This window comes from Salvelinus namaycush, chromosome 7 (assembly GCF_016432855.1).
Source record: "Salvelinus namaycush isolate Seneca chromosome 7, SaNama_1.0, whole genome shotgun sequence".
Taxonomy (NCBI): domain Eukaryota; kingdom Metazoa; phylum Chordata; class Actinopteri; order Salmoniformes; family Salmonidae; genus Salvelinus; species Salvelinus namaycush.
The window spans coordinates 27,341,742-27,630,099 of NC_052313.1; the positions used below are offsets into that span (position 1 = coordinate 27,341,742).

Genomic DNA, 288,358 nt, shown 5'->3' on the forward strand with positions numbered 1-288,358 from the left:
TTATTTTATATTGCTCTATTTTTTTTAAGCATCAGTGGAAAAGGACTTTCATGTGCCGTCCGGACTGGTACGGGGGAGGTGGGGGTGGTTATTGGGGGAGGCCCTTCAGATGGCTGACATGTTTTTGGAGAACCGCAGAGCCGATAGCTGGCGTAGAATGCTGGGCTGCGGTGTGGTGTGATGCTGTCTGTCTGTGTGAAGCTGAAGCTGGCATGGCCCTCCCTTCCTCTGTTCTTCTGCATCTGGTCCTCATTAGGTTAGGAGCGGATGGTATAAAGCAGGGAGCTGACGGGGGCTGGGCCTCAGTGCCTGGACCTGCACCATCATGGAAGCTGCTCTTTGGGTGTGCCTTAGTCTGCTCTGTCTGCAGGGCAGTTTTCTCCAGCTCACACATGGTGCAGACTGCACTGGGACATCACAGGTGCAAGACTGTGTCAATGGGCAGACCACCGGAGGAAAGGTAAGGGATTGGGGCCCCAGGTTACAGTTGTAGGTTTGTTGTGTTTTGTGGAGGAGCTCCTATGGTCAGGTAGATGGAGTTCAGAAGTGTTGGTGCTAGAAGTGTTTTTTTCTTTTTTTACAAGCTATTCAAAACACTTCCCCAGACTCTGCAGTAGCAAAATTAGCTCAGAAGCCAAAGGAAGCCAATAACTGCTATGAATGCTCTTGTGTTTCCATTGAGTGTGTGCTGAGTTAAAAACAACCCACTTTGGGTTATTTGGTGACCCAGCACTGGGTAAATACTGGACAAAACACACGCTGGGTTATTTTGACCCAGCCAGTTGGGTTGTGTGAATAACTTTTGTGGCTTTCAGATAATTGTTTTTGGCCACCTGGAAGACTACATATCATTCCTGTTCATCATGTTACGTTTTACACTGCAAATTTCATAATATCTTTTATTTACATATCCCAACATTGAGATACAATGTTGAGAGATCTTTTATTTACATATCCCAACACTGGGACTCTTGAGGAACTCATACACTTGTGTACGCCTCATTAAAAGCTTCAAAAGTGTTAGTGTTCAACCTTAACATGTGATAACAACAGAACAGATGAGCTACAATTACATTTACTCTCACTGGTTGCCAAAAATAACTATCTGAAAGCCACGCCCTTACTAAGCCATGCCTCTAGTCTTCTGAGCTGACACGCTGGGGCATATCTGAATAACCCAGCACCAATAACCCAGCACCCAGCATCAATAACCCAGCAGTTTTTTAAAGAAAACAACCCAACTAAGTGACCCAATGCCTGCAACCTAGCAGTTGGGTCAACCAAACAATCCAGCATTTTTTTGAAAGTGTGTGTGTGTGCGCGTGTGTGTGTGTGACACAGTGGTATGGTGGCTGAGCATGTCATATTTTGGATGGAACACATGCATGGATTTAAATAGAGTTAAACATTCCAGTAACTTGGAAACATACACTTATTTTAGTCAGGAACAAAGTTTCATTGTAACCTATTCTATTACCCTCAATGGAACAAACTCTCAGACTTTTAATGTGGCCACAGAGCTGTTTGAGCTGCATATTTGCGGTCGACATTCTTTGTGGACATTCCCCATGTTCTGTCCAACGCAGTTACTTTCATCTGGCCAATACATACAGCAGATGTATGAAAGATTTTCTTTCTCATTGCATTTTGATGTGTTAATTTCTGTCATTTCTGTAATTCTCATTTGTAAAAGAGACATTGGTCTCAGTATAACTCCCTGATAAAATAAAGGTTAAATACATTTAAAAAAAGAAAGATGCAGCATTTCAAAAGAGGATTTTCACCAACAACATGGAAGACTGAGTCAAGTATTCTTTACCGTGTGGGAAAAATAGGTTTTATGTGTTTTGTGTGTAATTACACTATTACAGTATGTGCAATTATTTAAACTTCAGATGTGGTTGGACTGACTCCCAGTTGCCTTAGGCAGCATTTTTGAAGAAATCTATTCTTTGAAAAAGTTTATTTGCCTGTCCTTTTTCCCACCAAGGTCATTGTGAATGTGGATAATGGAATATAATACATTACCGGGTTAGTTCATGGTGCTCGTCAACAACTAGCACAGAACAAAATGGACTATACAGAAAGTTTTAAAAATAGATTTTAAAAAAAGAGCAGGGCGCCTCAATGTAATGAGGGATATGTGACCCTGAAGAGCACACTTTGTGCACTGAGTGTGAAGTGGATACAGGGCATGTACTGACCTTCGTACAAAGTATTGTATACTATATTAGGACAACAGAATATGCTTCAGGGCGAGATACAGTGCATTCGGAAAGTATTCAGGCCTCTTTACTTTTTCCACATTTTGTTACGTTACAGACTTATTTTAAAATTGATTAAATTGATTTTATTCATCATCAATTTACACCAAATACCCCATAATGAGAAAGTAAACACAGGTTTTTAGAAATGTTTGCAAATACTTTGTTGAAGCACCTTTGGCAGCGATTACAGCCTCAAGTCTTCTTGGGTATGACACCACAAGCTTGGCACATCTGTATTTGGGGAGTTTCACCCATTCTTCTCTGCAGATCCTCTCAAGCTCTATCAGTTTGGAAGGGGAGCATCGCTGAACAGCTATTTTTAGGTCTCTCCAGAGATGTTAGATCAGGTTCAAGTCCGGGCTCTGGCTGGGCCACTCAAGGACATTCAGAGACTTGTCCCAAAGTGTTGTCTTGGCTGTGTGCTTAGGGTCGTTGTCCTGTTGGGCTGTCATGTGCCTTCTACTAAAGAGTGGCTTCCGTCTGGCCTCTCTACCATAAAGGCCTGATTGGTGGAGTGCTGCAGAGAAGGTTGTCCTTCCGGAAGGTTCTCCCCTCTCCATAGAGGAACTCTGAAACTCTGTTAGAGTCTTGGTGGTTCCAAATTTCATCCATGTAAGAATGATGGAGGCCACTGTGTTCTTGGGGACCTTAAATGCTTCTGGTACCCTTCCCCAGACCTATACCTCAACACAATCCTGTCTCGGAGCTCTACGGACAATTCCTTTTGACCTCATGGCTTGGTTTTTGCTCTGACATGCACTGTCAACTGTGGGATCTTATATAGACAGGCTTGTGCCTTTCCAAATCATGTCCAATGAATTTAATTTATCACCGGTGGACTCCAGTCAAGTTGTAGAAACATCTCAAGGATGATCAATGGAAAAAGGATGCACCTGAGCTCAATTTCGAGTCTCATAGCAAAGGGTCTGAATACTTATGTAAATAAGGTATTTCAGTTTTTATTTTTTTTATTTTTTTTGCAAAAAATTCCAAACCTGTTTACACTTTGTCATTATGGGGTATTGTGTGTATATTGATGAGGGGAAAAAATTATTTAATCCATTATAGAATAAGGCTGTAGTGTAACAATATGTGGAAAAAGTCAAGGGGTCTGAATACTTTCCAAATGCACCGTATGTTTAAGGAGGGGACGTACACTGTGAAAAGGCACACAGTACAAACTCTGTTTTCCTATATGTTCTAGTAAAGCCTGAACTCCTACAATATGGTCACTGTTTTCCCTTACTCATCCTGTCAGGATATGGTGTATGAATTGTCTCAATTAACCGATGGTAACACTTTACATTAAGTTACTGTTATACCTTTCTAATAAGAATGTAATTCTGCAAGTAACGACATACAAACATGTTGTAACATATCAATTTAGTAATTGTTTAGTAATTGCATATGAGTGGGTTCGAGGTGTTATTATTACGTAAGTGGAATAAAGAATACATGTTGTTAAAATGATCATCTCCTTCAGAATGACGGGCTTCTGCGGCTGATTCCATCTGCTCCAAGAGAGACCCATACCCAGACAAAGCCACAGGTATACGAGCCTCCCTCCCCACAAAGACATCCTACTACAGTCTGCTCTCTGTCACAGAGGACTCCTACCTTGTACTGGATTACTTTCCACTCTGGGTTTGTGCATGCAAGACATATCGCTGTATGGTAACTCCCCAGGAGGAATATGATTCCAACAAGACACTAAGATCAATGCAACTAAAACGCTTGTCCCACAATATTGAATATTGATATTAAATATAGATTCACCAAAGTTGCTCAGACATCTGTGTATAAGACAGGATACAGGACTATATACTTCTTTACCAACACAGTCGCAGGCACACACACACACACACACACACACACACACACACACACACACACACACACACACACACACACACACACACACACACACACACACACACACACACACACACACACACACACACACACACACACACACACACAAACATTTATTGAAGGCATTTATTTTCTCCCAAATTGCATTAATTCATTATTTACATTTTTCTTTTGCCCAACAGAGAGGACGACTTGGGGCACACTCTGTACTTGGTGTAAGACATTTATATAAATCCTGCTGCTTACAACTGAAAAACAAAACAACACAACCAATTAGCCTACTTTAACTATACACTGTAAAAAAAAATGTCCAGTAATTTTTACAGTAAATTACTGCTCAGTATCCAGTAGGTCGCAGTAAATGTACGGTGCAATACTGGCAGGACAGAAGACAGTAAATTACTGTAGATTTACAGGACCTTTACTGAAACACAAATTTACAGTATATTACCGTAACACCTGACTACAGCAACATGCTGTCATTCTAGAATTGACAGTGCCTTACTGGAAGCACAGTGGTTAGTAAACTATTGCAGATGTACAGTGCAGGAAGCTATTGCCAATGATTGGCAGTATTTCTATTACATGTATTTCATATGAGTATTTGAATAGTTTAAATATCTATTTTGTATTTAACTGGCCTGAAATACAATTCATGTATTTTGTAACAGTTTATTAAGAATACATACATTTGGTATTTTCTAATACAAAAATAAACTTGCAAGTAGCCCGCATAACTACATAATGTCCAGCAGTGTTCATTTTTAAATTGACATTGGTCATTTAGCAGACGCTCTTGTCCAGAGGGACTTACAGTCAGTGTATTAAACTAATGTTGATAAAAAAACATGTCATAGCAAGTAAAAGGTTTATGTAACCGTTACTGAGAAAGTTGTTGTAATTAAGAATACATTTGTCTTCAAGGTATTGTGTATTTGTAACAAGATACCTTTTAAAGTATCCTTACCCATCTCTTGCTAGTGCCATGTTTGTTACTGTAATATTCACAATAACTTGCCACCAGCTTCTTTTAAGTTACTGTAAAATCAGAGCAATCATACAGTACAACAGTAACATTTGCCTGCTGTAGACTAAATAAGTATAGTGTACTGTAATTGTAATATTGAAATTTCACTAATTACATTGGTGCAAGCAGGTTGGCTGCTAGGTATTTGGATTTTACAGCATATTTATGAATATTTAAGCATTTTATATCACTTGCACTTCTAAAGGCCGAAACAATGGCTTCCAAACAGGTCATGATTACAGGGCAAAATAGACCAAAATGACTTGGCAAAACACTCAACCAGTAAAGGTTTAAGACTTGCTGCTACTTTGATCTGTCCCCTATACACATTAGTTGTTTGGGCACTACTACCACATATCAGTTTAATTGGTACAGCATTCTCACTAGCGGATGCAACAAATATAGCCACGTACAAGGCATGCCTCTAAATATGTTAATAAGCCAGAGTCTTTCTTCATCCATAACATTTTCCCAAAATGTACCATAATTCACAGTATGCTGCTATAAACAGCAAAACAGGTAATACAGTACTTTACTGTAAAATTGTATCGTAAAATAAAGAATATAATTTTACAGCAGTGTAGCGGAATGCCAATGAGCCCCTCCCCATAATGCATTGCTCTTTAAAGTACTGTAATATAGAATTACAGTAGCTAACTAAATATGTTGCTGTACATTTACAGCAATGTGTTACATTGTACATACTGTAGTTATACAACACTATTGTATTGCTGAAGCCACAGTGCTGGCTCCACGTTCATCAACAATGCCTCATTTATTTCTGAATAGAAGTGGAAAGATGACAACATACCGGCGGCCGTGCCGTTGGACAGACAAAAGAAAGAGTTGGGGAAGCACTCCAGCCTTCCTGGGTCCTTCTCGACTAAGGGCTTCCCCAACACACTCATCCAAGTTCAGGTAACGCTGGAGACAGGGAGGGAGACGAACAGAGGGAGAGGTCTCAAATGATCCAATGGGCTGTTGTGTTGTAATTTTTGTGATCCCTTAAAAACAGCAGCATAAGAAAGAATGCGATGGATGGTGTACTGTAGTTTCTTATCCCGAGTTGTTTTCGTGAAGCACTTGGTATGCTACAGTGGGGGCTAGTGTCATTTTAAATAGAATAGGCTCATTGTAAAGTCTGAGACGGAATAAATGGAACCGCATCAAACACATCAAAGACGTGGTTTCCATGTGTTTGATACCGTTTTATTTATCCATTCCAGCCATTATTATGAGCCGTCCTCCCTTCAACAGACTCCTGTGTAACGTACAGTAGCCGGGCCACTTTTAGTTTCTAAATGATCCCCCGGGAATGTTGTTCCTCCAGACAGAGCGGGCCAGGAGACACTTGGGCCAGTCTGGGACCAAGAAGAAGAACAAGCCTAAATCCAGAGTGGGATCTTTTTCTCTGCTCAGCAACAACAAACCCAGCTCCGCCATACAGGTATACAACATCGCCATGACAACCCAGGAGCAGACCATCACGTGATACCAGTCTATAGTTAATATCAGACATTTTTGTTTAGTGAGATTCTCAAACACACTGCTGACATGAGATATGGGCTCCCGAGTGGCGCAGCGGTCTAAGGCACTGCGTCTCAGTGCTAGAGGCATCACTACAGACCCTGGTTCGATTCCAGGCTGTATCACAACCGCCCGTGATTGGGAGTCCCATAGTGCGGCGTACAATTGGCCCAGCCTCGTCCGGGTTAGGGTTTGGTCGGGGTAGGCCGTCATTGTAAATAAGAGTTTGTTCTGAACTGACTTGCCTAGTTAAATAAAGGTTTAATCAAATAAAATATATGTACGCTGTCCATATTAGGACAGCCTAAGTTTCAGCAGGAGTTATGGAGATGCTATCTTAGCGATACTTAGTCGACTTGCATTCAACATTGTATCATGGAAGTCTTACATCATGTTGTTGTTCTTCCAGGTAACCAGAGTACGGAGGAGTACGGAGAAGGAGAAGAAGAAAGGGAAGCCAAGAGGACGACCAGGAGCGTACTCTGCTATGGACGTCCCAGACAAACCTGAACCCTTGGTGAGGCCAATGTCCCCCTCCACATATCCCTCACCCCGAACCTGAGTCAACCAATCAATCACTTTTTTTGTGACCAGAGAGAAATTCTGCTTGCAAGCATGTTAAGAATGCAGAGTTCATACAAAATAGTTAAAAACCGCTAACACAAAAAAAAAGTTTCAAACCTGTTGTGTTAAATTCACCTCCATCTGATTTGTCACTCTAATCTAAACTAAATGTTTGATTCTTTCACCAGGGACAAAGGCGCAAGAGGAGCCCACAGAAGAAGAAACAGACCAAGAGAATTGTTTGTTCATAAACATTTCATTAAACAAGGGACTTTGCGGAAAGCCCTACTGCTTCAATAGTTCATAAACTGTACTTTATATCTTCTTCTCTTTGTAAACATATTGGTTTTACGTCATTTCTTCAATTTAACAATAATGTAATATATATAAGGAAACACATCCCTGAGGACAAGTATACATACAATACTTTTGAGAACCCCTTAAATATTCTCTTTTATTATAGATTTTGTTGTTGTTGGTCGATGGTGATTCTTTGGCAACTGTGCATATTATCAGGTTTAAATAAAGTAAACATGTATGAGAATACTTCATGAGAACTTTCCGCAACATAAGGCTACAGAGGGCTGCCGTTTCTAGCCAGCACTGTTTATTTTCTGTTTAGTCTATGACAGAGTCGGACTCCACCTTGACAAATGGACTAGAACATTTCACTGCTCCAGCTCTCCCTCTCTGTTGCCAAGTACAACACCTTCAATTCCCACACAACAGGACCTGGGTAACTTCCAGAAGTTAATTCAGAAATTGTGGATTAGGGGGGGAAATGTCACTGAGCCCCAATTACAGATGGCTGAGCTAAAGGCAGTGCCTGTATCCCAAATGGCATCATATCCCCTACATAGTGCACTACTTTTCACCATCTTAATGGCTAAGTTCATCGTTAGAACCATATGGTTTGAACGGTGAACTTAGCCTTTTAAGATGCTTTTGGGAAACCAGGTCGTGAGTACCATGGGCCCTGGTCAAAAGTAGTGCGCTATGTAAGGAAGAGGGTGCCATTTGGGCTGCAACCAGTGAATGCCCAGCGCGGTGTGAACCAGGTGCACCAGAGTCTAAACTTGCAGTCAAACCTTTGGGTTGAGAGCTCAACTATTCTGTCAAATTAAAGGGTGTTGGACCAGTTGATAATGGGAAAGAAATCATAATGTTAGACTGTATACGCCATCTGTTTCAGAAGTCAAAGTTAATTTGTTTTTAAAAAAAAAATTCTTTTGAATTTATTTAGCCAGAGCTAGGAAGCTCATGGCATTGCATTCACTAATGGTGAGTTTGAGTGTCTTTGCAGGCCACTCATGTACTTTACAGTGCCTGCGGAAAGTATTCAGACCCCTTGACTTTTTCCACATTTTGTTACGTTACAGCCTTATTCTAAAATAGATTTTTTTTTAAACAATCCTCAGCAATCTACACACAATACCTCATAATGACAAGGCAAAAACAGGTTTTATACATTTTTGCAAATGTGTTAAAAACAAAAAACAAATACCTTATTTACATAAATATTCAGACCCTTTGCTATGAGACTCAAAATTGAGCTCAGGTGCATCCTGTTTCCATTGATCATCCTTGATAAATTCAATTGATTGGACATGATTTGGAAGGGCACATGCCTGTAAGGTCCCACAGTTGACAGTGCATGTCAGAGCAAAATCCAAGCCATCGAGGGAATTGTCCATAGAGGTACAAGACTGGATTGTGTCAAGGCACAGATCTGGGGAAGGGAACCAAAACATTTCAGCAGCATTGAAGGTCCCCAAGAACACAGTGGTATTCATCATTCTAAAATGGAAGAAGTTTAAAACCACCAAGACTCTTCCTAGAGTTGGCCGCCTGGCCAAACTGAGCAATCGAGGAAGAAGGGAGACCAAGATCCTGAGAATGCTAGGAGTGTGCAAAGTTGTCAGCAAAGCAAAGGCTGGCTACTTTGAAGAATCGAAAATCTAAAATATATTTGGATTTGTTTAAAACTTTTTTTGGTTACTACATGATTCAATATGTGTTATTTCATAGTTTTGATGTCTTCACTATTATTCTACAAAGTAGAAAATAGTTTAAAAAAAACTTGAATGAGTAAGTGTCTCCAAACTTTTGACTGGTGATGTATGTAAATGTAATACTTTGTTTAATAAATGTAAAATGTCTAAAAACAGGTTTTTGCTTTGTCATTATGGGGTATTGTGTGTACATTGACGAGGACAAAATACGATTTAGTACATTTTAGAATAAGGCTGTAAACTAAGAAAATGTGGAAAAATGACTCTGTTTTTCTCTACCCAGAAAAACGACTCCGTGAACGCCCTGTCAGAACGGAGGCTTGTTTATTCCAGGGCCATACTGTATCAACAGGGATCCAAGGTGAGGTCCAAGTCTACGGTGTCTATATTAGGACAGCCTCAGTCTCAGGTGGAGTTGTTTCAGTCAATCCCTGGCACTATAGCCACAAGGTAATTAAATACATAAACATTTGTATTGTGAAAAAAAGCGTCCTTGCAACAATCCGGAGGAATTCAAACAATGATATCAAAGTATTTATTTACATAATTTTACGAGTTACAGCATATTAAGGCATTATAAATCATTCTTAATGCTTATCAAATGACACAATTTTGGCCTCCCGAGTGGCAGAGTGGTCTAAGGCACTGTATCGTAGCGCTAGAGGCGTTACTACAGACCTGGGTTTATTTCTGGGCTGTGCCACGAAATGTCGTCCTATGGGACTCCCATAGGACGACGCACAATTGGCCCAGCGTCGTCCAGGTTAGGGGAGGGTTTGTCCGGGGGTGCTTTTACTTGGCTCATCGCACTCTAGCGACTCCTTGTGGCGGGCTGGGTGCCTGCAGGCTGACCCCCGGTCATCAGATGAACAGTGTTTCAAGATCGAAATTGAGACCAGTGTCACGCCCTGACCTTAGTTCCTTTTTTATGTCTCTATTTTGGTTTGGTCAGAGCGTGAATTGGGGTGGGCATTCTATGTTTTTTTCCTTTGTTTTCTATTTCTATGTGTTTGGCCTGGTATGGTTCCCAATCAGAGGCAGCTGTCTATCGTTGTCTCTGATTGAGAACCATACTTAGGTAGCCTTTTCCCACCTGTGGTTTGTGGGTAGTTGTTTCCTGTTTTGTGTTGCTGCACCTGACAGGACTGTTTCGATTTTCGTTTCTTACATTCACTTTGTTATTTTGTATTTTCGTGTTCAGTTATAATAAATTAACATGGACACTTACCACGCTGCGTTTTGGTCCGATCTTTCCTGTTCCTCAGATGAAGAAGATCGTTACAACCAGTTAGAAAAAGCGGGTACAATTCTTAATTTTTTATTTAACCAACAAACATGATACTCATTTTGTTATCTGTAGTCCAGTAGACATAACACTTGTTCTGACAGATCTTTCACATCATAGTACATTATTCCTCTCACGATCACATTAAGGCAGAGCAAGAGTTATGGCTCTATTCAATCTGTACCGATGAAGCGTTACAGAGAGCACGCTAGGAATGTAAAGGTAACCCTTAATCATGATCATGTTCTAGATATGTAAATCTCACTGTATAGTTCATCTCACTGTACTATCTCTGTATAGTTGAAAAAGGCCGTAATAGCTGCCATGGAGACACACTGGAGTGGAGTGAACACCTAATGTGCAGGATGATTTAGTTGACAACTTTAACAGCAAATTAAGGGCAGCCATTGATGGCATAGCTCCAGTAAAGTTGAAAAAGGCCAAATCCAAAAGCATAGCCCCTTTGGATGAGTGAGGAAAGTAATCAATTAAAGAGGATTGCAGAAAGGCAAGAGCGGAAGTGGAGAAAGTCAAAGTTGCAGGTCCATTATGATATTCTGAGAGAGCAACTTGGCATTTATAACAAGGCAATTAGAAATGCCAGACGGGCTCATTTTTCTAACTTGATCACTATTAATCAGAAAAATGAGAGAGTTCCCTTCTTGACCATTGCTGGCCTGATAAATCCTACCCCATCAAATGCATGTGAATCTAAATGTGATGAGTTCGTGGCATATTTCAGAGATAAGATGAGGCTGGGTATCAGTCAAGCAGGACCTGATGAGAAGTTTGATGATTTGTGCTCTAGCCTACCACGCAGAGGCACTATGGATTTATGTTCCCTGGTTGACACAGACATGCTCAGGAAAGTGATACCACAACTTAAGGCTTCTAACCTGCCTTCTCGATCCTATCCCCACCATCTTCTTCAAAACAGTTTTTAATTGCATATCTGAAGAAGTGAAAGCTATTGTTTAATCACTCCCTGCACTTTCCCCACTGCACTAAAAACTGGTATGGTGAAAACCCTTCTGAAGAAAATTCATCTAGATTCTTAGCAATTCAATTATTTTTTAAGTGCCAACTGTATTTTAGAAAAATCCCAATCAGATTTTCGTGCCCACCACAGCACAGAGACAGCCTTAGTTAAAGTGGTAAATGATCTTACAACCAACACAGATGCCAAACAGCTCTATGTCCTTGTTCTCTTGGATTGAAGTGCTGCATTCGACACTGTCGACCATGATGTCCTTCTGGACAGACTGGAGAGGTGGGTTGGCCTCTCCGGTCCAGTTCTAAATTGGTTAAGGACCTATTTAAAAATCGGTCGAGAGTTTTTTTGTCACCATTGGTGAACATAACTCAGAGAAAATACATATCGCGTGGCGTTCCAGAAGGTTAGATTTTGGGTCTGGTACTGTTCAGTTTTCTATTACCTCTTGGCAGTGTTATCAGAAAGCACAGCATTGATTTGCACTGCTATGCAGACGATAAACAACTTTACATTACTGTGTGTCACCAGAGGATTTTAGCTCCACGGATAAGTTGTTAGACTGTGTCAGTGATTTAAATACTTGGATGACTCAAAACTTCGCATATTTTTAGCTTAGCTTTTCCTTAGCTTTTTAGTCGTTCAGTTTTTGTCCTTTTGTTTTCATCTTATGTTGTTGTGTACTAAATATCTTAATTTTCATAGTTTTTTAGTTGTTTTTTCCTGTGAAGCACATTGCGTTGCACTCCATGTCTGAAATGTGCTGTATAAATAAAGCTTGATTTGAAGATCTACAGTGGCTCGCGAAAGTATTCACCCCCCTTGGCATTTTTTTCTATTTTGTTGCCTTACAACCTGGAATAAAAATTGATTTTTGGGGGGTTTGTATCATTTGATTTACACAACATGCCTACCACTTTGAAGATGCAAAATATATTTTTATTGTGAAACAAACAACAAATAAGACAAAAAAACTGAAAACTTGAGCGTGCATTACTATTCACCCCCCCAAAGTCAATACTTTGTAGAGCCACCTTTTGCAGAAATTACAGCTGCAAGTCTCTTGGGGTATGTCTCTATACGCTTGGCACATCTAGCCATTGGGATTTTTGCCCATTCTTCAAGGCAAAACTGCTCCAGCTCCTTCAAGTTGGATGGGTTCCGCTGGTGTACAGCAATCTTTAAGTCATACCACAGATTCTCATTTGATTGAGGTCTGGGCTTTGACTAGGCCATTCCAAGACATTTAAATGTTTCCCCTTAAACCACTCGAGTGTCGCTTTAGCAGAGTGCTTAGGGTCATTAACCTGCTGGAAGGTGAACCTCCGTCCCAGTCTGTCACGCCCTGACCTTAGAGAGCCTTTTTATGTCTCTATTTGGTTTGGTCAGGGTGTGATTTGGGGTGGGCATTCTATGTTTTGTTTTCTATGATTTTGTGTTTATATGTTTTGGCCGGGTATGGTTCTCAATCAGGGACAGCTGTCTATCGTTGTCTCTGATTGGGAACCATACTTAGGTAGCCCTTTTTTCCTCCTTTCATTGTGGGTAGTTGTCTTTGTTTGTGGCATTATAGCCCTTAAGCTTCACGGTTGTTTTGTATTGTTTATTGTTTTTGTTGGCGTCATTTTAAATAAAGGGGGGAATGTACGCTCACAACGCTGCACCTTGGTCCGCTTCTTTCAACGGCCGTGAAACAGTCTCAAATCTCTGGAAGACTGAAACAGGTTTCCCTCGAAGAATTTCCCTGTATTTAGCGCCATCCATCATTCCTTCAATTCTGACCCGTTTCCTAGTCCCTGCCGTTGAAAAACATCCCCACAGCATGAGGGATTATGTTCTTGGGGTGATGAGAGGTGTTGGGTTTGCGCCAGACATAGCGTTTTCCTTGATGGCCAAAAAGCTACATTTTAGTCTCATCTGACCAGAGTACCTTCTTCCATATGTTTGGGGAGTCTCCCACATGCCTTTTGGCGAACACCAAACGTGTTTCCTCGTTTTTTAATTTAAGCAATGTTTTTTTCTGGCCACTCTTCCGTAAAGCCCAGCTCTATGGAGTGTACGGCTTAAAGTGGTCCTATGGACAGATACTCCAATCTCTACTGTGGAGCTTTGCAGCTCCTTCAGGGTTATCTTTGGTTTCTTTGTTGCCTCTCTGAATAATGCCCTCCTTGCCTGGTCCGTGAGTTTTGGTGGGCGGCCCTCTCATATTCTTTACATTTTTTAATAATGGATTTAGTCCTCCTTGGGATGTTCAAAGTTTCTGATATTCTTTTATAACCCAACCCTGACCTGTACTTCTCCACAACTTTGCCCCTGACCTGTTTGGAGAGCTCCTTGGTCTTCATGGTGCCACTTGCTTGGTGGTGCCCCTTGCTTAGTGGTAGGGCTGGGCGATATGACGATATATATCGTGTGATGATAGAAAAACATCTATCGTTTCATATTATGCTCAATCGTTTATTTCGTTGTGTCGCAAATCACACTCTTTACGGCAATATTTTTCTGTGTGCAAGGAAATTTGCAACACAAACAAACATGGAGAGTGAACGCGACAGAGCACAGATACCGTACCTAAAAGAGGGGCTACTTCGGTCGCATGGACGTGGTTTGGTTATGAAAAGTCTGACACGGATCAGAAAACCGTCCTCCTAATAGGCAATAAAACAGTGTATGGTTTAAAAACCTCACAGAGACAGATAGATACCCTGTAGAGACAGATAGATACCCTGTAGAGACAGATAGATACCCTGTAGAGACAGATAGATACCCTGTAGAGACAGATAGATACCCTGTAGAGACAGATAGATACCCTGTAGAGAGAGATAGATACCCTGTAGAGAGAGAGAGAGAGAGAGAGAGAGAGAGAGAGAGAGAGAGACCCTGTAGAGAGAGAGAGAGAGAGAGAGAGAGAAGAGAAAAATGCTATTTGGCCCCTAAACAGAGAGGTATCTGCCCCTAAACAGAGAGTACACAGTGGCAGAATACCTGACCACTGTGACTGACCCAAAATTAAGGAAATCTTTGACTATGTACAGACTCATTGAGCATAGCCTTGCTATTGAGAAAGGCCACCGAAAGCAGACCGGGCTCCCAAGAGAAGACAGGCTATGTGCACACTGCCCACAAAATGAGGTGGAAACTGAGATGCACTTCTTAACCTCCTGCCAAATGTATGACCAGATTCAGGAAACTAGGCATATGTCGCAAGTCACAACTTCACAGGAGAGCCTTTTGAAAATGGCTTCTCAAACATGTGAACTTTCATGTGCCTTAATATCAAACGTGTAAGTCATCTGTAAATAGTAAAATTGTTAAATTACGGGCATAGTTGGTTTAGCCACGGAGAAAGACAGCAACCTTCCCGCTAGCCATGATTGGCTGAGATAATGAGTGGGCTGGACATGCCGAGAGATGAGTTTGGATTGCTCTGCGGTGTTGCATTGTCTATAAAATGAGCTGCTCGTAATGCGTAGATAATCCTTTCTACTGCAATTGTTTTGAAAGATATAACGTTAGCCATGGAGAACTGCAAATATGTTGCTACTGCTCTCAATAACATTGCTTCCCTGAATTGATCAGGCGCAATCAACAAAGGTCAGTGGGAAGAAGTTGTGATGGACCACTTTCTTGAGTGATCGTGCCATGCTGACTCTCTCCGACTCTGAAAATGAATCAGACGATGAGGAAATCCCCGATTTAGGTAAAAACGTTACAAATCTAAACAAAAGAGCCCAAGTTAAAGCTTGCTGTTAGCAAGCTAACGTTAGCGGATGTTCGATGGCTGGCTCGCTAACGTTACTCTATGGATTGGGATTTTAGTTCATTTTTTATCTAGCTAACGTTACATGTCTAAACAAAAGACCCCAAGTTAAAGCTGGCTGGTTACACCTGAAGCATAAGGACTTGCTGCGAGTGGTGAACTTCCTCAACAACTACGCAGAGGTTAATGCAATAGTATTATCAGGACACAGACACTTTGGAAAGCTGCTGCCATCGCATGTGACAAAAGCAGTAGTGTGGCGTCTCTACAAGGAATCGATGATAACACTTGGTATGGAAAGCATAAACACATTTTTATTATTTTATTGACCTCCAACATGATTGGCACTACTTTTATTGAGCTCACATTTTTCCTGTATTTTCCAGAGGTACGTGTAGTCGGGCTGACTTCCTTCAGGAATCTGTGGAGAAAATTGCTGCCCCACATCAAGCACTAAGCCGAGGACAGACCTGTGCTGGCAGTGCCAGAGGAACAACTATCAGGTCATCAGATCTGCCAATCTGCCAGAAGCTGTTAAGTCAGCCAAGCTGAAGAGGCAAGAGCAGCATCTCCTGCTTGTTCAGAGTGAGCGGTCTGTCTACCAGAAGATGGTTGCTGACTGCAAGACCTTGTGTCAAGACCTGCAGTTGTCTCTGGGGGCCACTACTGAACCAGCAAGCAAAGACATCAAGATGCATTACAGCTTTGATTTTGCTCAACAAGTAAGCAATATTTACTCCTTTATACTGATTAAGAACATAGATGGATAGATATACACCAAATATTTCCTGTTTTACAGCTTCGATGCTCTGGAGCCTGGTGTTGTTGTCGCCAAGGAGCGTTCGGACTCAGTCGGGACCATGTTTCAGCTGCTGCGCAACGCTGACATCCTTCCTCCCATAGATGTTCTGCCTGTACAAGCACCACCTGGACTAGACACAGATAGACAAACGTATCTTTTTGAGAAGATAAGGGAGTTTTGAGACGAAGAGGCTTTGGACATCACATGCCCTGCACCAAAGTCAAGGACAGAAACAGGCTCTCCGAATATAGATTCCCTTGGTTCGGACGGACCAGTCATCAGCACTATCTGCAGTGCCTCTATTCAAATTACTCTCTCCTAACATTTCTCTCTCTACTGCTCGGCCACTTTCCCCTGATTGTATGCATATAACTACCTCGTCTATCACTGATATCGTTATTGATATTGTTCTTGTACATAATGTACATTTTATTTATATTGACTATCTATTTCTGATATCACTACGATTTAAGTAACCATTTAGCTGTACCGTTTACACCTTCTGTAGAGACCATCCACCTAGCAAGATATTGATATATAAAAATGAATATTGACATGTGTAGTCGTAACATGATTTTGTGACCTACCACAACAATATCATGTGACTGTATCAAGTGTCCACCACATAAATATATGGTGCAGGCATCTGTTTATGTACTGTACATGTGTACCTCACTCAGGTTTCAACTCAGGTTGCATGGCCTTAACTTATGTATGGAATACTATGTGATAAGTGCATGTCTAACAGTATATAAAGTATGCTAATGTACTGGTGTGAAGGCATTTGGGCAGTGGTGTAAAGTACTTAACTAAAAATACTTTAAAGTACTACTTAAGTAGTTTTCTGTGGTATCTGTACATTACTTTACTATTTATATTTTTGGCAACTTTTACTTCACTACATTCGTAGAGAAAATAATGTACTTTTTACTTCATACATTTTCCGTGACACCCAAAAGTACTCGTTACATTTTGACAGGAAAATTGTCCAATTCACACACTTATCAAGAGAACATCCCTGGTCATCTGGGGGTTATAACATTTTTTCACATGACCCATCAATTTAGACAAGTGTGTCTGGGTAAGTGGCATCTAATATAGAGAGATAAGAGAGGAGAGAGGAGAGAGAGAGAGTGTACCTCAGCTTTTCTAATGGCAATTGTCAGACCTTGTATAAATGCTTCACAATGTTAGCAGGAGGTACATGCCAGCTTCAGTGTAACATCTACCCCAGCTACAGACTGGATCAAAACATCAGTATACGTAAAGATAGAAAGGAGCCGTATTAAATGCAAACTAGGACTGTAGTTTGCATTTGAAACACGCACCTTTCAGTAAAGCTCACTTCAACGTAGCTACTAAATACATTGACAATTGATATGCAAAACCATTTCCCTGTGTTTTTTCCCAATTCTGCGTCCCCATTTGCATCTCTGAGCGGCTACCTGTCTGTCACTGTCTGTGCGGCTGATGCTCAGCGGCCTGCCTGCCTGTCGACGTTGTGAGAAAGCATTTTTCCATCTGACAGCGTTTGTCTGTGAGCGGGCGAGACGACAGGTCATTTGTGACAAGGTAATGTGTGGCACCGCAGCAACGACTGTCAGGGTCTGGATCAAAACAAACACTGGCAATGTCATGAGGACATTTCACCAGTTTTATTGCTAAATGAACATAGATCAAGTTTGCTTTGAATGATTCTAAAAATCTATCTGATCTATCAAAAATAATGTTGTTTAAAGGGGCAATCCGTGATTCAAAAAACAACAAAGCAGTCACACCAGTTAAAAAATAAGACTACTTAAATGAAAGCTATTTAGTGCCTTCAGAAAGCATTCAGACCCCTTGACTTTTTCCACATTGTTTCGTTACAGCCTTATTCTAAAATTGTTTTTGTTTTTTAAATCCTCAGCAATCTACACACAATACCCCATAATGACAATGTGAAAAATATTTGTACATATTTTTTTAAATAAAAAATAGAAATACCTAATTTAGAAAAGTATTCAGACCCTTTGCTTTGAGACTCGAAATAGAGCTCAGGTGCATCCTGTTTTCATTGATCATCCTTGAGATGTTTCTACAACTTGATTGGTGTCCACCTGTGGTAAATTAAATTGAAGCCCCACACCTGTCTATATAAGGTGCATGTCAGAGCAAAAAGCAAGCAATGAGGTTGAAGGAATTGTCCATAGAGCTCAGAGACAGGATTGTGTAGAGGCACAAGGGTACCAAAAAATGTCTGCAGCATTGAAGGTCCCCAAGAACAGTTACCTCCATCATTCTTAAATGGAAGAAGTTTGTAACCACCAACGTTCTTCCTAGAGCTGGCCACCCGGCCATACTGAGCAATCGGGGGAGAAGGGCCTCGGTCAGGGAGGTGACCAAGAATCTGATGGTCACTCTGACAGAGCTCGCGAGTTCCTCTGTGGAGATGGGAGAACCTTCCAGAAGCACTCCACCAATTAGGCCTTTATGGTAGAGTGGCCAGACAGAAGCCACTCCTAGGTAAAAGGCACATGACAGCCTGCTTGAGAAACAAGATTCTCTGATCTGATGAAACAAAGATTGAACTCTTTGGCCTGAATGCCAAACGTCACATCTGGAGGAAACATGGCACCATCCCTACGGTGAAGCATGGTGTTGGCAGCATCACGCTGTGGGGATGTTTTTCAGCGACAGGGACTGGGAGACTAGTCAGGATCGAGGGAAAGATGAACGGAGCAAAGTACAGAGATCCTTGATGAAAATCTACTCCAGAGCACTCAGGTCCGCAGACTGGGGCGAAGGTACACCCAGACTTGAACGCGATCGAACATCTCTGGAGAGACCTGAAAATAGCTGTGCAGCAACGCTCCCCATCCAACCCGACAGTTTGAGAGGATCTGCAGAGAAGAATGAGAGAAACTCTCCAAATACAAGTGTGCCAAGCTTGTAGCGTCATAACCAAGAAGACTTGAGGCTGTAACCACAGAAAAAGATGCTCCAACAAAGTACTGAGTAAAGGGTCTGAATGCTTATGTAAATGTGATACTTCATTTTTTTTTTTTTTTTTTTTTTTGCTTCGTCATGATGTGTAGATTGATGAAGGGAAAAAAAACTATTTAATCAATTTTAGAATAAGGCTGTAACTTAACAAAATGAGGAAAAAGTGAAGGGGTCTGAACACTTTCAGAGGAAGGTCTCCAGATACACCCGCATGCCCATATTCCTGGATGGTGCAGTCCACCACCTTACACACCAACCTGGCAGCAACCACCTTAATCATGGCGATCTACGGAAAATACAATTATTAGGAAATTAACAGGGGTAGCAAGGTTTGTGCTACCTAAATAAAGTAGCGAGCCTAATCCAGCCATCCTTTACAGTGTCCATATTTGGACATCCTCAGTCTCAGCAGGATTTATGTCAGTCCCCTCCTTCTATGATCAAAGCCCCACGAAGAAGCATTGATGTCACCATTGTTATGCTTTTCAGACAAGAGAAAACATTCTCTTAATAGCTCCAAAGCCAAAATAATAAGTTCATGTATTATGTATATCCACTTAGCATTTTCACTGTTCTCTGTACATTATTAATGTTATTTATCCGTATCCAGCTCCTGCGGAGAGAAACAGGAAGTGAAGATGTAGCAGTGAGGAAGGTGTGCCGTCCAAATGGCACCCTATTCCCTACAAAGTGCACTACATAGGGAGAAAGACAGACATCAGAGTTCTGGTCAAAAGCAGTGCACTACAAAGGTAATATGTGTACTACATAGGGAATAGGTGCCCTACATAGAGAATAGGTGCACTACATAGGGAATAGGTGTACTACATAGGGAATGGGTGCCCTACATAGGGAATAGGTGCACTACATAGAGAATAGATGCCCTACATAGAGAATAGGTGCACTACATAGGGAATAGGTGTACTATATAGGGAATGGGTGCCCTACATAGGGAAAAGGTGCACTACATAGGGAATAGGTGCACTACATAGCAGGGCTCTACAAGGCGACCATATTTCGCTACCTGGAATTGTATAATTTAGAAGCACCATTACGCCTAGAAAAATGAAAGATTCTAGCTTTAATAGGTCAAAACATTTTCATTGTGCTCCAAAATTTCTTTGTGTGCGCCTACATTTTTCAACTCAGGCGCACACGTGCTCCATGTAAAAAAAGTCAGCGTAGAGCCTTGCAGAGGGAATAGGGTTCCACCTGGGAAGCAACCCAGGTGGGCCACAGGTCTCAGGACCCTGGCTGGGGGACCGTTCAGTGTTGTCTAGGGCTTTGATCATCCACCCATGGGATGTATTTGTGCCTGGAGGACGTCTCCCATTTCTCAGAAACAGCAGTTTTACTAAGTGGTGTCCTGGAAACAAGGTATTCCGGGACACCACTCCTGTCATAACTCTTTATACTGACGGTGGTGTGTGTGTGCTGCTGTGACAGCTCCCAGCAGGACATCAGGTGTGGAGCCGAGCGCTAGCGGAGCTCTACTCACAGCCCCGCAGGACTCGGCATTGTGGGTAAATCTCCTATGCCGTGGGCCTGATAGAACACAGGCATCGGAGTGGCGGGATAGTCACGACAGAAAAACATAGTCACACACTTGGACTTTACACTCAAATGCGCACGCGCGCACACACACAGTGGTGAATAGGCTTCAGGTTATACTCTTGTTCCATTTGCACAGCCATTCCAAGTTATTTCAACTCCTGATGACTGTACGTGGTACTGAAACCTTATCAGGAAAGGCCAATGTATTTCCTAGCATTCCATTGCCTTGATCACATTAGTAGTATAACTACTACATTACTTGTCTAGCTCTGATCCAGGGCGTTACGTGCAGATTCCTGAAGCTGAACCTTCTCAGTGTCAGCAAACTGCACGTAACCCCTGGACCAGAGCTACTATTTGTCCAACCCTACAGTATCATGGCAGTGAGGAGAAGTGATATGATCGGAGATGTGAGCGACAACCGAGGGGAAAGCTGATCTGCTCTGTATTCCTGCAGTGTCTCCTCAGTCCGTCTGACCTCAGACACCGGTCACGCTGTCATAATTATTCTGACACATACCCCCTCTCTATTGTCTCCCTTCTCCCCCTTATTAGATCAGACGTTGGCTGCCCATTCCCTTCCCTTGCTCCCTCCCTCACCTCACGGAGTGCATCCCAAATGGCATCCTATTCCCTATATAGTGCACTACTTTTGATCTGGACCCATAGGGCTCTGGTCAAAAGTAGTGCACCATGTACGGAATAGGGTGCCATTTTGGGATGCACCCATGTACTCATCTACCCTCGGGTCCATCATCCATCCATCTCCTCTATCCTCCATTCACCTTATCATCACCTCTCCTGTCAGGGTACCTCAGTGCAGCTCTCATGCCACCAGAGGCTGATAACATGTCAATCATATTATAGAGTCCCATTATAGAGATACTGTGGATGACTCCTTTGACTCGCTCCGTGGTTTGGTTTCGAGTTCAGATAGGGATAGGCTAGCTGGGAATACAACCTAGTGTGTGTGTGTGTGTATGAGAGAGTGCATGCATTGGTGCGTGCCTGCGTGTGTGTGTGACAGATATGAAAGCATCTGTGTATGCCGGTGACAACTAAACAAGTGACACGAGAGAGCCATGTCAGACTGACCTTTCCAAGCAGGAAGCAGAAGGCTGTAATTCATATTCACAATTCATTGACATTTTCTGACGGTTTCAGACACACATTTACATACCGAGGGGGTCTGTTTCAAACAGGCACAGTCTTTAGGCGATATTACATTTAGTATCAAATCAATGAAATAAAAAATTGATTCGTCACATGCTTCGTAAACAACAGGTGTAGACTAACAGTGAAATGCTTAGTTACGGGCCCTTCCCAACAATACAGAGAGAAAGAAAATAGAGAAATAATAGAAAAGTACAAAATGTAATAATAAAAGTAATAATACATAATGAATCTTGTCTATATACACGGGGCACCAGTATATATATACCAGTCTATTTAGTACTGTCACGTAACAGTTTGGGAGACAATTTGGGAGACAATTACACGGTTTGTTCTGCTAATTAGGTGTGTGTTAGCTGTTTCCCGGCGGTCCTGCTGCCCAGCGTATCCAGGGTGTGAGCAGAATGCAGGGTCAGCAGGAGAGTCTAGTCTATGGCCAGGCCACACTCTGCTTTCCAGTGGGCCACCACCTCCTGGGACACAGATAAACAGCACAGTAAATAGATCAGACATTCATTCAGAGAGACATTCAGACAGACAACAAAATAGACAGACAGATTAGCAGACATACAGACTCACTCGCTCACAACGTACAGCTCATAAAATGCTCATGAAACGTTTTTTGACAGTAACTCAATTGGACCTCTAGGAGTCAGTAATAAAGCTGTTTATCAAGCAACGTGTTTCCCTCAATTTAAATGACATTTTATCAAATATATTTTCCAATAATGACTTATTATGGTTTCTCTAGTTATACAGTTGCTGTGCTTGTCTGCACTGGCTGAGCAACTCAAACATCCTGTGGTTCCAAATGCAACAACATTTAACAAAGAAATAAAGGGAACACTAAAATAACACATCCTAGATCTGAATGAATGAAATATTCTTATTAAATACTTTTTTCTTTACATAGTTGAATGTGCTGACAACAAAATCACACAATGGAAATGGAAATCAAATTTATCAACCCATGGAGGTCTGGATTTGGAGTCACACTCAAAATTAAAGTGGTAAACCACACTACAGGCTGATCCAACTTTGATGTAATGTCCTTAAAACAAGTCAAAATGAGGCTCAGTAGTGTGTGTGGCCTCCACGTGCCTGTATGACCTCCCTACAACGCCTGGGCATGCTCCTGATGAGGTCCTGGACTCCTGGACCGTCTGTGGTGCAACGTGGCGTTGGTGGATGGAGCGAGACATGATGTCCCAGATGTGCTCAATTGGATTCAGGTCTGGGGAACGGGCGGGCCAGTCCATAGCATCAATGCCTTCCTCTTGCAGGAACTGCTGACACACTCCAGCCACATGAGGTCTAGCATTGTCTTGCATTAGGAGGAACCCAGGGCCAACCGCACCAGCATATGGTCTCACAAGGGGTCTGAGGATCTCATCTCAGTACCTAATGGCAGTCAGGCTACCTCTGGCGAGCACATGGAGGGCTGTGCGGCCCCCCAAAGAAATGCCACCCCACACCATGACTGACCCACCGCCAAACCGGTCATGCTGGAGGATGTTGCAGGCAGCAGAACGTTCTCCACGGCGTCTCCAGACTCTGTCACGTCTGTCACATGTGCGTGTGAACCTGCTTTCATCTGTGAAGAGCACAGGGCGCCAGTGGCGAATTTGCCAATCTTGGTGTTCTCTGGCAAATGCCAAACATCCTGCACGGTGTTGGGCTGAAAGCACAACCCCCACCTGTGGACGTCGGGCCCTCATACCACCCTCATGGAGTCTGTTTTGACTGTTTGAGCAGACACATGCACATTTGTGGCCTGCTGGAGGTCATTTTGCAGGGCTCTGGCAGTGCTCCTCCTTGCACAAAGGCGGAGGTAGCGGTCCTGCTGCTGGGTTGTTGCCCTCCTACGGCCTCCTCCACGTCTCCTGATGTACTGGCCTGTCTCCTGGTAGCGCCTCCATGCTCTGGACACTACGCTGACAGACACAGCAAACCTTCTTGCCACAGCTCGCATTGATGTGCCATCCTGGATGAGCTGCACTACCTGAGCCACTTGTGTGGGTTGTAGACTCCGTCTCATGCTACCGCTAGAGTGAAAGCACCGCCAGCATTCAAAAGTGACCAAAACATCAGCCAGGAAGCATAGGAACTGAGAATTGGTCTGTGGTCACCACCTGCAGAACCACTCCTTTATTGGGGGTGTCTTGCTAATTGCCTATAATTTCCACCTGTTGTCTATTCCATTTGCACAACAGCATGTGAAATTTATTGTCAATCAGTGTTGCTTCCTAAGTGGACAGTTTGATTTCACAGAAGTGTGATTGACTTGGAGTTACATTGTGTTGTTTAAGTGTTCCCTTTATTTTTTTGAGCAGTGTATATTACTTGGCAATGACAGAGCTGAGAGCCTTAACTCCTATGATAATCTTATAGCACGGCATAAATCCTAATTTCATACACTCAATACTTCATTATTATTTTTTTTAATCATCTTAGTGCTGCTAAACACAAATTTGTGACCATAAACATTTGATAAATAGATAGAGAAGCTGCCTATGCCAGGATATTGAGCACTATTCAATTCCCAATCACTGTCCCTTCGCAAGCTTAGCGCTAGCTAAATGGCGGGCTGCAATCGTAAACATTTGAAGTTAAACTTGACACGGTAGAGTATTGAGCACTATTAAGTTTATCTCAGCTCCAATGCTGACAGATCTGACAGTGTCTGCATCCTAAATGGCACCATGTTCCCTATGTTGTGCACTACTTTAGACCAGAGCCCTAATCCTACAGTAGTCCTATGCCCTGGTCAAAAGTAGTTTACTATGTAGGGAATATGATGCCATTTGGGACACAGCGGGTGGCATTTAAAGGAGTTAATCCCATTGGCTGTCACTAAAATAAAGGATTCACGCTGAGTCACTGCTATTGGCCCAGACTCTGCCATAGGAGTACATTAAAGACAGGAAATACTGCCGAATATGACCTGATGCCTGTTCTGATTCCTCAATATGGTCCGGGAAAATATTGGTGCACTATATAGGGAATAGGGTGCCATTTGGGACACAGTCACAGATTTATTAAGAAGGGAATATTCATGGACAGGAGAGATCGATCTTGTATATTAAAATAAGCTGCCGGCATAGAGAAATGAGGGAGCAGCACTTCAGCTGAACAACACATCTGAGAGACATGGAGATGGGACTGAGGTGTGGTGCTACTGATGCTGAGCCAGAGTTGAACTTGGTACTATCCCTCAGACTTTGTACAGCTGCAATAGCCCACAACCATTATGAATCTCACTCCATCCACGAGGATGCACGGTGCTTTGTTGTTGTCTTGTGAGGTTAAGCAGCCACACTGACAAGCACCGCCCACCGCATCAATTTACTTTTAGCAAGCGGTGGCTAAAGTTAGCGCTTTCTTTCATTCCGTTTCTCTGATGCCAAGGTGGTTGACGGCTGGGAGGCAGACACTGCTGTCAGAGGAGAAGAGAGCAGAGCAGGACAGGAGAGAGGGCAGCTGTAGTGGTATAGGGAGATGGCAAGCTCTGAATCTTAATAAAGCCAGAGACTTACAGGAAGAAGGGAGAGGTGAAACGTCCGTTATGGCTATGAAATATTAAGTTGAAGAGCTGGTGTGTGATGAGCTACCGGGTACAAAATGGCCACTGTGGCATCACCTAGGTGGGCGCTACAGATGGGTAGAGGGTGAAGTGAGTAGACCAAACCACCTTACAAAGCTGGGTTTGATTACAGCCTGCACTCTGTCCCAGGACTAATTGAGCCTGATGGAAAATTCCTTCCTTCCTTCCTTCCTTCCTTCCTTCCTTCCTTCCTTCCTTCCTTCCTTCCTTCCCCTCCCCCTCTCCCTCTCCCTCTCCCTCTCCCCCTCTCCCTCTCCCTCTCCCTCTCCCTCTCCCTCTCCCTCTCCCTCTCGTTTTCCCTTCCACTTTCTCTTCAGTCCTGCGGTTACCAACAGGAGCTAGGTGTGGAAGAGTCTTTCAGTTGTGCTGCTGTAGCAACCAAAATCTGAGAGACTTACCATCTGGTAATGTCTGAAAACAAGGGTGGGGTTGATACATCCAGTTAACTGATGATAATGTTGCTATAAACTTCCCCCATCTCACGCCAGCTGGCTTATCATAGTAAACACGGTAGTGGAAATGACAGATTATTCATCAAGAACATCTAAGACAAACATTTTTTTTATGTATTGGAAGAAAAGTATATCACCAAAGGTTACTAGGCGGTGGCGCTGGATTTTGCTGTGCACTGTTTAGGCAACACACCTAGGCAGAGACGATTCATATTTTCCAGTAACTGGGCGGAGGGAGAAAGGGAGAGCTAGGAACCTGCCTCTACTTTCCAGAGAGGAGAAGGAGAAACAGACCACCTGGAGGAGAACAAGGTCTGAACCCTGGTAAGGGACACATGGTCTAATTCTCAAACAGCACACTATTACCTATATAGGCTAGTGCACTACTTTTGACCAGGGCCTATAGGACTCTGATCAAAAGTAGTGCACTATACTGGGAATAGGGTGCCATGGAGAAATTGGGAAAATGTGAACTGTGGGGAGGTTAGAATTTATATCCTTCTAACTTGCTGTCTTGCTCTCTCTCTCTCTTTCATGTGCAAATCCTGGCCACATCTTAGCCTTGCAGTTAACTGTGGATCGCTGAAATACAAAGACAGACAGCATTCTACACATCATCATCTTCAATGACTGAAAGAGAACCGTATGTCAACTGCTCTGCTAAAACAATATAGACCTCACAGCCACACCAAGGTCTCTGAGCCACAGAACCTTTTCCTCTGCCAAGTTCAACCCCCCCCCCCCCCACTCTTGTTCCACAGGTGCCAGGAACACATTATTTTTCATTCACGGCTAAATCTCAGACTGGACATAAATGGAGAGCTGTAGGCCAGCGGAGGCTGGTTGGCAGGGGGAGAGGAGTGCGTATTGAATTTGGAAAGTCATAAATGGCAGTTTGAATACCACAGAGTGGGTGGTGTTTTAGAGAGGCAGACCCACTGGGCACAGACGTCAGTACAAAGTACATTCCACGTTGGTTTAACGTCATTTCGTTGATTCAGCCAGTGTGTGCCCAGTGGCGATAAATCACTTGGAGGTCTTAGTTGGAGGGAAAAAAGGCACGTACTCACGCACACACACTTCTGTATAGAGCCTTCTCAACAGGACTTAAACGTATCAAATTATACCCCAATTAGACGAGTGACTTGCTTCTAACTACACAGGACCCAGGGGTTTGGACCCAGAATACAAATGACAAACAACAAACAAAGTATTATTTATTATTTACTTTTTAAAAGTCTATTAGACTTTTATCCCAGCAGGAGAATGTCTGAGAAGAGTCCAGACAGACAGAAACAGTGTGGAACATAAGTAATCCAAATGAATGCTCAAACTATTTCCCATGAATAGCACCTGGAGGAACAGTCAGAAAGATTAAAACAATAAACTCCTCCACCTCTCTCACTCTTAGAAAAAGGGTTCCAAAAGGGTTATTTGGCTGTCCACATAGGATAACCTTTATTGGTTCCAGGTAGAACCCTTTTTGGTTCAAGGTAGTGGAACCCGATTGGCTTCCATGTCAAACCCTCTGTAGAAAGGCTTCTATATGGAACCCAAAAGGGTTCTACCTGGAACCAAAAATGGTTCTACCTGGAATCAAAAATGGTTCTTCAAATGGTTCTCCTATGGGGACAGCCGAAGAACCCTTTTAAGGTTCTAGATAGCACCTTTCTTTTTTGCTAAGAGTGTATAGGAGTGGCCCTAAACCAACAGAGATGGTTTATTCTCAGCTTGGGCTGTCTGGACTCTGGACATATTATTAACCAGGAAGCTAACCTTTTCACACTCTCAGAATATACAACCTTGATTATTTGAGTATGGTGGACTGGACACGCACGCTCAATGCACACAAACACACTTAGTGGCCCTTCTGCAGAGGGTGGATGGAGCTATTGACAGACAGATAAAGTAAAAATATGTCCCAAATGCCATCCTATTCTCTATTTAGTGCACTGCTTTTAACCAAGGTAACCAAGCAGTGAAATATATAGGGAAAAGGGTGCCATTTGGGACACATCCTATAAGTAATCCCAGCTGAAACCACATCAGTCCAGTACATGCTATATTTGAAACTTTTCAGTTTCCCCCCTTGATCCTTTGTCTTGTTTCTCTTACAAACGACACAAACTCTCCTACCATGGTTTAGCTGGTGTGAGTGTGTTATTGATAGTGAAGATATGTTGCATGCTAATTATGGCAGAGTACATATGGCTTCACTGTTCTATTATTACAGTGAAGTCAATAGAAACACTGATGAGATGAAAAACAGCCACTAGAGGGAGATATCTATCCTTCCTCATACAGTGAATGATGAAATAACTAAGTATGGTGTAGTGTGAAGGTGCCCCTAGATGCTGATCTTGGGTCAGTTTTGCATTTCCCCCAACAATGGTTAAGGTTAGGATTGTTTGAGGGGACGCTGATCCTAGATCTGTACCTAGGGGAAACCTCAGCTCAGGGGGCCGATAAAACGAGTACAAACAAAATAGACGGTATTATAAGTATAATGCTGTGTAATGTATAATGGTAAATGTAACATTACTGTGTGGCTCTGACCAGGAAAACTCCAGACCGTATGTAGCCTATAACTAGGACCTGGAGTTTTTCCTGGTCAGATCACATGGTTAGGAAAAACTTGGGGCCAAAACAATATGGAAATGTCTCAGGAGTGGAGTGGGATGGGGGTCGACTCTGGAACGCAGAGGTCCAAGAGAGCCCCTAGGGCGAGGGAGGCGAGGGGATGAGAGGTGACCCAAAGCCTGGTTTCCTGTTTAAGGTCTTGCTCTGGTGACCTTCCCCTATACCCGGTGAATGATGTGGAGTCACCGACATATGGACACCAGATTACCATTACAAAATACTTTCCCCCCTAATCATATTGAGCATGTACATTCCGTTCTGCTGCTGACGTTATAGCGAATTTATTTTAAATGCATCCAGCTTACACTTTGAAATGGAGCAATTGTTGTGGCAAAATGAATAGTCAGGTGTGTACTGAACAAAAAAGTGTGCTATTCCCAACAGAGAAGAGCATGAGACTCCATCAGCTTGAGAAACTTCAACTTGAGAATATGCCTGGAATGGCAAAAGTACACACACACACACACACACACGCACACACACGCACACGCACCATAAAAATTCCCCTGTGCTAGACAGATACTTTACAAGATTTTACAATTTAGTGAGAGCATAAAAGTGTAACGATGTACATACACAAACACACACCTGGTCACTGCCCAATCCTGAGGTTTTTCTAGGAAAGCCTGTTTTCCCAGGGGAAACCTGGGGTTTCATGATGTGTGTGTGACACTTATATAAATGATTTATATGAGCAAGGTTAGAGGAGAGCAGAGGGTGAGCCCTGGTGGCAAGTCCTAAACAAGTCCTTACATGCTCACACAGCACCCAGAATTAAAACAAACATCAACAGAACGTCACCAGGGAGAAGGAGGAGTGTTTTGAAGCCCATTTTCTCAAATTATCTTTGCAACGGGCAGAAAGCAATTAGCTAATCACAACACCCCGATAAACAGAGCGTGGTGGTCTTTAACAGCCGAACTCAAACAAATCCCAGAGGTTCAGCTGATACCAATTCGTGGCATTTTAAGATGTTTGTCGCTTCTCTTTTCATCTCAGATTTGACAGACGTCCTGTGAAGAGAGGAGAGAGCTGCCCACAGGTAATTAGCTCTCCTGTCAATAAAGAGCCATTTTATATCCCAAAAAGAAAACATTTATATATACAAAAGACCTTCAAATGTAAATTGATAATTGTCATATAATTTAAAAATCGGCAATTATACCTCTAAACATACCTTCGCATGGTGTGTGTCACTGCTGCTACACAGATGTCATAACATCTGGAGACTGACACATGTCAGTACTGAGGTCAAAATACCACTCTTCTCAATGATGGTGTATACACACGCACACCAGGAGACCACAGCCCTTTCGTACTGATTTCTTATCTAACACTGAAGGGTGAGCCTTTAGCTTTCTCTCTCACACACACACACACACACACACACACACACACACACACACACACACACACACACACACACACACACACACACACACACACACACACACACACACACACACACACACACACACAGAGAGGTGTTTCCAGACTGTGTTGGGTCATTGTAGGGAATAGAGGTGGAGCAATATAGTTAAAAAATGGGCTGAGACAAACTAAGAGTAGCACCATACTTGTTTAGAAATCGCCATACCACTGGATGTCTCCTCTGTCAACATTTCCACATCTCCCACATCCACACGAAGACACCAAGGGTAAGACTCGATTGGCTCCTCTATTGACAGTTTCATTGTCAAAATTGAAAGTTGAAACAAATCCTTTCAAATTGAATTACTTGAAAGTTGTTCAAAGTATTTATAGCCTGTGAGGATAAACATAATCCTACGTCTGTTTCCTTGTTCCCTCAATTGCCTAGCTTTTACCGTTTATGATTCTAGTGAGGGGAGTGACATTTCTAGAAAGACAATGACTCATGCGTTCAGTAGTTCAATTGTCTGAACAGTGATTGTAAGGACTTTTAAAGTTCAAAGTCCTCTGTGTTTACGATTTAGCCTAACCTGATAATTATGCTGAAGTAATAATGATTAACATACTGTATATACTATATGAAGTGACAAGACATAATGCACATTATGTCAGTACAATTTTCTCAGCTTCTCTGTCTCCTATTTTCTCTGAAATGTTGGTATATTCAGTCTGGCAGAACATCTGCGCTAAAAAATGTGTTATTGATGGTTTTCTCATCATTTTTTTCTCATGGCTCAATATCTCGTAGTTAACGAGAGATGGAATACGAATGTGTTTTTGGCCTTAAATCTCTGATAGAGATCTCACTCAGTAAAACAGCTGGGGAAACTTCAGCTGAATATTTGAGATATTGGAGATATTTGGACATGAGACAAGATATTTTGTAGGAACACCGACAGCTTCTCGTCTCTGTCTCTCGCTAGCAGCACGTCGTTGGATAACGTCATAGACCTGGAAGCTCTCCTAAAAACCTACCGTACGTTATTGAACTGAGGCGGCAAAGACAGAGAAGCATCACCTGTAGTAATTATCTGTTGAACGTTAAAGCGCCTGTCATACCAAACACATGTGATACACACTTTCTCTTAGAAACAACGATGGGCTTTTTGCCCAGTTATCAGAGAATCATTCACAGATCCACACAAGTGACGATCATTTGAAGTCATACACTTACCTCACATTGAACCCAAACAGAGTTTCTGGTATTTCCTGGCAGGGTCAGCACAATGAGTCAGTCTGAATAAGGAACAGCAGAGTCATGATGGAGTTCTCTCTCTAGGCATGTCCTTACCAACTGTGATAACACACAAATGCACACGTGCACCCACACACACACACACACACACACACACACACAGGTGTATGGATCTAATCTTCAGAGCTCTACTGTCACACTATCTACATATTTACATCTGCAGTAAGGGAATGAAAACACCTTGATAAGCGTCTCGGAAAATCTATTCTAACATCTCAAGACTATCAATCAAATGTATTTATAAAGCCCTTGTACATCAGCCAATGTCACAAAGTGCCTTAAAGAAACCCAGCCTAAAACCCCAAACAGCAAGCAATGCAGATGTAGAAGCACGGTGGCTAAGAAAAAAACTCCCTAGAAAGGCAGGAACCTAGGAAGAAACCAAGAGAGGAACCAGGCTCTGAGGGGTGGCCAATCCTCTTCTGGCTGTGCCGAGTTGAGATCAGAGGTGGGAAAAGTACTCAATTGTCATACTTGAGTAAAAGTAAAGATACCTTAATATAAAATGACTCAAGTAAAAGTGAAAGTAACCCAGTAAAATACTAGAGTAAAAGTCTAAAAGTATCAGATTTGACTTAAGTACTTAAGTACAGTGGTGGAAAAAGTACTCATTTGTCATACTTGAGTAAAAGTAAAAGTAAAAAGTAAAGGTAAATGCTATACATCAAACTCCTTATATTCAGCAAACCAGACTGCACAATTTCCTTTTTGATAACTTTTTTTGACAGCCAGGGGCACACTCCAACACTCAGACGTAATTTAGAAAGGAAGCCTTTATATTTAGTGAGTCCACCAGATCAGAGGCAGTAAGGATGACCAGGGATGTTCTCTTGATACGTGTGTGAATTGGACCATTTTCCTGTCCTGAGCATTCAAATTGTAACTAGTACTTTTGGGTGTCAAGGAAAATGTATGGAGTAAAAAGTACATACTTTTCTTTAGGAATGTAGTGAAGTAAAAGTAGTCAAAAATATAAATAGTAAAGAACAGATACCGCAAAATACTACTTAAGTAAAAAAACTTCAAAGTACTACCTAAGTACTTTACACCACTGGTTGAGATATGACTGCACAGAACATTGTGGGGCAGTTTCCCCACACACAGATTAAGCCTAGTCCTGAACTAAAAAGAATGGACGATGGAGAACCTCCATTGAAAGTTTTTATTAGTCCAGGGCTTGGCTCAATCTGTGTCTGGGAAAGATTTTTCAGGGATAGTCACTTTCTCCAGAGGGAAAGGAAAATTGTTGTGTTGGGCGTACTGGTGTGCAAGCGGTTCCAACTGACAGGTTTTGTGAGAGAAATCAAGTGAGATATTCCTAACGAGAGGGAGCTTCTTGTTCACAGTAGAGCTGGCTGATATGGACAAAAATCCATATGGCGATAAATTGCCTGAATTGATGCGGTAACAATAAATAGAAGTTAATAACATTAATGTGCCCCACAGTTTTTTTTATTATCATTTAAACTACTACTAGTATTTTGAGGGTTGTAGCCATCAATTGTCCCATTAACAAATCACCCATATTAGCGAACTTATTTCATTTCAAACTTCACATTTCTCTAGCATAGACTACTTATCATAATGAACGATATCAGCAAAATGACTGCGCTAAGTGATCGGTATGGTCGGTGTCGTTCATTTTCGGTTATCGCTTCAGCTCTAGTTCACACGCGCGTAACTGTATGCATATACGCTCGCACACACCCACTCCTCACCCTGTCAAGCATTGGCTACAAAATTCTACACACAACATCCGAACAACCCCTACGGGTCAGAAAGAGGGACAGAAAGCAGTGAGGAGGGGGGGGGGGGGGGATAATAGGAACAGATAGTTGTTGACAACTTGGATCGTCATGCTGTTATTGGCTGTACGTGCAATACAACTTTCAGATGGATGGCCATTCTCTACTTCATATTATTTGGGAACAGCATGGTCCTTAAGGGGTTGTCTGTCTGGGCACATCCTCACACACTGTGATCTGTGATAACACACACCACACACGCGCCCACACACACACACAAAAGCACACGCACTGGTGTATGGATCTAATCTTCAGAGCTCTAGTGTCACGCTATCTACATCTGCAGTAAGGGAATGCAATCACCTTGAGAAATCTCTCTCTGGCTTCTACTAGAGCAATACTAAACATCTGGCCCATCCACACCATCAGCCTGATAAGTACTGAGCTTACACACTGGTTCAAAGATAGAATAGATTTTCAGAGACGAGCTAACATCTCAAGACTAAACAGATATGAATGTACAGAACATTGTGGGGCAGTTTCCCAGACACAGATTAAGCCTAGTCCTGAACTAAAAAAGAATGGATGATGGAGAACCTCAATCCAGGGCTAGGCTCAATCTGTGTCTGGGAAACTGCCCAGAGTGTTTCAAGAAAGATTCATCCGATTTTTCAGGGATAGTCACCTTTTCCAGAGGGAAAGGAATATTGTTGTGTTGGGCGTACTGGTGTGCAAGCAGTTCCAACTGAAAGGTTTTGTGAGAGAAATCAAGTGAGATATTCCTAACGAGAGGGAGCTTATTGTTCACAGTAGAGCTGGCTGATATGGACAAAAATCCATATCGCGATACATTTCCTGAATTTATGCGATAACGATGAATAGAAGATTGTAACATTAATGTGCCCCACAGTCTTTTGTATTATCCCGAGTGGCGCAGCGGTTTAAGGCACTGCGTCTCAGTGCTAGAGGCGTCACTACAGACCCTGGTTCGATTCCAGGCTGTATCACAACCGGCTGTGATTGTGAGTCCCATAGGGCGGCACACAAGTCGTTAGGGTTTGGGCAGGGTAGGCCGTCATTGTAAATAATAATTTGTTCTTAACTGACTTGCCTAGTTAAAAAAATTACCTAGGCAAGTCAGTTAAGAACAAATTATTATTTACAATGACGGCCTACCAGGGAACAGTGGGTTAACTGCCTTGTTCAGGGGTAACAACAGAATGTGACCTTGTCAGCTCGGGGATTCGATCCAGCAACCTTTCAGTTACTGGCCCAATGCTCTAACCACTAGGCTACCTGCCACCCCATAAACAATAAATAATATACACTACTGATCAAAAGTTTTAGAACACCTACTCATATTTTCTACATTGTAGAATAATAGTGAAGACATCAAAACTATGAAATAACACATTATGGAATCATGTAGTTACCAACAAAGTGTTAAACAAATCTTCAAATAGCCACCCTTTGTCTTGATGACAGCTTTGCACACTCTTGGCATTCTCTCAACCAGCTTCACCTGGAATGCTTTTCCAACAGTCTTGAAGGAGTTCCCACATATGCTTTTCCGTCACCCTGCAGTCCGACTCATCCCAAACCATCTCAATTTGAAAATAGTAAAAATAAAGAAAAACCCTTGAATGAGTAGGTGTTCTAAAACTTTTGATCAGTAGTGTATATATTTTTTAATTGGCCCATTAACAAATCACCCATATTAGCGAACTTATTTAATTTCAAAATTCACATTTCTCTACTATAGGCTACTTATCATAATGAACGATATCGGCAAAATGCCTGCGATAAGTCATCGGTACGGTCGGTGTCGCTTCAGCTCTATTTCACACGCACGTAACGGTATGCATATACGCACACACCCACTCCTCACCCTGTCAAGCATTGGCTGCAAATTCTACACACAACATCCAAACAACCCCTACGGGTCAAAAAGGGGGACAAAAAGCAGTGAGGAGGGGGGGGATAATAGGAACAGATAGTTGTTGACAACTTGGATCGCCATGCTGTTATTGGCTGTAAGTGCATTACAACTTTCAGATGGATGGCCATTCTCTAGTTCTCTCCTAATAGACGCATTCTGATAAAATACATATTTGATACATTCTGTCCAAATTATGTGAAAGAGAATAATCATTTCATCTAACAAGTCCTGTCTAGAACAGAAAAAAAGTGATCTTGTCAACAGATCTCTTTTAAGTTAACACAATGCAGCAGCATAGACTAAACTGACTTGACGTCATTCGTAACATACCATGTTCCTTTATTCCCTTACTTCTCAGAGAACAGAGAGGATGGAGATGGATGAAGAGGACTACAACTTTGGGAACACCAGCTCCAACGACAGTGACGACTACGACGACTACCACTCGGTGTGCGACAAAGCCGAGGTGCGTTCCTTCGGCCGTCTCTTCCTGCCCGTGGTCTATGCCTTGGCCCTGGTGGTGGGCGTGGCGGGCAACACCTTAGTCGTGGTGGTGTACGCGTTGCCGCGGCGACTGCGGACGCTGACGGACGTGTGCATCCTGAATCTCGCTGTGGCTGATTTACTCCTCCTCTTCACGCTGCCCTTCTGGGCGGCTGATGCCGTGCACGGCTGGCGGATCGACGTGGCCGCCTGCAAGCTCACCTCCTTCCTCTACACCACCAACTTCAGCTGCGGTATGCTGCTGCTAGCCTGTGTTAGTGTGGACCGATATCGGGCACTGGCACACAATGCTGGAGGCCGGGCTGGGAGTGGCCCGCGGGCCAGGAGACAATGGATATTAGTGTGTGCCGTTGTGTGGACCACAGCTATTTGCTTGGGCCTGCCTGACATGGTGTTCTTCACGGTGAAGAACACATCCCACGGGCTGGCTTGCACAGCCATCTACCCCAGCAGCATGGCCCGATCGGCCAAGGCTGCCTTGGAGCTGCTGGAGGTGCTGCTGAGCTTCCTGCTGCCTTTCCTGGTAATGGTGGTGTGTTACTGCTGGGTGGCCCGGGCGCTGGTTAGGGTCGGAGCCGGGGTGCGCAGGGAGAAGAGGTGGCGGGCCCTGCGGGTGCTGCTGACCGTGGTGGGGGTGTTCCTGTTCACCCAGCTGCCCTACAACCTGGTGAAGCTGTGGCGGACGCTGGACGTCATCTACGGCCTGGTGACCGACTGTGACCTCAGTAAAGGTCTGGACCAGGCTCTCCAGGTGACGGAGAGCCTGGCGCTCACACACTGCTGCATCAACCCAATGCTCTACACCTTCATAGGCTCCTCCTTCAGAGGATACGTCCTCAGGGTCGCCAAGAGCCTAGGGCAGCGCCTCGGGGGGAGAATGCGCGGTGGTCGCCACGGCAACGAGGAGCCGGCGGTGGAGATCTCGCTCAATACACACAATTCCGCTGGGCACACACACTCACACTCTGTCTCGGAGGACGAGGACACCAGCACCTTCACCATCTAACATGTCTAAAAACTCAGAAGTCTTATCATGGTAACCAAAAAGGGCTACTGCGCAAACACTTCTACTGGATTTTCTAGGGGCAATCTAGGATTCAATCAGCAACAAAGCAGTCCATCAAGCGTATATTTTGGGGTTCTGATTCGGTAAGACAGTTGAATTAAGCTCATGAGGCATTTATAAGTTAGATTCTTCATGAATAATTGGCTATCATCAATTTTCAAGGTCCAAAAATGAATGTGTACCAATCACAGATCGCCCCTTAAGCAGTTGCTCTATACCAGTATTACTAGAAGCCTGTGCTATACATAAATAACTGTTAAGTAACTTGATATCTAGATGAATGTCTGTATTTGTATAGTTGAATAATGTATTATTTAGTATCTAGTCAATCTTTAGTATTGCATAAGCTTTTGTAAATAAAACAAGTTGTTTTTATGTAACCACCCCCCATTATTATTTCCTGTATATGACATCCATCTGAAATAAATCTCAAAATCAGAAGGAATGGCTCTCTCAAGCTCATGCTCTTACAACTCTCATCATATCCTATTCAATCTCACACAGCACATGGCGCCTACAGATCAGAAGCATCTGATTCCAATGTATTCTGTGGCTTTGAGAGAAAAGAAAGCAGGCAGTCTGATTGAGCAGCGGGTTGCCAGGGAGAAAAGCCAGAGAGCTCCGCAAAACAAAGAGTGAGAAGTCGACAGGGAGAGGAGAGAGAGGGCTTCCATCCGGCCACCACACAGGCAGGAAGACACTACAGGCAGGAAGACACTACACAACCAGCGGGGATCTGTTGAGGTTGCATCGCAAATGGAACCCTATTCCCTACATAGTGCACTACTTTCTTTTACCAGAGCCCTATGGGGTGCCATTTGGGACGCATCCCCATGAAGGGGATTCCAGCATTTAAATGACCCTGCCTGTCCTCTCATGTTCCTTCCGTTTAAATAAGCTGGACTTAAAGTGCAACAGGGGTTTGATGTTGAGTGCAATCCATAGAACAGTGGTGAACCATTTCAGTATGGCCATTTATCCTCTTCCTTTAAAACTCATCTTCAAAAGAGGACTTTTATCTTAAACTCTTTGAAATCGATCGTACACATCACATCGCATTGAAGTCCTTTGACAAAATGAATGGCGAATATAAAACGAAATTAAACGAGCTAAATGTATGCCATGAATAACAAAAATCGGGCCCCCAAAGGCATAGTGAGATGCATTGTGTGGTAGAGAGAGTTAAACAGTGTCTCAATGAAAAGCTTTTTCCACAGGAATGAGTCACTCAGAGGATCGTCTTAAAGTGGAAAAAATTCCCCAGAACTGGAGCCACCATAGATAGGCCATAGATCTTAAAAATCCTAGCTAATGTCCTCAGTGTTTACCTCCTATTCTCTTACAGAACCTTTTAGTCATATCCTCTCCTCTGTAATGACTGGGCTGTGCCTCAAATGGCACCATATTCCCTATAGAGTGCACTACTTTTAACCAGGGCCCTGGTCAAAAGTAGTGCACTATATAAGGATTAGGGTGCCATTTGGGATGCACAGATGTTGGGATTGGTGGGTAAACACATCAGTTAAGTGTGTGGTTGGTTGTGGAGGGATAAACTCAGGACAAAAGAGTGAATCACAGTCTCTTCACACAGCAATACCCTCAACTCCTCCACTGTCTCCCAAATCACTTAGAATGACCGATTGGTTGCTGAGGGGAATGGGAAGTGAATGGTGCATCAGTGTAATCAGCTTCAGACTTCAAATGTGAGGCACAAGACGAGGCTATACATTTGGGTCTTTAACCTGAAAGCTGGCTAGAGACTAGATGATTTTTGGCCTGTCTGCAGGCTCCCGACGAGCACTTTTGACAACAATGCCGAAGGTCAGCCTGATTATCGAATCACTCTACCGAGGTAGTGTCGTTAGGTGTAAGCCTCATACCGAGAACCCGCTCGGTGCGATTTGGCTTGGCTGACTAGTTAAATGTGATAGGTTCTCCGATATTAAGATGAAACGATTAAGGGCGTGTCAGGTGAGCAAGAGTTGCAGACTACACCCTAAACCGTCAAGTGTGTGGTTAGAGCTACACCTGTGTGTAGGTAAACAGACTTGTCTATAAATGTACCTATCTATACTATACGCATCTACATTGTTTATTCCATACTAAGATCAACTTCTCCTTTAACTTGATCTCTTTCTTCATCCATCTCTTCGTCCTTCGTTGTTCTACTCGTTCCCACTCTCTTATTCTGTCGTTACTGCTTTCTACTTTGCTATCTACTGTCATGTTCCCTACTCTATACATCTCATGGAGAGGCCTAAAAGTACAATACAAGCCAGGATAAGAGCACAATAGTTGAGCTCTGAAGCAAAACCAGGCTGTTGAGTGGCATTAAAGTATCGTTTCCTAAGCAGAGCTTCCAAACGGCAAAGAGCTCAACCAATTCCATATCGTCTGCGAATGAGCGAGAGGAAAACGACAGAAAACAGCCATTCGGCGCCACGTAGTCGTCATTCATGATATCTCATCACAGGACCTATGTTTCAATAAACACAGTTCAGCCTGGATTTGAATACATGTCCAGGCTTACATGGAGTCGGGAGCCCAGACGGTGTACATCTCAGATAAGGTCTGCTCCCAAAGTCATCCAGATAGAGTATTGTGATTGGAAGACGTGTGTGTGGTCACCGTAGCCTCCAGATAAGAGGCTCACCATGGGTCTGGGAGTAAATTACCCCACCCCTGGGACTGTGTTATGGCTAAAAGCTCCATCGTCGCACACACACACACACACACACACACACACACACACACACACACACACACACACACACTTCTAATGACACTGTGGCTGTCATGATACACAAGAGAGAAAACAAACATCTCATGTGGGAACATCCTGTCGATTACTCAAATCAAAAACAGCAGAGAAACTGAGGACTGTTCCACCCCCCCCCCCACATCTTCTATGCAAGTGGGAGGAATATAAATGCAGGGATTATCTGTAAATGGTAGGCCTATATCTGGACATTATTATGATGCAAATTTAATATTGAATCATGTTACAAGAACAAGTGGTCACACACTCTATAATGCATATGCTCGTAATAATTGAATGGGTAAAAAAGAAAGTCACTATTCTGTTAGTCAGCACCTCTCCCATTATTTTGGCTTCCATGGCTATAAGAAGAGATCTCAATCACTTTGAAAGAGGGGTCTCAAAGGAGCATAGGGGGTTTCAAGGGTGTGTGTGTGTGTGTTTATGTGTGTGTGTGTCTCAGTCACCAGATCTCAACTCAATTGAATACTTATGAGAGATTCTGGAGCGGCGTCTGAGACAGCGTTTTCCTCCACCATCAACAAAACACCAAATTATGGAATTTCTTGTGGAAGAATGGTGTCGCATCCCTACAATAGCGTTCCAGACACTTGTAGAATCGGTGCCTTCAGAAAGTATTCACACCCCTTTACTTTTCCCCCACATTTTGTTGTGTTAAAAATTGGGATTAAAATGGATGTGTCTTCTTTTTTTCCAACAATCTACACAAAATACTCTGTAATGTTTAAACATTGATGACAAATAAAACAGGACAATAGGTTATTGTCCTGCTGAATGGCGAATTTGTCTCCCAGTGTCTGTTGGAAAACAGAATGAACCAAGTTTTCCTCTAGGATTTTGCTTGTGCTTAACTCTATTCTGTTTATTTTTATCAACAACAAAAAAACTCCTTAGTCCTTGCTGATGACAAGCATACCCATTACATGATGCAGCCACTACCATTCTTGAAAATACAGTGCATTCGGAAAGTATTCAGACCCCTTCCCTTTTTCCAAATTTTGTTACGTTACAGCCTTATTCAAAAATGTATTAAATAAAAACAAATCAATAAAACAGAAATACCTTACGTACATAAGTATTCAGACCCTTTGCTATGAGAATTGAAATTGAGCTCAGGTACATCCTGTTTCCATTGATCATCCTTGAGATGTTTCTACAACTTGGAGTCCACCTGTGGTAAATTCAATTAATTGGACATTATTTGGAAAGGCACACACACCTGTCTACATAAAATCCCACAGTTGACAGTGCATGTCAGTGCAAAAACCAAGCCATGGGGTTGAAGGAAATGTTTGTAGAGGTCCGAGACAGGATTGTGTTGAGGCACAGACCTGGGGAAGGGTACCAAAACATTTCTGCAGCATTGAAGGTCCCCAAGAACACAGTGGCCTCTACCATTCTTAAATAGAAGAAGTTTGGAACCACCAAGACTCTTCCTAGAGCTGGCCGCCCGGAGAAGGGCCTTGCTCAGGGAGGTGACCGAGAAGCCGATAGTTACTCTGACAGAGCTCCAGAGTTCCTCTGTGGAGATGGGAGAACCTTCCAGAAGGACATCCATCTCTGCAGCAATCCACCAATCAGGCCTTTAAGGTAGAGTAGCCAGATGGAAGCCACTCCTCAGTAAAAGGCACATGACAGCCCACTTGGAGTTTGCCAAAAGGCACCTAAAGGACTCTCAGACCATGAAAACCTGCTCCAGAACGCTATGGACCTCAGACTCGGGCGAAGGTTCACCTTCCAACAGGACAATGACCCTAAGCACACAGCCAAGACAACGCAGGAGTGGCTTCGGGACAAGTCTCTGAATGTCCTTGAGTGGCCCAGCCAGAGCCCGGACTTGAACCCGACCGAAAATCTCTGGAGAGACATGAAAATAGCTGTGCAGCAACACTCTCCATCCAACCTGACAGAGCTTGAGAGGATCTGCAGAAAATAATGGGAGAAACCCCAAATACAGGTGTGCCAAGCTTGTAGCGTCATACCGAAGAAGACTTGAGGCTGTAATCACTACCAAATTTGCTTCAAAGTACTCAGCAAAGGGAATGAATACTTATGTAAATGTTAAATTTCATTTTTTTTATTTTTATACATTGGCAAAAATGTCCAGAAACCTGTTTTTACCTTGTCATTATGGGGTATTGTGCGATTTAATCCATTTTAGAATAAGGCTGTAACGTAACAACATTTTGAAAAAGTCAAGGGGTCTGAATACTTTCCGAAGGCACTGTATGAAGAGTGGCACTCAGTGATGTGTTGTTTTGGATTTGCCCCAAACATAATGCTTTGTATTCAGGACATAAAGTTAATTTCTTTGCCACATTTTATGCAGTATTACTTTAGTGCCTTATTGCAAACCGTCTTTTCACTCTGTCATTTAGGTTAGTATTGTGGACTACAATGTTGTTGATCCATCCTCAGTTTTCTCCTATGACAGCCATTAAACTCTGTAAATGTTTTAAAATCACCATTGGCCTCATGGTGAAATCCCTTAGCGGTTTCCTTCCTCTCCGGCAATAAAGTCGGGAAGGACGCCTGTATCTTTGTTGTGACTGGGTGTATCGATACACCATCCAAAGCATAATTAATAACTTCACCATGCTCAAAGGGTTATTCAGTGTCTGCTTTTTTATTTTTACCCATCTACCAATATGTGCCCTTTTTGAGGCAATGGAAAACTCCCTGGTCTTTATGGAATCTGTGCTTGAAATTCACTCCACAACTGAGGGACCTTACAGACCATGTTGTCTGTGGGGTAGTCATTAAAAAATCGTGTTAACTACCATTATTACACACAGAGTGAGTCAATGCAACTTATCACGTGACTCGTTAAGCAGATTTTTATTCCTGAACGTATTTAAGCTTGCCATAACAAAGGGGTTGATTACTTATTGACTCAAGACGAGTGACGGTTGGTGACGTTTAAGATAAGGGAGGACAATCTTTTTTTAATGAGCATGGCCTTATTTCTATTACAGCACATTGGATGACTGTCATTCATATTCCATTCACCCAGCTCAATGTAACATCGATAGGTTTGGGCTACTACATGATATTCGAATTTTCCCTATACCCATCATGAGGTTGCTACAACCTAGCCACTAAATTAAAGTTTACAAAGTAGGTGCACAGGTCGAGAGTAAAATTTCAGTAATCAAGGTGACAGACAGTGACACATTCAATAGTGCCTTGCACACTCTTGCCTGCATCTAGCTGATATAGGGTGTAATAATTAGACCAGTTGCAAACGAGAGTTTCTATTGGACAAATTCAGGTATGTTTATCCCCGTTTCGTTCCGTTTGCTTCCATTTAAGAAACCTTTTTTTCAACAGAATCGGCAGAATGAATACACCCCTGATTACACGCACACAGTTCACTTTCATAGCAGCCACATATAAACAGCATGAACATTTTGCTTGTTGTGTAATTCCTTCTTGCATCTATGCACTCTCCTCCTCTCACCTTTCTAAGCCAAACCTTCATATCATAACCACTAACCGCTACGGACAGCCTACATCAGGGTCCCCCATCTGGCAGCATGCGGGCTGAATTCGGACCGGGGGTAGTTTTATTTGTCCCCCCAAGTTCTGAGCATTTTCATTGTTGGTCATAACAGACTGTAAAAACACCATGAAATCAGCTCCAAGTGATTTACATTTTGGAAATCTGTTCCCAAGTATTCCCACGCAAACACGTGATTGTATAGAAATGTAAGCAATGTTATGTTTTGGTCAAATATTATATCTACAGTTGAAGTCGGAAGTTTACATACACCTTAGCCAAATACATTTAAACTCAGTTTTTCACAATTCCTGACATTTAATCCTAGTAAAAATTCCCTGTCTTTGGTCAGTTAGGATCACCACTTTATTTTAAGAATGTGAAATGTCAGAATAATAGTAGAGAGAATGATTTATTTCAGCTTTTATTTCTTTCATCACATTCCCAGTGGGTCAGAAGTTAACATACACTCAATTAGTATTTTGTAGCATTGCCTTTAAATTGGTTAACTTGGGTCAAACGTTTCAGGTAGCCTTCCACAAGCTTCCCACAATAAGTTGGGTGAATTTTGTCCCATTCCTCCTGACAGAGCTGTTGTAACTGAGTCAGGTTTGTAGGCCTCCATGCTCGCACACACTTTTTCAGTTCTGCACACAAATTTTCTATAGGATTGAGTTTTTTTGTGATAGCCACTCAAATACATTAACTTTGTTGTCCTTAAGCCATTTTGCCACAACTTTGGAAGTATGCTTGGGGTCATTGTCCATTTGGAAGACCCATTTGCAACCAAGCTTTAACTTCCTGACTGATGTCTTGAGATTTTGCTTCAATATATCCACATCATTTTCCTGCCTCATGATGCCATCTATTATGTGAAGTGCACCAGTCCCTCCTGCAGCAAAGCACCCCCACAACATGATGCTGCCACCCCTGTGCTTCACGGTTGGGATGGTGTTCTTTGGCTTGCAAGCCTCCCCCTTTTTCCTCCAAACATAACGATGGTCATTATAGCCAAACAGTTCTATTTTTGTTTCATCAGACCAGAGGACATTTCTCAAAAAGTACAATCTTTGTCCCCATGTGCAGTTGCAAACCGTAGTCAGGCTTTTTTATGGCGGTTTTGGAGCAGTAGCTTCTTCCTTGTTGAGCGGCCTTTCAGATTATGTCGATATAGGACTTGTTTTACTGTGGATATATATACTTTTGTACGTGTTTCCTGCAGCATCTTCACAAGGTCCTTTGCTGTTGTTCTGGGATTGATTTGCACTTTTCGCACTAAAGTACATTCATCTCTAGGAGACAGAACGCGTCTCCTTCCTGAGTGGTATGACGGCTGCGTGGTCCCATGGTGTTAATACTTGCGTAATATGTTTATACAGATGAATGTGGTACCTTCACGCGTTTGGAATTTGCTCCCAAGGATAAACCAGACTTGGAGGTCTACAATTGTTTTTATGAGGTCTTGGCTGATTTCTTTAGATTTTCCCATGATGTCAAGCAAAGAGGCACTTGAGTTTGGAGGTAGGCTTTAAAATATATCCACAGGTACTCAAACTATGTCAATTAGCATATCAGAAGCTTCTAAAGCCATGACATCATTTTCATGGAATTTTCCAAGCTGTTTAAAGGCACAGTCAACTTAAGTGTATGTAAACTTCTGATCCACTGGAATTGTGATACAATTGTCTGTAAACAATTGTGGGAAAAATTACTTGTGTCATGCACAAAGTAGATGTCCTAACCGACTTGCCAAAACTATAGTTTGTTAACAAGAAATTTGTGTAGTGGTTGAAAAACAAGTTTTAATGACTCCAACATAAGTGTATGTAAACTTCCAACTTCAACTGTATTTGGGATTCTTGTGGTCAAAAGGCAGTGTACAAATGATTTGTAATCATGTTCCGGCCCCCCGACCATCCGCTCAAGAAATAATTGTCCCGCGGCTCAATCTAGATGATGATCCCTGGCCTACATTATTGTCAGCATATTAGCTAATGTCATAGTCAACATAGCTACTATAACTAACGCCTTAGTAAACCCACTACAATCATGCAGTACAGAATACATTCAGCAAGCAGTTTAGCAGTTACACCGGGCCAAGGTGGCAATAAATTAATAAAACCAAAAGCTTACCTTGACTTGGAAGAGTTCCAGTGTTGGATAGCCACAGCCAGCTAGCTAACATAGCATCCCTCTCTGCTTGAGCCAGGTGTTTGAGTAGGCTAAACTTGCTAGCTGCATTTGCTAGCTAAGTGAAAGTGAAAAAATTCTACTAAATATAGCTATTTCTCTCTCTCCCTCTTGTTTCTTAATTTTTAAAGAAATTAATTTGTTCAAAAGTATTCAACTCTTGTCTTTCTATCTCGTTGAGTCAACTACTCACCACAGTTTATGCACTGCAGTGACAGTTATCTGTAGCTTATGCTTTCAGTACTAGATTAATTCTCTGATCGATTGGGTGGAAAACATGTTAGTTCATGCTGCAAGAGCTCTGATAGGTTGGAGGATGTCCCCCGGAAGTTGTCATAATTACTGTGTAAATCTTTTGAAAGGGGGTGAGAACCATGATCCTCCTAGGTTTTGTATTGAAGTCAATGTACCCAGAGGATGGAAACTAGCTGTCCTCCGGCTACACCATGGTGCTACACCAGTGCTGTTTAGGCTACTGTAGACCTTTATTGCAAAACAGTGTGTTTTAATCAATTATTTGGTGACGTGAATATATTTATGTATAGTTTTATCTAAAAAGGACCACTTTAAGACACATTATGGTGTTTCCTTTATTTTGGCAGTTATCTGTACTTCTCAGGAACAACACTAACAATACAGTAATGAGGAAAGTAGTTACTGAAGAAAATCTCCTTGCAAAACAAATTTGGACTTCCACTTCCCAGAATCATATCATTGGCAATCACAGCGTCTGAAGCCGATGACTCATATAGTCATGTGCTGGCAGGGTATGAGTGTCATCATGTGATTGTAAATGATATGCCTAAACCAAGTGAATACGTGCCAACTGCCACTTCTACACATGACTTGGGTCTAATCCTGAATGCTGATTGCATAAAAGCATATTCCAGGAGGTGTCTATTCCACAAGTTACCACCGTCTAAATCTATGATGTTAAAATGCCTATTTTCTCCGTTCCATCTGACTGTGCAATCCACTGTCTCATCAGCCCAGCCAGGCAATTTATAAACTTGATCACCACTATAAAAAGAATCTAGACATTATCTCACATTTCTTTTAGACTAACATTTAGTTTTCAACAGCCCTGCTGTCTGTCTCTCTGACATTTGCAACATTGTTTCAATATTCAAATTAGATCTCTAGCTGTCCTATAGTAATGAATGTGTTGGGAGTTGGGATGAGACAGACAGCGTTTCTCAACCAGTCATGAATCAGCTGGCATCATTTTTATGGATATATGCAAAGAAAATGTTGATTGAAAAAAAGTTAAGTTTGAAAAAAAGCTAGTTTGCAGTCTTTCCAGCTTCAGTTTGAAGTGACTGTGTTAGCTGTGTTGTTGGCTAGCTCCTCTGAACAACAGTGTCCTGACGAGAGAGCACATTTTCTATGCTTGGTGAACTCTCGCCTCATTATTTCATTGTTATGGATGTATCCAAATAAATGTCACTAGAAAACAGCTTAAACAAATGCAAATGCAGCTACTTTAATGTTATTCTGTCTGCACTTTTTGACGTGACTATAAGTTAGCCGTAGTTGGCTAGCTAGCAGGCAAGGGATAAGAACGTTGCCAGACAGTATGGCAATGGAACATTTAGAACGATAGACTATTACAAAACAAAAAGACTGAACAACTGGGTCTCGTCTCTGGCAACCGAACCAATAGAACGAACGACCAGCCGGCTTGGGTAGCAAACCTATATGTGTCGGGACTATATCTTGTGGAAGGATGAAATAGTATGAATAAATTCATAAAAATAACGTTTTTAATGAAAATATGTCAATCATTATTTGAATATGTTGGTATCCGGTATAAACGTGATAATACCCTAGAAGACGGTGTTTGGAGGATATATTGGCACGGTTCTACAAGACCATGGTGCTTGCCTACGGAGCTGTGAGGGGAACGGCACCTCCGTACCTTCAGGCTCTGATCAGGCCCTACACCCAAACAAGGGCACTGCGTTCATCCACCTCTGGCCTGCTCGCCTCCCTACCTCTGAGGAAGTACAGTTCCCGCTCAGCCCAGTCAAAACTGTTCGCTGCTCTGGCACCCCAATGGTGGAACAAACTCCCTCACGACGCCAGGTCAGCGGAGTCAATCACCACCTTCCGGAGACACCTGAAACCCCACCTCTTTAAGGAATACCTAGGATAGGATAAAGTAATCCTTCTAACCCCCCCCTCCCCCCCCTTAAAAGAGTTAGATGCACTATTGTAAAGTGGTTGTTCCACTGGATATCATAAGGTGAATGCACCAATTTGTAAGTCGCTCTGGATAAGAGCGTCTGCTAAATGACTTAAATGTAAATGTAAATGTAAATGTTTGCCGGCCCTCAACGACAACAGCCGTGCCAATAATCCTCCAAACACTGGCTTCTCGGGCATGATCACTTTAATGACTCACAAGTACCAGACGTCACCTCACACTTCGTTTACTTAGTTAAATGCATTTCCTCACTCTTGTATAATAACAAGAAATTAGCAGCTATAATAGATTGTTTGAATATCTACCAAATGCAAGGCAATCTCTATGCTACATGTTGTGTAAAGTATACCCACTTATATTCTAATACAGAAATTACACTCTTGGTAAGCGATTGGGATCTCTTAAATCACCCATTTTTAATTTATTTTATTTTACCTTTATTTAAGTAGGCAAATCAGTAAGAACAAATTCTTATTTACAATGACGGCCTACCCCGGCCAAACCCTAACCTGGACGACGCTGGGCTAATTGTGCGCCCTATACGACTCCCGATCACGGCCGGTTGTGATACAGCCTGATGCTTCTAGCACTGAGATGCAGTGCCTTAGACCGCTGTGCCAAATGGGAGCCCAAAATTACTAATTGCATAATATTCCTCCTCTGATTGACCGCCAAAGCTGGAAATCCCATAAAGCTGGAAAACCAGGAAAACCACTAGTTTCCAGAATAATTATGTATTTGTTATACATTCAGACCACTACCCTTCCGTCCTTGGATTTAGAAACCCCTTACATACACAGTCATTTTGATGTTGTCAGCTTGTGAGGCATTCCATAATGCCTGTATTCCAAATGGCACCTTATTCCCGATATAATATAGTGCACTACTTTTCAGTAGGGCCAATAGGGCTCTGGTCAAAAGTAGTGCACTATCTACGGACTAGGGTGCCATTTTGGAATGCACTGCCATTTGGGACGCAAGCAGTGTTTCACAGTCTGATACACACCAGATATGAATGACTAAATAGATCATTTGGGGAGACTATATTGTTTCTGCCATTAGAAGCAACCGGAAAACAAGGCAAGGTTGTGTGATAAAATGCACAGAATGTACTGATGAATCACAGATATGTGGGCAACATAATAATATAAAATGTAATTTAGCAGACCCTTTTATCTAAAGCGACTTACAGTAGTGCATGCATTCATTTACATATGGGTGGCCCCAGCAGGAATTGAACCCACGATGCAGACGATGTGCTCTATGAAAAGGAGCCACACAGGACCATAAATATTAAACTCCTCTCAGATTGAATTATTGAAAGACAACATACGCTAGGTTTAGACAGTCTTGAAAGGGTTAAGGATAAATTCCGTGCCGATACGGAATACAACAGGCCAATGTTCAATGCCATGTAGAAATGTTGTTATGAAAAAGGCCTCAAACCACATTTTGTGAGTCAAGGAACATCTGGAATGTCCTAAATCGGACAGTGACTGAGAACGTCTGTTAGCAACATCTACAGGCATGCATACACAAACACAACAAAAGTTATGGGGTGACAGGGAAAAGGGAAGTCCAAAAATAAATGAAACTTATTTGATCTACCTAACGTTTTACAACAGGTTAGTTTTTTTCCTTCACTACACTGAAGCAGCAATTCGATGTTGATGTTTCTCTGTTGTCACACCACAATGACAACTGCAACCCACAGGGCTATTAGGGTGAACGTATTACCGCCACACCGGCAGTCTGGAGTGACCGCAGTCAAATTCCATATTTAACTAGGTAAGTCAGTTAACCTTTACTTAACACCCATCCCGGATCCGGGAGCATCCTCATCAGTAAACGCTGACTAGCATAGCCTAGCATAGCGCCACAAGTAAATAATAGCATATAAATATAATGAAATCACAAGGCCAATACAGCAAATGAAAGATAAACATCTTGTGAATCCAGCCATCATTTCCGATTTTTAAAATATTTTACAATATGTATTTCTATTAGCTAACCACAATAGCCAAAGACTCAACCGCATATTTTCACCATTTTTCTACCGCATAGGTAGCTATCACAAAACCGACCAAATAGAGATATAATTAGTCACTAACCAAGAAACAACTTCATCAGATGACAGTCTTATAACATGTTATACAATAAATGTATGTTTTGTTCGAAAATGTGCATATTTGAGGTATAAATCATAGTTTTACATTGCAGCTACCATCAAAAATATCACCAAAGCAGCCAGAATAATTACAGAGAGCAACGTGAAATACCTAAATACTCCTAAAACATTTATGAAAAATACATGGTGTACAGCAAATGAAAGATAAACATCTTGTGAATCCAGCCAATATTTCCGATTTTTTAAGTGTTTTACAGCGAAAACACAATATAGCATTTTATTAGCTTACCACAATAGCCAAACACACAACCACATTTATTCACCGCATAGATAGCATTCGCAAAAACCAGCAAAAGATATAAAATTAATCACTAACCTTGACCAACTTCATCAGATGACAGTCTTATAACATCAGGTTATACAATACACTTATGTTTTGTTCGAAAATGTGCATATTTAGAGCTGCAAACCGTGGTTATACATTGTGAATATGTAGCATCGATTCACCAGAATGTCCGGAGCTAGTTTGGACACTCACCTAATCTGACCAAAGAACTCATCATAAACTTTACATAAAAAATACTTGTTGTATGGCAAATGAAAGATACACTGGTTCTTAATGCAACCGGCGTGTTAGATGTTTAAAAATAACTTTCCCATAACAAACAGCTTGCGTTATTGCAAGACAGCGCCCGCCAAAACGGCAGAGAATAGGAATAACATTTTCCACAGAAATACGAAATAACATCAATAACAAATTGTTCTTACTTTTGTTGAGCTTCCATCAGAATCTTGTACAAGGAGTCCTAGGTCGAGGATAAATCGTTGTTTGGTTTTAGAATGTCCATTTCTTCTGTCGAATTAGCAACCTTAGCTAGCCATGTGGCGCGAACATGCCCATCTTCTCTCGACGCAAAGAACGGAAAACTCCAAAAGTCCCATTAAACATTGAATAAACTGATGAAACTCGGTTGAAAAAACCTACTTTATGATGTTTTTCTAATATGTATCAAATAAAAACAGAGCCGGAGATATTAGCCGTGTATACCGAACGCTTTTCAGAAGCCAATGTCGAGCTCCGCCTCGCGCCTTGGTAGACAAAGGAAATTCCTGACCTCCCACTCCAAAGGCTCTTGTTCGACCTCAGATCAAGCTAGACACCCCATTCCACCTTCCACTGCCTGTTGACATCTAGTGGAAGGCGTATGAAGTGCATGCATATCGATAAATATTAGGCAATTGAATAGGCAGGCCCTGGAACAGAGCATCGTTTTCAGATTTTTCACTTCCTGTCTGGAAGTTTGCTGCCAAATGAGTTCTGTTTTACTCACAGATATAATTCAAACAGTTTTAGAAACTTGAGTGTTTTCTATCCAATAGTAATAATAATATGCATATTGTATGATCTAGAATAGAGTACGAGGCAGTTTAATTTGGGCACGATTTTTTCCAAAGTGAAAACAGCGCCCCCCTATTGACAAGATTAAGAACAAATGATTAGTTCTTCTATGAACAAATGATTAGTTCTTCTATTCCGGCCAAATCCGGACGACGCTGTTCAATTGCGCACCACCCTATGGTACTCCCAATCACGGTCGGTTGTGATCCAGCCTGGAATCGAACCAGGGTGTCTATAGTGACGCTTCGAGCACTGAGATGCAGTGCCACTCTTTTGGCTTCTCCAAAACTGAGCTGATGCCACTGATGGTCATTAGTAGCTTACCAAACTTGCTATCGGCCAGTCGCTAATCACTGGCGCTCAGCGCTCTATTGTCCCTCTAATCACGCTGACAGCCCTGGCATTCAGAGTGTGAGCACAATAGGATCACCTGTTGCGCAGCGAGAGCCAGCTCCTCATAGATAGTTCATCCATGGAATGAAAGTGTTTCTATAAACCGACGTTGCGCTACATTTCTATAGGCTATGCTATGCAATTGCGTGAGAAAACAGAGTTTTGAAGGACTCTATCAAAAAGAGGAAGATCCCTTCAGCCTTCTATAGGCTAGGCCTACTATATTTATTTCTCAACTTTCCTAATATTAGGCACCTTCTTTCGCTTTACAATAGGAATGGCTGAAATGAACGGCGGGAAAAACGTCCTCCGTTCGCTATTCAAGTGCATACGGATTACATTATAATGGCCCATTCTAAATCAAAACTAATTTCACACATACTGTATTTTATTAAGTATATGTAGACAAGATGACATTGTGAATAGTTTGATGGGTGAGAATAGTATCACTTGTGAATGATGTCAAGCGTGTGCAGTCTAAGGCAAGAAACAGTGCATATTTTTTTTTGCGACTTTCAAATCATAGTCACATGCTTTATGTAGCCTAGCCCTCAGACCTATATTGTTCTGATAAGATTTGTATCACGACTAAAGTGGCCAAATAACTCCAAACGTAGCCGTTTAGGCCCAAGACCCCTGGAACACAGAGAGCCCATAGCCTACAGAGCCTAGTGAAACGTGCATTCTTATAAACCCAGTCATGGCCTAACATAAGGACGACTCAGAATATGCTATTCTGTTCTTCTGAAATAGGCTACATTCTCTTCATATAAATAATGGATTTATTGTGATGGTGTAGGCTATATTAGATGGATTTATTAGACTTGTAGATGTTCCAAGGTCCTCATCAGTGGCTTGTAGGCAATCCGTGGAAACTGGAGATGCACAACAACAACAAACACAGGCAGTTATTTGGATGACAATCACCAGGTGACTAAAAGTCATGACCGCGACAGCCCGTAAATCTCATGTTATCCAATTCAAAATGAAACTGAATACAACAAACATTAGGTAATGAGTGGAAATACTGCCCGTGAGTCACGGGTGTCCGTAACTTTGTCAAAGATCCCCAAAAGAAACCCTCTAAAACCACAAACGATATACAAATTGTGCCTTCCTGTATTATACTTATGCAAACATCTTTATTCTATTCTACTGAGCAATTTACTTTATGTTCGTATTCTTATCTTTTATTATTTCTAATTGTTGTTGCATTGTCGAGAAGGAACCTGCAACTAAGCATTTTGATGGACGATGTATATCATGCGTATCCCGTACATACGACGAATAAAACTTGAAACTGAGTCAATGTATGAAATAAACAAGTATTTAAACACAGTCACGCTGTCTTTAAAGGGCATTTTTAAGTTCACGAGACTCAATGTTTAGCATGGTCCTGTCAGTGTTTGCCTGTTCTATGACTCATGTGGGCTCAGAGGGTGTTCCCACTCTGATTTAACTCAAGTCTGTTTGGGTAGATCGATGAAAATAAGCCCTGCTTTGGGTAGTAGTTGCTCTCAGGCTCTTAGAGCATTGTTGAAATGGCACGGGAGGAGTCAGTTTACTTTACAGGCCTTTCAGATTTTTCCACCCATGCAACGTAGAGAGAGAGAGAGAGAGAGAGAGAGAGAGAGAGAAAAAAGAGAGAGATAAAGCGAGCGCTTCAAGCTGGGAGACATTTAATTAGACTTTTCCCCCCTTCTCATTAGTGACTCATTTAAGCGTGTTAATGGTCTATTTTGGTATACGTGAATCGATAGGCTTTCCCGCTTTCCCAGTCTCCTGTTGGAGTTATATATCAAAACATAATTAAAAACAAGGTGGAGTAAGTTAGTGAAATAAACATGTAGGTTTACGCACCACTGCTCGCCACCACTTCCTGCCGTGGATGATGTAATGGTCTTGGTCCCTCTGAAGGGTACACGCGATGTTATTGTTATATTGGAAGTTTGCTGTGTGCAACAGGGAGGGGCAATTGAAAGCAATTTATATTGTTAAAACATTTCTAGGCTGTCTATCTATGGGTAACAGGGTTGACATGTTATGCTCGACCCACTCAGTTTTCCACCACAAAACACCAAAAAATTGCCAAAAGGAGAAAAACCAGCTCACCTGCTTTTACACTATCACTTGGCTATTATGTAACAGGGGTGACCTTAAAATGATTAAAATGAGGAACAGGTTGTTTTTTGTAACCTTAAAATGAATCACTAATCTCATGGAATTAATAACACAATTCAGAAATGAGTCAAACCAACAAAGGAGAAATGTTGGGGTTAAGTGGGTTAAAATCTTCCTAGAAGCCACAGAGGGACATGTCAAAATGATGAATTGTAGCACTCTAGCAAGTCTTTGTTCATATAAATAAAATCGATTTGATTGAATTTTGCATGTGGTCAATATGAAAAACGACTTCCTTTCATATAACAGGCTTTTAACGTGTCATATTCGTGCACAATTTCTACTTACAATATCAGAAGGGACGCAACATTTAAAATTTAAAAAAGGACTAATTTCGTGGACCAAAACTACATCTGTGTTTGCAAGAACACAAGGCAACCCTCATGCTCACTACTATCCCTTCTGACATCATTGAATGACTATGACCGCGTCACATTCCCTACCTAGTGCCATTTGACGCACCCTATTTCTCTGTAATTGGGTCACGAAGGAAAATGGTTCATTCTCAATATTCTGCAAGAAGAATGATTTCCCTAATAACCCTGTTTACATAGACACAATGCAGAACATCGCCAATCAACATAAACGTTCTACAACAACGTCCATTTTATTTGTGTGATGCGTATTTGATTTGGAGTTCGGACATATAAAGTTTGTATGTGAAAACGACTTCTAAGATGTATACTTTCTGTTTTTCCGAACTCACTTCACTCGCGCAAAAAAAGGAAGCTCGCGCTGCTCGTACGGGCAGGTCTAATACACCATACTGGTAATCATTTTTCATATGAATGTAATTATTCTGTTATGATGAGTTACAACATTTTCTGGTTGTTATGTTACCAGTTGCAAAATATATTTGTGATGTGATGGTGTCATTGGATACTTCCTAGGTCTATGGTTGTGTTTGCCTCTGTAGAGATGGGAAGCATGGAGGTCCTCCACATACATGTGTGGTATTAAGCAGCAGAAGAGAGAGTGGCTCCAGCCCCTGCTCCGTGGACATATCTAATGCTATTTCTGTATGACAGGTACACTCTCTACCCTAGAGCCATGCATTAATATATCTCTATACAGAGTGTACAAAACATTAGGAACACCTGCTCTTTCCATGACATAGACTGACCAGGTGACTCCAGGTGAATGCTACGATCCCTTATTGATGTCACCTGTTAAATCCACTTCAAATCAATGGCTGCATTTCAAACTCATAAAAGACGCACCCTCGTCCACTTACCCTCGCATTATGCCCTTGGTGGAATCCCTGCGGCCATATTTGTCATCAGTCCAAATGGTTAGCCAAGCAAGGGAAGATTGCATCGTAAGCCCCTCAGCCCTTGTTTTTAATGGAGTTTGTGAGTCTACAATTACGTTCACTTCAGGGCCTGAAACGCCCCATCATTCAATTCGCGATGATTGTACATCCGCTAAGAAAAGTCCGTCAAAACTTAAAACCTCCACGCCAATATGGAGTCAACATAGTGTAAGTAAAAACAAATGTAAATAAGTTAGAAATTGTGCTACTAATGCACAAACACATCTCGTAAAAGTAATTATGTTTTTGTTTGGTTAGCTTTTGAAAATTGTAGAAATAAAACATTTTCCTTCTTCAGAAGTTCCAGCTAGCCAGACTAACGTTATCATACAGTAGGCGTATATTAATAATTATATAGTTAATATAAGTAGACATACAATTATAATTGACTGTAGCGCATATAAAGCATCCACAAGCTACTGGTGCCTGAAAACACAATCACCGGGAAGAGTGACAAATTTCCGGGCAAGGGCGGTCTATTTAAAATTCATTCCTTCCTCCTTTTCCCCTTCCCCTGCAAGTGTATACTCGTCAGACGGCATGATACGTCATCAGAAGTGTTTGACATTTGAGGGCTGACGCTTCGAACACACCGACACCGTTACTGAGCAAAATAGTACGCAGCACCATCTGGATACAGTATGTATGCAACAACAGATCAACATTCACCTTCTGCTACCATTTCTGTCAAGCGGTCTGCGCATACAGTTTGACGCATACGTTCGATACATCCAATGTACGCATCACACCGAACCGCAGGGTTTCATTGGAAACAAATGTAATTCTGCTGTACCAAAATGCAATGACGCTGTCGGTGTTTTCGAAGCGTGAGGGGAGAGGGTGTGTCTGACTGCAGCCAGTGTATATGAAGGGGAGGAGACAGGTTAAAGAAGGATTTTTAAGCCTCGAGACAATCGAGACATGGATTGTGTATGTGTGCCATTCAGAGGATGAATGGGCAAGACAAAAGGTTTAAGTGCCTATGAACTGGGGGGTACGGCAGTAGGTTCCAGGCGCCCCAGTTTGAGTGTGTCAAGAACTGCTACGCTGCTGGGTTTTTCACGCTTAACAGTTTCCCGTCTGTATCAAGAATGGTCCACCACCCAAAGGACATCCAGCCAACTTGACACAACTGTGGAAAGCACTGGAGTCAACATGTGCCAGCATCCCTGTGGAACGCTTTCGACACCTTGTTGAGTCCATGCCCCGATTTAATTGAGGCTGTTTGTGGGCATGTTCAAGATTTGTACAGACTCAGAGCTTCAAAATGGTATATCATACATTGCAGTTGGAGGAAACATGGGAAAGTTATGCTTCTTTGAAATTTGACAAACGTGTTAGCTCACTAAGAGACAAGTAGGAAAAATGCCCAAGAAAGATTTTCAGTTTCTAGAGAGCTCTTTCTTCTGTTGACCCCATTCCGTTGCGCCCATTCAGTGTCGTTCACACCCTCCTAAGCCTTTGCCATCTCTTTATGAATTCACATGCAAACGCATGAGTCATCATGGCATTGTCCTCCTGAAAGTAATTGTTCTACTTAAACTCCCACTGAGCTTTATCGATAGCACCAGCTAAATCCAGGGCAGCAATGCTTTTGAGAGCTGTACAGGGCTGGGCGATATGGCCGAAATATCACATCACAATATTTTTCTAATTATTGAAGGTATTTTATGTTTTTGAATAATAGTTCTAAATATGCTTAATAAGTAGTGCATGACTCTAGGGTGGAAACAAATGCATTCTAAGTGGTTTTAATAGGGCTTTCTCTCTGCTGATTGTTCTATACTGTTCAATCAAACTTCAACCAAAAATGATTCTGCATTTCCTTCACTCATTTGTTATCATTTCCACACTGTACCACATAAAAACTGTTGGGTTACATTTATAATGTGCCTACTCTGGTCTTGACATATGCGCTCTAGCCAACAGCTTGCAGATACAGTGCGGGTAGGCTGTGCGGGTAGGGTAGTCTACATGATTATTATGGATAAGAGCGAGAATATTTATATTTGTCAAATGGCAATAAAGCATCGATCATCATGTCACCAGAATAAGACCCTCGATATTTATTGGAACGGAGCATCAAGCTCATCACCGTGCACTTTCACCACCCATCATAACTTATTTCATCTGTAGCCTAATAAACTGCATGGTTGGAAGGACCACACACCATATCATCCCTTGACTTCAAGTTTATTCCATATGATGGTTATTTTATCAACTTTTGCTCATAAAAGGTGTTTCCACCTTTTCAAGCATGATTAATTTTACACATCATACCATGTCGAGCAAACAATTATTTTTTTTATATACTGGTATGACTTTACTCGCAGATAGTTTTTGGGATGGAAACGTGGTTTATGACCATGTATTTTCAATGGATTCAATGGCAATTCTTACTTTCTCCACAAGTAGCATTTTGCCGATTTCTAGGGTGCTTTTGGCACCAGCACTACCTCACAGGCCAGATTCATGGCAAAAAAAGTATGTGTGCGCACCCAAACAGTGTTGCCAACTTAGCGACTTTGTCGCTATATTTAGCGAGTAATCAGACTGCTCTAGCGACACATTTTCAAAAAAGCAACTAGCGAAAAATTGAGCAACTTTTTCTGGTGTTATTGGAGACTCTGACGTGAAAGCACGTATCGTTCTTACTCTTCTCAACGAGCAGCGGGTTCTGCCGTCGGCCCCACCCCCGTCCCAAAGCACTCACAGGCGGCCCAGTCCTCGCGCAGCAGTCCCTCCCAGCTGCAGTCAGAGCAGGAGATGTTCACCCCTCCGCATCCAGACTGCTAATGAATCGCGCATGCGGGAAGCTGCCTGTCAGGGGTGCGTAACTGGTGGCATGGAAGTCAAACGCAGGAGAGTAGAGCTTGGTAAATAGCCGGAGCCGTTTAATGTACATAACTACCGGCATACAAAAATAACAAAACACATGGGCAACAAAACTCGTATCGCACCAGTCACATAAAGCACACGTGCTTACACTAAACAATTCCCGACAAAGACATGGGAGAAACAGAGGGAACATATACAACATGTAATTCGGGAATTGAAACCAGGTGAGTGCGACAACCAGACAAAAGAAATGGAACATGAAAAATAGATCGATGATGGCTAGAAGACCGGTGACGTCGACCGCCGAACACAGTCCGAACAAGGAGAGGAACCGACTTCGGCAGAAGTCGTGACACCGCCGCTGGCTGATCCCGCCCTGGCTTACATTTAAAAAAAAATGTTTTGGCTGAATAACGGCCAGACTAGTTACCATAATTTTCTCACAATGCCATTGACAGTTTTTTCTATTGTCTCTTTTTGGTCCATTTAGACTGTTAATGTAGATTGTATCCCAAAAAATGTAAAAAATGTAATGGTTAAATGTTTTACTGTGACTTGTTATAGGCTCCTAAGTGGACCATAAGGTTAAAAACCAAACCAAAAAAAAAAAAAAAAAAATGTAAAACCTAAGTAACTCCGCCAGAGTGTCTCTTTTGGGTCACTTTTGCCGGTCCCAAGCCCAGATAAAGGAGGAAGGTTGGAATTGTGACATAAAAAAAAAAGAATCGAGTCATTCCTCTCTCCTACAGCGTCCATCACAATTACATGCACATGGCCAATTATGCAAAGTAGGTGATGACGTCATTTAGCGACTTCTAGTGACTTTTAGGACAGCCAATAGCTACTTTCCTTACTGAGGAGTTGGCAACACTGCACCCAAAGCACTTGCTAGCAAATTAGCAGTTCTCAACTGTTAAGTCTCATACTGGCGGTAAAAACGGAGGATTGCCATAATTTTTTCGAGTTTCATCACTCAGTTATCCCATTTATATTACATTTAACAAACCAAACATTGAAATACGGTAAAGTAAAAATCCAAACCGGTTCGTGCATCAATACCAGTATATTTTAAAATACGGTTTACCACGCAGCCCTGGAGCTGTAGCAACACTTTTGCAGTTGCCCATTTACTATATATATATATTTTTAAATGTGGTACTAAAGAAAATCTATATACTGACCAGGGAAGCCCCAATTCTGTTAAAGACAGAAGCCTGTGACATGACAGACCAATCAAAAAAGGATTAAAAAAGGACTCATCTCTCAGCATATCCAGCCCCTTCATTATCTCAGCTAATCATAGATCCTGCCTTTCTCCCTAAATAGCTCAGTGCTTTCTCCTTGGCTAAACTAGGCTCATAATTTTACATTTTTATTCATATTTACGGATCCCATACAAGTTTGAAAATACGCAGTGGTGGAAAAAGTACCCAATTTTCATACTAATAGTAAGAGTAAAGATACCTTAATAGAAAATGACTCAATTAAAAGTGAAACTCACCCAGTAAAATACTACTTGAGTAAAAGTCTAAAAGTATTTGGTTTAAATATACTTAAGTATCAAAAGCAAAAGTAATTGCTAAAATATACTTAAGTATCAAAAGTAAAAATATGAATAATTTCAAATTTCTTATATAAAGCAAACCAGACAGCATCATTTTCTTGTTTTTTTTTAAATTTATGGGTAGCCAGGGGCACTCTCCAACACTCATAATTTACAAACGAAGCATTTGTGTTTAGTGAGTCCGCCAGATCAGAGGCAGTAGGGATGACCAGGGATGTTCTCTTGATAACCAGGTTATTGCTACTTTAATCAGAACAACAGTTTTCAGCTGTGCTAACATAATTGCAAAAGGGTTTTCTAATGATCAATTAGCCTTTTAAAATGATAAACTTGGATTAGCTAATACAACGTGCCATTGGAACACAAGAGTAATGGTTGCTGATAATGGGCCTCTGTACGCCTATGCCGTTTCCAGCTACAATAGTCATTTACAACATTAGCAAAGTCTACACTGTATTTCTGATCAATTTGATGTTATTTTAATGGACAAAAAATTAGCTTTTCTTTCAAAAACAAGGACATTTCTAAGTGACCCCAAACTTTTGAACGGTAGTGTACGTATCAAAAGTAAAAGTATAAATCATTTCAAATTGCTTATATTAAGCAAACCATACGGCACAAATGTTTTTGTTAATTTACAGATAGCCAGGGGCACACTCCAACACAGACATAATTTACAAACAAAGCATTTGTGTTTAGTAAGTCCACCAGGTCAGAGGCAGTAGGGATGACCAGGGATGTTCTCTTGATAAGTGTGTGAATTGGACCATTTTCCTGTCAAAATGTAATGAGTACTTTTGGGTGTCAGCAAAAATGTATGGAGTGAAAAGTACATTATTTTCTTTAGGAATGTAGTGAAGTAAAAGTAGTCAAAAATATAAACTGTAAAGAAATAGTACAGATACCGCAAAAAAATACTTAAGTAGTACTTTAAAGTATTTTTTACTTAAGTACTTTACACCACTACCTGCTGAGAAGGAAGCGGGTGCTGTCTCTTCCTAGAGACACAGAGGGACATGTCAAAATGATGAATTGTAGCACTCTAGCAAGTCTTTGTTCATATAAATAAAATCGATTTGATTGAATTTTGCATGTGGTCAATATGAAAAACGACTTCCTTTCATATAACAGGCTTTTAACGTGTCATATTCGTGCACAATTTCTACTTACAATATCAGAAGGGACGCAACATTTAAAATTTAAAAAAGGACTAATTTCGTGGGCTAAAACTACATCTGTGTTTGCAAGAACACAAGGCAACCCTCATGCTCACTACTATCCCTTCTGACATCATTGAATGACTATGACCGCGTCACATTCCCTACCTAGTGCCATTTGACGCACCCTATTTCTCTGTAATTGGGTCACGAAGGAAAATGGTTCATTCTCAATATTCTGCAAGAAGAATGATTTCCCTAATAACCCTGTTTACATAGACACAATGCAGAACATCGCCAATCAACATAAACGTTCTACAACAACGTCCATTTTATTTGTGTGATGCGTATTTGATTTGGAGTTCGGACATATAAAGTTTGTATGTGAAAACGACTTCTAAGATGTATACTTTCTGTTTTTCCGAACTCACTTCACTCGCGCAAAAAAAGGAAGCTCGCGCTGCTCGTACGGGCAGGTCTAATACACCATACTGGTAATCATTTTTCATATGAATGTAATTATTCTGTTATGATGAGTTACAACATTTTCTGGTTGTTATGTTACCAGTTGCAAAATATATTTGTGATGTGATGGTGTCATTGGATACTTCCTAGGTCTATGGTTGTGTTTGCCTCTGTAGAGATGGGAAGCATGGAGGTCCTCCACATACATGTGTGGTATTAAGCAGCAGAAGAGAGAGTGGCTCCAGCCCCTGCTCCGTGGACATATCTAATGCTATTTCTGTATGACAGGTACACTCTCTACCCTAGAGCCATGCATTAATATATCTCTATACAGAGTGTACAAAACATTAGGAACACCTGCTCTTTCCATGACATAGACTGACCAGGTGACTCCAGGTGAATGCTACGATCCCTTATTGATGTCACCTGTTAAATCCACTTCAAATCAATGGCTGCATTTCAAACTCATAAAAGACGCACCCTCGTCCACTTACCCTCGCATTATGCCCTTGGTGGAATCCCTGCGGCCATATTTGTCATCAGTCCAAATGGTTAGCCAAGCAAGGGAAGATTGCATCGTAAGCCCCTCAGCCCTTGTTTTTAATGGAGTTTGTGAGTCTACAATTACGTTCACTTCAGGGCCTGAAACGCCCCATCATTCAATTCGCGATGATTGTACATCCGCTAAGAAAAGTCCGTCAAAACTTAAAACCTCCACGCCAATATGGAGTCAACATAGTGTAAGTAAAAACAAATGTAAATAAGTTAGAAATTGTGCTACTAATGCACAAACACATCTCGTAAAAGTAATTATGTTTTTGTTTGGTTAGCTTTTGAAAATTGTAGAAATAAAACATTTTCCTTCTTCAGAAGTTCCAGCTAGCCAGACTAACGTTATCATACAGTAGGCGTATATTAATAATTATATAGTTAATATAAGTAGACATACAATTATAATTGACTGTAGCGCATATAAAGCATCCACAAGCTACTGGTGCCTGAAAACACAATCACCGGGAAGAGTGACAAATTTCCGGGCAAGGGCGGTCTATTTAAAATTCATTCCTTCCTCCTTTTCCCCTTCCCCTGCAAGTGTATACTCGTCAGACGGCATGATACGTCATCAGAAGTGTTTGACATTTGAGGGCTGACGCTTCGAACACACCGACACCGTTACTGAGCAAAATAGTACGCAGCACCATCTGGATACAGTATGTATGCAACAACAGATCAACATTCACCTTCTGCTACCATTTCTGTCAAGCGGTCTGCGCATACAGTTTGACGCATACGTTCGATACATCCAATGTACGCATCACACCGAACCGCAGGGTTTCATTGGAAACAAATGTAATTCTGCTGTACCAAAATGCAATGACGCTGTCGGTGTTTTCGAAGCGTGAGGGGAGAGGGTGTGTCTGACTGCAGCCAGTGTATATGAAGGGGAGGAGACAGGTTAAAGAAGGATTTTTAAGCCTCGAGACAATCGAGACATGGATTGTGTATGTGTGCCATTCAGAGGATGAATGGGCAAGACAAAAGGTTTAAGTGCCTATGAACTGGGGGGTACGGCAGTAGGTTCCAGGCGCCCCAGTTTGAGTGTGTCAAGAACTGCTACGCTGCTGGGTTTTTCACGCTTAACAGTTTCCCGTCTGTATCAAGAATGGTCCACCACCCAAAGGACATCCAGCCAACTTGACACAACTGTGGAAAGCACTGGAGTCAACATGTGCCAGCATCCCTGTGGAACGCTTTCGACACCTTGTTGAGTCCATGCCCCGATTTAATTGAGGCTGTTTGTGGGCATGTTCAAGATTTGTACAGACTCAGAGCTTCAAAATGGTATATCATACATTGCAGTTGGAGGAAACATGGGAAAGTTATGCTTCTTTGAAATTTGACAAACGTGTTAGCTCACTAAGAGACAAGTAGGAAAAATGCCCAAGAAAGATTTTCAGTTTCTAGAGAGCTCTTTCTTCTGTTGACCCCATTCCGTTGCGCCCATTCAGTGTCGTTCACACCCTCCTAAGCCTTTGCCATCTCTTTATGAATTCACATGCAAACGCATGAGTCATCATGGCATTGTCCTCCTGAAAGTAATTGTTCTACTTAAACTCCCACTGAGCTTTATCGATAGCACCAGCTAAATCCAGGGCAGCAATGCTTTTGAGAGCTGTACAGGGCTGGGCGATATGGCCGAAATATCACATCACAATATTTTTCTAATTATTGAAGGTATTTTATGTTTTTGAATAATAGTTCTAAATATGCTTAATAAGTAGTGCATGACTCTAGGGTGGAAACAAATGCATTCTAAGTGGTTTTAATAGGGCTTTCTCTCTGCTGATTGTTCTATACTGTTCAATCAAACTTCAACCAAAAATGATTCTGCATTTCCTTCACTCATTTGTTATCATTTCCACACTGTACCACATAAAAACTGTTGGGTTACATTTATAATGTGCCTACTCTGGTCTTGACATATGCGCTCTAGCCAACAGCTTGCAGATACAGTGCGGGTAGGCTGTGCGGGTAGGGTAGTCTACATGATTATTATGGATAAGAGCGAGAATATTTATATTTGTCAAATGGCAATAAAGCATCGATCATCATGTCACCAGAATAAGACCCTCGATATTTATTGGAACGGAGCATCAAGCTCATCACCGTGCACTTTCACCACCCATCATAACTTATTTCATCTGTAGCCTAATAAACTGCATGGTTGGAAGGACCACACACCATATCATCCCTTGACTTCAAGTTTATTCCATATGATGGTTATTTTATCAACTTTTGCTCATAAAAGGTGTTTCCACCTTTTCAAGCATGATTAATTTTACACATCATACCATGTCGAGCAAACAATTATTTTTTTTATATACTGGTATGACTTTACTCGCAGATAGTTTTTGGGATGGAAACGTGGTTTATGACCATGTATTTTCAATGGATTCAATGGCAATTCTTACTTTCTCCACAAGTAGCATTTTGCCGATTTCTAGGGTGCTTTTGGCACCAGCACTACCTCACAGGCCAGATTCATGGCAAAAAAAGTATGTGTGCGCACCCAAACAGTGTTGCCAACTTAGCGACTTTGTCGCTATATTTAGCGAGTAATCAGACTGCTCTAGCGACACATTTTCAAAAAAGCAACTAGCGAAAAATTGAGCAACTTTTTCTGGTGTTATTGGAGACTCTGACGTGAAAGCACGTATCGTTCTTACTCTTCTCAACAAGCAGCGGGTTCTGCCGTCGGCCCCACCCCCGTCCCAAAGCACTCACAGGCGGCCCAGTCCTCGCGCAGCAGTCCCTCCCAGCTGCAGTCAGAGCAGGAGATGTTCACCCCTCCGCATCCAGACTGCTAATGAATCGCGCATGCGGGAAGCTGCCTGTCAGGGGTGCGTAACTGGTGGCATGGAAGTCAAACGCAGGAGAGTAGAGCTTGGTAAATAGCCGGAGCCGTTTAATGTACATAACTACCGGCATACAAAAATAACAAAACACATGGGCAACAAAACTCGTATCGCACCAGTCACATAAAGCACACGTGCTTACACTAAACAATTCCCGACAAAGACATGGGAGAAACAGAGGGAACATATACAACATGTAATTCGGGAATTGAAACCAGGTGAGTGCGACAACCAGACAAAAGAAATGGAACATGAAAAATAGATCGATGATGGCTAGAAGACCGGTGACGTCGACCGCCGAACACAGTCCGAACAAGGAGAGGAACCGACTTCGGCAGAAGTCGTGACACCGCCGCTGGCTGATCCCGCCCTGGCTTACATTTAAAAAAAAATGTTTTGGCTGAATAACGGCCAGACTAGTTACCATAATTTTCTCACAATGCCATTGACAGTTTTTTCTATTGTCTCTTTTTGGTCCATTTAGACTGTTAATGTAGATTGTATCCCAAAAAATGTAAAAAATGTAATGGTTAAATGTTTTACTGTGACTTGTTATAGGCTCCTAAGTGGACCATAAGGTTAAAAACCAAACCAAAAAAAAAAAAAAAAAAATGTAAAACCTAAGTAACTCCGCCAGAGTGTCTCTTTTGGGTCACTTTTGCCGGTCCCAAGCCCAGATAAAGGAGGAAGGTTGGAATTGTGACATAAAAAAAAAAGAATCGAGTCATTCCTCTCTCCTACAGCGTCCATCACAATTACATGCACATGGCCAATTATGCAAAGTAGGTGATGACGTCATTTAGCGACTTCTAGTGACTTTTAGGACAGCCAATAGCTACTTTCCTTACTGAGGAGTTGGCAACACTGCACCCAAAGCACTTGCTAGCAAATTAGCAGTTCTCAACTGTTAAGTCTCATACTGGCGGTAAAAACGGAGGATTGCCATAATTTTTTCGAGTTTCATCACTCAGTTATCCCATTTATATTACATTTAACAAACCAAACATTGAAATACGGTAAAGTAAAAATCCAAACCGGTTCGTGCATCAATACCAGTATATTTTAAAATACGGTTTACCACGCAGCCCTGGAGCTGTAGCAACACTTTTGCAGTTGCCCATTTACTATATATATATATTTTTAAATGTGGTACTAAAGAAAATCTATATACTGACCAGGGAAGCCCCAATTCTGTTAAAGACAGAAGCCTGTGACATGACAGACCAATCAAAAAAGGATTAAAAAAGGACTCATCTCTCAGCATATCCAGCCCCTTCATTATCTCAGCTAATCATAGATCCTGCCTTTCTCCCTAAATAGCTCAGTGCTTTCTCCTTGGCTAAACTAGGCTCATAATTTTACATTTTTATTCATATTTACGGATCCCATACAAGTTTGAAAATACGCAGTGGTGGAAAAAGTACCCAATTTTCATACTAATAGTAAGAGTAAAGATACCTTAATAGAAAATGACTCAATTAAAAGTGAAACTCACCCAGTAAAATACTACTTGAGTAAAAGTCTAAAAGTATTTGGTTTAAATATACTTAAGTATCAAAAGCAAAAGTAATTGCTAAAATATACTTAAGTATCAAAAGTAAAAATATGAATAATTTCAAATTTCTTATATAAAGCAAACCAGACAGCATCATTTTCTTGTTTTTTTTTAAATTTATGGGTAGCCAGGGGCACTCTCCAACACTCATAATTTACAAACGAAGCATTTGTGTTTAGTGAGTCCGCCAGATCAGAGGCAGTAGGGATGACCAGGGATGTTCTCTTGATAACCAGGTTATTGCTACTTTAATCAGAACAACAGTTTTCAGCTGTGCTAACATAATTGCAAAAGGGTTTTCTAATGATCAATTAGCCTTTTAAAATGATAAACTTGGATTAGCTAATACAACGTGCCATTGGAACACAAGAGTAATGGTTGCTGATAATGGGCCTCTGTACGCCTATGCCGTTTCCAGCTACAATAGTCATTTACAACATTAGCAAAGTCTACACTGTATTTCTGATCAATTTGATGTTATTTTAATGGACAAAAAATTAGCTTTTCTTTCAAAAACAAGGACATTTCTAAGTGACCCCAAACTTTTGAACGGTAGTGTACGTATCAAAAGTAAAAGTATAAATCATTTCAAATTGCTTATATTAAGCAAACCATACGGCACAAATGTTTTTGTTAATTTACAGATAGCCAGGGGCACACTCCAACACAGACATAATTTACAAACAAAGCATTTGTGTTTAGTAAGTCCACCAGGTCAGAGGCAGTAGGGATGACCAGGGATGTTCTCTTGATAAGTGTGTGAATTGGACCATTTTCCTGTCAAAATGTAATGAGTACTTTTGGGTGTCAGCAAAAATGTATGGAGTGAAAAGTACATTATTTTCTTTAGGAATGTAGTGAAGTAAAAGTAGTCAAAAATATAAACTGTAAAGAAATAGTACAGATACCGCAAAAAAATACTTAAGTAGTACTTTAAAGTATTTTTTACTTAAGTACTTTACACCACTACCTGCTGAGAAGGAAGCGGGTGCTGTCTCTTCCTAGAGACACAGAGGGACATGTCAAAATGATGAATTGTAGCACTCTAGCAAGTCTTTGTTCATATAAATAAAATCGATTTGATTGAATTTTGCATGTGGTCAATATGAAAAACGACTTCCTTTCATATAACAGGCTTTTAACGTGTCATATTCGTGCACAATTTCTACTTACAATATCAGAAGGGACGCAACATTTAAAATTTAAAAAAGGACTAATTTCGTGGACTAAAACTACATCTGTGTTTGCAAGAACACAAGGCAACCCTCATGCTCACTACTATCCCTTCTGACATCATTGAATGACTATGACCGCGTCACATTCCCTACCTAGTGCCATTTGACGCACCCTATTTCTCTGTAATTGGGTCACGAAGGAAAATGGTTCATTCTCAATATTCTGCAAGAAGAATGATTTCCCTAATAACCCTGTTTACATAGACACAATGCAGAACATCGCCAATCAACATAAACGTTCTACAACAACGTCCATTTTATTTGTGTGATGCGTATTTGATTTGGAGTTCGGACATATAAAGTTTGTATGTGAAAACGACTTCTAAGATGTATACTTTCTGTTTTTCCGAACTCACTTCACTCGCGCAAAAAAAGGAAGCTCGCGCTGCTCGTACGGGCAGGTCTAATACACCATACTGGTAATCATTTTTCATATGAATGTAATTATTCTGTTATGATGAGTTACAACATTTTCTGGTTGTTATGTTACCAGTTGCAAAATATATTTGTGATGTGATGGTGTCATTGGATACTTCCTAGGTCTATGGTTGTGTTTGCCTCTGTAGAGATGGGAAGCATGGAGGTCCTCCACATACATGTGTGGTATTAAGCAGCAGAAGAGAGAGTGGCTCCAGCCCCTGCTCCGTGGACATATCTAATGCTATTTCTGTATGACAGGTACACTCTCTACCCTAGAGCCATGCATTAATATATCTCTATACAGAGTGTACAAAACATTAGGAACACCTGCTCTTTCCATGACATAGACTGACCAGGTGACTCCAGGTGAATGCTACGATCCCTTATTGATGTCACCTGTTAAATCCACTTCAAATCAATGGCTGCATTTCAAACTCATAAAAGACGCACCCTCGTCCACTTACCCTCGCATTATGCCCTTGGTGGAATCCCTGCGGCCATATTTGTCATCAGTCCAAATGGTTAGCCAAGCAAGGGAAGATTGCATCGTAAGCCCCTCAGCCCTTGTTTTTAATGGAGTTTGTGAGTCTACAATTACGTTCACTTCAGGGCCTGAAACGCCCCATCATTCAATTCGCGATGATTGTACATCCGCTAAGAAAAGTCCGTCAAAACTTAAAACCTCCACGCCAATATGGAGTCAACATAGTGTAAGTAAAAACAAATGTAAATAAGTTAGAAATTGTGCTACTAATGCACAAACACATCTCGTAAAAGTAATTATGTTTTTGTTTGGTTAGCTTTTGAAAATTGTAGAAATAAAACATTTTCCTTCTTCAGAAGTTCCAGCTAGCCAGACTAACGTTATCATACAGTAGGCGTATATTAATAATTATATAGTTAATATAAGTAGACATACAATTATAATTGACTGTAGCGCATATAAAGCATCCACAAGCTACTGGTGCCTGAAAACACAATCACCGGGAAGAGTGACAAATTTCCGGGCAAGGGCGGTCTATTTAAAATTCATTCCTTCCTCCTTTTCCCCTTCCCCTGCAAGTGTATACTCGTCAGACGGCATGATACGTCATCAGAAGTGTTTGACATTTGAGGGCTGACGCTTCGAACACACCGACACCGTTACTGAGCAAAATAGTACGCAGCACCATCTGGATACAGTATGTATGCAACAACAGATCAACATTCACCTTCTGCTACCATTTCTGTCAAGCGGTCTGCGCATACAGTTTGACGCATACGTTCGATACATCCAATGTACGCATCACACCGAACCGCAGGGTTTCATTGGAAACAAATGTAATTCTGCTGTACCAAAATGCAATGACACTGTCGGTGTTTTCGAAGCGTGAGGGGAGAGGGTGTGTCTGACTGCAGCCAGTGTATATGAAGGGGAGGAGACAGGTTAAAGAAGGATTTTTAAGCCTCGAGACAATCGAGACATGGATTGTGTATGTGTGCCATTCAGAGGATGAATGGGCAAGACAAAAGGTTTAAGTGCCTATGAACTGGGGGGTACGGCAGTAGGTTCCAGGCGCCCCAGTTTGAGTGTGTCAAGAACTGCTACGCTGCTGGGTTTTTCACGCTTAACAGTTTCCCGTCTGTATCAAGAATGGTCCACCACCCAAAGGACATCCAGCCAACTTGACACAACTGTGGAAAGCACTGGAGTCAACATGTGCCAGCATCCCTGTGGAACGCTTTCGACACCTTGTTGAGTCCATGCCCCGATTTAATTGAGGCTGTTTGTGGGCATGTTCAAGATTTGTACAGACTCAGAGCTTCAAAATGGTATATCATACATTGCAGTTGGAGGAAACATGGGAAAGTTATGCTTCTTTGAAATTTGACAAACGTGTTAGCTCACTAAGAGACAAGTAGGAAAAATGCCCAAGAAAGATTTTCAGTTTCTAGAGAGCTCTTTCTTCTGTTGACCCCATTCCGTTGCGCCCATTCAGTGTCGTTCACACCCTCCTAAGCCTTTGCCATCTCTTTATGAATTCACATGCAAACGCATGAGTCATCATGGCATTGTCCTCCTGAAAGTAATTGTTCTACTTAAACTCCCACTGAGCTTTATCGATAGCACCAGCTAAATCCAGGGCAGCAATGCTTTTGAGAGCTGTACAGGGCTGGGCGATATGGCCGAAATATCACATCACAATATTTTTCTAATTATTGAAGGTATTTTATGTTTTTGAATAATAGTTCTAAATATGCTTAATAAGTAGTGCATGACTCTAGGGTGGAAACAAATGCATTCTAAGTGGTTTTAATAGGGCTTTCTCTCTGCTGATTGTTCTATACTGTTCAATCAAACTTCAACCAAAAATGATTCTGCATTTCCTTCACTCATTTGTTATCATTTCCACACTGTACCACATAAAAACTGTTGGGTTACATTTATAATGTGCCTACTCTGGTCTTGACATATGCGCTCTAGCCAACAGCTTGCAGATACAGTGCGGGTAGGCTGTGCGGGTAGGGTAGTCTACATGATTATTATGGATAAGAGCGAGAATATTTATATTTGTCAAATGGCAATAAAGCATCGATCATCATGTCACCAGAATAAGACCCTCGATATTTATTGGAACGGAGCATCAAGCTCATCACCGTGCACTTTCACCACCCATCATAACTTATTTCATCTGTAGCCTAATAAACTGCATGGTTGGAAGGACCACACACCATATCATCCCTTGACTTCAAGTTTATTCCATATGATGGTTATTTTATCAACTTTTGCTCATAAAAGGTGTTTCCACCTTTTCAAGCATGATTAATTTTACACATCATACCATGTCGAGCAAACAATTATTTTTTTTATATACTGGTATGACTTTACTCGCAGATAGTTTTTGGGATGGAAACGTGGTTTATGACCATGTATTTTCAATGGATTCAATGGCAATTCTTACTTTCTCCACAAGTAGCATTTTGCCGATTTCTAGGGTGCTTTTGGCACCAGCACTACCTCACAGGCCAGATTCATGGCAAAAAAAGTATGTGTGCGCACCCAAACAGTGTTGCCAACTTAGCGACTTTGTCGCTATATTTAGCGAGTAATCAGACTGCTCTAGCGACACATTTTCAAAAAAGCAACTAGCGAAAAATTGAGCAACTTTTTCTGGTGTTATTGGAGACTCTGACGTGAAAGCACGTATCGTTCTTACTCTTCTCAACAAGCAGCGGGTTCTGCCGTCGGCCCCACCCCCGTCCCAAAGCACTCACAGGCGGCCCAGTCATCGCGCAGCAGTCCCTCCCAGCTGCAGTCAGAGCAGGAGATGTTCACCCCTCCGCATCCAGACTGCTAATGAATCGCGCATGCGGGAAGCTGCCTGTCAGGGGTGCGTAACTGGTGGCATGGAAGTCAAACGCAGGAGAGTAGAGCTTGGTAAATAGCCGGAGCCGTTTAATGTACATAACTACCGGCATACAAAAATAACAAAACACATGGGCAACAAAACTCGTATCGCACCAGTCACATAAAGCACACGTGCTTACACTAAACAATTCCCGACAAAGACATGGGAGAAACAGAGGGAACATATACAACATGTAATTCGGGAATTGAAACCAGGTGAGTGCGACAACCAGACAAAAGAAATGGAACATGAAAAATAGATCGATGATGGCTAGAAGACCGGTGACGTCGACCGCCGAACACAGTCCGAACAAGGAGAGGAACCGACTTCGGCAGAAGTCGTGACACCGCCGCTGGCTGATCCCGCCCTGGCTTACATTTAAAAAAAAATGTTTTGGCTGAATAACGGCCAGACTAGTTACCATAATTTTCTCACAATGCCATTGACAGTTTTTTCTATTGTCTCTTTTTGGTCCATTTAGACTGTTAATGTAGATTGTATCCCAAAAAATGTAAAAAATGTAATGGTTAAATGTTTTACTGTGACTTGTTATAGGCTCCTAAGTGGACCATAAGGTTAAAAACCAAACCAAAAAAAAAAAAAAAAAAAATGTAAAACCTAAGTAACTCCGCCAGAGTGTCTCTTTTGGGTCACTTTTGCCGGTCCCAAGCCCAGATAAAGGAGGAAGGTTGGAATTGTGACATAAAAAAAAAAGAATCGAGTCATTCCTCTCTCCTACAGCGTCCATCACAATTACATGCACATGGCCAATTATGCAAAGTAGGTGATGACGTCATTTAGCGACTTCTAGTGACTTTTAGGACAGCCAATAGCTACTTTCCTTACTGAGGAGTTGGCAACACTGCACCCAAAGCACTTGCTAGCAAATTAGCAGTTCTCAACTGTTAAGTCTCATACTGGCGGTAAAAACGGAGGATTGCCATAATTTTTTCGAGTTTCATCACTCAGTTATCCCATTTATATTACATTTAACAAACCAAACATTGAAATACGGTAAAGTAAAAATCCAAACCGGTTCGTGCATCAATACCAGTATATTTTAAAATACGGTTTACCACGCAGCCCTGGAGCTGTAGCAACACTTTTGCAGTTGCCCATTTACTATATATATATATTTTTAAATGTGGTACTAAAGAAAATCTATATACTGACCAGGGAAGCCCCAATTCTGTTAAAGACAGAAGCCTGTGACATGACAGACCAATCAAAAAAGGATTAAAAAAGGACTCATCTCTCAGCATATCCAGCCCCTTCATTATCTCAGCTAATCATAGATCCTGCCTTTCTCCCTAAATAGCTCAGTGCTTTCTCCTTGGCTAAACTAGGCTCATAATTTTACATTTTTATTCATATTTACGGATCCCATACAAGTTTGAAAATACGCAGTGGTGGAAAAAGTACCCAATTTTCATACTAATAGTAAGAGTAAAGATACCTTAATAGAAAATGACTCAATTAAAAGTGAAACTCACCCAGTAAAATACTACTTGAGTAAAAGTCTAAAAGTATTTGGTTTAAATATACTTAAGTATCAAAAGCAAAAGTAATTGCTAAAATATACTTAAGTATCAAAAGTAAAAATATGAATAATTTCAAATTTCTTATATAAAGCAAACCAGACAGCATCATTTTCTTGTTTTTTTTTAAATTTATGGGTAGCCAGGGGCACTCTCCAACACTCATAATTTACAAACGAAGCATTTGTGTTTAGTGAGTCCGCCAGATCAGAGGCAGTAGGGATGACCAGGGATGTTCTCTTGATAACCAGGTTATTGCTACTTTAATCAGAACAACAGTTTTCAGCTGTGCTAACATAATTGCAAAAGGGTTTTCTAATGATCAATTAGCCTTTTAAAATGATAAACTTGGATTAGCTAATACAACGTGCCATTGGAACACAAGAGTAATGGTTGCTGATAATGGGCCTCTGTACGCCTATGCCGTTTCCAGCTACAATAGTCATTTACAACATTAGCAAAGTCTACACTGTATTTCTGATCAATTTGATGTTATTTTAATGGACAAAAAATTAGCTTTTCTTTCAAAAACAAGGACATTTCTAAGTGACCCCAAACTTTTGAACGGTAGTGTACGTATCAAAAGTAAAAGTATAAATCATTTCAAATTGCTTATATTAAGCAAACCATACGGCACAAATGTTTTTGTTAATTTACAGATAGCCAGGGGCACACTCCAACACAGACATAATTTACAAACAAAGCATTTGTGTTTAGTAAGTCCACCAGGTCAGAGGCAGTAGGGATGACCAGGGATGTTCTCTTGATAAGTGTGTGAATTGGACCATTTTCCTGTCAAAATGTAATGAGTACTTTTGGGTGTCAGCAAAAATGTATGGAGTGAAAAGTACATTATTTTCTTTAGGAATGTAGTGAAGTAAAAGTAGTCAAAAATATAAACTGTAAAGAAATAGTACAGATACCGCAAAAAAATACTTAAGTAGTACTTTAAAGTATTTTTTACTTAAGTACTTTACACCACTACCTGCTGAGAAGGAAGCGGGTGCTGTCTCATGAACTCTGTGACCTAATGGAGCATGGGCCTGACCTTTAGCCATCTGGAGAAACAGTCTGGCATCTGCAGGGACAGATCTGGAGCGGCTACACACAAACAGACTCGCAACACACACACACACACACACACACACACACACACACACACACACACACACACACACACACACACACACACACACACACACACACACACACACACACACACACACACACACACACACACACACACACACACACAATAATGCGATGATAGGGTGTAGTTTTCATATCACGTGAACCAAAATACCTTTCTGCAATCTGCATCCCAACCTGGGCCAACGGCTCCACACTCTGGCCAAACTGGGCAGCATTCGGAGCACTGGCATTGCCCAGGAGGTGGCGGACATAGATGCCCTAAATCAGAGAGAGAAAGATAGATTGAGAAAGAGAGAGTCGGAATGACAGACAGAATAAAGCGAGAAAAATCACAATTTATGATCCGCTGTGATCCATTTATGATCCTCCTGAATTGATGATCCTCCTGATTTTCCCATCAGCATGAAAGAGGGAAAATGCCAATGGTGTCTATTTTCAACCGGGGCTCAGAGATAGATGAAAGCCAACGCAGATTGATGAGAAAAAAAAACATTTTGAATCTTTACAGAACACACTCCAGGAGTCTGCTTTGGTTTGCCGTGTTCAGGTACAGACGAAAGATAATGAAAGCAGACAGGAGAAAAAAGTGTGTGTGTGTGTGTGTTTCTTGATGAGATTTAATTAGATGAGAATGTGGACCTGGGAATAGTTTGAGCTCATTAGCTGCCTCTTCAGCTGAACAGCCCCAAAGAGATGACAAGCTGGGAGATAGAGAAACTGCTACAGTGTGTTTATGTGTTCCTTCATTTACGCCAGTCTATCTAACGTCAGTGAAAAGGTGCATCTTATCACACAGCTCTATGGGGAGTAATTATAGACTCCTTAAATGCACTCTGTGTGCATGCTTGTGTGTGTGTGAAAGAGAGAGACTAACCTGAGCGATCCCTGCCATCTTAAAGACAGAGAGGGCCAGGTAGAAGTTGAGCTGAGGCAGAGGATGGCATCCCCCGGCAGTAGATGGAGATCAGCTCCTCAGGAGTGGGTACACCTGGCCATTGAGAGAGAAATACAGACATTGGAAACTTAAGGCGTCCGCATACATAGGTTCGGTTAGCTTCTATCAGACCTCGGCTAGGCGAAGCGACCGTCTTTGCTCTCATACTCCCAAAAGCCGTTTGCTTGACAAATTTGAGGAAAAAAAGGGCAATATTACTGTTCTTTGTCCCTCTTGAGCCACCGTAGCAACAACATAGGCAGAAACACTTCCTCAAAATAGTCAGAATTAATCTTAGAAATCAAGAAATCTATCATTCATTTTGACGAGGAGGTCTTAGTCGCGCAATTTTACATCTACAGTAGCTAAGATGTTTGATTAAGTATTTCTCAAGTGAAAAAAATGTGCATGAAAACTATTCGTCTCTCGCTGAATGACAACAAATGTTCCCACTCCTACTACTAGTAGTACTGTTGACCAATCACAGACGAAGGGACATAGACTTCAGTGGCCGAAGTCTTCGACTTGCCTCAAGAAAACATTTTGTGTGTGCGAACTGCCAAAGACCAGAATGAACAAAAACGTCTCAAAATGTAGTAATAATATATGCGCAAACTGTTCTGACTGGGAAGCATACGGTAAGCTTAGCGTGTGTGTACTTTACTGTATTTATACTTAGAATGCAGTTTTTCAATGGTAAAAGTAAAAAAATAGCTGGAGTGGGACTTTTAACTTAGGATTTAGAGATCAGAAGCTGACCCTGCCTTCAGCATTTCTAACAGTGTCAGATGTAAGGGTTCAGAGGTTATACCCTCCACACCCTTCAGGCTGCCCATGCTGTTGAGGACGCTGAGGCTACTGGGCCAATAGTTGGGTATCAGGAAGTAGTGCAGGTCTGCCATTGGCTGGCCCGTGGTGGATGCCAAGAGTGTGTAAAGCTGTCATTAAGGCAAAGGGTGGCTACTTTGAAGAATCTCAAATATAAAATATATTTTGATTTGTTTAACACGTTTTTGGTTACTACATGATTCCATATGTGTTGTTTCATAGTTTTTATGTCTTCACTATTATTCTACAATGTTAAAAATACAAAAAAATTAGTAGGTGTGCCCAAACTTTTAACTGGTACTGTAAATAGTCAAGTACAGATACCCCCCAAAACACCTTAAGTAGTAGTATAAAGTATTTTTACTTAAGTACTTTACACCACTGGCTATATAGAGCGGGTGCCGATACCGAGTCAATATGCAGAGGTAAAGGTTAATCGAGGTAATTTACACATGTAGGTAGGGGTAAAGTGACTAAATAATAGACAGATAACAAATAATAAATAGATAATAAACAGCGAGTAGCAGTAGTGTAAAAACAAGGGGGGGTGTCAATGTAAATAGCCATTTGATTAATTGTTCAGCAGTCTTATGGCTTGGAGGTGGAAGCTGTTAAGGAGCCTTTTGGACCTAGACTTGGCGCTCCGGTACCGCTTGCTGTGCGGTAGCAGAAAGAATAGTCTATGACTTGGGTGACTGGAGTCCAATTTTCGGGGCCTTCCTTACCCCTGATCACACGTAAACACAGGTCACTTTCATAGCAGCCACTTTGTACTGCTTGTCACATCTATGTGCTCTCCTCCTCTCACCTCGTCCCTTGACTTGTGGACTTCAATGCACAACACATCAGCTGTATGTGACCAGGCGAAAAAAATAAATAATCCAAGCCAAACCGCTACACACAGCCTACATCGTTGTCACCATATCAGCTAAAGTAATGTCATTGTCAGCATAGATAATATAACTAATGTGTTAGTAAACCCACTACAATCATGCAGTAACGTTACAGTGTACAGTCAGTAAGCAGTTACACCGTCAGGCCCCGGTGGCAATAAATTTGTAATACCAAAAGCTTACCTTGACTTGGAAGAGTTCCAGTGTTGTGTTGGAAAGTCATAGCCAGCTAGCTAACATAGCACACCTCTGTTTGTGAAGGCTGTTTCAGTAGGCTAAACAAGCTAGCTGCATTTGCTAGCTAAGTAAGTGAAACTGAAAGTGAAAAAACAATACAAAATCTCTCTCTCTAGCTTCTCCTTCATTTAGAGAGAAATGAATTTGTCCAAAACTGTTCAACTATTGTCTTTCTCTCTCTTTGAGTCAATTACTCAACACATTTTATATACTGCAATGCTAGCTAACTGTAGCTTACGCTTTCAGTAGCCGATAATTCTCTGATTCTTTGATTGGGTGGACAACATGTAAATTCATGCTGAAACAGCTCTGATAGGCTGGAGGACATCCTCCAGAAGTTGTCATAATCACTATGTAAGTCTATGGAAGGGGTGTGAAAACCATGAGCCTCCTAGGTTTTGTATTGAAGTCGATGTACCCAGAGAACGGAAGTTAGCTGTCCTTTGCTACACAATGGTGCTGTTGAGGCTACTGTAGACCTTTGCAAAATAGTGTTTTAATCAGTTATTTGGTGACGTGATTATATTTAGTATAGTTTAATCTAAAAAACATAACGTTTTAAATGTTTTACAATTTACTTTTTAAAATGAAATTCACTGAGGAGGATGGTCCTCCCCTGAGGAGCCTCCACCGGAAAAGTGGGGTTGGACTGCGGCGGCAGGTAGCCTAGTGGTTAGAGCGTTGGACTAGTAACCTGAAAGGTTGCAAGATCAAATCCCCGAGCTGATAAGGTAAAAATCTGTCGTTCTGCCTCTGAACAAGGCAGTTACTCTTCCTAGGCCGTCGTTGAAATTAAGATTGTGTTCTTAACTGACTTCCCTAGTTAAATAAATGAAAAATAATTTTTAAAAACTGTCCAACACTGAAATTATCAGACACCAACACTTGGACCGTGACTCACAAAATGCGAAAAGTTGAATTTACCTGCATTGTCTGACAGTGAGCTTGTCATTGTTGGACACTCCTTATGTCTTTCCAACATTGTCGCTGAAGATTGACAATGTTGAACATGTGCTGTTCACGAACAGGAGTTGTTTGGTCTTCCATAATTCAGTGTGGATGAATCATTTGTAAAAGCTAAGGTACAATTAATACAACATAGATATTTTGTTTCGTTTCAGTCGACATAGGTGAGTATCAGTGCATTACAGATCAAACCTTGCGCAAGTCAGATGTTTTACGTTTTCTGTAAACCGTCACCGCAAGAGCGACTGAGCTCATTTCACAGATCTGTAAAAGCACATTATTTGCTGAAGGCCCGCACTTGAGCGATGGTAGAATTTACAGATGCCGTATAGATCGTGTACACTAGGAACTATTTTACTCACCGCAGATTGTTTCCGCCCGGACGTAATTTACAGAAACTCAGGCTGACAGCTGATTCGAGCTGTGTAGACGTGTACTAGTTGTCATCCATCGCTTGTAATCTTTCTTTAATTGTTAAGGCTTTGCAATCTAGGCATTTTACATTTGAACAACGGAGAAGTTAGTGTGCCTTATTCCTTGTAGAAACATGACCTCAGTCGAAGAACTGAAGCTACGAGTGAGAGAGCTGGAGAATGAGTTGATCAAGTGTAAGCAAAAGCGATGTACGGCGATGTGTGCCGAGGAACCTGCTGACAACAACCATCCTCATCACAGACCAAGGATCGACAAAATGAGTGCTGAAGTAGTGGACTCAAACCCTTACAGGTAGCTAGCTATGTTAAACTGTCAAAATTTAACGGCCGCGAATGGAGTCATTTGTGATAATAAATACATAAGACTAGCTACCTGATCTGGTTGACACCCCAGAAAAAGGGCCGGCACGTCCCATATGGTGTAAACTGTTTACCTTAACATTTTCTTACCTTACAGTCGTCTGATGGCTTTGAAGCGAATGGGCATTGTTGAAGATTATGAGGTAATATATTACATTCTATTGTTATCTGATACACACAAATGTTACCCAATTCCAGTATTTCACCAATATTGCCAGGCTTTGAAGAAATCCCTGTTGCAGGATTCCTGGATATCCAGAATTTTAAAACTCTATACAGATCTTATATGACAATAACATGGCATGTGTTTCTATCCTACTGTTAAACAGAAAATCCGGACGTTCACTGTAGCCGTGGTGGGTGTTGGAGGAGTTGGAAGTGTGACTGCAGAAATGCTCACAAGATGTGGCATTGGTAAGGTAATACAAACTTCACATTACTACATCAACATATCATTCCTTTCTACCTGATGCTTCCGATGGACAATGTCCATCAATGCGACATGCATTGTGTCATTCTGCCTTACGCGCCGCGCCTCCTCTTTGTACAGCTCATCCTGTTTGACTATGACAAAGTGGAGCTGGCCAATATGAACAGGCTTTTCTTCCAGCCTCACCAGGCTGGTCTCAGCAAAGTAGAGGCAGCGGAACACACACTCAGGTACAGTTACCTGGTGGGTGGGGGGGGGGGGGGGGGGGTTGTGTTCTACTGAACACACCCCATGAGTGATACCCCAGATATTTACATTGTTTTATATGATATCATGTCGCTATAAGGTGCTGGCATATTAAACAATTATGTTAACAGGACTATCAACCCAGATGTGCAGTTTGAGACCCACAACTATAACATCACCACCATGGACAATTTTGCACATTTCATGGATCGCATAAGGTGAGAAGTGATGTCCTCTCCTAAGTGCCAAACTGCTCGTGTGGTCATTTGTACAGAGTGTTTTCAGTATTGAATTGCTCCACTGTGCTGTTCCATACGGCATGAGTGTTTTCTCTGTTTTCTGACTCAAGTTCATTAGATAACATAATTGCGTAACAGTATGACATTGGATACTGTAATGTACATGATGAGGACAACTCTGAAATAAACACTTAAAATCACGTAAAATAATCTAGAAAGGGGGTTACATTGGTTAAAGTTTCAGCATCTAGAGGCATAGTACAAGTCTAAAGTTTGGACACCTACTCATTTGTGCTATTTTCTACATTGTATAATAACAGTGAAGACATAAAAACTATGAAATAACACATATGGAATCATGTAGTAACCAAAATAGTGTTAAACAAATAAAATATATTTTGATTTGTTTAACACGTTTTTTTTGGGGGGGGGGGGGGGGGTTACTACATGATTCCAAATGTGTTATTTCATAGTTTTGATTTCTTCACTATTATTCTACAATGTAGAAAATAGTAAAAATAAAGAAAAACCCTTGATTGAGTAGCTGTGTCCAAACTTTTGACTGGTACTGTATAATAGCATCTTAATTTCAGCCAGTTTGCTACAGCAGGATAATAATCCAGCAGCAACAAGAAATGTGAATTATTATGTCTGTAGAGGTTGATATTTTTCGTAAGGGAAAATCAAGTCTGAAATTTCAAAGTGGAAATATATAAACTTCAGAAGCCTTTTTTTGAACCTCAGATGTTGTCCTGCAACAGGGGGATCAAATTAAGATCCTACATCTGTACCACTGGGTAGCCTACATTACAAATAACGTAAAAGAATATCCACACGTTCACTACAAGGTCAGTCTGTATGCTCTCCTGTTCTTAAGTACTCTCTGTGTTGTCTCAGTCATGGGGCACTTCAAGATGGAAATGCTGTGGACCTGGTCCTGGGCTGTGTGGACAACTTTGAGGCCCGGATGGCCATCAACACAGTCAGTACTAACCTATATCCCTCATTCCCTGACTATAAAACATACATTATTGAGTTGTTGAAGATCAGATGATGTATGTTGGTCATCTTCTTGCTGCCTAGGCGTGTAACGAGCTGAGTCAGATCTGGATGGAGTCGGGTGTTAGTGAGAACGCCGTGTCCGGACATATCCAGCTCATCATCCCCGGGGAGACGGCCTGCTTCGCAGTACGTCACAACATACACTTGCTTTATAGGCAATAGACAGTGTCAGAAAATGAATTGCGGCAGATGGCGTTACGCTAACCCAATGTTAACTTTTATGCCTTTCCATAACCCGTACCTTAATTCACTGAAGCTATTCCTAACCATAACACAAACCTTGTTCCAAACCTTAACCCTAACCTTAATTAATTTTCACCCCTATACACCCTTCCACTCGTATGCCTAAACTTATGTTTTTTTGTTCTGCCAGTTTCCTAAGCAATATTGTTCTTTACTCCATATAAATTGATGTCTGTAAACTCACCCAAAACACAAGCTTTGATTGCCATAGTTGACATGAGTTGATGACATGGAGTTGAAATTGATCACCTGGGGGTGTATTCAGTGACGAAACGTTCTGGACGTCTGTCCTACACGCTACATTTCTATCTGAACGTTCTTTGATGTTGCCACCTCTGAACATGGCCCTGTTGGGTGAGTTGCCAATGCCGTGCAATGCACTTACTTCCTTCTCCATGTGACAGTGTGCTCCTCCCCTGGTGGTGGCGGCCAACATTGATGAGAAGACCCTGAAGAGGGACGGGGTGTGCGCTGCCAGCCTACCCACCACCATGGGCGTGGTGGCAGGGATCCTGGTCCAAAACGTCCTCAAGTAAGATATGAGTGACATTCGTTTTGTAAATGAGCCCTGGGTCATATCCATTAGGCACCAAACGGAATACAACGTATTGAAGCCGGGAGGGACTACCTGAACTTGTCAAAATAAGAAACACTTGGTTTTTCTGGTGTGAAAAGTTTTGCTACGATGCGCCCTAATGAATATGACCCTGATCATACCCCACAATTCACATAACAGGGTTTCCTATGAAGGTATTCTAACTGTGGGTTGTGGTCCTCAGGTACCTGTTGAAGTTTGGCACAGTCAGTCACTACCTGGGCTACAACGCTATGCAGGACTTCTTCCCCACTATGGCCATGAAGGCCAACCCCACGTGCGATGACCGGTACTGCAGGAAACAGCAGGACGACTATAAGGTGACTGACCAAGGAGGCCCTTTCTTTCTATCTTTCTCTTCTCACTTTCTCCTCTCTTCTCTCTCTCTCATATATCATGACCTGGGCTGTGTGAGGGGATGTACATGACCTGGTACAGTTGTAATTCAGTTGTGTGTGTTTGTGCTTTGTGGCCCAAAGAAAAAAGAGGCAGAGCGGCCGAAAAAGGTTGTAGAGCAGGCGGTGGAGGAGGTGGTTGTTCACGAGGAGAACGACTGGGGTGAGTTAGCTAAAGTGTTGATATTGCCTAAATGTGTTGTCCATAGTAAGTGATCCTGTCTAGCTACCATTACTGACCTATGGTTTTGATCTGTTAGGTATTGAGCTTGTGTCGGAGCAGACAGACGAGGAACTCCAGGCCGCCTCCGGCCCAGTCCCTGACCTCCCAGAGGGCATCACTGTGGCCTACACCATCCCTGACAAGGTCAGTACCAGGCAAACCTTACAAGAATACTATATTGTCGTAGTGATTTGTTAACGAACGGCGACAATGCAACGCTCCTTGTTGGTCTCGAACCCGGGGTCTTCAAGCCACACCTGCTAAACACTGCTCCAATAAGGCATCTCAAGGAAGGTTAGACTAATAATGCCATTTGTCTTCTTTTCCAGGAGACGGGGACATCAGAAGAGGAGACGGTGGAGGAAACGGAACAGAGTCTAGAGGAGCTGATGGCTCGGATGAGGAAGCTGTAACTAGGACCGGACAATCCGTCGTTATTATCGTCATGCATCGCTTATCTCAGCAACATCACAGTGAACCTACACAGCAAATTGGCCAGTGTTACCTAGTGTTGATATTTTTTTGTGTAACATTTCTAGTATTGAAGGAGTTAAGGCTTTACAGTAACCAGTGTGTTAATTTAACACTGGAAAGTGTGGACCCGTATAGACACTGGAACAGTTACATTTAAGACTGTGTTGATTTAACACTGGAGAATTTTGCTGTGTACCACCTTTTTAATAACTAAGCAGACACCACGCAAAGCTCCATTGCAGGAGGTATGCTGTATCTTACTGTCTCTCCATGTTCTAAAATGGAGCCAAGTTTTTCTCTTACCCTCTAACCCTACTACAGTATCAATACTCCTTAATGCAAGTACTTTTGCTCTTTTGACAAAGCGAATGCAATGCATGGTTAATGACCTTAAGTGCTGCTGTTGAGAATGATCTTCATATTCCCCAAGGGTAGGAATTTACTAGTGTACGCCCGTTCAGTATGGAAGCATATAGCTGTCGAAATTTCCATTTGAATTTCAGCATCGGAGGGCACAAACTGGTAGTTGAAATAACCTATCCTGACCCTAAATCGTATGTAATTCTCGTTTTGTTGTAATGGACCTGGTACATACAGATGTTATCGGTCTGATGAATTATGCTTGTGTGTCAACTGTTGACTGAGAGGAAAGATTGTTGTAACACTCGGCAATTGAATATTGCCGAAGTTCAGCATTACAGCGTGATTTAAATTGAAAGGCGATATTGCCACGTTAGTGGAGACGGCGATCACAGTAAATGTTGGCTCAATCGGAAATTACCTTAACGTTTCTATCACACAATCTAATGCTACAGCTTGAACGACGCCCTAAGCCTCTGATCAACTACTACTACTACTGTATAGAATGCTTATTAATGAATTAAACTGGATTGTTAATGCATTTCCCACCTTCTAAAACATTTTGAATGAGGCCCAACATTTCTTCGCATGACCTATCTGCGCCCTGTCTAGCTCTGGTCCATACCGTGACGAAAAACGAGTGGGCTCTGCATTCATTGTTGTGGTGGTGCGATGGACCACTGCTGCTCCATGTCATGCTCTCAGCTCTTTAAACTGATATACCTATAACCCGAAACGGTCTCTGCTGAAACTGTATTGACTGACTCTGTGCACACCTTGTTTCAATAAAGTATTTATTAGCCGGAATACATTTGATTAGTTTATGGTATTTCATTTACAGATTCTTACACAATGACATGAGTACACAGTAAGACAATGCACTTAGAGTATATGTTTGGCACATGACAGGGTTTTGGTACCTTACATCAACTTTGGCTTCATGTACATTCACACAGACAATGAAGGCTCAACTTATTCATTAGTGCACAACGTAGCAAAATGTTTTTTATTGGGCAAGTTCAGGGTAGTTCCTCACCGCTTCGGTCCGTTTTCTTCCATTTGAGGTCTAGTGAATACACCTCAGTGAAATTGTGTGGTGAGAGATCTAACACGTCAGAACCTCTGCAATAGGGCAGAATTCTGAAAAACTGATGGCATGGGTTTGAAACCCATTATCTTACTTGCATAAATACTTTACGTGAGGTAAATACATTTAAAACTGCTCAGTGATATACAATTATTGATTTGCACCATGGCATGAGATCAAGGTTCCATCTTGAAACAGGCATATGTCATAGTTTACATGAATAAAATATCTATTACTGCATGAAGACTTGGCACTGATTGCATAACCGGCACAGCATTCTGTAACAATACAGCTCCAAAATGTGTTTTTATATGAGCATGCATACAATAGTTATGAAAGTGTACAGCTGTAGGAATGTCCATTTTGGCCATTTAGCAGACACCCTTATCCAGAGCGACTGACTTTGATGAATCATTATCCAATTATCAAATTCAAAATGTAATTTCAACAGTTATACACTTCCATAGGTACTAACAGTGAGCTATTGAAATTTGGAAACATTCGTAAATATAGAATAAAAAAAACCTTCTTAACCTGAGTTTCAGGCCCTGACAAGGGCAGTGTTGACATCATTTCCCATTCTTTCATAATAATACATGATTACATTAATATCTTTAAAAAAACAAACACAATACAGCCATTTAACAGACATTAAATAAAGCATACTTCATATTTTCATGAAGGAAGTTAGCTACAGTACACTTAACAGGCGACATTACAACACTGTTCCGTCTCAAAGCAGCATAAAGAACCATTGAGAGTTCCATGGACGTTCTTCTCAGGAATGCAGATTGTAGACCCTGGCTCTATTGGAATTCTCTTTCCGTGATTCCCCGGACCCTATCTCACCATCTTCTCAAAGAACATTGTTGGAGAAGATCCAAGGTCCCTACCCTTGGACCTTCTCCACCCATGCATTTCTATAAGGAGATGAGGAAAGGTCACACGTGGAATCGAGGGAAGACAAATTGGGAAAGAGCCCCAGTGTTCTAGGTCCCCCAGGGGTGAGGAGATAGATGGAGGGATCACCTGGGGGCATGTGGGAGAGGGGCGGGCCCTCGTAGGCTAAACGTGTCCCCACTGGACGAGTGCCGAGACGGGGCCTTCCCACACACCAGAGACGGCTCCGCCTCTTTGATCTCCATGGCTCGCTTGTAGAGTTCTGCTGCTTTCTCAAAGTCCCCCTCCTCATAGCTGGGGGAGATAGAGAGAGAGGAGGGAAGACAGAATGATGGACAGAAGAGAGAGAGAAATATAACATTACAGGGTTCATAAAGAGATATGGGGATGAAAATAAAACTAGTATAGCACTGTATATGTGTATTCACAATAAGATGGTGAGTGTGTGTATGTTTCACTATTTTTCAATGTCATGACAATTCCCTTGTAAAATCATATCAAATTACAAAATCAAACAAAGAAAAGTTGGTAGAATGTAGGAAATTAGAATGTTTGGTTGATAAGAGCAACAGTGTTGATTTGAAACCCATTCTATTTCTTTGCCATGGTGACTTTATTCATAAGAATACAATTTCATTTGTATATGATGATGTCACAAGAGCAACTTTAGTAGAATTTCAAATGTTAGAATGTTTGGTTGAATAACACCAATGTTGATTTGGAACTCAGCTTTGGTGGCGACAACCCCAAGACTCGATGTGCGACTTGCTTCGGCTATCTAATATTATAAACTCAGCAAAAAAAGAAACGTCCTCTCACTGTCAACTGCCTTTATTTTCAGCAAACTTAACATGTGTAAATATTTGTATGAACATAAGACCCAACAACTGAGACATAAACTGAACAAGTTTCACAGACATGTGACTAACAGAAATGGAATAATATGTCCCTGAACAAAGGGGGGGTCAAAATCAAAAGGAACAGTCAGTGTCTGGTGTGGCCACCAGCTGCATTAAGTACTGCAGTGCATCTCTTCCTCATGTACTGCACCAGATTTGCCAGTTCTTGCTGTGAGATGTTACCCCACTCTTCCACCAAGGCACCTGCAAGTTCCCGGACATTTCTGGGGGCGAATGGCCCTAGCCCTCACCCTCCGATCCAACAGGTCCCAGACGTGCTCAATGGGATTGAGATCCGGGCTCTTCGCTGGCCTTGGCAGAACACTGACATTCCTGTCTTGCAGGAAATCATGCACAGAACAAGCAGTATGGCTGGTGGCATTGTCATGCTGGAGGGTCATGTCAGGATGAGCATGCAGGAACAGTACCACATGAGGGAGGAGGATGTCTTCCCTGTAACGCACAGCATTGCACTGCAATGACAACAAGCTCAGTCCGGCGATGCTGTGACACACCGCCCCAGACCATGACGGACCCTCCACTTCCAAATCAATCCCGCTCCAGAGTACAGGCCTCGGTGTAACGCTCATTCCTTCGACGATAAACGCGAATCCGACCATCACCCCTGGCGAGACAAAACCGCGACTCGTCAGTGAAGAGCACTTTTTGTCAGTCCTGTCTGGTCCAGTGACGGTGGGTTTGTGCCCATAGGCGACGTTGTTGCCGGTGATGTCTGGCGAGGACCTGCCTTACAACAGGCCTACAAGCCCTCAGGCCAGCCCCTCTCAGCCTATTGCGGACAGTCTGAGCACTGATGGAGGGATTGTGCGTTCCTGGTGTAACTCGGGCAGTTGTTGTTGCCATCTTGTACCTGTCCTGCAGGTGTGATGTTCGGATGTACCGATCCTGTGCAGGTGTTGTTACACGTGGTCTGCCACTGCGAGGACGATCAGCTGTCCGTCCTGTCTCCCTGTAGCGCTGTCTTAGGCGTCTCACAGTACGGACATTGCAATTTATTGCCCTGGCCACATCTGCAGTCCTCATGCCTCCTTGCAGCATGCCTAAGGCACGTTCACACAGATGAGCAGTGACCCTGGGCATCTTTCTTTTGGTGTTTTTCAGAGTCAGTAGAAAGGCCTCTTTAGTGTCCTAAGTATTCCTAACTGTGACCTTAATTGCCTACCGTCTGTAAGCTGTTAGTGTCTTAACGACTGTTCCACAGGTGCATGTTCATTAATTGTTTATGGTTCATTGAACAAGCATGGGAAACAGTGTTTAAATCCTTTACAATGAAGATCTGTGAAGTTATTTGGATTTTTACGAATTATCTTTGAAAGACAGGGTCCTGAAAAAGGGATGTTTCTTTTTTTGCTGAGTTTACTTTTAATGAGCTTCCACACCCAGCAATATAACCAGTCCCAACCATTGATTGCACAGGGTCATCAGTATCTTCCTGCAAGACCTTCAAATCCCATCATCAAATGGTAAAAATCAAATACTGTATTCTTACCAGAATTTGTTTCATTACAATATTTTTTTTCTCTCCCATGTTTAAAATACATTTAGGTACATATATAATTGGTTTTGTATGTGACTTTAGGTCAGGTCATCCCGAGTTTCTCAGAGATCTTGCATTGTGAGTGGTACTAGAAATCCCACTCCCTAAACATTGCCAGCGTCCGCTACCACAACCAGCACCTGACTGAGCAGGAGAAACGCTGTCTGTTCCACAAGCACATGGAGATGAGGCGCAATGTGGAGTTCTACAGGAAAGTGAGGAGGGAGTTTTACAAGTCTTTTCTGATGAAGAGATGGAGAAACTGGAAGCCATTCCGGCGGTGTTGGGGTTGGCTGTAGAGATGGGCTTCCTGTAAATCACTGATTTATTTTGTAGAAGTAGAAGTGAGATAAGATGAAATAGAAAATATAGGATTGGTAGGTATAGTAAGTTTGGATACTGTCTTTTTTATATCAATACAAATACGAGTTAAAATTGTGATGTGTCTTTTTTGAGTGTGTTTGTGTGATGCTGGGTGAGTTCCAGAGACCTCTAAAGCACATAAAATAATAGAGAAGGTGTTTATGTGTCTGGGACGGCTCCATATGTGTGTGTGTGTGTGTGTGTGTATGTGTTTACACAGTATGCTTGTGTGGTGTGTACTCACCTGAGTACAGCTAGGTTCTTCAGCGTCTCTCCGACACGTGGGTGTGAGCGTCCCAGACTGTCCTCATACACTCTGAGAGCCTGTTCATACAGGGGCAGCGCTTCACTGTGCTTCTTCTGCCAAACACAATAACACACTCAGACACATCACAGATATCACATAAGTACTTAAGCAAATGTCCAGACAGAGTCTGCAAGGAGAGACAGTCAGTCTTGAAAGCTAATTAAGATGGAAAATCTATTCAAATCAAACCATATGCCGCTATATGCTTTCCAGCAGTTCCCATCTTTCCTTACAAAGCAAACTGGCCAGTGTTAGCTAGTGTTGATTCAGGTGTTAAATTAACACTCATTGGTGTAAAAGAACCCCAGTCTTGGTGTTAATAACCAGCGTTGAAACAAAACCACGCACATCATTATATTTCCCAGCATGCTGTATTGCAGATAGATTTTTAGAATGTTTGTTTCAATATCTATGTTTCTGCATGTACATTGATTAATTCCTCTTATGCTACTCAAATATATATAATATGCATTTTTCTAAACAAACCCAACCTGTTACTTGGACTTATTGCACCCATTACTGAAATGGTTGTTTTCAGAGGTAGTCTCATATTTTAGTCTTTCCAACCCTGGAAGTCATTCTGAATGCAGGTTGCAGATAAATAAAAAATTCCAAATCACTTTACAAGCCAGTATAATGTGACTTGCAGGCCTGATGTAGTCTGTAAACCATGAGTTTCAGGCCACTGTATTAGGGTATTATCTTAAATAATCACATTTTTATGATAACATATTCAATTAGGATCTCACTTGGTGAAGGCCACAGGACTGAAAATTAATGAATGCAACAACCATGGGGTTTTCTCGTTTGGGCAAAACACTGCCCTCCGTACTCTCTCCTCCATGACCCGGAAAACAATAAGTGGTTGAGTGGACGAGGAGTGTGTCAATTCATTAGTAGGCAAATCGAAGAGTGCTTCCCCTCCTCGATAGCCACCTTTCATCAAGGATACTCATGTGTGTCCTACCGCGGAAGACTTTGAAATCTGCCACACCCCCTTCGAGTCAGCTTTAGTTTTGTCAAAGGAGAAAAACATGCACACGTTTAAAGACAATATGCTACTTATTGTTTAATCTATAAAATGTATTACACAACTAACTTAATTTGATCATTTTACACATTTATTTTAGGATCCACCCCTGTAAACATCATTTGCCTAATGACGCGTGATTGGAAAAGGGCAGTCTCATTTCAAGCAAGCGCATTTCCATCCACATTCACTCTCCTCGCCGACTCTCCTCGATTAACTTTGATCTTTTTCAAATTAGGCACGAGATGACGCAGGAGGTGAGAAAATCTAATTGATAAAAGGCCCATGTATCTGTCACTAACAAATACAGTCATGAATGGTAACTCTACAGTCGTGGCCAAAAGTTTTGAGAATGAAACAAATATTAATTTCCACAAAGTTCGCTGATTCAGTCTTAAAATATTTTTGTCAGATGTTACTATGGAATACTGAAGTATAATTACAAGCATTTCATAAGTGTCAAAGGCTTTTATTGACAATTACATGAAGTTGATGCAAAGAGTCAATATTTGCAGTGTTGACTCTTCTTTTTCAAGACCTCTGCAATCCGCCCTGGCATGCTGTCAATTAACTTCTGGGCCACATCCTGACTGATGGCAGCCCATTCTTGCATAATCAATGCTTGGAGTTTGTCAGAATTTGTGGGTTTTTGTTTGTCCACCCGCCTCTAAGGATTGACCACAAGTTCTCAATGGGATTAAGGTCTAGGGAGTTTCCTGGCCATGGACCCAAAATATCGATGTTTTGATCCCCGAGCCACTTCCTTATGGCAAGGTGCTCCATCATGCAGGAAAAGGCATTGTTCGTCACCAAACTGTTCCTTGACGGTTGGGAGAAGTTGCTCTCGGAGGATGTGTTGGTACCATTCTTTATTCATGGCTGTGTTCTTAGGCAAAATTGTGAGTGAGCCCACTCCCTTGGCTGAGAATCAACCCCACCATGAATGGTCTCAGGATGCTTTACTGTTGGCATGACACAGGACTGATGGTAGCGCTCACCTTGTCTTCTCCGGACAAGCTTTTTTCTAGATGCCCCAAACAATCGGAAAGGGGATTCATCAGAGAAAATTACTTTACCCCAGTCCTCAGCAGTCCAATCCCTGTACCTTTTGCAGAATATCAGTCTGTTCCTGATGTTTTTCCTGGAGAGAAGTGGCTTCTTTGCTGCCCTTCTTGACACCAGGCCATCCTCCAAAAGTCTTCGCCTCACTGTGTGTGCAGATGCACTCACACCTGCCTGCTGCCATTCCTGAACAAGCTCTGTACTGGTGGTGCCCCGATCCCGCAGCTGAATCAACTTTAGGAGACGGTCCTGGCGCTTGCTGGACGCCCTGAAGCCTTCTTCACAACAATTGAGCCGCTCTCCTTGTAGTTCTTGATGATCCGATAAATGGTTGATTTAGGTGCAATCTTACTGGCAGCAATATCCTTGCCTGTGAAGCCCTTTTTGTGCAAAGCAATGATGACGGCACGTGTTTCCTTGCAGGTAACCATGGTTGACAGAGGAAGAACAATGATTCCAAGCACCACCCTCCTTTTGAAGCTTCCAGTCTGTTATTCGAACTCAATCACTATGACAGAGTGATCTCCAGCCTTGTCCTCATCAACACTCACACCTGTGTTAACGAGAGAATCACTGACATGATGTCAGCTGGTCCTTTTGTGGCAGGGCTGAAATGCTGTGGAAATGTTTTTTGGGGATTCAGTTCATTTGCATGGCAAAGAGGGACTTTGCAATTAATCTGATCACTCTTCATAACATTCTGGAGTATGTGCAAATTGCCATCATACAAACTGAAGCAGCAGACTTTGTGAAAATTAATATTTGTGTCATTCTCAAAACATTTGGCAAAGACTGTACAATTCACTTGAAAAAGGAAAGCAACCTGGGAAATATGCAAATAAAGCTTTATTGTAGGCAGTGTGTTAATTTAACACTGAAAAGTGTGGACCCGTATAGACACTGGAACAGTGTTAAATGTAACACTCAGTGTTGATTTAACACTGGAGAATTTGCTGTGTAGTACGCAAAGATCTGGGTTTCAAATACATAAAACAACAATCAAAAACGTTATTTGTGCTTGTTTGAGCTTGCCTAGCTTAATAAACCAATAGAAAAAGTCAAAACTGCAAATCCCGCCCTTCTGGCACTCCAGGCAGACTCAAGCAAACGCTTAAAAGTATTTGAAAGGATTTTTCAAGTATTTGAACACAGGTCTGTTACGCAGTTTACTGTTAGAAGTGTTGGTCCTCTCACCAGGTGGCAGTAGAGTACAGCCAGGTTAACCAATGCTGTGGCCACACTGGGGTGTTTAGGTCCAAAACTCTTCTCCCTGATGTCCAGAGCGAGCTCATACAGAGGAACAGCCTTCTCCAGCTTCCCCTGGACAACACAAACATCTTCCCTGTCAGCCTCGCGAATCAGGATTACACACAAGCTACAAGCGAATAGAATTTGAGGCGAGTGAGGAACAAGAATTCAAGATCTCTAGGTTAACTTTCAAACAGCAATGCACATACAGTTACCAGACATGGGACGGTTAATCTTATATCTGGAGTGGACTAAATGCATTTGAATGTATACTTTAAACAATTTCAGTGGGGACCCCATTTTTTCCAGCAGAATTTCTGGGGAATCCATTTTTTTGGCAAGAATTTCTCACAACCCCACCCCAAATCTAAAAATAAGGACACAACACCCCCCCAAGGGTTACAATCCCGACTTCGAATCCCACTGCTTTAATGTATAACTTACTCTTCGTTTTAACGCTTTATAGGGTCTGTTCAACAGCCCCGTGGTGGCTTTGCTAGACACATCTCCTAAACTCACCCTGCGTTTGTAGAGCATTGCCAGGTGTTTCAGGGTGTAGGCCAGGGAGGGGTGGTCAGGGGACAGGGCTCTCTTCCGGATGTCCAGGGCTCTTTCGTACATGTCCTCTGCGGTCTCGTACTCTCTCCTCTCAGTGTGTAGGGCCGCCAAGTTGTTGAGGGACTGGGCACAGTCAGGGTGGTCCGGCCCCAACACACGCTGACGCATCTCCAGAGAACGAGTCAGGAACACTTTGGACGCCCTGGACACAGAGAGAGGCCTCGGTTCAAATACTATTTGAAATCGTTAAAATACTTTAAAAACGTTTCTAGTGTGGTTAGAGTAGCTAGCTAGTGAAATACATTAAAAAAACAAATAAAATTGAAAAGCATTGGTTAAACTTTACCTTCTTTCATTTGGCAATCAAATATAACAACAGCTGTAAAGTGGAGGGTTTGAAAAAGTTAATTAGTAAGTAAGCCTTGCGTAAGCCAGAACAACGCATTAGGGCATAAACCCGTACGTACTGTACGCCCCCTTGACAGGACGCTAGTCTAAGGCAGGGCCTTACCCCCAATACATCTCCTTAAAGGACAACGCCACCCCAAAAAATATATGTTGGTATTTGTTTCATTAGTTCATTGTTGATAAAGTCCCAAAATGTGTTTCATGTCAGCAATCAAGTTACGTGCCTTTCAAAATACAGAAATCTGGCCCGCAAGATGCATTTGGCATCATATGATGCAAAACGCAGCATCATATGTGACCTGTTTCAGGAAGCTAGGCGTATGTCGTACATCACTACTTCAAAATGAGTATTTTTGGCAGAAATGCCTTCTGGAACATTCATGTGCCTTAATAACAAACTTGTATGACATCTGTAAATACAAATACATTTGTTGGTTTAGCCACGGAAAAAGACAGGAACCTTCCCATTAGCAATGATTGGCTGAGATTAGGGCTGTGGCGGTCACGAAATTGTCAGACGGTGATTGTCAAGCAAATAACTGTCGGTCTCTCGGTAATTGACCGTTAATGAACATAAACACATTTAGCAGCTTCCAAACAGAGCCTACAAGCCATTTTAAAAAGCATAATAAATCCATCTAATATAGCCTAGACCTTCACAATAAATCCATTATTTATTTTAGACAGATCTAAAGAAGCATGATATGAAGAAAATGTAGTCTATTTCAGAAGAAAAGAACAGCATACTCTGAGTTGTCCTTAGCTTTACAAACAAAACGGAGTTAAAAGGGTTCTAGTCTGCCGAAAAGCGTTCATCCATGTATACGGTCAAGAGTCTAGCTACATTTTCCGATATTACACATTTCTAATTTTGTCAAAATTTGTTGTTGTCATTGCAAGTTAAAGCGTACTGTTAGCTAGCTAGCGAACGTTAGCTTGCTGGCTCACTAACATTAGGTGTATGATCTAGTAATATTATTTGTATCTCAGAAATCCATTTGCATTGCTAGTTATAGCCTAATGTTAGCTAGACAGCTAACATTGAACCTAGTTGGATGTGGCTGGGGGTGGTTATAGCATTTCTTTCACATGACCCATCAATTTAGACAAGTGTGTCTGGTAGGGTTGTGCCGACATGGCCATACTCGTATTCCTAATTGTATCCGTAAATTGACAGTTGATAGTCATCGGATGATACTTGTGATCGGAAAAAACAGAAATGTTTTAATATGCGTAAATAGAGCTTTGCAAAATACCTCCCTGCACATTCTCACTGCAAAAAAAGCGGCAGATTAGGAGCAGCGAGCGGATGGCTGGGTGTGTGTGTGTGTTAGTGAGTGCTCAGTTTGCAGTCGGCAGCCAAGTTTGCTGTTACTCAGTCAGAATGTGCATTAGCGTTTCATCTATTTTTACTACCCTTGCCCCACTTGTTAGATATTATGCACCTTGACAGCAAACGTCATTGCCATACTAGCAATCTAAATGAGCAGACCGAAAACATGCAAGGAAAAGTGATCGGGTAAACGATGAAGCGAGTGGACAGAGAAATACGGCTTCACTCTATCCAATCAGAGCAGCAGGATCAATGTACAGCCCGCCGTTCTCTTTACAGACAGGCAAACTAGCCAGTTGAGTTATTTAGACCACGCACATGACTGACTCAAAGACAGTACAATATGTTTTAGAAACTCTGTGACTGACACGAGAAATATGCGTGCTGGCAACCGATCACAGATAATTACAAAAAATACTCGGATCATAATCATATCCAGAAAATTGCCCATATCCGTTACGACACTCATTTTGTGTCGACTACTTGGCACACCCCTAGTGTCTGGGTAAGCATCATCTAATAATTATAAAATATTTACACAATATATTTATCTGGACACTTTCTATTTTTGAGTTTGCTATTATGTAAATATGCAAGCAACCATTTCACTGTATCGTTTACACCTTCTGCATCCTGTGCATGTGGTAATGTGAAGAACAACATGACCTGCACAAAAGTTAGATTAGGATACAGAATAGGCCAAGGACTATATAAACTGTATTTTTACCTGGAGTTTTTCCCTATTGTAGGCTACTATTTTTACCACTTTTAGTCTTTAAATATTTGGTTGTTTACTACAGTACCTTACTCCCTCTGTTTAGCATATGGCCTCACATGTGAATCCTTAAAGAGATGGGTGGGGCTAAGGCTTAAGAGAGTGTGAATGATGCTGAATGGGTAGGCTTAAACTTCTTGGGGATAGGGTGCAGAGTTTTCACTTATGGAAAAATAGCGTGCCCAATTCAACTTCGTTCTACTCATCCCCAAAATATAAGATATGCATATTATTAGTAGATTTGGATAGAAAACACTCTGAAGTTTCTAAAACTGTTGGAATCATATCTGTAAGTATAACAGAACTTATATAGCAGTCAAAACCCTGAGGACCAACTTTTTTTTTTTTAAGTCACTGTGTGTTCAAGGAGTTATTATAGGCAGGCCAGAATTCTAATCACTTTAGTCGCAGTTCCTACTGCTTCCACTGGATGTCGCCAGTGTATGGAAAAAGATTAAGGTTAATCATTTGAGCAGTGTGAAAGAAAAACACCAGGAAGTAGGTTGACGTCTGGTGTTTTTGTTTGATTGTTGCGCAAGACTTGAAAAGTACCGTGAGTTTGTTTATCTCCTATATTGAAAACAGATTGACCCGTCTTCAATTTGATCGATTATTAACGTTTACAAATACCTTAGGTTGTATTACAAAAGTACTTTGAAATGTTTTGGCAAAGTTTAGAGGTAATTTTTTTGATATTTTGTCATGACTTTCTGCAAATTGAACGCTGTTTTTTTCTGGTACAACGGCGCAAAATAAATGGACAATTTGGATATATATGGACGGAATTAATCGAACAAAAGGACCATTTGTGATGTTTATGGGACATATTGGAGTGCCAACAAAAGAATCTCGTCAAAGGTAATGCATGTTTTATATTTTATATCTGCGTTTTGAGTAGCGCCGGCATGGTTGAATAGGCTACACTCTCTTGTTGACATTTTGCTATCATCAGATAATAATAGCATCTTATGCTTTCGCCGAAAAGCCTTTTTGAAATCTGACATGTTGGCTGGATTCACAACGAGTGTAGCTTTAATTTGGTATCTTATATGTGTGATTTAATCAAGTTTCATTTTATATAATTTTTTTGAATCTGGCGCTCTACATTTTAACATGGCTGTTGGGACGCAAGCGTCCCACCTATCCCAGAGAGGTTAAGAGGGTGTGAACGATGCTGAATGGGTGTAGACAAAGAAGAGCTCGCCAGTAGGTGTACCAAAACATTCAAGGACCTTTTTCTCAAAAGTGGGGTTACAAGTTGATCAACTTTCAAAGCAGAATTACTTTCCCATTGTTCCTCAAATGCAGTGTATGATATACAATTTCCTAGCTCTGAGTCTGTACTTTTATCCAATGTAAAAAAAAAAAACACAATTTAAAATTTTACTACATATGACCGAATCGAGGCGGTCGGTCACATATGATAAAAAATGCATCATATGGGCCAGATTTCTGTATTTTGGAACTATATTAACAATGGACTAATGAAACAAATACCAAAATATTTCCTTTAATGCTAAATGCCATGCAGAGGCATCATATTTCACGGGTCCCATATTTAGGGCCATATAAATCTGTGATATTTTTTGCCTGATTCCATAGAGTTTTTTCCTAAATTTGATTTGCTCCTTTTTGTTTTTCCTGGTTTCCGTTTTTCGTAAAACAACCAAATTTGATGTTTTAAGTCCACAACCATGTTTAAACCACTTTTGAGGTCTGGGAAAAATAAAATAATTTGGGATTTTGGGGTGTAGTTGCCCTTTAATGTAAATGAGCACCAGCAAGAGACCATTGTTTGGTTAGCTATCGATATGTCTCTAGCGCTCATGTGATTGCAAAGTTTGCAAAACAAATGGCCACTGGATTGATGCAAATAATCATGATATCACTCTGCCAGGTAGGTGTAGACTACTTTGTATCCTTAGGTCATCCTTAGCATCATCGCTAACAGCTACACAAAGTGTAGATGTGTAAGGACTGACTCACTCCAGGTTGTTCTGGAGGTAGTAGAGGACTCCCAGCTCGTTGAAGGTCTTGGCACAATCTGCTGTGTCTTTACCCAGAGTCAGCTCCTCTAACTGGAGGGCCCGCCGACGCAGCAGAGTGAAGCCATACTGCAGAGATAGAGACACAGTCAATTCACTATTAATGTATACACATTACACACAACTACACACGAACACACACACTAAAGCCATTTTGCAGAGAGAGACGCGTATGTAATATGTATGCATTAGATGTGTCATTTTAGGCAAAACATTTTTTTTTAAAGTGATCCAATCCTTAATTAACGCACGCGCACGCACGCACACACACACACAAAAAGCCATAAAGCAGGAGGGACAACCAACCATACTAATGTGTCCTCACCATATGGCCTTTCTGGCGGGCAGTCTTTTGGCGAATCCTCACAGACCTCTTCCTCAATTTTTCAGCTTGCTCATACCTGTTAACAGATGACCCATCAATCACAAAGCAACTTTACTTGAAACAGACCCACCCACACACCTCCCTTCTCACTCACTCACTCACTCACTCACTCACTCACTCACTCACTCACTCACTCACTCACTCACTCACTCACTCACTCACTCACTCACTCACTCACTCACTCACTCACTCACTTGTTCTGTTTCTGGTAGAGCATGGCCAGGGAGTCCAGTTCGCGCGCGACACAGGCGTGGTCTGAGCCGTAGGCGTTCTCACTGATCTCCAGGGCCTGCTTGTAGAACTGCTCTGCATTGCCATACTTCCTCCACTGGACATAAACCCCGGCCAGCTGGTGTAGGGACAGGGCAACACTGGGGTGGTCCGGGTCCAGGGCCGTCTCCCGGATCTCCAGAGACCTCTGTAAGGGAGCTACCGCCTGGAGAAACATGGATGGATGGACGGACGGACACGTTTATCATGTAGTACGTCGACAGCATGACAACATACAGTGTATTTCGGAAAGTATTCAGACCACTTCCCTTTTTCCACATTTTGTTACGTTACGGCCTTACTCTAAAATGTATTAAATATTTTTTTCCCTCACACTCTGACAGAGCTCGCAAGTTCCTCTGTGGAGATGGGAGAACCTTCCAGAAGGACAACCATCTCTGCAGCACTCCACCAATCAGGCCTTTATGGTAGAGTGGCCAAATGGAAGCCACTCCTCAGTAAAAAGGCACATGACAGCCAACTTGGAGTTAGCCAAAAGGCACCCAAAGGACCCAAAGGACCATGATAAAAAAAAGATGAAACAAAGATTGAACTCTTTGGCCTGAATGCCAAGCGTCAGGTCTGGAGGAAACCTGGCACCATCCCTACGGTGAAGCATGGTGGTGGCAGCATCATGCTGTGAGGATGTTTTTCAGCGGCAGGGACTGGGAGACTAGTCAGGATCGAGGGAAAGATGAACGGCGCAAAGTACAGAGAGATCCTTGATGAAAACCTGCTACAGAGCGCTCAGGACCTCAGACTGGGGCAAAGATTCACCTTCCAACAAGGCAATGACCATAAGCACACGGCTTCGGGACATTTACATTTACATTTACATTTAAGTCATTTAGCAGACGCTCTTATCCAGAGCGACTTACAAATTGGTGCATTCACCTTATGATATCCAGTGGAACAACCACTTTACAATAGTGCATCTAACTCTTTTAAGGGGGAGGGGGGGGGTTAGAAGGATTACTTTATCCTATCCTAGGTATTCCTTAAAGAGGTGGGGTTTCAGGTGTCTCCGGAAGGTGGTGATTGACTCCGCTGACCTGGCGTCGTGAGGGAGTTTGTTCCACCATTGGGGTGCCAGAGCAGCGAACAGTTTTGACTGGGCTGAGCGGGAACTGTACTTCCTCAGAGGTAGGGAGGCGAGCAGGCCAGAGGTGGATGAACGCAGTGCCCTTGTTTGGGTGTAGGGCCTGATCAGAGCCTGAAGGTACGGAGGTGCCGTTCCCCTCACAGCTCCGTAGGCAAGCACCATGGTCTTGTAGCGGATGCGAGCTTCAACTGGAAGCCAGTGGAGAGAGCGGAGGAGCGGGGTGACGTGAGAGAACTTGGGAAGGTTGAACACCAGACGGGCTGCGGCGTTCTGGATGAGTTGTAGGGGTTTAATAGCACAGGCAGGGAGCCCAGCCAACAGCGAGTTGCAGTAATCCAGACGGGAGATGACAAGTGCCTGGATTAGGACCTGCGCCGCTTCCTGTGTGAGGCAGGGTCGTACTCTGCGAATGTTGTAGAGCATGAACCTACAGGAACGGGTCACCGCCTTGATGTGAGTTGAGAACGACAGGGTGTTGTCCAGGATCACGCCAAGGTTCTTAGCACTCTGGGAGGAGGACACAATGGAGTTGTCAACCGTGATGGCGAGATCATGGAACGGGCAGTCCTTCCCCGGGAGGAAGAGCAGCTCCGTCTTGCCGAGGTTCAGCTTGAGGTGGTGATCCGTCATCCACACTGATATGTCTGCCAGACATGCAGAGATGCAATTCGCCACCTGGTTACTAGAGGGGGGAAAGGAGAAGATGAATTGTGTGTCGTCTGCATAGCAATGATAGGAGAGACCATGTGAGGATATGACAGAGCCAAGTGACTTGGTGTATAGCGAGAATAGGAGAGGGCCTAGAACAGAGCCCTGGGGGACACCAGTGGTGAGAGCACGTGGTGCGGAGACAGATTCTCGCCACGCCACCTGGTAGGAGCGACCTGTCAGGTAGGACGCAATCCAAGCGTGGGCCGCGCCGGAGATGCCCAGCTCGGAGAGGGTGGAGAGGAGGATCTGATGGTTCACAGTATCAAAAGGCAGCCGATAGGTCTAGAAGGATGAGAGCAGAGGAGAGAGAGTTAGCTTTAGCAGTGCGGAGCGCCTCCGTGACACAGAGAAGAGCAGTCTCAGTTGAATGACTAGTCTTGAAACCTGACTGATTTGGATCAAGAAGGTCATTCTGAGAGAGATAGCAGGAGAGCTGGCCAAGGACGGCACGTTCAAGAGTTTTGGAGAGAAAAGAAAGAAGGGATACTGGTCTGTAGTTGTTGACATCGGAGGGATCGAGTGTAGGTTTTTTCAGAAGGGGTGCAACTCTCGCTCTCTTGAAGACGGAAGGGACGTAGCCAGCGGTCAAGGATGAGTTGATGAGCGAGGTGAGGTAAGGGAGAAGGTCTCCGGAAATGGTCTGGAGAAGAGAGGAGGGGATAGGGTCAAGCGGGCAGGTTGTTGGGCGGCCGGCCGTCACAAGACGCGAGATTTCATCTGGAGAGAGAGGGGAGAAAGAGGTCAAAGCACAGGGTAGGGCAGTGTGAGCAGAACCAGCGGTGTTGTTTGACTTAGCAAACGAGGATCGGATGTCGTCGACCTTTTTTTCAAAATGGTTGACGAAGTCATCTGCAGAGAGGGAGGAGGGGGGAGGAGGGGGAGGAGGATTCAGGAGGGAAGAGAAGGTGGCAAAGAGCTTCCTAGGGTTAGAGGCAGATGCTTGGAATTTAGAGTGGTAGAAAGTGGCTTTAGCAGCAGAGACAGAAGAGGAGAATGTAGAGAGGAGGGAGTGAAAGGATGCCAGGTCCGCAGGGAGGCGAGTTTTCCTCCATTTCCGCTCGGCTGCCCGGAGCCCTGTTCTGGACAAGTCTCCGAATGTTTTTGAGTGGCCCAACCAGTGCCGACTTGAACCTTGATCGAACATCTCTGGAGAGATCTGAAAATAGCTGTGCAGCCAAGCTTGTAGTGTCATACCCATGAAGATTTGAGGCAGTAATTGCTGCCAAAGGTGCTTCAACAAAGTACTGAGTAAAGGGTCTGAATACTTATGTACATTTGATATGTTTTTTTTATTTTGAATAGATTTGCAAAAATGTCTAAAAACCTGTTTTTGCATTGTCATTATGGGGTATTGTGTGTAGATTGATGAGGGGGAATTTTTTTGTATTTTTTAATCCATTTTAGAATAAGGCTGTAACGTAAATAAATGTGGAAAAAGTCAAGGGGTCTGAATATTGTCACGTACCCATAGAACAGAAATCCCCATTTCAAATCAATGGGTCTGTACTGGGTGGACTGGCGGCCATTTTACTACCCACTTTCTACGCACATACCTGACTGAGCAGGCCCAAGTCTTTGAGGAAGCGACCCAGTGTCTCATACAGGTTGCCCAGCCTGATCATGCTGTCCTCACTCTCACAGCTCTTCTCATAGTGCTTCAGAGAGTCAAAGTACTCAGTGGCCATGGAGCTCTTGTCTTTGCCCACATACTGCCAGTAGGCCAGCAGCTCAGAGAAATGGCCCCTAGGAACACCAACCGACATATCAGAACTTTAATCGATGTCTACGGTTCCTGTTTATCTCACTATTGCACATTTGAATCAAGGCGAATTCTGTGCACAGATCAATCACCGATACAAATGCAAAAAAAAACATAGGAGAATATACTACTCCCCAGACAAAGTCAAAAACCAAAAGACATAGAAAGTAACAGTAGAATGGCAAACAGTCTCATTGTGATATAGAAGTCTGACCTCTTATAGAGGTTCTGGGAGACAAAGAGGTTAAGGAGGCTGAGCTGCAGCTTGGCCCTGTCCTCCTGCTGCTGGAGTAGCCAGGGCAGCTCGTCTGCCACCCGCCACGTCACCCTGTCCTGACTGAACACACACACACACACACACACACACACACACACACACACACACACACACACACACACACACACACACACACACACACACACACACACACGCGCGCGTTAAATAGACACCAGCACTTACTGTGTCGTCAAAGATGAAGTCTAGTCACTATTGTTAATATTAATTCTATAACATAACATGATGCTGGTCATGTTACTAGTGGTTGGCCAGACCTGAGTTGCTGGCTGAAGTAGTGGATGAGCTTCTCTCTGTAGGCAGGAGAGCAGGTCCCTCCATCCATAAACTCCAGCCGGACGGCCTCCGCAGCCTAAAGCACAGAGACGGTGTCAACAGAAAGCCCGTGTGAAGCCTCTCACTTACATTGAACATCATTGAGTTTCAGAGATGGAGAGACTATTACACACACGGGACATAAACACTTCATGCGCAAAAACTGCTGCCAGTGGACTAAACAGGGCGATTTCAATGCTCTCATCCTACGGTGTCTGTAGGGGAGACCGAAAGCTAACCTGTAGGTGCTGGAACCTGATGAGTCCACAGCCCAGGCCTACAATACAGAGTCTCTGTAGGGTGTAGAGGAGGGAGGAGAGGACAGGCAGGCCCAGGTCTGGAAACACGGCCAGCACCTCAGACTCACTCACACCGTTATGACTGGCACACACCAGACACAGCATCTGAGGGAGGGAATCAACACACACACACACACACACACACACACACACACACACACACACACACACACACACACACACACGAAGGAAAGCAGAACAGATAATCAGCTTCAACATTCTTCGGAAAGCCCTTGATGTCACATTCTAAATAAAAGGCATGTGAAACTATTCTGGTGGTTAGTGGTACAACAGAATGTCCCACCACCTTCCAAATGCAGTTAGGTTAAGGTATTGGCGGGTAACAATGTCTATTTTACCAGCCACGTTGGTGGGTGGACCAAAAAGTACATTTTAGGCTCTGGTCTTCATCCCAAATGGCATCCTATTCCCTATATAGTGCACTACTTTTGACCATGTACTTTTTTTTCTCCCCCCCCCCTCTTTTCGCCCCAATTTTGCCATATCCAATTACAATCTTGTCTCATCGCTGCAACTCTCCAACGGGCTCGGGAGAGGCGAAAGTTGAGTCATGCGTCCTCCAAACCGCGCTCCTTAACACCCGCCCGCTTAACCCAGAAGCCAGACGCACCAATGTGTCGGAGGAAACACTGTCCAACTGACAACCGGAGTCAGCCTGCAGGCACCCAGCCCGCCACAAGGAGTCACTAGAGCGTGATGAGCCAAGTAAAGCCCCCCAGCCAAACCCTCCCCTAACCCGGACAGCGCTGGGCCAATTGTGCACCTCCCTATGGGACTACCGGTCACGGGCCGATTGTGACACAGCCTGGGACCGAACCCAGGTCTGTAGTGATACATCAAGCACTGCAATGCAGTGCCTTAGACCGCTGCGCCACTGGGGGGGCCTTGAAATGCGACAATGTTGCTGAGAATTTTCCTGCACGGCAGGAAATGCAAACCTGTAGTGTATTTGAGTTTCAAAAAGGCTTCTAAAGTTTGTAATTTCTACAGAAATTTCAGACTAGATTTGCCCTAACAAAAAATGTATCAACCCCTACAAAAATGTCCATTGATTATAGTCCAAATAATAATTCACATTTCCTGTTACTGCAGGATTATTTTCCTGCTGATGCAAATGAAGATCCTACATCTGTAGTGGTGAAGGATCGGGATGGTCCCTTACCTCTCTCATGACGTGTCTCTCCCCGTCTGTGCTGAGAGAATCTAACACCACCTTGAGGCCCAAGCTGTACAGAGACATGGTGTCCTGACACAGCAGACACTGCTCTAGAGTCCTCTCCAACGACCAGGCACACCTACAGCTGGGACATAACGCAACACATCTATAGACAATACCACCCACACACACACACACACACACACACACACACACACACACACACACACACACACACACACACACACACACACACACACACACACACACACACACACACACAGTTTACTCACTTGGTGATCATCTTGGCTAGCAGGGTGACATACAGGGCGTTACATGTGGATGCAGAGCGACAGTGTCTCTCCAGTTTCTTATCCTGTTGAACGGACAGACACACAGCCACTGTTTGACACACACACATCTTCTCGTCATGGAGTTAAAGGGGAAGTTCAGTATTTTATTAATTGATGTTAGATGGTTCCCCACCCGGAAAGGAGTCCATGGACCAGAAGAAACTGTAAGCAATGGTTTGATTATTTTGAAACAGCCACTACAAACTTCCGCTAATTTTAAACACCGCTAGCTAAAAATGTAATGGGAGTGATGGGGCAAGCGGTGCCTGTTGAAAATTGCATGGTCAAATAAACTCAATTATTTGGTTTGATGTACGTTACTTAAAAGGTGATTTGGCCTTTTTTTACACTGAACTTCCAGTAATAACAAAGTGATATCAGTTTGACACCCGCCTGGTCTTTAGTGAGTTTGACGTCAGCTGCCAGGCACTCGGTGTTGATCACACTCTTCACCTCTCTGGGGTTCAGGGGGTCCAGGTGGAGGGTGGGCCACAGTCTGGGAAACAACAGTCATATCACACAACCACTATTAGGCCACAATACGTAGGAATTACATAGGAACTATATATCATACCCCAAAATACATAGGCACTACATAGGCATTGGGCCTATATAGGCCACACAATACATATCTATTACATTATATATAGGTGTACCCTTCTTCCAGGCATTACTTAGGCACTACATTAGCAATGCATAGGCATTACATATGTTGACATAGTACTGATCTGGAGTCATTTTGTATGGACTAACTGCCAAGTTGTGTACTCTACCTCCAGGCCTGGGGACAGGTCTCCACGTTGACAGACACCACCACTCTGACGTTGACCGGCAGGGGGTCAATCAGCCACTTCATGTGCCTCTCTGCTTGCTGAGGGAAAATACAGCATGATATCAAAGATACAAACCTCAAGAGTAAAAAACTGACCTGTTAACTGAAAATATCAAAACAGGGACATCTGGCTACATTCTATGTGCAGTAAATGTTAATTACATGTTGCTAAAAACACATCCTATTTACAGAATCTGGCTAAATGATTCGAAATGATTCGAAAACCCGTGTAAACACACAATCAATATTTTCTATAAAGGTTTGAGGCGAAAAAAGAAAAAGTGAATTTCAAAGTTACAGACATTTCAGTGTTTCCCGAACGACCTCCATTCCCTGACGCGTTCGTCTCTCTACGGTCTTACTGTGGCAGTAGCCTAGTACCTGTATCTGGTCAATGGAGTCGATGATGATGATGATGTTGCCTTGGTGTCTGGAAGACAGTCTCTCTAGCCAGCGAGGGAACTCCTCTAGGATCTTGGAGGGGTCCATGGATAACCCAGAGATGGACCAGAAATGCTGCAGCAGCTTGACAGTGAGGCGTTTAATAATGAGTACAGGCTCAGAGCTGGTGGAAAGAGGTCGCCCCACAAAATGGTACAGGAACAACGTGTTGGGGGAGTGCTTCTGCTGCAGCTCAATCCTGGAGGAAGAATTGAGTTGATTGGTTATTAACGCTTAAGGTCAAATAATGTAAAAGATCGTTTTGAAAATGGATAATGGCTGAGCTCTTACCATTTGGACAGTAGGAGAGACTTCCCAGAGCCGGGTCCCCCTGATACCAGCAGTGGAGGGGTGGGAGGAGGGGCTGCCACCATGTCATTCAGACGATCTATGTACTGAGGACAGAGCATGACATCACCCGTCATGCAGAAGCTCCTCTCGCCCACACAAGCAACCGTTATTACTAAAGTTAATACTCATCTATTACACTTTATCACTGCTAGTCATCATTTGGAATATTTCACCTTAAAGGGATAGTTTACTCAAAAACGTATATTTGAGTATTTTGTTGATTTGTCCACTGGTAATGCATTCCAAAGTTTTCAAAATAGAGCATGTTCAGTAGAGAGGAGAAACTGTGACGATGATATGCAAATTCAACAACGAATAATATAACCCTTTAGTCACAAAATCCTATAAATAAAATCATGCCTTCCTACTGAGCTAGAGAGAAAGAGGTAGAGACAGAGAGCAAGAGCCCCACTTTCTGGAAGCCCAGTTGAGCTGCGGCGCTGCAGGCTTGCTGATAGGCCTCGATCTGCTCCTGCTCATCATGCAGGTCCCACAGCACGTCCCCCAAATCCTCCTCGCGCCCCTCGTCTATCCCCGAATCCTTACCGTCCACGTCGCTGCCCTCCAAACCCAGCAGTTCCTGACAGAGAGGGAGGGAGAGAGACAAAGGTACACTACACTCTTAGAAAAAAGGGTTCCAAAAGGGTTCTTCTGCTGTCCCCATAGGAGAACCCTTTTGGGTTCCAGGTTTCTAACTTTCGGGTTCCATGTAGCACTTTCTGTGGAAAGGGTTTTACATGAATCCCAAAAGGGCTACCTGGAACCAAAAAGGTTCTACCTAGAACTAAAAAGGGTTATTCAAAGGGTTCTCCTACGGGGACAGTCGAAGAACCCATTTCAGTTTTTTTTTTTCCCACCTAAGAGTGTATCTAGTATAGTGCACTACTTTTGACCTGGCCCCATAGGGTTTGTAGGCCTACCTGTTTGATTACTTTCTCCAGCTGAGTATAGATCATAGACGCTCCTTCCTCTGGGGAGCCACCATGGTCCACTACCTATGGAAGTGGCACAGTAGTATAATAGCCAGGCTATAGGACATTCATACACCATGGAATCTTCAATTCTGATATTGCCATAAAACACAATACGACAATTTCTGCCAATAGAACAAATCAATCTTTGCATATCACAAACACAAACACCCAGTATGCCAGCTCCTTATTCTACCCCTCTGTATATGTATGTATACATAGTGGAATGAATATCATATATTTAATATATGATATATAACATATGAATATCTGGAACTGGCATACTCAGCTCAAGATTTTCAGGTGTTGGGGCAGAAGGTAGCCTAGCGTTTAAAACTGTTTGGCCAGTAACCGAAAGTGCGCTGGTTCGAATCCCCGAGCTGACTAGGTGAAAAATCTGTCAATGTCCCCTTGGGCAAATCAAATTTGATCTGTCACATGTGCCGAATACAACAGGTGTAGTAGACCTTACCGCGAAATGCTTACTTACAAGCCCTTAACCAACAATGCAGTTCAATAAATAGAGTTCAGGAAATGTTTAATACATTTTTAAAAATACATGTTTTCCGAAAGTAACAAGATAATTACACAACAATAACGAGGCTATGTACAGCGTGTACCGGTACCGAGTCAATGTGCGAGGGTACAGGTTAGTTGAGGTAATTTGTAAAGTGACTATGTATAGATAATAAACAGCGAGTAGCAGCAGTGTAAAAGTCTTTGAAAATGTTTTGGGCCTTCCTCTGACACCGCCTAGTATAAAGGTCCTGGATGTCAGGAAGGTTGGCCCCAGTGATGTACTGGGCCGTACGCACTACCCTCTGTAGCGCCTTACGGTCAGATGCCGAGCAGTTGCCATACCAGGCGGTGATGCAACTGGTCAGGATGCTCTCGAGCAAGGCACAACCCTAATTGCTAAATGTTGTGTTTGCGATACGCAAAGTTAGGTTTGTTCTATTGACTTCATTATTGACATAGGCCAGTGAAGAGGAGAGAGTAAAAGGTAGGAGGAATTGCAAGGCAGAAAAGCAATGGGTTGGATTCTAACTCATGTCGACTCTGGTATACTAAGCGCTGGACCACACAGACCACATCCGTATGCCATTGGCTACCTTGACTTTGGCTGCCTTGTCTGCGGCGTTGACCCGCTCCAGCAGTTGTCTGGTGGGGCCGCTGAGAGGGTGGGCCTCCACAGTCCTGAGGTAGAGTACCAGGGGATGACCGTCTGGGTTCTTCACAAAGGCCTCCTCCGCATCCTCCAACACACAACTACACACACACAGAGTAACACACTATAACCTGTTAGAACATGTTACAACATGTTATAGCCTATAACAGCAGCACTTCACATGCCTTTAACCTGGTAGTGCAGAAGAGAGGGAGCCACAGAGAAACTCAAGAGGTTGCCCTGCCTGTGTCCCAATTGGCACCCTATTCCCTATACAGGGCACTACTTTTGACCAGGGCCCATGGATGGGTTGGTTGCTTAGCAACAAAACCGAAGGGTGCGCAACTATGGGTCAAAATAGACGGGGTTGGCTTAGATTGTTGACAGCATGTAAACTATATTTTGTCTCCAATATTTATTTAAAATGAGCAATTGTTTTCTATAAAATACATCAATACAGTTGCTAGTTAGCTAGCTAGCAAATTGCAGCCATATTAGCATTGTTGTGACGTCTGTTTTTAGGTGTTTTGACTGATATGTTATCAAGAACAAGACAAAACGAGCTGAAACGAGCCACCTGCGATTCCCCACACGGCAGCGTCTTGTCATTGTTGCTAGCTATCTGGCCATCCAGAATCACAACACACTGCCTTCTGCCCCATTGAAGCGGGCGCATTGTTTCATGACGTTGTCAGCAGTACGTGGTCAAACTGTAGTTATATAGGGAATCACTGACCTAGTGATGGAGGATTTAAGGAGGAGCACACACACAGAGCTCCTCTCCATCTCCTGTCTGCGTTCCAGTGCATAGGAGGCTGCACTCTCCTCAGGGAAACAGATGTTCAGGTAGAAATGGCCCAGCCCCTCACACAGACTCCGCAGCTTAGGAGAGTAGCTCTGGGAAGGAAAGGAGACAGAAAGGAGATAGGAAGAGAAAGAAAGAGAGAGAAGTGAAGAGAGATGTGTTATATAGCCAGATGAAAAGTACTTAAGGGTGAATTCATTGTCGGGAAGTAAATTAAGCTAGCGCGGTAGACGCTAGTACTTTTCAGACACGGCTAGTAGAAAATGTGAGAACATGACACAGATTTTGGAACCTTGGCTAGTAGAATTCCAAGCAGGTCTACTAGTCGAGCTGGCCAGTGCCCCAAATCCTTAAAGGGATAGGTCACCTGAAAACATTTGAGTGAACTATCCCTTTAATTTCAATCCCTGGTGTACCAGTACCTGGGTGAAGATGTCCAGCTCAGCCTGTGTCTCCTGGGTAGAGATCAGGTAGCAGCGCACCGTGTTGCTCCATAACGCCTGGGACACGTGAGGAGACACCTGCAGCAGACTGGCCACAGCAGCATCCCAGTCATCTGAAAGACACACACACACACACACACACACACACACACACACACACACACACACACACACACACACACACACACACACACACACACACACACACACACACACACACACACACACACGTTTATATACACACACGGACAGATGGACGAACACACACTCACACAACACAGACACCCCCTCTGCCAATTACTTTTCAACAAGCTTGTAGCAATTAACCCACTTGAACACAAAATGGCCGATAGCGCTAACTTGTGTTCCAAGTGCATTTTTTATTTATTTTATTTCACCTTTATTTAACCAGGTAGGCAAGTTGAGAACAAGTTATCATTTACAATTGCGACCTGGCCAAGATAAAGCAAAGCAGTTCGACACATACAACAACACAGAGTTACACATGGAGTAAAACAAACATACAGTCAATAATACAGTAGAAAAATAAGTCTATATACAATGTGAGCAAATGAGGTGAGATAAGGGAGGTAAAGGCAAAAAAAGGCCATGGTGGCGAAGTAAATACAATATAGCAAGTAAAACACTGGAATGGTAGATTTGCAGTGGAAGAATGTGCAAAGTAGAAATAGAAATAATGGGGTGCAAAGGAGAAAAATAAATAAATAAATACAGTAGGGGAAGTGGTAGTTGTTTGGGCTAAATTATAGATGGGCTATGTACAGGTGCAGTAATCTGTGAGCTGCTCTAACAGCTGGTGCTTAAAGCAAGTGAGGGAGATTAGTGTTTCCAGTTTCAGAGATTTTTGTAGTTCGTTCCAGTCATTGGCAGCAGAGAACTGGAAGGAGAGGTGGCCAAAGGAGGAATTAGCTTTGGGGGTGACCAGAGAGATATACCACATATATACACATATACCGCATGACCACATAGTCGCTAAGATTCTGTACCAGTTGTGTGTGGAGTGGCCTAAACAATAGCTTTACGCCCTCTCAAGAACACATTTATATACACAAAACACATACAGTATATAACCAGCTGAGACACCAAGGCTCAAATACATACAAATTTGTAAAGATCAAACCCTTGCTTACCTCTGCTGACATTGGCAAACGGGCCCTCCACGTCGCACAAGCTGTGGGCAAACTCTGGTCCTCTGAAGGTCTGCTGCAGTTGCATCATGCTGCCCATAGAGGGCTCACTGCCCAGCACTCCACCACCCCAGTAATCACATGGAGTCCCTGCAGCTTGAGACAAGCAAATTACAGACGACTGCGTCAGCTTTTTGAGTAACTGATGTTTGAGGAATTGAAATGATTGTGAAGCGTTACTTGGTTTTAAGTCAACTGTTAAGCAATTTTGGTCAAATCTGGATTTTTAAATACTTTAATTGCACTATTCGTTTCCCCATTTGACTGCATTGAAATACTGGAATTGCCATATTCATTCCTATGGGGCTCTGCATGTGTGAGATGGAGGGTGGCCTTAAAGATATAACGAACGCCGGCTGTGCTCAGTAGATCCCCTGTGACGAACGGTGGTGATTCAACATGTAGAATTTATGGGAAATGGGGGGGGGGGGGGGGGGGGGGGGGGAATGACACCCGCTGCTTTTAACCGTTCGTCGGCACAATCTGTTTTGTCCTTTACCTGTGACAGTGGTGCGGTTGTCATCGTCATCCGAGTCGTCCGGGTCGTACACCATGATGCCCTGAGCCTGCAGCTGCTGTAGCTTGGCCTCCAAGTCCCTCTTGGCTCGCAGCAGGTCCTGGATCTCCTTCTCTTTGGTCTCCCGGAAGATCTGACATTTAGAGAAGATACTTTTTTAAATTTTTAAATATATATGTTAAGGTATTTAACAATTTTCTTGAACAGACAGAGAGCGATAGTCGGGAAAGAAAGAGAGAGGTTGAGTCAAAGAGCAGTAGGCCAGATTTGAATCTATGCCGACACCGTAGACGTGTGCTGGATGCTATGGCATTACCGCTAGACTAGCCAAGCCACAGAGGAGAATGTTATGGCTTCATAATGATGAGCCGTAGGTTAAGTAGCTGACTTGAGATCAGAAGGTTGCCGGTTCAAATCCCAGATGGAACATCACACTAGGGTATGGTTACACCCTACTCTCTATTATGTGCCCTACTGTGTGTTTGCCTGGGAGTAACAGCTAGCTATTGGGGATACCTTAAACTGCCGTTTGACTTTGTCCCTGTCGTGCTCAAAGGTGGCGGCTCTCTCCATGGCTTGGTACTTAGCCTCCAGGGCACTCTCCTTCTCTCTCAGGATCTTTTGGTAGGTCTTCTGCAGAGCCTGGAAGAAACATGTCGATCATCACTGTTAGTGACCAGTAGTACAATAAGATGACATGGCCAGGGAAGACCTGATCCTAGATCAGCACTCTTATTATGAGACGCTTGATACATGGCCCCTGAACTGGACTCTTGACAGAGGAAATCAAAAGACAGGCTATTGTCTACCTACCTGGCCCCATTCATTGTAAAAGTTCTGGGCCTGTATTCACAAAGAATCTCAGAACAGGGGAATCTTAGACGCTAATCTAGGATCAGTCGTGCATTTTAGATCAGAATGAATAAGATGAGGCTATATGGACAGAGGATACATTTACATCACATTTTAGTCATTTAGCAGACGGTATTATCCAGAGCGACTTACAGTAGAGTGCATACATTTTCATACTTTTTCGTACTAAATGTCAACCCCTTTTTAAACAGTGGCCCTGCTCTCACCTGCAGCTCAGCTCTCAGCCTCTTGTTCTCCTCGTCCAGCTTGGCCTCCTTCTTCTGCATGGAGGTGATCTCATTGTTCTTGCTGACCCGGAAAATATCATACTCCTTGCGGAGCCGTTCGTATTCGGCGGTGTACTCCAGGTCCACAGAGCCTGTAGATTTGAAGCTGGCTCCAATCACCCTGGGCCCTCGGCGAAAGGAGCTCCGCAGGAGGCGGGCTTTAGGTTTGACCTCCACAGGTATCTCACAGGCCTCCCCACCCTCGCCCCCATACGCATCCTCTATCACCTCCCCTGGGCTCACCAGGGAGGAGGCTGTACCCATGGTGATGGTGGCTCTGGACCAGGCACTCCACAGTGGCCTTACTGAACTAAACCTTCCAGATGGTCATTGCTGCTCCTAGGGATGAAGCCAGTGATTGGCATGTCATTGGCTGCAACACGCAAGCGGAGGAGTGAGGACCCAACGAGTATGTCTTAGCAAACTCGCTAACAACCCAATAAATAAAGGGATAATGAATGCATATGGTGGGGGATATATTATAGTAACCGATAACGCACGTGACCAAATGTAGCAACAACAACAAAAATAGAAACCGCTTGCCAGTGAATGTGACAATATTTACGTTTGCATTGACTTTAACTCTGGTCCAGGGCACAACAACATCTCGCGCTGCAACTTCGCTTCTGGTCACGACCTATTTTTAGTATGTGACATTTGAGTCCAAATGTTATAGCTAACATCTGTATAACGTAGCTTTAACATAGCATTAACGTTAATTACATCAGTTTTAATGATGCTAGGTAACATTAGACATCTCGCTAGCTAGCTAACGGTAACCTAACATTACCTGGTATGGCAAGAACGGGTGAGACGGAGATGGAGCCAGATGTGACTGGCTTGCACAGACATAATGGCCTGCCTATGGCACGTAACGTTACCTAGCTAACGTTAGATAGCAATACTATTTAGCTATATTGACCTAGCTATATTTCGAATAGTTGGCTAGCATATTGAAGGACTCCGATTGCTTTTTTCGAAAGGAGTCCAATAAATACTCACACATAGCTATCCCCGTGGCGTAGCTTCTTCCTGGCTGCCCTGGTAACAAGATATCCTCCCTACGGGTCCTCACCGAAGTCAAAGTAATTTGCGATTCACCCCCCAAAAAATCTCAGGGCTGTATCCCAAACACAGAAATACCTCAGGCTTCTGCTCAGGCTCACATACATTAGGGAGGCTGTTCATTCGGAAGGAATACAGTTTTCTGGCATCTTTTTATGTGATGGTAATACACACTTTTACTATTTGGAAGAATGTAATAAATTGACCCAGACGGCATCCCTAGCCGCGTCCTCAGAGCATGCGCAGACCAGCTGGCCGGAGTGTTTACGGACATATTCAATCTCTTGTTGTTCCTACATACTTCAATATGTCCACCATTGTTCCGGTACCCAAGAAAGCAAAGGTAACTGAACTAAATGACTTTCGCCCTGTAGCACTCTCTTCTGTCATCATGAAGCGCTTTGAGAGACTGGTCAAGGATCATATCACCTCTGCTTCAACCTCAGGAGGCTGAAGAAATGTGTCTTGTCACCTAAAACCCTCACAAACTTTTACAGATGCACAATTGAGAGCATCCTCTTGGGCTGTATCACCGCCTGGTACGGAAACTGCACCACCCGCAACCGCAGGGCTCTCCAGAGAGTGGTGCGGTCTGCCCAACGCATCACCGGAGGCAAACTACCTGCCACCAGGACACCTACAGCACCCGACGTCACAGGAAGGCCAAAAAGATCATCAAGGACAACAACCACCCGAGCCACTGCCTGTTCACCTCGCTATCATCCAGAAGGCGAGGTCAGTACAGATGCATCAACGCTGGGACCGAGAGACTAAAAAACAGCTTCTATCTCAAGGCCATCAGACTGTTAAATAACCATCACTAGCACATTAGAGGCTGCTGCCCATAGACTTGGAATCACTGGCCACTTTACAAATGGAACACTAGTCACTTTAATAATGTTTACATATTTTGCATTACTCATCTCGTATGTATATACTGTATTCTATCCTATTCTACTGTATCTTAGTCTATGCCACTGACATTGCTCGTCCAAATATTTATATATTCTTAATTCCTTTACTTTAGATCTGTGTGTATTTTTGTGAAATTGTTAGATATTACTGCACTGTTGGATCTAGAAACACAACCATTTCGCGACACCTGCAATAACATCTGCTAAACACGTGTATATGAAAAATAACATTTTGTTTATTAGTTAAGCCAAAAAGTTTAATAATAGGCATACAATATGCCTACACTATACAATAATTATATGCATACAATAACAGCAATGGTAAAACAACCTAGAAATTACATTAATATTCATACAGGGCCATAGGCCTACCAACCATTCTTTTTAATAATATATTTGCATGTAGCCTTTATTGCACAACACCACAATGAGATCATACTGTAGGATTCAACATTGTACATTGCCATTGTAATATGAAATAGTAATTGAATCACTGCAAGCATACACTTGTACTGGTCTCAGAGCAGGAGGAGTGCTGATCTTGGATCAGTTTAGCCTTAAAAAAAAAAAAAAAAAGATGTACCGCGGGACCTGATCCTAGATCAGGTTGTGGTTGGCTGGTCCGCTCTCCTGTCTCTACAGAACAGCTGCAGCAGTATACTTTGATAAGTCCTTGCCAAATAAAAGTACATAATAGGATCCAAAGCTCCACTCAGACAGGTTAGTGCGGAAGTGACTCGGTTGGCTAGTGCCAGAGCCTCAATGGACGCAGTTTCCATGTCGCTATGAGTGTGTCTCTCAATGTAGATGAAACGGTTCAAGTGATAGGGCACAAAAGCAACCAGGAAGTTCACCATGATGAGAATGATCATCCTGATAGCCTTGTCTCTGATCGAGCTTCCCTCCTGTTGCTTGATGCCCCTCAGCTTCAATAGGATTAATATATAGGAGACCCCTATAGTGACCAGAGGAATAATAAACGCCACCATGGTTGACACCAGTGCTTTGGGAGAAGTCTTTTCCAAGTACAGCTGGTTACACATGACCACGGTTGTGTTGTCAACCTGAATCGTCGTCTGTTTTTTGGAGAATAGCAAGGGAGCCATAGACACGGTCACTGTGACCCACAGGATCACCACGACCACTCGGGCATATGAAGCCTTCCTCATTGACCGTGATTTGAGCGGTAGGACCAGGGCCAAGAGGCGGTCCAGGCTGATGCAGGTCATGAAGTAAAGACTGCAGTACATGTTGAGGTAGAAGAGAAACCCCACCAGGCGACAGGGGACATCTCCAAAGGGCCAGCGGCTGTCTGAGAAGTGGTAGACCATCCGCATGGGCAAGATCAGCACGTAGGAGACATCTGCTATGGCCAGGTGTTTTAGAAAGAGCTTGGAGGGTGAGGTGTCAGCCTGACGACAGAACACCCACAGTGCCAAAATGTTGCCAGGCACGGCGACCACAAAGACCAGGATGTAAAAGCTAGCAAACAGGATGTTCTCATGGTGGGAACCTTTGGTGTGAAAGCCATGTCTCACTTCCTCAGTGTAGTTCATCATTATTCTGTTGTCTCTTAGCCTATAGAACATAGCAAAGACACAAAGAGAAAAGATACTATAGTCGACATGATAACAGTGCAGGATCTGATATTGAGGGATCCCTGCAGTTGTACACAAAAAACATTGGCTTCCTCAAGGGTCCTTTGGGAAGGTTGATGGTTCTACATGGAACCATACTGACCAAAAGAACCCTGTGAGCCCTTCAATGGTTCTTTGCAGTAAAAAAAAAAGGGTTCTTTCCCATTTTGGTTAAATGCAGGGTCAGCGGCTCGTTTGAATATTTTGGGGGCGTAATTTGAGCACACATTTTTTTGAGCAACCATAAGTGAGTGTCATTCCATCAAATCTGTTGTTTTACGCTATTACATGTTATATATGACCATGGCCAGTGATTGTGTCTTGTGAAACACTCACAAATGGCCTTATGTCAATTGAGAACAGATGACTGAGCCAGTAGGACTCAATTCTCTCAGGGACCAGAGCTAGCACACCTGTTTCAACTTGTTAATTAACACAATTCTAAAACCTATGGAACTTTAACAATATGACTATTTAACCAGAATAAAAAACCCTGTGTGGTTCTACAAAGAACATTATTAGAGATTGAGAAATGTTCTTTACAGAACCATTATCCATAAAAAGTTCAAAGAACCATAAAAAATATTTTATTTTGCCCCAAAAAGGGTTGTAGCCATAGTGGAACCCTTTTTTGGTGATATATGGAGCCTTTTTTAATGGTTCAATATAGAACCTTAAAAAAAAAGGTTTTTAGTGTGTACTAGTGAGTTGTGAGTGATTCTGTTGTTACACATAACTGTGGTTTCATTTGAAGTCTACATTGTATCATATAACCCAAGCCTGTGTATCTCATATGGCACCCCATTGCTATGCAGTGCACTACTTCTGACCAGAAGCCTATGGGGAATAGGGTGCCATTTGGGACATAACTCTAGTGATTTTTTTTTAGCATCAACAAGAGGTACATAGGAAATATAGCCTTCCTGTAGCAAATATAGCCTTCCTGTCACGCACACAGATCCAACCGTTTCAAAAACAGAATAGGGTGGTTATCTGTAGAGAACTACATGAGAACTATGAGAGGAACTATTTGAAATTGTGGTAATTTGAGCGATACGAGATATGTACACTGTGTATGACAGAGATAACGTGCAATGTATGTTAAGTGTGTAATAAGCAGTGTCTATTTTTGTACACAGCAGTACTGTGCGTCGAAGACTATTTCTCCTTGGGGACATTAAAGTTAATCCTATCTTATCCTATTATGAGTGCTAGCCGATAAATAAAAGTGAATTTCTCCAGGTGTATACAATTGACAAAAAGCATTTTAGGTGAGAGTGGGGTAAGTTGAGTCACCATTGTTTCTTGGAAACCAGACACAAAATGAATCATTTGAACCAAATATTTAGGAAGAGGTCATTATTTCATATAGTCTGTGAAAGAAGAAACCACATGGAAAAAGTTGTGAGCAAGTTAGGTCAAATTAAAATCAGGTCACGCGCAGCTGCGCTCTGAATGAATGATTACTTGGGTGTTGCCAGCTGTAGGGAGGATTAAAATAAGCCCAACCCTTGGAAATCTGTTACGGTACACAACCCTTCATTCCTATTATCTCAGTTTTGGAAGAGACTGTTTATGATTTAAAAAATGATCATGTTTACACTTTGTAGTCAAATTTGACACCAGAATACATGTTTCTGACTCATATCGATGCCACATAGGTCATTTTCAATGGGCAATTACTCTTTAACCACATTTTAACGTTTGTATGTAATTACATTGTCTCCAAAACAATTGAGTATTTTGGGTTCTGACCGAGCTAAGAGAGTTGAACTAAGCTCATGAAGCATTTCTAAGTTATATTCTTCAAGAATCAAATGGGTAAATATCATAATACCCAAGTTATAATCAAGTCCAAACTGGGATTTATCAACTGCAGGTCTCCCCTTTTAAACTTGAACTTTAAATCAACTTCACTTAAACTTTAATTTGAAATAGGACATTATTATACATGAGTCACATCATATTTAAATAGTAAATAATCAACTTAAATAGTAAATAACCACTTCTAATAATATACTTACCAGTAGGCTCTTTTGCCTTCAAGGAGTAATGCTCATGATCAATGAATTACAGACAGGTTGCAGACTGAGGTAAGAGTGGTTCTGTTGTTCCTACTCTTAGATGTATTCGCAAAGGTTAATTTGCCTCTCCTCCTACACAGTTTTCACACCCTCAAAGCATTGGTCACGTTCCAGGCCAACTGCATTGCATCCACTTGGTTTTGTGCCATTTCATCAACCGCAGTCAAGCATCCGATTGCTATATCATATGATGCGGTTGACTGATATGATGAACACCTATCCAGGCATTGTGAGATCTGGCGTGCATCTGGAACACAGTCAGCCTGGAACGCTGCCATTATGTGGCATGACCACTCACTGAAACAGATTGTACATCATTCAGTTCTGCTTGGTACATCGGAACTGTGTACAGGCTTGAGAGCGAAACAGGAGAGAAACTAAAAGTGAGTAGAAACGTCCTCAAATGCATTACAAGCATGCAGACCTTTATTGTTTTTATTACAACACAATTATTCCTTTCTTGATCACATTGCTGTTTATGTAGAATGGTTTAAAGCTTTACAAAAATGAGAGAGAAACCAAAATATTTACAAAATCTATCTGTGCAAACATAATTCTTCTTTCCCTCTCCTAAAGCATCTTAAAGGCATGCATACAAATCAACTTTGGTATGTTAACAAAACTACTTAAAGTTCTTATTAGAAGCGTTTATGTACACGTGGTAGAACAGTTCATCGATGACTTTTGTGTTTTAGTAACTGTATACATTTAGACATCAATAAACATGAACTTAAGAGACCTCCAGTAAAGCTGTTCGAAGGTAAAGACTTGAGCCGTCACACCTCGAGTGTGTCGTAAGAGTTCTCACTTGGTATGTCATGGTTACAGTAATAGTCAGGAAATGTCAGAACAACAACTTTGGCAAATAGGCACAATAACTACAGAAAGACCCAAAATATATCTCATAAACCTCCTTAATTTTTTTTTTTTGAATCTCCTAAAAATAAATTGGCAGTGCATGATATTCTTAACAAAATAGAAGTCAATGTAGTTTCACTGTAAACGTCTTTATACATACGGTACAGTATGCATTCATAAAAGGCATTTACTAGGGCTATGCTCAATGTTGGGCAACATAAGAAATAATGTAAGAGCAAAATATACTATGGTTATCCAGTCTCTGGTTTTCAAAAATAAAACACAATATTTCACATGGTCATAGTGATTGTACATCAACTTCATATTTTTTTTTCCATTCTTAGATATTGTAAGAAAAATATATTTTCAATACCGTTTTTAGTAGAGAATTGAGAAAGCGAGAGCTTCCACATAACCTACGAAGCAGTAAAACTATATCACTTTTGTTTTTCTTTTTAAAACTATTTACTCAGTACTCTAATACGCCTTTTTTTTTTAAAAATCAGGGTTCAAGTTTAGCCAATGGAAAATGCAACTTAAAAACGAAGTCAAAGCATCGGTGTGAGTATGCGTGTGTCAAATCAAATTGAAATATGAATGGTGGGGGGAAGTGCATCCATTAAGCTTTTTACAACAATAAAATACAAACCAATAAACAACCACAAAAACATGAATAACGAGATTGAGAGAAGTAACCCCAACGGGGCTACTATATGGGAGCTAAGTGGAGTCCTTGGCTGCTGTGGCGGTTGGGATGCAGGATTTGCCGCTGCTGCCGTTCTGGGGCCTGTAGCTGGTGAAGCTGGGGGTGTGTATGGTGCGGATGCTCTTCACACCCGGGCCCAACGGGGTGGGCGACAGAGGGGAGGGGGAGGAGGAGGAGGGTGCTCGACCGTTTTGAGTCTGCGAGGAGAACGAGAGAGCTTTACCGGTGTGAGAGGGTGTGGGGAGTTTGAGGGAGGAACCGTTAGAGAGCGAGGGGATGTGGGAGAAGGTGGAGAGGGCCGAGCCAGGGTGGCGGGGGGCGTGAGGGGATGGGATGGAGGACTTGGTGGTGTGGGGGGAGGAAGAGGAGGAGTTGGAGGAGGAGGAAAGGTTAATAGGGTTAGTAGCATCTGAGTTTGGAGCAGACTGGGAGGTGCTGCCTTTACCAGAGCTAGGATAAAAAGCTGGGATTTTAGAGGCAGGTAAAGTAGGGGAAGTAGTTTTATGATCCCCCCCCGCTCTTTTAGCGCTTCCGTTAGCCTGCAAACAGAGATGCCAGAACAAAGACTGGTTGTCAAAAAGGGAAGGTAACAAATGTAAAAAAATGCAAGACAACATTGACTTCACTAAAGTTACAGACATGAAACAATCACACAAACAAACCTATTACTACTAAGATAACTAATAGACACACAAAACGTCTCAAACTAGCTACAGTCTATGTTTACTGGATTACTTGAGGCACAGTAACTGAGAGAAACATTATTCATTAAAAAAGGGTAAAGAAAATATTGAAAGGATGGAAGGAGGGATAAAGGGAGACGGGTGGGGGCATCTCTAGGTGCTGCCTGTGTGTTAGAGTGATTGTCAAGCTTTCTGAGAAGCGGAGACAACAACTGAGAGGAGGGCAAAACCAGAGATGCATCTTGGTTGGGGAGAAAAGGTTGAGTATGTTAGATAAAAGAAGAGAGATTTTTGAGGGTGGAAAACATACAAGTGCATATCGGGAGCAGTAGGGGCAAATATTTGCATTGACTGCTACTACAAGGAAGAGAGATGGGTGGTAGAGGAGCATCAAGAGAAGGGAGGAAGGTAGCCGGGTGGAACCAGCCTTATCGTTGCATTCGGTGAACGCAGCGATCCGGCTGGTTCCACCAGTGTAGGAGGGAGGGATATTAAAGTGTTCTTTAGTAACTGTGCATTGTGAAAAGAAAGGAGCGTATCGGGTAGGCTGCTTGGGTTTAGTAGAGGTGCATTGAGGGTAGGAGGGAGCGTGGCCAATCGGAAGTATCAGTTTAGTAAAGCATCCGGGGGTTGGTTGACAACACTGTTTAGGAACTCAGCTGTGATGGAAACGCGATGTGATGGAGAACTCAGTCAATGACAGGGTATATCTGTTTTGGCTTTCTCTTTTCTCTTTACTTTTTTTTCATGTCACCAACACAGCAAAAGCCGCCATGAGCAGTGTGGACCATGCACAAGCATACAGTACGATGATGTTATGGGGGTAACAGTCAAGAGTCAAACATGCCTTTCAGTCAGAGTAGATCGAGAGAAAACATCAACAGAAGCCAAAATGGTCACCTCAATCCCATTTAAACGAAACACTTGAAATCTCACAGCTTTGGTTGTTTAAATATATTTTTATCGCTTAGCACAGGCCTCTTGTTTTCTATGTCCTGTGTTCACTATACAGGTGTGTTCCCTCTAGTCCCTATGGTGTCTGGTAAAGCCCTATAGTAAAACTACCTGTCGAAACTGCCTCTGAGTGCTGTCCTGTAGCTTTTGCTGTTTTCCTGCTTTGTCAGTAGTAGTCCCTGGCGACTGCCTGGACTTCGCAGACAGGGGCACTGGCATCCGACTAGTAGGGGAAGCGACACTGGTTGCGTTCTGCAAGAGGATCCAAACGAAACAAAACAAGAAAGAAAATAAAAGAAAGAAAAAATAAAAACAGAACACCATATTGGAGGTATGAGAAACTGTTGAAAACAAGACACTGACAGGTCAGAAAACTGTTCATTCAAGACTACCCTCACAGTTAACCTTAATAACACCGGTAAGAGCACATGCACCCCCTGTACCGTAGTAGCCTATACCAAAACGTATAACCCTACAGTTCATGCAATCCAAGAACAACAGTTTCAAGAAACCAAAAAGACAGTGTAATCAACATTGAGTGTCATTGTGTGATTAAGAGTCTACTACTGGCTGAAGCCCCAGTTAGAGTTTGAGCAGCCAATTGAAGGAGAGACAGGAGGAGGGACCCATTGAAAATGCCACTCCCCAATCATGTTGGACCATGATCACACAGAGGGAGAAACCAACAGAGAGGGGCTCTGACATTTCCAAAACACCTGGGGAGTGAGTTAATAAGTGGTTGGTTGGTAAACCCAGTTGTAAGGTAAACCCAGTGGTTAGGATGGAGTGAAGGGAGGGAGGGACGACTAAAAAGAGGGCCCAAAGCCTCCCGATTGACAAGAGCTTAGAAAGAGACCTGTTGGCTGGTGACGGGGGTGACAGTGGCGGTGGGGATGACGGCTGGCCGGGGAAGGAGCTGAGGTTTGGTCTTCTTCCTCTGAGAGGAGGCCTTGTTGGGCTTGGGGACCTTGAGGAGTGAACTCTTGGAAGGGAGTGATAAGGACCTCTTCAAGCCTCCATTCTCCCCACTCAAGACACACCCAGCATGGGGCTCCACGCTGGCTGCACTCCTCACTGGTTTCTCCTGGTGGTGCGTTGCTGGGCCCATCTCACTGATGGTCGTCTCTAGCTGTTTGATGGTCTGCTCCAGGCTGTCCAGGGTCTTGTAGGTGCTCTTCCGGATCTTGTCCGTCCTGCCTTTGGAATCCGAGTGCTCCCTCCTTACAACGGCTGCAGCTGGGGCCTTGGGCGTCTTGTTTGTTGGGGCAGCAGATGGTTTGGAGCGACTTTGGATCTCAAATCTCTTGGCCTCCTTGTGCTGTCGGACTGTGCCGTCCGACTCCTCCTCGTCCTCGTACACCACCACCTGCAGCGTCTTCTTGCCCGTCTTGGTGCCCGTGCGGATGGCCTGCGACAGAGCGGCCAGCTGCTTCTTCGGAAACTTGAACGTAAACTTCTTCTTCCCGTCCGGCTTGCCATCACCGGACAACTCGGCGAGCTCCGAAGTCGAGGAGGAAGAGCGCGACAAGCTACTACTGGAAGAGCTAAGAGCACCGCTGGGGGCTTGGACCTTTACCTGCAGTCCACCACTGCTCCTCTCTGTCTCCTCCGTCTCCTCGTCCTCCTCCTCGATGCGCTCTGCGGCCAGCATGCTCTCCAGCTCCTCCTCGCACTCGAACACCGTGGACAGGCGCTTGTAGGCCGAGCGGATGTCCATGGGCTGGTCGAAGATGATGATGACCGGCTTCTTGTTGTTGAAGCCATTGTCCTGTGACCCCGCCGAGCCGCCCGGGGTGGTGTTGGTCATCTCCCGTTTCCCAGGTCCCCCACACACGGTCACGGTCTGGATGCCCCGTTTGGCGTTGACCAGCTCCTGGTACTCCCCACAGGACAGGGCCTGGACCTTGCTGTTGGTGATCATGAAGGCAATGTTGTCTGGGGGAGGAGGGGCTTCCTCACCAGGGAGGTCAGGGCTCAGGCTGGCCTCCTCATCCACCTCCTCATACCAGGGTCTGGGCTGATCAGTGGCCTCACTAAGAGCCTTCTCTGGGGGAGACACCACTGCATTAGGAGCCTCTCTTATGGTGGTTGGTGGAGGGACTTCAGGCAATGCAGCGGGCAACACAACACTCTTACTAAAGGGAATGCTGGACTCCTGGACGACTGAGGAGACTGAGGTCTCTATCCTCTTGACTGTGCTTATCTGAAGCTTATCTACAGTGGTGGTCGCTCGGTTTTTCAGAACCCCTTTCACCACTCCTGGGCGGGTCTTCAATGACTCTGAGGTCACCACCTGTTTCTGAGACAGAGGGCTGGGGCCATTCAAGAACAGAGGCTTGGGAGATACAGGTGGCCCTAACTGCTGGGGTTTCGGTTGTGGCTGCTGGCTTGGGGAATTGTCATTAGCATTCACATTTGACACCTGTGAGGGGGATAGTGTTGGGTTGCCTCTGTGTTCCGGAGCCTCCTCCATTGTGGCCGGGGGTGGCAGCTGCTCTTTGGAAATCTGCCCAGTGACGTAGTATATGACCTGCATACGGCAAAGAAAGGAGGAGAGAATTTATATTAAAAACCACAACACTCCATGCTAAAAGCTAAAACCACAACACTATACCACATGACAAACCTATCAATATGGGAACATACTGTATATCATGACATGTAAGGCATGCGAATGACTATCATAAGGCCCATATCATATGCTGTAGAACCTGACATGTTGAAACATATCAAGGCACGTTTGAAACTTTGTAGGGCAAGACTATTCTTAGCTTAATAAATGCCCTGAGATTTTTACTATTAAGTTTTAGCGGTCAAAATATGGTATTCGTACCCCTGGACCTTGACGAAGAGAGGTGGTGTTCCCGTTTTCATCCGCGTTGGGATGTTTATCCTCCCGAGTTTTCTCCGAGCTCTGCTAGGACAGTTTGTGAATTAAGGGACAGCATTATTGCGAAACTGCACTCCATGGGTGCACTGTATGGTGCAACTGCACTCTCGTTTCCATTGACATTTAAATTCAAGGCAGGTCTTAGTGGGCACAGATCGAATTTGGCCCTGATTTTAAAGTGCCAATTGAAACAAGGTTGAAGACACTGTGGATTGCATGGTACATTGGTATCACATAGGTATTTACATCCATGGTCTTAACACTGCATTGGGCAACAACCCTCCTATAAGGCATCTTTTGATTTGTTGTACTATAGTATGTGTTTCAAGATCGAGAAGATAAGACGTCGATCCGGAAACGTCAGCATGTTTCAGTCCTTCGTGTTTACAACGTGTTTGTTTACAAGTATTGCTAGATGCCTTATAGGATAACTCATGCAGGCACAAGTGAATGGTTATGGTATGTTATGGATATTGAGAGATGGAATGTAGTTAATGGATAAGGGAATGGATTATGTCAAAACCTTTTAAGGGACAATTTGGGATTCAAACAGCAAAGTAGTCTATCCAAAAAGTCAAAAAAATGGATGTACCAATCCCAGATTGCCCCTTTTACTAAGGAATTAGAGTTAACTAACTACTATTCTAATCTGGAGTATAGACGGACACTCGTTCTATCCACAGACTAGCTAATGTTCAGTGTTGCATCATTTTTTATATATATCCTCGCTGTTGTTGGTGCTACAAGAATGTTTTTTCAATCATTCCCATGTGGTGAGTGGAATGCAATGTTGCATGACTGAAAATGCGTATGTGGGAATAACGTGACGAAATCCATTACTGATGTGTGCGCTGAAAATTGGGTTTTCAAGGAAGAGATCAAATCTGACCCACGGAATAACTGGATCTCTCATACAGTCCATGTACAATATCTCGTGTGACGTGGTTTCCGAGTGAGGTTTCTGAGCGAGGAACATACGATCCAGTGTACCTCCCAAATGGTACCCTGTAGTGCACTACTTTTCACCAAGGCAAACAGGGCTCTGGTCAAATGTAGTGCACTATATAGCTAATAGGGTTCCATATATGGGACACATCCACACTGTAGTTTACTGTGTGACTGTAATCTAATACACATACTTTTCTCCTGTGGACAACAACCACAGTAGGCATATCTTTGGGTATTGAAATGAATTAGCAGATCAAGTTACAGTTCTATAGAGATTTAGAGAAATAGTAAGGTATTGTTCCCAAGAAATAAGGCAAGTAAAGAAAAAAGGTCAAAGGGCAAAGTGGTCAAAGTGACCAAAAGTAAACCAAGTCTGCAAAAACAAGTCTGTCACCTAGGTACTAAGTAATAAAACCTTGTTCTCCTCAATAGCCAATCAACTCAAAGTAATTTCATATAGCAAAGTCTATAAGCAAATTATTATTATTTGAATAAAGGGCAGTTATTCCAAAGAAAACGGACAAGACCATTCGATTACGTCTGGATTCAAGATAAAGGATTATTTTATTGGTTGGATCAGTCAAGGCAAACATAATGCAATCAAATACCAGTAGCAACAAGACATCATTCATTTGTTGGATGCACACAAACTTTCCCAGACATTTTCTGCAGACTTAATCAGAGAAAAACAAGTCCAAGCCATGAGTTCCATTGAAATCAAAAAGGGAAAAAGAGAATAAGTCAGAAACAGAAGGGATTTTGGGTAGTGGAGTTGTTACAGTACAGATCTCTTGACTGAGGCAGAAGCAGGGAAGTGTGAAAGGCACAGAGAAGGTTAAGGCAATCGTTAGTTGGCGTCACGTAGTGGGCAGAAGCAGGCAGTTAGACGGACGGCTAAACGACGCCACATCCTTTACCTTTTTCTCTTTGAGGGGCAATAAGGCCCCAGGTCTTAGCTCTCTGATCTGGGGCTCAACTCGAGTAGGGTGTGTCTCTAGCACACTACTTTTCACCCCTACATCCTTAACTGTGCACTTCTGGAACACCTGGGGATTGAAGATAGGTCAGGGGATTAGGGTTTAGGGCCCTGAGGGCTAGAGCCTACCTAAACTTTACCTACCATATGTGAGGTGATAGTCTATTAAAAACACCTACAGTACCAGGCAGTTATGTGGAGAACATTCTTCTGCTTGGTGCTGGTCTGACACTACTCGGATACTATTAACCTAGTGCTGTGGTTACCGAATGGTTAAACTATCTAAGAATAAGGCCAGGGTTAATTCTGCTTTTGTAAATGACTGTGTCCATCCTCTGCCAAGTGAAGGTAACCCAGCCACCACAAAAAGAAGAGATATAGGACCCACTCCCACAGTCAAGGAGAGAGACGGCACATTCAACCTCCTCACAACCATCATCAGTGTGTATGTGGATGTGTTTCCCGGTGGTTCTATGTGATCATTATTGTATATTATAAACTGTGTGGTTCGCGCCCTGATTGCTGATTGGCTCTCAGCCGTGGTATATCAGACCCGTATGCCATGGGTATGACAAAACATGTATTTTTACTGTTCTAATTACATTGGTAACTAGTTTATAATCGCAATAAGGCACCTCGGGGGTTTGTGATATATGGCCAATATACCACGGCTAAGGGTTGTGTCCAGGCACCCCACGTTGCGTCGGGCATTATTGCTTAAGTATGACGTGTGTGTGTGTGTGTGTGTGTGTGTGGTGGTAAATGTACAGGAGCTGTTGGATGTACGGTATGATTCTCACCTGGAGCTCTGCCATGATTTTGTCTCCCTCGTCCTCCTCCTCCTCCTCGTGGTTGGCTGAGGCCGCAATGGGGGGAGGGGTGGAGGGCTTGGGCTTGGTCTCCGGCGGGACTTTGGTGGGTTTGGACTGGCTAGCTGGGGCTTGTGGTGGGACCTCAGCCTCATCTCCCTCCTGGGCGGACAGGAATGGGGGAGGGGGTTAAAACATTTAATATGACTCGAATTCTAGCATCAATATTATTTACCACAAGAGTTCAGCATGGGCCGTTCCCAATATCAATTATAAGGTTCTCAGATTGCTTGATTAACTGTCCTTAGACTTCATCCCCTCTCCCCACGTTGTTTTAAGGTCAGGTCTGGCCCACCCAAGTAGAAACGATGTCTATGGTTTGCCATTCGCTCTGGTCCAGGGCGTTACGTGCTGAAGGCTCAGTGTCAGCAAGCCGAGTGTAACCCCCTGGACCAGAGCTAGTTGACCGCAGACTACCCTGCAGCCTAACTACACGGCAGACTGACCTGTCCCGAGGCAGACTCCTTCCTGCTGGTGTAAACCACCTCACCAGACCGTGTGGTGGTCATTCCAGAGCTGGAGGTGGGAAAGGTCTTTCTGGGTGGTGGAGGGGGAGGGGACTTGATGGCCTTCTCCAAGCTGACTTTGCCCACTTTGTCTGCAGCAGCGGTAGGCTTGGTGGTGGTGGGCTTCTCTAGCACCGACTTGGGGAGTTTCTCAGGACCAGCAGGCTTGGCTATGGCTGGTTTCGCTGAGCTGAGCTCAGGCTGAGTCCCTTCTGTAATAGACAAACACACACATAAGGTCAACAATGAGGGCTACATGACAACTACAATGGGTAATTTTCCTGAAGGAAAATGGTTTACTTGCTTCAAAAAACCTGTCCAAAATATTTTTTTTGTCGTAGTGGAATATAGTAGGAGCTAAAGCTGTAGAAAAGACCCTTGCCTGGGGTTGGCTCCTCCAGGGCAGCAGAGGGTGCTGTAGAGGTATCCCCCTCACTCGGCACATCCAGACTGGGAATGCCCTTCATCATGTTGGCCTGGGCCTCATTTAGGATCCTCTCAAACTCCCTCCCATTGTAGTGGCCCATGTTCTGCCTCCGTTCCTCCCACTCCTTCTCTGCCACCTGTGGAGGGAGGGAGGGGGGTGATTGAGAGAGAGAGAGAGAGAGAGAGAGAGAGTGAGGGGAGGGATTGAGAGAGAGTGAGGGGAGGGATTGAGAGAGAGTGAGGGGGGAGAGATAGAGGAGACAGCAGTGGAGGGAAGATAAATAATAACCCATAGGGGAAATGTTATATCATAGACTGAAGTGCAGAATGACGTCCATAGGGCTTACCTCTATAGACATGGCCCTGTTTTTGCTCTTGGTGTGAATCTCCTCGATTAAGAGGTTCCCTGTCCCGCTGCTGCCGTTATTGACCGGAGCCTGGGTCGCCAGCTCTAGGTGGGCAGCAGGGGTTTTCTTCTGCTGGGCAGGGCTTCCCCCCTGGCTGGAGGGGTTGGAGTTTGAGGCCGAGGTGGTGCCAGTGGAACCCTTGGCTGAGCTGGGGGAGTCCCGGCCCTGGCTGTGGGTGGGGGTCGTGGGTGGGCTGGGCTGGACCAGCAGGGCTGCAGACTGCTGGGACTGCTGCATGTGGACCGGAGCACTCTGGACGTGGTGGATGACCATGGGGGAGGAGGGCATGACCACCTCAGACCTGATGGAGGAGCTCTGGGGCTCGGGGAGGGCCGAGGGGGAAGCTGGAGGCTCCACTGGGGGGTCGGAGTCCACTGTGGTGGTGGTGGTGGTGACTGGGCTGCTCTCTGCTGGGGTTGGTTTCACTGAGGCACACATAGCAGGGTCAGATCCCTTCAGCAGACCCTCTGTAGCACATCTGTAAGGCATAGAGGGCAGGATAGACTTACTATTAGACTTATAAAAATCAGGTTAAATTCTGCTTGGAGGATTCTGTATTTTGTGCTTATTCCCTCCTGGAATATTCCAACCAGGATTTCTGAAAATATATCCCCCCCCCCCCCCCCAGTAAACTGACCACCAGCAGCCAAACACTAGTTAATCTAAACTGTATCCCAGTAAGGTTAAACACATACTGTAGCTATGAGGACATGCTCCCATGAAAACATGCTTCAAATCTCCTAACCTCATAACATAGAACAGTACATACAGAACTTTGGAACTTTGAAAGAACTACTGCACCATCCAAGCTTCTTTAGCCTGAAAACACAATAAACCTCCCAAGTGAATTTGGCCCAAACCCAGCATCAAAGTGAGTGTAATCATCTCTGAAGTGCGGGGTGAGAAATGCACTGACGGGACGAGGTAATGTAGATTAGTTTGGCTGCGTTGTGTGGTGCACCCTTGGAAAAAGTGTTGACGACCCACAGAGCAGAGTGTCTCTGACAGATGTTTATATGGAAATGGAATGCCGCAGGGAGCAGTGTTGCGCCCAAATTAATTAACTTATCGGTTCAATGGAGAGCTAAATTAAGATGGACGCCACCTCTGTCCATTCCGCATGACCCATCGGATGGGATCAGAGCCAACACCTCGCCAGCATAATCAACTGTTAGTATCCCTTACACTATAGTCATGCTCCCCACTGTCTGACTTCTCTGAAAGCTTCTGTTTTCCATCCACTCCCTCTGTCTCTCTTTTAACCTCTCACTCCCTCGATTCCCCCATTCTCATCGACGGGGCTGTAGTGGAGCAGGTTGAGAGCTTCAAGTTCCTTGGCGTCCACATCACCAACAAATTAACATGGTCCAAGCACACCAAGACAGTAGTGAAGAGGGCACGACAAAACCTATTCCCCCTCATGAGACTGAAAAGATTTGGCATGGGTCCTCAGATCCTCAAAAGGTTTTACAGCTGCACCATCGAGAGCATCCTGACAGGTTGCATTACTGCCTGGTATGGCAACTACTCGGCCTCCGACCGCAAGGCACTACAGAGGGTAGTGCGTACGGCCCAGTACATCACCGGGGCTAAGCTTCCTGCCACCCAGGACCTCTTTACCAGGCGGTATCAGAAAAGAAATTGTCAAAGACTCCAGCCACTTGTTATGTTCATGTTTTAAGTATCTCTATACGCTGCTGCTACTCTCTGTTATTATCTATGCATAGTCACTTTAATAACTCTACCTACATGTACATATTACCTCGACACCGGTGCCCCCGCACAATGACATTGACTCTGAACCGGTACCCCCTGTATATAGCCCCACTATTGTTATTTACTAGTGCTCTTTAATTATTTGTTATTCTTATCTCTTACTTTTAAAAAATAAGGTATTTTCTTAACTGTATTGTTGGTTAAGGGCTTGTAAGTAAGCATTTCACCTGTTGTATTCAGTGCAAATTTGATTTGAGTCTCTACCCTTCTTTTGAAGTGGGTACTTGTACACTCCCTCTCATGGATTTAAAAAGAATGGACTGGGGTGAGGAAGAGAACCCCCAGCCATGCTTGCAACAATAAAATGCTTTTAAATGCATGAGGGGGAGTGAACAAGTGCACACTTCCGGTCCCTCCCTGGTTCATGTACCTCCTCAGGCTACTGAGTGTCTCTGTGAGGCTCTTGACTCGCTTCAGCATGCTGTCCAGTTTGTGGGGCTCCTCCTTGAGGAACTTCACAGCCTCCACCTCCACCCTCAGCACCGCACGCATCCTGGTCTGCAGTGACGGAAACTCCCCTGAGAAAACACACAGGAAATACCATGTTTCAGTTTTATATTTTCTATTCATTTCACCAACCTTCATTGGAGGACATCTTTATTAGTGTGCTGCGTCAGCAGAACTCTACTGTTATTCAAAATACCTTTTTCGAAGTTTATTCTCATTTTGGACACAAAAGCAAATTTTCTTAAAAAATATATATGTTTTCCAGTTGTAGCATTATGTTACCCAAATGTTATTATACTGAACAAAAATATAAATGCAACATGTTTGTGGCATTGTGGTGTGTGACAAAACTGCACATTTTAGAGTGGACTTTTATTGTCCCCAGCACAAGGTGCACCTGTGTAATGATCATGCCGTTTAATCAGCTTCTTGATATGCCACACCTGTCAAGTGGGTGGATTATCTTGACAAAGGCTACACTTTACTAACAGCGATGTAAACAAGTTTGTGCACAAAATGTTAGAGAGAGAAACTTTTTGTGCGTACAGAAGATTTGTGGGATCTTTTATTTCAGCTCATGAAACATGCGACCAGCACTTTACATGTTGCATTTCAATTTTTGTTCAGTATAAATTAATAAATTATATTATCGGACTTCTCACCTGTAACTGAAAACCCTAGCACACAGAAACCTATGGAATCCATGGCAACGCACATCATCTAAGGTACTGTATGGGTCTTAAAAGTAGGCTATACTGTACTGCAGTCTTACCTTTGAGTCCTGCCAGAGATTCTCCCACTCTCCTGAGGCTAACGGCCCCTTCCTCCACATGTTTCAGTGTCACAGCTCTGTGAGCCCCCGCCGAGCCGGTCTCCCTCTTCAGAGTGTCCACATACAGCTCAAGCTCCCTACACACACAGACAGAGAGGACATTCAAAACCACCAGCTCACCTCCATTCCTAATTGGCATCATTTTTGATCACTCCTCACCTCTCCACCATTAACTGATGTGTAACTGATGTGTGGTGAGGTTTGTGCCATAAATGGTTGCCACACATTGGTGGTGGATGAAGTGGGTTTCCCTCTAACTCAGCTCTACATAAATCCATTCAAACATTTAAATAATTTCGTCTCCATTGCTACCAAACGAGATACGGCGGCACCGTCAAATCCCTGACATACTAGAGATGCTAAGAGATCAGACTTGAGAAGTGTCACCTGAAACACTGCCTCCATTTCGACACTAGAGGGCAGACAATACTAATTGAAATCTTACGGGCACAGAGGGAGCTCCAGTCTGAGGTAACTGAATGACAAGTGAAAAGACAGAGGGCGTGACATTTTTTGTTGTTGATCAAATCAAACAATGTTGTATTTAATAAAAAAAACAAGAACATCTGGGCGGTAGGAAAGTCAGCCCTCAACCTTAATAGCCAAAGTTGCCTTTAGTCGGACCACGCTGCACTTCCTCTACGTGAGTCCGCTCCGACTGGATTGGGTTACTTGCCAAAACCTCAACTGTGTTCACATGGAAACTGGGTTTATTTGTGCGACCGCTTCCTTACATAGGATCCTATCGGTTTGATGCACTGTATCCATGGGATCCTGAGAAGTCAACTCCAAGGGGAAATGTGCTGGGTGGATGATAACACCGTGTGCTATTCTGAACTGCATGAGAGAACTAAATGGTGACTTTTTGTTGTTGTTGTTGTGACCAACTTCCCTTGAGAACCCGTAAACTTTTTGTAAAGTTGCTCTCGATAGGGAGTGAAGAAGACAATAACCACTGACGTCGCAGCCCTCTTATGTCAAGGACTCTTGATGATGACTATGGAAAAGTTCAACTGAAGAGCTGACGGGGGGGGGGGGGGGACTGTTCTTTCGTCGAAAAAGAGCTATACAGGAGTTCAGAAAGTAGAGTGTGAGTCTATAAAGTGTTGCGGCATTAAAATACACTTCTAAAGATAGCTTGACAAACACTTGTGATGTCCCAGGGATCATCTATTTGAGGAGGCTTCATGGGCACTCAACTCTCTCTCATCTTTCTCTATTGCTCAAGGGCAGTAGGATCACTGGCTTAGTGCTGACAGCTGGCTCAGATCTAGCCTCTTTGACGGGCTTATGATGACTGGTAAACGGAACTGACTGGAAATAAATAGGAGTGACCAGGGACAGACTGGGACCAGAACCCCCCCCACACACACAATTGGTCCCCAAACAGGAAAACGTTTTTCCTCGAGGCCCCCATTATTAGCCAAACAATGATCATTCTGCACAAAAGCCCCACTTAAGACCAACCCACTGTGCTAAAGATGGACCAGCCCATCCGGGCATTTCCCCCGATCTTCCCTATGACCAGTCTGTTTCTGGAGTGATTTAATCGAGCCTAGGATTGGAAATGCAGGAAATGCACGTGCTTAAAACTATGGAATATCCTGTAGGGCCTACTGACATTTGTGAAAAAATTACGCAATACACGACATCTTCACTGACCTTCCTTTGACATCCTCATGTTATGGACCCTTGGATTGCTGCAGTAGTTGTAACAGTGATAAACCTTGGTCGTTTGTCGCCTCACTTTCTCTCAGAGTTATTTTTAGAACCCTCAGCAGACACTCTCCCAGGTTGTATTAAATTGCGTTTCTCTCCGGAGGAGAAGGCTACGTCTTTTCACACCACATTCCCTGTCACGCACGCAGCGCTTCAGCCAAACAGAGCTCATTAACGAGCCATATTTAAAACACTACAGCAGGCCTTTGCTGAGTAAGACCTGGCACTGCGCCAAGGAAAACACAGCTGAATCCAGCGCCCTGCGCCTGCCTGATTAACCCAGAAAAACCAACGTTCAGGAAATGCTCCTATCGTGATGTTTATCGGAGCATATGTTTACCGCTTTCTACCCAGGCAGTGCTATGACCTTGCCTGTTAAATATCAGAATTAAAAGGATTCAATTACCGTTCCCGATTGGCAAACCACGACGAGTGAATTCAATTAAGAGTATGCTGTGAATAATTGCCTGCCCAGGCTGCCTGGTCCTATACTTCAGTGATTTCTGGGCTTGAATGAGAGATAGACATGGCCTGCCGGTACCTGTGAGCTATGTTTGGAAGGTGTGTACTTGTAGTTAGTCAGTAACACCTGGGTCGTATTCCCTAGCAACCAAACGAAACGGGCCGAAACAGGGAGGGACCTACATGAGTTGCTACACTGCCCCCCCCACTCACTCTTACCCTAGTTGGTTGAACACCCTCTCCTCCAAGCCCAGGTACTTGTGTCTGTCCTCCTCCACCAGGACTCTCTGTCTTTGGACCGGGTCCTCCAGACGTCTCATGGCCTCCGCCAGTTTCAAACTGATCTCCTGCTCAGCCCGCTTCAGCTGCACACGCAGAGCCTCCTGGTTCTGGAGCTAGGTAACACACACATACACACACGCTGAGTTTTGTGTTTCTTAGCCAATACAGATAGAAGGGGTTGAAAAGTAGCTGATAGACAGTAGTTGAATGGCTGGGAAGCAACGCTTGACAGCTGATATCAAATTGATAACCAATAACAGTAGATAGGGGCTCCCTGGGTGATGTTTCCCCTCGGTACAGATCTAGGATCAGCTTTCCCTCCCCCAATCCTAACCTTAACCATAAGTGGGGGAAATGCTAAACTGACCCAAGATCAGCATCTAGGGGAAAAATAATCCTACTCCTAGATACAGCACTGGTAGCGTTACCTGCAGCTGTCTCATCTGATGGAGCTGCAGCCGAAGGTCCGAGACGTTCTTCTTGCACTGGAGCAGGTTAGTCTGGAAGGGGGTGGAGCCTGGAAGTATGGGGGTGGAGCCACTTTCAGAGGGGGGCGTGGCACTTTTGGGTGCCAGGACAGGGGAACCTCCTGAATAAGATCAAATCAAATAGCCACATTTAAAACCACCACAAGCTAGTCAGTTCCTCACTTGTGATAACAACACTGGAAAGAAAATATAGATTTGGCTAGAGGGCTCACTTGCCACAAACATGCTTTATCTAGCTGTATAAAAACTGATTGAGTACAATAAATAAATAAAAAATGGGAAAACATGAATCCATAGCATTTAGTTATTCATATTGTAGGCTATGCTGTAGAGGTTCATTCACAATTACATAAATCCCTTTCACAATGTGATGGAAACCCTACAGATTTTGGAGGAAGCACGTGTAACAGTTTAACTTTAGTCCGTCGCCCCGACCCGGGCGCGAACCAGGGACCCTCTGCACACATCAACAACAGTCACCCACGAAGCATCGTTACCCATCGCTCCACAAAAGCCGTGGCCCTTGCAGAGCAAGGGGAACCACTACTTCAAGGTCTCAAAGCGAGTGACGTCACTGTTTGAAAGGCTATTAGCGCGCACCACCGCTAACTAGCTAGCCATTTCACATCGGTTACACACACAATACATAACTCCCTTATTTACTGCAAATGAAATACCCCACAGTCAAAAGTGCACATGCACGTAGAAAGTAAAATGTCTCCTCTGAGATTGAATGGGTGGTGTAATGTATTAATGTTTTCTCCCCTCCTTTTCACGTTCTGCCTTGTGTCTGTGTGCGTCCCAAATACTACCCTATTCCCTATGTAGTGCACTACTTATGACCAAGGCCCATAGAGAAGGTGGCAATACAAAGTGGTGCACTATATAGGGAATAGGGTGCCATTTGAGATGCAACCTCTGTGAGGCATTGGCCTGGCCACAGCCCAGCACTCGCCTCACTCGCCTTGCTCATTTCCAAACACATTCTCCACAGCTGCGTTGGTTCCTGATTTAATATTCCTAATGTTAAGTAATGAGGGCCTGTGCTTCCCTAGGCGTCTCCCCCGCTGCCCACAGGAGCACACGGGTACTTACATTGGCAGTGCTGACTGAAATAGACTGCCAACCGCCAACCTCACCATGACTACATCCCAGATGGAACCCTATGCCCTATGTAGTGCACTACTTTTGACCAGGCCCCATCAAACTCTGGTCAAAAGTAGTGTACTGTATAGGGAGCAATTTGGGATGCAATCATTGTGAGAAAGAAGAGACAGGAGACGGGTTTGTCTGCTGTCGAAAACAACCACCAGACGTAATGTCCTCTGGCTTTGGAGACTGACGACAGAATGACTCTTGACAAGCCATGCCAACTGCAGTCTGTATTGACAGTAACTGAAGTTGAATTCAATTACACCGTTTCTCCCATTCAGAATGGAGTAGTATGACCTATGACCTTTGAAACCTGAGTTCTGTCTCTGGGGCGCTTGTTGTCAACAGGTGGGAGTAGCACAGTGTCACTAAGCCACTCAAGTCCCTTAGCGGAAGAGAACAAGTCCCTGCAAAGTGTCAGAACAATGAGAGAGTAGAATGTTCTGAGTGAATGAGAGAGAGCGAGAGCAAAAGAGCGAGCGAGAGAGCACTACTTCCACAAGGTCTGCATCCCAAATGTTACCCTATTCCCTATGTAGTGCAGTACTTCTGACCGGGGCCCATCAAAAGTAGTGCACTATAATGGGAACTTGGTGCCAATTGGGACACAACCATAGTAGAGCCCTGCAGTGGGGCTAGAGAACACAGTGCTATTGTCACTTTGTAATCCCCCTCCAACATTCACCACATAGTCCTCTCATAGTGAATGACAGCTGCACAGACCTGAAGTGCAGGTTCGAATGAATGCTGCTCATGTATGTCACACTGTCTGTGTCCCAAATGGCACCCCTTTATATGGTCAAAAATAGTGCACCATACAGGGAATAGTGTGCCATTTAGGATTCATCCACTGTTTGGAGACCGAGAGGATGCTCTTGTGATGGGGACAGCTTATGAAGTAACAACAAGGAAATATTTGAGGAATCAGAATTATGAGCCATAGTCAATTCTTCACGTTCTGTATATCATGAATGGGAACAATATGCAAAGGGAAACCTGTAAGAAGAAGAAGAAGAAGAAGAAGAAGAAGAAACCCAAAGATGTGAGGAGTTGCTTTGGCAGCAGCCGCATAAATACCGCTCTGTTTTCATTCCCGCCGCCCTCGAGATTGCATTTCTCTTATCGAACTCTCATCTACCCTGACCGCTAGCTAGACAAGATTGAATCATCTTGGCGGGATCGAGAAATAATACATCTCCCTTGTTTTAATTAATGCTTTTAGCAGCACATATTCAGTTAGTAGCTTTTTTGCCTCCCTCCCCTGCCTAGAGTGTATGACGAGAGAGGATTTGAGGGGAATATGAGTCGGCGAAGAGCAAAGACACCTGTCTGACTGACTGGGTGTTTTAGTGGGGCAGTAGGGGAGAGCATATGGCAGACTGTGTTGAGTGACATTAAGAGACTTGTCTATGCAATGCATCCTGGGGGGAAACTTGAGGGATATGCAACAGAGAACTGTACCTCTAAGTAGATCATGGATGCGTCCCAACTGGAACCCTATTCCCTATATAGTACACTACTTTGTGTCCCAACTGGAACCCTATTCCCTATATAGTACACTACTTTTGGCCAGGGCCCATAGGGCTCTAGTCAAAAGTAGTGAACTATATAGGGAATATGGTGCTATTTGGGACGCAAACCATAATGTGATACATGCAGAAGGGTAATAATGGTCCTCCTGACCTGCACTGGGTGCACTATGAACCGGAGACGCTTGCCTTGATGTCTTCATGGGTCGTTCACTATGCACACACAGAGAGAAAGAGACATTAATTCTGTTGAATCACAATAGAAGAGAATTAATGCAAAACCATGGGAACTGTCCTGGAGTTAGGGTTGACATATATTAGTAAAAGCATTGTAGACGTACAGACAGCCATACAGTATGGTTGGACAGACTGACATAGACGGACAGGTTAACATGATGACTGTTTGGAGCAGTCTGTTCCCATAGTAAGCCATCCCATTTTCATTCCAATCACGGTGCCCACATTGAGATTGATGATTGGAAACTCAAGCAAACACAGTAGCACAAGATCTCCACAGAGTAGGTTGAAATGCAAAGATAACTGCAGCCAGTCAATATCAGACCCCTCGTCCACACTATTTCCCCTCGACAATGTTCACCTAGGCTGGTAAAATTGAGAGCTAGTTTATCTGTTATTATTTTTGTCCACATTTGCTGGGGTAACCTGCGCTTATCTCTGAGAACTCAATGTCCCACGCTGCCTCCCTTCTTCATCTTCTTGCTTACCTGAGAGCCTCGTTGGTGCCACTAGTGTTTGGGGACTTTAAAAGTGCATGCTGAACAAGACCAGTCAAGCTGGCAATCTGTTGCTCCATAGCCTTCATTCGCTGTCTGCAGGAAACATCAGAAAATCAAGCTTTTAACACTGGGGCTAACTAGGCGTTAAAGGTGGCATTTCTAATATTTAAGTTAGGAGTTACTTCTTAAGTTGGGAGTTACTTCCTAAATACTACCGGAATCTTTTTCATGCCAGACGTGTTTGCTTAGCGATCAAATTAGCGATATAACATTAAAGCATAGAGTGGGTCAAGTACAGGATTTGGAGAATATTTTCTATCTTAGAACATTTATGAATATCTTAATGAATAATTTATTGATTTGTCAAGTAGATGGGGTTTCTGCTATATAAACAACAGTTAAACACACTGTTAAAGCAATAACTGTAAGTGTTCCAAGCTGTCAAACTACCGTGCTAAGGCAGTGAATTCTCGATTCAGGCACAAATAAACAATATATTCCAGCTAACATGGTCTAATAACATGTCTGCTTTGCCCACCTGGAGTCTGCCTGGAATAGTCTAGAAAAACAAGTGGGCTAGCCTGAATTTCTAAAAACAAGACAAGGGCTGTCTAGTAGATTTAGCCCAGAGGTTGGAGATGAGTTGGACCTTAGGGTGCACATTGTGGAATAAAACAAGAGACTGTGCCACTCGTGGCCTGTGCCTGGATGAGAGATTACGCCGGCAATGCGGAGAAAACCAAAAACGGGTGAAGAAGGATCTTTATGCTTGGTGATTGCTTGGTGACCAGTGAGGCTTAGACATAGAGAAGCACTGTGTTTTCTTGTCACCACTTATGTAAGGGCACAGGAGGAAGGAGAAAGGGGGGCGCTTAAAGGGGCTAGATGAGGACAAGAGAAATTACTGTGATCCCGACTGTACTGCCCCCAGACAATGTACTGTAGAGAAACAGACAGTTAGCTATGTCTCCCCGGGCACTGAAATGTAGTCTTCTTGTACCTATTTAGCTGTTATAGAGCACCGTACCTACAGTACCAGTCAAAAGTTTCGATACACCTACTCATTCAAGGGTTTTTCTTTATTTTTGCTATTTTCTACATTGTAGAATAATAGTGAAGACATCAAAACTATGAAATAACACACGTAATCATGTAGTAACCAAAAAAGTGTTTTATATTTGAGATTCTTCAAAGTAGCCACCCTTTGCCTTGATGACAAATTTGCACACTTTTGGCATTCTCTCAACCAGCTTCATAAGGAATGCTTTTCCAACAGTCTTGAAGTAGTTCCCACATGCTAAGCACTTGTTGGCTGCTTTTCCTTCACTCTGCGGTCCAACTCATCCCAAACCATCTCAATTGGGTTGAGGTCAGGTGATTATGGAGGCCAGGTCATCTGATGGAGCACGCCATTTCTCCATGGTCAAATAGCCCTTACACAGCCTGGGGGTGTGTTTTGGGTCATTGTCCTGTTGAAAAACAAATGATAGTCCCACTAAGCGCAAACCAGATGGGATGGCGTATCGCTGCAGAATGCTGTGGTAGCCATGCTGGTTAAGTGTGCCTTGAATTCTAAATAAATCACTGACAGTGTCACCAGCAAAGCACCATCACACCTCCTCCTCCATGCATCACGGTGGGAACCACACACGTGGAGATCATCCGTTCACCTACTCTGCGTCTCACAAAGACACAGCGGTTAGAACCAAAAATCTCAAATTTGGACTCATCAGACCAAAGGACAGATTTCCACCGGTCTAATGTCCATTGCTCCTGTTTCTTGGCCCAAGCAAGTCTCTTCTTATTGGTGTCCTTTAGTAGTGGTTTCTTTGCAGCAAATCGTCCATGAAGGCCTGATTCACGCACTCTCCTCTGAATAGTTGAGATGTGTCTGTTACTTGAACTCTGAAGCATTTATTTGGGCTGCAATCTGGGGTGCAGTTAACCTCTTTGGGCTGCAGGGGCAGTATTGAGTAGCCTGGATAAAAGGTGCCCATTTCAAACGGCCTCGTACTCAATTCTTGCTCGTACAATATGCATATTATTATTATTATTGGATAGAAAACACTCTCTAGTTTCTATAACCGTTGGAATTATGTCTCTGAGTGAAACAGAACTCATTCTACAGCACTTTTCCTGACAGGGAGTGAGATTTCAGAAATCTTGGCCCCTGGTCCCAGGTCAGTTTTAAGGTCCCTGTAAATGCTATGAGGATACAAACACTGCCTACGCCTTCCTCTAGATGTCAGTTAGAGGTGACAATTTGAATGGAGTCGATTGCGCAATCAGGGCCTGTATAAAAGACCACAAGGCGGAAGTAGCTTTCTTTTCTTCCTGCGCCTGACGCACGATGGACGTCGGACTGGCTCTCTTTCCAAGCTTTGGTTTAGCCACTTCTATATCGCCGGTCATGTTTTTACTCGTTATAGGTGTTAAAAACATCATAAGGTAGTTAATTTAAACCGTTTTATAGCAATTTATATCCGTTTAGTGCGATTTTGAGGCATTTCTTTGTGACGCACTTTGAAGAGCTGGGCACGTTTCCAGTACCGGTCGAACGTTAGTGGCCATTTCGACGGGACAAGAGGACATCTTTCGACCAAAAGACGATTAGACCCGAGAAAGGATACATTGCCCAAGATTCTGATGGAAGATCAGCTCATAGTAAGAACTATTTATGATGATAAATCGTTGTTCTGTTGAAAAATGTTAAACGCATATATCGCCATTTTTTTTTGTGTAGCTTCGCTTGGCGAACCCTGTATTGCACAGTAAGGATAATTTTAGAAATGTAATTCAGCGATTGCATTAAGAACTAATTTGTCTTTCGATTGCTGTCCACCCTATATTTTTTAGTAAAGTTTATGATTAGTTATTCATTAGACTAGATCACTGTCAAAGATGGCGGCCGACATTTTCGGCCCAGGTTGGCTACTATTCTCATTGTATAACCACGGTTTTTTGTGGCTAAATATGCACATTTTCGAACAAACTCTATATGTATGTTGTAATATGATGTTACAGGAGTGTCATCGGAAGAATTCTGAGAAGGTTAGTGAAAAAATTAATATATTTTGGTGATGATAACGATATCGCTCTCTTTGGCTTGAATCAATGCTCGGGTAACGTTTGCATATGTGGTATGCTAATATAACGATTTATTGTGTTTTCGCTGTAAAACACTTAGAACATCTGAAATATTGTCTGAATTCACAAGATCTGTGTCTTTCCATTGCTATGCGCTGTGTATTTTTAAGAAATGTTTTATGATGAGTAAATTGGTAATACACGTTGCTCTCTGTAGTAATTCTAGTCGCTTTGGTGAGATTTGTGATGGTGGCTGCAATGGCAAACTATGATTTATACCTGAAATATGCACATTTTTCTAACAAAACCTATGCTATACAATAAATATGTTATCAGACTGGCATCTGATGAAGTTTTTTCTTGGTTAGTGGCTATTTATATCTTTATTTGGTCGAATTTGTGATAGCACCTGATGGAGTAAGAAACTGATGGAGTTAGAAAAGTGGTGTCTTTTGCTAACGTGGTTAGCTAATAGATTTACATATTTTGTCTTCCCTGTAAAACATTTTAAAAATCGGACATGTTGGCTTGATTCACAAGATGTGTACCTTTCATATGCTGTATTGGACTTGTTAATGTGTGAAAGTTAAATATTTAAAAAAAAAAATCTTTTGAATTTCGCGCCCTGCACTTTGAGCTGGCTGTTGTCATAAGTGTACTGATATCGGGCCAGCCCGCCTAACAGGTTAACTCTAATGAACTTATCCTCTTCATCAGAGGTAACTCTGGGTCTTCCTTTCCTGTCGTGGTTCTCATGAGAGCCAGTTTCACCATAGCGCTTGATGGATTTTGCAACTGCACTTGAACAAACTTTCAAAGTTCTTGAAATTTTCCGGATTGACCTTCATGTCTAAAAATAATGATGGACTGTCGTTTCTCTTTGTTTATTTGAGCTGTTCTTGCCATAATATGGACTTGGTCTTTTACCAAATAGGGCAAAATTCTGTAAACCACCCCTGCCTTGTCAAAACCCAACTGATTGGCTCAAACGCATTAAGAAGGAAAGAAATGTGTCACGTGTGCTCCATCTCAGGCCTCTAGGTCATCAGGATGCTCGTTATGACACACGCCTGTCACCATCGCTACGCGCACCTGCGCGTCAACAGCTGGACTCCATCACCTTCTTGATTACCTGCCCTATATATGTCACTCCCTTTGGTTCTTTCCTGAGACATTATTGTTTCTGTTCCAGTGTCATGTCTGTGCGTTGTTTGTGTTAATTGTTTGTATTTAGTTGCATTTATTTATTAAAACAGTCACTCCCTGAACTTGCTTCCCGACTCTCAGTGCATCATTACAAAATTCCACCAACTTTGAATTAACAAGGCACACCTGTTAATTGAAATGCATTCCAGGTGACTACCTCATGGTTGAGAGAATGCCAAGAGTGTGCAAAGCTGTCATCAGGGCAGAGGGAGGCTAATTTGAAGAATCTCAAATATATATTTGGATTTGTTTAACAGTTGTTGGGTTACTTCATGATTTCATGTGTGTTATTTCATAGTTTTGATGTCTGCACTATTACTCTACAATGGAGAACATTGTCTAAATAAAGAAAAACACTTGAATGAGTAGGTGTGTCCAAACTTTTGACTGGTACTGTATAAGGAATGCTCCTTGTGCATGTAAGTACAACTCCTGCTTGAAGGCCACTCTGTAGTTATAAAGTAAATTATCTAAAATACCCTTTTTGTTTTACATGTGAAGTACCTTCTCACTAAAACACCTTTCCCCCTTTCTTTCCTATACTCCTGGGCCATTTAAAATGGGGAACGTAGGGCTCTGCTCAAAAGTAGTGCACTATAAAGGGAATAGGGTGCCATTCGGTAGCCGTCATGGTGTTTGTACCGTGCAGGTGGTCCTAGTGATCTGTTCCCCTGATTTGGCTGTTTCAGAAAGCCCAGGTCTTATCCAACCAACCTGGTCAATATTTTCTTTGGTTTTCCTGAGCGGTGCACACATAGACCCCTCGGCCCCCTCACCCTCCTAGCCCTCCGGTCTAATGCATTCCAATGAAACCACATATGATTGTATGGCTGGAGAATGTCCCTCGTGTCCTCTCCTGTGTTTGTGTGTTCTGTTCTTAGTGCAACCAGAACCAGCCTAGTTGAACTAGCCTCAGAAATGACTGTCGGAGGGCCGGTTTAGATCATCTACACGGGCATGCAGACAGTGTGTTATTAAAACAACAATACCACAAGATAACATGATAATATACCGTCTGAATATGGGGAGTGAGGCACTATTCAATTACTGCAGTGGCTTGGTTTGCTCTGTCAACTATGGGGCACTGAGTACACCAACTCTCTTCAACTGGAATAAGCTACTCGTACAAATAGAGCTAGTCACACACATACCTAACTGGTGTAGCTGAAAGACACAATAAGACAAGACAATACATAACAATAACACATTGTTATAATAGCCCACTGTGCTAAATGTGATGATCTTGACAGGATGGGCCAGACACACAGAGTGTGTGTGTGTGTGTGTGTGTGTGTGTGTGTGTGTGTGTGTGTGTGTGTGTGTGTGTGTGTGTGTGTGTGTGTGTGTGTGTGTGTGTGTGAGACAGGGCAGACCACGATGTCTCTGACATGCAGTGGTGATGATGAGACACAATCTGAGCTGAGATGAACACAGAGCAGCCCACGGTCACAGTCAGAATGGTGCAGGAATGCAGTGTTAGGTCATCCATGCTCCCATGCAGTATCATACCCTTTCACTGACCCCCACCCCACACTACCCCACCTGTCCCAACTTAGGTCCCCCGGGTTGGCTTACCGTGTCTGTGGGTCGTTGGCTGGAGGGATAGGGCCGTGACCCTGGAGGTCCGGCACAACTGGAGATGCCATGTTACTCCTGCTTTTGACCACTTCCTCCTTCCTGAAGGTCTGGCGAACAGGCGAGGAGCGCTCCAGGGGAATGCCGCCATGAGGAGGCGTGGCTCCATGGATGTCAATCATCCTCACTTCTGCCATCCTGTGGGGGGAGGGGGGCGGGGTCTTGGAGCCCAGCGTGGGCAGCTGGCTGTCTCCGTACTTCCTGGACTTCTGGCGGTAGAGTGAGGGTTGCTCCATGGCCTCGGTGGGGCTGGGCCCGCTGTAGGAGCCTGTGGACCGGATGGAGGTGCGGTGGTAGCTAGCCAGGCTGCCGTGGTCCACCATGTCCCCAGGAGGAGGGTGCCCTCCATGGGCAGGGCCGTGGCCCATCCTCCCCTCGTGGAGAAGGTACGGGTCAGCGTAAAGCCCCTCTCCCCCTCTCACCAGGCTGTGACTCTTACCGCCCATGTCCTCATCAGGCTTGACGTCCCGCCTCTCCAGGATGGCGCTGGGGCAGGGCGACACGGAGCGCACGGGAGGTGTGGCGTTAGATATGCGCTCCCGGGGCATAGTGGCGCTGCAGGGCATGGACCCCGGGCGCGGGCCAAAGGGGATCCGGGAGGGCGAGGGGGGTACGGAGTGGGCCGTGGTTGGGGACAGGGAGCCCTGAATGGGGTGGTGTGGAGGGTGGCCCATAGGGGGGTGTCTGGGGGGGTGCTGCCCATCTCTGCTGGCATACATCATCTCTCTGTGCATCTGGAGGAAACCAAAATCATGTTATTACTACTTTAGACATTAGTCAACCATGTTTACCAAACACAGTAGCGTGTCAATGGAGGGTGAAGTTGCGCCACTAATGGTTAAGGTTAGGAGTGGGGGAAGGGAAACTGATCCTAGAGCTGTACCTAGCGAAAACTTTACCTTGGCACATCAGGTGTCACAGACCTCAGGTAGTCGGCCATGACACCTCCCTTTGCATGTCTAGGAGCTAGAGAGTTTCTATATATATATTTTTTTTAAATGTGTGCGAGGTCACCCCCAAACGCACCATGTCAGCATCCCAAATAAAACCCTATTTCCTATGTAGTGTACTACATTTGACAGGCTACTCAAGGCCCATAAGGCTCTGGTCAAAAGTAGTGCACTAAGTAGGGAATTAGGGTGCCATTTGGGATGCAAACCATTACTCTCTAACCCAGTTAGGACAATAAGGCATGAGAAACCAAGGATTATCATGTGAATAACTCCCATCTGGGGCTGTGCTAAGGCTCGACGTGAAGCGTGTTATATTTACAATATCTGCAATTACCTCTGGCTCACTGTGTGGCCTTATCTGTCCCACTCTTGTTTGTGGAGATATGCTCTGATGACGGCCGACTGACCAAAATTAAAAACATTTTAATTATTTCATCCTTCCACCAAACGCTGTAGGCTGGAAGTGTGCAGAGACTTTTTCCTGTTTCTCCAGTTTTGCCTTTTGCCTCCAGCACCTTTACAAATCAGCTCTGAGTGTGAGGTAGATTCCGCCTATTATATAAAATGGTTATCAACATATTTAAAAAAAAATATGAATGACATGTTTTTATTAAAAACTTTATTTTAATGAGTACATTTGTTTTATTTCATCCTTCCACCAAACGCTGTAGTCAAGGCCAACTAGGAAAATGAGCTGGTTGTCCATTACAAAAGTTCTAAGCAAAAAGGGTTGCCATGCAGGCAAGCTACTTCTCCTTTGCTAGCTAGCTAACTAAAGCCAACACAAAATCACAAGCAACATGTGATAACATGAAACTACACATGTGAAATCATGTGTTTTTTCTGTAAGCATGGCATGTTGTAGAAAAACACTGCAACATTATCGCACAGGTCGGAGAGGCAGGCAGCTGTTGCAAACCAAACGCTAGCCTAGTAGCATTGGGAAATAATGTCTAGACACTATTGTCCAGGGGAGATTAAGTTTATAAATTGTCTGGCTGAGCTGTGGGATAGTGGATAACTCAAAATGGGTTTGGTTTTGGCTCTATCATTTTTTTAAACCTTAAATGCATTATAAAATAATCACATTATAATGATTATAAAGCTTTTTAATGGAAATTCCAAAGCCAAAAATAGCGAACATTCAATTGCCAAAACATAAAAAATATTCCACGGTCTCTGTCAGGTCTACATTGGGTAAATATGGAAAAATAGGAAATTACAATGAAATAATACAATATTTCAGTTGACTATATTATATTTATTTAAATACTTTATTATTTTTCATTAAAGTCATCTCTGCTCCAGGCAGTAGCAGTCAGCCAGCCAGACCATCTTTACGCACTCCCCATGAGGTACTGTCTTTAGTCATCCTACTGAGACTGTCATCCTATATAGCCTGCCTAAGTATGCTGCAGAGTTGTTCCTCAAAGTAGATAAGGCATACTTTCACAAACTGTCTCTGTCCCTCTCGTCATTGTCTTACGTAGATTCCTCCATCATGCGGTCTATGTGAATCTAACCTAACGTAGCAGGAGTAAATGCACGTCTCCGCCCTAACAATGGAAGTCATTGTCCCAAAGGCGGGAAGGCAGACGGTAAACTTAGGTCCAAAATAAACCCATAGAAACACATTGCGTTTATTTTGGCGAGATTTTGGCGAGATTTAAACCTCTCACTCTTCTTCTTCCCCTCTGATCTGTCTCTGTACGAGCCAGAAAACACAGGCGCAGTGGATTATGGTCATTGTAGTTAATTACCACGCTTCTGACCTGAACTAGGTTGAATATTTGCATAATGAAAACTACAACTCCTTTCAGTCCAGCGTCCCACATAGTTGACTTGATTTCTCTCTAGAGAAACAGCGCGTTGGGCGGTACATTTTTTTTTTACTAAATGGAATTCAAGTAATTGAATCGACGTCGCTCAATTAGTTGTTGAATAACCCAAAAAACAAAAACAAATGTTGGTTAATCGCTCAGCACTAGTTGACAGGCATTACCCAGGGATTGTTGTGAATAACTCCCTGCTCTCAACCATTCAGCATCCAGAATCCAAACAACATGTTTTATAAATGGTTTTCAACCATATGTTTAGAGAAAAGAACATCGCATCAGCACGTTCTCAGGTTGAGAAAAACTGTTGATCTTAAGTTCTGTTAAGGCCACAGGGATACTTTCCCCCCTATCAATATTTTACTAACATTTCACAGACACCCCACATAGACTATACCCCCAGGCTTCTAAAATAAGATTTGACATGAAAACAAGATTTTGGGATAAGATAAGGTTTTGGGATTTTGGCAGCATATTCCCATTTCTTTTAAACTAGAAGATTACTTTGAGTGTTTCTTTAAGGTTCATGCAAGCTTGTGAGCTCAATTGCCCCTGGTTGCTGATAACAGTGGGTCTTTAAAAACAGCCCACATGTGAAAACACAGAGAGAAGGTTTTCAACTATGTGCCTAAAGGCAGGAAAGAAGTAGCTGGTAAATTAACAACAGGTTCCGTTGTCTGGCACAGCTTTTTTTAAAACAGGCAGCTTGGCCTGCAATGACCACCCATGAAGGACCCCAGAGTACCTGTGGATTTTGAAACTAACGTCATTTAGCTACAGCGGAGTTAAAGGAAAGGCATGACTGAAGCAGCTCTCTGATTTATGGAGTTAAAAGTTAAAAGTGGAGGGCAGAGAGTATGTGTAGCTTTACACAGAGGAATGTACGGGTCAGCGTTGTGAGAGAGAGCTCATTTCTTCAGGATGCACTACTACTGCTGTGGTTTAGTGTTTCTTGTGGCCAGCCACCTGCTTCGGAGGCAAATGAATAGTCTAACATCAATCTAATTATCTGATCTGAATCAACACAATGCTTCCACATACTTTACGTACATTACTTGATGTTTCCGTTACAGGAGCATGGGGTTACTGTACAGTACTAATACATACACATGGGCAAAATGACGGCTGTTGGAGATGTTTTGTATACAGGGACTTTCTTTGACTTGACTACTATTGTGATCTCTCTCTACGTGTTTTGTTGTTCATACTTGAATAATCCACTTTCATCTCCCTGCTCTCTTTGATTAAACACTAAACCCACCATTCAGAGGATTTCATATGGTGGCTGTTTGATGCCCTACGTATGACCACAAAGAGTTCTCTCTGAAGTCAGACAGTTTAAAATGTGCCCTTGCCAAGCTGGTAGTCATTGTATAAGAGAGAGAGAGATATTGCCCATGAACTGTCATCATAACAATGAATAGCCCTATTTGCTCACCCAAGGACTCCAGTGGAGACCAATAGAGATACAATATGTCTCACTAGTTCTCCATCAGAACTCTTTCATGTTCAGCCAATCCTGATTCCTGTGGGTGTGAATCTGGCCTGGTGCCAGACTCTAATAGCCTGGTGTAGTACCCATATGAAACTAGATTGAGCTGACTTTCTGAGACTCTCCCAGACCTGCTGTCCTTCTAATGAGAACCTTAAGGAGGCAGTGGAAAGAAATAGATTGAGGTCTTTAAAAAGTTCAACATGAGCCAAACTCAAACCAAATGTTCCCAATTTCACTGCTTGTTCGTCGCCATTTTCGGATGTGTTTATTTATTTTTTAAAGGGCAATGTTTTATATGTCTGCGGACAAACCTGGAACTCCTGCCTTATAAGGTCATGATATTGAAAACGCAAAGTGGTCTTGCAAGAGGATGAAAGGAATTGCTTACTTCAGGTACAATTGACAAGCCATCACAGACTGCATAGAACAGCTGTGCTTGACTTCATACAACTACTTGGGGCCGTTCTCTTTGTTAGGGCGAAGTATGTAGTACTTTGTCCACCTTGGCAAAGAAAAGAATAATCCTATTAAACCATCAGAGAAACCGTTTTAACATTGAGGAGACATGTGAAAACATTTGACTTTGAGAGCGAGGTGTTTGAACTCAGTAGCTTGCGCTTTCCATTAGTCTCTATTACACGTTGTTCCATAGCCTTTGAATAGAATATTCCCGGACGGATTTTTCTTGAACAATATATAAATAAAGACGGTGTGTTTTCACTTATCAGCCAATGAGTGAGTTTGTCTTTGTTAGCTGTGGATCCAGCCCAGTCTGAGTCTTTGTTCAGGCTTTTGTCTCTTTTCACCTCTCACACACACACACATCAGACGTCACACCCTCCCTATTATGCTGCTCATTGCTGTTCACTTCTAGAAAGAACCATTCAGTAAGCACTTAATCATTTCTGGAACATTAAACATGATTTATGTATTTTATACTGGATCTTTCCTAATGCATGCTCGTTGATAAGCCTTGTGGAGAATGTTAGAATCTTAAGAATTCCCCTTCTAGATTTAGTTTTGGTTTCTACAGATGTAACCTATGACTCATACCTGAAGTGAACAATGGCTTGTTTGTTACACCTAGAAGCAGGAAGGAGGATTGTTTGAGGCTAGCATGTGAAGGTTATTACCCTTCTCACCATGATGTTGTCATCTTTCTCAATGTCCAGCTATGAAGACATGAAAGTACTGAAATGGAAAGGTGTCCTATTTTTGGGGGACTTCCTACTGAGTTATTGACATAGAAGGGATGGAGTTACCACCTATACAAGCAGCCCTAGTCATTGCCCAGCTCTGACCTATTATAGCGCACACCTAGGGACACTTTAATACCTACCCTGTATTCTGATAATGACACTAGATAGATTACCTTTCTGAGTCTGGTAAGAACATTACAAACAACAGAGGATTTTTTTGGACTAGAATAAAATGGTGATGTCTATTTAATAGGCTACTTGACCGTCAGGAATATATGGCTTATGTGCAGTGGAAGTGTTTTATTCCAGTCACCTCTTAAAATTCCCTGATGTAAATTAAGCATCCTGTCTGGTCTGCATGGAAGCATACACTGTAACAGAAAACTGTAAATTATACAGTTATTTTTTGTATTATACTCCAGCATACTGTAAATTATGGTGAATTGTGGGAAGATGTGGGTGGGGAAGAACTGCTGTATTTCGAATGGTACTGTAATTCCACCCCACAGAATACATTACGTATTTTTTTGCGCCAAAAACCTTTTAACCACTAGTGGTGCATGTTATTGTTGTTTCTGTCTCATTAACATATTTTGAGGTGTGCCTTGAAAGAGGCTATACCGTAATTGCTGGACTATTAAGCGCACCTGAATATAAGCCGTACCCACTGAATTTTTTACAAATATGTATTTTGTACATAAATAAACCGCACATGTCTATAAGCCGCAAGTGCCTACCGGTACATTGAAACAAATGAACTTTACACAGCCTTTAAACGAAACACGGCTTGTAACAAAAATAAATAGGCTTTAACGAAACACGGCTTGTAACAAAAATAAAAAATAAATAGCAGTAAACAGTAGCCTACCAAGAAAGTCAAACTTCATTGCGGTGGCGACTGTTTTGGCTTTCAGTCGGATCTGCACAGTTCCAACGTCTTATCGACTCATTAAGGCCAAGCTCCCGTGCAGCAGCTCTATTTCCTTTTCCAACAGCCAGATCGATCGCCTTCAACTTGAAAGCTGCATCATATGCATTTCTCCGTGTCTTTGCCATGATGAGGGTGACAAAATGACTACCGTAATCAGAATGATGGCAAGTTTGAGCGCGCTCGATTTACGTCACATTATGTGACGGTGCTCAGTTTTTTGGCGGCATGAATCTTGTGAAAAAAAAAACAACCATAAATTAGCCGCGTCATTGTATAAACCGCGAGGTTCATAGCGTGGGAAAAAAGTAGCGGCTTATAGTCCGGAAATTACGGTATTTGTTGCACCTGTGAGTGAGAACGCTGCACCAATTTAACTCCTCTGTGGTTATAGTATCCCATCAATTTAAAATGTATAGGGAACAGATTGGAACGGCAGCAAGTCTTAACTGGTTGAGCATTTTACCATGTCTGTTTTGCCCTGTAGTCACTGCCAGTTTGGAAGGCTTTGTTAAGGCCAGTAGAAGTGCAAGTGATATGAAACACCAACTATTCATTAACATTCTGTAATGTTTGTAAACACTTTACCTAGCAGCCATCCTGCTTGCACCAATCCCTTTTAAATTACAGTGAAATACAATCCCCACCTATCAATTAATTAATGAATTCACACCGATTACGGTAGCATACATTTTTTTACAGTATAATACAGTACATTTTACAGTATTGTATTGTGTGTCATTGCACTGTACTTGCTTCGATACCGCATGTATTTGACAGTGTACTGTAATATGAAATACACCATTTTTCTTGCCACTGAGCTGCCTGTAAGCCACTGTAAAATTCCCGGTAACCCCTTTACAGTGTACTAATCACTGTTCCACACATGTAGTCACCATATGAGCATGGCTACCACTAACTTCAATAACCCCACTAATCTAGTTAACCCCCAACACATCTGGAAACAATCTCTTAGAAGAAAACAAAACAAATGGAGACCAATAGCAGAAATACGATCTCACTGATTTCTTAGAGAAGACAGGACAATGGATAGCCCTACTGAGACGTGCAGCAGTGTTCTACCACTCTAAACACTGTGTTTAAACAGGTGCAGGCCTCATTTGGTTACTGTATTTGCTCTTTTCCTAGAATGCCAGTGTTTGGCTTCACAATTAAGAGAGCCGGCTAACACAAGGAGGCATCAGAAAGGCTTATTTGTCTCGAGCATGTTTTAGAAAAACATCTGCACTCTCAGCTTCACATCTGTCAAGAATAAAGCCACTTGTGTGTTTGCGTGCACGCGCAAATTTGCGGGTGTTAAAATAAAAAGTGCTGTGAGTCTTATATCTGAGTGTTGATTCTGGAGGGATTGAAATTGTCGTCATTTTCGGTGAATACATGAAGTGTTAACCAGGTGGTGGTGTTGTTACACGACTGTGTTGAGCTAATTTCCATTAACTCTGGGGCGGCAGGTAGCTTAGTGGTTAGAGTGTTGGACTAGTGACTGAAAGGTTGCTAGATCGAATCCCCGAGCTGACAAGGTAAAAATCTGTCGTTCTGCCCCTGAACAAGGCAGTTAACCCACTGTTCCTAGGCCGTCATTGTAAATAAGAATTTGTTCTTAACTGACTTGCCTAGTTAAATAAAGGTTCAATTTTTTTTTTAACTCGGAGTGAAAAAGACATGGGAGAGGCCTCTTCACCTGCATGCTTTGTTGCAGGTTGCGTTTGTAGAATCGTTTGTTTTAATATCTATGTTTCTAAATAGACATTGATTGATTAATTGAACTTATACTACACTAAGATAAATGACCTAGATGTTTCTAAACTAATCCAATTTGTAAGTGGTTGGACTTATTTCACCCGTTATTGAGATGGTTATGCCAGTTCAGATGGTTTAGGTAGTCTCTTTATCAATCTTCTCTATGTCGTCCCTGGAAGAGGAAACAAGACCGTGGACCGAAGCACGTTTGTTTGAAATGGAAAAACATTGCGGCAGCTATTGGTATAGAAGAACATCGAGACAAAAGCAGCTGCTTTACAAGTGGGATGCAGTGTTGAGCGCTACATCCCGCAGGGTTCGGCTGATTGTACGCAGATTGTGACAGCCGGTTAAATAGCGTCCCTTGAGAGGGCTACAACAAAATGTATGTCTGGAGAAGTGCAGTATTATCATAAGAAGACGTATACTTGGAATGGAGAGGAAAAAGAGAGGCAGAGGAGGTCTAAGCGAGGGGGGGGGGAAGAGGGTGAGCTTGAGTCGGTTAAAATGGCTGTTAAATGATGGTATGTTAAAGAAGAATGGTAGAACGTGTAAGCAGAGTGAGCTGTACGCCGGATCGAAGACAGGAGGAGAAATGGAAGTGAATGAGGGCGAAGTATCTGAGTTGGTAGGTGTGGTGAAGTTCTCAGAGCCCAAGGCTTGCACCGAGGGTCAGGATAAAGATGAGTCTGTGACAGTAGGAGTGAAGTTTTTGGAAAAAGTGGACCCTTGCCTTTTGGCTGATCCATTTGTGGATTCATGGTGGGTGAAAACAGAGTTGGGTGCTGTGGAATCAGTGAAGGTAACCAGAAGTGGTCTTGTGATAATTGTTCGTTTCTGGTCAGAGGGAGCAGGCACTCCGCGTTAAACGAATGGGGGCGAGAGATGTGAATTGTTTTGCCCTCAAGAAAAGGGTGCCATTGAAAGGAGTGATTACTGGGGTAGCGGTAAATGTGAAAGTTGACCAACTGAAGCGGAAGATTCCCGGTGTTTATGATGCTCGTCGTTTGGGCGGCGTGAGTGGTGAAACAGAAGAGTCGTTGTATGTTCTTTTGAGTTTTGATGTTGAGTCTTTGCTCGACAAAGTGATGTTAGGATATACGTTTTTGTGCCGAATACATTACGTTGTTTCAGGAATCAAGCTTATCGGCATGTGTCAGCAGTGTGTAGGAGGGAGGTTCCTAGGTGTGCAGAAGGGCATGAGACAAAGGAATGTGTAGCATTGGGGAAAGTAGTGGTATGTGTTAATTGTAGGGGTGCCCATGGGTCTGGGGATCAGAAATGTCCAGTGCGAGAGAGGCAGGTTGAGGATTCCAGGGTTAGAGTAGTGCAGAAGTTTTCACTGCCTCAGCATATGACGAAAGTAGAGGAAGATGGCTCAAACGGAAGGGATCCTGGGAGGAGTGGTGTGAGTAGTAGATCTGTACCAGTACAGAGTGATAAACCAACAGTAAGATTGGATTATAGGCATTTATAGCCATGTTTATCAACTGTACTGCAGGGATGGAAGGTCAGTCGCAGAAAATTGAGGTTGTGGTAGCAGCTGCAGAGAGGTTTTTGCGTGTGCGAGACTTGACGTCAGAAGAGTTACAGGGTGTGTTACGTGGTGGTGTCCCATCCTTTCAGGCTGTTGGCCCGAAGTAGGACTAAATAGATTTAAATAGTAGGGTGGTATTTTTTTAGTGTAGGGTTAGATGGTAGGGCATTTGTTGATTAATTTAAAATATATATATTTTAAGCAAAGTATAAGGGACTTATACTTCAGTCTAGTAGGTGGCAGTAATGCAACATTTGTTGGATGCCAACTGCCGTTAAACCTCATCGAATAAAAATATTCCCTACCTTGGCAGTCATTCTAACTGCAGATTGCGGGTGATTTAAAAAGTTTCAATCGTTGGCTATCCTAACTCCAACAGAAATTATATAACACTTTGTAAGCCAGCATTATATGACTTGCCGATGTGGCCTGCAAACCAGGAGTTTCAGACCAGTGTGTTAGGGTAAAACTAGACTTTCGAAGTATGACATTGTAAAAAAAAAAGTTAGTCATCAGCGTTACTTTTATGATAAAATATTCACTTATACACTCACTGACAGCCATCGAAACACAGTCATGGTACCTCTAAAATTCACTTGAAAGGCACCCTGGGAAATAAATATGCAAATACAGTAATATTATACACCCTACAGTGTTAAAACATCACCCAAAAATGTGTTACTGTAACACGACAGGTGTTAATTCCCTAAGCCTGAGAAAGTGTAAGAGCATCAGCTCTAATAAAGTGTTAATTTAATTCTGAATTTGTAACGCCCATTGTGTTAGGGACCCAACACTATTGGGGTGTTAGTTTATCAATACTTTGAAAAGTGTTAGTTTAACACTATTTCAGTAAATCACATATAATTACTAAGAAACTGTTCAATTTAACACTGTAAGTGTAAAAATGATGATCGCAAATTTGCTTTGTGAGTGTGTGTGTGTGGACACTTCAGCATTAAAGTGTGTATATGACTTTGCCCGGTCTGTATTTAAAGGGAAACCTGCCATAAGCTAATGGCTCATTTGCAAATCATAGAAAAAAAATTAATGGACAAATTTGTTTCATTTGTCAAATTCAAACAGAGAAACTATTTAAAGACCAGCAACTTCAAATCCACTTTAGTTTTCAGAATACTATACACAATTATAGCTGTATAACTTCATGAGCAGGTCCTTCAATGAGGCAATCTGTGATTGGTACAGTTGAAGTCGGAAGTTTACATACACTTAGGTTGGAGTCATTAAAACTCGATTTTCAACCACTCCACACATTTCTTGTTAACAAACTATAGTTTTGGCAAGTCGGTTAGGACATCTACTTTGTACATGACACAAGTAATTCTTCCAACAATTGTTTACAGACAGATTATTTCACTTATAATTCACTGTATCACAATTTCAGTGGGTCAGAAGTTTACATGCACTAAGTTGACTGTGCCTTTAAACAGCTTTAAAAATTCCAGAAAATGATATCATGGCTTTAGAAGCTTCTGATAGGCTAATTGACATCATTTGAGTCAATTGGAGGTGTACCTGTGGATGTATTTCAAGGCCTACCTTCAAACTCAGTGCCTCTTTGCTTGACATCATGGGAAAATCAAAAGAAATCAGCCAAGACCTCAGAAAAAGAATTGTAGACCTCCACAAGTCTGGTTCATCCTTTCGAGCAATTTCCAAACGCCTGAAGGTACCACGTTCATCTGTACAAACAATAGTACGCAAGTATAAACACCATGGGACCACGCAGCCATCATACCGCTCCGGCCCGTTCTGTCTCCTAGAGATGAATGTACATTGGTGCGAAAAGTGCAAATCAATCCCAGAACAACAGCAAAGGACCTTGTGAAGATGCTGGAGGTTACGGGTACAAAAGTATGTATATCCACAGTAAAACGAGTCCTATATCGACATAACCTGAAAGGCCGCTCAGCAAGAAAGAAGCCACTGCTCCAAAACCGCCATAAAAAAGACAAACTACAGTTTGCAACTGCACATGGGGACAAAGATCGTACTTTTTGGAGAAGTGTCCTCTGGTCTGATGAAACAAAAATAGAACTGTTTGGCCATAATGACCATCGCTATGTTTGGAGGAAAAAGGGGGAGGCTTGCAAGCCAAAGAACACCATCCCAAACGTGAAGCACGGGCGTGGCAGCATCATGTCGTGGGGGTGCTTTGCTGCAGTTCACAAAATAGATGGCATCATAAGAGGGGAAATTATGTGTATATATTGAAGCGACAACTCAAGACATCAGTCAGGAAGTTAAAGCTTGGTCGCAAATGGGTCTTCTAAATGGACAATGATCCCAAGCATACTTCCAAAGTTGTGGCAAAATGGCTTAAGGACAACAAAGTCAAGGTATTGGAGTGGCCATCACAAAGCCCTGACCTCAATTCTATAGAGCATTTGTGGGCAGAACTGAAAAAGCATGTGTGAGCAAGGAGGCCTACAAACCTGACTCAGTTACACCAGCTCTGTCAGGAGGAATGGGACAAAATTCACCCAACTTATTGTTGGAAGCTTGTGGAAGGCTACCCAAAACGTTTGACCCAAGTTAAACTATTTAAAGGCGATGCTACCAAATACTAATTGAGTGTATGTAAACTTCTGACCCACTGGGAATGTGATGAAAGAAATAAAAGCTGAAATAAATCATTATCTCTACTATTATTCTGACATTTCACATTCTTAAAATAAAAGTGGTGATCCTAACTGGCCTAAGAAAGGGAATTAAGGATGTCAGGAATTGTGACAAACTGAGTTTAAATGTATTTGGCTAAGGTGTATGTAAACTTCCAACTTCAACTGCACATCAACTTTTTGACTTTTAAATAAAGCCATTCATTTTTGAACAATATTTGTTGCTGTTTGAATCCCAGATTGCACTTGTCAATACTGCCAGTGTCATATTGACTCTGATGAGAGTAAAGTCCATACCCTAACTCATATGGTCTGTATTTATGCTGCAATAGTTTATGTGTCGGGGCCTAGGGTCAGTCTGTTATATCTGGAGTATTTCTCCTGTCTTATCCGGTGTCCTGTGTGAATTTAAGTATGCTCCCTCTAATTCTCTCTCACTCCCTCTCCCGGAGGACCTGAACCCTGGGACCATGCCTCAGGACTACCTGGCCTGATGACTCCTTGCTGTCCCCAGTCCACCTGGTCGTGCTGCTGCTCCAGTTTCAACTGTTCTGCCTGCGGCTATGGAACCCTGAACTGTTCACCGGACGTGCTACCTTGTCCCGGACCTGCTGTTTTCAACTCTCTCTCTCTCTACCGCACCTGCTGTCCATAACTCTGAATGCTCGGCTATGAAAAGCCAACTGACATTTACTCCTGAGGTGCTGACCTGTTGCACCCTCTACAACCACTGTGATTATTATTATTTGAACCTGCTGGGGGGGTGCGCTCGTGTGTGTTGGAGACCGGTGCGTGAGTGTGTGAGTGTGAGTGTGTGTGTGTGTGTGTGTGTGTGTGTGTGTGTGTGTGTGTGTGTGTGTGTGTGTGTGTGTGTGTGTGTGTGTGTGTAAAAAACAATGCCCATAGATCTCAATTGCATAAAAACAATTGTCCGTCATTATATATCATAGCAAAACATTTTCCTGGATCTAATTTGATTAATTTGTCAAATTAAGCAGAGAAAGTATTTGCAGACCAGCCACTACAAATCCACATTAGTTTTCACAATATTATACACAATTACAGCTGTATCACTTCACGAGCAGGTCCTTAAATGAGGCAATCTGTGATTGGTACATCCATTTTTTGGACTTTTAAATAAAGCCATTGATTCCAGAAGAATACAACCGCTTTGTTGCTTTTTGAATCCCAGATTGCCTTTGTCAATATTGCCAGTGTCATATTGGCTGGCTCTGATGAGATCAAAGTCCATAGCCTAACTCATATGGTCTGTGTTAAAAAAAAAGATCATCTGTGATTCAAAAAAAACAACAAAGCAGTTACCCTGGCATTTAAAGAGACACGCAACTTTACCTAAATCATACACCAGTGCCCGACCAGAAAAAATAAACTCAAACTTGTGTGTGTGTGTGTGTGTGTGTGTGTGTGTGTGTGTGTGTGTGTGTGTGTGTGTGTGTGTGTGTGTGTGTGTGTGTGTGTGTGTGTGTGTGTGTGTGTGTGTGTGTGTGTGTGTGTGTGTGTGCGTGCGTGTAAAAACAACAACGCCGTAGGTCTCCTGGAGTCGTCTGGTGGTCATGTGAAAAAGAGTGTGTGTAAATTGCTTCTGAATGTTAAGCTGATAAGACAGCTCATTTGTTCTGGGTTGCGTAATGTTACGTATCCATGTAGTGTGTGTGTGTGTGTGTGTGTTCACGTTTCATATCACAGCTCATAAAATAAGCCTACCCCGTGTTAAACGATCAACTTCCGAGTTTTATGCCACGCATGCAGTAGTTGCTTTAGAACTAGTGGCTTCTCCTTTGTTTCCTATGTGTTCCAGTCATTTCAATAAAATACTACGCAGTGTATTCATAGGTTATAGAGGCAGACCGAAGCACAGTTTCATAAATAAGTGAGAGAATCAATTAAAAGTAGACTCAATATAACTTTATTTATCGCTGATGTCCAGTACTAAAGTCAAACACGGTAGAATCTGAACCCACACTCCACTTCCCATAAAGCAAAGCTACCATCTCTCTAGAAAGACACAATGCATGATGCTGGGGGCTCATTGAAAAAAATCATTGTGATAACTGCAATAATATTCAGTATTATTGTGTGCGTGCGTGCGTGTGTGTGTACGTGTGCACACTGTGCTGCATGGCAATCCAAATCAAATCAAGCTGTATTTATACAGCACATTTCAGACGTGGAATGAAACACAATGTGCTTCACAGGAAATAAATTATAAAAACAATGAAAATAAAAAATGAAGTATTTACTACACAACAAACATAAGAGGACAAAAAGCATCCTAAGGAAAAGCAAAGCTAAAAAGGTGTGTTTGAAGATCTCTTTTAAAAATGTCCACAGTTTCGGCCCCCCTCAGGTTCTCTGGCAGGCTATTCCAGAGGCAGGGGTCATTATAACTAAATGCTGCCTCTCCATGCCTCTTGGTCCTAGGCTTTGGGATAGTTTAAAGGTCAGTGTCAGAAGACCTGAGGGACCTACTGGGTACATAACTTAAAAGCATGTCTGATTTAAAAACGAATAGAATAATCTTAATGTATTCTAAAACTCACAGGCAGCCAGTGCAGCGACATTAAAACCGGTATAATATATGCTCTCCGTCTGGTCTTGGTCAGTACCCGCGCTGCAGCATTCTGTATGTTTTGCAGTTGACCAATGGCTTTCTTGGGTAGACCAGACAGGAGAGCATTACAGTAGTCAAGCCTGCTTGTAATAAAAGCATGGATGAGTCTCACCTTGGAAATGTTCCTCGGGTGGTAAAAAGCTATATTGCTCACATGGAGACTTCTCTCGGCTAGATAGATAAAGCATCGGAGAGGATTAGGGAGGACAGGGGTCAGCTGACCAGAAAGGATTTGGGGAGGAACACACAAGGAATGAGGTCTTTGCGCTTTAGTTCCGCTACATCAGCAGGAAACCAACAGGAGGCAGCAGCCTTGTGGGAGATTAGCAGGAGATTTGGAGAAGAAAAGAACAGCCCTGTGAATGGAGTTCAATTCCTTTCGGCGAGCTGCACTAAGGCACACACAAGGCTCCCTCCATCCCACCCGAAATTAGGCACGGAGAACAGAAGACTCCCATAAACAGATTAAGGAAGACGGGGGAGGCAGGGGGGGGGGCATTCCGCTACCCAGACGCTGAGAGGGAGGGATGAGAGGGAGGACAGGAGAGAATTTAGGGAGGGGAGGATAGAGGGAGGATGAGGGGAAGGAGAGTGAATAAAGAAGGTTAGGAGAAGAAGAGGGGATTATTAAGAGAGAGGAGAGGAGAGGGTAGGATAGGGGGGAGAGGTAGGGGTAGGGCCCCCATAGCCAGTGTTATTTGTACATTAGACTAACTAGACTGGCCTATTCCCTACTGGAGCTGTTTCTGTGGGAACGGATGGCATGTTGCAAATAATAATACCTGTCATAAATAATGTACCTTTTTTACACAAGCACCACAGTAGGTGTGGACTTAGTAATTCGACTCTCTATCTTTCTTTGCCCAGACAGGAATGTAATAAGGAAGACTGAACCCTACCACTCTGTCATCTGTTGACAGGTTTACCCTACAGTAAGTCTGGGTCTGGGATAGAGCTGGTTCTACCTGCTGTAAACCCTCCAGATGTCCTGCTAGCCTAAAGTTAGACCAGGGGCTCGCCTGGTTCAGTATCCCAGTTTAGATGCTCCTCAGATGGGTCAGTACTCACCCTGGTGTCAACGTTGGTGGGTCTGGGGCCATGACTGAAGGCCTGTGCTGGGTCCTTGTGGTACACCTTCAGGCAGGAGTGATCCATGATATTCCTGTGGGGGGAGGGAGAAACATCCAGAGGGAAATGAGGAGGCCAGAATATATCACTATTGGATAGTGGTCTCCTATACCCAGACATTGGTGTGTACTCTGACATGGCTATGTCGTACACAGTCCACAGTCTGCTGTACTGAGCCATCCTGGTGTTGTGTCAAAAAGTGTCCAGTAGGCCCGAAACGTGTCCAGTGGTGTTACAGTGAAAAGGATCCCTCAAATAAATCAATAAAGCTTCTTCTGGTCTTTGTTTTTTCCGTGTCAATTATTGCTCCTGTGCCGTCTACTACTGAGCCAGCCGGCGAGGAATGAACACAGTGATAACTTTTACAGCCCTGATAAAAAAAGGTTAGAGCTAGTCACAAAGTACACATCACACCGCCGCAAGAACACTACAGATAGAGATAGAGCCAGAATACTTTTTTTTTTTTTTTTCACTTTGAGCCTTCAACATCACAGGGGGGAGGACGGCTCATAATAATGGCTGGAACGGAGCTAATGGAATGGCATCAAACACATGGAAACCATATTTATTTGTATTTGATACCATTCCACTGATTGCGCTCCAGCCATTACCATGAGCCCATCCTCCTTAATTAAGATGCCACCAATCTCCTGTGTTCAAAATGGAGTATAATCGCCCAGTGTGCTGTAAGCTTGTATTCTACAGAAATATGAATATTTAAATATAATTTTTTTTAAATGTAAAAACAGGTCCTGTATGCACTGTCAATTCATTGCCCTGGGTATTGAACAGTAACTTATATCTATTGTTGAATTTTATGATGTACCAGGAAGTGGGCAAACTGGGTGAAGGTGATTGGTGACGTGACTGTGTGTGGGCATGACCGTGAGGGCAAGAAAACCCTTGTCATTGTTGTCTTATGAGTCATACCCCTCTGGAAAACTCAAAAGAACAGAGACGACTTATTGTGTTTTTAAAAGGCCAGGCTAATGACAAAGCTACATGTGCCAAGAGTCACTTTCTGCACAGAGAGGAGAAGACACCACCGCTTAACACATGGGACACTACCACTTAACACACCCTGCAAATCTTCTGACGTTAAGTCTCGCACACAGAATGTGGCCAAGTTGGCTATAGCTCACTCACTCACTTTAAATCTGAGGCTCTGGAAGAAACAAGACTGTTTATAGGTTATTTTCCGATCCTTTTGTTCTGCCAACTGAGCAGCGATGAAACGTGTCAAAACAAATGAATTCGGCCACAGCTGAACTTTCCACTTTCTTCTACCATCACATGGGTGTAAATGAGAGGAAAAAGAGGCTCGGAGACTGGTTGCGACCCAGATGGCAACCTATTTTCTATGTAGTGCACTACTTTTGACCAGGGCCCATAGGCAAACCGATAAGGCTCTGGTCAAAAGTAGTGCACTATATAGGGAATAGGGCACCATTTGGGACTCACCCACGGTGTTGTTTGGGTTTGTTTTGGTGGTGGTGGAACTGAAAGGTTCTTCCACTACTGTAGGGCACCACATCCTGAGCCCTTTCATCCACACAGCTATTGAGTTGACTGAAAAGTGGGGAGGAAGAGGATCTGTAGCAGGCTGCTTGCAGCCCGGGTCACTTCCTGTGCTGGGATAGCTCATTAGACAGGAAGTACTTAAAGAAGGGAGATAGGAAGGTTGCTGGGTAGCTCTGAGGATCTTACACGGTTGAGACTGAGACGACACATTGGGAAGCAACCCCCAAATAACCTACTCTATAACCCAGTCTGGGAAAATAGAGACAAAACACCCACACACACATAGGTACTGGACAAAAAAAAACACACACCCATTTACCTGACGTCGGTGAGCTCGTAGTACATGTTCCTCATGTCGTCTTTGACATAGACAGCCACACTGGGAGACTCCAGCATCTTCATGGTGAGCTGCTGGGGAAAGGCACTCACAAACAGAGCCCTGATGGTGTCTCCACTGGTGATCTCATTGGGCATCCGGATCTGCTTAGTCTCGTCTCCGTACTGCAGGTACAGCACGCCTGGGGAGAAGACAGGGAAGGAAAGGGGGTTAATGGAGGGTTACTGAGGGGTTAATGACTGGTTGATGATGATCTGGTGGCTCTTAACCATGTAGCTACAGAGGTGTCACACCAGTGTTGTGTATTTATGTACTATGGTGCTTGTCTTTCTGTACTGTGGCCCACCTAACTCGTGTGCAGTTCTGTCCTCTTATGTGCAGTCCGACATACACCACAAACACTACCTTTACTGTTTTTACAATGAGTAACTACAATATCTTTACTGTATTTACAAATGAGCAACTATAATATCTTTACAATATTTACAAATAGTAACTACAAAATCTTTACTGTTTTTACAATGAGTAACTACAATATCTTTACTGTATTTACAAAGAGTAACTATAATATCTTTAAAATATTTACAATGAGTAACTATAATATCTTTACAATATTTACAAATAGTAACTACAAAACCTTTACTGTATTTACAATGAGTAACTATACTATATTTACAATGAGTAACTACAATATCTTTACTGTATTTACAATGAGTAACTATACTATCTTTACTATATTTACAATGAGTAACTATAATATCATTACTATATTTACAATGAGTAACTACAATATCTTTACTGTATTTACAATGAGTAACTACAATATCTTTACTGTATTTACAATGAGTAACTATAATATCATTCCTATATTTACAATGAGTAACTACAATAGCTTTACCGTATTTACAATGAGTAACTACAATATCTTTACTGTATTTACAATGAATAACTATAATATCTTTACAATATTTACAATGAGTAACTACAATATCTTTACTGCATTTACAATGAGTAACTATAATATCTTTATTGCATTTACAATGAGAATTTAGAGAAAGGTGATAAAGTTAAAGACCCATAAAACCATAAGCATCGGTGTGTATGTGTGCATGCAGGCGGATGCATACAGTACGTGTGCTTATGCAGTTCGTAAGTCATGTGGGTTGTATGAGGGTGAGGTTGATGTGGGATGGGGAAGGAAGAGGGACGTGGCTGTGTGTTGTGGGTGGGAAGGGCGAGCATTAGCAACGCATCCAACAGACAAGACACTGAACTCCTGAACTCTGGGTGTGGCTTCTGTCCTGCACTCCACCAAAGCATATGAAATACATTACACACTCACAAACAACACACCCTTGCCCACAGACAAAGACATACATTTTCAAAAGACTTGGAGCCTTGACGGCTTTAAAGATGTTATATGTCCATACGGGACAGTGCAAAGAAGCCTGTGAATATTGTTTTCTAGTCAAAGCCTCGTCATCTGACGTATTATAACAGATACGCAGCTTATACATGAAATAAAAGCTTCCTGTATACAATAGGGTACATACAGTACACATTGTGTATCATTTAGGATCAGTCACTATCTAGTGTACTGATAGAGAGGAGCTTTTCCTAACACGGAGTGGCTCCATAAAAGGAGCGGACCAGTAAAAAAACGGCTACATGTTTCCAGTAATGTAATACAAGATCCTACAGGCTCTTTTAAAGAGAGGGAGGGACAAAAGCAGGAAATAAAAGTGCTGAGCCATTCTATGGCACATACATCTATGGCTCTACTAGGATAGACTTGTAACAACTTAACAAAGTCTGTTTGTGATCTAACTCGCTCCTCCGTTGTGTATTGTTATACTAGCAGTCTGGCTTTTCATTAAGATGAAGGACCACGCAGACCCTCCTAATACGACGTGTGTTATTCATTTTTTTTGAGCTTGACTGACGAGATAGTAAAGTGTTAGAAAGAATAGGACGAGTCCAAGGTAAGTATTCGAACCCATGCCGACTCTGGCATACATGTGTGCTGAGGTCAGCGGCTGAAACCGCTGGACCACACAATAGTGTACAATTTTTTTTTTACCAGTGCCCATAGTGACTATATAAGGAATAGGGTGTCATTTGGAACACACACTTGGCTTCATATTCTATTATACATTCAATGGAAAATTCCCTCAAAACCAAACTTTAATTAGCTCCTGAGACTTTGGATGGCTAAATTCGAGCGCAGAGTTGGATCGCAGGGCTGTATGTGGCCGCTGATTGTCTGGTTTCACTCTCTAAATCAGAACCAAATGGCGTGGCCGCACAGCAAATGGTCAGGGGAGAACGTACTTTGTCTACAGCCCAAATGGCACCCTATTCCCTATACAGTGCACTACTTTTGACCAGAGACCTATGGGCCTTGGTCAAAAGTAGTGCACTCTAAAGGGAGCAGGGTGACATTTGGGACGAAGTCTTAGTTTCCAGGGCTTGCTGCTAGGTTTTATGACACTCAGATCCTATTCCAGACTCTGCTCTTATGCATCTCCAAATCGAACCCAATCACCTTCAATTACGTTCATTTCAAATGCAGCATAAATAGAGTTCTGTATTTGCCTCTCTTCCACAATATAAAACACAGTACAGCAATAAAGAAACAACTAACAGACCTCCCATAACAACTACTACAGTACTGTAGTATAAATATGGTGTAGCACTACTACACATCAGCTATAAGTAACATAGAGAGAATAGAGAAACTCACTTGAATAGAGTCATTTCAAGATGGCAGCTACTGTAACTCCAGTCTTGTGCTAAGGAGTCTTCTGACTGAAGGCACTACTTCTACTGGCACAGGGCTCTTAAGGAAGACCAGATGTCTCTGGGGACACGACTGTGTGTGTGGGGGAGGTTCCGGGGTGAAGTTTCTCCAAGGTACAGATCTAGGATCAGCTTCCCCTCCCCCAATCCTAACCTTAACCATTAGTGGGGGAAATGAAAAGCTGACCCAAGATCAGCAACCAGGGGGCCACCAGAGGAATGCTGGGTAATATGCCCTCTTTTCTCCACCCCCTACATCACCCCATAACCCACTCTGCTGGCATAACACGTTCTCCTGGTGTGTGTGTGTGTGTGTGTGTGTGTGTGTGTGTGTGTGTGTGTGTGTGTGTGTGTGTGTGTGTGTGTGTGTGTGCAGTAGTATATTCTTGTAGATGTTTATGTACAATGTCTGCAATTCAGCATCTCAAACCTAAGCAAGACCCCACTTTTGACACAGAGCAGCATGCAAAATGACTTCCTGTTGGTTAAAGGGGTGTGCTGCCCAAATGTAAACAAGTCATTTAGAGGCACTCGAAGTAAATTGAAATGAGTCAACCTAAAGTCACATTCAACTAAGATGTGTGTCCTCTGCTTTACAATTTTCAAAGAAGCTTTTTAAGAAGCCGTATCCTGTGAGGCCCAGAGGCCGATTACACGTTGAGATGAGAGTTGAAGCACACTCTCTCTCTGTTGGGTTCAGCAAAGTTAAATGACTATCTCTTAGAAGAAGCTACGCTGCAGCGTATTAATACAACTCTGCACAACTGAAGGCGTTTGTCATATTGATGCAAATGAAGTGCCCTTTGCGCTGTTAACAAACCCCATTTCTAATCCTGCCAATAACAGTGTGTGCGTCTGTGTGTGTGCGTCTGTGTGTGTGTGTCTGTGTGTGTGTTAAACAGGATGGTATATTGTTGGAGGATTCTGTAATCTCACTATGCTAAGGAAATGAATTCTAATTAAGGCTAGGAGCAAGCAGGCGACGCAAAGGGCGAGGAGGAAGGGGGGGGGGTGAAGTGTGTTTGTGTGTGTGTGAGTGTTTGTATGTGTGTTTTTAAGAAAAAGCTAGCAGTCCTTGATCTAGTTGTGGTTAACGGCCTCATAATCACATTGTGGTCATGTTGCGGTCCCCTACCTAGCGAGCGGTCCCTGGTCTGGTTGGTGGAGCGCACTACGGGCAGGCTGGCACGGGAGCGGCTGCCTCTGGTGAAGGCAGAGGGGGCATCAGCCTCTGACATGGTGTCCAGAGACTCCAGAGAGGCCAGGGAGAGGTGCTCAGGCTGCTCCCCTACAATGGAGCTGCTGGGGCCGTGCGCAGGGCTTCTGCTCTGGAGGGGAGAAGAGGAGAAAGGGGGTAAATTAGAAGGGGTCATGATACACAGGAACAGGGTTGGGAAAACTCTGGTAACTTTGAAAGTTTACCGTAATATTGCAACCCGACATAGGAAACGAACACAAACTGAAACACATTTATTAGAGGACACTTTTGTCCATCAAAACCACCACAACACTGTGCAGCAAGCACCATTCTTCAACCAACAATGCCATCTCAACCACACAATAGTGTTAATGCTTTTTTTCCCGAAAGCTGCATTATGCAGAAATCACTCCGCCATTCCCTGGTTGCTAAAATTATAATAGTTTGCCTAATTTCAATTTATGTGACAAAACAAGCAGGCATAGCGTAGAGAATCATTCCATCTAAACTGTACCATCTAAACCGCTGTGTTTTGAGGTGTTCGAAGCTGATGTACAAAACTGGAAGTAAAAGACCGGGAAGCATAGAAATAGTGCACTTAGAACAGATATGCCGCTTCTTAGACTTGCTTTCATTGAGAATGTCTAACTAACATTTCTATGTGAATTTGGTCAGGTCGCCCAAAAAGTTACATATTGCAGCTTTAAGAGAAAGAGAAGCTTTTTAACTACAATGTTAACACAGTGAAAACCCCAGTGTAATTTTTTGGACTTCCAGTCATGCATTCCAGTCTATTTGAGTGTAATTTGTTTGCATCAATACAGATAGCAGACACACAGACTCACACCACCTGCTACATTTCACACAAGCGCACACACTATGATTTTCACAGTTGCAAAAAAACAAGGGGGGAGGGGTAGTAATTCGGGTGTGCTGGATATCCCCCCCCCCCGGGCCTTTGACTAATGTGGACAGCGTTTTTGGCAGGAGTACACAGATCAGGTGAGGGGAGGTGGAGAGGGCAGGAGAGGTCAACATACGCACACACGCGCAAACACATTCTCGCACACGTGTTAGTTGGGATGCAGACAGAGCCACATGCCCAGGCATGATAAGACACTCCCTGCTGTATTTTCACACTATGATTTTCCATGTTGCAGCTGCTAAAAAAAAAACCAAGACAAGCGGTCCCCTAAGCCTTATCATGCATGTTTCTCTCTTGCCAAGCCTCACACAACTTTAGTGAAGGGTTAATACGCACACTACCATGCTTTTTTTTGCCTATGGTGCACAGGTCCAAAATCGACATTGTAGAGAAAAAACACAAATAACTCCAGCACACAAGATTTTTTTTTCCCGGTCAGAGATCTTTTTCAAGCTTCGCACAACAACCAAGGGGAAAGGGTGTGGTGAGGGTGATTAAAGCCACCGATGAGTCCACCAGGCAGGCAGTCCTGTGGGCCTGGCAGAGTAATAGAGAATGTGGAGCTCATTGAGGATCTTGGTAGTGTTGTAGGGTGACCTGTGCCAGGCTGACAGTGTGACTAACATGGAGAGGAGAGTACACAGAGAGCCCTTTATCAAGCTAATGGCTCCACGCACACAGCCAGGTTAACTACACAATCATTGCGCACACGCACACGCATAAACACACACACAAAGCACTCGGAAAGGTGATGGTGAGTGTGGGGTGTTGGGGAGAGGTGGGAAGGGGAAGCGGTGGGGCAGTAATTCGGGTGTGCTGGATATCCCCCCCCGGCCCTTTGACTAATGTGGACAGTGTTTTTGGCAGGAGTACACAGATCAGGTGAGGGGAGGTGGAGAGGGCAGGAGAGGTCAACACACACACACAGGCTAGTTGTGATGCGGACAGAGCCACACGCCAAGTCATGATGCAGATAAGATAAAAGGCAGACTAACTGTGTGGGGCAATTGGATTTTCAGCAAGTACCTCTGAATGTCAAGCTCAGAATGGAGAGAAGACAACATGCCCTGTAATGACTGATGAGAGACAGAGAGAGAGACAGAGAGAGAGAGAGAGACAGAGAGAGAGAGAGAGAGAGAGAGACAGAGAGAGAGAGAGAGAGACAGAGACAGAGACAGAGACAGAGACAGAGACAGAGACAGAGACAGAGAGAGAGAGAGAGAGTGAGAAAGGAAGGAAGAAGCAGGGAAGGGGAGAGATTGAGGAAAGGCAGACGGTCATCCAACATATCAAGAAACCCAGCAATGTGAACAGAACAGAAAAGGTCACAATCGGAAATGCTCGTGTGTCCAATATGTGTGAGATTATCTCGTTTTTGAGCGAGATGATACCGTACTGTGCAGTATCTGCTCTCCAGCAGATCCAACATAACAACCGCCTAATCCCTTGCTTTAAATAGCTGTGTGATTGTTTTGAATAGTCATCACTCTTCTCACCAGCGCCCTCGGTATTATCCAGACTAGCTCTGTGCTGAGTCACCGTATGATATTGTTGAGTTGATAAGACGTGTAACCTTCGGTGTCACCACCACAGGCGGGACCGGTCACCTGACACAGCAGCAGCATCCTCTGTCCATATCTGGTCAAAGGGTAGTGCACTACATAGGGAATAGGGTGTAATTTGGCACGCTGACTGAGCACTGGGAACACCAACTCTATTAGAATACACTTACTCCATCTACATTGAGGGGATAGTTAAGGTCCTTTATATGCATGGCCCAGGATGAGAGTGTCACGTGGCGGGTCAGGTTCAGTTGACGTGTCATCCGAAACCATGATGCATGCTCGGTAAGTTGAACCGAATTGTAATTATTTATGAGTGAAATGTCATTATTTATGAGTTCACCCAATTATGTTGAGGTAGATACAGTACCAGGCTGTTACTCTGAAAACCAGGCAGTGTCATACAGTATACAGTACATGTGACACGTGGTTGAATACTTACTGAGGCTGAGCAGAATGGAGTCGAGATGCTTGAGCCAATCAAGGCTCTTCAGTGGGATTGTAATTATGTGGATAAAATGGAAGATAGACCTACCACCTCTCTGGGGATAGTGGTAAGGGAGTTTACACACTTAACACCAAATGATAAGGTGTCCATCGGATGAGCTTAGCAGGTTATTTCCTCCCCCGCACACACACACACACACACACACACGCACGCACGCACGCGCACACCCTCTCTCTGGCAGGTGCTCCATTTGCCACCCCTCTATCACAGAAAAAAGCCACTTCCTGTTCCCGCTGAAACCACTTCCTGTCATGGCTACAGATGTGAAAACCACGGTTTAACCTATGATTACAACCGCCTACCTGCTGTTAGACACATCGACCCGGTCACGGCTGGGAGGATAGACCTAAATTCCACATATAACTCTGTGTGGCTTAGTTAGCTACGACAGTCAAGGGTAACCATAGTGCACTTACTATTTTAACACGGAGTATCATATCATATGTAGATAATTTACTGCACAACAGACATGAAAAGTGTAAACACAAGGCACTGAGAAGTGAGCCAGTGTCATACAGACACAAATACAATTCTCACTTGTAAAGATATGTAGAAGTTACTGTGAAATTAATGAAAAAATATATAAGAAAATTATTGAAGTACTTCAATGTTGATGATTTTGTCAAGGGTTCTCAAAGTGGTACTGCAGGGGGTATGTGGACAGATCTCCCCCAAAAATGTTTTACATTTCATTTTTTTATGAACATTACTAACAACAGATTAAACTAATTTTGGCCAAGGGATCCGTGGAATAAGTTTTAATAAGTATTTTAATATAATACAATGTAATATTATTCATCTAAAATGTATGTTCTTAATGTCATGTTCCTGACCTGTTTTATGTTATTTTTGTATGTGTTTAATTGGTCAGGGCGTGAGTTGGGGTGGGCATTCTATGTTTTGTGTTTCTATGTTTAGGTCACTTGTAATTAGCCTTATATGGTTCTCAATCAGGGACAGGTGTTTGGCGTTTCCTCTGATTGAGAACCATATATAGGTTGGCTGTTCACACTGTTTGTTTGTGGGTGATTGTCTTCCGTGTCTGTGTCTGTGCACCACACGGGACTGTTTCGTTTGTTCGTTCGTTGGATGTAGTCTGTTCCTGTTCGTGAGTTCTTCGTGTAGTTATGTAAGTTCCATGTTCAGGTCTGTCTACGTCGTTTCGTTATTTTGTAAATTCTCAAGTTTGTTTAGTTTTCGTCTTGTTTAAATAAAAGTCATGTCGTATCACAACGCTGCGTTTTGGTCAAATCCCTACTCCTCCTCTTCGGACGAAGAGGAGGAGGAAAACCGTTACACTTAACCCTGGGAAACATGGGCCTGGGAGGCTCACAGGGATATTGGTATCCACAGTATCAATTTCAACTCGATACTTAAAAAATGTGTTTACATATTATTTATTTTTTACATAAATGCACTATAATTCAAGTTCTCTCTCTGCCTCATGGAAAAATGTGTAGAATTGCAGATAATTCACTTGAAAACTGAAACATTTTCCTTCCCAGGGCCCGAGAGTTGGTTCGTCCGGCCATGCACTGCCGAAGTCATAGTAAAACTCATTTTATGCTATTTTTTATCTCACTTGAGTTGTTTTCTATCACAAAAGGGGTCCACGGCCCCAAAAAGTTAGAAAATCCATGGATTATGTAGCCCGACTACTCACACTAAATTCTTCCCCTGCTTTGTCCTTCGATAAATACTTTAGTCTGAGACTGCCATCATGGAAGTCATTTGTGGTGACGAGGGGCGATGTACAAAACAAAACCATCAGCGATTGGATCGTCTCTAACCAATCAGACTCTCAAAGCCAATGACACATTTTCAAACCGCCCCTTTACCCACATGTGTTCTCACTCTGGCCCAAGCCATCAGTTTCTAGACCAATCAGATGGCCCCGAATGTCTTCGCATTCGGTGAAGGGTCGGGAATGTACTCAGATCCAGACTCATTGCGGAAAAGAAGCTAAAGTCCAATGGGCGTGGCGTAGCGTTTGGCCAGGCAAATGATTATGACCTTTGGGAAGAAATTAATCAAACACATTCAGTCTGAATATTATTACAATATCAAGGTAATTGAATATAATTACTATATTATTCCATGAGAACATGTTCTGTTCTCACCTGACTTCAAAGTCTTTACAGAAGAATGAATCACGAGGTATATAAAACAAAAATGCTCGGGCGTGCCTTTGAGTTGCAGTTCCTCCATTGTTCTCGTTTTATTTCCAAAATGGTTTCCCGAGGTAGTGTCCATTGGGCTTTGCCGCACAAGGTGTTTGATGTCTGATGCGTTGTTATACTGAATGACATTGAATACATTCTTTTTTTTAATAAATGTCTTTATTACTCGAGCTCCGTCAAATGTAAGCATCGACTGGTTTAGCTGCTATACATGAGTTTTACTGGCTCTTTCCTGATTTAGCTCAATTTCGATTTTTTTATAGTAGCATTTTACTTTGTGCGTGTGTGTGTGGATGGGTTGGTGGGTGGGTGTGTGTGTACTCTGACTCTTTGTTCCAGGAAAGCTGACCTGTATCCAGGACATCCTACTACTATCATTCACAGAACAACAGTCCGACGTGCTGCCATCAAAGGTAAAAGTCAGGTCTGTGTGCGCGTGTGCACAGTGCCAGTGGTGGGTATACTGCATCTACTGCTTTTCAAAAGTGTCAATTCAGGTACATTTTGGTTCATAAAGCCAAAGAACCTTTTCTGCATTTACAAATGATCAGATATTCCACAAAAAAAACGTATGGACGAAAAGCTAAGATATAACAAATCATTCCATAAGATTGTCTAAACATCTGGCCCTGACACATACATTAAAGGAAAAATCCACTAAAAAATGACCTTTTGATCGTTTTTTTCCGGCAGTCCACTATTGATACAGTCCCAAAATGTTTTGCATGTCAGCAGTCAAGTTTTCAAGATATTGGACTTTCAAGAAGCAGTGTCACCTGCCACATCATCACGATGATGCATTTTGCTTTAAGATTGTTTGTCTTGGTTTCAGACAGACGAGCAGATGTACGGTACAGTGCCAAGACGTGGTGATTCAATTAAATTATGACAGTTAAAAATAATCACTGCTTCTATCAAAGACTTGCTGTGGCAGCCAATTCATGAAGAATATAGTCATGCCTGCCAGGGGGCTGGACTGATTTCTGTGAAACAGAAGCAACTTCACAAGTAACGTTTTCTAGTATTTGTTTAAGACAGCTTAAAGCATCAGCTGGTGTAGAGAATGACAGAAATAGGATCTATGGCAATGTCCAAAATCTGGCTTGCCTACTACTGACTTAAACTGCATACCGTGTACTAATTGTACTACATACTATTTAGAACGTACTGTTTAGTAAAAAAAATTATGCAGTAAGCAACAAATACCAGCATACTAGGCTGGGAATTACTGAGAATTTGTCATCTATTGGGCAATTGCGTTGATTTCCGCCATTGGTTCCATTGGGTACAGCATATCCCCTCAGCTGATTATCAGCTGTTGTCAAACACCAAGTCTCGACTCTCTTTCTCAATAGTGTACAGCGAATTCTACTGGATGAAAAGTCTAAATTAGTAAAGCACCCTGGCATTTAAAGCATATTACATTTTAGAAATGTCACATACTGTAAAACATGATTTTTCCCCCGCATAACCAAAATGTCCAGGAATTATAGTCTATTCGTTATTTATGAGTTGAATTAGAAACAAAGACATGACTAGTTAATATCTAGGTCTATTTTGGTGTATCACCCTCACTCTTACGCACACACACACACATTTTGGCTTACCAAACTTCTCCTCTTTCAGACATTAAAGAGTGTGTAAAAGCTCATCAAGTTTAGGCCCCACACTGGTGATGTCAGCAAGCCTTTTCACTTAAAGCAGAAATCCACTGGTTGTGGGCAGTCCCTATGTCACCCCTCTTGTGTTTTAGTTTTCACTTTGAACGAAAACAAGGAGGTTGGTCGTACGCTACTCTGGGCTGGCATTCTGGGCAAGGTGTGCCTTTGCACTAAATCCCGCCCACTCAATTTACGTTGGTAGAGAGAGAGGAAGTGGGAATATCTTTCTACAGCCGCTAAAGATAAACACAGCAGACGTAGCCGTCAAGCCACTAAGCTAACAGGCTAACTTGGTTATAAAGGCACCCCAACAATACCAACACTGATCTGAACAGGAGAACTTTGGCCATTTCTTTGTTCCTCTTCAGAAAAATTACAGTGACATTAAATGATTAAAGATTGCTTGCGTACCTGAGCTGTTTACTTTCTGAAGCAGAAGTCTCACAGGGCGGCGGGCGAGTGACAACAGCAACACAGAAGCCAGGTACCGAGAGGCGAATGCAGCAAGTTACAGATGTAGGATCTTAATTTGATCACTCTTTTGTTGCTAAGAATTTTCTTGCACAGCAGAAAATGCAAACTTGTAGTGTATTTGAGCTTTAAAAAGGCTTCTAAAGTTTGTCATTTCCACTTTGAAATTTCAGACTTGATTTCCCCTAGCGAAAAATGTATCAACCTCTTCAAAAATGTCCATTAATCCTTTTGCTGCAGGATTATTTTTCTACTGTAGCAAACTGGCTCAAATTAAGATCCTACATCTGTAGCTTGAACCTTGTACAACCTGAAGAGACACAGTCCTTTAACTATACATATGTGTTAATCCTGTCCAATCTGAGCCACTCTGTTATCTGTACGTCTACATGGTCCATGCAGCTACAACAGGGCAGACGTTCAGCTAGACATGGTAAACCCAACAGGTTTTGCTGAATACGTGACCTGACCAGGAAGAATGCAAGACCTGTTAGACACTGTATGGTTCACAACCAAACACACCATGGCACGACTCACTACTCTAAAGACAGTGGTTTGAGTTCCCAGATCATCTCAGAGATGGCTCCATTTGGGCACAGTGCAGCTCAGGTTGCGTACCAAACGCCACTTCCTATATAGTGCAATACTTTTGGCCAGGGCACCATGGGGAATAGGGTGCCATTTGGGACGTTGACCCAGTGTTAATAACATTATACACCAGAATCCCCTTGTTATCCCTTTCCATTCATTACGGCTGTGTCCGCCTCCCTACTACATTCCACCTTTAATCCCACTACATCCAAATCCTCAGATGACCTCCTCTAGACAGAGTGCCTGCCTGGCCTGGACAGGGCTGGCTAATTGGTTCGTTAAAAGGGGCCGAACTTCACAGTATCAACAATCAAAGCCAATCACGCGTTCTATAGAGAAAGGCTGCTGCGTGGTGTTTAGGCGGTTTGCACTGTGGCTGCACATGACAGCATGTCAAATTCCTCGGCTATTCCTTTCTTGTAGTCTAAACAGACAGAGCAGATGGAATATAACATTCCTAACCCTTACATGTCTGTCAGTAAATACGTCCAACAGGGTACAGCACATACAGTAGTTGCATTCAGAGGTTGAGTAGCTACTTTGTTTACTATGCATGTCCCTCTATCCTTCTGCAGTCATAAGATCTAGAGTCCAGAGATAGTGGCTACATTCACAATGGGTTAGCTGTGTGAACGTCCCTCCAATCAGAGATGGTGGCTACATTCACAATGGGTTAGCTGTGTGAACATCCCTCCAATCAGAGGTAGGACTGTGTCCCAAATGGTACCCTATTCCCTATAAGTGGGCCCTGGTCAAAAGTAGTGGACTTTGCATGGGACAGGGTGCCATGTGAGACCCACTCTTAGTCCATATGAGACCACATGACAATAACAGGTTCGTTGACCTTCCCAGATCTGTGTTGATCTCTTTCGGCAACTTTGACATTTGAACGACTGATTTGGCCCAGCCATTCGACTACATTCACTCAGGCGGACCTAAAACAGACACACACATCGACCTCTGTGTGCCTGCACTGAGAGAGCCTATAAAAAAAATATATATATTAGCCTGAGCAAACAAACATAGTAGGATTTGGAGACAACGCACTCCTACGAGAGATGCTTATGGAGAGTTAGAAATGTACAGAATGTTGACATTCTGAAAGTTTACATGCCCTATGTGTCGATCCATCCACTGTCCGTCATAGGTTACCATTCAAGCAGTCAACTTACGACAAATACTGAATCCCTACTATCTCAATCGCAACCTATGCATTAGAGGCATACGTGCCCAAACACCATAGCTACAATCCTGATTATATACATGAGAGTTTAAATGTAACTCCCAGTTAGAAGACATTTAATAGAATTATATAGAATCGATGATATTTACAGTAATTAAAAGCACAGTGAATATCACCCTCATTCAGAGCTTTCCAAATCCTAGTCTACGGGAAACTCCCCTGGTCTGGTCTGAACTGAACACACACACACACACACACACACACACACACACACACACACACACACTTCCTGCTCTGTTATTCTAGACCCACTGTTCTGTTCTGCTCTGTTCCCATCTAGATGGATGGTGGTGACTACCCCTCAGCAGCCAAGTCAACCCAGGACAAACTCACATGAAAGTCCTATCACCACCACGGTGTCAGGGGAGAGCAGCCAAGGGAAGTGTATGTGGAGAGCCAGGACATACAGTGGATCACACACACACACACAAGGGTGTGCACTAGAGGTCGACCGATTATGATTTTTCAACGCCGATACCGATTATTGGAGGACCAAAAAAGCCGATACCGATTAATCGGACGATTTTTTAACATTTATTTGTAATTATGACAATTACAACAATACTGAATGAATCATCAATAAAATAAATTTAGCCTCAAATAAATAATGAAACATGTTAAATTTGGTTTAAATAATGCAAAAACAAAGTGTTGGAGCAGAAAGTAAAAGTGCAATATGTGCCATGTAAGAAAGCTAACGTTTAAGTTCCTTGCTCAGAACATGAGAACATATGAAAGCTGGTGGTTCCTTTTAACATGAGTCTTCAATATTCCCAGGTAAGAAGTTTTAGGTTGTAGTTATTATAGGAATTATAGGACTATTTCTCTCTATACGATTTATATTTCATATACCTTTGACTATTGGATGTTCTTATAGGCACTTTAGTATTGCCAGTGTAACAGTATAGCTTCCATCCCTCTCCTTGCCACTACCTGGGCTCGAACCAGGAACACATCGACAACAGCCACCCTCGAAGCAGCGTTACCCATGCAGAGCAAGGGGAACAACTACTCCAAGTCTCAGAGCGAGTGACGTTTGAAATGCTATTAGCGCGCACCCCGCTAACTAGCTAGCCATCTCACATCGGTTACACCAGCCTAATCTCGGGAGTTGATAGGCTTGAAGTCATAAACAGCGCAATGCTTGAAGCATTGAGAAGAGCTGCTGGCAAAACGCACGAAAGTGCTGTTTGAATGAATGCTTACGAGCCTGCTGGTGCCTACCATCGCTCAGTCAGACTGCTCTATCAAATCATAGACTTAATTATAACATAATAACACACAGAAATACGAGCCTTAGGTCATTAATATGGTCGAATCCGGAAACTATCACCTCGAAAACAAAACATTATTCTTTCAGTGAAATACGGAACCCTTCCATATTTTATCGAATGGGTGGCATCCATAAGTCTAAATATTCCTGTTACATTGCACAACCTTCAATGTTATGTCATAATTACGTAAAATTCTGGCAAATTAGTTCGCAATGAGCCAGGCGGCCCAAACTGTTGCATATACCCTGACTCTGCGTGCAATGAACGCAAGAGAAGTGACACAATTTCACCTGGTTAATATTGCCTGCTAACCTGGATTTATTTTAGCTAAATATGCAGGTTTAAAAATATATACTTCTGTGTATTGATTTTAAGAAAGGCATTGATGTTTATGGTTAGGTACACGTTGGAGCAACGACAGTCCTTTTTTGCGAATGCGCACCGTAACAATTATATGCAACGCAGGACACGCTAGATAAACTAGTAATATCATCAACCATGTGTAGTTAACTAGTGATTATGATTGATTGATTGTTTTTTATTAGATAAGTTTAATGCTAGCTAGCAACTTACCTTGGCTTCTTACTGCATTCACGTAACAGGCAGGCTCCTCGTGGCAGGTGGTTAGAGCGTTGGACTAGTTAACCGTAAGGTTGCAAGATTGAATCCATGAGCTGACAAGGTAAAAATCTGTCGTTCTGCCCCTGAACAAGGCAGTTAACCCACCGTTCCTAGGCCGTCATTGAAAATAAGAATGTGTTCGTAACTGACTTGCCTAGTTAAATAAAGGTGTAGAAAATAATAATAATCGGCGCCCAAAATTACCGATTTCCGATTGTTATGAAAACTTGAAATCGGCCCTAATTAATCGGCCATTCCGATTAATCGGTCGACCTCTAGTGTGCACGCATGCATGCAAATGCATGCACACACACACACACAAACACACACACACACACACACTACTCAAAATCAACACACATCTGTAAAAACGTCTGACTTATGCAACAAAGAAAGATGTATCTTCGTGCACTGAGAAGAGATCTATCTCTGAGCAGTAATCGATTTACAAGTTTGGCAGGGTGTTTCAGCTAAAATGAATAGCCCCGAAAAGTTCCCTTTGATCTTTATAGCCTCCCATCTCATAGAAACAGGTCTTGAGGGAAGCAAGAAGACAGAAAGATGTCATCGGTCTCCAGAACAGATAAGACCTCAGCCTGGTCGGCCTGGCTAACCCTCAGGGTCCCTGTCACTGGTAATACTGACAACTTAATCAGTCTCTCTCAGAAACAGACTTGTCATGGAGCAGTTCCAGCAAATGACAGATGGTCCATCTTTAGCCCAGTGGGCCGGTATAAAATTGGTGGTTTGCACATAATGATCATTATTTGGCCTATAATCGTGGCCTTGAGGGGGAAAAAACGGGCCGGTGTTTGGAAAATCCCAGGCCGATTTCTGGTCCCAGTCCCCCCCTGGTCACTCCTCAGGAAGGATGAGACAGAGACCCTAACCACAACTACGGTATATACCGAATACTGGGGTATCTGGAAATAGCCAACGGATGGTTTTTCAATACTGCCAAGACCGTTGAAACTATTTAATGAATTTTCAATACATTTGTATATTTGTAGCTACTTTTTAAATAAATACCTGCAAAGTCGACTTGCAATATGTTAAAGCAGATCGCGCTCTTCATTTCAACTGTCACATTATTTTACATTATGAAGCTTACCATAGTTCCCCAGAACAGTTGAGCCAGTCACGTATTTGTTTGTAAATTGCACAACACGGGAGAAAGCGGGAGCAGGTGAGTCCAGATTTGAATTGACAGGGGTCGCGTTTAATTTTGAAAGTCCAACAGTTTTTTTTGTTTCAATAGAGTGACCAGGGACGTGCAACTATAGTTTTCCTTCACAGAAAATACGTTAGTGCACCACATTTGGCAGAAAATAGATTCATTTTCATCAGATGACAACAGAAGTACAATGCTATTTGGCTGGCAGCCAAACAAGCAAATAAGCTTACAACGAAAAATCAAGGTATTTTTTGCAAAGACGATGCATGGCCATCATATTTCTAATGTTTATCGTAGAAAGAATGTAGCCAGCTACATTTCCTAATGTTTTGCGTTTTGCTTAAAGTTGATCTTGCATTTTACAGGAGAAAAGTAGGCTGGCTACACTGAGAAAAGTAGCTACACGTCAGTCAGAGCACTGTCTGCTTATAGAATGCCCGTTCGTGAATTCTCATTAGAGTGGAGAAGTGCAACTGAAGCACAAAATTAGTCTGATGCCGAGCAGAAAATACAATAAGAAGCATTTTAGATCTGCGTTTTGTTTTTTTTCCTGTGTGAAAAATGAATAATTCTGCATAAATGCGACCCCTAAGTTTAACTTGGTAGTTATGGCTGAATGACGGGGCCTCATATTGTGTTAGCTTTCTGCCATGTTTGAGAAGTCAAAGCCCTTTGGATGAGTTATCGGTACAGCTGCCACTGCTATCTTTTGATTTCCTTGCGTTTTTTTCTCCTCTCTGTTCTCGGCCCGTCTGCTCTTCCCCAATCTTCTCCGAGCAGAGCAGGTAGGCCCGTTGCCCTAGCGACTCCAGACTCCACGCAGACACAGCTTGTACACATGCTGCTCCAGAGCCAGTACTGGTCTTCCTTCAGACAAGCATTCGTCAAAACTTTGTTCATTTGCACTTCTCTCGTTCACATTCGCTTGTAAATGTCCAAACTCACCAAAAATGACATACGGTACCTCCTACATATATATGTATAACTTTATGAGCTGGATTGCCCGTCTTTGCAATTTGTTTATTTTCGTTTGTGCTCATTAGCATATTTAGCTAGCAGCCTCCACGGAAATGTGCTATTACTTGTGCTAATTTTGTTAGCATTCTGGTAATAGAAGCCCAATGGGTTTTTTGCATTTTTTTTGGTGCCCCCTTATGTACTAAACCGGTAATAGCATAAATCCTGGGATGAGAGAAGGACGGTATGAGGATATGAAAATCTGGACACAGCCCAACCCTAATTCACCATAGTTTTACTACTAAATTGCTAGCATTTACCTAAATAGCAAGTTCATTTCCATTATGTTGCACAGTATTTAAGTTACACGAGAACAGAAATGTCTGAAAGGCTGTAGAAAGGTTCAAAATAATACGAGGTTGTTAGTCTGGGGATACGGTGCACGCTGCAGGGTCATTTAACTGGTACTGTTATTTACTGCTGCTTGTAACTGTCGTGCAACTTGGGGGTTATGCAAGCCAGAGTTTTACAGGTTCTTTGCAGATAATTTACTCATCACTGTACTTTCCATGCACCCACACAGACACTTGCATGCACACACACACACCAACTATTTGCTGACAGAACTCTGGCATCACGTCCTGTCCGGACTTGCTCCTTAATGTCATAACATTAGCACAACATGATCCCTTCTGACGTTTCCGGCTTTCCCGTAATAACTGCTCTGCTAGTTTTCATTGGGGACCCACACCAGCACGCACACACACACACTCTCAATCCTGTCATCCTCAACTGAACTTCTCCAGTCTCCAGAAAGTGTGTCCTGGCCAGTGTAACCATAAGCTTCTCTGGGTTCACTGATGAATCTGAAGATGGGAATATGGCTTGGAGCCTGTAGTCAGAAGTTCTCAGAACAAAGAAAGCCTTATCAAGCACACGCCCACAGCGCTGCTTGTTCTTTCAGGTCAAACACACACACACGTGCAGACACACATGCAGGTACACACACACAGACAGACACACACACAAATCATATGCGGGCACATAAGCACACACACTAGGGTTGTGGGTTTGTTGCATGGACAACGTAATCCAATATGTATCAACTGTAATTTCCATATTACTGTATCTTTAGGCCTATACATTAAAATACAGCAGAGTGAAGACAGGGGAAAAGGTGATGAGAAATGTGAGATATTAGCTTGGTTACCTAGCTAAGCAATATCTGGTTAAATACACATTTGTTGGCCGTGCCTAATATGAAAAGTCGTCTTAGCATCACACTTCCCACATTCTCTCACAATTAATTTAACGCCTCGTCTGAGAATAAATCACCAGGAATGCGTCCCAAATGGCACCCTTTTCCCTATATAGTGCACTACTTTTGACCAGAGGGTGCCATTTGAGACAGAACCTAGTTGTAGTTTCTTCAGAGTGAAGAAACATTGCAGGGGCCTGATCCCCATTATGAAGGTGTTATATTATGTTTCCGTGGTTGCCATGGCGCAGTGAGGATGCCTAGGCAGAGAGCTCTGTAAATATTGTACATATTTTTGCGATTTGTAAGTGTTAAAAAAAGATATATCTGGTGTTTTTGAGCAACGGATTTGCAGATTGACTGACAGGTCAAATCTTTTTGGCTTGGCTAACTAGCTGGATAACGTTTAGAAAAAAGGCATCTGGACACAACACCAGCTTTTTTCTTTCACCTGGCTGCCAGTTCCTGATCTTTTGAGAACATCATTTGAGGAGTCGCCTGAAGCTCGAGAGTAAGGGGAGATACAGCAGTACCGAGGCAGAGGTCTCATATTGAGGACGACTGGCTACTATTCTGAACTTTGCCAGTTGAGCTTTTTGGCGCCCAGAGTTGCTGAGGCATCACCCAAGTGGGTGTTACACCGAGTGGAAGAGGAGAAATCCAGTGGCTATACGACTTGCCCTCTACAAGATCATCAGCAGACCGCATCACCATCATCTACCATCCTCTGACCAGCTCCCTCCGCTTAAGCCATGAAACAGCCAGGAAAATAACCTCTCACTCAATATCGACAAAACAACAGGAGCTGATCGTGGGCTTCAGGAAACAGCAGAGGGAGCGGGCCCCTATCCACATCGACGGGACCGCAGTGGAGCAGGTGGAAAGCTTCAAGTTCCTTGGCGTACACATCACTGATGATCTGAAATGGTCCACCAACACAGACAGTGTGGTGAAGAAGGCGCAACAGCGCCTCTTCAACCTCAGGAGGCTGAAGAAATTTTGCTTGTCACCTAAAACACTCACAAACTTTTACAAATGCACAATCGAGAGCATCCTGTCGGGCTGTATCACCATCTGGTACGGTAACTGCACCGCCCTCAACCGCAAGGCTCTCCAGAGGGTAGTGCAGTCTGCACAACGCTTCACCGGGGGCGAACTACCTGCCCTCCAGGACACCTACAGCACCCGATGTCACAGGAAGGCCAAAAAGATCAACAACCACCCGAGCCACTGCCTGTTCACCTCGCTATCATGCAGAAGGCGAGGTCAGTACAGGTGCATCAAAGCTGGGACCGAGAGACTGAAAAACAGCTTCTATCTCAAGGCCATCAGACTGTTAAACAGCCATCACTAGGCAGCTTCCACCCGGTTACGTAACTCTGCACCTTTCAGGCTGCTGCCCCATATACATAGACTTGAAATCACTGACCACTTTAATAATCGAACACTAGTCATTTTAATAATGTTTACATATTTTTGCTTTACTCGTCTCATATGTATATTCTGTATTCTATTCTACTGTATTTTAGTCTATGCCACTCCGACATTGCTCATCCTAATATTTATTATTTGACTTTTAGGTTGTGTGTATTGTGTGTATTGTTGTGAATTGTTAGATATTACTGCACTGTTAGAAACACAAGCATTTCGCTACACCCGCAATAAGATCTGCTACATTTGTATGTGACAAATCAAATTTGATTTGAACAGACCCAAACCATCTTAAGAGGATGTAGCATTCAAAGACTTGTCATGATAACCTGTCATGATAACCTGTCATGATACTGTATTTTGCTTCGTTTTTGCTCTTGAAGCACCTTGAGATTCTATGAAAAGTGCTATAGAAGTTTAATAAATCATTATTATTATTATGTGTCTAATTAATGCTCACTGGGAACCACTCATACCCCTCTACTCTAACCACACCAAATGATCCTCCATCTCCCAGAGGAGAGGAAAAGGGGGGGGGGGGCGGGCAAAAGCGTACGAACAAACACACACAGCAGCACGAACACACACATTCACAGAAACACACACATTCACAGAAACACACTCTTAGTCACACAATGGACATCTCATTAGGTCTCACATTACTTAACCAAATCTATCTTATTGTTTTTATTACCTGTAATCCCAGTGCGCACACACACACACACACCTCCAGCTCTCTCGCTCACACACACACCTGCTGAGAGAACCTGTTATCAACAGACAGTCCTTCTCCAGTGACATCTGATACTGATTCTGGTGCTCAGCCAGCATCCAAAACATGTTTTATTCCATATGAGAATGGGAAACAAATATGAACTCAAACACAGTGTAAACAAATAACCGTGTTGCTAGAGAGGCTTAGGGAAAACTTCTTTCCCTGCAGTGAGGTGCATCGACCGGTTTCACAAGCCATGATTCCAAGGCAACTCTGTACACACCTTTATACAGTATATCAGGGATAGTCAACAGGCGGCAAGCAGGCCAGATCTGGCCCATTTATCAATTTAGGCTGTCCCTTTGATCAATTCTGAATATAAATTAAAATCTGCAAACACAATCCCCACAAAATAAGACGTTTAGTGGCAAAATGTATGATGTATCCTAACACGTACAATCATACAGTGAGAACTATAAAGTTGGCATTAAATCTACTGAGATTTATACTTTCAAATGCACACCCAATAGGATCTAGGGCAACTATTAGGAGAAGCACAGCCATCCTGTCTCTCTGTGACTTCTTTTTATTTATTTATTTTTATTTTTTATCCCATTTTCTCCCCAATTTTCGTGGTATCCAATCGCTAGTAATTACTATCTTGTCTCATCGCTACAACTCCCGTACGGGCTCGGGAGAGACGAAGGTCGAAAGCCATGCGTCCTCCGAAGCACAACCCAACCAAGCCGCACTGCTTCTTAACACAGCGCGCCTCCAACCCGGAAGCCAGCCGCACCAATGTGTCGGAGGAAACACCGTGTACCTGGCCCCCTTGGTTAGCGCGCACTGCGCCCGGCCCGCCACAGGAGTCGCTGGAGCGCGATGAGACAAGGATATCCCTACCGGCCAAACCCTCCCTAACCCGGACGACGCTATGCCAATTGTGCGTCGCCCCACGGACCTCCCGGTCGCGGCCGGCTGCGACAGAGCCTGGGCGCGAACCCAGAGACTCTGGTGGCGCAGTTAGCACTGCGATGCAGTGCCCTAGACCACTGCGCCACCCGGGAGGCCCTCTCTGTGACTTCTAAGACATCTCAAATCATGTCACATCACAACCACTGTCAAATCCAATACAGGTTTACAGTATATCATCAATGTCATCCATAAAGCATTTTAAAACTAACGTCCATGAAAATACCTTCTTCAAGTTTCCAGGGGTTTGTCAGTGGTGAAATCATCCTGGGTGCCTTCTCTCTCCTGACTGGGTGTACTTTGAAGTTAGTCAGCCACGCACCTTTGGCCCAAGGTGGAGTCCAGATGTTGGGCGTGGTGCATGCAAAGGCATGCAGGGAGACGGTGGAGGTAGGGGAATGCCCCCCCCCTCCCAAAAGTAGTGCACTATATAGGGAATAGGGTGCCGGTTAAATATTGAATCCATAGCGGTGAAACTGCCACGTCCGTTTGCGATATTACAAACAAACAAAGACGTTACTTCAAAAAACAAACGCAGTTTTTTCCCCTCAAACATCATTGCACACGTGCAATAGAACAGCAGAGTATGTACAACAAAAACATTTTACCACGATGCTGGATGGTCATTTCCTCAAAATAAAAACAATAACAAATCCGCCTGGGGTGGTGAGTGGTGCTGTTCTGCCAATCACGGATTTCAGTCATGAACAGTCAAAATCATGAAATTGGATGATATTTGGATGAAACCAGATCAAAGTATGATGACTAAAGTATGAAAAATGACTGTTGCTTCTACATTAAAGTTATTGGTCCCGTTTCCATGTCAAACACTTGGATTCAGGAGGCGGGATTATTAAGGGTGCCAAAATTTGACTGTAGGGTGTCAGCAAATATAATTAAAAGTTTACACAATTCATCTATGGCAGTGGTTCCCAAACTTTTTATAGTCCCGTACCCCTTTAAACATTCTGCTGCGTACCTCCTCTAGCACCAGGGTCAGCGCACTCTCAAATTATGTTTTTTGCCATCACTGTAAGCCTGCCACACACCATACGATACATGTATTAAACATAAGAATGAGTGTGAGTTTGTCACAACCCGGCTCGTGGGAAGTGACAAAGAGCTCTTATATGACCAGGGCACAAATAATAATAATAATCAATTAATTTTGCTCTTTACTTTGCCATCTTACATATAAAACCTTATTTGTTCATCAAAAATTGTGAATAACTCACCACAGGTTAATGAGAAGGGTGTGCTTGAAAGGATGCACATAACTATTGTATTGGAGAGAGTCTCAAGTCTTTTCCCACACACAGTCTGTGCCTGTATTTAGTTTTCATGCTAGTGAGGGCAGACAATCAGCAGTTGGGTCATCCAAACAACCCAGCATTTTGAAGAATGTACGCCACTGCAAACAGAGCTGTTGTGTCTCATTCCGTAGAATCCTGCTACACATGAAGATTAGCTGAACCAGTCTGATTTAGGGACCGTTTGAAATTCACTGTGGTGGGGGTTGTTCAAACTAGGTGAGGGTTTTCTAACTTTTTTTTTTGTTGATTTGGATAGAGTTGTGTGTTGTTTTATTGGGCACAGGGGAGGGTAGTGCATTTTTCTCTGGTTTACATTTGCTCTTCTGCAGGTTTTACTATATAATTTCTTCCATACTAGCCAAATCTCCTAATCTGCTTGCATGCGCCTCCCCTACTGTATATCAAGGTGCTTTGGTACTTCCCTTATGCACTACGCTTTTCCGCATGCTAACTACTGTATACCACAGGTTAATATAGCCTACCAGTCTAACTGTCTATCGTGCCCTCTATCCACAAATCACAGTGACAATAGTGTAAGGTGGATAGTTTCTCCATATCTGCAATAGGCTACCTAGCATCATATCACACACAAACCAATTTTCAATATAAGCAGAGAGGCCAGGTCCCTCATTGCGCATCAAAGAACAGTGAAGACATGAGACACGCAGCTCAAAAAGTTCCCCTATTGATCTTGTTTAGGGACAATACAAATGACCCTACGTAGACTAGCCTACAACACCACAATGCAATGAATAATTGCATTATTGTCTTCAAGTGAGTAGAAAATTCTACTCTAGGCTGTAAACTGCAGTGAAAAAGAAAAAACATTTGAATACCGGCGCAAAAGCCCTATGATTTGAATATTTCATTGCATTTGGATCAGTTGTGGGTCTACTCTCGACAGTTTATACACAGCAAAATCGTCAGTGTTCATGTCCTGGTGTAAGCAGGCTGTATCACAACCGGCCGCGATTGGGAGTCCCATAGGGTGGCGCACAATTGGCCCAGCGTTGTCCGGGTTTGGCCGGTGTAGGCCGTCATTGTAAATAAGAATTTGTTCTTAACTGACTTGCCTAGTTAAATAAAAAATGTATTGCATACTGTATATTTTATAGAATTATAAATTTAGCATCAACATTTTAAAAAACAAATAGATTTCTACCTGAGCATTGTCTGCAGCCGACTCTGATCGTAGTCTAATAAAAAAGGCAGGGAAAGTTAGCTCATCTGTGGTGGTCGGCGAACACTTAACCTTCTGGCCCGTAGCCCTGCGTGGCATCGACTGAGCCACAAAAGCATGCTGAAGTGACAAAGTCGATATCCACGTTTATAAACAGAGGGTCGCTACAGTTATTGTTATTTGTGGTCGTAAACATGAGTTCATTGTATGAGGAGGGAGGGTGTGCAATTTATTTTACAGTACAAGGGGAAGGTCTTGTGAAAAGATTTTTAACGTTTGGGAGGCAGGTGCATTTTCTTTGCATGTCTGTTGTTGTCTGTCTGGGGGTGTTATCAGGTCTGATCAGGTCTGGTTTTGTCAAAGAGGCTTAACCCCCCGCCCTCGTCGTGTCCCCCCTGTCCCTCAGGATTAAGCCCCGGCGCCAATCTATGGGTCACTTGTCCCCTCATCCGTGCACACCAACAACCTCCAACCCCAGCCCCCCACTTTAACCCCTCTACCCCCTAGGCTGGCAGGTCAACTCATACCTGTCGTTAACCCCCCAAGCCCCTCGGACATCATTTGTTTCAGTCAGAAGAGCCTTTCGGATCTGAAAGTGGCACTTGTGGAGGATTGGCTGGCGGAGCTGAGCAGAGACCATTAAATGGCCTCAGCTCCCGCCTCCTGTTCTGACAGCCGTCAAAACTGCTGAGAGGGGCTGATTAAAAACAGATGTCTGGACGGATGCCTGCTACACTGATGTGATTGTGTGAATCCAGACACACAGGAATAAGAGCCATGACAAAGTGGCACTTTACGAAAATACCTCAGTATCTCGGTTGGACGGTTTGGAGGAATGTATTACCTAGTCTCATTTGAAACACAAGCTTTGAAACCTAGGGAGAAAGTCAAAATATACATCCAATATGGTTCCTTTTAAACAGTCCATCGACATATTCATCTATGTTTACTTAACGTCTTCTAATAATAATTTCAGTATCACAATGCACATAGCAGAACGGCATAGTAGACTTGCAATCGTGTAAGACTTCTTGAAGTGGACTAGATTCCAAACCATTACACCACCTCAGGTTATTTAACATATAGTACAGAACTATAGTAATATAGTACTATCAACTCTGACAATAAGAATTAATAAATCAAATGAATCACACTGGAACTTCTTTCCTGCATGTGTTCTGAGACAGCATTTCTCGCTCTTTCCGTCTTTCAGTGGATGATCTCAAATTCCAGCCAGAGAGGGAGAGTTGCTTCTCCCTGTGCCACTGTTATCTAGCTGACCTTGGTGTTAAGGAATAACAGTGTAGCTGGGCCACCGTCCTGGGGAGAGAGGTATGCAAGGGATCGGACAAATGTTGCAAACATTGAATAAATTCTCAGACGGAAGGGAGAAGATATACAGTTGAAGCCGGACGTTTACATACACCTTAGCCAAATACATTTAAACTCAGTTTTTTCACAATTTCTGACATTTAAACCTAGTAAAAATTCCCTGTCTTAGGTCAGTTAGGATCACCACTTTATTTTAAGAATGTGAAATGTCAGAATAATAGTAGAGATAATTATTTATTTCAGCTTTTATTTCTTTCATCACATTCCCAGTGGGTCAGAAGTTTACGTAAACTCAATTAGTATTTGGTAGCATTGCCTTTAAATTGTTTAACTTGGGTCAAATGTTTCAGGTAGCCTTCCACAAGCTTCTCACAATAAGTTGGGTGAATTTTGGCCCATTCCTCCTGACAGAGCTGGTGTAATTGAGTCAGGTTTGTAGGCCTCCTTGCTTGCACACGCTTTTTCAGTTCTGCCCACAAATTTTCTATAGGATTGAGGTCAGGGCTTTGTGATGGCCACTCCGATACCTTGACTTTGTTGTCCTTAAGCCATTTTGCCACAACTTTGGAAGTATGCTTGGGGTCATTATCCATTTGGAAGGCCCATTTGCGACCAAGCTTTAACTTCCTGACTGATGTCTTGAGATATTGCTTCAATATATGCACATAATTTTCCTCCTCATGATGCCATCTGTTTTGTGAAGTGCACCAGTCCCTGCTGCAGCAAAGCTCCCCACAACATGGTGTTCTTCGGCTTGCAAGCATCCCCCTTTTCCTCCAAACATAACGATGGTCATTATGGCCATTAGTGCTATTTTTGTTTCATCAGACCAGAGGACATTTCTCCAAAAAGTACAATCTTTGTCCCCATGTGCAGTTGCAAACCGTAGTCTGGCTTGTTTATGACTGTTTTGGAGCAGTGGCTTCTTCCTTGCTGAGCGGCCTTTCAGGTTATGTTAATAAAGGACTCGTTTTACAGTGGATATAGATACTTGGCTGATTTCTTTTGATTTTCCCATGATGTCAAGAAAAAAAGGCACTGAGTTTGAAGGTAGGCCTTGAAATACATCCACAGGTACACATCCAATTGACTCAAATGATGTCAATTAGCCTATCAGAAGCTTCTAAAGCCATGACATCATTTTCTGGAATTTTCCAAGCTGTTTAAAGGCACAGTCAACTTAGTGTATGTAAACTTCTGACCCACTGAAATTGTGATACAGTGAATTATAAGTTAAATAATCTGTCTGTAAACAATTGTTGGAAAAATGACTTGTGTCATGCACAAAGTAGATGTCCTAACCAACTTGCCAGAACTATTGTTTGTTAACAAGAAACGTGTGGTGTGGTTGTCAAACGAGTTTTAAAGACTCCAACCTAAGTGTATGTAAACTTCCGACTTCAACTGTACTTGATCTGCTGATATGAGTCACTCAATGAGTTTTATGGATTGTGATTCTGAACGTGACAGCTGATAAACCATGGAGCTTCCAAAGAAAATGTACAGCCTGTGTCCTGTGTGATCTAGCGGTTAGTGCCACATACCCTAGCACACATACACTAAGTATACAAAACATTATTATAAACTGGGTGGTTCGAGCCCTGAATGCTGATTGGCTGACAGCAGTGGTACATTATATCAGACTGTATACCACGGGTATGAAATAACATTTATTTTGAATGCTCTAATAACTTTGGTAACCAGTTTATAATAGCAATAAAGCACGTCGGGTGTTCGTGGTATATGGCCAATAAACCATGGCTACGGGCTGTATCCAGGAACTCCACGTTGTGTCGTGCATGAGAACAGCCCTTAGCCGTGGTATATTGGCCATATACCATACCCCCTCGTGCCATATTGCTCAAATAGCACCTGCTCTTTCCATGACATACACTGACCAGGTGAATCCAGGTGAAAGCTATAATCCTTTATTGATGTCACTTGTTAAATCCACTTCAATCAGTGTAGATGAAGGGGAGGAGACCGGTTAAAGAAGGATTTTTAAGAGATAATTGAGACATGGATTTTCTAGGTGTGTCATTCAGAGGGTGAGTGGGCAAGGCAACATTTTTAAGTGCCTTTGAACGGGGTATAGTAGTAGGTGCCAGGCACACCGGTTTGTGTCATAACTGCAACTCTGCTGGGTGTTTCACTCTCAACAGTTTCCCATGTTTCAAGAATGGTCCACCACCCAAAGGACATCCAGCGACACAACTGTTGGAAGCATTGGAGTCAGTGTGGGCCAGCATCCCCGTGGAACGCTTTCGACATCTTCCATCTTCCACGCCCCGTCGAATTGAGGCTGTTCTGAAGGCAGAAGGGGGTGCAACTTAATATTAGTAAGGTGTTCCTAATGTTTGGTACCCAGTGTATACCAGAGTTGACATGGGTTTGAATCCAACCCATGCCCTTCAGACTCGCTCTTCTAACTTTCCAGTCTTCTCTTCACTGGTTTTTTATTTAAATGTACAGCTCAATGAACTGCTTTATGGTGTGTAATTCTCAATATATGTATTTTCTTCAGCATTTCCCTTTGTCAAATACTTTTGTATTATATTTTGGTAATTACATGTCATTGGCTACTCCAGTAGGCCTAGATGTTGATTACCAAGAGGCTGTAAACAGTGTTCATTTTGCCACTAAAAATACAATCCGTAAGGAATAGAGAGGCTTACTTCCAATTAGTTCACCATGCAACTGTGTCCAAGTCATTTTGTGTCCACCCTGTAATGTGTCCCCCCGCAACTGCGTCTAAAGCATTATTCCGAGTCGACAGACGTGGAGACGCGATAGTCCGGCGGCCCATGGTAACATAGCTACAAGGCTCTGAGAACACCGTCCGCACCTCCCCAAAATTCCCAGCCAACGTCTTCCGCGTCTTCTATTCACTTGAATGGGGTGAAGGTTGGAGAAATTGCTTAAGCTGCGCTGAGAATTCGAAAGGTACGAAAGCCAACGGTCCAATATTCTAGAACACTGCTGTGCGTACGCATACACGTTTTGGACTTTGATAGACCCTTAAAAGTCATTTTGTGTCCACCCTGCAATTGTGTCTACCCTGCAACTGTGTGCAAGTAATTTTGTGTCCACTCTGCAACTGTGTTCACCCTGCAACTGCCTGAACCATCCAATGTATCAGGTAGAGTAAAGTGGCCTGGCTGTACACATAGCTGCAGATAGCTGTCCTAACATGGCGGCTGTAATCCCTCACACTGAGGACCAGGCAAGCCATGGCACAGCTCAGCTCCCTCATGGAAGGTGTGTGTGTGTGTCCATGTGCGTGTGTGTGCATGCGAGTGTGTGGGAGGGGAGAGGAAAGGAGGTTTGATCAATCAAGCGCTCCAGTGCGTGCTCATCCAATACCCAGCAGAGAGGACGGGGCCATGGGCAGCTATCTCATCTCCCTTGGGTGATCCAGGTCTTTACAGGCATGATGAGTAGAGGAGGAAATGAAACGTCTCTGGTTTTGTTACGGGTTGAGGGATCAGGGAGTGAGAGAAAGAGAGACTTGGGAGGTGGAAATTGTAAAAGAGCGTGAGTCATTCGGTATGGAGTCATCCACTTCCACTGTGCACAGAGAGATATCATCTTCCCCGACCTCTGTTTAACCTTGAATAAAGCCCTGTGAAACCTCAACTCAAAGTGAGATTACAAAAGTGAGATTACAAAGTGGCTGCTATCTAGCACTGCTGCCACTGTTGTTGTTCTTCCTGTTTTGATAGGGCCAGTGACTGGAAGACGGTGTGAAAACAGTAGCGTGGGAGAGAATGGCCTTGGTGCCTAGGGCTTCTTCTAGTCTGCACTGCTTATCACAACAACAATAACGGTGGGCTAGAGTTATTGACGTGATAGTTGACAGGTGAGAGGGTTCAGTCTACGTTGTTGACAAAATCAAACCTCATTGGAAAGTTCCTTGACGTATGTTTATATTTTAGGTGATATTAGGCCATGGTTAGCTCAATTTTGGCTTGAGAGCTTGGGACGATAAGGTTCTATCTGCAAAAAGATGATTCTGAGATAATTGGCTTTAAAGTGCCGAACCCTCATTGGTTTGAATGGTGTCAGCTATTTTTTACCTTGTATTCATTTGAACTTAACATGAATTGGTGTATATAGGTAAAGATCAATGAACCTAACAAGGCTATGTCAATAACTACATTTAGACAAAAATAAAGATAGAACCTTATAGTGTAAAAAAAATTGAAATAACAAAGTTGTGTGCATGACTAATAAGCCAATCCTTCAGTGTCTTCTTTAGTAGCACCTGTTTCAAACCTTTAACAGTAGGCCTAATTGCTGGCAAAAAAACATCTTGCCTCATCTTCCATAACAACAAGCCACCCACACCACTCTTCAAATCAGATCTTCCCATTTGCTCATTAGCATATGTTGACTTTGAACTCCATCCATGAGAAAACTCTGTGAGACAAGCGACGCTAGAAACAAGACTTTGTGCTCCAAAAGCACCATACGGTAAAGAACAAATGAACCACGACCCCGGAATGACCCACAACAGTTCCTTGCAAACGTAACAAGTAATGCACTACAACTCTGGGAGACAAAGCAAAGTGTCTTCCTTATTGCGCCGTCCTGTTTACATTTCGGATCATGTAACACCAGTGATTGAGTATAAACTGAAATACTAGTAAGTAGAAACAAGCGCACCACACACATTTGTTGACATGTCAAAGCTGTAGCCTACGGAATCAATTTGACAGTTGCACACACTCAAGATTTTTTTGCAGAATAAATATTGCAATGGTGTGACATCCAAATTCAACAAGAGTCCACAAATGTAGGCTACACATGGAGATGAGCAAGGTTCTGCTGCAAACGCGATAAAGATAGCCCTAGATATTCGACAGGTCAGGAAATATTTGAATCAAAACAGCCACTGAAATGCACATTGTTCAAACGTGTAATTCAGAATAGAGGTTTAAAAAGAAGAATATGGAGAGATTATGAAATATCCTAGAATTTGCACCAAGGTGAAGTTAGTTTAATAATGGATATTCGGTCTTCTCTCAGCAATAGCTTTTAAACAAAGTGTGCCATGACTATGAAAATATTATATTCTGAATCAGGGAAGGATGGAGAACAATACACACATCTCCTATTTAGGATTTTTTCCCCTTTTTTGGGGGGGGGGGGGGGGGGGTTCAATCTTCAATAGGTCTTAAACAAGTGTGCCGTGACTATGAAAATTATATTTAAAAAATGTGGAATAATAGATGTGGACTGTTCTCTATCCAACCTTGATGCAGAATATATAATTCTCATAGTGATGGCAAGCTTGGTTTAAGGACTATTGAAGATTGAAATCCAAATCCGGGGATTAAACTCTGGGATTAATGCTATTTGGAGAACAGCAAAAACAAGCAAAAATGACCCCAGCCATTATTACCTTGGCTGCTGTAGTTTTCATTCACCTCAGTCCATCTACAAACACATAGCCTATTAGTTTTACAATTAGCCGCTGCACATTAACTCACATGAACTCAGCACCAGGATTAAAAACGAAAATTTATACAGAGGGATCGGTTAGCAGAAAAAGTATTTTATAAACAAAATGTAAACAAATACGTTTGCTTTACAAATTTTTTTTGTGTGTGTGGGGGGGGGGGGGTGCAGTTGTACAGCTAATTTCCTGAAATTCCACACATTTTGCCATTACTTATGCCCCCTCTGGAGGTCAATTCTCACTCTCAACAGTAAATTGAGACCCCGACAGAGTTCCTAAAAAAAGTTGTTTTTTTATGCATAGCTACGGCCATAGTGTGGATTGATCTCCATCTTAACCTGATTCATATATACTTTTCATAGTCATGGCACGCTTTGTTAAAGAGCTATTGAAGATTGAGATCCAAATTGTTTATTTTAATTCAACAACAAAAAAGTGTGGATTGTTCTCCATCCTTACCTGATTCAGAATATATCATTGTTTTATAGTCTTGGCATGCTTTGTTTAAGAGCTAATTTAGATTGAAATCTGGATAACAACAAATAAAAAATACAAATTGAAAAAAATCGTGTGGATTGTTCGCCATCCTCTTCTGATTTAGAATTGAACATGCTCGTAGTCATGGCATGCTTGGTTCAATGGATGACTGACAGGGGGCGCTGTATTGGAACCACCACGCATCAATCTTGGCACTCCTCCTCAGTTGTAAAAAATATTTAGGAAGTTATAGAAAATCATTTAGTTTAGCTTCTTATACATTTATTCTATTACAGACACCTTAATGCATACTTTAAAATGATATAACGTGAGCTAAACATAAAGAAAATAACATTAAAAATATATAACATTTTCTTTCAAGTATTTTTTGTTTTAGTAATAATGTTGCTGTCCTCACTACATCAACAAATTCCCTTCATTCTAATGGAGGATTGCTCGAACTAGGGAGAGCCAATATGGCCAACAGGTGGCTTCAAAGCCTCTCAATGGCCAATACATAGCATCAGCAATCCGGGGTTTATATACGTCATTGGTTCAATAGCTATTGACGGAGAAAACCGAATATCCAATATAAAACTTATTTTACCTCGGTACAACTCGCGCGCCTTTACTGATACCAGTTCAATATCAGCCCGAATTATGACCCTCTAACTTCTCTTGATGTTATTATGAAGGTGTTGGGAAACACCAGTGCAGGACAACATGACTACCGTAGCATGTTATTGCTTTGTTACTAAACTGAAGCGCCAACTTTTTCAGCATCCGATGCCGCCCCCGTTGGAGCACCTGATAGCCCTCCATTGCTTGTCCTGATTCACGTATGCACAGCGGTTCAAATCAAATAACATCATCATGTAACTAACTATTGCAAAATGAGCTCATGCATCTATTCTATCGCAATCGCATACAATGGAAGTTTCAATAAGAATAACATGCATGTTCGAACTGATCTAAGAACTCGAAAATGCATACAAAACATATGAAAGAGAATGAATAACCTACTGTACAATAACCTACCTTTGATCAAACTGCGGAGAAAGTTTACTCGTGCCTTTGTCAGAATGTGATTATTTGTATTTCCATGCAGAATTCAGATAAGTGGGAAAGAGCCATGCCTTCGGACAATACTATTTTTTCTTGCGTGAGTTCTTGCGTTCTGGCATTCACCCTTCCACTCCAAAAGACACCTAAATGAAAACGGAGCCCCTCAAGCAGTGACATCATGAGTCTCCATAGCAACTTAAACTCCACCCATTTCGAAACGGAACTTACCTGTATGACTACCAATATCTCAGACAACACATTTTTGCTTTCCTATTTTAAGTTCAAATACAGGCAATATATACATACATAGCCTATAGGCAACTATGTTGCAGAAATAGGTATTAAGCTATTAGTTTTCTCTCTTTCTCTCTCTGACCCCCCCCCCCCCCCCCCCACACACACACACACACAGCCACTATATGTGGTGGTCTTTGTGCCCAGCTCTATTGTTTTGGCTACGAAACCAGGTGACCACTCCCTTTTGTCTCCTCTGAACCAACGCAAACACAAACAGAGGCCAGGTGAACCAAAGGTCTACTGAGATTCTACTGCTCCTTCCCCCATACCTTCTCCTCCTTGCCCTGGTTGCCCTAAGGGTGACACAGCAACCAACATTCTTCATTGTCTAAGGACTCTCAGGCTGTGTCCCAAATGGTACCCTATTCCTTTTGTAGTGCACTACTTTTGACCAGGGCCGGCTCTGGTCAAAAGAGCCGGCTCTGGTCAAAAGTAGTGAACTATATATAGGGAATAGGGTGTCATTTGGGATGCAGTCTCACTTTAACAATCTTTACTCTATACTTAAATCACACTGCTCTTACTGTGTGTGTAAAGAAAGGATTCTTATGATGAATCAATGGTTATTTATTGGTCATTATTATTAAGGAATGGCCAATGTGATAATCAGCTAGTGGTGGCTAGATTGTGAAATAATGAATGTGAACATCTTAGTCCTGTACTAAAAAGCTATTTAAATTGAGATTTTCCATTGACAATGGTTCTTAGTCCAAGACTAGCTTTAATCTGTGTCCGGGAAACCGGCCCTGTGTGTCCAGATCTAATTCACCTCAATGAAAAGGAGCCTAATGTTTACATTTTCTGCACCAGACAAAATTTAAAAAAAACATATAATCTTGGAGCAGTCTAAGGAGAGAAAAATGTGACAACTTGATTTATGGAATGGATTTTAACCTATGGCAAAACAGGGAGAAATAGTTTTGCAATTGGACTGTCACCTGAACCAAATAAGAAAAATACCAAATTACTTAACACTCCGGGGGCTCTATTTATGTGATTTTTATGCCTGTGAACCTCGTATTTAGAAACATAAAAAAACATATATTTTTTTCCACATTTCGTTTCTTTTGATTAAAAATCAAGCATACCCTTCCCTCCTCTCAAGGAAGGCTGTTTTTTTTTATCCTGCAATAAAATAAAATTAACTTAATCATTATTAAAAGATCAAATTTGGGAGCAGCAAAACAGTGAGCGGACATTCCATTTTTATCAATGTATGTAGGCTATTGTACATTATTAGCCAGCTCCTGTTATTATTTTGGATGTGAGTAAAAAAAACATCATGTAGGCTATATGCCCATCATGGAACAAGAGATGAGATGATCCAGTGACATGTATTTAAGTTATTTTCCTATAACAATTGCTTGTTTTCCATTTAGTCTGATTAAAGAACAAACCCTTATAGGCTACCCTTGCCCTACTATAACAAAAGCTGGTTCTTCAGCAATGTCACTGGTGGTGCAGCCATCTACTTGATTATAAATGATTCCCTTGAGGTGAAATATTGTATCAGATTAGAGTTAAAGGTGTAAGCCACTAGCTAGGTTTCCATCCAATTGGTGCAAGATTTTCATGCAAATATTCTCAAATCTGCATAAAGAAAATATGCAAATTTTCTCACCAGTGGTATGTTCCACCAACCTGACTTGTTGCCGATAAAAAGCAGTGTGTGATGACATGGTACACATAAAAGTTACATGAAAACTTAAGCGAAAAAGTAACGAATAACAATCTAAAGTTCAATGTGTTTCCATCGCATTCTCAACTCTACCAATAGTTTTGTTACAAAAACTGTGGCGTTAAATAGCAAATGTGCTTACTCTGGTCTTGGCACTTGCCTCTAGCCAACAGCTCGCAGATACAGTGCGTGTAGGCTACCTACATGATGAGATCATTATTATGGATAAGAGCAATATTATTTTTATTTGTCAAATGGCGGCCAAGCATCGACCATCATGTCACCAGAATAAGACCCTCAACATTTATTGGAAAGCAGCATCAAGGCCATCACTGTGCACTTTCACCGCCCTGTGAAGTTCATCATTCATAACTTTTTTGATCTGTAGCCTATTAAACTGTATGTTTTCCTGAGTTGTAGTTGGAGAATCACACATCATTGTGTGACTCCAAGTTTACTTCGATATGATGGTTATTATATCACAATTTCAGAATAGATGCATTTCCACCGCCATTTCTCGCATAATACATTTTACAGACACAAAAAGATCCCACCTACCAAATTTTGTTGTGTTGACATTTGGAAAGCTTACCGACAAATTTGCTGTTTCCATCAGGCCTGTCTTGACATTTTTTATTCAACATGTACTTTACTCGCATTAAAAGGTTGGCTGGAAACCTGGTTCACGAGGCAGATTATAAAAGCCAGTACCACCCCTGGAAACCTTCTGTCACATTTTTACAAAATTCCTTGACAAAAGTAGAGCAGTATGTTGAGTGAATAAAGCCCACAGAGAAATATCTAACATTGTTGTAGAGTGATTCAAGCTCCCATAGACCAAGGAAGTTATAAACTTAAAAGAATGTTGTGATGATGACTGAAGATATGCAGTACCAGTCAAAAGTTTGGGCACACCTACAGATTCAAGGGTTTATCTTTATTTGTACTATTTTCTACATTGTAGAATGGAATCATGTAGTAACCAAAAAAGTATTAAACAAATCAAAACAGATTTTATATTTGAGAGTCTTCAAAGTAGCCACCCTTTGCCTTGATGACAGCTTTGCACACTCTTGGCATTCTCTCAACCAGCTTCATGGGGTAGTCACCTGGAATGCATTTCAATTAACAGGTGTGCCTTCTTAAAAGTTCATTTGTGGAATTTCTTTCCTTCTTAATGCGTTTGATACACTCAGTTGTGTTGTGACAAGCTAGGGGTGGCATACAGAATATAGCCTTATTTGGTAAAATACCAAATCCATATTATGGCAAGAACAGCTCAAATAAGCAAAGAGAAATGACAGTCCATCATTACTTTAAGAAATCAAGGTCAGTCAATCCGGAACATTTAAAGAACTTTGTTTCTTCAAGTGAAGTCGCAAAAACTATTAAGCGCTATGATTCGGCGCATGTGACAAATAAAATGTGATTTGATTTCAATTTGATTTGATGAAACTGGCTTTCATGAGGACCGCCACAGGAAAGGAAGACGCAGAATTACCTCTGCTGCAGAGGATACGTTTAAGTAACAGACACACCTCAACATCAACTGTTCAGAGGAGACTGCGTGAATCAGGCCTTCATGGTCAAATTGCTGCAAAGAAACTACTACTAAAAGACACCAATAAGAAGAGACTTGCTTGGGCCAAGAAACACGAGCAATGGACATTAGACCGGTGGAAATCTGTCCTTTGGTCTGATGAGTCCAAATTAGAGATTTTTGGTTCCAACCACCGTGTGTCATTGTGAGACGCAGTTGGTGAACGGATGATCTCTGCATGTGTGGTTCCACCGTAAAGCATGGAGGAGGTGTGATGGTGCTTTGTTGGTGACAATGGCAATTATTTATTTAGAATTCAAGGCACACTTAACCAGCATGGCTACCACAGCATTCTGCAGTGATACACCATCCCATCTGGTTTGTGCTTAGTGGGACTATCATTTGTTTTTCAACAGGACAATGACCCAATACACCTCCAGGCTGTGTAAGGGCTATTTGACCAAGAAGAAGAGTGATGGAGTGCCGCATCAGATTACCTGGCCTCCACAATCACCCAACCTCAACCGAATTGAGATAGGTTGCGATGAGTTGGACCGCAGAGTGAAGGAAAAGCAGCCAACAAGTGCTCAGTAAATATGGGAACTCCTTCAAGACTGTTGGAAAAGCATTCCAGGTGAAGCTAGTTGAGAGAATGCCAAGAGTGTGCAAAGCTGTCAACAAGGCAAAGGGTGGCTACTTTGAAGAATCTAAAATACATTTGGATTTGTTTAACCCTTTTTTGGTTACTACATGATTCCATATGTGTTATTTCATAGTTTTGATGTCTTCACGATTATTCAACAATGTAGGACATAGTAAAAGAAAAACCCTTGAATGAGTAGGTGTGTCCAAACATTTGACTGGTACTGTACAGTATGATGATATTGTGACATGATGCTTGAAGAGGCCATGTTGTCCACTGTCTCAAGGATAAGAAAAATGACACAACACATCCAAGGTGAAAGGACAGTGAAAGACTGACAGGAAAGGTAGGAGGGGAGGGTGTGCTAGAATAGCAGTAGGTCGGATTCAAACCACTAGACCAGCCCAAACCAGTAGACCATGTAAGTAAAAAATATGTAATGAAGTTGTCCACCGTCACTAACCTGTTCGTCACTAACCTGTTCCCTGAGCCTCTCCTGGTGGCCCATGATGGCCGAGGCATGGTGAGGGTACTTCTGCTTCAGGTGCTCCAGGAAGGCTTCCCTCTTTTTGTCCATGTCTGAGGGCTGCATGGCCAGGATCTCTTGTGAGCTGCGCGCCCCCCCTAACGTGTGCCTGCGGGGGACGGTGCGGCTGCCGTTGCCTTTGGGGTCCTGGGCCCGGGTGGGGGTCCCATTCGGGGGACCCTGCCTGCTGCTCAGCTGCTCAGAGTCCTCAGGGGAGGTCACCTTCAGGTTGCTTTTGGTTTGCTCTGGAGAGAGAGGGAAAGGGTGTGGGTGAATATACAGGTACAGGATCACTATTCCATTGGTGTGTGTGCAGGGTTTTTCCTTGCACAAAATGGGGCTTTAGGTGGAGGGTGTGGCGGTGGGCGGGGTAGTGGGCGTTTTTACATGTATGGCCCGCCCAAGAATTTACTACACAGGAAAAACACAGTGTGTGTGTCCTTAGGTGCACAGTCAAACTTTGAAGGCACACATGACTATAAAACTATAGTCTGAGTCAGAGACCTAACCACAAACACCAGTGGACCAGCCAGACTGGGAAAGATCCAGCCTCCGTGCTCTAACTTAATTACTACATAATCATAATGACATTTTCCAAACCAAAAGGGAAAGAGACCAGGGAAAAGGGAATGGGTGCAGATACACACAACCTGTAAAAAACTTTATCAGGAGACTACTGAATGATCCCACTGTAGCCATTGAGACATTATGGCTATTATGAAATGGCAGTCTAGACATAAAAGAATGCATCTACAGATCAGACCTGAGTTCAAATACTATTTGAAACCATGTAAAATGCTTTATCTGGGCTTGATTGAGCTTGACTGGGGCAATGGAACCAATAGAATAGTTTCAAAATGGCAAACCCCACCCATTTGGCACTCCAGGCAGGCTAAAGTAAACGCTAAAAGTATTTAAAATATTTGAAGTAGTATTTGAACCCAGGTTTGCCAGAGATACTGGAGCTAAATCGATAAACCTATTGCCTTTGGTAAAACCTACACACCTACTGTATCTAAACCATGGACTGGATGATGTGCTCTATTCGAGTTTAAACTCTGCCCCATGACATCACAGGGTATTCTCCGATGTCATTTATCTATTGTGCAGGTTATTTGACTGATTCTGGTATTTTTACTGTAAGGAAAAGTACCTTAAAGTAAACCCTCGGGCGATACTTTCAAAATGAACCTGAACGGACATGCATTGACGTAAACAAGGGAGAGCAGTGATCTCGTTTGGTATACTCAGTTCTATTTCCGATTCTCCAACTGAAAAGAGCATCAGTTCTCTCCTGAATGATAGTTCCCAAAAAATAGTAGCTTGGTAGGCATCCAGGAAAACCATGAGAGGCATTGTGATGTTACCTAATCATTTATCTGAGAGAATGTTCTATACATTTAGCCAAAGGAAAACACCTTTGCATGAAGCATCATCAAATCATAAAGTGGGATATTGATTTTCCAGGATAGGAAGCATCCTTACAACAATTCAGTACTGCAGACTAGTCCCAAATAGCACCCTATTCCCTAGATCGTGCACTACCCTGGTCAAAAGTAGTGCACTATAAAGGGAATAGGATGGCATTTAGGATGCAGCGCCCACCTCATCACACATTGTTTATCTCAGTGATCTGAACTTCAGATTGAATATGACAAAAATAACATCAGTGATGAAAACATTAAACTGAAGCAGCTGTTCACTTTAAAAACTCTCCTCACTTTCAAAAGCCTGGGCAAACGTTCAAAATATGTCTGGGAGAGAGAGAACGTTATCCAGAGAATCTGTTTATATATACAGACGGTTGGGAAATGGCATCCTCACAGTGAACAGAAGTCGCTGACTAAAGCCATTCGTAACGTCAAAGTCAGTGTTTTCAGGAGGAAATGGCATTCCTTCTATTAACATCCTTTAGGATGTTTTAATAACTTATTCACGGCAGCCATCTTGACTTGGAATAACATCATTCTCTCGACTGTCAACTTTGATACAACATGAAATTACAGCAAAAACAGAAACTGTATGTCTAATGAAAAACAAATATTGAAACTCCATTCAACTCCATTATAACAAATTCATTTATACTTTTAACTACCCATTAAAGTATATCGACATGATCTTCAATCTTAAGATACTAAAGGGAGAATGAGAAGCATTTCCTTCCGTTCAACAGTCTTTCATCTTGTCATAAATCAATCCCCTGGGACTGAGCCTAAACACTACAAATCAATGGGGGAAACATTTTGGCTCAGGCTGGGCAGTGGGTTGCGTCCCAAATGGTACCATATATATATATATATATATATATATATATATATATATATATATATATATATATATATATATATACCCTTTCTAGTGCACTACTTTTGAATACTACTTCACTACTTTTTATAGTGCACTATATAGGATGCCATTTGGGATGCATCCAGTGCGCTTCTGACAGTCAGGGGCTTGCGGTGAGACTGAAAGCTATCCCATGGATCCGCGTGCTGACACATACTCTTTTACCCCGAGCTGCAATTCTTCCAGGCTGTTGGTTCTGCGTAGGGCTGGGGCATGAAGCACAGGTGAGGAGGAGGAGAGGAAGAGACGAGCGGTGGAGTGTGAAAACACAGGGAGAGAGTAATAAAGCAGGTCTGATCTGTTGGCTTGTTTCTCTAGACGACAGGTACAGTCATAATGTGTACCTTTCAAAGGCTAATGGTGAAAAATAAGGGTCTGTCTATGGCTAGGGATGTTATTTCAGGATTTGTCTCTCTCTAGGTCAAAGCACAGCAGAGGAGATTATAAAGTGGGCATTTCAACAGATGGTTTTCACTGCTTCAGTTTAAAAGGAGAAATCTGGGATTGGTACATCAACGAAATAAAGTGTCAAGGCGTTGTTGAATCCCAGGTTGCCCCTTTAAGTGGAAAAGTTGACCTTCATTTTTCAATGAGGAAATTCTTAGACAGCATTGTAAAGTGGTACTTGATCGGCTTAATGTGAATACAAGCAAAACCATTCTTTTCTGTACATCTGTTCATAGAGACTTGAGACGGGAGATACTTCAGGCTTTACAATGGGGCCATATCACGTAGGCGTTGAAAAGACAACACGTTTTGAAATGTTGGGAATGCACGAGAAAGGTTTACTCATACCAGCTCTCTCAACAATGTCTACAATCTCCAAGCTGTGGCAGTCATGTGAAAAGCGTCCAACAACCGTGTACCATTCTTGCTGTCTTATGTGTCCTAACTCTCCAAACAAAAATGACATGGGTGTGACTCCAACCTGACGTCCACTCCGCTTTGCACCCACACAGAAGTGTTCCCAATCACATGGTGTTTTGGTCTGTAAACCACTGTCACCCAGTGTGAACAGATAAAGATAGTGAACTGACAACATGAATAGGAAACGTATTCACATGGAGATTTCCACCTACACAACTAACAGTAAACTCTGTCTAGACCAAGACTGAAAAACAGCTTCTATCTCTAGGCCATCAGACTGTTGAACAGCCATCACTAGCCAGTGCGCAGTACTCTGCCCTGAACCTTGAGACTAATGCCCCATGTATTTAGAGTCATTGAATGCTGGTCACCTCATATTCTGTTTATATATTGTTGTTTACTCACTGTGTATGTATGTACTGTATTCTCAACGTAGCTCAATATACCTGCTACTGAACATACCATTTTCTTTTCCAAATGAAATAATGTGTATACAGACCACATATTTATGTTCTGGATTCTCACAAATGCTCACTCTAATATACACTACATGACCAAAACTATGTGGACACATGTTTCACTGGAACTAATGGGCCTAGCCCGAACCATGAAAAACAGCCCCAGACTATTATTCCTCCTCCACCAAACTTTACAGTTGGCACTATGCATTGGGGCAGGTAGTGATCTCCTGGAATCCCCCAAACCCAGATTTTTTCTGTCGGACTGCCAGATAGTGGAGCGTGATTCATCACTCCAGAGAACGCTTTTCCACTGCTCCAGGGGCAACTCTAGCAGGACAGAAATTTGACGAACGGACTTGTTAGAAAGGTGGCGTCCTATGACGGTGCCACATTGAAAGTCAATGAGCTCTTCAGTAAGGCCGTTCTACAGCCAATGTTTGTCCATGGAGATTGCATGGCTGTGTGCTCGATTCTATAACCCTGTCAGCAACGGGTGTGGCTGAAGTAATTTGAAGGGGTATCCACATACTTGTATACATACTGTATTTATAATCTGGATTCTCACACATGCTCACTCTAATCTATCTACATAGATAGTTATTTCTTGATTTCTTGTTTAGATTTTTAGATTATTTGTGTATTTATATTGCATTTGCAACAAACAAAAAAATCGCTGCACCTGCTATAACACCTTCAAATCTGTGTACGTGACCAATACACTTTGATTCAAGACCAGTTAACCACTGTGAATGGGTGTAATGTAGCTAGGAACATAGCAGCAACGCACTGCCACCGGACAGCTAATGAAAGATATCCCACCAGCCTAACACCTCCTGTAGTTGAGTGTTGCAGCACGGCTGACGTACTTACGTGCCTATTTTTAACCCTCAAACAATTTCAAAGCTACTGTATCTACACAGAATGCTACAGAAACGTTCAAATCAGCCAATTCCCTGCAGATTCTCTTTCAGTTTCAGGTTCCTTACCTTCCACAAGACTTGAACATTCTAGAACAGAATAGAATACATCCTCCTCTCCTATCTCTTCAATTCCTCCTCTCCCTTCTTCCATTTTAACCCAGGAGTAACAAACTGGGTGTGAGGAAAACGGGTTAGGAGAAATAGAGGAACAACACGGGCTACTGTTGACTTCCAAATAGTTCCAAACTGTCGACTTCCAGAAAAGGCTCACATGAAAAAGGGGCTTGAGATCCACCCAGAGCCAGAAAGGTGACCCGTAGGGATTTAGAAAACAAACAACATTCCAGGACACAGGACGAACAGCAAGCACCGCTTCTCTGCCTCAGGCCAACTACTCACCGACTGACTGCCTGCCTGAGGTTGTGTAAGGTTTGGTGTGTGTGCATGTGTATGTTAGAGGGAGAGAGTAAACATGTGTGCAAGTTGCCTCCTCTGATATCGCTCAGTTAGAGAGTGGGCCCCAGACCAACAGGTGTCTGAACCACTCTCACACACACACACACGCACGCACGCACGCACGCGCCCGTACACGCACACACACACCGCACTGTCTGGTCTTTGTTGTCAGTATAGTATGTTGATTATGAGCTGAACTCCTACTACGCCGTTTCTCCTGATCTGACCTCATAGGGAGCACTCACAGAGACAGGCTTGTGTCCAAAGTACTGCACTCTAAAGGGAATAGGGTGCCATTTAGAAGCAACCAGCCATGTGTCATAACCTACTTGTGGAATATGGATCGTTTATATTCATCACACAAGGCCCTCAACTTATCTTTGCTCAGCGGCTTATTAAGTCATCAGCTGCCATTAAAGTTGTTTTGTGAGTAACATATGCATAACATAACAAAAGCTGACCTGCTCTATCATAAGGGTTATGGAAATCCAAAATAACCATCACATAAATCTCCATATTTATATTTGTCAAAATGTGTGACTGTACTATTGACTTGAAAAGATATGTTTGCTGTACTGTACATGAGTGCAAACATATGCCAGACATGTTGGGACTCTCTGTGTGTCGAACAGGAACCGATTACGTGTTCGTCATCCAACATTTTGTATGTCCTCCTCAGGTTCAATATCTTTACAGCAAACGTGAAGACATCAATGCACAGTTTGTGGGCCATGTAATTGAAAGTGGAGGGGTCAGTACATGACCAAACATAGTTGAGTCAGACGAAACATAATGTCAAACATATGGAGAGAAGTGGAACTCCCACCCACTTACCCCCAGACAGCCATCAAACCATTGAACCAGAATCCCTATAGCCTAGTATAAACATGGCATGGCGCAACCCCTTAACCAGTCAGTTTTCACTTCTTAAATTCCATACACTCAACCAACCTGTCTCTCTACTCTTACTCTGAACAAATAGCCGGATAAAAAAAAATTACCCAGAAAGAGGTGGCGAAATATACAGACGGGTTTCCGAATCCCCATAGTATATAATGTACATTGGTACCTATCACCTAAACCACCCAAACAATCAGTTTCCGCTACTCAAATTCCAAAAAATATAACCTGCCCTAAAACCCTACATTATACACTCTCTCAAAGCGCCTAGTGTGAACAGCCAGATGGAAAATGACCATGTACTCTGAGAAAGTCTCGAGAGGTAACAAAAGGGAAATGTGTTGATATGGAATCTAAAGAATTTCCTCTCTCCCATTTGCCAGTTTTAAGTAAATGATAGTCTTGGTCAAAAGATGACATGCAACATTTCTTCAGGGTGACACTGTGGGACTTGTTAAGGGTAAGGTCCTTTGCGTGGTTGTCTCCACTTACTCAATGTTAATCTGGTCCCAAATGGCACCATGCTCTCTATACCGTGCACTGTTTGACCAGGGCCCATAGGGCTCTGGTTAAAAGTAGTGAACTATATAGGGAATATGGTGCCATTTGGGACGTATCCAGAGGAATGTGCTACAACAGCAAAGTCCACACAGTGCATAACTATGACCACAACAGTCTACAGACATGTACTCCCCTGTCGATATGGGAGAAACAATATCCATTCTTCTGTGTTGGAAGTGTTCAACGTACGAGCTGGAATATCAGATGTGGTCATTTCGAAACCCAATCCGAAGGTACATATGTGGATGTTTTTCTATATACCCTTTGGATGAGAATTCTGTTGGAGACCTCCCTCTGATGGACACGTGCACGCTCGTGTGCTCGCCCACATGTGATCCATATGGGCCGTGTTTCACTCCCTTGCCTGTTGCAATAGACTCCCTCCCTTAGCACATAAAGGTTCTTTGTATTCTCCGGAGTCGTATGATTTCAGACCATCTGATTCCTGCCGTGTCCTTCGCTAGAACTCGTTGCCTTCCTCATACCCATCAGCTGCCTGTAAAATGTGCTCTGCCAACCCGCCAGGGCTCAGCCATTCTCTGAACAAGACGGGCAGTAGGCTACGTGTGTGTCCCAAATGACACCCTATTCCCTACATATTGCACCACTTTTGCAAAAAGGATTTGATGAAAAGTAGTGCACTATATAGGGAATAGAGGGCCATTTGGCCGTGTCTAGACTTGACAGTTCATGCAGCTTTTGTATTCTGATCATGGAGTTCTGATCACATCATGTGTCTACACTTACATATACCGTGTCCACATTGTGTCCGGATTCCCTTTTCCCGCGCTATATTACAATGCCAGCATGCATTCTGTAAATGGTGGAACAGGCTAAATCTGATTATAACACAACAACAACTTGATGGCAGTACCAACTACTGTAGCTAACTAGCCAGCTAACTTCTGTAACTAGCCAGCTTGCTAGCAAAGCTAAAGGGATTGCATAAATTTAGCCAAACAATTATTTTCTAAATAAGCTAGCTGGCTAGCATTTATGAAGCCAGCAAATACATTCCTCAATGTGGTCTTCGTATTCTGATAGCAGAAGTCACATGTAAGTGTCAAGTGTAGACAGCCTCAGAGACAGTTTTACATTGAGAGGAAGCTGATTGCTGATCTATCTGATATTTTCCATGCTGGTCCTGTCAGCTCAGTGAAAAGCACCTATAAATACGAGACGTATGTGGCAGGGTCTACAGACAATCACGGATTACAAAAAGAAAACCAGCCCTATCGCGGACATCAACGTCTTGCTTCCAGACAAATTAAACAACTTATTTTCTTGCTTTGAGGACAATACAGTGCCACTGACATGGCCCGCTACCAAAGCCTGTGGGCTCTCCTTCTCTGTGGCCAACGTGAGTAAAACACTTAAACGTGTTAACCCCCGCAAGACTGCCGGCCCAGACGGCATCCCTAGCCATCAAAGCACGCGCAGACCAGCTGGCTGGTGTGTTTACGGACATATTCAATCAATCCTTATCCCAGTCTGCTGTCCCCACATGCTTCAAGCGGGACACCATTGTTCCTGTACCCAAGAAGGCAAAGATAACTGAACTATATGATTACCGCCCCGTAGCACTCACTTCTGTCATGTAGTGCTTTGAGAGAATAGTCAAGGATCATATCACCTCCACCCTACCTGATACCCTAGACCCACTCCAATTTGCTTACCGCCCCAATAGGTCCACAGACGATGCAATCGCTATCACACTGCACACTGCCCTATCCCATCTGGACAAGAGGAATACCTATGTAAGAATGCTGTTCATCGACTACAGCTCAGCATTTAACACCATAGTACCCTCCAAGCTCATCCTGTGCAACTGGATCCTGGACTTTGACGGGCCGCCCCCAGGTGGTGAAGGTAGAAAACAACATCTCCACCCCGCTGATCGTCAACACTGGGGCCCCACAAGGGTGAGTTCTCAGCCCTCTCCTGTACTCCCTGTTCACCCTGTTCACATGACTGCGTGGCCATGCACGCCTCCAACTCAATCATCAAGTTTGTAGACGACACTACAGTGCTAGGCTTGATTACCAAAAACGACGACGAGACGGCCTAAAGGGAGGAGGTGAGGGCCCTCGGAGTGTGGTGTCAGGAAAATAACCTCTCACTCAACGTCAACAAAACAAAGGAGATGATCGTGGACTTCAGGAAACAGCAGAGGGAGCACCCCCCCTATCCACATCGACGGGACAGTAGTGGAGAAGGTGGAAAGTTTTAAAGTTTCTCGGCGTACACATCACTGACAAACTGGAATGGTCCACCCACACAGACAGCGTGGTGAAGAAGGCGCAACAGCCTGGTACGGCAACTGCACCGCCCTCAACCGCAAGGCACTCCATAGGGTAGTGCAGTCTGCACAACGCTTCACCGGGGGCGAACTACCTGCCCTCCAGGACACCTACAGCACCCGATGTCACAGGAAGGCCAAAAAGATAATCAAGTACAACAACCACCCGGGACACTGCCTGTTCACACCGCTACCACCCAGAAGGCGAGGTCAGTATAGGTGCATCAAAGCTGGGACCGAGAGACTGAAAAACAGCTTCTATCTCAAGGCCATCAGAATGTTAAACAGCCATCACTAACATAGAGAGGCTGCTGCCAACATACAGACTCAAAAGTATGGCCACTTTAATAAATGGATTTAATAAGTCACTTTAAGTCACTTTAAATAACATCACTTTAATAATGTTTACATATCCTACATGACTCATCTCATATGTATATACTGTATTCTATACCATCTACTGCAGCTTGCCTATGCCGCACAGCAGAACGACAGATTTGTACCTTGTCAGCTCGGGGATTCAAACTTGCAACCTTTCGGTTACTAGCCCAACGCTCTAACCACTAGGCTACCCTGCCGCCCCATATTCATCCCTTTACATTTGCGTGTATAAGGTAGTCGTTGTGAATTTGTTAGCTTACTTGTTAGATATTACTGCACTGTCGGAACTAGAAGCACAAGCATTTCGCTACACTCGCAGTAACATCTGCTAACCATGTGTATGTGATCAATAAAATAACATTTGATTTAATTTGAGTTTTCCCCCCCAAAAAACTTTATTACAGACAGAAATACTCCTCAGTTTCATCAGCTGTCCGGGTGGCTGGTCTCAGACGATCCCGCAGGTGAAGAAGCCAGATGTGGAGATCCTGGGCTGGCGTGGTTACACGTGGCCAGCGGTTGTGAGGCCAGTCGGATGTACTGCCAAATTCTCCAAAATTACGTTGGAGGGGGCTTATGGTAGAGAAAGCAATGTTCAAATCTCTGGCACTGGCTCTGTTGGACAAAGCTGCACATTTTAGAGCGGCCTTTTTTGTCCCCAGCACAAGGTGTTCAGTATAGTTTCCCAGGAGGCTTTATATAAGCTTTAAATAAAATGTATTCAACAAACAATTGTATGTCAAACCAACTGAATTTGTCATTTAATTTCAAAATGACAAAATACATTATTTACCATTAATTTCTTTTCACCACAAAATTATCTGAAACACATTTTCTAGAGTCACAAGCTTGATGTAGTCATTGCGTGCTATGAATATGGGACCAAATACCAAACTTTTTACTACCTTAATACACATATACTGTAAGTGAATTTGTCCCAATACTTTTGTTCCCCTAAAATGGGGGGACTATGTCATTTCTAGACGGTTCAACCGATATAGATGAAAATACTCTAAAATGGAAGCTGACAGTCTGCACTTTAACGCCATAGTCATTGTATCATTTCAAATCTAAAGTGCTGGAATATAGAGCCAAAACAACAACATAAGAAATACTTTATTGATCCCCACACTGTAAAAAAAACATGTTGACTCAACGAACAATTGTACAGCAACCAGCTGCAATAAGATTGTGAGTTTGCTCCACATTTGAGGAAATTCATGTTTCCTTCCCAAGGCAAACATGAATTTGTTATTTTACTCAACAAGCTTTTTCTAATTCAGCTCACTTCGAGCAGAGTTTGTCGAGTAAACAAACTAACACATTCGCTCAAATTCTTGTCCGATTGAAGTCCACTCATCTCACAGAATAACATTGATTAAGCAATTGGTTAAATTTGATTTTTTTTATTTTTTTTATTTTTTTTTACAGTGCAGAGAGAAACTGGTTTGTCCATCATCATTGCAACATGCCTACAGTACACAGTCCCAAGAACAATGAACAATAAGGTAGCAAGAAACAGCTCGAAAAATAAATAAATAAATAAAAATCACTCATATATTATCTCTCCAAAATAGTTAGTTGGAACCTCATTAGTAAAGTCTTTCAACTTGTTGCCAAAGAAAACTGTATCAAGTCACAATGTTATCCAGTCATGTGGGAGCTGACCTCTGACCTCTAGTATTGGACAAACTAATCCCTCCCCTCATCATCTCTACTCTGTTTTGATTTAAGATGGTCCAGTGGTTGGCACCTCCCACTGATCTCAGAACTCCTATTGACTTCATTCGCAGATGAACATCCTCTTACCCCTCATCACTCTATGACTGAAGATAAAACCCCTCCTAACTTTGAGACCAAAGATAAACTCCTAACTTTAAGACTCAATGTATAATGCTATTACAGCACTATTACGTTATATGAGGCTATAATGCTAAATAGCTGATATCGTCTCCTGTGGCCTCCATCTTGAATAATCAATGATGCAAGTATCCAGAACTGGTGGGAGGCCAGATTGTTGACATTCTGCCTTTAACCCCCCCCCCCCTCCTCTATTTCCCACTTCCTCCCTCCCTCTCTTACTCTTCCTCTGTCTCCAGTGTGTGTTTACGTGACGCATGTTTTTGGCAACCCAATGGACAGTTTGTGCTAAACACTGGTGGAGGTCTGAATGGAGCAATGGCTGTGCTATCTCCCTCTCATTAGCTGTATAATCCCAAACCTCCACCACACAGATAACCACATTTCATCTCCTCTCTGACTGTATCCGCAGTCTTCTTAAAACATAGCCGAGCCAGAACAGCCCATGGGGGCAGGAGGCCAGGAGCCTCTCCAGCTTGATGTACAAGTACACCCCCTGGACAGGAAACTAGTCTGAGACACATGTACCAGTCTCCAAATAGGGTAGCTAGAAACAAAAGCTAATTCATTAGCACAATGGAGGAGTCCAGAACCCCAAAAGTGGATCTACAGTGGCCCCTCAGGATAAATTAGGCTTTTCACACAACTGCAAGACTATTTTTCCTGGAGCCAGGTTTGGAGTTTCTCTTAGGCTACAGGGTAAGACAGGCTGTCTCGTTGAAGTTGTGGTTATCAATACGCACACACATACACACTCTCTCTCTCTCTCTCTTAATAATACTAGTGATTCACACCATTTTAGCAAAGGGTCTGACTGTCCTACAAGTGTGGGAAGCAGACACCCAGCCCTTCAGCCAAAACAAAATGCAACACTCCAAAAAATGCTGGGTTAAAATCAACCCAGTTTAGGTTATTTTGTAACCCAGCGCTGGGTAAATATTGGACAGAACACATGCTGGGTTATTTTGACCCAGCCAGTTTGGTTGCGTGAATAATGTTGGATTGTTGGAGAGAGAGTAAATGCCATGCCTGTTTAACATGTTAAGTTCATATACGGCAAAACTTAAATTTTCCCTTCATTTATTTGTTGCATTTTACACATTCTTCTAGAATATTAAGATTATTTATTACATGTTATAATAAGTTATACCACCTTATTGCATCCCAACAACAGGATTTTACATAGGCTTTTAGGGAATTCATACACTTTTCTCAGCCTCATTGAAACTGTTCAACCTTAACATGTGATAACTACACAAGAGAACAGATGAACAGGAATGACACCAAGGGTGGCAAAAAAATAACTATCTGAAAGCCACGACCCTACTAAACTACACCTCCAGTCTTCTGATCTGACCTGCTGCTTCATATCTCAGTCATCCAGCATCAACAACCCGACCTTTCTATTTTTTGAAGAAAACAACCCAAAGAAGTGACCCAATGGCTGCAACCCAGCATTATTTTCTGAGTGTAAAGTATTGCAATTCTAAATTAAGATGCCTGATTGGGAGAACACATCCCTGAAGGACCAGAGTTTTCTGTCCTCAAGAGCCTTCAATAAACAGACATAGACATGGCAGCCAACCTGGATAGGCATGCTGCCAAAAGATAGGAGCCTGATATGAACCATTGTGATAGCCAGACTGTCTGTGTGTGTGTGTGTGTGTGTGTGTGTGTGTGTGCGTGCGTGCGTGCGTGCGAGAGAGAGAAAGATACAAAAATGGTTGAGAATAAGTATATAACTAATTGAGTTCTCTGTAACTCTGTAAGTGAAAAATAAATATTAACATAAAGCTATAACACCAATGGCCACCATATGCCAGTGAGGTATTTCAACTAAATGAACTATGCATTTGACTAGATTTTTTTTGCTGGTCTAATTCCAAATGGAATTGCTCATTTTGAGCGGGCAAACACTTGTGTGTGTTTGACTCGAGTGCAAACTCAATTTCCTCCCATTAGAACAGGCGGTGAGTTTCAATAAAGTCGCACAAACAAGTTTTATTTCCTCTTTGGCAGCAGGGAGCTGGCCAATAAGCCTGATTCTCTGTCTTTATGAAAGCAGATCATATTTTTGGCCTGATTCAAAAGATGGTGATTCAGCTAAAATGAAGGAAACAAATCACTCCAAAAATCACATCGCCACAAATCACTTTAGTAGATTGGAATTTGTCCTCTCATGCACCACCCGTAAATCCCTCCCTCCCTCTCGCTCTCTCTCTCGCTCCCTCCTTCCAACCCCACGTCCTCCTCCCTTTCCTGCAATTCAAGTTTGGAGACAAACAGAGAGTCCAAACAACTCTCACGTTGGCTCTGTCAGTACTAATAAATGCTCCCTGATGGCTTAGTGGAAGACTAGAACCAACAGACAGCTCTCTCTGTTAATACCTGGCTTCACTGATCGCCATCTATACACAGTGTTTGTCTGCTGCACGCTGACACAATGTACTGCTGGGGGTTGAAGATCCGGGGTGAAGACCTTGGATCAGCTTCCCCTCCCTCGATCCTAACCTTAACCATTAGTTGGGGAAATGCAAAACTGACCAAAGATCAGCATCTAAGGGCGTCTTCAGCATACACACATGAAGTTGACACATACTATACTGTACAATCACTTGCAGACCGCATGTTCTACAGCAGAGGGTGCTGTTTGCTACACTCTAATACAGTTTATTTGATTGCTTTGGTACTATTTTTACAAGTATGTGGTGAAATGTCCCAACTCTTAGTACAAAACTCAAAACAGATCATCAAAAAGGCTGTTTATTCACAACTTTAAGCACATTTCAATTGACTAAGTACAACACACAAAATCACACAGTAACTTCTTCACCAAACCTAAATCAGTGTTTCATCTACAAATAGCCTTCATATAAAGTCTTGCCTTTCACAATGTAATGCTGACAATACTTTTCATATGATTCTCTTCTCATTTGTTTAAATACATTTGACCATCACTTAATCCAGCGGCGCTTAATGATTAATCACTTAACCGTTTGGTAAACCTATATATTTTTTAAACTGGTTTCTCTACTATATATGGATTTTGAGAACTACAGAAATGTAATGTGTGCTTGTAAAGTATAAAGATCTAAATTACATGTATGATACATGATAATCATACATAATGACTACTCGTTATTGCTAATTGATTTCACATAGTGGTAACCACAATTTGTCACCATATAAAAGGGTGTGTGTGAACACTTGCAATTTATTTCAACATTGAGCAGGAGAGACAGCAAGGGAGAGGAAGAAATCAAAGATCTTGTGGGCATGGGCCCCGTCAAAAAAGTGGGCATGGGCCCCGTCAAAGAGGTGGGCATGGGCCCCCGTCAAAGAGGTGGGCATGGGCCCCCGTCAAAGAGGTGGGCATGGGCCCCCGTCAAAGAGGTGGGCATGGGCCCCCGTCAAAGAGGTGGGCATGGGCCCCCGTCAAAGAGGTGGGCATGGGGCCCCGTCAAAGAGGTGGGCATGGGGCCCCGTCAAAGAGGTGGGCATGGGGCCCCGTCAAAGAGGTGGGCATGGGGCCCCGTCAAAGAGGTGGGCATGGGCCCTGTCAAAGAGGTGGACATCAGAGAGAGGGAGTCAGACAGCAGGGAACTGTCGGTCTAATGTAGTCCGGGCCATCGTCGTTGACCATGTGGTAAACAGAGGCCTTACCATGGCAGAGACCGCAAGATTAAAATAAACACAGTTGACAGTGAGAGGACATTTCTTTTTTTGCTGAGTATACTTTTTAAACATGTATCTTGCATTGTTTTCGATTGGATTAACTGGTAGTTAAAATGACAAAATCGAAATGATATCATCATGGTGTATTTTGGTGATTAAACCAATATTACATTTCACAATATAGTCATTTTTTGGGGCAATGGTTGTGTGGTGAGAGATGTTTACAATGCAAATGAATGCACATCGACAGGTTTTGAATGAACGACTGGCTGCGTTACAAGTGTGACTAGTTTGTAGTTTTGTACTAAGAGTTGTGAAAATGTACCACATGCTTGTGAAAATAGTACCAAAGCGATACAAAAAGAATACAGTTACAGTCATGTTGAAAAATGGGCTGAAATGTTATTACAAGTGGAGAGAGTGTGGGTATAAGTAATGTGTGTGTGTGTGGCAGGTCTGAAAGTGCTTATATTGCTCTCCTTCAACTCTCTAAAGCCTGTTTACCAAACATCTCACATGCCTATGCGTAAGTCTGAACTGGAGCATGTGTGCCTGCTTGTGTGCATAGTATTACCAACAATCTCCCCTTCAGAGTAATCCTCTCTGCTCAGCCATGGGTGGACTAACTCAACCCAACCCACCCCCTACCTCAGGCCCTCACTAACACGGCCCACTCCAGACGTCTGCTGGTCTCCCTCCCTGCCCACCATCTAACGGACAGGCTCACAGCATTCTGATGGGTAGTGGAGAAGAGGGGCGCCGTCTGAAAGCAGCTGTGTCTGGGACGTCCTCCCTCAACCCCCCTGTCTAAGAGAGTCATTCCTGGGTCTGTCAGTCACTCAGGGCTGTGCCCCGGCCTCCAGACCTCCACCTCCACTAACACAGCAATGGAAATGGAAATGGAATGAAATGGATATTATTCCCTTCTGCATGTATCGCTGATAGTGAGCCCTATATATGAAGTATTAGAGTGGGATGTCATACCTACTAAATGGACATATTTTAAGGTCACGTCCCTGATTTCCAATTGAAAATACAGCATGTAGTCATTGTAGTTGAACATCATGGTAAGAGCTACCGAGAGGTTTAAGACTGTAGTAATCAATGCCGAACTAATCCAAAACGGTTTACATTACAGGGAACTGTAATGAGAACAAAACAGAAAGAAAGTCTACATCATTGATTTTTCTATCAGGCCATCTGTCATATGGAGAAAAGTCAGAACCTTAAATAGATAAGGAACTTCCGTAATGTCCCAATTCAGACTTAGGAAATGCGCATCTTTCCTACGCACTTCTCAGTAGTTGGTATTCAGACTTACCTTGTTGGTATTCAGATTTACCTTATGCATAACAGGCTTTATTTTTTTATTTAACTAGGCAAGTCAGTTAAGAAGAAATTCTTATTTACAATGACGGCCTACACCAGCCAAACCCGGACGACACTGGGCCAATTGTGCGCCACCCTATGGGACTCCCAATCACGGCCAGTTGTGATACAGCCCGGATTCGAACCAGGGTGTCTGTAGTGACACCTCTAGCACTGAGATGCAGTGCCTTAGACTGCTGCGCTACTCGGGAGCTTTGCAGGCGTGGTCCCCTTGCGCCCGCTGAATAAAAAGTCTGGCCTTATAATCAAAACATTCTAGAAATCATAAATCAACTATGTAGGTTTGGCGCTATACTGTCATTTGTGCATGGCTACAGAAGCCTATAGCTTGGGTCTCCACATTTCATCCCAAGTTAAAATGCCAGCGTTTCATAAACTTCCCTGTGGAAAAGGTGATATGTTGATATGATTCAGTTTGCTGCCATATGACTGGTTTCACATTTGTCTCCAGCGTATATAAGGTCAAATAGATCTAAAACAATTGTCATTTATATTTACAATCCCCTTATCCAAACGGCTTACTCATTGACCTAGGAATTAGGTTCCATTTACGTGCTTAACTGTGGTCCGAATTCCCCCCCTAACAGTCTATAAAAATCGAATCAAGGCTTATTGGTCGTGTATACAGATTTGCAGGTGTTATGGCAGGTGTAGCGAAATGCTTATGTTTCTAGCTCCAAGAGTGCAGGAGAATGTCTAGCAAATACAATACAAATACATAATACAACAATTTTTTTTTGGAACAAACGATCAAGAAAATTAACGAGTCCAATTAACAATCCAAAGTAGATATATAAGAAAATGCAGTGTCAGACTCCAGAATCCCTGGTTCTGGAGTCTGAGGTCCTTAATGAGAACATTGGCAGATAAAAAAATCCATCTATTGTACTGTATCCCGTGTACCCGCTGATGCTAAGCAATGCTAGCCTATCCCCAGAGAACCCAATCATTTAGTCCGATCTTGGACTCAAAACACTTCACTACCAAGCCGTGTGTCACAGCCAAGTAGTCCACAGATGTCCACTAAGACTGAGCCAGAAGTATTATGTCAACAATAATAACATTGTAAAAGGTTTCCCATGGCCAACTTGTTTGCTCTAGGTGATAACATATCTCTTATCTTTTTGGCAGGAGACAATCTCTCTCTCTCCCACACACACTCGTGAAGGTCGAGAGACAGGAGGCACATCAGAGGGATACTTTTAACTTCAGAAGTGGGCCCAATTCTGTCCATATAAGAATCAACTCATAATAGAGAAAAAGAGAATGGTAGAGAGAGAGAGACTCATGAAGACAAAAGAGCTTCTCAGTAAATGAATCAAAACAAATATAAACGAACTTCTGTTGCATCCCTTTATAATCTATGCAACTGTGGTAGGCGGGTGCACGTTGTTTATACAGTTTGCATATTTGTTCTGTTTTAATTTGTGTTTTAATATGACTGTCCTCACAGTCAGGTTTATTAAAAAGTGAATGTGCTGCAATTGGCTCTCTCCATAGCGATAAGCAGCTTAGGGGCCATGACTTGCCAGCCAGTCAATCAGACATCCATTACTCATTCCCTGCACCGTTTGCCTCACCTCTGACTCTCCCTTTCTCTCTCTCACTCTCTCTCCATCTTCCTCTTGTCTCGCTCTCCCTACCTCCTCTATCTCTCCTTCCATCTCTCCCTCGCGCCTCTGGGCATACCAGGGTAGACTTCGCTAGGCACGGACCTCATTTGCAACCCCAGGTTCATTTTTAACCTAACAGCTCGAGCAGTGCAGTGGAAATGACGAAATAAATGATACAAATTCATGTAGAACTTCCTACGGTTAACTGAGCTCTCCCTCCCGGAGAGGCTACGATAAGGCTACGATAAGTCAGTCTGTCCGTCTGCCTGCCTGTCTGCCCTCCTGTCTGTCTGTCGAACATTTGATAAATAAGTACACTAAAACGGCAACGATTCGTAATATGTACAATGGTATTTGTATGGGACTGTACATGATATAAAGGCAGGGGTTTGTTGGTGAGTTGGCTGGGCGCATACTGAAGTTATTAAGCTCCATAAGGTCTGAAGTTATTAAGCTCCATAAGGTTCATGTCTGGTGAGTAAGTAGCACTGCACAAGCCCTGGCTAGTTTGAGCCGCAACGGCTCTTAGGGCGTTGAGCCTAGCTCCTGTTTCTGTAGTGTGAGGCAGCTTAATGTACAAGTTAACCCCTTGGACAGGACGCTAGTTTATCGCAGGGCCATACCCCAAAATCTATCTCCTTAATGCTGAGTGCCAAGCAGAGACACACCAGGTCCCATTTTAACAGTCTTTGGTATGACTCGGCCCGGGGATCAAACTTCCAACCTTACAGCAGACACTCTAACCTCAAGGCCACTGAGATGGTCAGGTCTGGTGAGATGAGGACTGTTTAGCATGCAAAACCTGCTGAGGATGGGGCTGAGGCTGAGAGTGTGCGTGGTGGTAGGCTGCCCAGCTCCAGTAGGAGGGATTCCTGAGCACTATTCAAACATGGATGGAGGTAGGTCTGTAAACGCACCCCAGCACATTCCACAACTATCAATGCAATGATTAGAAATGGGATTCAGAATTGTGAAACTGAGGATTATAAAACAAGCACTTTAGTCGGTTGAAGGTTCGGCATACGTGCCGGCATGTATCCTGACTAAATCCGTCTCCTGCAGAGACATTGATTTGTAGCCTGGGGGGGTGAAAGTCTCCACCAACAACAGCCTAAGGTTAGAGACACAAAACACACCCTGAATAGCAGCCCAAGTTTACACAGCAAGTGTGGGTGTTGGGAGTCACTTCTAAATCACAAAACTGGTGTCCCTTCTAAAAACCCATAGGTGGGCCATGCAAGAGAGTATCAACATAAAACATATACACAATTCCCAACCAACCACATAAAAACTCTATGTAAGTGATAGAGTCCTAAAGAGGGCAAAATGGTAGAAGGGAAAAGGTAGCTTTGTTCCCAACAGAGAAGGCCAAGAGCGGGAGTTACCACAGACTTTCACTGGCTCACCACAGCGGAGCAAGAGGCTTTGTCCCAAATGGCATCCTATTCCCTACACCTGCATGGTACCCTTCTTGGTAACACTTGACTTGACACCCAGTGTCATAACACGTTACGACACGGTCATAACCATGTCATAATATGTCATAACAGCTGACGTAACTTGTCATAAGCTGCCATAAAATGGTCGTAACACTGTCATGACCCATATATTTACACCTGTTGTGACATATATTGCGTTATTTTATGGCTGGTTATGACACCTACATAAAAGTGTCAAAACCCACATTTATTCAAATGAGTTTTTCCAGGCCAAGACGTTCCCTTTCGTTTCAAAGTTTGTTTACTAAATCCTTTGTGGTTGTTATAATGAATTCTTTACAGTTATGTTTTTTTAATCGTATTTTAGAAAATACATTATATGACACTGTCAAGAAGCATTATGACAGGGGCTTCCCGAGTGGCGCAGAGGTCTAAGGCACTGCGTCGAATTGCTAGCTGTTCCACTAGAGATTCTGGGTTCGAGTCCAGGCTCTGTCGCAGCCGGCCGCGACCGGGTGATCCATGGGACGGCGCAAGCAGTGCGGCTTGGTTGGGTTGTGTTTCGGAGGACGCGCGGCTCTCAACCTTCGCCTCTCCCGAGTCCGTACGGGATTTGCAGCGATGAGACAAGACTGTAATTACCAAATGGATACCACGAAATTGGGGAGAAAAATAAGCATTATGACCATCATCACCATATATGCCAGATAGGCCTATCACGTACATGCCCTTACATCAGTCTTGTCCTGCTCCTGCATTCATCCCAGTTATTAGCAACAGAGCATTGGGGTAGGTGCATGTCTGACATCAATTTGTGCGCAGTAACAACAAACATACTGTTGACAGTATTGCCTTGTGCGAATAGTTTTTGTGGGTTTTGACAGTGCATTCTGAAAGTATTCAGACTCCTTCCCTTTTTCCACATTTTGTTACGTTACAGCCTTATTCTAAAATTGATTAAATAAATAAAAACACACATCAATCTACACACAATACCCCATAATGACAAAGTGAAAACAGGTTTTTAGAAATTTTTGCAAATGTATGAAACATCTAAAACAGAAATACCTTATTTACATAAGTATTCAGACCCTTTGCTATGAGACTCCAAATTGAGCTCAGGTGCATCCTGTTTCCATTGATCAACGTTGAGATGTTTCTAAAACTTGATTGGAGTCCACCTGTGGTAAATACAATTTATTGGACATGATTTGGAAAGACACACACCTGTCTATATAAGGTACCACAGTTAGGGCATGTCAGAGAAAAACAACAAGCCATGAGGTCGAAGGAATTGCCAAAAGGCACCTAAAGGACTCAGACTCATGACAAACAAGATTCTCTGGTCTGATGAAACTAGGGTTGCACATTTGGGGAATATTCAGAGGTGGACATTTTCCGTGGTAATTAACGGGAATATATGAAAATTAATATTAATACCATTTAAATGTAGATGTTTTTTGCATTAGATATATTTGGTATATCATATGGAGACAGAAACATAAACCTTTTACCTTATCATAAGTGGACATAATTGCAAATGATTAAATCCTTCCAATAGAAATAAACTATTTAGTTACGAATTTAACTTTAATTAAATGAGTTGATTCTTTACATGGGATGATTTCACTGAACAACAAAAGAAAGGCAGTATTGAATGATCCCCAATGATCCATCGCATCTCCCAAAGACGTTTTCAACATACATCTGTAAAATGATAGTCTAGAAACTAAAGCTTTGGTTGTCTTCCTCTCAGGCTTCCATGTGTTTTCCCTGGACCTCTTCAAGGTCCACCTCTTGAACATCAGACTCTGAGGCCTCATCTTTACTGTCACTTTCCAACCTTGTTGAAGATGGCTCGTTGTCCGGCTCAAAAATCCTCAAATTTGCCTGGATGGCCACCAATCTTTCAACCCTTGTATTGGTCAGCCTGTTGCGTGCTTTGATGTGTGTGTTCCCAAACAAGGACCAGTTGCGCTCTGAGGTGGCTGATGTTGGTGGGATTTGGAGGATGATGGAGGCAACAGGGGAAAGAACCTCAGATCCACAAAGTCCCTTCCACCAGGTGGCTCATGAGATATGTTGGCACGACTGCCATATTGCATCTCCATCCCAAAGTCCTTGCTTTGGAAGTGTACTTCGCCAGACTGCCAAGAACCTTGCCCTCATCCAGCCCAAGGTGGCGAGACACGGTAGTAATGACACCATAGGCCTTGTTGATCTCTGCACCAGACAGGATGCTCTTGCCAGCATACATGTACGCTGAGGCGTGTATGGGCTTCAGTCTTCACGCTTTTTGATGTATTTCAGAACTGCAGTTTCCTCTGCCTGGAGCAAGAGTGAAGTGGGCAGGGCACTACGGATTTCTTCACTTACATCTGCAAGCAGAGTCTGAACATCAGACAGGATGGCATTGTCTCCCTCAATCCGTGCAATGGCTACTGCTATAGGTTTCAGGAGTTTCCGGCTGCTTACCACTCTCCCTAAATACATCATCCAGGAGGATCCTCTTGATGGGGCTGTCTATATCGGCAGACTGTGATATGGCCATTTCTTGGAGAGACTCCTTCCCCTCCAGGAGACTGTCAAACATGATGACAACACCACCCCCAATGGGTGTTGCTGGGCAGCTTCAATGTGGTGCTCTTATTCTTCTCACTTTGCTTGGTGAGGTAGATTGCTGCTATAACTTGATGACCCTTCACATACCTAACCATTTCCTTGGCTCTCTTGTAGAGTGTATCCATTGTTTTCAGTGCCATGATGTACTTGAGGAGCAGATTCAATGCATGAGCAGCACAGCCAATGGGTGTGATGTGAGGGTAGGACTCCTCCACTTTAGACCAAGTAGCCTTCATGTTCGCAGCATTGTCTGTCACCAGTGCAAATACCTTCTTTGGTCCAAGGTCATTGATGACTGCCTTCAGCTCATCTGCAATGTAGAGACTGGTGTGTCTGTTGTCCCTTGTGTCTGAATACTGGTTGAGGGGAAGAGATGATGTAGTTAATTATTCCTTTCCCATGAATATTCGACCACCCATCAGAGATGATTGCAATTCAGTTTGCTTTCTCTATGATTTGCTTGACCTTCACTCTAACTCTGTTGAACTCTGCATCCAGCAAATTAATAGATAAAGCATGTCTGGTTGGAGGGGTGTATGCTGGATGAAGAACATTCACAAATCTCTTCCAATACACATTGCCTGTGAGCATCAGAGGTGAACCAGTTGCATACACAGCTCAAGCAAGACATTCATCAGCATTTCTCTGACTACGTTCCTCCATTGAGTCAAAATAACTTCTGATTCCAGGAGGACCATGAGCTGTTGCTATCGATAGGATGTCTGATTCATAATTTTCACCTTGAATAGAAGTAGAGGGACTTTTGTCAGAAGTTTCTTGTTGTGAGCGCTGAGGGAACTTTATGCACTTGGCCAGATGATTCTGCATCTTTGTTGCATTCTTCACATATGATTTGGCACAGTATTTGAAAATATACACAGCTTTTCCTTCTACATTATCTGCAGTGAAATGTCTCCCCACAGCAGATAGTGCCTGTGGCATTTTCCTGTAAAGATTAGGGGAAAAAATAGTAAAGAAACAACAAATACAATTCCATGCACAGATAAATAGTTAAGCAGTTAGATTAAACAACTCCTTTGTAAGATAAATGCTTTAAATGAAACATGTTTGGAAACAGGTGAATTAACACTCCTCAGTTAGCAGGCTCAAGCAAGCTTAAACCCACATGGTAGCGAAAACTAACTAGCAGAAATTGTTAACAAGTTAGAAATTATTTAAACACTTTGCTGTAGGCTACTATTTACTAGTTAACAAAAAATCATGTATGTCATATAAAATATATTCACTCCACCCAGTATCGTAATCAAAACTTACCAGAAAGCATGTAGTCCTTGGCTCAGACAGTGTAGTAGTGTGGGCTCAATAGCATCTCATCAGTGTGCAAGATCTTGAGAATCAGCTCTACATGTGATGGAAGAGTGCACTGCACATGTGATGGAAGAATGCACTGTGTATGCAGAGGGTTGCAATTCAATTGGGGATAGTTTAACCAAAATATGCTACAAGACCTAGAATTGCCTTATGTGTATCTCACAATAAAGGTTCACTGTTATAAGCTAACTTTTTTGATGAATTTCAGCAAAACTCCCAGGCTTAACTTCCCATGGAAAAATTCTGGAAATTTACCGGAAAGCTTCAGACCCTTTGCAACCCTAGACAAAACCAAGATTGAACTCTTTGGACTGAATGCCAAGCGTCACATCTGAAGGAAACCTGGCACCATCCCTACAGTGAAGCATTGGGGTGGCAATATCATGTTTTGGGGATGTTTTTCAGCGGCAGGGACTGGGAGACTTGTCAAAATTGAGGGAAACATGAATGGAGCAGAGTACAGGGAGATCCTTGATAAAAACCTGCTCCAGTGCGTTCAGGAACTCAGACTGGGGACGAAGGTTCATCTTCCAACAGCACAACGACCCTAAGTACACAGCCAAGACAACACAGGAGTGGCTTCGGGACAAGTCTCTGAATGTCCTTGAGCGGCCCAGCCAAGCCCGGACTTGAACCCGATCGAACATCTCTGGAGAGACCTGAAAATAGCTGTGCAGCGACGCTCCCCATCCAACCTGACAGCGCTTTAGAGGATCTGCAGAAAAGAATGGGAAAACTCCCCAAATACAGGTGTGCCATGCATGTAGCGTCATACCCAAGAAGAGTCAAGGCTGTAATCGCTGCCAAAGGTGTTCAACAAAGTACTGAATAAAGGGTCTGAATACTTATATAAATGTGATATTTCCGTTTTGTTTTTTAATACTTTTGCAACATTTTCTAAAAACCTGTTTTTGCTTTGTCATTATGAGGTAATGTGTGTAGATTGAGGGGGGAAAAACTATTTAATCCATTTTAGAATAAGGCTGTAACGTAACAAATTTAGGAAAAAGTTAAGGGGTCGGAATACTTTCCGAATGCACCGTATGTAGGTGTCATAACCAGTCATAAAATAATGCAATATACTGTATGTCACAACAGGTCTAAATATATGTGTCATGACAGTTATGTCAGCTGTCATGACATATTATGACATGGTTATGACCGTGTCATAACTTATGACGCTTGGTGTCAAGTAAAGTGTTACCCACTTATTTATTCCACTACGCCACATGTGTCAAACTCATTCCACAGAGGGCCAATTGTCTGCGGGTTTTCGCTCCTCCATTGGACTTGATTGACGAATTAAGGTCGCTAATTAGGAAACTCCCCTCACCTGGTTGTCTAGGTCTTAATTGAAAGGAAAAAACTAAAACGCGCAGACACTTGGCCCTCCGTGCAATGGGTCTGATACCCCTGCACTACACTCTTAGAAAAAAGGGTTCTTTGGCTGTCCCAATAGGAGAACCCTTTTTGGTTCCAGGTAGAACCCATTTTGGTTCCACGTATAACTCTTGGGTTCCATGTAGAACCCTCTGTGGACACCAGAAAGGGTTCTTCAAAGGGTTCCCCTATGGGGACAAAGAAACCTTTTAAGTTCTAGATAGCACTTTTTTCCCCCCCTAAGGGTGTAAATAGGGAATAGCCATTTGGGACACAGCCAGAATCCACAGCCAAGCAGGAATGAGATCGTGTGATGCATGAAGGGAGAGAGAGGAAGAGAGGGAGAGGAATGAGAGGGAGTTAATGGCTCACCACACTGCTGCAGTGGCAATGACTGATTTTACACTGCTGAACTATGACAGTGACTCCTATATGGGTAGTGCCCCCCAGTGTTAGGGACATAGGAGTGTCAGAGAGATACCTCATATAAACGTTGGTAACACTTTACAATAAGGTACCCTTTATAAAGTCTACCTAATTGTAAAGTGTTACCTAAACGTTTTATGTCGTGACCCATCTTTTTGATCCACCATATCTCTAGGACCCTGCAGGCTCAGGGCACAGAAAAAAGACTCAACCCACCATTAAAGGAATACGGCTTTACAACAGTCATAAGACTACCTCAGCTCTTCATGAAGTTGGTCTGTGTAACTCAAATCCATGATAACATTAGGGTCTCAATACGCAGGCTTCTCAGCATTGACCTTTGTGAGGTATAAAAAGACCCAAGTCCAGGCCTGTTTGTGTGCACAGAACAACATATTCTTGCTTCGTGTTATTAAATTAGCTAACTGCTAATCCTCTGAGACATATTTACAGCATTATATGCTCAGTTGGTGAGGGGAGGCTACAGTTACACTCTTGGCAACAGGCTAGAGGCAGCTAGGGGGTCTAAAATAAGCCCACTTGTTTGGAAAAAAACTAAAGAGACTAAAAATAGCAGAGGCAAAAAAGACAAAAGGCTGTGACTTTGGAGGAGAAGCTTGTGAGAGAGAGTGGGAGAGCGAGCGAGTGAGAGATGGGTGATTCTAACTACTTCAGAACTGTGGGCACAGTGGCTAGCCGACCGTACCCCGGATAGCAGCGATCTGATTGGCTCCTGATGACATCATCCAATCGCAGAGCCCCTCCCAGTTAGACGATGTCATCAGTGCTGAGGCATGTCAGTGATGTAATGCTGGGAGGGCCGTCACACTCACAGACACTGGGGCTGAGCAGAAGCACCCCTCTTCTCCTCTCCCTCATTTCTCTTCCAGACTCTTCTTCAAATCTCTTCCCAGCTCATTGGGTGTTTATTAGTCCTTTGAAATGCAGGACCCAAGCCATACCATTTATCCACCCAGCACATTTCCTCTCCCGTGCCAAGAGAAGGATGACACAGCAGGGGTGTCAGATCGATTAAGTCCCCTGGCTGTCCATCTCTCTTATGGAGGTTTCATTAAAATATGGTTCACAGATCATAAGTCTCTTCCGCAGGCTGAGGCAGGGAGAGGAAACCCTGGCAACCACAGATGGTTGGCTATGGATTATGTCCCAAGATCAGCAGTCGGGCCTCTACCTCACAGGGCTATAGCAAACCGACAAACTTGCACGCACACACACACACACACACACACACTGGCCTTCTGAGTAGAGACTGGGCAGTGGGCACCTAGCGCTTGTATCCCCTGGCCGTTTCATTCCAATTTAATTTATTTATTTCATTTTTGGGGGATGGACAGCCATATCCGATTTGTGTGTGTGTGGGTGTGTGTGTGTGTGTGTGTGTGTGTGTGTGTGTGTGTGTGTACGCGGTGTGAAAGGCAAAACCAATTGTAGATCAGAACTCTATAGTCTGAGATGCTTGGTGGATACAGGCACTGAATGATATAGTTATATCGAGTTCTTCTAACTGGGTCTCATCAACACTTGGGAGGAAGACGGTCTATAAACGTAGATTGAGAAAGTGTCTGTAATTAACGTCATTATGCTTCTCCACAGAGAGCTTTTCATCATGATCACCATGCTGACAGAGGTTGCCTCCCAAATGGCAACGCATTTCCTCTACGTAAGGAATAAGGGTGGGACTTGGGAGGCATGCATTGTCTAAGTCCATCAAAGCAGAGTCTCTGACCCGTGACTGCCATCCATATGTCAGCCACTAATAGATATTGAGTGGCTGCTGGTTATAGCAAGAGTTCATTTCAAACTGACAGAGGTTAATACTGATTCATAACTTAATTTCTGCTCATAGAATAAGAGTCGGATAGACTCAGATTGTCTCTGCTTCCCATTCAAAACGGTCATTAAAATAGATACGGTGGGTGTGTCTAGGGAATGGATAGACAATGACGTAGTCAGGTTGAGGGTTAAGTCAAGTTTTCATCAGTGCAAACGCCAAAACAGTCCCCGCCTTGGGTGGATCCACAGTTCCATAGTTCTGATTCAGTGAGGTCAGAGTCTGGGATATCTGTGTCAGACACACACACACACACACACACACACACACACACACATGTGCACGCACAAGCATACAATAACGCACACATGCACAAACACACACACACACACACACACTACAGTACTGTTCCTAAGGAAGTATTTTCTCCCCCGATGCCATCAGCTAATACAGTTCAACAGTTCTTCAGTTCCCTAGGGTTCAACCTGAGAGAAGTGAGATGGTTATTTGCGGTCCTTTTGTGGTTGGGCTGCGGTCATCCACCTCCTAATGGCTTTAGCATGTGCTCTAGCCCAGTGGCTCCAGTGGTCTAGGACCATGACCGCAGTGGTGAAACGAAGCAGGGCATTGTTGTTGTGCTTCTGGTAGGAAGGACATAGAACTCCTGGAAGGAAAAGCAAATGGGAAGGGAAGGAAACTTCGAACAAAAGCCTTGAGAGACGCAAGAGAAAAGGCAGGAGGAATGAACCTTAGAGACCTCTCTCTCTCTGTCTGTATCTCTGTGCAACACTTGGATGGATTGTTTAAGTTCTTTGGGCCACTGCCTCTCTTCCTGCCATTATACAAACCAATGGAAATGTTTGCAATTCTCTGGAATTTTCTGTGGCCTTGACTTTCAAGGTGCAAGCTGAGAGGAATATCTTAGGAGGATAGAAACAAGTGGGAACTAAGCATCAGCCTACACTCTTAAAAATTAAAGTGCAAGTTGGAAACAAAAAAGGTTATTGAAAGCGATGCCATAGGGAACCAATGTTAGGGTCTCTGAAGAACCTTAATGTAGTGGTCTGGGTGTAGCTGGAGCAGAGGAGTCAGGCGCAGGACAGCAGAGATGAGTTACACAAGTAACTTTACTCAAATATTCCAATAACGTCGTAATACCGAGCCCACAAAAACGGACCGAACATACATAAAACAATCACGCACAAAAACCATGGGGAAAACAGAGGGTTAAATAATGAACATGTAATTGGGGAATTGAAACCAGGTGTGTAAAACAAAGACAAAACAAATGGAAAATGAAAAGTGGATCGGCGATGGCTAGAAGGCCGGGGACGTCGACCGCCGAACGCCGCCCGAACAAGGAGAGGGACTGACTTCGGAGGAAGTCGTGACACTTTAAAAAAAATCCAAAACTAGAAATGTTTCGACCCTCCAGGACCAGAATTGAATAACCCTGCTGTAGGGTGAAAAGCCTTGTTTGCATATTTCCCAGGGTGCCTTTTGGGTGAATTTTAGAGTTACAAGTACCACCCATGGCTGTGTTTGCTAATGACAGAGACATGGAAGTTATTTTACACCACTGAGTGTTAATTTAACTCTTTACAGTGTTAATTTCACTACTGAATCAACACTAGAAATGTTACATTGAAAAATCAACACTAGTTAACACTAGCCAATTTGTTGTGTGCTATGAAAGGGACACATCCGCAGGCTTCAATACATTTCAAGAACCTTTTCGAATTCTCAAGAACCCCACACTTAACTCAAAGGTTCTTTATCAGGCAAGTGTTCCCCAAGGAACCTTAAAAGCTGAGGAAGAACCATTAAATAACCTAAATGTTTTTCAGTGTATGGTCACATCTCTCAGCAAAGTATTTTACTAGGGGAGGTGAGCTCAGAAAGTGAAGGAATCTAGCCAAGCTTTTTTCAGTATCTGACTTTAGTCTGGATGATACTTTAATTTCTTCAATATCTACAGATTTCCACACACTCTGTTTGATATCAAATATAATATTTTATCTAGGTAAATGGATTTAATTTAAGCCACCTTTTATTATTCTGGAGCCTTAGTGGACCTGCTGAGATCCGACAAAATGAGATCTTCAATATGACAAACAAAACTTTTCCAAATTCAATTCACACAGCGAGTTGAAAGCAGAAATGTCATTTGACTTCACAAAGACTCCTGAAAGATCTTCACCCCGACCGAACATCAGCAATACAATGGAAAACGGTTTGGAATTATGAGGGGGAAAAGAGGAGGAAAATACTTTCTGCACTTACAAGATGGGGTTGTGTAACTCAGAAGGTAGCCCTGGGTAGAAGAAGATTCTGGGTGTGAGAAGTGCATTGTGGGTATCACCAGAGGTGGGTAAAAATGTCAACTCCTCCTTTCAGATTCTGAAACAGACTAGTGTTCTGTCCAGGGGGTGTACTTGTACATCATGCTGGCTCATGCTACAGAAACATACAGTCGTAGGCTCCTGTCCTATGGGGCGTTATGGCACAGACAAGCCTTATAATACTTTACTTCCTATCACTACTCCTGCCTCTACTTTCTCACCTCTAAATGTAATATCTAAACATAACCTTTTAAAAATATACCTTAAATCACCCTCAAAGTTTGGAGCAATTACTCAGAAAAGGATGGATTAAAGGCATTTCTAAGTAGATAGTTGCAGTCTGGCTTCGTAGGTCATATCCATCATTTTGAGCATAACTTTTCGTATTAAAGTCATGGACTAAATCATCATGTGGCAAAACCCATTTCTCGAGGACAGTTGTTGATTCAGCGCTGGGAATTCTGTCACACTCCAACCCAATCCCATTCCCCATGTTACAGGATTGATGCTATGCCTTCACTGATCTACACACTACACTGTAAAAAAAAGCACTAAACATATCACTCTCACTCACACTCTTCATCTGAAGCTATATTTATATGGACAAGACTCGATATTCCTGATTTTTAGGGAGAGCCATAGGGCTCTGGTCAAAAGTAGTGCACTATATAGGGAATAGGGTGCCATTTGGGATGCAGGCGTTGAGTGTTGTCATAACAGGCTAACAACCCCAAAGAGAGACAGTGGGCAAGTTCCCTCCAACTCTCTGAGTAACTCAGGTAGCTGAAAAGCCCCAGAATAACCCAGCATTACACTAACTTCCTGTGTGTTTCATGCTATGGTGGCAGCAATGTAAACAGTAAGCCCAGGAAACGCTGAGAGCGGAGAGTGTAATATGGGGTGCTTCCCAAATAGCACTCAATTCCCTATATAGTGCATAGGGTGCCATTTGCGATGGCGCCATGGAGGCCTGTCAGGGTAATTATAAATCCCACTGTGATAATGAGTTATTAGCGTATGATCACTGACGAGGACAGAGTACAACATGAAAAGACAACAACCGAGGAAGAAATCCAAAGCTTTTTCGTCTTTTTCTGAAAAACGACTTACGGTGGCAGAATTTCATCCATACTTATTGGGATTAGCTGACATTTAATACCCAAACGTCGAACTAAAGACTTATCTAAATTAACGACTTCATAAGAGCAGAGGCAGCTCCCCAGTTCTCAGAAACACAATGCTTGTGTCTCAAATGGCAGCATATTCCCGATAACCTTTTGGGCCCTGGTCAACAGTAGGACACTATAAAGGGAATAGGCTGCCATTTTAGACAGAGGTAAATACTCGAAACAAGGATTGAGAGAAGCGAAGGCAAATGGATGTCCAATTAAACCAGCATAATAGGAAGGGCACATCAAGGGCTTATCACAATGTTCACCAGCTCATTAATTAGACACTCATTCTGATTATCATAGGGACGCTCTTCAGCTCGTTTCATCTCTCCATCCTCCTCCCTCACTCCTGATTCATTGTTGCTGATATGATGCTGGTGAACCCTTTACATAACACTATAGAAGGAAGGAGACACTAGGCCGAGTAGGATAAAGCTGATCTGAGGGGGCCTCCCGAGTGGTTCAGCGGTCTAAGGCACTCCATCGCAGTGCTTGAGGTGTCACTACAGCCCTGATTCCTTGTGGCGGGTCGGGCGCCTGCAAGCTGACTTCGGTCACCAGTTGTACGGTGTTCCTCCGACACATTGGTGCGGCTGGCTTCCGGGTTAAGTGAGCAGTGTGTCAAGAAGCAGTGCGGCTTGGCACGGTCGTGTTTCGGAGAACGCATGGCTCTCGACCTTCGCCTCTCCCGAGTCCGTACAGGAGTTGCAGAAATGGGACGAGACTGTACCTACCAATTGGGGAGAAAAAGGGTAAAAAGCTTATCTGAGGTCAGGTTAGGATTGGGGAGGGTAAGCTTATCCTAGATCTTATCCGAGCCCTCTAGCCACTGAGAGGAATCGCCCACTATTAGCCGAGACAAATGGCCATTTTAAACAGGTTCATTCAAACATGGAGAATAAACACTTCTAAAAGCAGGTGTTTAATCTCACATGGTTCTTCAGGCTGTTTTCCACTCTGTCTTGTCATAGGGACAAAGTACACTTAAGGTTCTTTGGAGAACTCTTGCCCGAAAAATAACCTTTGAGTTAAGTGTGGGATACTTGACGTGGCATCTACGGTTTTTCAGAATTCTAATAGGTTTTTGAAATGTATGGAAACCTGCAGATGTGTCCCTTTCATAGCTCACAACAAATTGGCCAGTGTTAACTGGTGTTGATTTTTCAGTGTAACATTTCTAGTGTTGATTCAAGAGTTAAATTAACACTCAATGGTGTAAATTAACCCCAGTGTTGGTGTTATTAACCAGAGTTGAACCAAAACCACGGCCATCATTATCATATATCCCAGCATGCACAATTGCAGGTTGATTTTTAGAATTGTTTGTTTCAATATCTGTTTTTGCATGTACATTGATTGATGAATTAACCTTATTCTACTCAAATATAAATATCATACATTTTTCTAAACTATAGCAATCTGTTACTTTGACTTATTGCACCCGTTGCTGAAATGGTTGTTCCAGTTTAGATGTTTCAAGTACTCTCATATCTTAATCTTCCCAACCCTGGCAGTCATTCTGAACTCAGGTTGCAGGTGAATAAAAACATCCACATTTATCCCCACTCTGGCTGGATTCCAATAGGAATTACACATCACTTTGCATGCCATCATAATGTGACTTGCAGGCCTAATGTGGCCTGTAAACTATGAGTTTCACACCACTGAAATACGGTAAAACTAGGCCTTCAAAAGAAGGCCTTATGAAATATGAATTGTCTTAAATATTTACATTTGAATGACAAAACATTTACTTTGGATCTGCCTTGGTGAAGGCCACAGCTGTGGACTGTACATTAATGAATGCAACAACCATGTCTCTTTTGCTAGCAAACACAGCCTTCTGTGGAACCGGTAACTTCAATCGAAAGGCAACCTGGGAAATAATCAATTAAAGCTTAAAACCCTACAGCAGGGCTATTCAATTCCGGTCCTGGAGGGTCAAAAACATTTCTGGTTTGGTTTTTGTATGGTTCTTTTAAGAACCATCCCATTTATGGTTCTTCAGAGACTTTAAAATGGTTCCCCTATGGCATCGCTCTCAAGAACCTTATTTGGTTCCAAATTGCACCTTTATTTTTGAGAGTGTTTATTTGCCTATGAGCATATAGAGAGCTGTAGATTGACGGACAAAGGGATCACACATATATCCAGACAACTGGTTTCTGTGTGTTCAGACAGTGTGTCCTTTCACACACACCTGACCAGACCAGACCGGTCTCGTGTCTATAAAGTTGGAGTTAGAGCCATGTCAGTGCTTGAGCCAAAGTTTGCTCAGAGGGGGGAGAGGACAATGTTTGCATTGGAATGTAAACAGTGAGAGGGTGAAGTGGGTAATAGAACCCGAGAGTGACAGTGGAGGCTGGTGTGTGTTCTCTGTGGGAGGGGAGGGAAATAGTGTGTGTGTGTTTGATGAGCATGTATTCAAAGACATTGACAATGATGATGATCCAACTCAAAGTTTTTCTCTGGATGAGCCACATTTACTTACTCTCTTATAGAGGGCTGCTCTCTGCAACCTAAAACACTAATTTCATGTCTTGGCAGATTTTCCATTAGCTTATAGCCCAGCCCACGCCACCATAGGATAGGAAGTGCATTTTTCATCTATGGATAATCCCTGTCATATCCAGCATATAGGCTCCTATAAACTCATATAAAACACCTTTAAACGCTGATGCCATACTGTAACGGAATTCCTCCTCCTCTTCATCCGAAGAGGAGGAGCAGGGATTCGACCAAAATGCAGCGTTGTCATAGGACATAATGAATTTATTTAAACAAGACAAAAACGAACTATACTTGAATAACTAACAAAATAACAAACGACGTAGACAGACCTGGACATGCGAACTTACATAAAACGAAGAACTCACGAACAGGAAAATGACTACACAAAAGAACAAACGTACAAACAAACCGAGACAGTCCCGTGTGGCGCGACAAACACAGACACAGGAGACAACCACCCACAACAATCAATGTGAAAACACCTACCTTAATATGGCTCTCAATCAGAGGAAAATGAAAACCACCTGCCTCTAATTGAGAACCATATCAGGTCACCCTTTAACAAACATAGAAACACATAACATAGACTACCCACCCAAACTCACGCCCTGACCGTCAAACACATACAAAATAACAGAAAACCGGTCAGGAACGTGACACATACGCAATTCTCCACCATAACCCAACAACAGAATGACAAAACAGTGTGGAAGACTAAAGTTGCCAAAAAAATAAATCATTATTAATAATTACATAAATACATACACTGGAAATAAATAACTAATGACATTTTGAAAGAGAGAGAAAACGAGACCACAAGACCACAGCATCAGTAAAACAAATATGGCCGACTTCATGCCAGTCCTGTTTCCTTCATGAGCGTCCCTCGTCCTATTAAAACGGTTTCTTAACCACAGTACATTACCCACTGTGTATCTCATCATGTTTATGTCAGCTTTTTCAGCATTTAAAATAACAGCTTCAGTCAAACTCATTTTCATTCCAAGGATTATTGTATTTGGCAGGATGTTGAATTACTAATATAGGGTTAAGGTAAAGAGGGAAAATGCTAAGTAATGATAAAAATCATTATTAGTTGAACTATGAAACTCTCCAACCTATTACACCATTTTCTGCTGGCCTGTCACTTTTCCTGGCACAAGTCATTAAAATGTGGCCATTACGAGCTGACAGAGCCATTTCAACTGCAACCAAGAGGAACGCAAACCCCTTGGACTATTTGTGAAATGGGTATGGGCTTATCTTGGGTTCGTTTTAAGTGTGGACCGATAAAGGTGCTCTCACACATCGCAACGTTTTCTCAAAATTCACTCCTCCTGGAGGCCAATGAAGTGTTTACCCTCCATTTTGCGCAAAAAAGAAACAACATTTGAAAACTATCCTCCACCTTCATCAAGTGATTTGGTTCACGATGAGGTCACTAAGCAGTTGGGGAGAAGTTGATTAATGTAATATGAGATTAAGGAGATAATCCCTCCAAAAACTCTGTTTTTGCCAAAAGGACACCTCCCAGCCTTAACATCAGATGACGTGATGTAGTAACCCGACTCCAAAATCTCCTCCTAACAAGATGTGAATCAGCTACTTAGATCTACCTGTGGTTGCCTACTGCCTATCTTCGGGTCGAGGTTCTCCTAAAAGTGCTTAGCCTTTGGGGCATCATCTTAAAGTCTTCAGCGGTGGCAATTACATTGACAGATGAATTGGTTGACTGAAGCTAAACTACCCTGGGATGCTTGCGGAGAATCCTGAAGGAGGAAGGCGCTACACCCCCTGCTACACACACACACTCCTGCAAGAACCACACACACACACACACACCTCCCATAATTTATCCAGGGCAGCGTTTTATCTTATCCAACGCTCCAACTCAAAATATGACCTGATATGAGAAGTCCTCCAACAGGGTTTGATCAAGCCACAAATCCCAACGAGATCTGACATTACTGACTATGTTGGCTGATGGCCCAATGAGGACAGACGTTGTTGACAGCGTGGTGGAGAATCACCTAGTCAGAACCTACTGGCCCACATACTGCTGGGCCAGGTGTGTTTACATAGAGTGTAATCCCTCTAGACAGCCATCCAACTCCATAACCCCAGAACCTCATCAGCTGCTAGCTATGACCCAGTTTGGTGCTTGATCCAAGGCATGGATGTGAAGTGAGGCACCCCTGGGACTTTCACTTGATGGAGCAGAGTCACGTGGTCAAGAACTTATTCAGTCAGGATTGAGACTCGCATCATAATATCATAAAGGGGCAGACATCTGGTGTGAGGCAACCATGATCGTGTTTCTGCTTGTGGATGTATGTTACTACCAAAATCACTGCCATTCCATATGCTAGCACTTAGACAAATAGCTTGACTGGGTTCAACAGACAGCAAAAGCCTTGCATTACACTTAATACAAGTTTTCACCTGCTGTTTTCCTTTGAATAAATGAGTATCAATCTGCAGCATCAGCAAAGAGCGGGCAAGAGAAAACGTGTGAGACTGCAGCCATTTAGCATTGTCTGGCAGCAGACGGCAGGCGAGGGTAAGATGAAGGACGAGGTTTGGGATGGGGTCCGAGCTCATCTGTCTTTGTGAACTGACATTCCTCTCCGATGTGTTTACCGACCCTGCCCACGGGGAGCGGGGCTTGATGAACGCACTGCTGAGAAAGATGGAACAAAATCGCACATCTCACCACAGGGAACGTCTCAGCATATTCAAACAGAAAGTGCATGGAACGTATTGGAACCCGAAGAAGTTCAGTCATTTTTTGACAAATCTCCATCCGTCACCTGTCCGAATTCTAAAATGTAATCTATTGTTTTTATGGTGAGACTAACGTATTTAGCTAATTCAACTTGCCTGATGAACAAAACTGATTCTGAATCTGTTGCCTCTGAAGCAGTAGAAAAACAACGGCACTGAAAGAGAAAGAAGTTATCAAGAAACCTAGTAGAGTGATGCTTTGCCAATCACTTTTATTAGACACTTCGTCCAAACAGAAGGTCCAGCTTCATTATGATGCATCATGGTAATTTACCGAAAGAAAGGGGGAAAAAACAGATTTTACTGTGTAGACTTTGATTTTAAGTGAGATTCATATCAAACATTTACGTGTAAATGCCTGTGAAAAACTTTGATATTCCGTAAGGGTTCTGCTTGGGCGAGCGGCCCAACAACTCCAGATGCGAATCTACTTAAACTTGTGGAAAACTCAAAAAAAAGTCCCTAGGCATCATGAAGCCAGCCTGGAAAATAGGCTTCTGCTTTTCAAACCCACGGCAAAAATACTGGGCATATCACTCCAGTTAAAGCAAATGCTAAGGTAGGCCTAAAACCGAACGGTTGCTGGTTTGAATGCCTGAGCCGTCTAGGTGAAGAATCTACCGGTGTGCCCTTGAGCAAGGCACTTAACCCCAATTGCTCTGGATAAGAGCGTCTGCGAAGCGACAGCAATACTGACATGCTGTACCTCACCAAAAAAAGAGCTAAAGTTTATTACAGTACATCAAGCATTACACTGTCGCAGATCAACGTGATGTGCGTCTAGAATAACGTCTTTTGAAGTAGTACAGTGACACTGATGTTCACTTTGAAAATAAGAATGAAACCCATTTCCCCAATGGCGCTTCAAAAGCTTATTTGATCCAGAGAGCCAGCAGCATTCCCAGACATGGTCAAAATCTAAATAAATCTCATACACAATTATCCATATCTTCCTAATAAGGAATAAGGAATCTCTCTGATGTGATCTTGAAAAGCAGCTGAGAAGCATAAAAAAAAAACTAATACAATACAGAAGCTGTTCACAAAGTTTCCAGATCTGCTATGATTTGAAAAGAGGGAGGAAAGGAGTGATAGTGAGTGAGCTTGAGGACAGTGTTGATCAAGCGACCGTGACGCAACACTGTCTACATTTCTGTACAACTTCAGTCTCTCTCGTTTGTACGACCACAAAACACTCCTTCACCATCAGTCTCATTAGACACACACAGATACATACACGTGATACTCCCTCCGACTCCTCACAAACTTCACACAGCTAACGATTACCTATATTCCACAGCACCACACAACACAAACAGACAACAGACAACAGCATCTTGCAAACAGAGAAAAACACACTTATATTTTTTGGTTGTGATGGGGTGAGACAGTTAAAACTAAGCTCACGAAGCATTTCTGAATTAAGGCAACATTTAAAGGATTATTTTTTCAATAATGCGGAGGAGTTAGAAACATATCACAATGCAAAATCCGCTGGAAATGACAATCAGGAAAGCAGCAGAAGTACAGAACAGCTTAAGTAAAGTCACACAAGCCCGGACTTGTCAGGTTGTCCACCTCTTACACTGGTCTGTCTGTGAGCTATGTGTGTAAGCGAGTGTGTGTGCGAGTGTGTGCGGGTGAATACGTGTGTGTGCGCTGCGTGCACATATAGAGATGAAGCTACTCACCCTCCCTCTCTGGTGCTCTGTCAAACGTCTGAAAGCAAACGGGACAACCGCACAGACAAAAAGACACACACACACTCTGCAGTAGAAAACATTTCCTTCTCATTGTGGCTCTGTCTACACACTTCCACTGTTCCTCCCTCCCTCCCTCTTTCTCTCTCCCCTCCCTCGTTCCCTCGCTTCGACACTTCCTGGGCTGTGTGTTAATGCTGGCCCCACTCTCCCCCTCCCTCAGCAAACAGCCATTGTTCGACTTGGATATGTCGGATGTGTGCGGGACTGTGTCTGTCTGCCCTCTTGAATAAGGTTTGTGTAACCTCTTGTCACTTTCCAGAATTGAGAGAGAGAGAGAGAGAGAGAGAGAGAGAGAGAGAGAGAGAGAGAGAGAGAGAGAGAGAGAGAGAGAGAGAGAGAGAGAGAGAGAGAGAGAGAGAGAGAGAGAGAGAGAGAGAGAGAGAGAAGAGAGAGAGAGAGAGAGGAGAGAGAGAGAGAGAGAGAGAGAGAGAGAGAGAGAGAGAGAGAGAGAGAGAGAGACTAAAGGAAAACACGTGGATGACTTCCTGCTGGGTTGTCCTACTGAGACACACATTTTTAGAGTGGAGAGAGGACTCAAGAGATGAAGGGAGCGGGTATAGAGGGGTGGGGGTGTGACTGGAACTTTCTCTCTTAATCCCACAGTTTGCTGTTACAAACCGCACCGAGGCTTGGCCCATTCAAGGCTGACTGATCTCCAGGCTCAGTCTCAAAAACAAGGCGTCTGCTCCGAGATCTGGCTAATAGCTCCACCCCCCTCTCTCTAACCCCAATCCAACCCACAGCCATAACACCCCCCCCCCCCCTGCCCCATCCTAGCCCCTGAAATGCAGGGGAGGGGGAGAGGCAAGTGGGGGCGAGTCGACGAGAGAGAGATGAGAGAACACAGGTTGACAGAAGCACCACCAGGAGACTGTGTGTGCACCCCAAATAGCACCCTATTGCCTATTTAGTGCACTACTTTTGAACAGGACCGATACAGTTCTGGTCAAAAGTAGCACGCTATATAGGGTCCCATTTGGGATACATACTTGTTGGTGGTGCTGTTGTTGTTGTTAACTGAGTAATCTACACATGACAGCAACACATCATGTCATTACGTTTATGAGTATTTTGAGCTTGTTGACTGTAAAAAATAAGAACATGAATTTAAAGAATAAACCTAAAATTCTAATTCCCAGCTTTCATGATGGTCCACAGTAGCTCCAACCTCAAATGTTCAGTTTTGCTTATTCATGGTGTAGCTTAGTACAATATGATGAGTTTTAAGGTTGTGCTGGAACATGTCTGGAGTTTAAGAGTTTTAGCAGATCCCCTCTTCACAATCCGTCTCATCCAGACAGTACCTCACCCTCCTCTTCCTATCATTCCTTTCTTTTCTTATCCCTTCCTCACCTCACCGCTTCCATCTTCTCCCGTCATGTACCCATCTCTCCCTTTCTCACACTCTAGAAAAATGTGGGTAAATCTTGGACAGAACAAACGTTGGGTTATTTTTGACCCAGCCTGTTGAGTCACTTAGTTGGGTTGTTGGGTTATTGATGCAGGGTTAAGAAGCTTTGACCCACTGGGTCAGATGAGAAGACTTGAGGCATGGCTAAGTAGGGGCCACCCGTGAATGCAAATGTCATTCTGGTTCATGCTGTTTTGTATTGTCATCACATGTTAAGGTTGAGCACTGACACTTTTGTAGCGTTGATGAGGCTTACACAAGAGAATGAGGTCTTTAAGTGCCTGTGCATATACCAATGTTGGGAGAGTTATCACTTTGTTATAATAATGTTATTAAATGTAACATTTAAATTTGCAGTGTACAAATGTACCATGATGAACTATAATGACATTTACTCTCACAGGTGGCCAAAAATAACTCATGGAAAGCTAATTGACCCCACTGGCTGGATCAAAATAACCCAACGTGTGCTCTGTTCACTATTTACCGAGCGCTGGGTTGTTTTTAACCCAGCATTCTTTAGAGTGCACTCTCATCTTCCCATTACATCCCCTCCTCCCATCTCCTCTCCTCTTCTCATGCCCACTCCACTCTCCAGGTCAGTCTCAGAGCCAGGCTGGAAAACCACACAGTCACATCAGGTTTCCTTCATCATGCAACAGTGACGGCCGGCTCTGGAAACATTAATCATGTTTAGTCTGAGCACCATATGTTGGAGCTGAGGGGAGGGCTGCATGCTATCCCGGTGTCCTGAACGCTACTGCCTCATCTTTGTCGATTTGATTGATCATTTTCATATTAAAAGATAGGCCTATTTTGGCTGGCTACTGGCTATATGTCTAAAGATAAGCAGCTGTTACATGCATTGCCTTCAATATTATGGGATGAATATGTAACATATTCTGGCAAATTTAGTCGTATATTTATGAGGAGGAACAGGGCTACCTGGCTGGCGATGAGCACTCTGCAGGCAGGCTGCCCTCCAAAGTGATGAAGTGGTGCAGACAGAACATGCTTTCCATCTGATCCTGCAACCTCTGCTACAAGGAGGCTGTATGATTTTGCTTTCTCTGGACTCTAGAGAAGTGACATGATACGGTGCGTTCGGAAACTATTCAGACCCCTTGACTTTTTCCACATTTTGTTAGGTTACAGCCTTACTCTAAAATGTATTAAATCGTTTTTTCCCCCTCATCAATCTACACACAATACCCCATAATGACAAAGCAGCAGCTACTCTTCCTGGGGTCCAGCAAAATTAAGGCAGTCTATACAATTTTAAAAACATTACAATACATTCACAGATTTCACAACACACTGTGTGCCCTCAGGCCCCTACTCCACCACTACCACATATCTACAGTACTAAATCCATGTGTATGTGTGTGTAGTGCATTTGTTATTGTGTGTGCGTGTGTGTATGCATGTGTCTGTGCCAATGTTTGTGTTGCTACACAGTCCCCGCTGTTCCATAAGGTGTTTTTTTATCTATTTTTTAAAATCTAATTTTACTGCCTGCGTCAGTTACTTGATGTGGAATAGAGTTCCATGTAGTCATGGCTCTATGTAGTACTGTGTGCCTCCCATAGTCTGTTCTGGACTTGGGGACTGTGAAAAGACCTCTTGTGAGACCTCTTGTGGCATGTGTTGTGGGGTATGCATGGGTGTCCGAGCTGTGTGCCAGTAGTTTAGACAGACAGCTCGGTGCATTCAACATGTCAATACCTCTCATAAATAAAAGTAGTGATGAAGTCAGTCTCTCCTCCACTTTCAGCCAGGAGAGATTGACATGCATATTATTAATATTAGCTCTCTATGTACATCCAAGGGCCAGCTGTGCTGCCCTGTTCTGAGCCAATTGCAATATTCCTAAGTCCTTTTTTGTGGCGCCTGACCACACGACTGAACAGTAGTCAAGATGCGACAAAACTAGGGCCTGTAGGGCCTGCCTTGTTGGTAGTGTTAAGATGGCAGAGCATCGCTTTATTATAGACTTTTCCCCATCTTAGCTACTACTGCATCAAAATGTTTTGACCATGACAGTTTACAATCTAGGGTTACTCCAAGCAGTTTAGTCATCTCAACTTGTTCAATTTCCACATTATTTATTACAATATTTATTTGAGGTTTAGGGTTTAGTGAGTGTTTTGTTTCAAATACAATGCTTTTAAGTTTTAGAAATATTTAGGGATAACTTATTCCTTGCCACCCACTCTGAAACTATCTGCAGCTCTTTGTTGAGTGTTGCAGTCATTTCAGTTGCTGTATAGTGTTGAGTCATCCGCATACATAGACACTCTGGCTTTACTCAAAGTCAGTGGCATGTCGTTAGTAAAAATTTGAAAAAGCAAGGGGCCTAAACAGCTACCTTGGGGAATTCCTGATTCTAACTGGACTATATTTGAGAGTTTTCCATTAAAGAACACCCTCTGTGTTCTGTTAGACAAGTAACTCTTTATCCACATTATAACAGGGGGTGTAAAGCCATGACACATACGTTTTTCCAGCTGCAGACTATGATCGATAATGTCAAAAGCTGCACTGAAGTCTAACAAGACAGCCCCCACAAAATTGTATCATCAATTTTTCTCAGCCAATCATCAGTCATTTGTGTAAGTGCTGTGCTTGTTGAGTGTCCTTCGCTATAAGCATGCTTAAATTCTGTTGTCAATTTGTTTACTGTGAAATAGCATTGTATCTGGTCAAACATCATTTTTTCCAGAAGTTTACTAAGGGTTGGTAACAGGCTGATTGGAAGCGGAATAACTTTAGCTTCCCTCCAGGCCTGAGAGCACACTCTCTAGTAGGCTTAAATTGAAGATGTGGCAAATAGGAGTGGCAATATCGTCTGCTATTATCCTCAGTAATTTTCCATCCAGATTGTCAGACCCCGGTGGCTTGTCATTGTTGATAGGCAAGAATATTTTTTTCACCTCTTCCACACTAACTTTACAGAATTCAAAAGTACAATTCTTGTCTTTCATAATTTGGTCCGATATACTTGGATGTGTAGTGTCAGCGTTTGTTGCTGGCATGTCATCCCTAAGTTTGCTTATCTTGCCAATGAAAAAGTCATAAAAGTAGTTTGCAATATCAGTGGGCTTTGTGATGAATGAGCCATCTAATTCAATGAATGAAGGAGCCGATTTGGCTTTTTTCCCCCAAAATTTCATTTAAGGTGCCCCAAAGCTTTTTATTATCATTCTTTATATAATTTATCTTTGTTTCATAGTGTAATTTATTTTAATTTTTATTTAGTTTAGTCACATGATTTCTTAATTTGCAGTATGTTTGCCAATCAGTTGGGCTGCCAGACTTAATTGCCATACCTTTTGCCTCATCCCTTTCAACCATACAATTTTTCAATTCCTCATCAATCCAAGGGGATTTAACAGTTCTTACAGTCATTTTCTTAATGAGTGCGTGCTTATTAGTAACTGCAAAAATCAGTTTCATAAATGTGTCAAGTGGTTGCTCCTCATTACACACCACAGACCAGCAAATATTCTTTACATCATCAACATATGAATCACAACAAAACTTATTGTATGACCTCTTATACACTATATTAGGACCAGCCTTTGGAACTTTGGGTTTTCCTAGATATGGCTATAATATTGTGATCACTACATCCTATGGATTTGGATACTGTTTTAAAGCAAATATCTGCAGCGTTAGTAAAGATGTGATCAATACATGTTGATAATTTAATTCCTGTGCTGTTTGTAACTACCCAGGTAGGTTGACTGACAACCTGATCCAGGTTGCAGGCACTGGTTACAGTTTGACGTTTTTTCCTGAGTGGGCAGCTTGATGATAGCCAGTCAATATTTAAATCACCCAGAAAACATACTTCTCTGTTGATATCACATACATTATCAAGCATTTCACACATATTATCCACATACTGACTGTTAGCACTTGGTGGTCTATAGCAGCTTCCCACAAAAACGGGGCTTTAGGTGAGGCAGATGAACCTGTAGCCATATTACTTCAACAGTATTTAACATTAGATTGTCTCTAAGCTTTACAGGAATGTGGTTCTGAATATAGACCGCAACACCGCCTCCGTTGGCATTTCTGTCTTTTCGGTATTGCTACAACTGTATCATCAAAGGTATTATCTAAGTGAGTTTCAGAGATAGTCATAATATGAATGTCATCTGTTAAAAGCAAGTTATTGACTTCATGGACCTTGTTCTTAGGCTACATATGTTAATATGGGATATTTTTAGCACTTTTCTGGGTTGCTTGATTGTTTTTAATGCTTTACTGGGAAGCTACTCAGAGGCAGACTTACTCATGTGATTAACATTGGAGCCGAGGGTGCAGGGTGAGCTGCATAAAGTGGTCTTCCTACTATTGCACACTGCCTCAGTGCTAACAGTGTAACTCTGGTTTATAGGCTCATGATTACTGCTTACAATAGCTGTAGGATAAACAGATGTATTCGGTGCAATTAGGGGTACATAAATTAAATTACTTACATTGTCTTTGCCAATGCCCCTAAGATCATGTACATTTGATACAGCATTATGATGACTCATTGTCACAATGGTAGGGATTAACTGAGCTGGTCTTGGATCATTTACCAGTCATTGTTTCAACGCAGCCTTGAAATGCGTGGACAGAGTCCAGGAGCCAAGATGATTTGGATGGACTCCGTCATTCTTGTAGAGTATCTTCTGTTTCCAGAAGGTGTCAAAGTTATCAATAAAAGTGAATCCAGCAGAACTACAGTAGTCTTTTACCCAGATGTGTAATGCCAGCAGTCTGCTGAATCTTTCACACCCACAGCCCAACGATGGAACTGGACCTGAAATTATTGGCAATTTTTTGAGTCTTTTAATGCTAAAATCAGTTCTTTAAAATCCATTTTCAAATCTTCCGAGCTAGCCCTCCTGATGTCGTTTGACCCCACATCGACTACGACAGTGTCATCTCCCGGCATCTGTGGTAGAACAGTCAGAAGCAGCCTTGTTATGTCCTGTACTCGTGCTCCTGGGTAGCACAGGGTTTTTGCCTTGGGGACCGAGATGTTTCTCATCATAGAACTGCCTATGATGACAGCTGGTGATGTTGAATAGGCCGGTCTCTCATGCAGCCTCACCGTCTGGCTGCGAGGATCTGAACCCGAGGTAGAAGCCATCGGAGAGGGAGACAGGTACCTCCGGATCCGATCTTGATTGGGAAGCCACCAAGGACTAAGGCACCGGAACCTCTGGATCCAGGGCGGCAAAGCTGTTTCTGTCATGTGCCTTTTTGCCACTCTACCATAAAGGTCTTATTGGTGGAGTGCTGCATAGATGGTTGTCCTTCTGGAAGGTTCTCCCATCTCCACAGAGGAACTCTGGAGCTCTGTCCGAGTGACCATCGTGTTCTTGGTCATATCCCTGAGTAAGGCCCTTCTCCCCCAATTGCTCAGTTTGGCTGGGCGACCACCTCTAGGAAGTCTTCCATTTAAGAATGATAGAGGACACAGTGATCTTTGGGACCTTCAATGCTGCAGAATTGTTTTGGTAACCTTCCCCAGATCTGTACCTTGACACAATCCTGTCTTAGGACTCTACGGACAATTCCTTGGACCTCACGGCTTGGTTTTTACTCTGACATGCACTGTCAACTGTGGGACCTTATATAGACAGGTGTGTGCCTTTCCAAATCATGTCCAATCAATTGAATTTACCACAGGTGGACTCCAATCAAGTTGTAGAAGCATCTCAAGCACGCCCCCAACTCAATCATCAAGTTTGCAGACGACACAATAGTAGTAGGCTTGATTACCAACAACGATGAGACACAGTAAAGGGAGGAGGTGAGGGCTCCTGGTGCCAGGAAAATAACCTCTCACTCAACGTCAACAAAACTAAGGAGATGATCGTGGACTTCAGGAAAAAGCAGAGGGAGCACCCCCCTATCCACATCGATGGGACCGCAGTGGAGGTGGAAAGCTTCAAGTTCCTTGGCGTACACATCACTGACAAACAGACAGTGTGGTGAAGGCAAAATGGCACCTCTTCAACCTCAGGAGACTGAATAAAATGTGGCTTAACACTTAAAACCCTCACAAACTTTTACAGATGCACAATTGAGAGCATCCTGTTGGGCTGTATCACCGCCTAGTACGGCAACTGCACCGCCCACAACCGCAAAGCTCTCCAGAGGGTGGTGCGGTCTGCCCAGCGCATTACCGGGGGCAAACTTCCCACCCTCCTGGACACATACAGCACCCGATGTCACAGGAAGGCCAAAAAGATCATCAAGGACATCAACAACCCGAGCCACTGCCTGTTCACCCCGCTATCATCCAGGAGGCGAGGTCAGTACAGGTGCATCGAAGCTGGGACCGAGAAGCTGACAAACAGCTTCTATCTCAAGGCCATCAGACTGCTAAACAGCCATCACTAGCACATCAGAGGCGGCTGCCTATAGACATAGATTAGGAATCACTGGCCACTTTAATAATGTCTCTGCATCTTGCATTACTCATCTCATATGTGTAAACTGTACTCTATACTATTCTACGGTATCTTAGTCACTTTAATTGTTTGTAAATATTGCATTATCAATCTCATATGTATATACTGTACTCTATACTATGCCACTATATCTTAGTCCAATGCTGCTCTGACATATACAGTGGCAAGAAAAGTATGTGAACCCCTTGGAATTACCTGGATTTCTGAATATATTTGTCATATAATTTGATCTGATCTTCATCTTCAAATCTTCAAGTCACAACAATAGACAAACACAGTCTGCTTAATAAACTACTAACACACAAACAATTATACATTTTCATATCTTTATTGAACACACTGTGTAAACATTCACAGTGCAAGTTGGAAAAAGTATGTGAACCCTTGGATTTAATAACTGGCTGACCCTCCTTTTTGCAGCAATAACCTCAACCAAACAACGGTCAGGAGGAATTTTGGACCATTCCTCTTTACAAAACCATATCACTTCAGCAATATTCTTGGGATGTCTGGTGTGAACTGCTCTTTTGAGGTCATGCCACAGCATCTCAAATCGGGTTGAGGTCAGGACTCTGACCGGGCCACTCCAAAAGGCGTATTTTCTTCTGTTGAAGCCATTCTGTTGTTGATTTACTTCTGTGTTTTTGTCGTTGTCCTGTTGCATCACCCAACTTCTGTTGAGTTTCAATTGGCGGACAGAGAGCCTTACATTCTCCTGCAAAATGTCTTGATAAACTTGGGAATTCATTTTTCCGTCGATGATAGTAAGCTGTCCAGGCCCTGAGGCAGCAAAGCAGCCCTAAACCACGATGCTCCCTCCACCATACTTTACAGTGGGGATGAGGTTTTGATGTTGGTGTGCTGTTCCTTTTTTTCTCCACACATAGGGTTGTGTGTTCCTTCCAAACAACTCAACTTTAGTTTAATCTGTCCACAGAATATTTTGCCAGTAGCGCTGTGGAACATCCAGGTGCTCTTTTGCGAACCTCAGACGTGCAGCAATGTTTTTTTTGGACAGCAGAGGCTTCTTCCGTGGCGTCCTCCCATGAACACCATTCTTGTTTAGTGTTTTATGTATCGTACACTCGTCAACAGAAATGTTAGCATGTCCCAGAGATTTCTGTAAGTCTTTAGCTGACACTCTAGGATTCTTCTTAACCTCATTGAGCATTCTGCACTGTGCTTTTGCAGTCATCTTTGCAAGACGGCCACTCTTAGGGAGAGTAGCAACAGTGCTGAACTTTCTCCATTTATATACAATTTGTCTTACCGTGAACTGATTAACATCAAGGCTTTTAGAGATACCTTTGTAACCATTTCCTGCTTTATGCAAGTCAACAATTCTTAATCTTAGGTATTTTGAGATCTCTTTTCCTCAAGGCATGGTTCACATCAGGCAATGCTTTTTGTTTTTTTATAGGGCAGGGCAGCCTTAACCAACTCCACAATCTTGTCTGATAGATTAGACTCCAGGTTAGCTGACTCCAATTAGCTTTTGGAGAAGTCATTAGCCTAGGGGTTCACATACTTTTTCCAACCTACACTGTGAAAGTTTAAATGATGTATTCAATATAGACAAGACAAATACAATAATTTGTGTGTTATTAGTTTAAGCATATTTTGTTTGTCTATTGTTGTGACTTAGAGGAAGATTTTATGACCAATATATGCAGAAATCCAGGAAATTCCAAAGGGATCACATACTTTTTCTTGCCACTGTATGTATATATATATATTCTTAATCCATTCCTTACTTAGATTTATGTATATTTTGGGTATATGTTGTGAAACTGTTAGATATTACTTGTTAGATATTACTGCACTGTTGGAGCTAGAAGCACAAGCATTTCGCTACACCCACAATAACATCTGCTAAACACGTGTATGTGACCAATACCATTTGATTTGATTTGACCTGAGCTCAATTTCGAGTCTCATTGCAAAGGGTCTGAATACTTATGGAAATAAGTTTAGTTTTTTTATACAATTGCAAACATTTCTAAAAACCTGTTTTCGCTTTGTCATTATGGGGTATTGTGTGTAGATTGATGAGGGGAAAAAATTATTTACCTTCAGCTCCAAATGCAGGTGTAAAACGCAGTTTATTTCTGCAGCCTATCTTGCATTTTGAAAATGCATCACTGTTCACGTCAGTAATGACAGGCTACGTTTTCCCAGCGATTGTTTGCACGTTTGCATGTGCATGGGGGGGGGGGGGGGGGGGGTGTAGCCTACCACGTAGTAATGTAGGCTTCACTATTTCTTACAACCTTCTATTTTGACGGGAATTGTGTTGGTCATTGTTAATAAGTGTTGCATTTATTCAAGTTCAAAATAGTTTAGCAAAATCCTTTACACAGCAGTTTCTGTGTAAAGGATTTTCTTGTAATAATTGCTCAATGAGTCTGTGACTACAGTTGCGATTTTTTTGTTGTTGTTGGGGGGGTACCCTTTTTTTGTTTGAGCACATGCCCCCCAAAACGTCTGTGCACGGACCTGGATTTCATCACTACCATTCTAGCACAGGTGGGTGGAGATGAGAGGAATAGATACCTGAGCTTTTATGTGTCAGTGTTTCCCCCGCAACCATTGAACATATGAGACAAAAGGGCGAGAGTGTGTTGAGAAATTGTTGAAGCTCAGATGTTGACTGAGAGCTAGTGATTTATAAACCTCGGAGCAGGAAGGAAGTTGGATGAATGAGGATGATACACATAGCAGGGAGAGGGGGAGAAGACTCCTGGACTACATCCCAAATGGCACCCTATTCCTTATATAGTGCACTACTTACACCCAGGGCCCATAGGACTCTGGTAAAAAAAAGTAGTGTACTATATAGGAAAAAGGTGTGCCATTTGGGACGCAAACCCAGATGCCTCATCAAACAGGGAATGCGTTGACATCACTTTGTCTTCTGTACAAACACACAAACAGGCCCCCTCTCCTGTGCTTCCCGTTTCAAAGACTAATCCCCGCTGCCAAATCCCTCCTCAGTCTCCGCAGAGCCCAAACAAATGGAGAGGAGACACAATATATCAAAAGAGATGGATTTTAACGAATGGAGAAAGAAGGTGGACGTTACACCTGAAGCTGTTCAGTCATGTTATTCACACTGTTGTTCAGGAGGTTCAGTCTCCTACAGAGCTAAGCATTCTGGGATACTAGTTGAATGAACCACCTGTTTCAGACCACTGACTGTCGCTGGCTGTGTTTGTGTGTGTGTGTGTGTGTGACTGTAGAGCAGCATCATTATGGCTCTGTTTTTAATGACTGTCTGCCTGCCCAGCTTCTCTCTCTATCTTGCTCTCTCTCTCTCTCTCTCTCACACATGTAGTGCATTTTTCCTTGATTAATATTAGATGTAGTTTGGAAGGCATCATTCCACTTGGCCAAAACAATGGGTGTAGTAGTAAGCAGAGATGTACTTCCTGTGCTGGAATAAAGGGCACTGATCACCATAGAAATAAAATCCCTAGAACGGGTGTCCCCATTCATATCGATGGGTCTGTGATGGGAGGACCGGCGGCCATTTTGAACGAGCCCATAGGAGTAAAGCAGATCCTATTTGTGATTTGGTGCACATCCACTCAGAGCCTGCTCAAAGCCCCCAGACCTGCCTGACTTTGACTGTAATTTATTTAAAATCAGCCAAAGCCCCAGTGAGCCTCTCTCCTTTTTAAAAGCCCATTTCATGATCTCAAATGTGAGGCGGCAGTGGAAGAATTTGCCAGTAGCTACACTGGAGAAACAACATCATTTCAGAATGCCTCAGGGGTAGGAGTCCAATACTATGGAAGTGAAGGCCACTGTGATAAATTAAAGACCAGCGTTATCATCTTACTGCTATATCTTGAGGCTATGGATGCATCCTATACTCTATTTAATGTACTACTTTTGACCAGACCCCTATGGGTAGTAGTGCACTATGTAGGGGAAAGGGTGCCATTTGGGACCGACAGTAGATGTTCCAAATACTCCGTGTAACAACATTGTATTTTTAAGAATAATGACAGGCGCGATTAAATACGAAACAATTCAACTGTATGTTAATGCATCATATCCTGTATTTGACCTTTGACACAATAACGCAAACAGTTAGTTTGTTATACAGTCATATTGCACACGCTCACAAACACATCTAAAAAAGACAGATTGGATGTGTGTGTGTGTGTGTGTGTGTTGGTTTCTGTTTTTCAGTCAGAGCAGTTCAGGACCCCTGTCTAAATCAATGTAAGCCTCCATGCCTGATGGGACCAATAGTCTAGTACAGTATGTTGATGGGATCATATAAGTAATTGAATTATTGTCCCCCGCGAAGAAATCGGGTATGGGACTGTGGATCTGTCTGTCCATTAGTATGTTAGTACAGTACGTTAGTCACACATGATATCTCACTGGCCCAAATTTGATGTAACTTGGGTGAATTATGCGTCTTGCCATAGAGATCCAACATTTACAAAACTACACTGATTGGCCCGAGGCGGAAGCTATAATAATGAACTGAAATGGGTTAGTCACAAGCAATATCTCAATTGACCAATGGGGGGGGGCGCTGCTTTATTCGTGGGGGACAACATGTTACCTCGTTTCTAACTGCATTGTCTGCTTTCTATCCAACTGTGTTGCGTTCTGCCTTATACAACCAATTGCTTCTGGATCTTTCTCTGCAATCAGGGAATGTTTCATACGACGCTCTACTGGTGCAGATGTGTCGTGAACGGCATCATCAGCACTGTTCTTATCTAAAGTCAGCCTTACGTAAATGGGAACATTTGATCTCATACGACCAGACAGAACGTGGACAAGGACTAACTGGAATAACAGAGCCTGACTAGCCACAGACCCACAGCATAAAGTAGGGGAATTGGGGTCAGCTTTAATAAATCACATGATTGGAGGCCTGCTTTATGTTGGCGGAGCCTCAAATGGCACCGTATTCCCTACATTGTTAACCAGAGCACCATTATGGATACTGAGCCAATAGGCACTGGAACAGTGAAATACATCGGAATGTTTGTTCTTAATAAAGGGGTGAAGTGTCCGTGGGCGTGCCTGTGTGTGTTTGTGCCTGTGTGTGTTTGTGTTAACAGGAAAGCAGCAGGTATCCCAGTGGTGAAGAGCGTTGGGCCAGTAACTGGAAGGTTGCTAGTTTGAATCCCTGAGCTGACTAGGTGAAAAATCAGATGACGTTCCCTTGAGCAAGGCACTTTAACCCTAAATGTGCCTGTATGTTGCTGTGAATAAGAGTGTCTGCTAAAATGTAAATGTTTTTAATAAAAAACTGTAATGAACGCTCGTTTACTCAGAGGGCCTTGGATGGTATTTGTGTGTGTGTGTGTGTGTGTGTGTGTGTGCGTGCGTGTGTGACTGTCCCTTAGGGAAGCTGTAGTCTTGTTATCAGGGGTGTGTCAAACAGATGCTGTGGTGAGTGATAGTGTTGACCTCTACAGCTCTCTAAAGACTTTCTCACCTTGGATACAACACCATAACACCCTGGGCTGCCTGTCATCACCCTGTCGGTCAGTCACTCACTGTCCCTCCTTACTGTCCCTCCTCAAGCCCTACAGCCATCTCATGTCCCCTCTCTCTAGAAAACAGGGACTTCATCCCAAATGGCACCCTATTCCCTACATTGTGCACTACATTTGACAAGAGCCCTATGGCTTAGAATGGACCCTATTTCCAGAATTGTCTACCCAGCCAGCACATCTGATTCCTTGGAAGTTGTGGGAACGTATGTTTTTTGGTTTCACATTGGTTGTGGGAATGAAGCCATATGTTTCCTGACTGGTAAAACCAACGTTTTTTTTTTACTTTCTGAGAACAGAAGTGAAAATGTTGCCTGTTCTGGGAAGGTTTATTTTTAGGTTGCATGGAGGTTCTGAGAACTTTTTAACTTTGGTTCCTTGAATATTTTCCTGGGAGGTTTTATTAACGCACTGATATCAGAAATTATAAGTTATTTTGAGTAAAAAATCTTCTTTTTTTTTAAACTTTAAAACACTTCACTGAATGTTTAAATGAAACTTTTAATAACACTGTTTTTTTTAATGGAAAGTTTTCTTAACATTCTCTGAACAATTTGAGAACATAACTTTAAATAGAAACATGGAGAAACCTCTAGGAAATGTGAGGCTGAAGTACTGAAATTCCCACAGAAGAACATTGTTTCTTTACGTTCTTGAAACAATTTGAGAACATAACTTTAAATAGAACTATGAGGAAACCTATAACAGCCTCCACTCTTCTGGGAAGGCTTTCCACTAGATGTTGGAACATTGCTGTGGGGACTTGCTTCCATTCAGCCACAATAGCATTACTGAGGTCGGGCACTGATGTTGGGCGATTAGGCCTGGCTCGCAGTAGATGTTCCAATTCATCCTAAAGGTGTTCGATGGGGTTGAGGTCAGGGCTCTGTGCAGGCCAGCCAAGTTTTTCCACACTGATCTCAACAAACCATTTATGTATGGACCTCGCTTTGTGCACGGGGCATTGTCATGCTGAAACAGTAAAGGGCTTTCCCCAAACTGTTGCCACAAAGTTGGAAGCACAGAATCGTCTAGAATGTCATTGTATGCTGTAGCATTAAGACTTACCTTCACTGGAGCTAAGGGGCCTAGCCCGAACCATGAAAAACAGCCCCAGACCATTATGCCTCCTCCACCAAACTTTACAGTTGTCACTATGCATTGAGGCAGGTAGCGTTCTCTTGGCATCCGCCAAAACCAAATGGTGAAGTGTGATTCATCACTCCAGAGAACGCGTTTCTACTACTCCAGAGTCCAATGGCGGCGAGCTTTACACCACTCCAGCCAACGCTTGGCATTGCACATGGCGATCTTAGGCTTGTGTGTGGCTGTTCGGCCATGGAAACCCATTTCATGAAGCTCCCAACGAACAGTTATTGTGCTGACGTTGCTTCCAGAGGCAGTTTGGAACTCGGTAGTGAGTGTTGCAACTGAGGACAGACGATTTTTATGTGCTACGTGCTTAAGCACTCGCTGGTCCCGTTCTGTGAGCTTGTGTGGCCTACCACTTCGCGGCTGAGCGTTGTTGCTCCTAGACGTTTTCACTTCACAATAACAGCACTTACCGTTGGCCAGGACAGCTCTAGCTGGAAAGACATTTGATGAACTGACTTGTTGGAAAGGTGGCATCCTATGACGGTGCGACGTTGAATGTCACTGAGCTCTTTAGTCAGGCCATTCTACTGCCAATGTTTGTCTATGGAGTTTGCATGGCTGTGTACTTAATTTTATACACCTGTCATCAACGGGTGTGGCTGAAATAGCCGATTCCACTAATTTGAAGGGGTGTCCACATACATTTGTATATATAGTGTAGCTAGCCCGTTAGTCAGTCATAATCAAAGTAATTGAGGTTACCGCATGTTTAGGCTACTGCAATGCATAATTAGAAACTCAGCCTATGTTATAGTAGCCCAATATAAGTCAGAAGAATCACCTTGAGGAATCCAAACTTTGAGTTTTTACTCCTCATTTCTCTACTCTCTCTCTCTTTCTTTCTCTCTTTCTTTCTTTCTCGCTTTCAATCTTTGCTAGGAAATGAGTTGTCATTGTGCGTATAGGTGTTCTCTGTAATGCATATTTCATGACAAATGTGTTGGTTTTTGTCTGATTCCTCTGAGTGCAGTCCTGACAGACAGCTACATTCTTTTATATTTGTAAGAGAAAACCTGAAGTGAGAAGGAGAAGTATCTTCTCAAGCTTGCCCTGGATTGATCAGGGTAGCTTGAGATACCAGACAGCTGCCAGATTATCTAATGTTTTGCATTCTTACTTGACATCTGCAAATACTATAAATTATTCATCGGTTACACCTCCGCTTTTTCAGATAAATGGACAGATGTCTTCTCCCTCTGTAGGAGACTACCTCTGAAATCCTTAAACATCTCTCCAAAGTGAACATCTTGAAATAAACTATCCTATTTGCTGCTCAAGAAAAAGTGAATGTCCACCGCTGGGATTAACACAGTACAGTCATTTGTCTTTTATAACTAACTTGTTTCCTAAATATTCAAACAAGTTTCATCTAATGAACACGTGCCATTTTATTGCCATCTTGGCTCAGGAGACAGCCAAGTTAAGCCAAATGGATGCGACAACAACATTGGAGGAGGGTAGGTCGACTTGGCAGACACGTACTGTTCAACATCTGAACTCACAACGCAATTGAACTCAGTCTCACTGAAAGAGACATTGTCTGATTCTCCAGTCAGGGCTGTATGTATGTGCTGTTTCACTGGCATTCCTCTCCTTTGAAGATACTTGTATATCTCAAATAGCACCCTATTCCCTATATAGTGCACTACTTTTACACTGTAAAACATTTCTGTCAAATTTACAGTAACTTACTGGCAGAAATTGGCCAGTAAGTTACTGTAAATTATATTACAGTACAGCTACTGTAATTCGCTTTACGGTAATCCATTTTACGGTACCAACAATGTTACCGTAATCTAATTTACAGTATATTGCTGGAATTACCCATGAAGTGACATATTACCCAGTGTTCTTTGCAAATTTTCATTTTTTACATTTACATTTTTGTAATTTAGCAGGTGCTCGTCATTAGCAACTTAAGTTCAGTGCAATCAACCAAGGTTGATTAAAAAAAACACATCACAGTCATTGCAAGTAAAACGTTTCTGTAACCATTACTTGGAATGTTGTTGTAGTTAAGTATACATTGGTCTTCAATTGATTTGAAGTTTTTTACACCAAGAAATCTTACGATATATCTCTAACTCTGGATAGTACTAATACAATACTGAGATATTCACAGTAACTTGATGCCAGAGCAATGAAACAGTAAAATACAGTAAAAGTGACTATTAAAAACTGCAAGAAAATATTTCCACAGTAATTACAAGGGATTAGAGCAAGCAGGTTGGTTGTAGGCATTTGCGTATTAATGAATAATAGGTGTTTTATATCACTTGCACTTCTAGAGGCCTAAACAAAGGCTTCCAAACTGGCAGTGACTATAGAGCAAAAACAACATGGCTAGCTCCTCAACCATTAAAGGTTTGCAGTTTGCTGTCACTCTGATCTGTCCCCTATGTAAATGTTACTGTTCGGTAACCACTACCACATAACTTCACTCATGGGTGTAACAAATATAACCTCTTACAAGACACGCCTCAAAATATGTTAATGATTGAGAAACAACAATACCATGCACCCACTACTAGTGTTCAAAATATTTACCGTCACTCCAAAAACGCAGTATGGTTCAGTATTCTGAATTAAAGCAAATGACCAAATAAGTTACTATAGAGTTTCAGGACAAGGTTTGTAGGTTTCCTAAAATACAGTATATTACTGTATTCTGTGGGGGTACAGCATTCTCACTCACGGGTGTAACAAATATAGCCTCTTACAAGGCACTCCTTAAAATATGTTAATGAGCCAGCGTCTCTTTCCCCGCCCACAACATTTTCCAACAATGCACCATAATTAATACTGTAAAACACATTTAAGGTATTTTACTGTGCCTTCTACAGTGTTTTACTGTTGAAATTACAAAAAGGTCTTGCAGTGTGCTGTAAAACAAATGTACAGCATTTTACTGTGCATTCTATGGTCATCTACTGTATTCAGTTTATACACTTTTAGAAACAAAAAGGTGCTATTCCCAAAGAAGAACCCTTTTAAGAACCTTTTTTCGTTCCAGGTAGAACCTTTTTTAATTCCATGTCGAACCCTTTACACAGAGGGTTCTACATGGAACCCAAAATAGTTCTACCTGAAACCAAAAATGGTTCTCCTACGGCGAAAGCAGAAGAACCCTTTTGGAACCGTTTTTTTCTAAGAGTGTACTGTTGATTAACGCAGTAAGTTGCTGATAAAATTACTAAAATGGCTAACAGTGTAGTGGTGTTATTGTTCTCCTGCGTGAGGATGTGACAGCCAGAGTGGGAGGTAGGGATGCTTCCCAAAGTGTCAAGTTCACTGGATGTCCTTTGGGTGGTGGACCATTCTTGATACACACAGGAAACTGTTGTGTAAAAAAAACAGCAGCGTTGCAGTTCTTGACACAACCGGTGCGCCTGGCACCTACTACCATACCCTGTTCAAAGGCACTTAAATCTTTTGTCTTGCCCATTCACCCTCTGAATGGCACACATACACAATCCATGTTTCAATTGTCTCAAGGCTTAAAAATCCTTCTTTAACCTGTCTCCTCCACTTCATCTACACTGATTGAAGAGAATTTAACAAGTGACCTCAATAACGGATCATAGCTTTTACCTGGAGAAAACCCTGTCTCTGCCTTGCCTCCAGGGGCATCATAGGAAACTAGGTGGCGCTGAAAAGGAGACGCATGTGACAGAGTCACCAGAGCCAGTTGGGAGCTATAAGCTTTTTGCCCTCATCCCTCATCTTTCTCTTCTTCTCTCTCTATATATATATTCCTCTCTCTCTGTCTCTCTACCTCACTACTGTCTCTCTTTTCCTCTCTGCTGTCTCTCTCTTTCCCTCTACCATTCTTTGCCGTCTCTCTCTCGCTTCCGCTCTCTTCCTCTACTCTCTCTCTTCTCTGTCCGTCCCTCTCCATCCTCCTCCCATCTTGACATTGAGCCTTCTGGCAGGTACAGTCACTCTAGTTTAGTTTCTGATGTTCAGTCAGATGGGAATGACTGTGGCTGTGCTCCTGTGTTCTGTCAGAAAGATACTGGCTGTATCACATCCGGCCGTGATCGGGAGTCCCATAGGGCGGCACACAACTGGCCCAGCATCGTCCGGGTTTGGCCAGGGTAGGCCATCATTGTAAATAAGAATTTGTTCTTAACTGACTTGCCTAGTTAATTAAAGGTTAAATAAATACAAATACTGTAGATGATGAATGGTCACCCAGCGCTTGCGTCAACATAACTCTGAATGAACATGCAATTAGCCGACAAAGGCCAATACATTTCCTAAATCTGAGTTATATGCCAAACGGCCTCACAACCAACCGCAGACCATGTGTACGGCGTCGTGTTGTTGGTTTGCTGATGTCAACGTTGTGAACATAGTGCCCCATGGCGGCGGTGGGGTTATGGTATGGGCAGGCATAAGCTATAGACAACGAACACACTTGCATTTTATCGACTGGCAATTTGAATGCACAAAAATACCACGACGAGATCCTGAGGCCCATTGTGAGACCCATTTCTTTTAAAGGTATCTGTAACTAACAGATATATACCTGTATTCCCAATCATGTGAAATACATAGATTAAATAAAGAAGTTATTTCAATTGACTGATTTCCTCATATGAACTGTAACTCAGTAAAATCTTTGAAATTGTTGCATGTTGCATTTATATTTTTGTTCAGTATATATGTTATTTTATATTCTAAGTTATTTCTGGCTTATGGTCAGGGGTTTGTGATGCAGGTCGGGCTGTTGTGGTGACCATATTACCGCCACACGGGACTCATGAGTCATGACCACAGTAAAATTCCATGTGACCGTTGAGTCACGGAAATCTCCTGTTATGCACTCTGGACATGCTTTGGTGCTGTAGGTACCCAATTTGCTAGACCATCAGGTCCTAATGGCCTGGTACTCAGGGCTCTATTGTCCCTCTAACCACTCTGACATCAATGCATATTATATCGAAAATCACATCAAAACACTTATCACCAAACAGTAGGCCTGTAGTACTTTTAAAACTCACCTCACTGTGATGATCAGTTTGAAGAAGTTAAACAGCAGGTTGAAACAGTGTAAAGCATGGTTGTTGTGTATGTTGTTTCAAAGCCTAACACAATGAAATGGACAACACTTTCTAAGGTGATTATTAATTCAAAACCTCCATATGCATATTAGTTCTTATGAGTCCAAGCTCCCCCCTCCCAAAAAACAAAACGGAATTAAAATGATAATTGTGCCGTTATAAAATACATAGCCTATACCATAAATTACACATGGCAGAAAAACATAAAAAACATTTTTAAATAATTTAAGATGTCATTGGTACATAAATCGGTCTAGTCTATATTCCAAAATTAAACAAAATCTAGTGATCGCCTTTGAGTGTGGACTGTATTATTATGCATACTGGATACACTAGTTACCTTATGCTATGATCCAAAGTCTTGCAGAGAACGTATAGCCCTATGTGATGCTGTTGGTTCATTGATTGTGCAGAGTGGCTTACAGTTAGCCTACAATTTGTGAATTTGATTTTGAATAGCCTAGTCTACAGAAAATCTTACCACCATGCGTTTCCATCTCCTCCTCTCTCTCCTTTATTCCTTTCTCGAGCGAGCAGACGGGCTAATTTAGCGAAAACATGTTACTCTCGATGTTCCCGAACAGATTACGCTTGGTTTCTCAAACTGAGCACTGGGTAGCTACAGGCACAAGCAGTGTTGCCAACTTAGCGAGTTTGTCGCTATATTTAGCGAGTATACAGACCCCTCTAGCAAAACATTTTCAAAATAGCGACTAGCGACAAATCTAGTGACTTTTTCTGGTGTTATTGGAGACTGACGTGAAAGCACGTATCGTTCTTACTCTTCTCAATGAGCAGCGGGTGCTGCCGTGGGCCCCACCCCCGTCCCAAAGCACTCACAGGCGGCCCAGTCCTCGCACAGCAGTCCCTCCCAGCTGCAGTCAGAGCAGGAGATGTTCACCCCTCCGCGTCCAGACTGCAAATGAATCGCGCAGGCGGGAAGCCGCCGCTGGCTGATCCCGCCCTGGCTTACATAAAATAAAATAAATTAACCTAAATTAGGGCCAGACTATTTACCATAATTTTCTCACATTGCAATTGACAGTTTTTCCTATTGTCTCTTTTTGGTCCATTTAGATTGTTAATGTAGATTGTATACAAACATTTTTTTTTAAATGTCAATGGCAATGTTTTACTGTGACTTGTTGTAGGCTCCTAAGTGGACCATAAGGTTAAAAACCAACCAAATTAAGAAAACTAAACTGAAAATTTAATTTAAAAAATAAATAAATAAGTAACTCTACCAGAGTGTCTCCTTTGGGTCACTTTTGCCGGTCCCAAGCCCAGATAAAGGAGGAGGGTTGGAATTGTGACATAAAAAAACCAAGAATCGACAGAAGAAAGTTCATTTGTAGTTCTAAACATATTTAGGGTGTTTTTTTACTCACTTTGTCGTCTCTCCCACGACGTTATTCCTCTCTCCTACAGCGTCCATCACAATTACATGCACCAATTATGCAAATTAGGCGATGACGTCATTTAGCGACTTCTAGCGACTTTTAGGACAGCCAATAGCTACTTTCCTTACTGAGGAGTTGGCAACACTGGGAACAAGGTTGGAGAGCCCATGGCATACAGAGTCTGGGTGGAATGTCACCTGTCGGGGCAGCGAGAGCATGCTCAGTGGTTGATGTTTGGAGTGAAGTAAGTATTCTTCTATTTATTTCTCAGCTGCTCCTATTAAGCACATGCTCCACTGTAAAACTGAAATAGCCTACAAAACGGACCAGTGGGAGGGAAAGGGCTCGGCCTCCATTCGCTAGTCGAGTGCATACAGATGACATGTATCGTTTCCCCTGTTCCCGTTCATTTGATAATGGGCCATGCTAAATCGAAACTAATATTAGTAAAGACAAGATTAAATTAAGAATAGGCTGATGGGTGAAAATATGATCACTTGATAGAACAGCTGCGCAGCCTGAGGCAAGGTACCGAGCACAAGCTTTTTTTTGTACAATAGCATAGTTGCACCATTCCGCCCATATATGTTTTGATTTCTAAGACACTCTAAGGTTTGTATCATTCACAACTAAAGTTGCCAAGTAACTCTAAATCTAGCATATAGGACCTGTTTCAAATGATCACTTTTACTCTCAACATAGCCACTTCATATGTGCAGTCGCTACGTAATGGCTCCGTAAAGACATATCCTTTCATATTTTACTCAGCTAAGTTCTATTATATTCTTCTTACTAAAAAAATATCAAATAAAAAATAATAGCACCGGACTAATAAGTATATATCTTGTCAGCTAAGTGAACAAGCCTACAGCCTATAGCATGGAGCATAGTCAGATAACATAGGCCTAACAGTAGGCCAACTCCTATTCTGTTCTTCTGAAATACATTTTCTTCATATCATAATGTTTCTTTAGACCTGACAAAAATAAACAATGGATTTAAATAAATATTGGAGGCCTGGAGATGCTAAATGTGTTTATGTTAATTAACGGTCAATTACTGTGAGACCGGCAGTAATTTGCATGACAATAACCAGCTGACAGAATGTCATGACCATAGATGCAGGAACAGTGTGTTTTGTTCCAAATGGCACCCTATTCCATATACAGTGCACTACTTGCTACCTTTGGTCAAACATAGGGGACTACATAATGAATAGGGTGCCATTTGGGACGTGGACAGTGTGAAGTAGAACCATGAGTGGTAGAATCCTCTCTTCAGGCATGGACAACATGAACCAGATCAATCAGGACAGTTTTTTATTACTCTGGGAAAACTATCAACCACGGCCTGTTCCTGTAGCCTCATCTAAGACTTTCCCATTGTCTCTGAAGCTCCTGACATAATCAGTGGTGGTAACACACACAACTCCTCATAGCGTCTCCATTTACCCATGGGCCTATGACTCAGCAGAAGACTGACAGAGTGACTGTGGTTACTAACGTTACCACAGAATCACAGGCACAACCAAACTCACTTTCACTAGACACAACGCTCTGTTCCCCCTACACAAAGGGCACGTTGGCAGGCAGACACACACAAACACCTCTTTCCCCTGCCCTGTGATGTGGGTGAACAGAGTGTCTGTATGTATCAGCATTCATCTCTGTTTGCCAGACTAAATTACAGGACAGGAACAGACTGGCCTCATAGTGCCACAGCCACTTGACCAAGCCCTGCTCTCACACCCCATACTTATTAACCACGTGCAGAATTTATTTACCACACACACACACACACACACACACACACACACACACACACACACACACACACACACACACACACACACACACACACACACACACACACACACACATCCAATAAAATAGCTTAATCTTGCCCACTTGATGAATCATTCTATTTAGTTGTAGCATCTCCCAATGTCCTCAACTAGATAATTGAGCTTTCACATAGTCATAGAGAGAGCAACACGTGACCATTCACTGCCAAACAAAACCAAAAAACGGAGTGAATTTGAAATGCACACTTCAGTTCTCCTATATGTCTTCACTCCCTATGAAATTGAAAACCCAGGGTGTTGCACGAGCTGAGCTGAAATCCCCTTATTCTCTCTGGATGCGTCCCAAACGGCACCCTATTCTCTTTATAGTGCGATGATTTTGACCAGGGCTCATAGGCATAGGGTGCCATTGGGGACACACACTCAGTGAAAGCCCTGGCCAAACGCCGCGTCAGTAGTATGATGGCTTTATCCTCGCCGCCTGGCTTCAAACATACAGTACATCTCTGAGGGATGACATCATGTTGCTTTAAAACCATATTATTGCTCCTCTTCAAAATCCCCTGAATTATGAGGTGGGGGAATTGGATTCTGTGTTCCAGGTTCCCTGGTGTGTGTGTGTGTGTGTGTGTCTCTCTCTCTCTCTGTGTGTGTGTGTGTGTCTCTCTGTGTGTGTGTGTGTGTGTTTATGCATGCATGCATGTGTGCTATGTTATTCTGGGCTTCCCAAAGTCACAGTCTGAGAGGAGCAGGAGTGTCAAACGTATCTCTCCAGAATGTTTACGGAGAGGAGCTGGGTTTTAGCTGAGTTTTAATTAAACCGGTAGGTCTCTCTAGCAGGAATAAAGACAGGCACATCAGACTCTTCCACAAAGAGCTGGGAAGGACGCTAAAGGAAATTGAAAGTGATGCTTGTGAACTCTCGAGAGGGGTGGTATTGAGCCAACATTTCAAATGGCACACTATTCCCTATATAGTCCACTACTTTTGACCAGGGCCTGATATGTGCCATCTGGTATGCAGGAAGCCCAAGAGTATGTTCATACGTGAGTGATGTGTATTTACCTGTAGTTCCTGGTCTGGCCTGCTGGGGACTCTCTAACACACCTGTAGTGATAGTCATTATGGGCACGATTCAGACTTAGGAAATGTATGCCTTTCCTATGCATCCCTTTCCTACTCACTTCTCAGTAGTTGGTATTCAGACTTACCTTATGTAGGTGCGTAACAGGCTTTGCACGCGCTGAATAAATGTCATTCAACCACTGAAAACCCTCCCACTTCAGATCAGGTTTATTATCCCACCAGGGGGAAATTCATTTGGTCATGTGCTTACAAAGACAGCACATAAAACATGGAAACACAGAAAGTACACAAAATAATTCATTCAAAGTGCTATAGCTACACATTTAAAGTGAAAGTGCAATATGCTGTATACTCGAGGGACAAACTGACTATCTATTATACAGCCCAATGGCTGTATAAAAGTCTCTTTCCTCTTGTCCGGCTGCTGCTGGGAATGGATTTTGAGTGGAGGGGATGAGTACTGTCCTGTAAAATGCTTTCAAGTTTTAGGAGGATGAGTTTTGTGTACAGGTTGGTGGTTGATTCTTGATCTATACCAATTATCCTTCCCGCCGTCTTAATCCAGTGCTGAAGCTTGACTTGGTTTTGCTCTCGCATGTTTCCGAACACGCATATCAGACCAAAGGACAGCACAAGCTGCAGGACAGATTTATAGAACATTTGTAAAATATGGCGGTTGACATTAAAAGGGTTAAGTTTTCGTTAAAAAAAAAAAATTCTCCGTTGCAATTTCTTCATCTTTGCAAAGGCACAGTCATTGAATTTCAGTTTATTGTCTATTTCCATTCCCATGTACTTATATGTGGTCACTCTATCGACTGATTCCCCATTGATCTTCGTAGGGGGTAGTGGAGATATGTTCCTTCTGAAATCAATTTCCATCACTTTTGTTTTCTTAATGTTTATTTGTGGAGGAAACCCACAACAGCGGTGTCGTCTACATATTTTAAAAAAAAATGTGTGGGCTGCGTCAGAGGCTTGCCAATTGTTTGCGTACAGTGTGTACAGTACTGCTTGCCAACAGAGTATTTATTGTGGAGTTTGTATTCAATAGAGGGTTTTTTGTACTTTTATCTAAAGCCATCTTTTTAAATTTGGTGTACTTTTAATTCGAATTGTCTCAACAGACACTAGAATATTTGGAGAGAACCGTTCAGGATATTAGGGATCAATGAAAGAAAGCCATGTACATATATGCATATTCGTCTGCTTTTCAGCACCAATTGGTAGATGTAAAAAGGCTCAGATCTTGTATAGTATTTAGGGTTAGGAAAGTATTTATGAATAATAAAAAAACAGGTTTGGAGAGCCTTTACCCACAAAATATATTTGTCAATCAAAAATATAGTGGTCTGTTTAATCCTGAAAGTTGCCATATTCAAGTGTTAAATTCAATTCAAATATTGGAAGGCGAGAAAAGTGTACAATAGGGGTTGAATAAATCTACCCTAATAATCCTCACTAATCATAGAACTATGAACACAACGGTAAAGTCGTCATGCACTGCGCACCAGGCTCTAGGTTTAAACTGCTACGTATGGTCTGCGTTCCATAATGATTGAAACGGGTTACATGTCCCAAATTATTGCACAACTTGTAATACGTTAACCTAATATGATCCACTATTGCTAGCGACCCTCAGGAACAACCACACAAACGTGACAGAGGAAAGCAAGGTAAACTAAGAATATAATGGAATGATGCAAAATGTAAGCAAACTAACACTAAAGTCAGTGACAGTTATAAAGGTATGTGGGTATAAGTGACGATGGCTAGCGATAGTGGCTAATATTTAACACACATAAAAATAAAAACGGTGAAAATTCCAGGCATATAATCAAAACTTTCTAGAAATCATAAATCAACTTTACTTGTTGTTGTTGCCTTAGCTGATTAGCTGTTGTTGTCTTAGCTAGATCTCCCAATCAACACCTGTGATTGCTTTATGCCTCGCTTTATGTCTCTCTCTAATGTCAATATGCCTTGTATACTGTTGTTTAGTGTAGCTATCATTGTTTTATTTTACTGCGGAGCCCCTAGCCCCACTCAACATGCCTCAGATACCTCTTTTGTCCCACCTCCCACACATGCGCTGGCCTCACCTAGCATAACTAGTGCCTCCAGGGATGCAACCTCTCTTATCGTCACTCAATGTCTAGGTTTACCTCCACTGTACCCGCACCCTACCATACCCCTGTCTGTACATTATGCCCTGAATCTATTTTACCACGCCCAGAAATCTGCTCCTTTTATTCTCTGCCCCCAACGCACTAGACAACCAGTTTTGATAGCTTTTAGCCGTACCCTCATCCTACTCCTCCTCTGTTCCTCGGGTGATGTAGATCTTAACCCAGGCCCTGTGTGGCCCCAGGCGCTCTCATTTGTTGACTTCTGTAACCATAAAAGCCTTGGTTTCATTCATGTTAACATCAGAAGCCTCCTCCCTAAGTTTGTTTTACTCACTACTTTAGCACACTCCGCCAACCCTGATGTCCTAGCCGTGTCTGAATCCTGGCTTAGGAAGGCCACCAAAAATTCGGAGACTTCCATACCCAACTACAACATTTTCCGTCAAGATAGAACTGCCAAAGGGGAATTTACTGCAGAGATAGCCTGCAAAGTTCTGTCATACTTTCCAGGTCTATGCCCAAACAGTTTGAGATTCTAATTAAATAAATGACTCTCCAGAAATAAGGCTCTCACTGTTGCCGCCTGTTATAGACCCCCCTCAGCTCCCAGCTGTGCACTGGACACCAAATTTGAATTGATTGCCCCCATCTATCTTCAGAGTTCGTTCTGTTAGGTGACCTAAACTGGGATATGCTTAACACCCCGGCTGTCCTACAATCTAAGCTAGATGCCCTCAATCTCACACAAATTATCAAGGAACCCACCAGGTACAATCCTAAATCTGTAAACATGGTCACCCTAATAGATATTATCCTGAACAACTTGCCCTCCAAATACACCTCTGCTGTTTTCAATCAGGATCTCAGCGATCACTGCCTCATTGCTTGCATCCGTTATGGGTCCGCGGAATAAGAGCACCTCCTCCCAGCTGCCCACTGCACTGAGGCTAGGAAACACTGTCACCACCGATAAATCCACGATAATCGAGAATTTCAATAAGCATTTCTCTACGGCTGGCCATGCTTTCCTCCTGGCTACCCCAACCCCGGCCAACAACTCCGCACCCCCCGCAGCAACTTGCCCAAGGCTCCCCAGCTTCTCCTTCACCCAAATCCAGATAGCAGATGTTCTGAAAGAGCTGCAAAACCTGGACCCGTACAAATCAGCTGGGCTAGACAATCTGGACCCTCTCGTTCTAAAATTATCAGCCGCAATTTTTGCAACCCCTATTACTAGTCTGTTCTACCTCTCTTTTGTATCGTCTGAGATTCCTAAAGATTGGAGAGCTCTAGACTCAAACTGTTACAGACCTATATCCATCCTTCCCTGCCTTTCTATGGTCTTCGAAAGCCAAGTTAACAAACAGATCACTGACCATTTCGAATCCCACCGTACCTTCTCCGCTGTGCAATCCGGTTTCCGAGCTGGTCACGGGTGCACCTCAGCCACGCTCAAGGTACGAAACGATATCATAACCGCCATCAATAAAAAAACAGTACTTTGCAGCTGTCTTCATCGACCTGGCCAAGGCTTTCGACTCTGTCAATCAACGTATTCTTATCGGCAGACTCAATAGCCTTGGTTTCTCAAATGACTGCCTCGCCTGGTTCACCAACTACTTCTCAGACAGAGTTCAATGTGTAAAATCGGAGGGCCTGTTGTCCGGACCTCTGGCAGTCTCTATGGGGGTACCACAGGGTTCAATTCTCAGGCCGACTCTTTTCTCTGTATATATCAATGATGTCGCTCTTTCTGCGGGTGATTCATTGATCCACCTCTACGCAGACGACACCATTCTGTATACATCTGGCCCTTCTTTGGACACTGTGTTAACAAACCTCCAAACGAGCTTCAATGCCATACAACACTCCTTCTGTGGCCTCCAACTGTTCTTAAACGCTAGTAAAACTAAATGCATGCTCTTCAACAGATCGCTGCCCGCACCCGCCCGCCCGACTAGCATCACTACTCTGGATGGTTCTGACTTAGAATATGTGGACAACTACAAATACCTAGGTGTCTGGCTAGACTATAAACTCTCCTTCCAGACTCATACTCAGCATCTCCAATGCAAAATTAAATCTAGAATCGGCTTCCTATTTTGCAACAAAGCCTCCTTCACTCACGCTGCCAAACATACCCTCGAAAAACTGACTATCCTACCAATCCTTGACTTCGGCGATGTCATTTACAAAATAGCCTCCAACACTCTACTCAGCAAACTGGATGCTGTCTATCAGTGCCATCCATTTTGTCACCAAAGCCCCATATACCACCCACCTCTGCGACCTGTATGCTGTCGTTGGCTGGCCCTCGCTACATATTCGTCACCAGACCCACTGGCTCTAGGTCATCTAAAAGTCTTTGCTAGGTAAAGCTCCGCCTTATTTCAGCTCACTGGTCACCATAACAACACCCACCCGTAGCACGCGCTCCAGCAGGTATATCTCACTGGTCATCCCCAAAGCCAACACCCTCTTTGGCCGCCTTTCCTTCCAGTTCTCTGCTGCAAATGACTGGAACGATAGCATCAGCTATCTGAGCAGCTTACCGATCGCTGCAACTGTACACAGCCCATCTGTAAATAGCCCATTCATCTACCTACCTCATCCCCATCTTGTTTTTATTAACTTTTTTTTGCTCTTTTGCACACCAGTATTTCTACTTGCACATCATCATCTGCACATCTATCACTCCAGTGTAAATTTTTTAAATTGCAATTACTTCGCTACTATTGGCCTATTTATTGCCTTACCTCCTTACTCCATTTGCACACACTGTATTTAGATTTTTCTATTGTGTTATATACTGTACTTTTGTTTATCCCATGTGTAACTCTGTGTTGTTGATTTCTGTCGCACTGCTTTGCTTTATCTTGGCCAGGTCGCAGTTGTAAATGAGAACTTGTTCTCAACTGGTCTACCTGGTTAAATAATAAAATATTCTAATTAATACATTTATAGTGAATAAAATACAAATAAAAAACTTGGTAGGTTTGGCGCTATACTGTCATTTGTGCATGGCTACAGAAGCCTATAGCTTGGGTCTCCACATTTCATCCCAAGTTAAAATGCCAGCGTTTCATAAACTTCCCTGTGCAAAAGGTGATATGTTGATATGATTCAGTTTGCTGCCATATGACTGGTTTCACATTTGTCTCCAGCGTATATAAGGTCAAATAGATCTAAAACAATTGTCATTTATATTTACAATCCCCTTATCCAAACGGCTTACTTATTTACCTAGCTCGTATCAATAGTTGCTATCAATTTATAAATAACAGTGCACGGAGAATGGTGTTACGTAAAAAAATAAGTAGATTTTGTCCCACATCTACTTATTCATCGTTTCATCGCGCATAAAGGTGGTGGAATTATGAGGAATTACGTCAAAACCAGAACACGGCATATCTGTAGACACACCTCTGCCACACCTTCAATTCTTTGATCTCCACCCCCAATGAATAGCCGATGAGTAGCATGCTATTCTCAAGGTCAGGTCAGAATACGCATAGAGTGCATAAAAGTGCATAAAAAGTGAATTACGTTCCATTTACGCACGCTTAACTCAGGTCGGAATTCGCCCCTATATAGAGAACAATTAATCCTACTGTATACCCACCGTGAGTATGGAAATTCTACAGACATTACCAAAACAATTACAGACAAATGGTATGCACTAAAAACAGATAAGAGAAGACATGAAGTAAAGCCTTCTTAAGATATACAATATTATGTCATGATTATGACAGTGGCATGTAAACCTTATATGACCCTTAAATCATAAAGGGATTTGCCCCAAATGAACCCTATTCACTTTACAGTGCACTACTTTCAACCAGAACCTCATGGGCCCAGGTTAAAAATAGTGCACTACATAGGGAATAGGTTGCAATTTGATACAACACAAAGGTGTCTTATGCAGTATTCATCCCTCTCAGTCTGGCCATAGAGAGACAGGAGACAAAGGAGAGAGAGAAAGGAGACAGCGAGAGAGAGAGGCCCGAAAGAATGTGGCAGGGAGGGAGGAGGGAGTAGAGAATTGAGGTATGGAACGAAAGAGAAAATGGAAGATGATTTTAGAGATTGAAAGAGACTGAAATTAAAGACGCAACAGTTTTATCTGTTATTATAACCATTTCCTCTCCAAGTACATTGTGTAAAGGAGCAGGTCCACAGCACAGGGTCACTGTCAGCAGAATGTCCAAGACTAAAGACTGGGAGCATTTAATGAATTTGACTGACAGTGTATTGACGGACTAATTTTAAAGGGATATTTCACACAAACTACAAAATTACCCTATAAGCAGTCTATGGACAAGGCAATCCATGCTTTGGTTTTAGACTGCTTCCGGTGTAAGAAAAACAATATGTAATTGTATAATTTGCGTGAACTATCCCTTTAAGCAAATGTCCATTTCATACTGTAGACTACAGCACATGCTTTAAAACCTATTCCTTCTTGCAAAAGGGAAATATTAAAGATTGACCCCATTATCTTTGATTCACCTTTCCTATTTCTCATTTAGACTAACAAACGTGTTTGACCTTTACACACATTCTCTTGATTCATATGTATTTGTATTCATCATGTGCGTTTAGCAGATGACCATGTTTAATGTGAAGTAGATTAATGTAGATTAATGGGATTCGTTTGGTATTAACGGGAATGAGGCTGAATCCCAGATGGCACCCACCCATGTAAAGTGCACTACTTTTCACCAGAGCCCTGTGAGCCCAGGTCAAAAGCAGCACACTACATAAGGAATACGATGGCATTTGGGACACACACTGAGGGAATCTTAGATTAGGCCGCACTGTCGACATTGGTAAACACACTATCCCAGCTTTACCATTGCATCTATACTTACTATAGGTCACATAGGTCATATATTGCCCTTCCAATGGAAATTCTCCTTGACCAATCTGTTACAGTATAATGCATCTTTCATTTCCCATATACAGTGCAAATGGCCCGAGGCTATTCTATACAAACATGTGGAGGAGAGAAGAACACACGTTTGGCATCCGCCACTACAAGCTGCATAGTGCATACTCTACCCAATTCTGTGGAGCTTTGTAAAACACTTTGGCTGGCAATGTAAAACATGTGGATGCCAGAACACTTGACGATGACTACACTATGTGTGTGTGTGTGTGTGTGTGCGCGCGCGCATGTGTGTGTGTGCATGCGTGTGTCTCTCTAAAATATTTAAATGAGCTTGTCTGAGGTGGGCGGCGCAGGGCAATTATCTCTGAAACAAAAAAAGTCTAGGCAGTCAGGAGAATGAGTTCAGAACTAATGTTTTCTATGAGGCTGGAATCTAAGGAGTGAAAAAAAAGGCTCATTCATCACGGAGATGTGGCTTTGAGGGCAACAGTGACTAGCAGAATGGAGTCCATTGTGGCAGCCATCTAATTGGCTTATCCATTACACTCTTTTAGATGCACTCTCCTTTCTGCTGCTATACAATGTGTTCACTCAAAGGGATGCTGGCATACCAGTGTTATTGGCACAAAATACACAATTATTGCAATTTGCAGGATGAAATATATCAATGTTTATTCTATATCAGGTTTGGAAGCTTTATTTGGGTAAATTGTATACAGTACCAGCCAAAAGTTTGGACACACCTACTCATTCCAGGGTTTTTCTTTATTTTTTACTATTTTCTACATTGTAGAATAATAGTGAAGACATCAAAACTATGAAATATCACATATGGAATCATGTAGTAACCATGGCTGGATTCCAAAAGGAATTACCCATCACTTTGCAAGCAAGCATAATGTGAATTGCAGGCCTGCTGTTGCCTGGAAACCATGAGTTTCAGGAAACTGTATAAGGGTAAAACTAGGAATTATGTGTTGTATTGTGCTAAATCATTTAATTGTAATGATAACATATTCACTTAGGATCTCACTTGGTGAAGGCCGCAGGACTGAAAATGGATGAATGCAACAACCATGTCTCTGTCACTAACAAATGCAATCGTGGGTGGTAACTCTACAATCCACTCGAAAGGCAAGGTACTCTGGGATTTAACACTCTCAGTGTTGATTTAAAACTGTAGAATTTGCTGTGTAGACATACACACACAGACGTTCCTCAGCATTCTCCACGTGTCACATGGCATACATCACCATTGTATTCATGAGCATAAACCACTGTGAAATAGAAGTGTAATATGTTGCTCGTGTTTGAAACAAACATTCCCCTCAGGCTCTTACAGACTCGGTGAGCTGATTCACTGATTCTCTTTTTTCAAAATATTTAAATGGGTCACAATGACCTCATGTCATTTGATCGGTGTGTTTGTCAACATAATGCATTCTTAAAGGGAATATCCACTGAAAAGCTATTCTCTTTTCATTAGTCCACTGTTGATACAGTCCCAAAATGTTTTGCATGTCAGCAGTCAAGTTTTCAAGATATTGGACTTTCAAGAAGCAAAGTGTCATCGGCCACATCACGATGATGCAAAATACATTTTGCATCATGTAGCCGGTGACACATGCCATGTTTAAAACAACTGGGAACTCGGAACTGGGGGAAAAAATAGCTCTGATCGTTTTGAACAATCATCCAACCCGGGATTCCAAGTCGGGAAAAATCAGGCATCTTTCCAGAGCTCCCTTTCTAGAGCTCCGACCTTCCGACCTCAATATCACTGATGTCATGATTTGACCTTGTTTTTTAAAATTCCCAGTTGTCTTGAAAGCATATTAATTTGCTTCTTGAAAGTCCAGGTCTGGGGCCGTACGTATCCAGCATCTCAGAGTAGGGGTGCTGATCTAGGTGTTTCCTGTCCATGTAATCTTATGTGTTTCCTGTCCATGTAATCTTATTCTCTATGATCAAAACTGATCCTAAATCAGTGCTCCTGCTCTGAGATGCTTGATACATACGGCCCCTGTATTTGAATTAGATTACAATATAGTAAACCACTCCTATGAGAGCCTTTCCACCTGAAAGTTTCTCATGGCTTGAGCTGTATGACTGTCACACCAAATAGACTCAGAATCAGAGGCAAACATCCTTCGGAGGCAGAGCACTGGAAACTGGGACAGAACAGGGAAGTTTCACCCATTAAACCAACATGCTTGGTTGAATAGTGTGGCAGTAGACTTCAGAGATAGATACAAATACTACTCTAACAATAATACACTAATACGCCTACTGTACTCTCTATACAAACACATCTAATAGGAAAACACTTTATATTGTTAAGACTCATCTTCCATTTCTACATTTAAGATGAGTATCATTTCACATACTGTATAGAGGCCCGATAACCATACGATGAGATCAACAATTCACATCACTTACTGGCATGTGTCAGTAGTTGTGGTTAGTCAGATGGCCACTGTTATTTGGGCAACATTAACAGTCTCTTTAGGTCAGAGGATGACCTGGCAATAGGTTAAAGGTCAGAGGATGATCTGGCAATAAACCTGCAGTGCCCCAAGTTATTGGGATCAGCATTCTCTGGACAAAAATGAATTTTATGGACTAGTGAAGAGCTTGCTCAACATCCTTAAAGTGTGTGTGCATTCAGTCTGCTTTTACCAAGCATGACCAGTGTCTCCAATCACTCAAATTGGACCTTTTAACGATTCAGTGCTGGCCATTCGTGGGTTAATGGTTTACGTATGGGGGTTACAGGGTTATAGTTGTTATCTGCATCCAATCATAAATGGTCCTGGAATAACCTAACAGCAACACTCCTACTCTTACTCTTTAACATAAATCTGGAGTTGAGTGGCTTGGGATTTTTATTTATTTGACTTTTGGATCCTGGAATTAGACTTATCAAAAGGGTACTTATTTACAGCAGTAAATACGGGTCAGTAAGAGGCCAAGAGGTTGTGCTCCCTCTCTGCAAAAACAGGGCTTTAGAGGTTTACAGATAACGTCTACCTGTAATAACCATGACATAGTGTACAGGCAGATCTGTTTCCAGTCACACACGCACAGTAGTATATGCCTCCCAAATGGCAACCTATTTTCAATAAAGTTCACTACTGCAGTCAGTCAGGGGCTACGTCTGTGGGTCCTGGTCAAAAGGAGTGCATTACATAGGGAATAGGGTGCCAATTGAGACCAGTAATAAAAAAAGAAAGCTAAATATGTTGGAATCCAACGTGTGATTGAGTGTCCAGGAAACATTGCAATACTAGGAAGGAACCCCTATTAATTTCTGGAACAGCGGCTCACAGCTCTAGTTAATTAGAAGTTGTTGTTTTCAAAGAATTGTATCCAAAGCGATTTACAGTCATGCCAGCATAAATGTTTTTTTTATCATGTCTTGTCAACACAATGTGTATATAGTAGAACTACAGTTTGTCTACAGTAAATATTCTGTTTTACTGTATACAGTAAAATCTCCAGTGTTAAATCAACAGTGTTACATTTGACATCTAACACTGGTCCAAGTGTCTATATGGGTCCACAGTTTCAGTGTTAAATTAACACGTATAAAACCTTATTTGCACATTTCCCAGAGTGCCTTGCCATTCAAGTGAATTGTAGAGTTACCACACATGACTGTATTTCTTAGTGACAGAGACATGGTCAGTCCTGAGGCCTTCACTAAGTGAGATCCTAAGTGAATACACTATAAAACACATATTTCAAGGCCCTATTTTTTCCCCCTAACACAGTGTCTTGAAACTCCTGGTTTAAAGGCAACAGCAGTCCTTCAAGTCACATTATGCTGGTTTGCTTAAGTGATGTGTAATTCCTATTGGAATCCAGCCAGAGTGGGGATATCCAACATTTGGAACTTTTATTCTCCCACAACCAGCAGTCATTCTGTCTGCCGGGTTGTGAAGACGAATGTATGAGACTACCTAAAGCATCTAAACTGGAACAACCATTTCAGTAACAGGTACAACAAGTCCAAGTAACAGATTGGATTAGTTGAGAACAATTTATGTTATTTATATTTTAGTAGCATAACATTATTGAATCAATGTACATGCAAAAACATAGTTATTGAAACAACCAATAAATGACCGGCAATAGAGCAGGCTGGGAAATATGATAATGATGGGAGTGGTTTTGGTTTAACGCTATGTGAGGATACTGTTCATTGACTACAGCTCAGCATTCAACAGTATATTGCCCCTTCAGTCTCATCACTAAGCTCAGGACCCTAGGACTGAATACCGCTCTCTGCAACTGGATCCTGCACTTCCTGATGGGCCACCCCCAGACGGGGAAGGTAAGCAACAACACATACGCCACGCTGACCCTCAACACGGGGGACCCTCAGAGGTACGTGCTCAGTCCCTTCCTGTATTCGCTGTTCACCCACAACTCCAACGCCATCATTAAGATTGTTGACGACACTGTGATAGGCATGATCAGCACCAACGTTTTTTAGTCTCTCGGTCCCAGCGTTGATGCACCTGTACTGACCTCGCCATCTGGATGATAGCGGGGTGAATAGGCAGTGGATCGGGTGGTTGATGTCCTTGATGATCTTTTTGGCCTTCCTTTTGACATCAGGTGCTGTAGGTGTCCAGGAGGGCGGGAAGTTTGCCCCCGGTAATGCGCTGGGCAGACCGCACCACCCTCTGGAGAGCTTTGCGGTTGTGGGCGGTGCCGTTGCTGTACCAGGCGGTGATACAGCCCAACAGGATGCTCTCAATTGTGCATCTGTAAAAGTTTGAGGGATTTAAGTTTTAAGCCAAATTTCTTTAGCCTCCTGAGGTTGAAGAGGCGCTGTTGCGCCTTCTTCACCACACTGTCTGTGTGGGTGGACCATTTCAGTTTGTCAGTGATGTGTGCGCCAAGGAACTTGACACTTTCCACCTTCTCCACTGCGGCCCCGTCGATGTGGATAGGGGGGGTGCTCCCTCTGCTGTTTCCTGAATTCCACGATCATCTTCTTAGTTTTGTTGACGTTGAGTGAGAGGTTATTTTCCTGGCACCAGGAGCCCTCACCTCCTCCCTTTAGGTTGTCTCATCGTTGTTGGTAATCAAGCCTACTACTGTTGTGTCGTCTGCAAACTTGACGATTGAGTTGGAGGCGTTAACACTAACACTGGGGTTATTTTACACCAATGAGTGTTCAATTAACACTTGAATCAACACTAGAAATGTTACACAGAAAAACCAACACTAGATAACACTATCCAATTTGCTGTGTATAACTATTACCCACCGTGGTACTGTAGCTTAAGTCATCCCTATGGACCTGGTCAAAGGTAGCATACTAATAGGGTGCTATTTGGGACACAGCTCATGTGATGCTGACATACAAACATCACTATAATAACCTTACACAAGTATTTTCCCACTAAACAATTGCAGATGTTGAAAGGTTAATGAAAATCTACATCAAAAGGGGGATGGATTTATGAGAAAACTTAAAAGCCGTTATGAATTTCCTCCTTAGGAATGAAGCCTAAATGCCAGTGTCATACTGACAGAATGTGATCACGGAGTTGAAATATTGATGAAAATCTCATTGAAAAAGGAACTACAAAAGGAATGATGCCTAAATATCACATTGACTGAATATCCAGTGCTAAGTGAAAGTACACAGATATCCATAAAGCAACATAGAGAGAGAACACGAGGTTACACGCTATTTAAGTAGTCTTGCCCGAAGGCCCCAGTCTTAATGAATCAGTGTGGTTTGAATGGAGGCAGAGGAGTATTGATTTCTCTGTATGCCTCATCAGAGGAAACGCCTGTGGGAGAGCGAGCATCCGCTAGGCTAGCATCCACTTATAACATCCAGTCAAGTGAATTAGCCACAAGCCAATGGCTTACACAGCACATACATCAGACCGGGGGGAAAAAAACTCACCTGCATCCCAAATGGCACCCACAGGGCTCTAGTCAAAAGTAGTGGACTATGTAGGGAATAGGGTGTCATTTGGGATGCAAGCCCCTGTATACGCTCAGTAGCTTCAGGTTACCTTTGGCGAGATCACGTTGCAGTAATTAATAGCGATGTCAATTAGTGTACAGGTATAAAGAAAAGAAAGAAGAAGTGTGACCAGAGAGTAGCTGAATTGAACACGTGTCAATCCATCATATGACACAACCTTCAGATTTTTTGTGAATGATGACCTGATCACACACACACACCAGTGGTGACCCGTTATTCTGGCAGCCCCACCTGTTTAGCAAACAAACTAGAATATATACACTACCGTTCAAAAGTTTGAGGTCACTTGTTTTTGAAAGAAAAGCAAATTTTTTTTGTCCATTAAAATAACATCAAATTGATCAGAAATACTGTGTAGACATTGTTAATGTTGTAAATGGCTATTGTAGCTGGAAACGGCAGATTTCTTATGGAATATCTACATACAGTGCCTTGCAAAAGTATTCATCCCCCTTTGCGTTTTTCCTATTTTGTTGCATTACAACCTGTAATTTAAATTTTAAAAAAATATCAGAAACTTTGAACATCACAGAGCACCATTAAATCTATTATAAAAAAATTGAAAGAATACAAACCTGCCAAGAGATGGCCGCCCACCAAAACTCATAGACCGTGCAAGGAGGGCATTAATCAGAGGCAACAAAGAGACCAAAGATAACCCTGAAGGAGCTGCAAAGCTCCACAGCGGAGATTGGAGTATCTGTCCATAGGACCACTTTAAGCCGTACACTCCACAGAGCTGGGCTGTATGGAAGAGTGGCCAGAAAAAAGCCATAGCTTAACTTCTTATGGCTGCAGGGGCAGTATTGAGTAGCTTGGATGAAAGGTGCACAGAGGTGCCCATAGTAAGCTGCCTGCTCCTCAGTCCCAGTTGCTAAAATATGCATATTATTATTCCTATTGGATAGAAAACACTCAGAAGTTTCTAAAACTGTTTGAATTATGTCTGAGTAATTCAGAACTCATATGGCAGGCAAAAACCTGAGAAGTTCCACTTCCTGTTTGAATTGTTTCTGAGGTGGCAGATTTTCAACCAAGCTCTCATTGAAATTACAGCGAGATATTGATGAGTTTTCACTTCCTACGGCTTCCATCAAATGTCAACAGTCAATAGAACTTTGTCTGATGACTCTAATGTGAAGGGGGGCCGAAGGAGACAGGAATGAGTAATAACTGCCACGAGCTGACCATAATTTCACATGAGCATTCACATGAGGAGGACCTCCGTTCCACCACTCATCTGAAGTCAATCTAATTCTCCGGTTGGAACGTTATTCAAGATGTATGTTAACAACATTCTAAAGATTGATTCAGTACATCGTTTGACATGTTTCTAATGACTGTTATGGAACTTTTGGACATTTCGTCACGTTATAGTGGACGCGCTTTGTGACTTTTGAATTGTTTACCAAACGCGCTAACCAAAGTAGCTAATTGGACATAAATAACGGACATTATCGAACAAATCAAGCATTTATTGTGGACCTGGGAATCCTAGGACTGCATTCTGATGAAGTTCATCAAAGGTAAGGAAACATTTATCATGTATTTTCTGGTTTCTGTTGACCCCAACATGGCGGCTAATTTGGCTATTGTTTTGTGTTTTTGAAATCTGACACAGCGGTTGCATTAAGGAGAGGTATATCTATAATTCCATGTGTATAACTTGTATTATCATCTACATTTATGATGAGTTTTTCTGTTGAAACGATGTGGCTATGCAAAATCACTTGATGTTTTTGGAACTAGTGAATGTAACGCGCCAATGTAAACTCAGATTATTTGTTATAAATATGAACTTTATCAAACAAAACATGCATGTATTGTGTAACATGAAGTCCTATGAGTGTCATCTGATGAAGATAAAATGTTAGTGATTAATTTTCTCTTTCTGCTTTTTCTGACTGCTATCTTTCGCTGGAAAAATGGCTGTGCTTATTGTGGTTTGATGGTGACATAACATAATCGTTTGTAGTGCTTTCGCTGAAAAGCATATTTGAAATCGGACACTTTGGTGGGATTAACAACAAGAATACCTTTAAAATGATATAAAACACATGTATGTTTGAGGAATTTTAATTATGAGATTTCTGTTGTTTGAATTTGGCGCCCTGCACTTTCACTGGCTGTTGTCATATCGATCCCGGTAGCGGGATGCAGCCATAAGAAGTTAAAGAAAAAAATAAGTTTGGTGTCCACCAAAAAGCACGTGGGAGACTCCCCAAATATATGGAAGAAGGTACTCTGGTCAGATGAGACTAAAATGTACCTTTTTGGCCATCAAGGAAAACGCTATGCCTGGCGCAAACCCAACACCTCTCACCCCGAGAACACCATCCCCACAGTGAAGCATGGTGGTGGTAGCATCATGCTGTGGGGATGTTTTTCCATCGGCAGGGACTGGGAAACTGGTCAGAATTTAAGGAATGATGGACGGCGCTAAATACAAGGAAATTCTTGAGGGAAACCTGTTTCAGTCTTCCAGAGATTTGAGACTGGGACGGAAGTTTACCTTCCAGCAGGACAATGACCCTAAGCATACTGATAAAGCAACACTTGAGTGGTTTAAGGAGAAACATTTAAATGTCTTGGAATGGCCTAGTCAAAGCCCAGACCTCAATCCAATTGAGAATCTGTGGTATGATTTAAAGATTGCTGTACACCAGCGGAACCCATCCAACTTGAAGGAGCTGGAGCAGTTTTGCCTTGAAGAATGGGCAAAAATCCCAGTGGCTAGATGTGCCAAGCTTATAGAGACATACCCCAAGATACTTGCAGCTGTAATTGCTGCAAAAGGTGGCTCTACAAAGTATTGGATATGCTTAACACCCCGGCCGTCCTACAATCTAAGCTAGATGCCCTCAATCTCACACAAATTATCATGGAACCTACCAGGTACAGCCCTAAATCCGTAAACACGTGTACCGTCAGATATCATCCTGACCAACCTGCCCTCTAGATACACCTCTGCTTTTTCAATCAGGATCTCAGCGATCACTGCCTCATTGCCCCACATCGCTGACAAACGCTCCCTAAAACACTTCTGCGAGCAGGCCTTTCAAATCGACCTGGCCCGGGTATCCTGGAAGGATATTGACCTCCTTCCATCAGTAGAGGATGCCTGGCTATTATTTAAAAGTGCTTTCCTCGTCATCTTAAACAAGCATGCCCCCTTAATTTTTTTTTAACCAGGAACAGATATAGCCCTTGGTTCACTCCAGACCTGACTGCCCTTGACCAGCACAAAAACATCCTGTGGCGTACTGCATTAGCATCGAATATCCCGCGTGATATTCAACTTTTCAGGGAAGTCAGGAACCAATATACACAGGCAGTTTGAAAAAGCTAGCCTTTGCTTTCCTAACAGAAATTTGCATCCTGTAGCACAAACTCCAAAAAGTTCTGGGACACTGTAAAGTCCATGGAGAATAAGAGCACCTCCTCCCAGCTGCCCACTGCACTGAGGCTAGGAAAAACTGTCACCAATGATAAATCCACGATAATTGAGAATTTCAATAAGCATTTTTCAACGACTGACCATGCTTTCACCTGGCCACCCCTACCCCAGTCAAAAGCTCTGCACCCCCCACAGCTACTTGCCCAAGCCTCCCCCATTTCTCCTTCACCCAAATCCAGATAGCTGATGTTCTGAAAGAGCTGCAAAATTTGGACCCTTACAAATCAGCTGGGCTAGACAATCTGGACCCTCTCTTTCTAAAATTATCCACCGTAATTGTTGCAAACCCTATTACTAGTCTGTTCAACCTCTCTTTCGTATCTTCTGAGATCCCCAAAGATTGACCGCGGCAGCTTTCCATCGCCCTCTTCAAAGGGGGAGACACTCTAGACCCAAACTGTTACAGACCTATATCTATCCTACTCTGCCTTTCTATGGTCTTCGAAAGCCAAGTTAACAAACAGATCACCGAACATTTCGAATTCCACCGTACCTTCTCCGCTATGCAATCTGGTTTTCGAGCTAGTCATGGGTCCACCTCAGCCACGCTCAAGGTCCTAAACGATATCATAACCGCCATCGATAAAAGACAATACTGTGCAGCCATCTTCATCGACCTGGCCAAGGATTTCGACTCTGTCAATCACCGCATTCTTATCGGCAGACTTAACAGCCTTGGTTTCTCAAATGACTGCCTCACCTGGGTCACCAACTACTTCTCAGACAGTTCAGTGTGTCAAATCAAAGGGCCTGTTGTCCGGAACTCTGGCAGTCTCTATGGGGGTGCCACAGGGTTAAATTTTCGGGCCGACTCTATTCTCTGTATACATCCAGACGAGCTTTACAACTCTCCTTCCGTGGCCTCCAACTGCTCTTAAATGCAAGTAAAACTAAATGCATGCTCTTCAACCGATCGCTGCCCTCACCTGCCCGCCCGTCCACCCGTCCGTCCTCTGGACGGTTATGAATTAGAATATGTGGACAACTACAAATACCTAGGTGTCTGGTTAGACTGTAAACTCTCCTTCCAGACTCACATTAAGCATCTCCAATCCAAAATGACATCTAGAATCGGCTTCCTATTTCGCAACAAGCATCCTTCACTCATGCTGCCAAACATACCCTCGTAAAACTGACCATCCTAACGATCCTTGACTTCGGCGATATCATTTACAAAATAGCCTCCAACACTACTCAGCAAATTGGATGCAGTCTATCACAGTGCCATCCGTTTTGTCCCCAAAGCCCCATATACTACCCACCACTGCGACCTGTATGCTCTCGTTGGCTGGCCCTCGCTTCATATTCGTCGCCTAACCCACTGGCTCCAGGTCATCTATAAGTCTATGCTCGGTAAAGCCCCGCCTTATCTCAGCTCACTGGTCACCATAGCAACACCCACCCGTAGCATGCGCTTCAGCAGGTATATTTCACTGGTCACCCCCAAAGCCAATTCCTCCTTTGGCCGCCTTTCCTTCCAGTTCTCTGCTGCCAATGACTGGAACGAATTGCAAAAATCACTGAAGCTGGAGACTCATATCTCCCTCACTAACTTTAAGCAGCTTACAGATCATTGCATCTGTACATAGCCCATCTGTAAATAGCCCACCCAACTACCTCATCCCCATATTGTTATTTGCACCCCAATATCTCTACTTGCACATTCATCTACTGCACATCTATCACTCCAGTGTTTAATTGCTAAATTGTAATTATTTTGCCACTATGGCCTATTTATTGCCTTACCTCCCCAATCTTATCTCATTTGCACACACTGTATATAGACTTTTCTATTGTGTTATTGACTGTACATTTGTTTATTCCATGTGTAACTCTGTTGTTTGTGTTGCACTGCTTTGCTTTATATTGGCCAGGTCGCAGTTGTAAATGAGAACTTGTTCTCAACTGGCCTACCTGGTTAAAACTTCTTCTCAATAGGGGGTGCTGTTTGCACTTTGTAATAATTTCGTTCCCAAATTAAACTGCCTCGTACTCAATTCTTGCTCGTACAATATGCATATTATTATTACTATTGGATAGAAAACACTCTAGTTTCTAAAACCGTTTGAATTATATCTGTGAGTAAAACAGAACTCGAGTTGGAGCCTTTTTCCTATGTGGATGTGAGAATGCAGAATTCTGCAAGCTGTTCCCAGGTCAGTTTATTAATTTGCCTGTCTTCTATTGGTTGAGATGCACTGCATACGCCTTCCCCTGGATGTCAGCGAATAGTGAGATTTGAAATGGAGTCTCTAGGCAGATCTGAGAGGTTATAAATGGCTTGGGAACGAAGGGTCCGGTCTTTGTTCACTTCGCTCTGACGCAGGAAGGACCTTGGCATGTCGTATTAGAAAGCTCCGGTTATAGCTCTTAGATATATCCGGCTCTGTTTTTATTCGATATAGCTGTTAAAGACATCATAATGTTGTTATTTTAAACCGAGTTATATCAGTTTATGTCAGTATATTGCGATTTTCGGATATTTATTAGTGTTGCGTTCTAGGGAGTTGGTGATGTCTGGCCCACATGGCTAATGTTTACTGCTAATTGCAACGTTGAAGACTACATTCTACAACCGAGCAACGATTCTTTTGGACAAAGGACAACTTTCCCAAGATTCTGATGGAAGCACATCAAAAAGTAAGAACTATTTATGCTGTTAATTCGTTGTTCTGTTGAAAAATGTAAAATGCATAATCCGCCATTAATTTCCGTGCGGTCTCGCTTTAACGCACGCTGTATGTCGTAGTAACGTTAATTTTAAAAATGTGACACAGCGATTGCATTAAGAACTAATGTATCTTTCATTTGCTGTCCAACCTGTATTTTTTAGTCAAGTTTATGATTAGTTATCGATTAGAATAGGTGCCTCTCCCAAGATTTCTCCCGACATTTTGTTGGCAGCTTGGCTACTTTTCTCATTGTATAACCACGATTTGTGCCGCTAAATATGCACATTTTCGAACAAACTCTATATGTATTGTGTAATATGATGTTATAGGACTGTCATCTGAAGAATTCTGAGCAGGTCAGTGAAAAAATTAATATATTTTGCTGGGTTATACGTTATCGCTATTTTTGGCTTGAATCAATGCTGTTGTGTGGTTTGCTATTGTGGTAAGCTAATATAATGCTATATTGTGTTTTCGCTGTAAAACACTTAAAAAATCTGAAATATTGGCTGGATTCACAAGATCTTTGTCTTTCATTTGCTGTACGCTGTGTATTTTTCAGAAATGTTTTATGATGAGTATTTAGGTAATTCACGTTGCTCTCTGTAGTTATTCTAGTCGCTTTGGTGAGAGTTGTGATGGTGGCTGCAATGGTAAACTATGATTTATACCTGAAATATGCACATTTTTCTAACAAAACATATGCTATACAATAAATATGTTATCAGACTGTCATCTGATGAAGTTGTTTCTTGGTTAGTGGCTATTTATATCTTTATTTGGTCGAATTTGTGATAGCTACCTATGCAGGAAAAAAATGGTGGAGTAAAAAAAGTGGTGTCTTTTGCTAACGTGGTTAGCTAATAGATTTACATATTGTGTCTTCCCTGTAAAACATTTTAAAAATCAGAAATGATGGCTGGATTCACAAGATGTGTATCTTTCATCTGGTGTCTTGGACTTGTGATTTAATGATATTTAGATGCTAGTATTTACTTGTGACGCTATGCTAGGCTATGCTAGTCAGCTTTTTTACTGATGGGGGTGCTCCCGGATCCGGGATTGGGAGGAATTAGAGGTTAAATAAAGGTGAAATAAAAAAATATATTAAAAAAAGAAACACAGGAGTGATGGTTGCTGATAATGGGCCTCTGTACACCTACGTAGATATTCCATAAAAAAACAGCAATTTCCAGCTACAATAGTCATTTACAACATTAACAATGTCTACACTGTATTTCTGATCAATTTGATATTTTAATGGAGAAGAAATGTGCTTTTCTTTCAAAGACAAGGACATTTCTAAGTGACCCCAAACTTTTGAATGTTAGTATATATATATATATATATATATACATACATATATACATATATACAGTGCATTCGGAAAGTATTGAGACATTTGCAAAAAATTCTAAAAACCCGTTTTTGCTTTGTCATTATGGGGTATTGTGTGAAGATTGCTAAGGATTTTTAACAAATGTTGTAATCCATTTAACAATAAGGCTGTAACGTAACAAAATGTGGAAAAAGTAAATGGGTCTGAATACTTTCCGAATACAGTGTATATAATTAGTTTTGCCTGTTTTGAATGTTTTTTGGATATTAATTCGAGTCACATATCAGTTTGCAAACAATGTAAGAAAAACAACAATCCTTCAGTTAATAAAGCTGCATACAAACATGGTCTCTTTCTTGAGTAATGCAGCTTCAAAATACAGGTGTTTTCAGCCTAGCTCAGTGCTTTCTGTGGTGGAGGGGCAGCCAGCAAAAATACAGAGCGTAGGCGTTGGTAATCTTCTCTAGTTGTGCCGTGATTGGCTTAGTGTTCTGTCACTCATGGGGACACTACATCACTGCCAAATCTACAGGGAGAGCTAGGCAGTTCAAGCCCCCTTGGGTGCTGCCATAGATTTACATTAGAAGTGCCCGTCCATGAAGGCTCAAGGTCATTGGCCACAGATAAAATTACGTCAAATCACATATCTACTGTAGCTTTGATTGGACTGATCATGTCAACGTCATACTTTCACAATCTTAGCTAGCAAGCTAGACAAGCAGTCATCATCATGAATCACGTTGACAATCTACTGGCAAATCCTTTTCATCCTTGTCATATGAAGAGAAATTATAGATAAAACATATCAGTGCCATTGGACATAAACATTACACAACAAGTCGGAAATTGCAAATTCAACAATGAGTACTTTGGATAGATTGAATGGCTAACTGCAAGTGTCGCAAAGCAATCAATATTTTGCTTCACCTGCCTGCTATTCGTTGGAGAGAGTGTGTGGTCCAAGTCTGGGTTTAAGGATTTAAAACATCTGTCTGAAAGTCTCTTTTCCAAGCTTAAAAGGATAAACATTCACACGCAACACCATGGGACAGAAAAGGTTGAATACATTGGCCATGCTTTCAATTCAGCATGACTTCTGACGCATTAAAAACAACTGGAAACTTGGAAATCTAAGACTTCAATGCGTTCAGGACAACTGGGAACTCGGAAAAACGAGCTTGGACTGGGAAAATACGTTATGAACGGTCATCCAACTCGGAATTCTAAGTCAGGAACTCAGGACTCTTTCTAGAGCTCCGAACTGAAGATCACTGAAGTCATGATTTGACCATGTTTTTTCCCCCTAGTTTGCAGTTGTCTTGCAAGCACCATCAATCCAGAGAATGTCAGACTTTGATGACAAATTTGATGACAAAGTTTGCCAACAAAAACAACCGTGGCGACATGTTCAAATGAGCACAGAACAACATTGGTTAGTCCAAAAATATGTCTTGTATACTGCTGCATAAATTATGTAATATGCCAGGGAGATATGTATACTGTAGCTAAGAAAGTAATACTAAGTGTATGTTGTGTAGTAAGCTGTTAGTATCCCATGTGTCTCACCCAATGAATTTCGTCCCACACCACCTCATAATTTCACCTACTGTTCTGACTTGGTGGTGCACATGTAGCCTATAGCCTGTTTTAGAGAAATGTCATCGTTGAATATTGTAAGAGCTTTCATCGTCTGCTTATATGTCCCCGTTATTTATACTACGGTTATGACTTGGCGTACAGGGAGAATACTGTAAGAACGGCCCGTGTTCTGAATTCTGTCGCTGTACATTTCAAAAGTGCTGAACAAATAGTTCTATCGACTACTCGCTCACTAATGTCTTCATCGAAATTACGGCTTTCCTCTTATCCGCTCATTGTTCCCTTACGCTATAGTTTGTACATCTCAATTGTTATATTGCTTACATATCTCATTAGTATCTTATTCATCATTTTAGGTAATGTTGGAATTATTTCATTGTTTTGCTTATATTGTGTATTATAATTATCTCATGTGCTTTTCTTCATGAGGAAGGGATACTATATAATGTTTTTTGGTCTGTAACCATGTTTGCCAGTCACAGTCTCTTCCCATTCAAATATTTCTTTTAAACAAACAGTTCAGAAATAGACCATAGTAATTCCAGTTAAAATTGCAAGGGTTGTTTTGTTTTGCGCAATGTACTGTCTGTGCGTTGGTATATTGTTAATAAAAGTGGATCCTCTTGATTGTATTTTTTGTTCATTTTTAGAGCTCATAGGCCTAATAAAATAATGCTTTGATGGCATGCATAAAAAAACATTATTGACTTTGCCCTACCAAGATGTACATGCTAAAATCACCACACACACACACACACACACTTGAAGTACTTTATTTGAATCCACGTTACAGTCGAGAAGGATTCAAACTTTTCAACGGACAGATATCTGGATACTTATGGACACAGAGAGCACCTTCTTCTCCATACTGCTAGGCTACCTATGACAGCTGACACGGAGCAGACCTACTCCCAAATGCCGAACCTGTCACTGTTTCAGAGATCTCTCTCTGCCAGGAGACTCATGGTGAAGCAACACGCCGCCTCAAGCTAGAGCTTAAATGAATAACTCAATCTAAACCAAACAAGGTATCCCACCCAGACTCTCTCAAACACTCACAAACTTCTTCTTGCTCAGTGACCTGATTCTAGACTGTTTGGATTGAAGGATGCCACATAGTCATTAAAGAACAATAGTGGAGCTATAACTCTCTGCTAGAGTTAACATCTTGGACGTGATCCTCTCACACGCTGACTCGTACTGAGAGCCCTAAGCCAACCAGGTAGCCATTCAGATGACAAGACTATGGTAGACTAAGGTATGGGCTTGGTTGACATTGCAGCTGACTGCGCAGGTGACTCCCGACTGACTGATCAACAAATCACCTTGCATCAAAACTAACTACTCGTTATTCTTTGTAGATGGGTTAGTCACAACTTACCCACAATGCATCATAGATTTGATGCTCTTGAACATGGCTTGTCTTTCCGAAGAAATGTTCCCTGCTGCCATGGCGACCATGCAACGTCTTCTTCCCATAATCCGCCATAAGTGGAGGTCTTTGAGTTCCACATTGGCTGAGTTTGTCTGACTGTGAGATTATTCCTATCTGGTGTCTAATTACATCTCCTCCTGTGCTAGAGGTCTGCCAAAGTCTGACGTTTATCACAATCTCCCATTTATTCACTAACGCATTAGCACAGGCTTTTTTCATAACCTTCTTAGCATCACAAATAGCATCCTATTCCCTATGCGGTGCACTACTTTTGACCAGGGTCAATAGGGCTATGGTCAAAAGTAGTGCACTAATAGTGAATAGGGTGCCATTTGGAATACATACCTTGTATTGTCTGTGACCCCCCTCCCCATGTAATTCCCCTTTGGCAGACCTTTGTGTAAAATATGTCCAAACCGCTGCTTAGTCAATGGAGCTACACATTAGATATTTATACAAACAAACTCTGAGGCAAATGAAGTCATTTCAAAACAACAGTGTAGTGAGAGATGTGTAATGAAAGATGGGAACCACAAATGAAGAATCTTTGAGGGCCATTTAATGTGGGCTAGTGTGTTATGAGGGTCTATTATAAAGCCCACAGTCTGGCCAAAGTTTGTCAAGTTCAGCAAAGTCTAAATCTTAGATAAACAAGAGAGCTTTATGGGTAATGAGAGGCATTCATTAATCTAATCCTCTTTCTTTGCTTGATTTTTTCGAATTCCAGGAAACCGATCTCATCTCACACTAAAATTACATTTGGATTGAACTTGTTTTAGCTTGTTTTAACGTAGTGTTTTTTCCACCCATAAATCAGAACGCGTCAGTCGAGAACAAATTACCATGGAACATATGTATGGAATGACTCCGCTTGTAGGGTTCAAGCCTGGAATAACCTGGTGCCGCCATAGGCAGCCATGCACGCTCCTGTGCCATCTGCCAGAAGTAATGTGTCAAAACCTTGATCTGAAATACAATCCTTTCACAGACCATTGAGAGCAACACAAACAATAATAGGCTGTGAACAGGTAAGGGCCTGCTCTGCGTTACCCCCATATGACACACACACACCACAAATAGGTGGTTTTCACTTAGACCTTACATTATACAGTAGTTGTGCTGTCTCGGTCAAACACATGCTGGCACACACACTTATGCACACACACACACACACACACACACACACACACACACACACACACACACACACACACACACACACACACACACACACACACACACACACACACACACACACACACACACAGTCTCAAAGTGCATCCGGATCTCTGATGCTTCACGGGAGACTGAAGTGAATGCCCTCACATTCAAGCACAGACAACCCCCCTTATTAAAGTCTGCACGCCATACACTAGACAAGAACAACAAAAGATGCCTCCTTATACAATGGCCTGGATAACTAAGGACATAACTAACTGTAGACATTTTGACTTGAACTTTTCTCCCTTGCTGCTTTTGACTCATCTGCCCTCACTCTAAAAAAAAACAAACAACGGAGAAAGTTGACCTGTAGGTGTATTTTACCTCATACCCAAGACCACCATGGAATCAATCACAAGCAGAGTGTGGCTTAGGATCAAAGCACCAACCTGGGCAGAATGAAACACTCACAGCTAGGCTAGAGGAGAGAGAGAAAGAGATAAGTGTGTGGGGGCTTGGAGATTGGAGACTAGTTGATGGTTGATAATAGCAGTCTCTCTCTCTCTGTGGCTCTCTCTCTCTCTCCTGTTATCAGTGCATGCCTCAGATGCTCCAGAGCCTTAACACTGCCAGATGTGTCATTAAAAAAGTTCAGCTTAGCCCACTGGATTCTGGTACACTCCGTGGCCTTCTCTGATGGAGCAGAGAGATTTCCACAGCAGCCAAGATGACAGGCAAGTGGGAGTACAGTTGAAAGTGGACGCTGGGATTGAACCCCAGTCTCCGGTGGGGAGCAGTATGAATGTGACTGGCCAGGTGCGTTACCACTAGACCACAGAGGTCTTCGAGGGAAAGGCTTTCAGCTTCAGTTAAAGTCCTGGCCCTGTGGCCTACGTCAATTCATAAGACTTAACACATGCCCGAAATGTCACCTGTCACACACGCTTATCATCCGTCCCCAGCCACGCAACTTCAGCGCCAGACCCACCTTCGTACCTCTGCTGTAGCCATGGGCTACGTCCCAAATGGCACCATATTAAATATACCAAACATTAGGAACACATTCCTAATATTGAGTTGCACCCACTTTGCCCTCAGAACAGCTTCAATGTGGGCTCCTGAGTGGCGCAGCGGTCTAAGGCACTGCATATCACTGCGAGAGGTGTCAGACCCTGGTTAGATTCCAGGCTGTATCATAATCGGCCATGATTGAGAGTCCCAAAGCGCGGCGCACAATTGGCCCAGCGTCGTCCAGGTTAGGGTTTAGCTGGGGTAGTTCATCATTGTAAATTATAATTTGTTCTTAACGGACTTGCCTAGTTAAATAAATTAAAATGTTTTGGGGCATGGTCTCTACAAGGTGATGAAAGCATTCCACAGGGATGCTGGCCCATGTTGACTCCAATGCTTCCCACAGTTGTGTCAAGTTGGCTGGATGTCCTTTGCATGGTGGACCCTTCCTGATACATACAGAAAACTGTTGTGTGAAAAACCCAGCAGCTCTTGACACAAACCGGTGTCACAAGATGGCGCCGACAGAGAGGGCTGCCTCACTTCTAGTCCTTAGGAAACTTTGCAATATAGTTTTTTTATGTATTATTTCTTACATTGTTGCCCAGAAAATCTTAAGCGTTATTACATACAGCTGGGAAGAACTATTGGATATCAGAGCGACGTCAACTTACCAGCACTACAACTTTCCCGAAGCGGATCCTTTGTCCGCACCACCCAGGGCATTTGAGGCCGACCCAAAACAACGCCACTGGAGAAGAGGAAGACAGAGCGGTCTCCTGGTCAGACTTCAGAGTCACGCACACCACCTACCACTCCCGAGTATATTACTGGCTAATGTCCAGTCCCTAGATAGCAAGTTCGACGAAATCAGGGCAAGGGTTGCTTTCCACAGAGACATCAGGGATTGTAACATACTCTGTTTCACAGAAACATGGCTCTCTCGGGATATGCTGTTGGAGTCGGTACAGTCACCTGGCTTCTCAGTGCGTCAGGAATAAACATCTCTCCAGGAAGAAGAAGGGCACAGGTGTATGTTTCATGATTAACGACTCATGGTGTAATTGTAACAACATACAGGAACTCAAGTCCTTTTGTTCACCTGACCTAGAATTCCTCACAATCAAATGCCGACCGTATTATCTCCCAAGAGAATTATCTTTGGTTATTGTCACAGCCGTGTATATACCTCCTCAAGACGATACCATGACGGCCCTCAAGGAACTTCACTGGACTTTATGCAAACTGGAAACCATATATCCTGAGGCTGCATTTATTGTAGCTGGGGATTTAAAAAAAGCAAATTTGAGAACAAGGCTACCTAAATTCTATCAGCAATTCGACTGTAGCACTCGAGCTGGAAAAACACTGGACCATTGCTACTTTAACTTCCGCAATGCTTACAAGGCCCTCCCCCGCCCTCCTTTCGGCAAATCTGACCACGAATCCATTTTGCTCCACCCTTCCTATAGGCAGAAACTCAAACAGGAAGTACCCGTGCTAAGGACTATTCAACGCTGGTCTGACCAATCGGAATCCATGCTTCAAGATTGTTTTGATCACACGGACTGGGATATGTTCCGGGTAGCCTCAGAGAATAATATTGACGTATAAGCTGAATCTGTATGTGAGTTCATAAGGAAGTGTATAGGAGATATTGTACCTACTCTGACTATTAAAACCTACCCTAACCAGAAACTCTGGATAGATGGCGGAATTTGCGCAAAACTGAAAGAGTGAACCCCCACATTTAACCATGGAAAGGTGACTGTGAATATTCCCGATTATAAACAGTGCAGTTATTCTCTCCGCAAGACAATCAAACAAGCAAAATGTCGGTAGAGAGACAAAGTGGAGTCGCAATTCAACGGCTCAGACACGAGACTTAAGTGGCAGGGTCTACAGACAATCATGGACTATAAAAGGAAAATCAGCCACATCACGGACACCAACGTCTTGCTTCCAGACAAACTAAACACCTTCTTAGCACGCTTTGAGGATAATACAGTACCACCAACGCAGCCTGCTACCAAGGACTGTGGGCTCTCCGACGTGAGTAAGACATGTAAGCGTGTTAACCCTCGCGAGGCTGCCGCCCAGATGGCATTCCCAGCCGCGTCCTCAGAGCATGCGCAGACCAGATGGCTGGTGTGTTTACGGACATATTCAATCTCTCCCTACCATTGTTCCTGTACCCAAGAATGCAAAGGCAAATGAACTAAATTACTATCGCCTGTAGCACTCACTTCTGTCATCATGATGTGCTTTTGAGAGACTAGTCAAGGATCATATCACCTCCACCTTACCTGTCACCCTAGACCCACTTCAATTTGCTTACCGCCCCAATAGGCCCACAGACAATACAATCGCCATTGCACTGCACACTGCCCTATCCCATCTGGACAAGAGGAATACCTACTTAAGAATGCTGTTCATTGACTATAATCTCTTCAACACCATAGTACCCTCCAAGCTCATCATTAAGCTTGAAGCCCTGGGTCTCAACCCCGACCTATGCAAATGGGTCCTTGACTTTCATAAGGGACACCCCCAGGTGGTGAAGGTAGGAAACAACATCTCCACTTCGCTGATCCTCAACACTGGGGCCCCACAAGGGTGTGTGCTCAGCCCCCTCCTGTACTCCCTGTTCACCCATGTATAGCCATGTATGCCTCCAACTCAATCATCAAGTTTGCAGACGACACAACAGTGCTAGGCTTGATTACCAACAATGACGAGACAGCCTACAGGGAGGAGGTGAGGGTTCTCGGAGTGTGGTGTCAGGAAAATAACCTCTCACTCAACATCAACAAAACAAGGGAAATGATCGTGGAAACAGCAGAGGGAGCACCCCCCTATCCACATCGAGAGAACAGCAGTGGAGAAGATGGAAAGTTTTACGTTCCTCGACACACACATCACTGACAAACTGAAATGGTCTACCCACACAGACAGTGTGGCGAAGAAGGCGCAACAGCGCCTCTTCAACCTCAGAAGGCTGAAGAAATGTGGCTTGTCACCTAAAAACCTAAAACTTTTACAGAAGCACAATTGAGAGCATCCTGTCGGGCTGTATCACCGCCTGGTACGGCAACTGCACCGCCCACAACTGCAGGGCTCTCCAGAGGGTGGTGCGGTCTGCACAACGCATCACCGGGTGCAAACTACCATCACCGGGTGCCCTCCAGGACACCTACAGCACCCGATGTCACAGGAAGGCCAAAAAGATCATCAAGGACAACAACCACCCGGGCCACTGCCTGTTCACCTCGCTATCATCCAGAAGGCGAGGTCAGTACAGATGCATCAACGCTGGGACCGAGAGACTAAAAAACAGCTTCTATCTCAAGGCCATCAGACTGTTAAACAGCCATCACTAGCACAGAGAGGCTGCTGCCTACATACAGACTTGAAATCATTGGCCACTTTAATAAATGGAACACTACTTTAATAATGGCACTTTAATTATGTTTACTCGTCTTGCATTACTCATCTCATATGTATATACTGTATTCTATACTATCTATTACCGCTCTGTCATTGCTCATCATTATATTTCTATTTCTATATTCTTATTCCATTCCATTCCTTATTCCATTAGGTGTTTGTTGTGGAATTGTTAGATATTACTTGTTAGATATTGCTGCACTGTCAGAACAAGAAGCACAAGCATTTTGCTACACTCTCAATAACATCTGCTAACCGTGTGTATGTGACCAATAAAATGTGATTTGATTTGGTGTGCCGGGCACCTACTACCTTACCCCGTTCAAAGGCACTTAAATATTTTGTCTTGCCCATTCACCCTCTGAATGGCGCACATAACACAATCCATGTCTCAATTTTCTCAAGGCTTAAAAATTGCCCCCTTCATCTACACTGATTGGAGTGAATTTAACAAGTGAATCACTTGTCATGCACAGGAGGTTGGTGGCAATGGGCTCGAGGTAAGGACCGAAGCGGAATTTGTGGAATGGTATCAAATACATTAAACACATGGTTTCCAGGTGTTTGATGCCATTCCATTTGCTCCGTTCCGGCCATTGTGCACCATACAGGGAATAGGGTGCCATTTTGGAACACAGATGTGTTCATGCCCAATGCCTGGCCTTAGATGTCTTGACTGAAACCAGGACAACATGGGACCTGGGCTCGACCTAGGAACCTGTATGGATGATCTCGGTCTATAAAGAGGTGAAATGTATGAGGCTATGATGATAACTCCGGCAGCTGGCTCACCTTTCTAACCGCTAGGCTACCTTCCCGCCTAAATGATTTGATAAACACGAGGTTAAGATGATCCCAGTGCCACTGTGCATTTGTTTAGAGAAATTGCTAAATCATTGAAGCACTTTCCAAAGAAAGACAGGCAGACAGTGAATGAGGGCTGTCAAAAGAACGGCACCCAAAATAGCTCTACCAATGGAACATTTACAGCGTCTGCAGCGTTTGTATGCAGGCCTCAGCAGGAAATGTGAAGAGAATTCTGTCGTCGTCGTCGTCACTCCGACTCACATAGAGAAACACTGAGCTGACTCCTCCAAGCCTCCACCTGCAACAATACACAGTTCATGTATTCTGTTTGAAAGTATTTTTAGAGTGTGTGGTGCTGTGGCATGGATTAAAGTCATTCTTCAGTTAAGAAGAGTGATGAGTAAAAACATGAACGCTTCAGTAGAACGAGGGGGGAGAAAGAGAGAGACGGAGACAGACAGAGACGGAGACGGAGAGACAGATAAATGTAGAAATAAAAAGAGAGGGAAAGAGACACAGATTCAGAGATAGAGGAAGACTTGTGTGTGTGTGTTTGTGCGGGCGTTTGCGTGTAG

General features: G+C 42.7%; 6 protein-coding genes and 1 long non-coding RNA gene across 19 annotated transcripts; 3 read left to right on the forward strand and 4 right to left on the reverse strand.

The window, feature by feature from the left end:
- The first annotated feature begins 261 nt into the window (after positions 1-261).
- Positions 262-8,130, forward strand: si:dkey-12l12.1. 2 transcript variants are annotated; one of them, XM_038997008.1, is made up of 7 exons: positions 262-460; positions 3,751-3,816; positions 4,322-4,354; positions 5,956-6,084; positions 6,497-6,613; positions 7,103-7,210; positions 7,446-8,130. In XM_038997008.1, the coding sequence occupies exons 1-7, from the start codon at positions 326-328 to the stop codon at positions 7,506-7,508; spliced, it is 651 nt and encodes a 216-aa protein (XP_038852936.1). In that variant the 5' UTR covers positions 262-325; the 3' UTR covers positions 7,509-8,130. The 2 variants fall into 2 exon arrangements, with proteins under 2 accessions (XP_038852936.1, XP_038852937.1); XM_038997009.1 differs by lacking the exon at positions 4,322-4,354 and having other exon boundaries at positions 264-460.
- A 13,601-nt stretch (positions 8,131-21,731) lies between these two features.
- Positions 21,732-77,336, reverse strand: LOC120051169. 4 transcript variants are annotated; one of them, XR_005477232.1, is made up of 5 exons: positions 77,088-77,336; positions 74,146-74,259; positions 73,423-73,529; positions 31,121-31,182; positions 21,732-22,292 (listed from the first exon to the last, which is right to left on the reverse strand). It is a non-coding gene; the product is annotated as an uncharacterized LOC120051169 (long non-coding RNA). The 4 variants fall into 4 exon arrangements; XR_005477233.1 differs by having other exon boundaries at positions 31,121-31,240; XR_005477231.1 differs by lacking the exon at positions 31,121-31,182.
- Positions 35,249-36,852, forward strand: ackr4b (atypical chemokine receptor 4b). The gene has a single exon (XM_038997881.1). The coding sequence runs from the start codon at positions 35,256-35,258 to the stop codon at positions 36,393-36,395; it is 1,140 nt and encodes a 379-aa protein (XP_038853809.1). The 5' UTR covers positions 35,249-35,255; the 3' UTR covers positions 36,396-36,852.
- A 179-nt stretch (positions 77,337-77,515) lies between the features above and the next one.
- LOC120051166 (ubiquitin-like modifier-activating enzyme 5) lies at positions 77,516-83,001 on the forward strand. Of its 2 annotated transcripts, XM_038997879.1 has the most exons (12): positions 77,516-77,855; positions 78,021-78,066; positions 78,253-78,342; positions 78,474-78,583; positions 78,731-78,817; positions 79,736-79,820; positions 79,922-80,026; positions 80,548-80,675; positions 80,923-81,058; positions 81,218-81,296; positions 81,394-81,500; positions 81,686-83,001. In XM_038997879.1, exons 1-12 carry the CDS (start codon positions 77,677-77,679, stop codon positions 81,767-81,769), a joined length of 1,236 nt encoding a protein of 411 aa, XP_038853807.1. In that variant the 5' UTR covers positions 77,516-77,676; the 3' UTR covers positions 81,770-83,001. The 2 variants fall into 2 exon arrangements, with proteins under 2 accessions (XP_038853807.1, XP_038853808.1); XM_038997880.1 differs by lacking the exons at positions 77,516-77,855; positions 78,021-78,066 and having other exon boundaries at positions 78,253-78,337.
- On the reverse strand, positions 82,840-111,346 carry nphp3 (nephronophthisis 3). Its single transcript, XM_038997883.1, has 27 exons — positions 111,307-111,346; positions 110,245-110,643; positions 109,682-109,807; positions 109,148-109,298; positions 108,592-108,744; positions 107,420-107,553; positions 106,929-107,089; positions 106,137-106,293; positions 104,974-105,048; positions 104,466-104,633; positions 103,994-104,097; positions 103,643-103,901; positions 103,203-103,300; positions 102,823-102,925; positions 102,370-102,452; positions 102,083-102,221; positions 100,840-101,004; positions 100,543-100,637; positions 100,205-100,327; positions 99,785-99,974; positions 96,343-96,584; positions 96,089-96,164; positions 95,705-95,832; positions 91,164-91,404; positions 90,591-90,716; positions 87,242-87,357; positions 82,840-84,471 (listed from the first exon to the last, which is right to left on the reverse strand). The coding sequence occupies exons 2-27, from the start codon at positions 110,566-110,568 to the stop codon at positions 84,303-84,305; spliced, it is 3,906 nt and encodes a 1,301-aa protein (XP_038853811.1). The 5' UTR covers positions 110,569-110,643; positions 111,307-111,346; the 3' UTR covers positions 82,840-84,302.
- A 1,539-nt stretch (positions 111,347-112,885) lies between these two features.
- LOC120050687 (uracil nucleotide/cysteinyl leukotriene receptor-like) lies at positions 112,886-113,839 on the reverse strand. Its single transcript, XM_038997262.1, has one exon. It carries the CDS (start codon positions 113,837-113,839, stop codon positions 112,886-112,888), a length of 954 nt encoding a protein of 317 aa, XP_038853190.1.
- A 2,569-nt stretch (positions 113,840-116,408) lies between these two features.
- LOC120051170 (sickle tail protein-like) lies at positions 116,409-233,902 on the reverse strand. 8 transcript variants are annotated; one of them, XM_038997889.1, is made up of 21 exons: positions 233,819-233,902; positions 196,537-196,844; positions 163,482-163,674; positions 159,530-159,728; positions 157,630-157,723; positions 141,520-142,313; positions 135,640-135,744; positions 135,069-135,127; positions 132,174-132,334; positions 131,683-131,858; positions 129,223-129,359; positions 128,374-128,521; positions 126,168-126,705; positions 125,777-125,957; positions 125,335-125,606; positions 124,820-124,990; positions 123,961-124,089; positions 122,039-122,119; positions 120,062-121,735; positions 119,317-119,457; positions 116,409-118,107 (listed from the first exon to the last, which is right to left on the reverse strand). In XM_038997889.1, the coding sequence occupies exons 2-21, from the start codon at positions 196,663-196,665 to the stop codon at positions 117,583-117,585; spliced, it is 5,907 nt and encodes a 1,968-aa protein (XP_038853817.1). In that variant the 5' UTR covers positions 196,666-196,844; positions 233,819-233,902; the 3' UTR covers positions 116,409-117,582. The 8 variants fall into 8 exon arrangements, with proteins under 8 accessions (XP_038853817.1, XP_038853813.1, XP_038853819.1 ...); XM_038997885.1 differs by lacking the exon at positions 233,819-233,902 and adding an exon at positions 201,260-201,598 and having other exon boundaries at positions 196,552-196,844; XM_038997891.1 differs by lacking the exon at positions 233,819-233,902 and adding an exon at positions 201,260-201,598 and having other exon boundaries at positions 121,628-121,735.
- Positions 233,903-288,358: the final 54,456 nt, after the last annotated feature.

Excerpts from the sequence above, each read along its gene's own strand:
- nphp3 (XM_038997883.1), bottom strand. The coding sequence starts at position 110,568 with ATGGGTACAGCCTCCTCCCTGGTGAGCCCAGGGGAGGTGATAGAGGAT. Across the intron at positions 105,049-106,136 it reads ACAAGGCAGCCAAAGTCAAG|GTAGTGGACCATGGTGGCTC; the intron begins GTAGCCAATGGC and ends CCACTTCCATAG. Across the intron at positions 95,833-96,088 it reads CCCGCCAGAAAGGCCATATG|TATGGCTTCACTCTGCTGCG; the intron begins GTGAGGACACAT and ends CTATCTCTGCAG.
- si:dkey-12l12.1 (XM_038997008.1), top strand. The coding sequence starts at position 326 with ATGGAAGCTGCTCTTTGGGTGTGCCTTAGTCTGCTCTGTCTGCAGGGC. Across the intron at positions 4,355-5,955 it reads GGGCACACTCTGTACTTGGT|AAGTGGAAAGATGACAACAT; the intron begins GTAAGACATTTA and ends ATTTCTGAATAG. Across the intron at positions 6,085-6,496 it reads ACACACTCATCCAAGTTCAG|ACAGAGCGGGCCAGGAGACA; the intron begins GTAACGCTGGAG and ends TTGTTCCTCCAG.
- LOC120051166 (XM_038997879.1), top strand. The coding sequence starts at position 77,677 with ATGACCTCAGTCGAAGAACTGAAGCTACGAGTGAGAGAGCTGGAGAAT. Across the intron at positions 78,343-78,473 it reads CAAGATGTGGCATTGGTAAG|CTCATCCTGTTTGACTATGA; the intron begins GTAATACAAACT and ends CTCTTTGTACAG. Across the intron at positions 81,297-81,393 it reads TCACGAGGAGAACGACTGGG|GTATTGAGCTTGTGTCGGAG; the intron begins GTGAGTTAGCTA and ends TTGATCTGTTAG.
- LOC120050687 (XM_038997262.1), bottom strand. The coding sequence starts at position 113,839 with ATGAACTACACTGAGGAAGTGAGACATGGCTTTCACACCAAAGGTTCC.
- ackr4b (XM_038997881.1), top strand. The coding sequence starts at position 35,256 with ATGGAGATGGATGAAGAGGACTACAACTTTGGGAACACCAGCTCCAAC.
- LOC120051170 (XM_038997884.1), bottom strand. The coding sequence starts at position 201,344 with ATGGAAGAAGGGAGAGGAGGAATTGAAGAGATAGGAGAGGAGGATGTA. Across the intron at positions 159,729-163,481 it reads GACCAGGGACCGCTCGCTAG|GCGTGCTGTACCTGCAGTAC; the intron begins GTAGGGGACCGC and ends TCTTCTCCCCAG. Across the intron at positions 125,958-126,167 it reads ACAGGGCCATGTCTATAGAG|GTGGCAGAGAAGGAGTGGGA; the intron begins GTAAGCCCTATG and ends CTCCCTCCACAG.